Source organism: Diadema antillarum, unplaced genomic scaffold, assembly GCF_040938485.1.
Source record: "Diadema antillarum isolate AM-2024a unplaced genomic scaffold, OU_Dant_1.0 scf00000049, whole genome shotgun sequence".
Lineage (NCBI taxonomy): Eukaryota > Metazoa > Echinodermata > Echinoidea > Diadematoida > Diadematidae > Diadema > Diadema antillarum.
The window spans coordinates 2,250,704-2,539,061 of record NW_027270938.1 but is presented as its reverse complement, the minus strand read 5'-3'; the positions used below and the strand labels follow the sequence as shown (position 1 = coordinate 2,539,061).

The 288,358-nt window shown below is 38.5% G+C and overlaps 13 protein-coding genes and 1 long non-coding RNA gene across 14 annotated transcripts; 6 read left to right on the top strand and 8 right to left on the bottom strand.

Annotated features, from left to right (window-relative positions):
• Positions 1-16,609: 16,609 nt before the first annotated feature.
• On the bottom strand, positions 16,610-18,271 carry LOC139715470 (nephrin-like). The gene has a single exon (XM_071627043.1). The coding sequence runs from the start codon at positions 18,269-18,271 to the stop codon at positions 16,610-16,612; it is 1,662 nt and encodes a 553-aa protein (XP_071483144.1).
• Positions 18,272-21,668: 3,397 nt separating this feature from the next.
• LOC139715504 (galactose-1-phosphate uridylyltransferase-like) lies at positions 21,669-33,315 on the top strand. Its single transcript, XM_071627073.1, has 11 exons — positions 21,669-21,699; positions 23,263-23,432; positions 24,552-24,630; positions 25,415-25,463; positions 25,973-26,102; positions 27,134-27,190; positions 27,488-27,610; positions 28,477-28,609; positions 29,116-29,199; positions 29,866-30,020; positions 33,186-33,315. The coding sequence occupies exons 1-11, from the start codon at positions 21,669-21,671 to the stop codon at positions 33,258-33,260; spliced, it is 1,086 nt and encodes a 361-aa protein (XP_071483174.1). The 3' UTR covers positions 33,261-33,315.
• Positions 33,316-42,865: 9,550 nt separating this feature from the next.
• Positions 42,866-71,848, bottom strand: LOC139715525 (ubiquitin-conjugating enzyme E2 R1-like). Its single transcript, XM_071627091.1, has 5 exons — positions 71,459-71,848; positions 68,609-68,695; positions 55,817-55,917; positions 46,885-47,019; positions 42,866-44,459 (listed from the first exon to the last, which is right to left on the bottom strand). Exons 1-5 carry the CDS (start codon positions 71,639-71,641, stop codon positions 44,234-44,236), a joined length of 732 nt encoding a protein of 243 aa, XP_071483192.1. The 5' UTR covers positions 71,642-71,848; the 3' UTR covers positions 42,866-44,233.
• A 5,393-nt stretch (positions 71,849-77,241) lies between these two features.
• On the bottom strand, positions 77,242-83,399 carry LOC139715469 (uncharacterized). The gene is made up of 8 exons (XM_071627042.1): positions 83,217-83,399; positions 82,530-82,845; positions 81,955-82,031; positions 81,509-81,598; positions 80,998-81,173; positions 80,255-80,339; positions 79,442-79,526; positions 77,242-78,241 (listed from the first exon to the last, which is right to left on the bottom strand). Exons 1-8 carry the CDS (start codon positions 83,397-83,399, stop codon positions 77,880-77,882), a joined length of 1,374 nt encoding a protein of 457 aa, XP_071483143.1. The 3' UTR covers positions 77,242-77,879.
• Positions 83,400-98,350: 14,951 nt separating this feature from the next.
• Positions 98,351-127,078, top strand: LOC139715468 (uncharacterized). The gene is made up of 11 exons (XM_071627041.1): positions 98,351-98,365; positions 99,309-99,362; positions 99,865-100,015; positions 104,589-104,754; positions 105,365-106,184; positions 106,884-106,941; positions 109,055-109,180; positions 113,110-113,166; positions 123,358-123,533; positions 124,679-124,777; positions 125,568-127,078. Exons 1-11 carry the CDS (start codon positions 98,351-98,353, stop codon positions 125,748-125,750), a joined length of 1,905 nt encoding a protein of 634 aa, XP_071483142.1. The 3' UTR covers positions 125,751-127,078.
• A 7,983-nt stretch (positions 127,079-135,061) lies between these two features.
• LOC139715503 (heat shock 70 kDa protein IV-like) lies at positions 135,062-139,876 on the bottom strand. The gene is made up of 2 exons (XM_071627072.1): positions 139,289-139,876; positions 135,062-137,267 (listed from the first exon to the last, which is right to left on the bottom strand). Exons 1-2 carry the CDS (start codon positions 139,474-139,476, stop codon positions 135,524-135,526), a joined length of 1,932 nt encoding a protein of 643 aa, XP_071483173.1. The 5' UTR covers positions 139,477-139,876; the 3' UTR covers positions 135,062-135,523.
• A 6,497-nt stretch (positions 139,877-146,373) lies between these two features.
• Positions 146,374-149,557, top strand: LOC139715467 (uncharacterized). The gene is made up of 2 exons (XM_071627040.1): positions 146,374-147,696; positions 149,150-149,557. The coding sequence occupies exons 1-2, from the start codon at positions 146,374-146,376 to the stop codon at positions 149,555-149,557; spliced, it is 1,731 nt and encodes a 576-aa protein (XP_071483141.1).
• A 6,672-nt stretch (positions 149,558-156,229) lies between these two features.
• On the bottom strand, positions 156,230-169,708 carry LOC139715502 (succinyl-CoA:3-ketoacid coenzyme A transferase 1, mitochondrial-like). The gene is made up of 13 exons (XM_071627071.1): positions 169,610-169,708; positions 168,518-168,626; positions 167,831-167,921; positions 166,981-167,116; positions 163,662-163,811; positions 162,135-162,302; positions 161,207-161,314; positions 160,662-160,779; positions 159,852-159,946; positions 159,084-159,205; positions 158,145-158,220; positions 157,297-157,467; positions 156,230-156,472 (listed from the first exon to the last, which is right to left on the bottom strand). The coding sequence occupies exons 1-13, from the start codon at positions 169,706-169,708 to the stop codon at positions 156,335-156,337; spliced, it is 1,581 nt and encodes a 526-aa protein (XP_071483172.1). The 3' UTR covers positions 156,230-156,334.
• A 6,551-nt stretch (positions 169,709-176,259) lies between these two features.
• Positions 176,260-183,521, top strand: LOC139715466 (uncharacterized). Its single transcript, XM_071627039.1, has 9 exons — positions 176,260-176,511; positions 177,893-178,001; positions 178,966-179,109; positions 179,525-179,733; positions 180,469-180,569; positions 181,022-181,247; positions 181,766-181,891; positions 182,573-182,722; positions 183,444-183,521. The coding sequence occupies exons 1-9, from the start codon at positions 176,260-176,262 to the stop codon at positions 183,519-183,521; spliced, it is 1,395 nt and encodes a 464-aa protein (XP_071483140.1).
• A 9,763-nt stretch (positions 183,522-193,284) lies between these two features.
• On the bottom strand, positions 193,285-230,502 carry LOC139715500 (uncharacterized). Its single transcript, XM_071627070.1, has 8 exons — positions 229,807-230,502; positions 204,207-204,363; positions 201,900-202,012; positions 200,849-200,930; positions 199,157-199,216; positions 196,024-196,105; positions 194,272-194,485; positions 193,285-193,808 (listed from the first exon to the last, which is right to left on the bottom strand). Exons 1-8 carry the CDS (start codon positions 230,410-230,412, stop codon positions 193,368-193,370), a joined length of 1,755 nt encoding a protein of 584 aa, XP_071483171.1. The 5' UTR covers positions 230,413-230,502; the 3' UTR covers positions 193,285-193,367.
• LOC139715499 (uncharacterized) lies at positions 211,992-215,220 on the bottom strand. The gene is made up of 3 exons (XR_011709828.1): positions 215,123-215,220; positions 213,287-213,402; positions 211,992-212,222 (listed from the first exon to the last, which is right to left on the bottom strand). It is a non-coding gene; the product is annotated as an uncharacterized lncRNA (long non-coding RNA).
• A 5,722-nt stretch (positions 230,503-236,224) lies between the features above and the next one.
• On the top strand, positions 236,225-260,911 carry LOC139715498 (histone acetyltransferase KAT6A-like). Its single transcript, XM_071627069.1, has 8 exons — positions 236,225-236,942; positions 251,525-251,681; positions 253,460-253,572; positions 254,966-255,047; positions 256,908-256,967; positions 258,899-258,998; positions 259,470-259,683; positions 260,289-260,911. Exons 1-8 carry the CDS (start codon positions 236,337-236,339, stop codon positions 260,550-260,552), a joined length of 1,596 nt encoding a protein of 531 aa, XP_071483170.1. The 5' UTR covers positions 236,225-236,336; the 3' UTR covers positions 260,553-260,911.
• A 9,096-nt stretch (positions 260,912-270,007) lies between these two features.
• Positions 270,008-277,717, bottom strand: LOC139715497 (phosphatidylinositol-glycan biosynthesis class W protein-like). Its single transcript, XM_071627068.1, has 8 exons — positions 277,605-277,717; positions 275,751-275,932; positions 274,352-274,750; positions 273,622-273,781; positions 272,787-273,037; positions 271,888-272,029; positions 271,053-271,149; positions 270,008-270,216 (listed from the first exon to the last, which is right to left on the bottom strand). The coding sequence occupies exons 2-8, from the start codon at positions 275,921-275,923 to the stop codon at positions 270,008-270,010; spliced, it is 1,431 nt and encodes a 476-aa protein (XP_071483169.1). The 5' UTR covers positions 275,924-275,932; positions 277,605-277,717.
• LOC139715465 (required for excision 1-B domain-containing protein-like) lies at positions 276,207-286,495 on the top strand. The gene is made up of 5 exons (XM_071627037.1): positions 276,207-276,266; positions 276,711-276,724; positions 281,101-281,305; positions 283,513-283,601; positions 285,964-286,495. Exons 1-5 carry the CDS (start codon positions 276,207-276,209, stop codon positions 286,031-286,033), a joined length of 438 nt encoding a protein of 145 aa, XP_071483138.1. The 3' UTR covers positions 286,034-286,495.
• Positions 286,496-288,358: the final 1,863 nt, after the last annotated feature.

Here is a 288,358-nt window from a genome sequence, read left to right as displayed (position 1 = left end):
CGGATGAAAAATAAGGAAGTTATGACATTTTGATGTTTCGCAAATTTTGAGGAAACAGTTCTTGAACAGTCAATATGAATATGCAAATGGCAAAGTGAGCATGTCATCCTCACACAACTTGCCATATAGTTTGTATGCATACAATTTTGGAATTTCCGGTTTTTCATTCAAACGCAATTATGCCCAAGGCTCAAATCCTATATCTAACTGATCACTATTATGAAGTTATTCAACCAGGAACGACATCATTTTTCAGACTTCACTGACAGAAACAGTGAATTTTCGTCATTTTTTTTTTGTACACGATCAATGGAATATTGTGAGGTTATGACATGGTCAGCTCACTCATTTGCATACTCATATCCACTGTACAAGAACTGTTGTGCAGATATTAGCAAAACTTCAAAATTTCATAACTTCCTTATTTTACATCTGATTTCAGTCAAATTTTTACCGTTGAACTCGTAAGATTTTACTCTTTTTTTTATCAGACAAACTTATTATTGGCCTGGATTTCCCCTTTAATATGGGAGTTGATTGGTTAGCTTCACCGATATGGTGTGTGTGTGTGTGTGTGTGTGTGTGTGTGTTTGTGTGTGTGTTTGTGTGTGCGAGCGCGCGCGCGCCAGCTGGTGTAGACTTTGTGTGCATCACGTTACAGAATTCGACGTAAATTTCGCCTCTTTTGGAATGGTATTACAGACTGTATGACTAGGCCCTGTATGAAGCTCATAACTTGCCAAATAGCACAAAATAAATAGGAAATCTACTCCAGTAATGATGATTATGAGGGGCTCGTGTTATGCGTGTGATAAGGGTAAAGCGCATCGGTTATGACTTTGATGAAGGAATTTCCGAAAATGCTGCCAGAAATAAAACGGGAAGGGCCAACTTCTTTTGGCACCGGTCTACGTTCTGGCTTCAATTTGCAACGACACGCCTCCAGAATGTATGATGACTGCATGCTGCTCTGGTCCTATCTATGGTGGGAAAAGAAAGCGACTAAAATAAAACGAGAGACGAGCCAACTCAAAACCAGGCTATTGACCGATAGATCGACTCATATTTCACTCATCGAGACGTAATGAATGGATGTAGCATGAATTCAAATTCAATTCAAACGAAAACGAAATTTTATGTCCAATAACACATGTTTTCATGAATACCAGGAAATTGTCGGGTGAAGCTCGAACAGGTTGCGCATGTGACAGTTCTAGCCCCCCCCCCCCTCCCCCCTCCAAATCCACACAAACATTTCTGTATCATTTATATCTATACATAGGACACTTAGTGAATGTGATATAACAGTTTGAAAGTTCTGTTGACAGATTCTATCTTCCAGGTTTTATAACTTTATTTTCCCGTTACAATATTAAACTCCAAGTCATTTTTCAATCAGTCACATAAGTAACCTTGCTAGAATCTTCCCATGAAAGCCACCGTTTACCATTGGGAGCATGCGATTAGATAAATGCTCGAATTATCACAATATTTTTTTATGCATATGTATAAATCAGTTGTATGACAAAAACTCCTACCATATAAAAATTTGGCAACAAAGCCGCAAATACAAGGAGATATCACTCATTTTCTCAATAACCATGACTGTAGATTGTCTATTCTAGAAGCGCACCCTTGATAAAGGTATTGTTCACAATTTGTACATTTAACAAACAATTACTGATTAACATTTTACGTTAGTTGTTTTCTCTCTAACTCACATTATAGAACTACTTTTAAGCACTAAAGTTGTTGTTTTTTTCTTATGCAAATGATAAATAGTGGTTTAATGCGATGGATTTTGCATCGCAAGACAAAAAAAAATATTATTTATAGATAAATAAAGAAGTAAGTAAATAAGTAGGGCCTAAAAATAAAAATAAGTAAGCACTTAGTTAATTGGAAAGATAAATGAATACATAAAATTTCCGGTTTGTTAGAACTGTGGCTGATCAAAACAACTTCCATGTACGCCGGGTAAAAAAGAATGACAGCTTAGGAATACAAAATGTGCAGGTGTGTGTGTGTGTGTGTGTGTGTGTGTATAATATGTTATGTCATCCAGGTCACGCATCGATTTATTTTTTTTTTCGTTGATCAATCATTGTTGATTGTATATTGTGTGTGCATATATTCAAGAAGAATGTTTTGTTATGTGAAATTCTATAAATCAAATAAAGATTATTGGAAAAGAAGAAAAAAGAGCATGTGTGTGCGTGTGTCTATGCGTTGTACAGTTTGAGAAGAAAAAACCCCATCTATTTAGAGTATGATTAAGCAGCTTGATTTCTCGAGATAATGCCACGCCCGAGATAGGATTGAAGATGACGAAAGATAAAAATATCTGTGGGAAATAAGGACTTTCTTTCAACGTCTCATACAACGGAAGTCAGTCAAAAGCTTCAAAAGGAGTCAAAAGATATGAGTCCTGGAAATTATGTGCTCTGTTTGCCCTGTCGCATTATAGAAGTCTCTTGTCACTCGCTGCACCAAAACAAAAAGTTTCTTCCATCTTTGGCTCCGGGTCCCATTAGGATTGCGGCACAAAAAAAATCATGAAATTAGGGTGTTTCTTGTCCTTTCATAACTTATTAAGTATATGGGGGGGGGGATAATTATGAAATTTTATTTCTGCTCTGATTTCTTTATATGCCACTTTGGAGTATCTCGGTATGACTAGTAGTAGTCATACATGATGTACACGTTGATTATAAAATTATATATATATATATATATATATATATATATATATATATATATATAATACTTCTACATCTACATCTACTTCTACATCTTTAAACATTGTATATTATAATAATTATATGCTATCCATTATATTATTATATTATATCATATCATATTATATTATATCATATTATATTATATTATGTTATATTATGTTATATTATATTATATTATATTCCATTAAAGTCATCTTGAACATGTTAATGACTTTTACCTGTAACATTTAGCAAGTCAAAAGTGATTCGTATTGTAGTTGTACAGCACAAAGGCATTATGACTTTGGGAATTCGGAAGGTAACCAAACACGACAAATTGGATATTGCCTCCTCATAGCGGTGCTCATATTATTCATGATTGCACGAATCCTCAACAAGATAATTTGTATCATATTATAATGTATAATTATGCATTTTGACATGTAATTGACAAAGTGAATTTTGTAGGACCACTTTGTACAAAAATTGTTTTACTCTCTCTTCCGCGGTTGTACTCATAGCTGCAATGAAATATTTTTTTTTCTTTCAGATCGTTATCTCTGATAAAAAGCAAATTTCTGAATTTCCGGAATGATCAGTACTATCAATGAATCATTCTCTATATCGTACAACTCTTGAGATCTTTGCATGTCAGTGATTTGTGGTCCAAAGAGGCCTAATTGTCAGACGGCTCTTTCAACATGTTTTGCACAATTCGATCTTTCCAATTTTTTAAGTAACCAACAAAAAACCAAAGTACTATTTCGCTCTTGTCAATGGCTGAATAACGTATGATTAATGTTTCCAAGAAGATCAATATTTCAACAATGTCTAAATCTCTCTTATTTTCCCCTCCCTGAATTGAATGAAATGATTTGCCGAGCCAACGGAGTAAATTCCCGAGACCAAAATATCCGCCTCAGAAAGTCCAATGTTATCTTGACCTCAAGTTCTTGCACGACGCCAGACTCCGTCGTCACCCCAGGATGTACGGCCACGAGTCCCACTCAATTAGGCCTAGCACACAAACTTCCGTGTCTCGCGCGAGGAGCTACAGCCCGGCAGTCAACTGAACGGCTTGGTGACTCAATTTCAGCGGCTGATAATGTTTGCAATTTGTTTTGTACATGCCTCGTGATAATAACTTATTGCAATTATTATATTTTTCCGTTTGTTTGTAGGGGGTGTATGTTTCAATTACGAGAATATACACGTATGCGTGTTTAAGGAGCAATGAAGTTTTTTTGTTGCATATTTCTATCTCTTGTATATTTCTGATGTAAAAAAAACAAACCTTTAAGATTAGCTGAAAGTGTAACTTTCTGCCAAAGTCTGCAACAAATAAACTAAATCGTAAGTATTGGCGTGCACAGTTTTCGGTGTAACATCAATACGAGGATACCAAAAATGAATGTAAGTATATATTTCTAACACCACATTGAAGTACACAAAAGACTTCCGGCTTCAAAATGTTATTCTCGTCTCTCACTGGTCTCTCTTCAAAGCAAAACAAAACGAAACAAAAAGTGTTTGTGTCTGTTGTTGACAATTCCTCAAAGTCGTCAAATACATTGAAAGAAAAAAAATTTCAAAGTTAATCTGTCATAGGATTATGCTGTAATGAGACAATTCCGAGATTTGCCAAGGAACTATATGTACAGGCGTGTAATTTGATTACCAGTTCCATTCTTTGGGAAAATTGTCGCATCTTTCGCCACCTCTTTATTTTCCAGGGATTACGTCTGTGTTAGGAACTATCTCTTGTGAGGAAGTGTCTAATTGATTCTCTTGCCTTTCCCATATTCGATCTGAACAAAAGCTAAACTGAGTCCTGCTCACAGGCAAATCACGCATTATGATCAGTTGATAAGAACATCACCCACGTTAGCACAAAATTATTTCATATATTACAAAGAACTGAAGCAAATTTCCGTTATGTCGGGCAGATGTTAACATCCATTACTATTTGCCAATATGGGAATGCAGAAATGACAATAACTAAAGTTATATATTTCTTATGTTTTGCGTACGCCTCTCTTTGTGATAGAAAGGAATGACAGACGGACCGACGACGGACAGAAAGAAAGAGAACTTAAAGAGGAAAACGAGAGAAACTGTGTTTTATGAATCCTCTTTGTTCTTTTACCACTTACCAGGCCAAAAGCTTGATTAGGGGATAACCTCACCTACTCATCCTAAACAGACAACAACCCTGGTTATTAGTGACTGCAAGAATAAGATGAAATGCGATTTCAGACAAAGACACTAACATTCCAATAAAACTTTATAAGGCCACTTTAATTGATTGATTTTGAAAATCTTCGTATTCTGCATTCAAACAAATAAACCCGTGATGGGCGAAATCCATTCTAATTCATACTAGGTGTTTAGTTCTCATAAAAAAATCAGATAGATATTACTCTTCCCATACATACCAAATCTGGTGAAACCTTGGCTTAACTGACGCATATGGCATGTATGGGGTGTGATATGTTTGCACCGATTAAACAAAACGGCGCCTTTTTGAGCAGGAGTTGACCAAAGTCCACTAACGAGGTCTTCGAAGTCGTCATATTCCAAGAAAATAAGATTTCAGGAACAATTTTCCTGCCTTGGAATGATCTCTGAACATGGGCTGTTGCAACAGTTGTCTGGACCGACACAATGGCCTCAGTTATCTATAGCATATGTGGACGACTCACTATGCGTGGTCCCGAATGTTCTCTATATAACAGAGATCAGAGGTTGTCCCCCGTAAAGGTAAAGAGACACTTCAACAGTTACGTGCGGGTTCATCAGACCTTTGATATGCGTTCGTCATCATGTTATTTTACCCGAATTACATGTTCAGTGAAAGCAAGGAGGTACGGTACCGCCTTAAAAGTGAAGGACAATTCAATATGAATGTGCATACCAGACATGGGTGTGAGCGTGCATGTTGTGTTTAACGTGTCTATCGTATACTGGGAATGAGTGTTTGAAGGACGTTCGGTGTATCCGTTTATCCATTTCAAACAAGCTATAAACTCCTTCGCAACTATTCTCATAATTAACCATTACATTCGAATCAAAACCTGCATTAGAGAAGAATTTTCTATATCCCCGAGTACTTTTGTCTTCCTTTTGTGTGTGTGTGTGTGTGTGTGATTTGTGGTACCCGTGCTCCTCTTATTATCTACACTCGATTTTGAAACTAGGACCTATGCTCAACAAGCTTGTTTCTAAGTACGTTCCATCATATTTCTTTAGCATTTATTCTCAGATTCCACGTTTCATAGATTGACCGCTATGTTCTATATTTCTGCAATATTCTATTATGCTTCCTGACTGGATATCATGTATTATTTCATTTTTTTTTTAAATATTTGATGTATTTTTTCACCGAGAAATATAAAACTAACTTGAAATGGAAATTAATTTGTAAACCTTGATTCTGAGCAGAAAACATATTATGTTCAAAAGGAGAAAGACGGTGAATAAACAGTGATTAAAATGATACATGGTGCTGATATTAACCATTATAGGTTAATATAATAAACGTGGTTAGTTGCTAACGATCGTTGTGTTATTCAAATATGCCTTGCATTGTGTGGTTTCTTGACACATTAACGGAGCAGACAAATCAAATAATTCATTGGAACAAGGTATCTTCTTTTCTTTATAATTTTCTGTTCTCTTCGCTACTCTTCCTTAATCACTGTCCCCCATTGTATATCACATCGGCGCGTATACATTCTTTTTTTTTTTCAGTAGCCAATAACGAAATTCTTCCTCTCCTATCCAATGCAGAGGTCCCAAGTCTTAAGTTTATGTTTACTTGAAATACTACTGCACGGTTACTGTTTACCAGGGGTCCGTTTCATGAAGCTATCACATAAAAGCTATCACATAAACTTAGGGGTGCTCCTGACCACTCCTAGATTTATGTGATAGCTTTGCCAAGTTAGGAGAGACTTTATGTGCTAGCTTTGTTCATGAAATGGTTTCTAGAAAAAGTCTCTCCTAAGTCTGAGTTTATGTGCTAGCTTTATGCGCTAGCTTTTTCATGAAACGGTTTTTAGCAAAGTCTCTCCTAAGTATGACTTAGGAGAGAGAAAGTCTCTCTTAAGACTTTCATGAAACAGACCCCTGTTCTAATGTCTGTTTACATTTTTCATTTTGGCCATATTTGTTTTCAATTCGTAACGTGCAACTTGATTTGCAGCTATGTTTCATGTATTGACATGTTTTTATATCTCTATGCAGAAATTATGAATTAATCGAATCAATTAAAATCAAAGTACAAGCACATGGGTTTAACGAAAAGATACGTTGGGATACTAACTAGATAAACTGACGATTATTCATTTTCCACGTGAAGAAATTTCGTATAAGTCACCTTATTAAGCAAATAATAACGCTGTAAACGCTCAAAATGCTATATCTTTACCAAGACTTCCTAACCAAAAGCACGAATTATCTTAAAATTTCACAATGTCGTATTTCAAAATACATACTGCCTGCTGCTGCAATTACAACGCTAACAAAGATTTCGAAGCATGTAGCTAATAAGAGCTGTTGATCTACAGCTAAGAGACACATATATCTATTTTCCTATAGATCAAAAACTGCAATGATTCAACGTGTTCACCATTGATTGACTCCACCTTTATACTTATACCCATATTTTGGCCACGTCAGTAACTCAGTGAATCAACGAAAGCTTGAGAAAGAGAGAAAAAAACAAAAAACAAAACAAACCAAAAAACAACTTATGGTGAAAAGTACAGGTGGTACCACCCAAAAGAGCAATTTGCCAATCCTAAAAATACATTCCTTGTCAATCCACTCCCCCTTAAAATATCCAAATTTGAGAGCTAAGACCAGGTTCAGATGAAGACGAAGATATCAAATCTGACAAACTTCACCAAACTGGTCATGTCCGGGAAATTGCAGCGCTGTTAAACATCAGCTTCTATTAATCATATCCCAAGGTCGGTAACCAACCTCCGCCAATAAGGATGTTTACTATGGTTCTTGCCTTTATGCGTTTGGTTGTTTGTTTATTCGTCTGTCTGTCTGTCTGTTTGTTACAGACCTTCAACAACAAACCATACCAAAATTATGAGTAAACAACTAAATGAATTGATGAATAAACTTATATATAGATGCATGCGTAAATTAGAAAATTTGTTCTATTACTAAATTGGAGAAATCAATGATCAATACGTTATTGCACACGAAGGAAATTTACCCTGGCAACTGTGGAGTTTAGCATGTTTTACAGCTGGCGTGGCATATCATAATGATTTTCTACTGCATATGATAATGCTTAGGAAATTATTGCGGTTCAGTTTCATGCGTGGGAAACAGGGGTGATCGTTTCTATTTTGAATTTGAAAAGTTGTTATCAGGTCATGACCATGATTTTTCGTAATATACCAAATGGGTAAAAAGAATCTTTGTGAGTAATATCAGTTTTTTTTAATGCATAGTTAGTAGTAATTATCAACTTTTCATGCAGTGATCGTAAATGTTATAACTTTTTTTGTTCCATGGTAAGTCTAAAATCTACCTGGAAAAAGGAAGAAAAATTAGAAACCATAGGTAACAGTACACTGATGAAAACAATAATGAGCAAAACCATTAGTATCGGTTAGAAGAGCAGTTTCAAATGCATTCGTGAATTTTAACATGTTAATGTGAATATGTGATAATGCCTCGAAAACCTACGTCACACTGACGTAAATCTTACATTTTTTTTTCAAGTAGCACATCAATCTGACATTTTCTCTCGATATGAATTTTCTTCCTGTTTCTTCTTTGATGTCTTTAAGTTCAGTTCAGTACGTTTCAATTGATCTTTGTTTCCGTCATTCCAATAAAACAAAATTAACAAAATACAAACTATACTGGACTCAACTATTTCTTTATTTTTATCATTTTGAGAGAATACATAATAGTAATCAGGATCATGAATTGTATCATAAACTCTATATGCAATTACGTAAATGTAACCAAGAATAGCAATGTATACTTTGGAAGTTTGAGAAATAAAGAGTAAAATAACAATTGGAAAAAAGTGGTCAAAAAAGCAAAGCTTGTGAGACGTGGATCACTTAAGACGTCATACACACTAAATTATCATTAAAAAAATATTTATGTAGGCCTACAGCAGGTAACAAAAAAATCATAATTATAAACAATAGCTATAAAAATACAAATCACAAATTAAGACACTGCCATCAAACAAAGATACTAGGAATTGATATCTTTGTTGTCATTAATGACTATGTCGAACAATCATTCTGTGGCACTTTAAAACAAAGAAACCGTAGGTATTTCATAACAACATTTAATCATAAAAAAGGGTCTACTTTTCATACTTTCTGGGAATCAGGGACATCCTCCAGCAAACCATAATGTAACTTTTCAATTTAGATGAAACTTTTTCTGTCAAATGTGAATATTTACAACATTCATTTCCTCCTCATGATTCCATGTCACGATTTTAATCAAAAAATGCAACAAGTGCATGGATTTCTTTTCTTCCTGTCAAGCAGATAACGGAGACAGACTAAGCACATTTTGATTCTGGATATTGGATTATTGGAAAATGACGCCTCTCCTCGTGCCACGAAGAAGAGCCGAAATAGCTCAGGATATTTGGTTGGTTTTGCCGGCACCACCCATCCAAATTAAAACTTTGATGTTATTATAATTCGACGGATTTCTGTGTCCCGGGAATGAATCATGCATGGAAGAGATTGCGACGCAAAATAAATGATTCATGATAATTCGCGCGAAGAAAATTCTGTAATCCACACGTAGTCTGTAGTATGCTGCCCAATTTTCACCTGAGCCCATTCAAAACACAAAAATTCCGGTTACTTAGATGTTCGTTAATCCGAACACCTTGCGGCGTTATTCCGAAAGTTCGTAAGTCTGAAATTCAAGTAAATTTAGTTATTCCGAAGATTCGAAGTTCAGAAATGGGGGGAAAAAGTTCATCACTCCGAAGGTTTGTTAATCCAAAGAAAAAATAAACAAATAAAATGAAAAGGGGGGGGGGGTGCGTACTTATACGAACATTCGAAATTGCGAACCTTATGTCGTTTTCGGAATGACGAACTGCAACCATTGACCATAACAACAATCATTAACTTCGTAGGGCAAACATGTACGCTCTATGTATATGCATGTATGTGTGTATGCGTGTATGTATGAATGTATGTATATATCTGTGTAACTTTGATGTATATATTTATACACACACACACATATATATATATATATATATATGTATATATATATATATATATATATATATATATATATATATATACATATTTGGTTAATGTGGACACCAAATCTAGACAATAATACAAACAGAATACGCTGAGGCGTGCCCTTGTGACTGGAACGATGCCATATTTTATACCTTTCACGATGAATAAGAGGCTGCCTTGAGTTCTGAAGGAAAGATACCGTGTAATTGTGTTCCTCGCAGGATCAAGGAATTTCCTGAGCCGTCTGTGCAGAAGCTTGACAGGCCGCTGTGCCATGCTTTAGAATCACTTTTTAGGGATAGAGGTTTAGGGATAGAGGCATCGGAGGGAGCCGACCGACGTATTGTTGGCAACGCCTTGTAAAGTCTCCTCTCTTTCTTGAAGTTTGACTCATTCTACTTGTATTGTGTGTTTGTCTCTCTCTCTCTCTCTCGGAGGGGGGGGGGGGGGGTATATCAGAAAGAAAGAAAGAAAGAAAGAACAAGCCAGGCCCCCACATCGCATGCCGGATATTGCCACGTCTATCATAGAAATATGCCCAAATTTTGACGTTAGTTTGCTTCCTTATAAGTACTTCATTCTCTCTCCTCGCTCTCCACGATGAGTTTACGTCAACTTTTTTGAACAGTTTCAAAAATTACAATTAAAACGTATTGTTGATTATAAAGACAAATGCCAAGTGAGAAAATGTGCATGCTGTGATGTCATATCATGGTAAATTGACTATACCAGGGATATGACGTCATATTCATGGTATAGTGGACTATACCATGAATATGACGTAATAATATGGTGCTGTATTCGTGTGTAAAGTGTCATCAGCATCGGTCCTATAGACTGTAATGTATGTCGAAAATCACGTCAACTGTGCGCCGTTCACTGACCGTGTGCTCTGCAGTATGTGAACTAGATTGACATTTATTGTAAGTGGAAAACTGCATTTTTTGAAAGATTCATTAGAGGATACAAAACAAATGTAATATCATGCATGATAATTCGAGCCTCTGGTGAAATTATGGATTCCAAGGTAACAGGAATAAATGTCACCTAGTTTCTACACTTTTTTTGCTTTTGTTTTGTTTTGTTTTGTTTTGTTTTTCTTAGTGTGTGTGCATGTGTGTGTGGGGGGAGGGGGGGGGGGGCGCTTCGGCGGGTGTGAGAAGAGTGTTCGTTGTTGGTTGCCATGGGTCTCAAGGGTCAATGCTCTCTTCTCCCGAAACGCGAAGAGGAGTCCTCGACATTCATCGGTTGTCTTATGGTTTTTCTCTATTTTTCCAATTTTAAAGCCAATATTGGGGTGCTGCAAAACCCCAGTCCCTTCAGTTTCGCAGGCCTTGCAGTTTGCAGGGAAGAACTATGTATTCCAGCCACTTTATGATTTAAACTCGTGGTATTTGCAGGTTGAGTTGGGTTACCATGGATTAGCCGCCAAGCTGTTGCATTATGTGGCGCTTGTGGCGAGATGCATTTGCATACAATAACCAGCTTAGTTCGTTCCCCCTTTGGTACCTCAGCAATTATATGACATGTGTTATTTTATCAAAACCATGGTGTCTTACGCATACCGTCATGATATTCGATAATTATCGAAGTTTACTGGATTGACAGGGTGTATAATTGGAAATGTCGCATCTCCATCAAGGTTCCCCCACTAAACGTCAGATCGTGAGATTTTAGACAACACGCAGTCCCCTTTGGCACGGGAGAAACCGTCATTACGAGGTTGAATAAGTGTCTTACTCTTGCAGAAAAACACCCGTGCGTCCTAGTCCTCGTATATAGACTGCCGTTAAATCAGGGCTGGGCTGTCAAATTAATGATTTCCTTCGACTTCTCATGCATCTTGTATCTCCTCCCTTTTGCCTCCCCCGCATCTAAACAAAACAACCAACCAACCAACCATTTTTAGCTCCATGAACTATATCATCCAAGCGGAGGTTTCTCCCAGTCCTCAGTGGAACACATCATAGCGATCCTCCCGGCCCCTCCCCACATCCAACACACTTTCATCTTTATCAACGACAGAATCCTTTACATTCAGTGCAAATGTTCATCCAATTCTGTTGCATCAATCAGGACTAGATGTAATGTAGTATTCATTGCTTTGTCTTTAATATTTTCATGAAGTGTGTTTGCCTTTAAAAAAATTTTTATATTGTTATGAAAACGATGTACTGAGTATATTGCCCAGGATGTATAGGTTCAGAAGAGTTAAGACAGATGTGTTCTCTCGAAATGAGAACAATCTAGATATCAAATATATTTAACTGTACGATAGCCATTACTTTTCACGCAGAGAGTATAAATGAAGTAAAGTTGAAACTGTTCCAGTTTACCTTATGAAATTTTATTCAAATATTTTACTTTACACACCTTATGCGAAATACAAATATAATTTATGTAACATTGTGTCAATCAGCGACTTTACAAAAAATCAGCAGACACGGGTGTGATTAAAATGTTAACGATTATTTACAGCAAAGGGGATAACATGTTATGTCGTACATAATTATCTAGTACAGTTTTCATCTTTACATCTTCAAGACACTCGATATATTTTGGATGTCGCGGGTTCGAGTACACTTCGCTGGGTGATGACAATGTGAGCACTAACAACAACAAGGAAAAAACACCTTAAATGCGCTTTTCATACACATAATCTTATGATGGCAAATGAATTTAATTTGTGAAAGAAAAATCGTGCTATAAATGCAAATCAATTACTGAGAGTAGAGAAAATGAAATGTTCTGCTAAAACGTCGATTGCATCAATATATAATTATTTTTTATACTTAATCATAATGATTATATTAATACAGTACATAAGGCGCTTAGATGTTTCTATACTTGCATGGCGATTATATCTCAATTTTCAGTCTTTCTTTATCACGTCAAAACAATGCATGCGTGTGCCAAACATTTGGGATGGCAATTCTCTCATAATTCATAAATACTTTTTTTTTTGGGTAATTGGACTGTTTATTCTTTTGGACATTGAGAAACAAAAACTTTATATTTGTTTGTGTTTATATAATACGTATAAATAAGTATACTTGCCATTTCATTGTGACGTTATACCGTATGGTTATTATCTGACCAATACTGTGGCGTGTTATATACATTTTCTTTTCTTTTTTAGCACATGATTCCACCTTTTTGAATCATCAGTATTTGTTAACGTTATTTTCCGCGTGGCACTGCATCTGTGTATTACCAATACTAAAGCAAGATTACAAGTATTATCTCAGTGTGTTGTGAATCTGTTATTCTAAGCGGGCTTATAATTTCTAAGAAAAATTTACCAGTGGGAAAGATACCCACTGTTCAAAATTGACGGCTCTTCAAGATAAGATTGTTGGGTATTCTTTTCCAATATGTTGTTTGCATGAAATAGTCACAGCCCTGGGAAAGGCGATCAAATTTGCCACATAACACACTACGATAAAGCTACGCGATGAGTCAAAATAGTGATGAACATAGCTGAATTAAAAAAAAAATAAACCAAACATTTCATCTGAATACAATGAAGAAGCACACTACATTATGGAGCAAAGATACATTTAGTTGGGTAACTCTACAATAAATATCCTACTATGCACAAATTTGGTGTCTAGCCATAAACTTGAACATTTCTCTCACTATTCACTCAAACACACCCATGCACGCCATTGCTCAGGATTTAATGCAAATTAATTTTCAAGTATAGAAAATAAACCATTATGAGATCTAAATCATTCCATGTCTTTGGAAGACGGATAATACGGATAATGACACAGGGTCATGAAAATAGAGAAGAATTTGACACTAATGAAAGATAAACAGATGAGCCTTTACTTTATACTCCTAACGAGTGCGGAATTTGAATGACGTTTGAGCGAGATTCGAAAAAACAACAACAACACCATTATGACAACTTCGCTTCGCACGTGTCTCGGTCTTCCGATCGGCGTGCTTTAATTGATATAACATAACTTCTGCGTATATATGTGATAAATGTAACTTTAATACCATGTCCTTCCTCTCTCTAGTGAGGACTATCAAAAATTTGCATAAATTATGTAAATTTCAACTCCTAAATTGCAAACTATGTATTCCTCAGTATTGATGAGAGGCAGTCAACGTATCAACAAACATTTAAAATAAGATAGAATAATGTTGAAGTAAAGTTGATATAATAAAGTAAAATACATGTAAGAAAATATACTTTAACATTCATAGTTGCTGAAGTTATTTTCATTAACAAAAATGGTTCAGCGCATTTTGTGAAATAGACATCGTGACGTGGAAATTCTGACAAAGTAAGTTGCGCCCTTGAATGTAACATCCTACTGTGGCACATCAGACTTGGGCCTTTAAAATAACTATACTCAAAGTGATAACAATCGGGACAGAGTGCATCGTGTCTTCTTTAAGAATAGAACCAACTCTATAAATAACGGCCCGTATACAACTATAGTCTTGTTCTATTCTTCAGAGTGACGAAGAAGTATTTGTAGCTTTGTTATTGTCTGTATAAAAGGCGCAGGGAAATGAATCATGACGTTATCTTCTTCAATACAATAACATTAGCGATATTTTCCCGCCGTTCAAGATGCCTTCAAATACATGACTCACATTTCTCCACGAAGTAGTTTAAGACCATGCAAAATGAAAATTCTGAGCTTTCGCAATTCAACCATTGTTAAAATATGACTATCCAACTCATGTAGTACAATTTGAACAGAACGAAACAAACCAACTTGTAGTTTTGGCTGAGAGACGTTGTTTTTACTTTAAGATAACTTTTTTTTTAAAATCTTAAGAAATCTATGAAATAGCTTTCGTTTTTCGTTGTGTCTTCGCTGTATGCCTGTGGACCGATTGCTTCAAAACAAACAAAAAAAATACGTCAAGGAATCCAGCTATTTGCTTATCAGAGAAGAAAACTAGATATTGCTCCTGTATGGTATTGAGCTTGATGATTCACTGACGCATAATTAGTTGGATACGACCCTTGACCTATTCTCAGTTGTTTGCAAGATTGAAGGGAAACGTCTTCCAGTATCAGCCTCTTGAGAGGAAAGACGGAAATTCTATTACACTTTCCTGAGCGGGGATTTTCCGCCTTCTGAAAATGTGGCTCTGCATCACGTTTGCAGGTGTTAATGAGAAAAAGGCGCAAACAACATTAATGTGCCTGATCATGTAAGTTTCGGTTTCTGCACGAGTTTAGACTGATAGAACAAATCAGTTTTTACGTTTCTAAATCGCCACATGTCTCCCTATTTTGGTCGCCTTTAAGTTTCGATCGTCTAAACTCAAAGTTTATTTGGTATCTCTGTATCCGTCTTGAACATCAAAGGCAAATCAGATTGTCAACATGGCTTGAAAACATACTCTTTTCTAGTTACATCGCTGGAGTTTTCATAGTTTTAGCCAGCAATGGTTTCAGTAGACTCCAGCATTATCAGGCACGTTTGACAATGAGATATTAAGTTGGAACGGTGCTTTAACGCCTCTGATGTGCGATTAAGATACGCTTAAGAATTTCATTACATCATACACCGTTGTAACTTTTGTGTGATATCTATCGTGATCGAAAATTGTACACGCTTTGTTTGTGTTTCGCACAATCATAAGATAATCGTTTTGTGTTGACAATATCAATAACACGAACACACTATTTATCTAGTGGTGTAGTTTGACACGTGAGGAACACTTCAACAAGTATTAAACAAGTTTACAAGTAATCATTGAGATTACATCATAATTATGAAATAATGTTTCCGCAATTCTGATAAACAAGCAATACATCACTGGAGAACGAGACCACCACGCAAACTTGAAAATAAGAGCAGTCTTGTTTAACTAATGAAGGTGGGTGAAAACTTGGTGCAGATACGATTATCTCCTTTTCTCTTCCCACCTCCCTGCTCCTACTCATATTTGCACTCTAAATATCATCCTGTATCCCATATTGGAGACAGATTAGACGAAGCTTAAAAGTCATTAGATATGAAAATCAGACAGAATTTCTGCAACAAAATGAATAAATAAAACGAATAAATTCGAGAAAGAAACAGCAGCATTAATCTTGCATAATCTATTGCCAATTTGGGAACTCCATCTTACTGTGAGAGGATTCTGCAACCCAAGCAATTACAAATGAACCGCAAAGTTTTTAAGATTGATAACAAATTTCTACTCTACCTTAAGAAACACTAACGATGATTAGTAAAAATCATAGTAAAAACTATTTACCACAAAAAGGCAGAAATATAGTTCCTGGCACCTGCTGACCTAAATTGTAGACATGGCCATGCGGAGCGAAAATTTTCTCACTAATATTTGACGAGTTGGTTCCTCTGCAAGCATCCGTTCATTTTATTTCACTTCCCAAACGAGGTACAACACTATTGACAAACTAGGTTTCCTCCAGTGTCCTCGCGTCAGGAACAGAGCTCCTCGGCATAATTTCAGTTTTAAGGAACGAATCTGCATCACTTATCAAGTCCCTGTGATGTCATGCTATGACGAAACTTAACTCTTATTTGGTAGGTTTAAATCAACAGTGTAAACGTTGTATATTATGTTTTTTTTTTTTTAAATATAAAATATAATGTCCAAAGGAAACTTATCTTTTCATAACCTAAGTTTAGCATACGCGACGCCATCTGAATTCGATACACTAGACGTTGTCTGCTTGGCGGACGAGTCATTGTTATTTTCCACCAAGTCTAAATCAGCATAAACTAATTCTACTTGTTTCTGTTTTACACTGGAATCGTTATCTAAAGCTTTGTTTTGACTCTGTCGAAGCTCTGCCGGTCTCGACGCTTCTTCATTAAGCATTGTTTCTTTACTTTCGCTGCCCATAGGTTCGGGGCGAGTCAAGGGCAACGGACCATCGAATCCTATCCTCTCGTAATTCGAGGTCGTTTTCTTTCCAAAAAGTTTTAAAGAAGGAGGCCGCAAACAAAGTGGAATGGCGACGCCGTTGTTCTGGTCGGAACTCACTCCTGTCAGTGCTGACTCGGCTGTCGAAGCCGTGGTCGAGTTGCTGTTTGGTCGACTCAATTCTGGAACCTCGCAATTCAGACGCTTCACTTTCATCGGCTTGGCATAGATCGGGAAATCGTCCTCGACGAGAATCTGTTGCGACGTTTTATAGCGCAGTGAACCTGGAGCGCTCTTGTCCGAGGGGTAGTTGCTACTTCTTCCCTTGCCACAGTAGGCGGCTATCATGATCATCAAAATCAGCAAAACTAGACCCCCTGCAGATGCTCCGGCAATGGCTGCGATGTTTGAAGTAATGAAAGGATGAGGCCCGAGTCCATTTGGGGTCCATTTTGTTCCGTTTCCCTTCTTGTCGTTATTCGTGGATGTGGGTGGGGGCTTAGTCCTAAAATTGGGAGGAAGTTTAACGGTGAGGGTAGAGCTAGCCCTCCCTTTCAGTCCAGAAGTAATACTTGCCTCACAGGAAACTACAACTCCATTTTCCCATGCTTGGACATTGTGGATGGTCAGAGTTGTATTGGTTTTATCCAGTGTATACCGAGGAGAAGACACTCTGCTACCAACAGTCACATAGTTAACAAACCAGCGATAATCCGTCACTTTGGGCACTCCAGTTCCTCGGCAGGTGAATTGAGCCGTCTCTCCGTGTTTTATACTGATTTCGGGCGGAGTCAGCTCAACAACAGGTTTATTCTTTAGCACCATCACCGAGCACGTTCGGGGGTAGGTCAGAGCCGGTGTGGTCGCCGAGCAGGTGAAGAGAACCCCGTTGTCCTCCTCCTCCACCAGTCTCTGGATGGAATTGGAATGCGCCGAGGGACCCTTGATGAGCTTGTCCTCACGATACCAGGAGAGTTCAGCAGGTGGGTCGCCTCCTTGCGAGGTACACGTCAGCGTGGCCGTTTTTCCGGGCGTCATGCCTTCGGCGGCTGGCTGCACCTCGCAAGTCGGAGACCCACTAACGGGCGGGACCAGAACTACCATTCGCGCAGACAGGAACTTATTTCCGAAGACACAGCGGTATTCCCCCTTGTCAGACTTCCTTGCATCTCGAATAGTCAGGAAGTACTCCCCTCTTTTGTGGTCTCCAATTATTGAGTATCTGTTCTCCATCACAAACGAGTATATGTTCTCGTCGTAACTGATGTACTGCCCTGTGTCGACATGGAACCAGTAAACCACCTCATTGCCCTGGTTTTTCACCGAGCATCGAAGCACGGCCGTCTTACCTTCTACAAGTACAGTGTCCGTCGGGCCGAATTTGAATGCTGCTCCAAAACAATCCATGTAGTTTAGTGTTAGTATGAAGATGACGAAGATGCTGCATTTTGATGTCGAAATCATGACGAAATGTTCCTTGGTAAACAAGCGATAGTAATCCTGGTAATCACATCCGACAATGATTAGGGTACCTCTGTGCAAAACAACCGCACCAGTCTGTCCTTTTTGATGATGAAGTAATAAGCAAGATGTTCATGTCATGAGTCCTTTGCAACAAGCTCCACAGTCACAACGGATATGTGAAAGGAGTCAGCCGATCACCTGTGGAAAAGTTCGATTCCGATGGAAATTAAATGCCCTGCTATTGCCAGCTCGTGACAAGTGTACGCACGTCTAATCCAATTAGGCCGAAGTGAACGTTCCACTTTCCACCGCTCACCAGGACGGACTGACAGTTCTCCAACAAATTGCCAAACTCTCATGCCGATTTTGCTGCGTCCGGGCGCTCGGGACTCGGGGAACGCACTAAACCTAGTCGACTCTTGAGCGCACGCGCGGCGATACTAGACTCTCAAACTTCCTTTGTGTGCGAGGCTGCGAGTATACTATATAAGCAGACGACGGAATTATCGTCATAAGAAAGCATTATGTAGTACATCATTAGTGATACTTATGTAATGTGTTGTCTCTGTAAAGATGCTTGATGGCCACCAGATGAAATTCAATTATCCGCCAATCTGATAATACTTGATTGCTATGTCCATTAGGGTAGAGCTCACGGAGTCACGCGTCCACTTAACATGCTTAATGAATGATTCTTCATCATAAACAACTGAATAATAATGTGAATAATTCAGTGGGCACAAATTTTGCTATTACCTTCTCCAAGTTGTCATGTTCCATGTTGTTCTCCAAAGGTATGTTGTCATGCAGATTTATAATCTATGTCAGAGGTGATGATATATAATGCTTTGTTGGTACTTGGTGCTGTTCTTTTTATTTTCATTCTTATCTATTTGTTTAACTCTTTCATGCCTATGTTATTATCATCATATACTTCTTTTTAACAGCGATGTTTATTATACTATTGACAAAAGGATGGACTACTTTCGCCGAAATTCACAAGTTTCATGTCATTAGAAAGTGCAGATAGGGATTGAAACTTTCATTTTATACACGGCTGACGTTAGTTGGCGCTATGCAGTAAAGCTGTGACTATATGCATTGACATTTATACCAAGGAAATTACGCATAGGGGAAATGTAGTGTGCAGAACACAAAATCATGGTACATCGGTGAAAATTGAATGAAATCGCAAAACAAGAAAACAAACGAACAAACAAAACAAAACAAAAACAAGGAGTATTGGTAGGCGACCTAAAAGTGGTCTTCTATTAGAATTGTGACTCAATGAGCCGGGTGACTGTGACTCACGCTTACCAATGCCGTTCTTTTTTTCTTCTCTTCTTTTGCTGATCTGTTACAATGTTCGTTTGAGTTAAATGCGGAGGTTTTATGAATCTCTGTGGTTAAACGTCACTCTACAGCTCTCCCGATGTGAGAAGTAAAATACGGTGACTGTGAAATCACTCTACGACGTAAGTAGATTATTTACACACCGATTTGGACCCTTCGGCATCTCATTAGGTAGTAGCTAGCTTATAGTTTGCAATTATAGTTATCATACATTGTTTATGCCTGTAATTTCCGGGCACTATATTTTTCTTATTTTTTCTTCGTCTACGTTTGCATTGAAAACGTTATTGCGTTGGAGTACGGGGTCTTCCCCCAAATCAAATCAAACATTTAACATAGGTCTTTATTTGTTGTTCAATTCGTTTATTATGCATCACAATGACTGCAGCCTGTGTTTAAATCGTCACCATTCCACAAGAAGCAAACATATTGGGGAATCAGCTTCCATTGACAGACAACCATATACGACGAATCATTATATCGGTACATGTATAAGAGGTAAGACGACATTTGCTCCTGCGACATCATTGCTCTGTTCTTATTTTCTCTAAGGATTTAGGGTTAGTGTTAGGGTTTGCATAGGGGTTAAGGTTTAGTTTGATGTGAGGATTAGAATTAGGCCCAGGGTTAGGGTTATGTTTTTGGGTAGAATTTATGTTTGGCTTATATAATCGTGCAGATATTTCATAGGAGTAATAAATGTATGGGAGCAAATGTCATGAAACCGGATTAGGAGTCTCTTTGAGTTTACAGTTATATGATTGTGCAGTGTTTCTGATGGGGAGGTTTACCTCTTTGCTCAGTATGATTACTCTTTGCCCACCAGCTGTAGTGATACAAGAGGAGCAGACAGATAGTCGTTTATTGCGTGAGAATACTCAAGCCACCAGCAAGAGCCAAGACCCGTGCACGTCGCTCGTTTCGACTCTCTTTGGTTTGTATAATACGTGACTGTTAGTGCTAAGAACTTAGCGTAGGTGGTGGCCTTGCAGTAAGACTACCAGATGCTATACAACTTTTTTTTTTTTTTGGTAGATTTAAAAACAAAAATTATTTTTAGGTGCTGTAGGCCCTACTCTCTATACAGTGCAGTGAGGGAAATTTGGATCCAACCGTACCTCAGCCTATTATGTAGGCCTTATAGGACGACGCCAAGAAACGTTATAGCTTCCTGATTATTCATTTTGCAGCTTTTTTCTTGATTTGTTAAATAGATAGACCTATATTATTCCACACTTTTTTATTTTTAGAACTTTAAATCTATAGTGCGCTTAGAAACATTGTATTAAGCGCATTACAAATGTAACGTATTATTATTACTATCATTATTGTTATAGTTTATAGATATTCCAAACCAAGATTCTACAAGTGACATCATCTGGCAATCGTTGCTAAAGTACTATGATATCATGTGACTAACAGAAAACATTGCGGCACCTTTCCCTAGACTGAGCATAACTTGAATGCTTCGATGTTTTGTCAATTCTTTTGACCAGAAATGTTGTATGTTATTCATAATTATGTGAAAAATTGAGCAAAGAAAGAATTGAGCAAAGATTCTTTTTTTTTCACACGATCGATGGAGATTGTGAGATGCTTTTTGCAAAAATCTTAGCGAAACTTCACAGTTTCATGTTCCCTTGCCTAATTTTCATTCCGTTTTGATCAAATGTTCACTGTTGAGCCTTTAAAGAATTACTCTTTCTTGTCAGTCTAACTTTCAACTGGTCCGGCATTTTTCCTTTTATAAAGGCACTCTTGGCTACAAAAGCTCATGGGCTGCTCCCGCTCACGTTCTCAGGCTACCATGGGGTGGGGGTGGGGTGCGCGGGGGGGGGGGGGGTGCGCCAATTAGAGCTGTGAGGTGTAAAAGCGACTTGAATGCAGGCTAGGCAACACGATTCATCGCGAAAAGTGATCATCTTTCGTGCAAGCTAGGTCTAGTTACGTCTACAACACGTCTAATTGTTAGGACTTCGACTGGACCATGGCAGCAGTCACAACGTTTGATTTTAACGGTACTTGTCTTAGTATTTAAACATTTCCGAGACTGCCATCTCGAATAGCTTTAGGATGTGTGAAATGCAAGGGCTGAAATAGTCACACGATTCAGCTTGCATACCACTTACTGTAGTCCCATGTGCTTGATTTTGTGTTGCCTCTTACAATATATACAATAGGCCCAATACTAGAACGATAATAAATTTTATCTTTAAATCAATTGGAAACATGAAGAATAGGGATCTAATTCAAAGTAGACCCTAGACAAATTCACATCTTGATCTTGATTCACAACCCTGCTTTTACCAGAAGACTCTCCACTTTTGATATGTTAACTGATAACTCTATTTTGAGTAAATTTAGATCTAGTCTAACTCTAGTTCTAGATCTTGCATGGTCTAACCAGTGACACTGACTGCAGTGTTCAATCATGGATGTTCTATGAATAAATTTATAGTATTATTACATTAACAACAATTATTTAAAGTAATAATTGATCGATCACCACTCATGCCCTCAAATGTTTGTGTCTGAAGCCTAACAGTTGCGTTTACCGCATTGCTCTGTAGTTTTTAGGCATATACACAAGGGCCAAGAAGGAGCTTAGCCCAACAAAACACTCTGTCACAGGCAAAAAGATATTCAGTCTGTTTGAGGTACACTAACTTGTTCTGGATAAATTTCCCTCTCTCTGTACACTGGAACGACCTGAAGTCTCTACAGGATCACAAAGTACTAGACCTACTACGACTTGTGTGTACTGATGATGATGATGACGATGATGATGTTCTTAAATTCCCCTTCAGACAACTCAACTGGCATTCATATTAAGTACGGGTATCTGTAACTCTAGCGATCGCAGTAAGATTCAGTGAAAACTTGAGGAAAATAAACTGTTCCTCAAAAAAGTCATTAATTTTTAAAGTCTAGGTAATCCTGCTGCTCTCACAAGATGGGAACTTTTCCACAATTTTTGGTGTTGTACTTGTAGCAGTGTGGAGTACAGACAATATAAACAGAATTTCACAAGTCCTCTTTTTCTATTTGATGTGTGCATTCCCTCCCCTTCTTTATGCCGTCCAGAGGAGTAAAGTCGGGTGCTCCCTCTGTGTTTGAAATATGATTTTTTTTTTTTCAAATTCTTCTCATACTGTGGCATTATGAAGTGTCGCAGAGTCCCCTTCTGTAGAAGAAGGCAGCACATAAGGAATCAACCAAAACTCAAGTAATTCATAAGTTTTAAATGAATGGTTTGATTTTCATCAAACTTTTACTGAGTTTAATATTCCCTAATCTTCCAGCATCTGCTGAGCTTGCATACCTGCTACAGTGCATTTCCATCACAGCGAACATGGTTATAACAAAATTCTGGTTGCAATGAAATAAAAATGCAGGCTGCACCATCATCGGCTCTATGTGTTTTATTGTTCATTTGTTCGGTTATCACTACATTTCTACAAAACGAAAGAAGACTACTGGTCCAAGGGACTTCATTATAATGGGAGCCCACTGTATATGTTTTAGGGAACTTGTCTGTTGATGAGTGGAGTGTTAACGCAACTGTTTTGTCTATCTCTCAGAGCATCAGCATATACGATTCAACCCCTTGAAAGGGGAATGGATCTTGGTGTCACCTCATCGTATGAAGCGGCCCTGGAAGGGACAAGTGGAGAAGCTGCCTGAGCAGAAGATACCCAGACATGACCCAAAGAATCCGCTCTGTCCCGGTGCTACGAGGGCCCATGGAGATGTCAGTTCAGATTTCATCTTCCTGCTTATAAATATTTTGCCCATCCCATCCATCTGTCTTTTTTTCTCTGATATAATTATTTGTGCATGATACCTGTGCTGATCAATTTGAAAACATCTGTCATGGAAATTCATAAAGTTAATGATGTCCAGCATCCACTGGTACAAGATCAGATTTGTTTTGCCCCTTAATACAGGATTGTTTATCTTTGTTTTCCAATAAACAGATGTATAGTATATTTTCTACCATTATTGGCAGCAACTTTATACATTTAATTTTTGTATTATGATGTGTTGCACATTACCTTGTCTGTCCAATCGCATACACCCATATGTGCATTTATTTGTTAAACTACTCATACACTTGTGTACATTCAAGCCTGTTATGAGGATTACATGTATGTTTGTTATGCTTGAGTCTTCGGAGAAAATATGACTGTTTTATTGTTTTCTCTATTTAATTCCTTGTTCAGAAAAGTATGTGTAGAAAGAGAGTCACCACTTCTTCTGAAAAGATCAAGTAATGCTTGTTCAGGATATCCTGTAGTTCTGTCAACTTTCTTGACCAAGAGTTAACAGATAGACGACCATGTGATAAAGTTGCCACACACCAATACCCTTGCCATGTCCATTTAAATAGATTTTCCAAAGCAGTATAAGCTATCTATACAATTTTTCCTACCTTATTTCCACATAATACCTTAATTGTGTCTACCACAAGAAAAACAAGCAAACAAACAAACAAACAAAAAAACAATTAGAAAGCTTACCTTCAGACAAATGTACTGTAGTTTGGAGTAAGGTTTTGATGTTCAGTTGCATTCAGACTGCAAGGAGAGTACCATTAGGCAATTAAAAATAATTGGGCCAATTTGAAATACCACATTAGCATGTCTTGTGGAAATTGAAATGTTTAGACTTTTGAATTGTCTTAGAATTTGAAATCCAGACATGTAAGTTTCTTTATTTACAATTTTTTGAGCATGTACTCTGCAACTTTGTCAGGGTAACTCGATCAGGCAACATAAATGATGATCTCAATTTTGTACATCATGACAGTACCGGTAATTTGCTGATTGCAAATACATTCTTAGTGCCTGTTGTTTGAAAACTCACACAGGTAAATCCAGACTACCCAAGCACCTTTCTGTTTGAGAATGACTTCCCTGCTCTTTTGCAAGAAGGAGCCCCAACACCAGGTAAGGTGCTATTTGCAGGGCATCCATCAACTGCATGCTGTATTCCAGTATGTTTGGGTATGTGATGTCTGTGTAATGATTCATGGCTGTGGATCAGAGACCAGAAAGCAAAGCAATACAATGTTTTGACATATGAGGAGATAGCTTCAAGAAGCACTTAGAATGGCATTCATGGGCAAGCAATGACATTGAAGCTATTATTAACCCATTCTGTACACGAACCAGGTGTGGCAGGTATCAACCCTATTATGAATTACAAATATGTCAGAGGCAAGGGGTTAATCAGTCAGGAGCAATTGAAAAACATGTGGCTGTTTTTTTTTTGTGTGTTTTTTTTCAGGGATGACAGAATGTGTGTGTTTGTATTGCATATCTGTTTTTCCCATCTCTGCTTACAAGTATTGTACTTACTGCACCCCTAAATAAGATGATGCTGTTGTGAAGAGTAGGTGTACTGGCATTCTCATTTTTTTTTCTTTTAGTTTTTAGTATGTCCATGGCAGGAATTTACAAGTAGGTCATTGATAGTAGCAGATCTGTTGTCAACCAGTAATTTATCACATCTTATAAGCTTTAAACCTGTCAAAGGCTGACTGTGCTTCAATTCATGCTGTCATGTTTGGATAATGAAATTCCAGATTCTCTACTGTTCTTTACCTGATCCATGTGTGGCATGTTTTTCCTCGTTTAGAATTCTGGCAGATGTAAGTAAATGAATTATCAATGATTTACTCACAACTGATGTCATGGCAAGATTCTTTTCATGTCCTCTTTGCTTTATCAGGGCCCAGTGAGCATCATCTACTACAGTGTGCACCAGCAGTTGGTACTTGGTATGTAAACAATTCCCCCATTTAATCCAGTTTTGTCTACTGCATATTGCTCGAGAGTATCTCTCAATACACTATTAAAAAGCATGGTCCCCTCTCCCTTTACTTTTTTGTTTGTTTGATATCTTATACATCTCTAAAACTTTCCTTTTTGCTTCAGTTAGGGATAGGATGAGAGGGAATGTCTTTTTGATTGAGTGATGACTGTGTCTTCAGTTTATGTTGTATGTACTTGTTTGTTAAGTTCCAACATTTTCAACTTAAAATGGTTAACATTAGCAATTATAGAGAAACCGAGCTGTCGTAAGCTTTACTGCCTGAGTTTGTATTTTCCCTAGATATGAATTACAGACATATTGCAGATACATGTCTATGTTACTTGTGATATTGCAGATATTCAGCAGGAGGTATAAGTAGCCTTTTTCAGTTTTTTCAGATCAACACGTTAATAGACACATATTCATCTAATGTTCTCTTTTGCTCTTTTTATCACCTCTATTCATTCCCACCAGTCAAGTCATGTGCTTCCACCCTTGGTCGGACATAACTCTACCTCTTATGTCATTGGCTGAAATCAGGGCAGTGGTTGACAAGTGGGCGGAGCTTATCACAGACTTTGGAGCAAAGTATAGATGGGTTCAGGTATGTGTGATGACTTGGAGTGGACTGTTGCTTGAGACACAGCCCACTCTGCTGAGTGACGTTTCGAAAGATGAACTGAAAAAGCATCCTAATTGCTATTTTATTGCATTAAAACTGAAAGTTCCTTAGGCATAATTTTCATGTTGTTAATTCTCAGAATGTACAACTATTGTGTGTCAGAGCATGTGAACAGTCAGATCTATGTTGCAGCAAAGGGAAATGACAAAGTGGAGAAAATGTCAAAACTTGCTATTGCTAAACAGGTGATATGTTCCTATCTGAACTTGATTCAGTTTAAACCTTTTGCCTCCTCATCCATTTCAACAATGTGGCATTACAGACCACCTGTTTAGAGGAGATAAACATACACTCCCAAAGGGCCTCTTGACATTTTGAAAATGAAGTAGAATATACCTATGTTGTCCAATCATAGCCGGGAAAGTTTTCTTCCCTTATAAGTATTCTCAATGTATCAAATTGTTAAATTAGGTATTTTCCTGTGATTTTTCCATGCTTTGCCAATTTCAGATGCCTTGTTCTAGTTTGTAATTTCATGGATGAGAGTACTTTTTTTTATGAAGTTGGTATCTCAAAAAGATATTTGTTATTATTTTCACACAAATATTGCCAAATGTTCCATGTTTATAATATAATCCAAAAGGAAATAATGATTTTGTGTTATGGTTGAAGCTGAAAGAGGAGAAGCACCTGCAGTTGTGCATTCAAGTTTGTGAATTCTAGTTATGCAGTGCATACTGACATCTATGAAAGTCAAGTTCTTGGCATGCCTAATGTGAATGTATCCTGTTAAAAACAACACAACAGACAAACTTATGCAAAAGAAACTAAAGCTGGCGGAAAAAAATCCTGTTACCCATGATATACCATGTTAGGGCTTTTGTAAACTATCTTAGAGTACGTGTTGCATGAATTACATGCTCCAATTCAGCAGGCTTTTGTATTCTAGCTATTTATGTGACTTATCTACAGCTTCTGTTTTTGTGTTTTTTATTTTATGCTCCCTTGTACAGATCTTTGAAAATAAAGGAGCCACTATGGGGTGTTCAAATCCTCATCCTCACTGCCAGGTAAGCTGCTGGTGTATTTTTTCAGTAGAGATAGCTTTTAGAATAAAGTTTCTCTGTCACATTGATTAATGTTTCTTGCATCATGTGCCAACATTTTCAGTAAAAGCTACTCCTTCTTCTTCTAGTAGTTGCACTTTCCACCATCCCCACCATATATTCAATAATTATTTGCTTGTCCATGTGACCTTCTCACCAGAAAGTATAATATTTGAATATGGCTTATCACGTATGACTCTCACATGTGTGCAAATCTGCTCACCTCCTGAGTTTTTACTCTTTCTTGCATTGTGCCGACAGATGTGGGCCAGTAATTTCATGCCCAATGAGCCCAGGATAAAAGATGAGAAGCAGAGAGAGTACTACAAGGAGCGGGGCACACCGATGCTGGTCGATTATGTCAATCTGGAGGCAGAGAAAAAGGTACAAATATCAAGCCATTTTGGTTCAGTGGATAAGCCCCATGGTCTTTCAACTCTGAGGTTTCTGGTTCAAGTCTGCAAGCAGTAGAGGTTTTATCCACAGGCCAGGCATTTCATCCTCATTGCCTAGTTCTTCAAAGGGGACCTACATCTGTCATTTTCACATCCAGTCCCAAAATATGCACAAAAAAGAAAAAAAAAAGAACAAAGATAGAATGTGCCAATGTAAGATGGAAATATTACCTCTAATCTTTTAATATGTGTGTTGCTTATTTGAAAGTCAGTTACAAATTGAGTAATTTAGATGCTTTTGATTATTCTTCAACTGATGCAAACAATTACATGTGAACAGGAAAGGGCTGACATGAAAGATATCTTAACCCTACCTTAAAAAAATAAGGAAAAAAACACAATCCCCCCCCCCCCCCCCCCGCCAAAAAAAAAAAAAAAGATAAAAAAAATAGATAAATAACAAACAAACCACCACTTACAACGAGTAATAAATATTTTAATAAAAATGCAGCACCAAACCACAGTAATAGGTTTCTGGTATTTGATGTGTTCCTAAATAGGTCTTTCAAGAAACTAAACCAGGATGAGTGCATGAGTTTGTTTCATTTCTGTCTGAGAAAATGGCTGGATAGCCCATATTCAGCTGCAGTGGCTGGTCTTCCATTGGGTCCAGTTGGATGTAAGGCAGGACCACTTTACCGGGACCCTGCTCTTTGTGATGAATAAATGAAGCGGGATCTTTTACGTGCGTGAGATGTGACTCTCTCATACACGGGACTTCCATTCTATGCCTATCCAAATGGCTGGCTACTCAACTAATGTGCCACGCCATATATGTCATTGTCATTGTGGCAGGAACGGATTGTTGTCGAGAACAAGTCCTGGCTCGCTGTGGTGCCATACTGGGCGACCTGGCCCTACGAGACCATGCTGCTACCACGGCGACATGTCCTGCGGCTACCAGACTTGACCGATGAAGAGAGAAATGGTGAGTCTGACCACAGTCTTTTATAGTAGATAGCCAGAGAAACTACTCTTGTCTTTAGTTCTGAGAATACAAGTCTTGGTTTCTGGTTATACATCTGATTGACAGGTTAATTGTTTTGAGTGGAGTTTGCATAAACTAACTGATGCTACTTGGAAATCCATTACAAACATTTTCTTAAGTGTCACTTCTAATAGCTTGCCCTATTGCATTCACTATTTTTTTAATGGATATATCTCTGACATGATTTCATGATACTGTTCTTGTTCAGTTAAATAGTATCAAAACAAAGATTTTGCTTTGATATTTTGTATGGTTCAAGAGTTGATGTTGCAACCCTCTTTGCATTGCAATAGACAACAGGATAGAACATAATGCAATTAGATTAGATATGTGTCTTGTACTTGAGAAGTGAAGGATTAAAGAGTCTTCTATGTTGAAAGGCAGTTTATGCTTGTAAGAAGGAAAAATTAAGAATGCTTTGTCTCAAATTTCAATGTTTCAAACAGACCTGTCGGATATAATGAAGCGGCTGCTGACAAAGTATGACAATCTCTTTGAGACTACCTTCCCATACTCAATGGGCTGGCATGGTGAGTGATTTCATGTATTGGTTTGTCTCTTCACCTGTATGTTTATGTTTGTTTTGCCCTTAAAACCATTCTTTTCAGTTTTCTTCCTGACGATATCTTTTCCTTTTCCTGTTAGACTCTCTGTCTATCTATATTATACTCATATCTATTAGTCTATCTATCTATCTATCTATCTATCTTTCTATTTATCTGTCTATTTACTTATTCATTTATCTATCTATCTATCTATCTGTCTGTCTATCAATCAATCTTTCTGTTATGTACACAAATGTTTAAAACATTTTGACTTTCCAAGTAAATTTGTCTTCATTCTGGTTTATTGTATTTCCTGCAGATTCTATTAAGGTCTATCATCATTATCATACATCTTAAGAAGGAATAGTGTAATATGAGGTAATAGTGATAATAGTACATAGTAGTATTGATAGTAGTAGTGGTATTAGTAGTAATGGTAGCAGTAGTGGTAGTAGCATCGTCATCACTAATTGAAATATTCCTGTCACTATTATTGTCATGTCTTATGTTAAGAAGCATCCCCCTGTAAAAGTGATGCATATATTTTTGTAGGTTGTTTGTTGGATGCTACAATGCACAAACTGATTGATGATTTGTGTGATAAGTATATTGATATCATGTCATTGAAGCTCTCTACTGAACCTCTTTTAGGTGCGCCTACAGGGGAGGAGCTCGATAAGGACAACAGCCACTGGCAGCTCCATGCACTGTACTACCCCCCTCTGCTGAGATCTGCCACGGTGAAGAAGTTCATGGTTGGCTATGAGATGCTGGCACAGTCTCAACGGGACCTCACAGCTGAGCAGGTAAACATTCTGACTCTGCGATTGGTTTACAATGCAAAAGTCATGAAAAGTTGTTGAAATAAGTTGACATCACATTCCTACTCTTGCTTGCCCCTGTATGTGACCGTCCATCGCAAATCCAACAAAAAGTTGCCTTGACATGGATTTTTAGATAAGGGCAGATTCTGAAAGAGTAGACTCTAAGCTATAGAATGACTTGTAACTCAATTCAAATGGACTCTCCTAACCTATCTAGATATTGGCAAGAAAGCACCCACTCTGGAAAAGTGTGAAGTGAAAGAGGCTCTGAAGTACAGGGTTTATTCAAGTGCTTAATCTATGCCAAGCCATGCTTGCTGTGTGATGAATGGGACTAAAAACAGGATGTAAACCTCCGGAACAACAAAAATGAAGAAATTATCAAATTAGGCTGAAATTAAGCATGATCTATCAACACATTCTGCCCATGGTTAATGCGAATTTTCAAAACAGTAGTATTATTCTTTCAAAAGTTATTAGAGTTGAAAGTGAAGAGTGTGCAAAAAATTTTCAAGAAATGAAAAGGGCTTCTGAGACATACCTGATCACACTACTCTAAAAAAAGAAAAAGAAAATAGTTTTAGAAAAATTGCTGAAAACCCACTTTCCCATTCATTTTACTCAAAACTTAAGAATAATGTAGAAGAATAGCTCTTTCAGAAAATATGGAAAGCTAAAAACTGACTTGGTTGACCTGTTTCACCCTTTTTGAGTCCTCACGTAAAATCAAGGGGTGTGACTTTGTGTTGGTTTTGTGATGCACGGTCACATGATATAGTAACACAGTAGGAAACATGTAGAATTCAAAGGGTTTTTGTTTTGTTCTGTCTTAACACTCATAAGTACTTCACTTGGAAGCCTGCATGAAGGTCTTCCATGCAGTGTTTACCCACTTGATGTCATGGGTAATCTTCCTCAATATACACATTGCTTACTACATGGCTTGGAACAGTAAGCTTGTGCAAAAACAGTGTACACAAAAGCATGCATATCGGAGCACCATCCTAAGTAGGATAATGTAACACTAATGAATAATCTTTTTTTTTTCTCTCTCTGCTTGAAGAATAAAGTCCTAATTTTTTGCCTATTTGTTTCTTTTTTGATATCAAGGTAGTCCCTCATTTGTCTGGTTTTTTTTTGTTTTTTTGTTTTTGTTTTTGTTTTGTTTTTAGGGGGGAGGGTTTGATACCACTGACAATCTTGACTATACAAATACTTCAAGAATTCATGACTTGTTTTCCCTTGGGATGGACACATAAAAACACATGCTAACTATCTGTGCTTTACATGAAACAAGGGAAGTTTCCCAAAGTTGTTTTCTTGTGGCTAACCTGTTTGTGAGTCACCTGAATTTGGCTAATCAACAGACAATGTTTGCGAGATGTTAACGTGGTATGATATGATCTGTGTTTCTAATGATTTTGACTCCTCAAAATCAACATATCATAATAAAATGCCTTTAGTTGATGAACGTTCCTTTCTTTGATAGTTATATTTTTCTACAGTAGGGAAAAAAGGGCTAATGATAACATTTGTGTAGTATGTCTTGGATAACCAAACAAGATTAGTATCAAAATTTATGCATTATTTCCTATTATATTCTTCATTAATGAAATCATGTGAGCTGATTGGTCTACATAGCATCATGTGACTAAACATAACATTTGCTTTGTTGAAGACAAGATGACGGTGATGTTATATTCATGGTATACTGCACTATGTACTATCATGAATGTGATGTCATTCGTTGATAGTGTGTTTAAAGTGCTATCGGTGTCAGCCTCATAGACCACTGTGTGTATTCATGTCCACTGCATGCGCATGGTACACTGTATGATTGTCTGTGCTGCAATATGCAAACCAACAACACAGCTAGAGGAATATTTTTGTAAGTGAAAACATCTTGTAAATTTTATTTAGAAAGATGTGTTTGAGGATATGAAACAAATAAATCATGCACAATTTCGAGACTGTACTTAACATTATGGATTCCTCATTGACATAAATTGCACTATTCCTGTAGCCAAAGAATCCATAATTTCAACTTGTGGCTGTTAGTGAATGATACATTTGTTTAACCCATTGAGGACGAGTCCCGAGTATACTTGGGCAGGTATCTATGGGAAATGCGTGTTGTAGCAAAATCAGTCCGTTCTCAACGGGTTAAAAGCTGAATTCGTTACCCTCATGTGATCATATGGCTGCACAGCATGTCCTTTGAAAACTTACTGCTTCAAGTAAAAAGCTACTTCATGGTAAGGTTGTCTTCATTCAGTGGAATCAATTCTAACATATAGAATGTTAAAGGTTTCCATGAAATCAGGCCAGAAAAAAGAAAGTTGGAGAGTTTTATGGTATCCCTTTTTTTAATGAAACTTTGACATTGATAGCAATCACGTATGCAAACAAGATATTAAAAGTCATAACGTCACTGCCTGACAACTATCCAGTATGTTTGTACAAGTAGTTATAAGAATTATGTTTTCAGTCAATAATAGATTCTCTGCCCCTAAACTCCTCTGTCCTGTGTAAGTCACAGCTACAGACTGTAGTTTGTCATAATAACCCTGCCTGGCTGCCGTCATTTAATACTACATGATGGATTTATTCTTGTCATGTCATAAGAAGAAGAAAACGAGAGAATTTATTACAGATTTTGTGTGCATGGAAATCAAGAGATATGAGACCACCGGGAGGGCATTTCATGAAGTGTTTTGGTCAGGTATTCTTTTCTTACAAATTTGCTTTCAGCCAGTCAGATGCAAGAATTTCAGGAGCTTATAACAGTTTGTCAGAAAAAAAAAAAATATCTGAGAAAATGCTTCACCTCAGCTGATTTGCCGTGATTTTGTGCAGATGTTTAAAATTGTAAGTGTAATGTCCAATGCTGATAAAAATGGTGCTGTTCGATTTGTTTGATTTTTACAGTATAGTGTTCGTAAAAGTTAATTCCAACATAGAGTGGCTGTGATGATATTCCATGTTGATTTGTTCAGATTTATAGGTGAAGACATTTTTCCCTAACCCCTGTGTTTATGAATGAAATGAAGTGCACTGCCTATTTGTAGCTCTCTATGTGCTAAAAATACAATGTAGGTGAATATAGTAAATCATATCTCCTGCTGGCATTGGGTCTCACCATTGCAGGCAGCCAACAAACTGAGGGCCCTGCCAGAGGTTCACTACAAACTGAAGGATGACACCCCAGGAAGCAGCTCATAATGGAGAGGATTTACAGGACTTGCCGTGATTGCTTGCATGGTGCTTTTACTCCGAACCTCAGACCCCCACCCCCATCTTTTTTTTTCTTTCTTTCTTTGTTGTTGTTGTTGCTGTTGTTGTTTTTTTTTTTTTTGTCGGTTGTGAAGTAATGTGTCAATTTAGTGAGGGTACAATACTTGGCTAGGTCATCATATGCTTTGACATGTGCTGCATAAAAGCTAAAAGAAAGAAAAAAAAAGTATATCCTTTGCCTTATTTGTAAAAATGTGACTGAGATTTTGCATCAAACAATCACTTCAATACTGTGAGGAAATGGAGAATAAGAAAGAAATGTGGTAAAGCTTGAATTCAAACCAAGAAAAATCCTCAGATCCCTGAAATGCTAGTAAGGGCATGATTCAGCCATGCTGTCATAAACAGAAGTGTAAAGGTTGGTGACAATCTCCCACAATCTGAGTCATTTTGCCAGGGATGCAATGATGATGAAGAACAACTGTTGTCACTCATAGTCAGTGAGCACAGATAATCAACCCACATGCAGTTTTGTTTTCCAGTCACGAGAGTGGCTTGAGATGAGAATAAGAAATAGCACCTCAGGTCTCTTTTATTTTGCCCCCTCTCCCCAAAAGACAAACAAACGAACACCAACCATTGGCAAATTTTATACCCAATCTCTGTTCCAAATGGTAGTTTTTGAAATGGAGCTAGAAACCAAGAAAAGCATAGGCGAGGGATCGAATGCTCCAAAGCCTACATCACAAGGTTCTGAACCAAGTCCATTATAATACGGGAAATCCAAGTCAAGTAAGGTACAATCATAAAGAGCTTTGTCATCATCAGTAATAAGTGTTGTTGTATTTGTGTTTGTGTTTTTTCCTAATATCTTCATTTTTTCTCTCTAATGTTATCACTTGTCCGTAACAACTCTGAATCTTGGGTGAAGTTCTCATCCACATGATATTAAGGACAAAATCATAGTGTGCCAAAAGATTAGGTGATAGTAGCTAGCTTTGCTAGGAAGAAAGAAAATTGTTCCCGTATTTGCATTCAATTCTTTGAATTATTGGAAGTAGCTGCTGGAAGACAGGGTCAAACTAGTAGAAGCAGTAGTTGTAGTATTGTAGTGTAGTTAAATATTTTGCAAAAAAAGGGCTACATCTGAGAAGTGACAAGAAAACTCCTATGTATTTTCAAACTCCTGTATATTTCTGGCTATTTAGGGTGATGTGACTGGTGATTAAAAGCTTGCAAGTGTCCAGTTTAGATTCAATTGGGTGATGTGCAAAGTTTCTCAAGCAGGGATGGGGAGTGACCATGCCTCCCAGCTGTGATTGGCTAGCCACTGCAGGTGGGCGTCGCCCTTCAGTATACTCTGACACTCCCATCCAGGATGATGGCAGGGAGTCACATGCTCTCCTCGCTTCACACAAGAGAAAGGAGGAGCCTAGGCCTGATGGCTGTCAGCTAGTTTGTCTTAAATTACAATGATGTCCCATCTCATTTTAGTACATGGTATGATGACGATGCATGGTGTTAATGTTAGGAATGAAAAAATAAGATGGGCCATACTGTAAAACGAGAAATGTTCACGTGCATTTTAATTTCGCGAATTTCGCGACCGCGAAGATTCGCGAAATTAAAATGCACGCGAAAGTTCTTTTGTACACTATGTGCACTGAATGCCAGTGGCAGTTCGCGAAAATTTCATGCCGCAAAAAAGGCCGTCGGCTCCAATTCGTGAAAAATTCATGCCGTGAATATATCATGTTTTACAGTATTTGTTCTGTGTTCTGACCATAAAATGCATCATTAATACCTGCTTTTATAAAGCAGTCTGTTACATTGTCATGGTTTTAGCTGTGTGGCGATGCAATTTGTATAGTTTTTTTACCCTTCTGGTGAACAGAACTCATGGTGTGACTGAGCTTGGTGATGGAATGTGAGAAAAACTGTAGTTCGCATACCAAACTTTGTGATTGAAGTATGCAATCACCACATTCAGGATCTTGTCTTGGAAACAAATAAACAAAACCCCCAAAATGGGAGGAAAAATGGGCTGGATATGGAACTTTGAAATGCATTTTTATATGAGTTTTACACACTGCTGGGAAGAAAGAGTTCAGGATGTTCTTCGTGGTTCATTTTTATGCCTCCGCCAACGAAGTGGCCGGAGGCATTATGTTTTCGGGTCGTCCGTCCGTCCGTCTGTCCGTCCGTCCATCCGTCCGTACGTCCGTCCGTCCGTCCCGTTTTGTTTTTGTCGATATCTCAAGAACCGTGTGGTGATTTTACATCAAACTTGGTATGAGGGTATATCCTGGGGGGATATTACTTTGTTTGGATATTAGGGTCACGGGGTCAAAGGTCAAAGGTCACAGGTTATTTTGTGAAAAAAAAGGTTGAAAATTCATGTTTTTCTCCATATCTCGCAAAGGGTTCAAGGTATCTTCATGGAACTTAGTATATATGCTTGTTCCAATGGGCAGTGATTATCTAGGGAAGTTGGGGGTCATGGTTCAAAGGTCAGGGGTCAAAGGTCAAGGTTAACTCCTCAAAATATCACTACTTTCCTTATATTTATGCAATGCCTGATGGGTTTTTTTTTAAAACTTGATGTATGCATGTATTACCCGATATATATTCTCTGGGAAGTTTCTTGCCCAAAGGTCAAAGGTCAAAAGGTCAAAGGTCAAGTGAAAGGGTCGAATTGCACTTTTTCCTCCATATCTCAAAAGTAACTCAAGGTATCATCATGAAACTTACATATTTATGCATGTTCAACCTAACAGTGATTCTCTTTGGAACTGTGAGGTCAAAGGTCAAAGGCCAGGTTTAGATAATGCTATTTTCCCATTTGATACTGAAATTATACTTTTTCTCAATACCTTGAAAATTACTCAATGCATAAACTTATAAAAGGGTCAAAAGTCAAGTAAAAATCATCAGTTCCCCAAATACCTGCACTCTGACAGTTTAATCATTCATCCAATTGAACCTAGTTCTAGGAAAGTGAACATTCAGCACATTTGTGGCAAACCTGTCATTTTAATATTTTGCCAATTATGTGAAACTGTCATCACACATTGTCAAGACATTGTACTATAGACCTATTAGGAGAACCATGCATTATGGCGGAGGCATATCAGTCGCCGTAGCAATATATCTAGTTACTATAATGAAATATTATATTATAGGCCAATAGTGTGCTTTTTGTGTATTATGAAGTGATGCATGGCAGTGCTAAGAAAACATTGCACAGTCACCATGAACAAATTCTTGATTTTACATTTGATGTGAACATGTGTGTTTTCTCACCCACTTTTTTTTTTGTGTTTAAACACGTGCATGCTGAGTTTTCCCAGACCTGCTGGTAATTTTGTGTTTGGCTGTACTTCTGAATTGATTTGAATTGATTTCATCTGTCGTGTGTCTTCCTTATAGTTATTATACTTGGACGGATTACATTTGCTAGATTGAATATATAGATTTTACCATGTTTTTGCTGTCTCAAAAAGGCTATTACTGATTCAAGGAAGAGGCTTGTAATCTTCAAAATTACAACAAACAAAAAACTTGAACAGGGTAGAATGGTGCTAAGAATTTTTTTTTCTGTATTCAAAAGGGTCAAGAGGTTACTGCAGAGTAGTGCTATATATGCCATGTACTAAAGTACATATTTTTCCTCTGGTAGTTCAGTGACTTCAGGCTGTACATCTCGCAGTAAAAGTTTATAACTTATCCAAGTTTGGTCTTGGGATGTGTGATAAACCACGTGCAAATTTGGGTATGTGTTCAGGGGTTCAAAATTTTGAGAGTTGGGGCTCGGTGGGGAAAAGAAAAGTGACCCCCCATGTCAAGCATTTCCTCTTCAGCACAACCATGTCCTAGTCTGTCATAATAATTATGTATCAATTGTACACAAAGTATCTAATTTTCTCAATTAATGAATGTATACATGTCCATTTTTCATGTTTTTGAGATGGCCGTTGACTGTGAAACCTGCCAATTCTTGATCATGATGGTTATATACCTGGCTGCATTGTTTCCAAGATATATTGAATATTATATATAATGTAGGTTCAAAGGTATACATATTAGAAAATATTATGAAGTACTTTCCTATTTCAAAAGGCAGTATTGATGCCTTGTATTTGTGTATATTCATCAGGATGGATGATCACAGAGTATGCAAAAATGCTGCACACAGACTTGTGTTTAGAAAATGCTACAGACAATGTTTATTTCACGATATAAAAGCATCATTGGCCAGAGTTTGAAACTTGATTTTCTTTTATTCTCTCCAAATCTGGTTAGAAAGTGACTTCTGTGTTTACAGATCTACCAGACTTGAAGCCAAAGAAAAGTGGGCTCCAATGTTGTTGACCCTTTGGAACAAAACTTGCCTATTTGAGTGTCTGCATTCAGTAATGTGGTTCAGGACATACCATGTGTGGAATATGAGATGACATGCATTCAGAATGCAAGGGTGCATTTGAAATGCTTATATGCATTATAGTGCTTCTTGCTATGAATGAAGAGTCTTGTGCTTTTATGATATCCAATCTGTACCTTCTTTTTAGCAGAGAGACATTATATGTCTCTTTTGTTGTATTCATATATTCTAATGAGGTATTGTGGTAACACTACAGTAAGAAATCTTGACCACAGTTTTAAGTCATCTTAAAGAAATTTGTGCACTTGTTTTATATCTACCTGGCTACCTACAAACTTTTTATACAATAGCAATGTATTTTGTCTTCTCTGTATTTTACAGTATTAATGACAACTTGAAGGCTTTTGGGAAGTTTTAAAGAGGAAGATATTTCATACTGAAAGAGGTATATCAAGGTTGTATTGTTGCTTGTGATACTTCACAGGGAGACGACAATAGTATGTGCAATCTGCATAGTGATCTCGTAGAGCAAACAGCCCATTGTGCATTTTGTGTTTTTACCTGACCTCTGTTTAGTCATTTTTGTTTATTCATTATTTGTGTCATAAACCTATTTTACCATGCTAATTATATTATCATTATCATTGGTCGTAGTAGTACTAAAAGTGTAATTGTTGTTATTGTTGATATCAGTTTCAAGTAATACTACATGTAAGGCTGAAATTTGTGCCAAAAATTCTCTGACCAATCAAGATTGCAATGTTCAGACCAACTCAGCTGTAGTGAATTACCTCTTCTGTGAAGGAGCTTTTGATAGTGTACCCAGGGTCCTATACCAAATCAACATACCCATACTTTTGGTGGAGTATGTATTTTTCTTTCTACACAAATTGTTATGCCTCATTTGTTGTTGTTTTTTCTTGTGTGTGTGTGCTTATTTGTTTTGGGGGAGTTATATTTTGAATGTGAAATGAAATGGAGGGGAGCCTCATAACGAGCTATTTGGGACCACTGAAATTTTCATATTATATTGGGTATCTCGTTATATCAGGGATAAAAACAAGATGATTGTTGATGGAATTGGACCTGAAACATTATCTAGTTGCATCAGGTATCTCACTATCCGAACTCGTTGTGACAAGGTTTCATTGTAATAGCTTGTGTGATGGGAACAACCTGATATTACCTCGCAAAATAATTGCATAACACTCTGTCAATCCTTTGATAGAATGTGGGCTGCAAGGTATGTTTTTGAAAGGGGTACAAGGAGAGCCCGTAAACATTGCCAGGGATGTGGGGCCGTACTGTGACACGTAAGTGGAGCGACGAGGATTGAGAGTATGAAAACCCATGTTGGCAAACCAGGAAGTGAAAACCACAGCTTGTGTAGAATTCTCTACCGCAGTGTTTGGTTTGCTTCATCTGCAGGGCGTATCCTTTCAATAACAAGCCGTTGGTTGTATTGGATGTACACTGGTATAATATGCTACCAGTCTCAATATGAGTGATGTTTTGTTAGTGTGTTGTCGCAAGTAAGGTTTTGAAATGCCCCAAATGCATGTTTGAACTGAAAAGAATATTTTCACATCAACAGAGATGGTTTATGAAATTAAATAACTGCTTTTAAATCAGTTTTTTGTGTCAATACTGTCTTGCATGTTATTAGCAAAAGCCTTCATGTAGAGAGATAGATTGATAGATAGATAGATAGGTACAATGTAGGTAGACGGTGTAATTCTGTCGATATGACAGACTCAATCACAAGGTCTGCGGTTTGGTCCCCTAGGTGCCACGGTCGTGCCCCTAGGCAAGGTATTTTGTCCTCATTGCCTAGTCTTTTGGAGGGGACTTCAAGCCATCAGTCACTTGCTTACAAGCATCCAGTGCTAAACAATCATGGTGCAAGCCAAATTTCATCAATCAGTCAATCTACCTATCTATCTATTCATCCATCTACTAGTATCTATGTGTGTGAGTGTGAACATTTGAAGTGATCGAGCATTAAGTGGACATCACATATCCGCTGCATTAAAAAACTTGTGAAATACAAGAAAACACTAGATCAAATACACAGGCAGGTGGTCCATCTCGTTACAGTTTGACAACAATTTACATGTTTATTATTAAATATGTGAGAAAAAAGTCCTTGAATTACAATCAAGTTGTATCTTCCAGATCATCATATCATGGTGTATCAACAGGTGATTATTCAGAAGTTCTTGCACTTTAATAGCTACCACTCGTTAGTCTACCGACTGAAACTGGCTTGAAAGGAGAGGGAAAATAGACAGTGGCTCCGACCCATGTCACTCTCACATACACACACACACACACACACACACACACACACACACAAGCAAACACACACGCAAACTCTCTTTCTGTAACTGGTTAGAGTCTACACTGGCATAACATCACCTTTGGGGGGGGGGGGGTGGTGGTTGTTTCACCCCAAACCCATTCTTGGCTTTGTACGACATGAAGTCACAGCATCATAATCTAGTATTATCCATAACTGGCAGGGTCAGCAAAAAGAGGATACTACTGAAAAATGACTGCAGGCGAGTCGAGGAATATGGACGCAAACAGCAGTAGGTATTTCTTCTTCAGTAGGTTGCAATATTGCATGCCCTCCTCGCCCCCACTATCCTTGTCTGTACTCGAGACGAGGCGACAGTGGGCAGAAAAATTTGTGCAATCTCATCAACTTATGTCCATGACCACAAAGTTATGTTTTTAGTATGATTACAAAATGAGAACTAGCTACATTTCTGAAGTTGGAAGTAGATGGTGCGTGAACCATAGATAGCGAATGATGTCAAGAAAAAGCAAATGCATATTATGTGGATGTGAAGTACATACAAGTAATCCAGAGATTTCAATACCACAAAAATTACCTTACAAGGCAACGGATATTGGTGCCGTCAACTCATTCCGTAGCAAACCTCCTTCAAACTGCCAAATTTGGAATCCCTAAATCCTAGTTCACAATGAGTTCAATTCTGCACCTCTATCATGGCGATTCACTTAAGTGTACCGGGCTTGTGCCAATAGTGATGCCATTCAGTGGTAAAAAGGGGGAACTAATATCCACAGGCACAAGAAACATTCCAATCACATCTCTAGAAGACGGTTAGTTGCACAGACAGAGCATATAAACCCCCAAGACAGACATAATGATAAAACATTTTTAAGTATGCCTTTGTCCAACTCAAACACTACCATCTAAAATTGAATAATATGCGAAGCAGCAGCCCAAATATTAGTATAGCATATGATTTCTTTCTTTATTTCTATCTTCTTGCTCCATTTCTCACACACCCTTTTTTCTTTCTCTTTGCTCCATGAGTGAAATACCGCTATTTGGCATAAGCCATAAACTGGTCCAAAGTTGGTAACACGTCATATCTGCGATATTTGCTGATGAGGAAACTTGTATCGTAACCACGCCCGTGTCAGAATTCTGTCACACATCTAGTATCTCTGGGAAAGTGCCGCCCCTCTCGACGAAACAGTGAATTAATCGTCCACTCTGTGGTTGAACCCCATGTGTTCTGGGGCAGGTTGCACAATACACATCCACATGGAATACTATCTGTAAACATCTCCCCTGCTAGTGGACACCTACGGATGCCAGCACTTCACAGAAATTGAACAGTACTGGCACTCATCTAATGCAAGTACCAGCACTGGGATACCTGCTTGCCTGTGCCCTGTACACCTGCCCTGGGCTACCATATATAGAAGTTGTGTTGGAACGTACACTACTTTTGAGTGCACATATAGAGTAGTGACTTTGACTTAACAGTCATCAGTGGTTGTTTTGTTTCATTACAAAATTACACTCTTTCCTCTTCACCCTTTGTCTCTTTCAAAATACTCTGCAACAGAGCCAAATTCTACACGTCACATGGAAACGCTTCACAAGTATTTGCACCACATAATGTCACAACTAGGTTAATACACATAACTGCTTGGAATTATATAAAACATTAAAGAAAAAAGACACAACCTTCAGAATTCAAATACATATATCATACTCATGATCTATACAGAGCTGTAAAAAAGAAAAAAAAAAGTAAACGCCAATTAATGTCAGCAGTCTTACTGTGATGACTAACCAACTTGACCAGCTTTTTACCAACATAATAAAAACCTCTGGGGTTAGAAATTAACTCAAGCCCACATTGACTACTTTGTTAAAGCTTGTGCGACTATGTAAACTACAAAAATATAGAGACAGCATTGCATCATATTTAATAAGGAGTTTGTGGTAACAGCTAACTTGGTGAGTGGTGATATTATTAATACCTTCTTGACAAACTTATCAGAAATGCACAGTTGGGAAGTGCCATGAAAACTGATTTCACACAAAGAGATTAGACACAATTTCATATAGATGCCTATACCTTTGTCTGGATTATTTTTTGTTTTCCCCTTCTTTCTCTTTCATTTTTCGGTCTGGGGATATATAATATGATTATATATCACTAAATTGGAATGAAAAATGTCTTCAGGAAACACTATCATCCGAGAATGCTATACACATGATCATGTTCATGATACTTTAGACATGAAGTATGTATTTGGACATGTCAGACTATTGTAGTTGTGTCAAACAATGTATTTAACAAAATCCTTCCTGTTGTCAGTCCCCACGGCTTTAATATGATTATGATTTTCAGTCAGAACCTCAGAATAACACGAGCTATTGACCTTTGCCAATTTACATGTTTGCAGTGATTAAAACTTGAAAAAGAAAATTATGTCCCTGGCACCCTTTGAGGTGAAGGCATATATACCAATATTAGCCCAGAAATGATTGGCTTAAAAAAAAAAAAGGCCGTATAAAGTTTCGAACACACATGATTGACACTGAATGTTTAGAAGCATAAAGAAGAAATGCTTCTTAAAGGACTCTTTGGTGAACAAAATACAAAAAAAAGATAATGCCTCCGGCACCACTTCGTGGTGGAGGCATAAAAAAGGAAAAAAAAAGAAAAACTCCCATCGATGCATATGATGGAGGAAATGAGGCAGAACAGAAATACAGAGCACAATCTTTTGAATCTAACTGCTATCATGAAGAGCAAAGTCAAATCAGCAGGTTTTGTGTGTAAGACAACGTCAAAGACAATGACATTCAGCACGAAACTCACAAACTTCTCCTCCTTCTATCTTCCTCTGTGCAAATGTAAAGTAGTAGCAAAACTTGTTTGTGATACATTTCACCTTCTTCTTGGAGACTGCCAGGTAAGAATCTCTCATGGTATCACAAGGACCTCAATATCTCATAAAAACAACTATGACACAATTACATTCAGTTCTCTTCTTTTATGAAACAAAAAATTGCTACAGGTCTTGCGCATGATTTCCTTTAAGTGATAGTACATAATGATATTGTTTTCTTTTGTACCTAGCCAGGAAAAAAAATAATAATGGCTCAATCATAACTGCCTAATAAGCTGCTTCAAAGAAATCAGGTGAGTGTGTTTATTTCAACCAGATTCTTTCACTTTTCTCTTGCGGAAGAGCAGAGCAATACTTTGTGTCAGTGAAGGCCAGGGCAAAGTCTACACCCTGTCACAACTACAGGATGGGTGACATTTACATCGCAATGATGCTATGTGGTATAATGGGAATTTCTCATATTCCAGGGTCATGAAATGGACTCGTCTAGAGAAAGAATGAAAAAGGCAGACATTGTAACAGTAAATGAGCAAACCTGATTTGGTGGCATTGTTATGATTCTCTATTAACAGCAAACCGTTGCAATGCTTGCATTTTCACATCACCACCCAATCTTTGAAAAAAAAAAAAATACCCCCAAGTATACATTTTAAAGGAACACATCTTACACTTTGCCTATTTGTTTGTTTGTTCTTTGGGGGTGCTTTGTGCAACACATGGCTGACCAGATCAAAATTCCTGCAATGCAGCAGAGCAGAGCTTCCATAGAAAGTATACATGAAAGTAAATAAAATGGTTGCACTACATATGTCGCTGATGCTGCATCTGACGTTGTACACATAAACACAAACACGCACATATTTAAAAAACATCACAAGTACATCTAGCCCCCAACTCATCACTGGCTGTCACACTAGAAATGTCGTCGATGACACGCGATTACAAACCCTCGTCCGAGAAACTTGCCATTCCTGTCCTTCATAATACCTGCGATGGTCACACTACAGTGTATTCACAGCTTCTGACCTATCTCTGGTTTCCCCCTGTACATAACATTTGTACTATTAAAATAGCGCACGCACAGGAGACAGAATGAACATATGAATGAAAAAACCATATTGTTGTACTCCACTTTTATCTACAGTGATGATAGCTTCCATAGAGAATGGTTCTGCATCATACATGGCAGTAAAAGATAAACCATTTTTTTTTTTCCCTTTAAAACTGCTGGATCAGATATCCATGTCTTTTTTTTTCTAATTTTTATGCAAAGATCAGTATATTGTTTTCTTCAGAAAATTGCATCATATACAGTTGTAAGTTGGTTGATTTTTTTTTCTTCCTTTGTCCCGATCACATTTATCAACAGTTTGTTCATGAGGAATGCAGGTCACGATTCTCCATTTCCCGAGTCGTTCTCATCATCGTCATAGTAACAGTCATCATCGTCTTCGTCGTCGTCATCCTCTGCATAGTCCTCATCATAGAAGTCGGCCAGATCCACAGAGCTCTGCGACTGTGGCGTTTCTTTCGTCTTGATGCAGTATTCCTCCAGTGTGGTTGGCACGACAACCTTGTCCTTTTGAGCTTCCTTCTCTGTGGCCCTGACTTGCTTCCTGCATGACGTGAGACAAAACGTAAACCAAGATGTCCATCACAGAGTTGATTAAAGGGATGGTGCAGTTTTGGTTAAGATTGGGCTTCAGGTTTCCAACTTTTATTGCTGATAATTTGTTGAGATAATGAGAAACCTCTTACGAAACACAAAAGAGCATATAGTTCTAAAAAGAATTCAAAGTTTACTTTATAAAAATTAGTTTTGAAGTGGCTGAGATATCCAAAACAAAGCGATCATAACAAAAGCTAGGACCCACCTTTAATTCTCCCTATCGCATATAGCTCTCCGAATCTCAACGCGTGTGGTGCTCTAATTTTTTTACCTTTAATTCTTGGGACAGTAACTTCCAGTTTCATGCGTGCGAGCTAGCTCGATGCGCTACCGGCAAACATTTTTTTCCGTACATGGAAACGCTATGGGACATTATTCATCGTGCATCATGACTGTCAGCCAGGGCAGTCGGCGCCGCGGCATGGCGAGCATGGTTCGAAGAAAATGCAGTCGACTGTGGAGAGCAGGTACACGCACAGAGAGTAGGCCCATGTGGTGCACCTCTACTGCTCACAGCATGGATATTTGTCCAGTTTTTTCCTTTTAGCATCATCAGAAGTACACTCTGCTGCCTCACAGAAAAACCCCATGGTGTAATGGATAGTTGTATTCCGGAAATAAACAAACTAAAGTCAAAACAAATATATTTCTTTGGATCCAAGACAAAGCTTGTAAGTTCGCCTATAGAAAAGCACACACGCAAATCAATAACCGGAAGTTACTGTCCCAGCCTGAGAGGTTTGATATCAGAGGTATCGAACGATATCACTTGATATCACCTTGATATCGGCTATATGCGATATGGAGAATTAGAATCTCTTTGTTGTACTCTGTTTTTGGATATCTCAGTGATTTCAAAACTGATTTTCATCAAACAAACTTTGAATTACTCTTAGAATTGTATGCTCTTTAACATTTCACAAAGTGTTTTCTAAGTATCTCGCAAAAAAAGTTCAAAGCTGAATCTTCACAGCAACCAATGCTACAATGTATACCATCCCTTTAAAGAGGTATCGAGGCCTGTGCTGACGCACAATCGAACAAAAAACATTCCGCAGACCCCCCCCCCCAAAAAAAAAAAAAAAAAAAAAAAAATCTCTTCAAATCTCTTCTCAAAATATCTTCAATACTGGGAAATTGAACATCAACATCTACCATTTCAGACTATCAGTTTCTCATTTTGGATGAGGAAAAAAAAAATAAAGCAAAGACAGGCTAAATTGGACTTATGATATATAATACACTTCTCAGACCCTATGAAAATGCTTTGCTTTATCAAAATTTTATTCTATCAAGATTTGAAAAACAATAAAATACAATGAACTCTCTGGGTAGTTCTGGTTACAATGTATCTTCAAGCTGGACTATCATCATCATCAAGTACCTCTTCACAATAGCTGGAACTATGGGACAATGACAATCTGTACTTCAATTTTACTTGACATCTAAATGCTTTCCACAATTTCATCTGGATTTTTTTAAGGTCACTTCTGAGAGTCAGATGATGATAAACATGGAAGATATTAACAGAAGCTCTCCCTGACATCATTTCTGCACTGTATTTTCATCTTAAACCAGGCCCAGTGCTTGTTACATGTGACCTTTACTTACAAATGGGGAAGGTGTACAGTTGTAGTAAAGTCTAAATGAATGTGCCTATTGTAGCTCTACACTGTAAATTACAATAAAGTTCTACAGGTCATATGATATTCATTTCACAGAGTTGATGTCCCGTTTACCTGTTCTTTGTCACAAAAACATGTTTAACAATGGCATTCATCAGCACAATAACAAACCCCAAATGTAAATGTTCGAAATAAACATGTAAATTTGCACCACAAATGACAATGAAAGTATTTTGTAAACGATGTTCCCCCATGCCTATGAACATATACAACTATGCCAGAACTAGGGTTTGTCTACGTCATAAATAACAATGTTGCATTTGAACACAAATGTGTCATTTACCATGTCTTGCAGTCTCTGAGCTCAAAACCTTAACTGCATTGTTTCGCATGCAGGGTCATGACCTTTAAGAACATTACAGGAAATTTTCCTCATCAAAATCCAGGAAACACTTTTATTCCTTTGAGATGGATCTGAACTAGTGGCTCCTTATCCCAAATGCCATCTCAGGGCATTACTTCTCAGAAGCTATAAAACATCTACAAAGCAAAATCTTTTCAAAAGGGATGCAAAAATTACCCCTCACCTCACCAAACACACACACTAATTTATAATCCTTGCAACATACAAAGTATAAGCACAATCATGCTATTCATGATTTTGTTTCACTGCTTAACATGGATGACTATTAAATTGAAGATTTGAATTACAGATTAACTGTCACTATCAAAAGGTCTTTTACTCACATGATCAGCTCAGCGTAGTCGTTGTTTTTGCCCTTGGAGTCCTTCCAGCGCCTGTACATCACCGAGGCATCCACGTTGGCAGGAGAGTATGTGTTGGGTTCGTTCAGCAGGGAGATAACACTCAGCAGAATGGTCCTGTTCAGAACAAAAAAAATATATTCCAAATAAATGTAACATTACATATCATATGTGAAGATGTTGCATTTTAATTGCACTTTCAGGCTGGAAGGAAACGGGGAAAAAAAGAACAATATATTTCAAGGGTAGCCTTAAATATCATATGTGAAAACAGTTTTTAATTGGACTTTCAGGCAGGGAGAAGAGAGAAAGAAAAGAAAAGAAAAACAAAAACAGAACACTTAAACCAAATCCCCACTGGCATATTTAAGAATCTGGGTCAATGACTTGGCATGCAATACAGTTTGCTATTCTCGGAATCACTCTCCAGCATTTCCCCTGATAATCTGTTAAAATCCTGTTGCATGAAAGTGGTGCTTTTTTTTCACTCCTTTTTATTTTGTTTTGTTTTCTCCAGAATTTCCAGTAAATTTCTTCCAAGTCTTGAGAATTACACTGTATAATGTACCTCCAGTTTACAATCCAGTCATCTTTGTAATCATTTCAAAACAGGAAAGACATAGAAAATGAACAGGTTGAAGTTTTCTGAGTTTTACGACTGGACTTCTCATTGAATCTTTGATGAGATACATAAAGTACAATGTAATATTGTGACAAGTAAGCATTTGACCCCTCAAAAATATATGGGGATACAGTTAGGAAATAGAGGAAGAGTGTGAAGACATGAGCACTGCACAGTTTACAGAGTTGTGTACGGAGAAAACACACAATAACTTATTTAAACAGTACAATTGCTGCATATACAACACACAGAAAAATAGAATGTCTGTCAAAAATAAATCATGGCTTTTGTCACGTACAATGTATGTGACTATGTTCAGGCCATGTTACAATTTCTTCCAAGGTCACGGCAGTTCAAGGCAAAAAGGTCGCCTCACCAAATCCCTTGCTGCCATATCGTGTGTCAGTTCTTGATTCCGCCCGATCTATTTTCAGCCCCTTATGATTTCACACGGTAACCTTTAGATCGGGTCTCCCTCCTGCCTGAGACAAATTCAACCCCTTTGGATCTGAAAATAGTGTCTGTTCTTCCACTGAAGACGTGCCATTTTGTGTGGCAGCATCTTTTCCTCCGCAGGGCCTGCTAATTTCCACAAAACGCTTTGGATTCTGGAGATGATATTTGGAAGGTGAATGGGACGTGCTATAAACTCCTGTCAGATTCAAATCCTCGACTATGTTAAAGTTACATAACTTTTAAAATAAAGATCCGCTCCCATACATATTCAAGTTGGCTTTGATAAACTGAATAAAATCAAATGAAAAAGTGAAAGTCTTAAAACAAAATCTGACCAAAAAAAAAAATGATAATAACAATAACAATAAACAAAGTTCCATGTTTTCCCACAGTGATTATCAGCCACATATGAAAATAAGATGGTGTGAAGATGCCATGGCTTTATATGTTTTCCTGGTTTGCACACAAAACTTCGGCTTTGTTTCCTTTTTTTTTTCTCCTATGCAAAATTGTTTTAAAGGGATGGTACATTTTCGGTTGAGATGGAGATTCATGTTTCCAACCCTTTTTGATGATGATTTTGCAATAATAAGACGCCTCTTATGAAATAATGAAAGAATATATAATTTTCTAATAAAGAGGAATTCAAAGTTTGTTAGACGAAAAAAAGGTTTTGAAATGGCTGAAATATCCAAAACAAAGTGATCCTAATAAAAGATGGGACCCACCTTTTAATAGGATCGCTTTGTTTTACTTTGTTTGTGATACACGTATCTAAGCCATTTCAAAACATTGTCATGCAATAAACTTTGAATTCCTCCTTAAAGTGGATGCTCTTTAACACTTCATGAAGTGATTTTTAAGTATCTTGCAAAAAGTTTTAAGCTGAATCCTCACCTAAACCAATATTTTACTATACAAATTGTACCTTTAACCTCTACATCAGTTTGTTTTAGAGTTACATGATGAAATTAGAGTGTATGATGACTTTGTTATAGGGTTGGAGGTCACAGCTGCTGAATGCTTTACCAAAAAAAAAAAGAAGAAAAAAAGAAGATAAATATCTTGATGAGCAAACCAACAGGAAAGTCGTAAGATTACATCATCACCATGTCAAATTGTACATATTATATACAAAGTTGATTTTGACTGATTTCACTGTCTTATGGCAATGTATTAACAGACTTCGAATCCCATGACTTTTTTTTAAATCAAACTTTTACTAATCTCTTTGTTTTGATTTCACTTTCCAGCTGATGCCAACTTGAACACATAGTGGAGTTTCCCTTTAACAGAGAATATTTATGGCATTCTTTGAATCCTGCTCTGGTTAAAACGTATTATGCATGTGAGGGCACATTGGAAAATCCAAGGACTGTACTATGTACAATATACACTGAATCACATGATCTCTGAGCAGTTAAATGGTTGTAATTGAAGCTGCATCAAATGACAGTTCACGGACATACTGCCAGACGATGGACTGGTGGAGTGGAGAATGTGGTTGCTGTTAGCAATCACGAGCGCTAACAGCTGCTGATAGGGAGTTACACACATGACACCATGCCGCAGCAACATATCACAGTGATGTGAAAGCCACGCACGGCACGGGGACATTATAACTACTCTGGTGATATAGTACACTGGGGAACATTGGACCGTGCCTGTGTGCAATGTGTGCGGAAGGAAAGAACAGTGTAGGCCCTACATGTATAACACATACAGTGATCAAGTCACATACACTGTAAACATTGCCATCTCTTTTGCCGACAAAGCCCTGTGAACAATGAAAAAAAGCAAACAATGTGGGGGAGGGGGGTGTAGATTCTGTGAAATTAGACACGAAAATCAGTCATTGCCTGCCTGAATAACTATTTCAACTCCCTTTGAGCTCATGTTGTGCATGGACGGACAGTAAGTACCGAAGGTTCTTGTTGAAGAAAACAACAAGCATGCATAGTTCCAGCAGATATACATTCAAATGGTCCCCTATAAAACATTTAGAAAGCAATAATCTCAACAATTGTGGTGGCCTGTATTTCTGGAATTTCCCCTCTGTTTTCCAAAGTTTTCTCATACTGTAAGTGAAGAAAAATACACATATGACCAAATTATACACTGTATATGTATTGTATACTTGTGCAAACTGGTAATGACACAAAATTTTGCAGAAAATCATCCTTACAGCCAACAAACTGGTAAACAGGGTACATACAGTGTACAAGTGTAGGTGTGTAATTATGATAGATTGTCTCAAGAGGATGTAGGCCTATAGCTGTACATTGTATATTATGTAATGGCAGGACCCAACATTGAATAGACAACAGATAGGAGCCTACTGTTTTACAATGAGTACAAATTAATACACTGTAGGTTGACATGTGTACATCGTACAGCTGTACCGGTACACATAGAATTCTAAAAAGTTGCAATGTTTTGTTTCGTGTTGTATTGTTTTGCTTTATTTAAACCAATCAATTTCTGGAAACCATATTTCTGTATTTTTATTTCTTTTGTATGATTGTTGATATTCATTGTTACAGTGTAGTGTTTCATCAAGTAGAGTAAAATATTGTCTCCACCACTTCTTTCTCTTTCCTACTATTCCCAGACTCTTTCACTAGAAAGTGCCTACCGTATACAGATGTACAATTGTACGTTGTAGCTGTACATAAAGTACATCTGTACACATTATGGCAACTCTATTCTTTTCTATCCCGTTTGATTCTGGTGCAATGTCACAAAACGGCTTGTACAAGGAAAAGGAGTGGCTGAATGATTCTGACACTGTACGATACATGAACTTGGCACTGGAACCTTTCCTGTACAGTGCCTCATATCCTTCAGGAGAAGGCAACTCCATAGTACATTATCATAGAAAGTGAAGGTTAATGCTGTACCGTGCTCATCATACTAGTATTTGCAGTGGTGTCAGCATCTACAATAGGGGCTGCATTTCATTATCCATCTAAAAACCTTGTGAATATTTGATACTCTATACTCATGCATCAGTGTAATTATCAAGAGAATGTGTGATGTCATAAGACTGAGGATAGCTCCCTGTTGACTCGAACAGCCAGCAACATACATTTGTATCATATGGGGCTTTTTACAGTTTGCAGACTTCTCAAGACTTCAGTCTGCTTCATCTTACTGTATACGCTATATATTTAGCGAGTCTAAATTTTCGCGAATCAGGACTTCCCAACCATTTCGTGAGTGTTGAAATTCGCGATCGTGAAGCACAGTACTGAACAAAGAAATGTATGTGCACGTCACTTCCATATCGGGATCAGAATCATTATTTTTGTGTATCTTTAAATTCGCAAATAGCACCTGACTCATGAAATTCGCACAAATAAAAACCTTGTGAAATACCGAACGTACACAGTATACCACATCATGTTGTATATGTACCTGGTATGTGCTCTGAGTAAATACTTTTGAGAAGCCAAAATGATACTGTAAACGCGATATATTCACGGCATTAAATTTTTTGGGAATTGCAGCTGACGGCCTTTTTCGCAGCATGAAATTTTTGCGAGTTGCCTCTAATTCATGTGCACTTAATTTTGCAAATCTTGGCTTTCGCAAAATTCACGGAATTAAAATGCACACAAACATTCCTCATTTTACAGTACTTTACACAGCTGAATCAATAGCTCCGGGAGGATGCCCTTGATAAACTCAGAAGACAGATGTCACATTGATCAAATGTTAAGTGCTAGCTAATTATACTAGTAGGTCGACATGAACTTATGATGTGTCTCAATGTAACACGTAAGGCACGGTCAGACTGGCAAAAGATCAAAAAGTTTTAAGATTGCGAATTCTTTGTGATCTTTGCCCGTCCGTTCACACAGGCAGCCAAACTTCTCGATCTTTACATATTGTATATCGAGAAGTTTGGGTCACTAGTGCATGTGTGCAAGCAAGAAGAAAGTGTACACAGTCCGATGGCCTGTGATTGTGATGTAACAATGAACACCTGTACATTACAATAGCCCTTCGCTTCTTAGGCACTGCCTGAAAACAGGCGGTGGAATGGTCACGTGACAAAGATTGCAAAGTTTCAGTTTCTAGCATTCACACTGGCAAAAGATCGAGAAGTTTGACGGGGATGTGGAAATATCCCTAGTATGAGTGGGAAGTTTTGTGGGAAGTTTCATGAGAAGTTTTGCGGTCACACTGGCAAAATTTTGAGATCTTTAGAGATCGTGATCGCAATCTTCACTTCTTGATCTTTTGCCAATGTGACCACAGCTATAGTGAATTTGACAACAAAAAAAAACCTTAATGAGTTTTAGCTTTACTATGTACATGTACAATGCATAATCATGTAACAAAATATACACACGGAAGGACAGGTGACTTCACATAAATCATTCATCCTTGGTAGAAGCACTGGTTGAGATTACAGTACACCGCCATATCATATGAAAATTTGCTATTGCACTCTGTCAACACTTTCAGTTTTACTAAAGGTACTGTTTACCACTGGGAGCAGTGATTTCAAAAATATTCGAGCTATCACATTTGAAGCCTATGTGTGGGTCAGTTCTATCACAAAACACCCTAACAAATAAAAACTGTGCATTAAAGCCTAAAATGTAAGGAGATATCATTATTTTTCTCACTAATGCATAACTGTAGACAATTTTGACCAGACACAATTTTATTATAACTCAGTACTGTTCACATTTTGTGTATTTAACAATACTGAACATCTGCAAATGGTAACAATGCCTTTAGAACAGGGTATGGTAAAGTACAATACATTGTGTACACGCTGAACCCAGCAATAACAACATGTTTTGTAACATGTGTTCAGTCCATAGTCAAATGCCAGTCGGCAAATTGGATGAACATGATCATGTGATGGTGGATCACTTGTTATTATTCAACCATAGGCAAAACATTCAAGGATGTTCTGCCCATTGGAGAACATTTTTGGAGGAGCAAATGGCTAGTGATACCAAACAATGGAAGTTAAACAATGATAATTTTTGATAGTGAAATCAATGATAAAATTCCTTTTTAATAAGTAATTCAATGCTCAAAAAAAAAGTAAGAGACCAATACTAGCAATTTGTGATGCATGTCAGTATGTGATTTCGAATTTACAAGCAGTGTGTACTATAACAACTGGGTTTGCAAATTCAGGGGTTTATTGCATGCATGAAGGGTAAAAGCTGCAGTATGCACACTGTCGTCTTGGTGAAGATGATGCAAAAATGGTCATCCCAAAATATTCTTGTTGAAGGTACAAGGTGTACAAACGTGCATTCTCAAAGAACTGAAACAAACCCACCTACAGTAATAAACAAATGATTACATTTTCTAACCCATCCTCATGAACAGATACAACAACTGTAGAGTCAAGGGGCCTAAGCTTTCAATCCGAGCAGAATCTTTGTCAGAGACAAAATACTACATTTAACTGAACTTTTTTTATGTTTTAAGGTGAGAGTTTAATATTTTGCTAAAATTTTTTGAGAGATCATACATTGTTTTAAAGTCCTTCAATACCATTCAAACCCTTAGGACTGAACATGCTGTCTGTTCTCCTTGCCTGTCATCATCTACATATGTACATGCACATATGTACAGTTGTATTGTTTCTATACTGTACATGTGTGTGATGAACACAGACCCATGCACTACTTAGTGTAAAAGTGGAAATTTTCGCCCATTTCGCACAACCAAAAACTACCATGAAAATAAAAGTATGCGAATACTTTTGCTGGTTTTATGTACCACTACTTGTATGTAATGCCTTCATTCTGCGGAATTAAAAACACAAAAAATTCATTTTACTAATTAATTTCCTCGGCCGAGCGTGAAAAAATACTCGCACAAAAATATCCACTTTCACAGTATACGATTTGATTTTCTGTATTGCCATGAAATTCTTGCACACTTGTTAACCATTAAACATCCACAATGTACATACAGTACCACAAAACACATGTACGAATTGTACAGCAGTACGGCCGGCTCGAGCCAATTTTCAGAATGTCTGGCTTACATTCAAGGCAGATCAGCGGTTCTAATTAATGTGATTACCCAGCCACTCTGCACTGTGCCTAAACAAAGGCCACTCACGCACCTACACGGAGTGACTAACAGCCTTTGTCAAGGCACTGGGCTATGATTTTCTTGTCTTGGCACACCCACGAGACACTTGAATCATGGCCTATAGGGGATTGAATGTTGATCGCAGTCATGACAGTCCCGTTTCATATCCTTACATCTACTGGTAAGGATACCAACTTCCCTGTCTACACCGTAAGCTTACCATACATCCTGTAAAAGATCACATAGTGCTATGTACATACAACACACTGTATGTATGAAGCATTGATTTCTACAACAATGCACAAATGCACATTGTAAGACAGAATTGTAGGGTTGAGTACAGTAGACTTTTCTATTCTTTTCACCGACTACAGTGTAGGCATAGAATGTTGAGCAACTAGGAATACATGAACAGAAAGTGCAATTGTGTATGATTGATCAGGATCAGCACTAGATATTTTATGTGAAGTGTCTCACAATAGATATTTTATATGAGGTGTCTAACAATACTTTTTTAAAAAAATAGTATGATATGCAATAAACTGTATTAATGCACATGGCATTGACACCCCCCCCCAAAAAAAAGATGTTTAACTCCATTCAATAATCACAGTTATAATATTAGTTAATACTCAGCACTGATATTACCTTCTGATTCCCTTCTGTATACCTTACATGCCACTTCAGTAGTAGTCTCTGTTGGGGAATATAACTCATAAATTATCTTCATTATTTTCATCCTTCTTTTTTTTTTCCCAAGGATTTTTACTGAACTTTTCAGAGACTGACAACTTTCATGAAATGGTGCCCAGAGGAAACGGTGAATAAGAGAATGATCAAGTATTACAAGAGGGGCATCAAAACTGAACTTTAACCTGTTGAGGGCGGGCTGATTTTGCTACAACACGCATTTCCCATAGACACTTGCCTGAGTATACTGTCAGGGGTGTATCCAGGATTTTAGGGGTCGTAATCAAAATTTTTTGACCTTTGCCTTTGCGAGGGAGCGGAGCGACCGAGTGGGGGGAGGGTGTGGGAGGGGGGTGTCCCCCCTCCCACGGTAGGGAGTTTTTGAATTTTGTATCTTAAAATGGGGCCATTTGGTGCATACAAAAGTGACTTTTTCGGCACGGCAGTGCGGCTTAGAAATAAGGTAAATTATGGCATATTAAAACTAAGTTACGAAATTTACGAGGTTTTTGACAATTTGCTGGAACACCGGTCACTTTTTTTCCCTGTTGTAGGCCTATATAGAGTAAAAAGCCCTCAAAAAACAAAAATGTCTTTTACAAAAAGTGGACCTTTTGAAAATTTGGGGGGGTCGTACGACCCTCCCGACCCCCCCTTGCATACACCCATGACTGTACAATTGTACAACAAGGAATGTTCGCGTGCATTTTAATTTCGCGAATTTTGCGAGCGGCAACATTCGCGAAATTAAAATGCACACGAACATTCTTGCCTACACAATATGCATTGGATGCCAGTGGTAAGTCGCGAAAATTTAATGCTGCGAGAAAGGCCGTCGGCTCCAATTCGCGAAATTTTCATGCCGCGAATATATTGTGTTTTACAGTACTCGGGACTCGTCCTCAACGGGTTAATATGAAATGAAATGAAATATAATGAAATGAAGAACCTTGACAGCTCCAAGTACCACAGGCCCTGGACTTGGTTGATCAATAAGTGGTCAGACTCCCCTCGTCCTCACCTCCCCCCCCCCCCCCCCCAATGCAAAAAGAGGTGGCATCCACTCACCTGACGTTCTGTGTGGGGTTCCACCTCTCAGAGGGCAACTCGCCGCTCTGTTCATCAGCCACCGGCGGATGCAGGATGGATATACACACGTCACCGCTGGTCTGCACGCATCAAAGGGGAGGACAAAAATAACAACAAACATTAATCAAATAAACGTTGTGATGAGAAAAATATGTTTCATTGTTATCAGAAATCTGTAAAAAAAAAGGGGGGAGGGGGGAATGGGGACAGAAAGAGGAAATTTCAATTTCAGAGTCAAAATACAAAAAGTAAAATGTGCGTCAACACAGAGCTATCCTTGAAAATATAATCTACTGTAACAACAATCAGGGCACCACGAGTCCAATCATTGATTAACCTCGTTACACAACTGTAATGCTGACTTTGTACATTGTGGCACTGTACATCATGTCATGCACCACTTTGTCAGCTGTCTTTCATTGAATTGACCTCATTACACTTGCAAATCTCTGTATAAAAGTTGACTGTGAAAATGACTTGACACTTTAAAGCAAACTGTAGAAAACAAATAGATATAACAACCTTTGATGTACACATAATGGAATACACGTTTCAATGGAGGAATTTTGTTGTTGATGACAAGTAAAAAAGCATCAATATTTCACAACTTTGGGGTAGGCAAGCATTGGGCAATTTAATTTTAAAACCCACAGGTCTCCAAACCATCATAATTTTTCATTGTATGCCTGGACAAAAAAACAAAAACAAAAACAGCAGCAGCAAATACAATGTAGATATCGTTGAGCATTAACTTCACAGACCTACATGTGTAAAGCCTAATATCAAAGCAATGGAGTGGGGAATGCAGGCACACAATGTTCACTTACAGTGTACTGTAAGCATATATTATGTCACAAGAATATCCTGTCCCGAGTCTGGACATCTGAGAACATACAAGAGCCATTTGCTATCCTCACTTTAATAGTTTCATAGCTCAACTACTATCTAAGATATTTAAAAGTAACATCACTAACCCCTACTATAGTACAACTGGTAGTACAAGTACAACATTGTAAATAGTAATGCCCCTATACACTCTACAGCTTCATTGTAATACTATCAAGGATGATAATACCAAAGACAACAGTACTGTATTAAATACCACAATGTAACACACTTCACCGACATGATGAACCTGACTGACTACATTCTAATTTCAACCTCACAAGGTCAAAAAAAGTCCATTACTGGGTGGAGTAGCATGTCCACTAGGCAATACCACACAGATCTTCAGTCATAAACATGTTATGTCAGCTCTGCAGTTGTGTAGGAGTTGTAAACATGTAATAGTGACTGATTACAGTATTTGAGTTACCCTGGGACATGAAAAGGTGCTGTGGGGATATTGTCAAAACCAAATTACAGTACGCAAACACTTTGTGCCACCTACTAACATGTAGAACACCTGAATTTGGCGGGGTGAACATACTGCAGAACACCACAATTTGTGAAATACAAACAACTTTTTGTGCCACTGTGCATTGTACACAGCACAGTGCCTTGTGCATGGTACACTGTGCACATCACACCGACACTTGCTTGTGTGCCAAACCGTGTCTAATGAAAGCTTTGCATTATTACACACAATTGAGGTCACAATAAATGAGAAGCTAGCAGAGTCACCCCACCAGGGCTCACACTCACTCCCCCGATCCCATCATTTCTTGGACTCCATAGTACTGATTACTCACTGAGGTTTTTACACACTTCAGCATGAATCATCGCTCTCTCGATGGGCAAATTGAGTTTGTCTTCCCACGGCAGTGCTCGGGGTAATCTTCAGCGCATGCTGCGTGCTGTTTTCATTTGAACCGAATATACAATGTAGTGGGGCACGCAAGTACTGGTGTATAGTGTAGTGCTTAATGATGACATACTGTACATAAATGTATAGGGAAAAGAAGAAGAAGAAACTAAGAAGAAGAAGAAAAAGAAAACAGCTCAGTGTAGACAATACCATCCCTTATCATGGGGGGGGGGGGGGAATGGTTGTCAAAAGATTGAATGTAATACAGCATTACAGCTCAAGTAGTACATAATATACTGTACAAAAACTGCAATTAATATCATAACATTCAAATTATGGTCACACTGCAACAGTTACAGTGTACAAGCATACTACATACACGTTGTATATAAAACCGTACACCCACCCCTGCGCTACATGTGTAAGTTTATCTACTGTTAGTCAGTTATAGGAAGTAAAAGGCTTGAAAATTTCCATTCTTGTTGAATTTCAAACAAGATTTCACATATCACTGTACACACACTTATCAAGTGTAAGTACACTATATGTACAAATGTACATACACGTATGATCTGCCTCTGACACCCAAATCCTGTACTTCCAAACAAACTTTGGTAGATACTGGTAATGTGATACTTGCATTGAAAAGAGGTTTACATGCAACTTCCACTGGAAATTTCACTCAAAAGAACACACTAGTTTGTAATCAGGCAGACAGAAATTAAAAGCAGAAACAGGCTGGTTAAAAATAGAACTGCTGTTTGTCACTGGCATTTATGCCTATAATTAACTTCTACATTGTATTTCAGCACTGTTAGGATTTATTATCCATGAGAATCGAGAACGAGAGTGGATGCATACGTGCCTCAAACACAGCTGACTGACACCCGGAAGGAAAATGCTATTTAAGTTCTGTGCAAGTGTTTATTTCTAAAGTTTCTCCATGATGAGTTATGCACGTTCACACAATGTTCCTACACTTTAAGATTACCGGTACCGGTAGCTCAAAGTTTCAATCTATGATAATTAGCTTGTAATCTAGCCCCTTACATTTGTACATGCAATTGAGAGTTAGTATTAAATCTTAAAGATTAGTTGATGATTAGTACCACAAGACCTCTTATTACAGTTTATGCTCTGCTAAAGGAGACCCCACTCATAGTTTAGCATCGTGTGGACACGAAAATCAATGAACTCGAAAGTTAGCGTGACCTCTCCATTAAGCCCATCCCCCCCCCCCAAGGTTCTGAGTCAACCTCCAGAGCATGCTGTGCACTGCTGTATCTTTGTGCATCCTGATTATCGCATTTAACTAGTATTGCATGTTAGTATTTCTTGCAATTCTATGGTTGAATCATTGAGTGGGACTCTCTAAAAACGTGTCACTCTTGACCCACACTTACAGTAATATCTTGTACCATACTTACAGTATGTGGATAACAATACAGCTGTACATCATCTAAAATATAAGGGCAAACCCTGCAGTATGGGTCCATCAATGGCTTACTACTGTACGAGTGTGTGTCAGTAAACGATGTACAATTTGTACACCATTCTATGTTTATTTTCACTGATTTCTTGATATCATTTCACTGAAAAAAGAATCTTCCAAATAACAGGATAAGTGTGATGAACTTTTTTTGACCTGGAAAATGTAATCTGAATAGTGAATGTTGTATTCCATGGAAACAAATATTTTACTAAATTGACCCGATGCACTGTACACTATAGATGAAATAAGAATCCGACTCCAGAGCACTGCAACTTATGGCGGCCATAACTGGGGGCTTCCAAAGAAGAAGAAAAGCACTTTCAATGGGTTATGCAATGAGCCAGGTGCATTACTATGACAGTGAACAAATTATCTCTTGTTAAAGCATACGGCGTATTTGAAGTCCCCAGTTAGAAATTATCATAAAAACAATGCCCAAACCACATTGGTCCATACATACCCCAACTACAATGTAAAAGTAGGAGTTATTAGGACACGACAGGGTAACACGCTCTACACAGAGCAACATACTGTAAAGTACATTGTACATTGTACCATTCCATCCTGTTGCAATTATTATGCTTGCAAGTTGTGTACATGGTGGCTTTGTATTCCTCTTGTACATTGTACATCTTAAATTTTTTTGATGGTACCTGCCATCCTCAGAACTCATACTTCAGACCATGGAGCTACAAACGAACCCCGTTTGTTTGTAGCTCCATGTTCAGACTGATGATCTTAATTGTCTGAAAACATCATGGAGTTCTGTCTGGTTCACACACTGACGCGGATATTTCTTGTATGCCCCTACAACTAACTGTTAACATGCAGGCCTAATTGATATAACAGTGTACAGTGGTGTGTGATTTACTGTATATAATTTATAAACATCTATGTCCACATTGTAGGGCCTATACAATTTGCTGACCTACAAATGTACTTTGTAGAAACAAAAATGGGATGCTGAAATATATTTCAGAGAATATCATGGAATATCATAGCATCAAGTTGCTTACTCCATGAGATAAATACGTATGTACTATTGGGGCATAGCCCCTAAATGCTGTAAAAAAAGCAATGTTTGTGTGCATTTTAATTTCGCGAATTTGCCGTGAGCCAAGATTCGCGAAATTAAAATGCACAAAAAGGCTCTTGTCTACACTACAGTATGCATTGAATGCCAGAGGCACTTCGCGAAAATTTCATGCCGTGAAAAAGGTTGTCGGCTCCAATTCGTGAAAATTTCATGCCGCTAAAATATGTTTTACAGTACATTGTACATGTACTGTGCATTGTATATTGTACCTATAAGTTGTACCAAGTACAAGACCTACGCCCTACACATTCCACATGTACATGTACATGTACAATGTGCATATAAGCTGCTAGCTGTGAGTTTCCAGAATTGCTGTTTGTACTTACAATGTACTGTATACGCTATAATTTTCGCGTACATAAATTTTCGCGAATTGCCGCTGTCACACATTTTCGCGAGTGGTTAAATTCGCGATTGAGGGACCAGAGAAAATATGAAGTGGCAAAGAAAGTGAATTTTCAACTTACTAGCAAATAAGAATGATACTAGTTATACACTGCATGAAAAAAACTCACCAAACGCTGCGAACTAGTAAGTTAGAATTCAACATTTTTGAAGTGGTGAAGTCCATCCCGCTAGATTTCTGACGAGTGGTCCCCTTGCGATAATGGATTGGCTCTCTACAGTATTCGTAAGTAGACGTGGACGTGTGTAAACAAGCTTAGCCAGTATGATCTGTTCGGTAAGCCGTGACATGGTATACTAGTACTGAAATGTTCGTATCATCAAGGCAAGGGATTCATTTTGGAAGGTAATATTTTCGCGTGTTGTTAATTTCGCGAATAGCTCCCGATTCGCGAAATTCGCGAAAATAAAACCCCCGCGAAATATATAGCGTATACAGTATTGTACTAGCAGCACCTTTATTTCTTTTTTCTCATATACGATTTTGCACATTTTTATTGATGAAATAAAAAGAAAAGTTTTCTCATTCTTTCGTTAAATTGTGCTCTCTTCTACCCAGGACCATCCTTCCCAGAAATTTAATATTACATTTGTAGTACGTGCCCAGCGATCCAGTCCATTGGTTGGGATCTTCCCGCCACGTGCTTTTATTATAGAACTTGAGTTTCGAGGGGTTATCTGCACCCGTTGAATTCCAACGGTTGTCTTGTTGTCCCTCACCCACCCCCACCTCCCCCACACACACACATTTCCATCCCCGCAGAACAAAAAACAAAAACAAACATTCAGGGAAAAATTACCAAAGACGCTTATGAAATTCCCTGAAAGTTCTGCCCACAGATTCTTCCCGTCAAAACGGGGAGATACCCTTGACACTATGACTTTGATATTAATTACCCCCTGCTCTTGCCTCCATGCAGGCACACGAGGGAAAGCTGCTAGCTGTGAGTTTCCAGAGCTGCTCTTATGGGTACCTACAATGTATGCCAACTGGGTCCTACAATGACCTTCTGAAGTCATGCACAGTGTGTAAAAAAAGAAGAAGAAAAAAGACTGTTGTGTAGCCAGATTCAACCATGTTCTGTTTGCTCAAAGTGCATTCAAACTGTAAACAAAATTGTAATCAACAATACAGCAAAGCTACAGTGTGTATAAAATGTCATTGTTGTCTGCAACCAATATTCTTTCATACTTATTCCACTTTTAGTAGTAGGACTTCACATAAAAAGGTGGCAAATTGACAGTATTTCTACACGGAGCATGCTATTCAAGTGTAGCTGTGTGTACCATAAAGGAAAGTCCTCTTAAATTTCTTAGGGTGCGTTTATAAGATTTTTCTTTTGGCCAGAAACAGTGTTTTGAAACACTGTTTCTGGTCAAACAGTGATTCTAGCAAGAAAAAAATTCTTATAAACGCTCGCCGTGATTTGAAACAGTGTTTCTGTAGAATCAGTGTTTCAAAAATCTTATAAACGCAACCGCGATCGCAAACACTGTTTATGTGACGTCACAATGCCTTGCGCGCACCCTGTTTGACCTTTTGCCGAGGAAAAACTGCGCAGAGTGAGTTGCGCAATGGCACAGTCTGAGCGAGAGCCCAAACACGCTCGGAGAAAAAATCTTATAAACGCTCTCCTGACGAAAGTGTGATTTGAAACAGTGTTTCAAAACAGTGTTTCAAAACTGTGAATCTAGGCCCGCAAAATCTTATAAACGCACCCTTAATCTGTCATACATGTACACTGTACCCAATTTACAGAGCTCTACACTATGGGTTTATAGTATTAAACTGTACTATAGGACCCTACAGTGTACGTAACATGTACAAATGTAGGCCTACATACTACAATGTGTATCATACTATTACTACACACAAATGACATTAGCTTGCTTGGCATCCCATTTGTGTCAACTTTTACATATGGCAATCATTGGCATGGTATAATATAGCACACATAATGCAGCTGTGACCTCAGTTTGCTGCAAATATTAACCCCCCCCCCCAAAAAAAAAAGAGACTGTACAATAGGACCTACATGTACTGTGTACACCTGACCAAACAATGTACAGTACAGGTACAATATGTACAAGCTGTATGTGTACCAGTACCAGGTATGTACTGGAGTTTCCCCTATCAATCATGTGGTACAGTGTACAAAAACAGCTGTACATTTGTGTGGGACACTGTATAGTAGATTTCAGCCATAGGGAATTTCCCAAAGTTACCCCCACAACGTACACCTGTACTACAGTTCTCTGGCATACTGTACATGTACATGTAGTCACATAACAAATGTACACTACACAAACACAGTACAGCTGCATGTACAGTATACACAAATTTGTACGTAATGGAGCAAACATTGTAAATGATCCTAAGTATGGAGGAAATGTGAGGCCCTCGTACTGTACTCACTAAAAGAAGAGAAAAGAAAAGAAATTTTGTAATTCTCTGCTTAAAGGTACTGTTTACCAGATTGGGAGCAGCGTTTTAACAATGAGTTAACACATTTGATGCATACATATATACAGTGTATGTGTAGATCAGTTGTATCACAAAAATCCTACCATACAACAATTTTGCAATAAAGCCTAAAATATAACGAGATATCACCATTTTTTTAAGGATTCTGTATCATTTTGGGAAGGAGGGCCTACTTGTGTAAACAAAAGGAATTCAAGCTGCATGGTATGTGGTGTGCGTACATTTGTATTTGCACCAAGTGCATTCTTAAGGCGCAACAAGAAGCTAAAGGTAGAGACACCAAAAAGTATTCTTTAAATTGGGAAATATGGCCACAAACATTGTACTATACGAGTATGCTATGCGTGCAATGTATATGGGTGGAAAGATACGCTGCTTGGCGGAGGTCTGCACTCTCTGAGTGATTTTTGTTTTTTTTTAATGAATACAAAAACAACAGCAAACAAACAGGTAGACTTGCTCTTTTGCATCAAACTATTTTGTTCTAGTAATAATAAATACAAGTAAAGACTTTTGGAGGACGGCATTCCCAAGTACACTGTACAATGTACATACACTCCAGTAATTGTACGCATACATTGTACAGAAATGTACACCCTGTACATGTACAACGAAACGTATCACATTACTGTAAAACATGATATATTCGCGGCATGAAATTTTCGCGAATTAGAGTCGACAGCCTTTTTCGTGGCATGAAATTTTCGCGAATTGCTACTGGCATTCAATGCATGTAGTGTAGACAAAAGCTTTTGCGTGCATTTTAATTTTGCGAATTTTGGCGCTCACGAAATTTGCGAAATTAAAATGCATGCGAAAATTCCTCGTTTTACAGTACTCACCACACACTATGTACATTGTACATGTACGTACGCTACATTTTTATGGTTTTGTGTTTTGTATGTAGTACAGGTATGTTGTATAGGCCTACACTGTACAAAAACTATATTTAGGTTGACCTAGTGTGACAATATCAGTACTTCATCTAATTTGCATGTCGCTGTAACAAACAGCACAGATCCATTAAAACACCCCCCCCCCCCAAAAAAAAAAAAAAATCAAAATTGAATAACTTCATCATTACATGAATATATTCAAATTTGTTTCAACTGTTCAATTTGTTTCAACTTAGACTGATATCAATCTTCAGTACTTTAATATCATAGTCAACTTAAACAAGGAGTAAAATCGCACATCAAGTGCATGGTTACTGTAGCTATAATTTGACTATGATTGATTGCTGCCATAATGTATTAATCTTGTGATCGACAGTTTAGAAGTTTAAGTGTAGAGTCCACAGTAAGCCTGTTGTGATTATGACATATCCACATGACAGAATGTTTTATAGAAATTCAAAATGATCCTAAAGAGGACTGTATACCAGCTTGATGCTTATACATGTACAGTGTACAAAATTGTACATACCCACTTGGCCATGCTGAAACTGTACCATACAGAAGGCAATATCGGCACATGAGTGCATGTGATTGCCACAGTAAAGTCTTCAATCTCATTCTTTTAAAAATGCAACTTCTCTGGCAGGCCAGGAAAATTTAACCTACAATTGTATGTAGTATTTTGGAACATAATGTATTGACGCTGAGCCAAAACTGAAGAAGTACTTATGGATCCTTGCCAAATCTGTGATGTGCAGCTAAAAGCTTTAGCATGCAGGTTGATGGAGCATACGGTAGCAAGACAGCCATAATCTTAAAGGGCATGGATAGTTTTGGGGCACTAGAGGCTCATTTGGGTCTAGAACAAGAACTAGAGTGTATATACTGGCAATTTGTCATCTCCAGGATGGAGCTGGGGTTTGTGATAATAATACTTTGTATTCTTAAATACTTACCACCAGTGCCAAGCAATATCATGCACATATTATCCAGGGTGATTTGATTGATTGATTCATCTATTTATTTGAAATGTTAAGTTTGTTTTTCTTTGCATGAGTGCTCATATCAAAACAACCAAAACAAAGAAAGAAAGAAAGAAAGAAAGAAAGAAAATCTACAGAGATACACAAGGTTGATGAGACAAGTGACAAAAAAGCTGTCAAGTTGTTTCTTATGCAGATAATCTATCATGTGTACAGAGTCAGGAAAAATGTTTGCGTTATGATAAATTACAGATCTCATGTCATTGCCGCATCATATAATGCCTACTAACTATTGAATATCAAATTACTGTTTTGCACCCTAAATTCTCGTTGCCTGAAGATGTTTTGAAGTTGTTTTCTTGAAGTAACATAATGCACAGTTGGTATTTTTCATTTTGGCTTTTCTCTATTAATCAGAGGTCAACTGTTTTGTGCAAAGATGTACAAATTTATCTCGTTTCTAGACTGCAAAGGTACGTTGTACTTTGCAAAAACAAGGATTTAGACTGTGTGTATACTTCCACGTGGTTTATTTAAAACTGAAATGACTTGGGTTCAGGTATCTGCGTCTTGTGATATCAGTATAAAAAAAATACCCCAATGTAAAACCCTCTTTTCTTTCATGATAATGTCAGATGGAACACACAGGCCTGAAATCACGAAGGTGGTACAATCTTGTCCATGGTTTAAACCATGGACAAAGACCATAGTCTTTCATGGGACGCCAAGTGTCGCATGGCCTATTTCGTTATGAAGTCAGTCATTTTGTTATGAAATGTTCTAATTTTGTTACGAAATGACTGATTTCGTAACGAAATAGTCCATGCACCACTTGGCGCCCAATAAAAAAATACAGTCTTTGTCCATGGTTTAAACCATGGACAAGATTGTACCTTTGTGAATTCGGCCAATGGGTGTATACACTAGATATCACAGTTCTAAGTGTACCATACCAGGGGCGGATCCAGGAATTCCGTAAAGAGGGGACGCCTTTACAAAACTAAAGGGGGGGGGGGGTGGGGGGTGCACGCATCCCACTACCAATTTTTTTCTTTTCATTTACAGTATTTTGTTTTCACAAAAAATAAAGGGGGGGGGGGGGGGGGGGAGGCTACGCCCAGTGCACCCCTGCCTGGATCCGCCACTGCATACTGTAGTGTACATGTACAACATGTATCAACACACATATTATGAACATGTACACAGTCATGCACACTTGAAATACTGGTACATAGGTGGTGTTTATAATACATTTGTACATTGCGTTTGTGTATTGTGAGAACACAAACACACATACAATGTGGGAACATCACCTGCATGTATACCATAGTGGGTTTATACAACTTTTGTATGATGTGTGATGTATGTAAATGACAATATATTCCCTTTATATTTGTGTGGTACTGTGTGTGTGTGTGTGTGTGTGTGTGTGTGTGTGTGTGTTTACGTTTATATACAAATGTACTCATGGTTGATGTGACTACTGTACAATGTACTATATTCATGATAAAGTAATTGATTAGATTACAAATTATATGAGCATTGATAACTGATCCTGCTACAGGTACATACTGCAAGATGAACAAGGTAAAAGTCTGTACATGTACAGGTATACTACCTGCGGTGTGCGAAGGGCAAAGGGGCTTTATGATGTACTGTATGTACATTGTACATACACTGTGTGTGCATTCTGTTTAATAAGTGTACAGTATGTCCTTGGAAACAATGTCTACGTGACCAGTGCATTATACACTGTACTACTCATGTTGAATGCAATGTGTACGCTGGTTGTCAAGTATGAACTGACGGACAATAATTTCATTGTGTACAAAGCAAAGAGACTTCATCAAACATATTGGAGCAACGTCTCTGTTTTGAAAATGTAATCATGTTCATCACATGGTGTATGGGACATTGCACACCTGTTTAATGTTTTTTTTTTAGTTTACAAAAGACACACATAAAAATGTACACACAATGTACATGAATAGACACATACATACAGTACATGTACAGACACACTACTTTTAGAGTTTCAATGGGCAGAAAGTATAGCAACTGATGAAGAAAGGAGACACAATCTGGTGCTTTGGGTGGTCATTCTGGGTTGGGTGAATAAAATATTTAACTCTCAACAACCAGTCCTCTCTGAGCTACAATTGTATGATTCATGTACACTGCATTAAAAAAAAAGACTGGTAAAAACACATAGAGAGTGATGATATACAGATGTACAGTTTCGCCCATGGCCATGCCAAAAAAAAAAACAAAACAAAAAACAAGAAAAAGATCTGTTAAAAGTTCATTGTATAATTTGATGGATCTCCAATACAAACTGTACCTGCTTGCTGAAGGGGTATTTGAGGTACTGCAGAGAAAACAAAAATTGCTTGCAAACTTCATGTTGAAAAGGAAATTTACAAAACATGACACCATGAAAACTTGATGCTATTTATTAAAAGTGACCTACATTTGTACTGTGTACCATGTACTCTGTAAAATGCAAAAAAAAAAATTAAAAAAAAATCACAGTGCATGTACACCATCGTACAATAAGTCTGTTAATTCAAAATTCTACGTACATTTGTATGTAGATGATGTCACCCTACAAATGTACTGTATTGGTCACAATCCAGATGTAACACACTCTCCCATTTAACCCATATTGGGCCAACGCACTTGTGTAAACAAACACCGCAGTGGCCCAGCACCATTTGCGCACACACGCTGACAGGCAGACAACTCTCCAAACAATCGCTCTTCATTAGCAAGCAATGAACAAAACATGGACAAGTTACATATGTCATTTGAAAGAGGATAAAATTCCCTTTAAAATGGTATATGACATGCTGCCATTTGATTCACAGTGCAGTCATAATACTCAGCAGAAATGAAGTCCAGTCGTCCAAAAATTACGAAATCAATTTGTTTGCTTTCATTCATTGATTAAAAATAACAAATGTTGTAATTTTACACATCCAGTATCGGAAATAAAATGATCAGAGCGTCAGCTTTCTCATGACCATTGATACAATAATTGCAGATTTATGTTAATGTTTACGACCATGAAACCATTGCTAGAGCACAGGAAATCGATAGTATAATGTGTGCATCCTACAGTTTGTTGAAGCGAAACTTGTCACGATAGATGCACTTCTACAGCTTTTCAGTTTCGACAGAATTATACAATTGTTGTACATACAATGTACATGTGGATGTACATGTGGGACTACATGTATTATCACAGTCGAATCATCACCCGGCAAGTGTCCAAACTTCCTAAAAAACTGCGGCAGAAAATCCAAAATCGAGTATTCCGTATACCTGTAGATAGCACCCACTGATGCTTCGTGGTTATTCGCGTTATTCCATGTAAACACATATTTTTTTCGATGATTTTTACTATATTGTTGGGGTTCGACTGACAAATCCTTCTTGAATTATCGCAGACAGTGTAGCAAAGCATTCTGGGATATGTTGTCAAAGGTTACAAGGTGAAAGAACTTTGGAATGACGTCGTTTTATGTCATTTTTTTCACTACGGGATATTCCGTATTTGGCCCCTGCGGCGTTTGGACGAACTACGGAATATCCCGTAGATGGCCCGATATGGGTTAAGACAGGTTACATTATACAATGATGGCAGATATCAAAAAGGTTTCCTTACCTCATAAATATTTGGATGCCACATCTTTGTGAGGAACTTGAATGTTGGTGGTGAGTAAGGGTAGTCTTGTGGGAAAGTCATCACAGCCTGCTCATGAGGAAAGAAAAATGGAGGAAACAAAAAAAAGACAAAATTATAAAATAACACAATGATGCTTGGTTGATCACATTTCAATACGATAACATTTCAACTGGAGTTTACAACCTGGGCCCCATTTCATCTACTTGTTATCAGTGACAAGTTGTGATAGCTGTTACAAGCTACAGAAATCCTTGCATCTGATTGGCCAAGAGCAAATTTGTCACTGAAATGGGGCAGTTGTCACTGATAACAAGTTTTATGAAACGGGGCCTGGCTTGCTTTTGTGCTGTCATAATTTTCCAGACATGTTCTGGTTTAGGGACTAAACCCTATTTTTAAGGGAAAGTATGAATTTGAACCCCCTCCCCCCAACTCAGAAATGAAACATACAATTGTATTACTGGTTGTAAAGTGTACATTTGTAAGAGGCGATGCAATTGATGAAAAATCCCACAAAAAAGAAAGAAATATTTTACAGCATATTCTTTAAAGCCTGATAATGCGACTGAAAATGTTCCAATGACACTTTCTGCAAAAATTTTGGACTGCCAAAAAAAAAAAACCACCAACAACAACAAACAAACACAAGCACATGTGTATTGTAATTAACATCAATTATCCATATTCTGCACAATTAAATTGTGCATGTTAACAGCTGTATGTTCAGGCAAGGTTACAATGTATCAGCTCCCCTTACAAGAGACATACATGTACAATGTACTGCAATCATTTTCCCCTCTTTCTGTATTACTAATTATATGAATGTACAAGCCGACTGGAGGTTGACTCTGAATTCTGAAGTAAAAATTCATTTCCTGAAACAGAAATGTGAACTCTTTCTTTCCTGTCAAGTTCTATTGTAGCTGCAAACCTACATGTACAGTGTTGCTCTGTTGCATACAATGTAAATGCTACTCTGTGCAGTCATCATGACTTCGCATTTCATATCCTGTCTGGGGGCATGAACCCTTTCAGGGATATTTTGTGAGTAAAATACTGTCAAGTCTAAGGCTCAAAACTGACAGGATGTGAGAATGCATACAATGTAAAACACAGAATAGTCTGCAAAGTGAGTCATTTTAAACGCCATGTACAAGTATAGGTTAATTAACACTTACACTCTCCTGATAATTTTCAGATAGCCATGAACAAAGGCTGGAAAAATAAAGAAAAGACTGCACAATATAAAGCAAGCTGCCATAATTTTACTATGATGCCATCCATTCAACTGTTGTCTGCATGTAGAAAAGAAACCGTACATGTACTGTAGGTGCCAATGTTTTTGCGTGTGGTCGAATTTGGGCACGGGAGGTCGAACCCACGTGCGGATTTTTTACCACCACACATGTACCATGACATGAACGAGTCCTTTTGAAGTACAAAACAAAGCAAGAAGCAAAAAATAAATGTCGGGCATGATGGCAGAAATTATACCGAGTCTATGGATGCAAGCTGCCCAGACATGTACAAACTGTACTTTGACCACAACACCGTCCAAAATTTGACTGCCTGCTAGTGTGTACATGTAGACACCTACAGTTATGCTTCTGCGCACGGTCGAACCTTGGCGCGGGAGGTCGAACTTTGGTGCGGGTGCCGATAAATGCCCTGCTCTGTAATTTGTAAATTGTTATATCAATGACATCAATCATACATACGTTATACAGCACACATGTACACACACTTCCACATTCACCGTTTGGTAATCAGGTACTGATGCATGATGGTTTGTATGTATACACCGTATACTGTAAAAGTGGATATTTTCGCGTGACTAATTTTTCGCGCTTGGCCGGGTCGAAAGAGTTTCGCGTGTTTTTAATTCCGCCGAATCAAGACATCACGCACAGGCACATATGGCAAGCAAAAATATTCACGTACTTTTATTTTCACGCTAGTTTCTGGTTGCGCGAAATGCGCGAAAATTTGAACACCTCGAAAATTTCCACGTTTACAGTACTCTTTTTTGATAACACCCCATATTTCATTTAATACAGGAGAAAGTATTTTGTGTGTGGTCCACTAACAGCACTGTCAAGATAATGTAAAACGCGATATTTTCACAGTATGAAATTTTCACGAATTGGACCTTTTTTGCGGCATGAAATATTCGCGAGTTGCCTCAAACATTCAAAATCTAGTGTAGACAAGAACTTTCGCATGCATTATAATTTCGCGAATCTTGGTTCTTGCAAAATTCGCGAAATTAAAAAAAACGTGAACATTCCTCGTTTTACAGTAGAGCATTGAAACGTCCATTTACATTAGAAAAAATATATCCTATGAATATGTGAACATTGTCATTACATCATACCGACATGTCACTGTGTTTTAGAGACCATTTGATTCCCAATATCATTCATACTACTGCAAACTACCGCACTGTTTGCATACAGCATTATCACTGATTATGTGTTTAAATGTAATAAATACTAGAGAAGTAGCTCTAAACTTTATAAAACAATGAAATTGGATTCCTCTCGATCAGGTGTACAGTGTAGCAGCAGGCATGCCAGAACAATAGAACCTGCAGCACACACACGCACTGACGATCACTGACATTCCTTTGTAGATCAGTGTTTCCATGCGCAGCGCAGTGTACCAGTGAGAGCGAGCTTCCGCACTGCGCTGCCTCTGCAGTACGCGAAGCTCGACTTCACGCACTACGCTACAACGCAAATCATAAACAGTGTGGTTTGTGGATGCTAACATGAAAAGTGATAAAGAAATAAAGGGTTTTCATCGTATATAATACGCAGGCTTATGTACCTTGAAGTAGCCTCCCTCGTAAAGTGTTCCCGGGGGACCAAATATTGCAACTTCCCATACAAAGAGGTTCTCATCATTTGCTTTGACAATGAATCCTTCCACGGGTTCTTTCTCGAGCTTGACCAGTTCTGCCTGCAAGGCCCGAAGAGCGCCCGTTGTAGTTACGCTGGTTGTTGTGGCCATTTCCCTCCGCGAGTTTCTCGATGTTATTTTTCTGAACAGAGTTTCTTTTTCGATGATACTCCAGTAAGGGGCTGATTTCCCGGTATCTCAGACGATCACCAGGATTTACTGTTCTTGATACGTGTCTCCTCCGACACAGCGCTAACTACCAAGGTTTTGGAGGTCGCCCCGTGCTTGAGTTTCCCGTTTTGTTGTGTGCGTAATCGGCACTGTACTGACTTGCTTATATTGTGTGTATAAATGTAAATGGACGTAATGATCACACAACCGTACCGCGGACCGTACGCAGTATCCGAGTCACACACTATACGTGTGTGTGTGTATAAGTATTAGTCATGAACTGGAAGTTTAGGATGACGTCACCAATGCGCTGAATCCGCCGGACTGTGAGATACGGGTACTGTGTGAGGGAATATGGGATGCAGCGATACTTTTGTTGCGTCTGCTTGTTATTGACCAAAAAGTCCCTCTTTGTTCCTAAGAAACAAAGTTAGCCGACTTCTCACAACTCGAGATTTTCTCAGGACTTACGTAATTACGTGTATCCTTTGAAGTCTACTGTGAAAATGTGAAAGCTGTTGTCGTCCAGCTCCCGTTTACTAAATCGAGAGCTACTCAGTAGTGAACAAAATTTGCTTCAATAGAAATGATGCGGCTAAACATTTTCCAAGAAAAAAAAGTTAAACCTCTAGCCCAAGACAAAGGATAAGGCCTGAATATAGGCCTATACATATTTGGAATTTCTGTAAGATTTCCTTGAATATTTAGGTCTCGAGTAGTCCTACAGTGCCTTGTGTTGGATTTAGACTAACACAGTTTAACTTTGTAAAATATTTGCAACCACAATTTTTTTTTTTTTTTAAGTAAGCACTGGCAAAAAAAAAAAAAAAAGGATCACCAAACCCCTGTGATTTGTATTCTTACAATTATGCAGAATGTTAGATTTCCGGTCCATCGCCTAATTTTGTTCTCTTCAAGAATCACGCACGAGTTACATTGAAATATGAATTAAACTTCATAATGTGATTTTACTACAAAGCGAGTCTTCGATTTCATTTGCAATGAAATAATTTTTAACCAATATTCCCGATGATGGGCCGACAAAAGCTATATACCACATGGAAAATGGCAGTGAGAAAGGGTTCCACAGATACCTATTGTCCGTACGCTGGTTGTCATCAGCCTCATTAAAGGCGCGAAGAGAAACTAAAAAAAAAAGATAATTTGATGCCATCTGGACAACAATAATAACAATATTCATGTGAAGCATGATCCATCTGCTTTAGCAATATTCTCTTGTTATATTCCCACACAAATTGGCCTATAACAACAACTTGTTTGATAACCTTTATCATTGTATCAGTTTACTATCATTATCATCACATAAAATGCAGTCTTAAGATACTGCAGTTATTATCATTACTATGTCCATCACTGTTTAATCATGACTAGAAATCAATCGTTGTGGTGGCGTATATTGTATATTATGTTATCATGTTCTCGGAGCTGGTCACCTCTTCTCTTTTCTTTTCAAGAAATGAATAATGATCATTTGGTGGTCCTATCTGTCACGAAATATTTATGAGTGTGTACATTGTTTTTATGTATTTTCCTCATCCAGAAAAGGGGAGAACAACTCGCGGCTGATTACTTGATAAATTGCATGCCATTTCAGCTGTAGATATAGCTGCCGCGACCAGCATGGCGCATGCAGGGATGCAGGATCGCCACTATATTTCACGGCCAAATCCGTGCAGTCTTTTATGGCTAAATTCAGTCATACCGTTTTTCCTCCCTCGGGCAAAATCTCGTAGCCACATTTATCTATAAAATAGAAGTATAGGTATATATGCCCCTATGTTAAACACAATCCTTTTATGAACATGTGCATAGTGTTATAAGAAGTCATTATTATGCCTCAATCTAATATCAAATATTATGTTAGACTCCTATGGGGAGTAATATGGAAGTGGTATACAATTTGAAACTGTTTTATCATAATTATATGCAACTTTTCACATAATCATCCTGGTCTACAATCGTTTTAATGTTTTTAATAATTGAATTATTTCATTTTCAAGTTTTTTCTTTCTTAACTCTCTAAAAAGAATCGAGTAAAAATATTCACTCTTAAAAGAGTGAATACAAAAAAAGAGTGAATTTAGAGTGAAATTGGAGTGAATTTTGAGTGAAAATGTTCATTTTCACTCATTTTGGATTGACCTCAGGGATCACTCGAAGATTTTGGAGTGATCCCTGAGGTCACTCTAAAACGAGTGAAAATGAACATTTTCACTCAAAATTCACTCCAATTTCACTCTAAATTCACTCTTTTTTGTATTCACTCTTTTAGGAGTGAATATTTTCACTCGATTTTTTTTTTTTTTTTTTTTTTTTTTTTTTAAGAGAGTACTTCTTAGCCACAGTACGTGGTATTTGAAGCATCATATCATACCAGCCAATTCTCACAATAATCATCATGGTTTCTTTTATATCATATTACTTTATTTCTTTATTTTTCAGGCGACCAAATTTTGTTGTCCGACCAAAAAAAAAAAAGAAAAAAAAAAGAAGATATAGTGTCGAGCCTTAATTGTTGGTCAAGGATGATTTGTAGAAACGAAGACCGCTCAAGTATGCAATACATGGCATGAAGATGTAATAAGATTGATTGCCACATCAAGGGAATAGACCAGACAACCATGAATAAAGAAATATAAATAGACCGTAGTGTCATAGCAGAAAATGGACCTAAAATCCCGACTGGATGTAAAACATGCACAACGCGAATTTAACAACAAGAAACGAAAACTAAAAAATGGCAGATATGCAGCTTTCTGGGAATTTAAGATAGACAGAAAAACAATTAGATTCCAATAAAACAATATGTATGCGATAAAAAGAGGCTAAACACGAATGAAAATTTCAACATGATCTCGGATGTGAATGTTTCTGTTCTATGCACATAATATGAGCGGCCAGCTTTGCGTTTCTAACACATGAATCGTGGCCAAAGAGAGACGAGTATGAGTGTTTAATACGTCATTATAAGACCGCCTCACTGGCTCTTCAAGAGTGAACTCCCTGGTCAGTCCCTGTTTTGGCTCTATTATGCAAGGCCATCTCTGGAAACTAAGTTTGCTCTTTTGTCCTTTTCTCCGGGCCTTTTCTTTGCGAGGTTGAGGAAGCGAAAGTACTATAGTATACGAGCACCGCACGTGAAAACCCGTATAAAGTTGTTTCGAAAGTTTTCTTTTGTTGTTGTTATTGATATTTCGTTTAGCGACTTCCGTAAGTTGACTGTGTAATCCCAAACAAACTGTTAATAATGCAGAAACAAAGAAGGCGCAGAATATGCTGTAGAAGGTATAATGACAAAGCACCAGATGGTGTCACTGGGCCTTCGGGCCGGGATAATCGTTCACAATGTCACTTTAATGTACGCATGTCCGGTCACCTTCTCAGTAGAGACAATGCGGGTTGTTCCCGGGTTGTTGTTGGTTTTGATAGCTTTTTTTTTCTTCTCTGTAAAAGGAAATGAAATAACAATGCTGTGTGTGTGTTTTGATTACTATTACTGTATCACCAAGATCTATTTCAATCGAGGAGCACTGCCCTCAGCTGCAAGCAATCAATACCAGCATCTCTTGCTCATAATGGGCACAATTAATTTTCCCATCCACGCGATTCTATGCAAGCGAACATGGTTGGGACAAACGATAATTATACAGGCTCCATCTAATTCAAGTCTTTTGTCTAACGATATACTACAAGTACACCCTCCCACGTGTTGTGGGGATGAAATGTCGAAGACATAAGGACTTGTATTCCTGGGAACACATTGGTACTGGTAGCAATGGGTGGGAATATGTAGAGTTTTACTGGCAGTGGTATAGCAAAACAAAAACCCTCAAACCAGAACTCACTCAACTTTATAAAATCAACAAGGCTGTTCAAGGAGACTTCAGAACCCAAATTTTGCTTTTCAATGTAGGTAAATATCACTAGTACTGAGGGTTTTATTTGAAATCGTAGCTCACATTTTCACCTTGACATGTAGGAAAGCATATCATTGATGGCTGGTCTCTCATGTCACTCAAATTGCTTAAAATGAATGTCAAGTCATGATTCCCTTTGATTCATATACAGTGTATAATGGAGTGTGCAATGTGTATAATTGAGTGTGCAATGTGTGTAATGTATGTTGGCGTTTACAAAAAAAGACATACAAACATCAGAAAAATGAATGCAGCTACAACACATGAAACAATTTTGCTGTTGTTGCTGTTGCCAGAGAATCTGCTGTAGAGTCCTGTAGTTGGCTCAGTGATTGCATAGATGTACAATGTATGCATAAACTTTTCTGCCATGTTATTACTGCTAACCATCCTAGCATGGGGCCCAGCAGTACTCTTGGATAATATTCTCTGACTGCCCCCCCCCCCCCCCCCCCACCACCAAACACACACACACAAGTCATCATATGATCACATGACTTCTGGTATCAGTGAAAAGTGAGTGAGATTTTTTTTCAAGTGTGTAGGCCTACTCCCCTTGACCTACAGTAGAGTACACGGTATAAAGTGTGTGCTTTTCAATGCTTTGCTCTTCAACACATAGTAAATGAAGTTACATCAACTACAGAAGTACACCACATACAATCTAAAATTCTCTCTCTTTTCTTTTCATACGACTGCACTTTATTTACAATAACATACATGTACAATTTGTATTTCAAAAAATATAATCATGATGAAAACGATGAATTTTGTTTAAAAAGGGATTTGTGTGTTTTCTTGTTGGTACTCGGCTGCTGTATTTCAATATCAAGAGCAACATATAGGGGTAAGAATGCTACCACAGCGTCTTGGATAACAAGTACATGATGTGTTTTCTTACCTTTTTCCCTTCAAGTTTTTAGTACACAAACTGTAGCTTTTACCAGTGTAGGTCAAGAACATGATCTGTCGTAGACAATGGTTTATTATCACAAGCAAAAAAAAAAAAAAGTGAAATGGAGGAATGATATCAATTAAAGTACAAACAATGCCACAAGAAAGTAAACAAATAATGATATAAATAATAAAGAATTCCAGGCTTTTCCTCTACTAACAAAAAAAAAACACACACAAAAAAAAGCTTCAAGACTTCAGAAAGAGGAAACATGCTTCAGGTACACTGTACATGTACTTAGATATCCAGATAAGTACTGATCAAAATGGTAGATGGGGATGGCATATCATGTGTTCTCTTACAAATATCCCAATAAGAGGTAAACGAAAACACAGCTGGCAAAATAGATTACAGGTACTACCTGCAAAATCCAATCCAAAAGTTTATGAGAAAGTATTTGATTTTCACTCTATTTATGAACTTAGAGAAAAACAAAAAGTCACCTTTTGTGTAGATAGAAGTTCTTGTTCAAGGATTCAGGACAGATAAATACAGCTTTGTCACGTATCAAAAAGTATATACATTACATTTCTATGTACAGTATTTTACAAAGACACACACTATAAAGTCTCTTTTGTCACGATAAAGTAGAAATATTTGCAACAACTCATTAGGGTTGCTGTTCCTATCATAATTATACCCTTCTTTACATTGCACTTTAAATCTGGAGTTAATTCTCCTTGTAAGTAAAAAAAGAAAGATCATGATCAGTTTTCCTTTACAAAAGAATATTAAATCATCAAATCCATCTCCAAAATTTAAATTTGTATCACCTCCTTCAAGTTTGAGTATCAGTGAGAATAAATCTGGTTTGTCCATGAAAGGTGTGTAACATACAATGTACTGACTTACACTGAATGATCTATAACTGCTCACACACATGCATATTGTATGAGCATGACAAAATCTTCTATGAAGCACCACAAAGTGCTAATGAGGTATAATAAATTCTGATCAGTCCCTGCCAGGCATTTTGCACCCCTGTGTTAACACTTCCGTTGCTGCCTTCAGAGTGACACCACCGGAACCATTTTCACTTATTTGTCACGAAATTTTACTCTCCTCCCCCCCCCCCCCCCCAAAAAAAAAATCAAATTATCAATAAGTGTAATCTGTATCGCCATTTGACACTTTCTTCACATAATTAAGTGGGAAAAAAATCCACGACAAATTGGAAATATGAATAGCCTTATGCTGAAGTTGGCAATATATAAAGTTCATCACAGTCAAGACTGCCATGTTTCCAACAGTCAGTCGTCATATACGCTTCATGAAACCTGCCGAATCACATTTCATCGTTCACTAGGTGAATTTTGCGCTTGTTAATCACCGTCGCGGTGTAGGCCACCGATTCGTCCTCCGCATTTGGTTTGACCCGATTCGCCTCCCCTTCGATCTGCACAGAATGGACTTCAGAGCGGTTGACCAGAGACATGCTGTCGTCCACGCTGTCCGGAGTGGACTTTGCATACAGCTGAGCCTTGCCCGGTACTTCCTCCGCAATCATCTCTTCTTCGATGTCGAGTGCCGGCGAGGTGTCCTGCACGGGCGCCGACTGCACCACCAACTTTGGAGAGTGACTCATCTCCAGGTCCACCGCCACTTCGTCCACTGGGTCCTCGACATGGAGAAGGTTTCGAGACATGCCTGCATCGTACAAGTACCAGAGAGGAGGCAAATGTGAAAGTGACCGTACAGCTGTTTCTAGCAAACAGATACAAGCAATTATAAAACCTCATCTATGACTAATAACACATTTGCACTCTCATTTGTCACATACAGTGCACTCCCATCATAACGATAACAGTTATAACATAATTCTCATTTCAACAAAGTAAAAATTCAGGGTCCAAAATTATCATCTAAACATTTTTTTATACTTTACTCTTTGGCTATAATGAAATTTTGATATAAGAGAAAACTGCAAGTCCTGAGGACTACACTATAATGGGAGTTTCCTGTACACGATACGCTCTTTGTAAAGTACTGTATACGCTATATATTTCGCGTGGGTTTTATTTTCGCGAATTTCGCGAGTCGGGAGTCATTCGCGAAATTAACAACGCGCGAAAATATTACCTTCCAAAATGAATCCCTTGCCTTGATGATACGAACATTTCAGTACTAGTATACCATGTCAAGGCTTACCGAACAGACCATACTGGCTAAGCTTGTTTACGTACATATATTGCGCCACAACTTTACAAACGCGCGGCGTGTCACCCTTGGATTACACGTACCGCATTAGCACTAGCTCTTGCGTTTGCATGCCGCTACATTCACATGTCAACTTTAGGGGCCGGGGCTTCGTATGCTCCAGCTGGTTGCCGTTGAATTTTGCTCGTACCCCTCGTACCACTCGTCAGAAATCTAGCGCGATGGACTTAACCACTTCAAAAATGTTGAATTCTAACTTACTAGTTCGCAGAGTTTGGTATGTTTTTTTCATGCAGTGTATAAGTAGTATCATTCTTATTTGCTAGTAAGTTGAAAATTCACACTTTCTTTGCCACTTCATATTTTCTCTGGTCCCCCAATCGCGAATTTAACCACTCGCGAAAAAGTGTGACAGCGGCAATTCGCGAAAATTTATGTACGCGAAAATTATAGCGTATACAGTACATCATTGTCCATATGTTTGTGGTTTGGAGAAAGCTCCAAAAGCTCATGTGATGCAGACCGTGATTGACAAATGGGTTCCAATCATATTACATGTAGCAGAATGGAGAATGTTTTGCAGACCAAATTCATTTTGCCATTCAAGACTGATAGCATTGTTTCCACAAAACTGATCAAGAATGTAGCTGTTAGAAATGGTTGTTTCATGATGACGCCCAAGAAATTTACCTCTTGAAGTTCCAACACTTCCAGGAGTTCCATTGAACGGGTTGAAGCTCGGTGCAACAAGAAGAGCAAAGGACATCAGCAGAACCTGGTGAGGAACAGAATATTGTGTTATTGTGAGATCATAATTTTCAAGCTTCTGCCAACAAAAGAAAACCATAGGCAGACAACAACAAATATTTCTTCATTTCTCCATTCTATTTTGTCTCTCCACCTGAATGGAGACCTACATGATGTATAATCATAACCAAAAGACAGCACTGCACGCTAATATGTGAGCCCCTCGCATTTGTTTTAACTTTTGATTTTGTCATACAAGGTACGTATTGCTGTTTAAAAATAGTACACACGATGCACAAAAATGTGGATATCTGCCGTGCCAACGTGAAAGGATAATGCACAGGTCAATATTTACAAGACAAAGTCAGAGAAACCACTATTCCAAAAGCCAGGAATACAAAAAAGCAGTATGTTTCTTCTCCAACACTGAAATGGAATTAAAAATTGACCACCAGAATTGAAAGTTAGGAATCAAGCTTGTTTGTGATGTTTGTGCTACTGGGGCAAGATGTATGAAACAGTAGACACATGTAAGGATTCAGTCTTGAAAGAAGAGACTGGAATGGAAGGCTTCATTTTTCCCTGCTGCTCACATAACACTGAATAGCATGATGCATGTGGGCATACTGTTACTTGAGAGGCGTATTAAAGCTTATATTGTATTCTACTAGATTGAAGGGGTTATCTAACATCCATGTGCTTTTCACTTGTCAATCAAAGTTTAATGCGCCAATGAGAGAACACAAAATCACTTACCATGACACATGTGCCTGCCTGTGCCGTCTTGGTGGTGGTCTTTGCCACCAGAGACTGAAGCTTTCTGAGCTGGCTCAACAGAGATCTGCAAAAGAAAACAAAAAGTGACAGTCAGCAACTACAGATCTGCAATAATATTGACCACTATTAACACAACTAGGCATGATTCTAATTGATCAAAATTCACTAATGTAACTGTTAAAATATAAACATATGACAAAATCATTCCTTGATTTCCAATTTCAACCAAACTCCTTAGTCATTGTTGACAGCATTATCATATCTAGTGGAATTTTTACTGCCAAAAATGACCTTCAATAACATAAGTGTTTTGTCTCCAAGAAAGGAAATTGCTTCAAAAGATATAGTATTTCTTAGTTCTGATTCTGTTTTGTGGCTCTCAATCAAGAATGTAACCACTCAACAAATTATGTTACAAGTCCCACGTTTTGCAAAATAGTATGTTCTCCAAACTTATGGTGCATGGTGACAAGATATTTGCTCACACTGCGACAATTGCTCCGGTCTTATTTTCTCCAAGGACTGAGGGTAACGGTTATGAAAGGGTTTTAGGTTTAGTTTGAAGTGAGGATTAGGATTAGGGTTTTGTTTGTGGGTAGGCTTAATGTTCGGCTTAGCATGCAGATATTTCATGAGAGCAATTGACGCAGGAGCAAATGTCATGGAACCATGGCGCATACAGTATCAAAAAAAAAAAAAATTGCTGAAGCTTAGATTCTTACTCATTTTTGTTCTCAAGGTCCTTCACCCTCTTCTCCAGTTCCCGGTTCTGCTTGGTGCAGGTCTGTACCCGGTGTTCCAGGCCATCTACGTACTCCTTTTTCTTCCTCCTGCTCTCCTGGGCTGAGGCCTTGTTGCGGATCTTCCTCCTCACTGTCTTCAGATGTCTCTCTTCCTCCTGGGTTGGGGTTGGGGTTGGGGGATCAAAATTCACATAATTTATTTCAGTCACCATATTCTCATAATTTACGTGGGCATTTTCTCTATTAATTCAATATTTACAAGAATCATATTCATCATTTTTTCATAATTCACATGCTGTAGTTTCTACAATTTTAGCATTTTTTTATTCATTAATTTTCATTATCATTTTTCTTGGGGGTGGGGGGGGGGGGGAGATCACTGTACTCATGGGATAGAAAGCACAGCTGATGCCTGTGCAAATATAGGGGCATAGGGTACACAAATAGAATAGCCATAGTGTTTGCTCTTCGAGCGGGTCCTCCAATTTACCTTTGTGAGTGGAACATCTGTTGGCAGCATGACATTGATTTCCTTCAGTAACCTCTGCTCCTCCTCAGTGAGAAGCAACTTGGGGTAGGACTGAAATAGTAAAAGGTTGGAAAATACCAATTATGACTGAAGCCAAAACAACAACAACAACAAAACAAAAACAAAAACATGTCACCTACAGACAAGAACTGTAGCTCACTTGTCTACAGATCAAAGGCATCACTCATGTATTTCAAACAAAGCATTTTGCATAGACACCTGTACTGTCACAAATTTCAACTGAATATTGCTTGAAACATGCAAATATTAGCCAATTCCTCAAAGAATAGAAACATGTCTTAAGACATTTTATTACAACGTGGTTGTTGTTTTTTCAATCAGAATTGTAATGTTGGTAATGCGATTTCAATAATCAAAATGTCTCAAAGATTTTAGCTTTTACTCACTCGCTCCTCCTCTGTGATTGTGATGTCCTTTTGTGTGAGTGGCAAGAGGTTCTGACTGCTGTCTGTGTGTGAAAATGCTGCATTCAGGGGGGAAAAAAAAGAAACATGTCCAATAAATGACACTACATGATGAATAAACACACAATATAACCTCTAATAAACACATCATGAAAAAGAAATCTCAGAAGATGACTCTTTCCACTGGCCAATGATATTTTTTTTGATTATCATTTCATGACAAATAAGTGTTTGATAAACAGCCAGTTGTATCCATGTCACATTTTTCTGACTGTTGATTAATATCCATGACTTGTGACAGATGTACTGTATATCATTCGTATACATTCATCTGTCTGTGCATGCATGTAAGAATGACTAAACAATCAAACAAATCATGCACATGCACAGTGTTACACAGTTTTTGCTCTTCTAATGCCTATCTTGTATCTACTGTCATTTCCACATTTATGCTTTGAAGGGTTAGAGGATAGTTAAAAAGAAAATGTAATAAATTGCATGCCACAACAAGAGGAATGTAGCATATATACTGTATTTCACAGCTCCCCCAAAGTTACCTGCATCTGAGTAACAGTCTTGGCTGTCCCCTCCATTCGTGACCACTGCCTCTGTGATAAGCATGGCATCGTCCCCTACAAGGATAGTGGACATGTCTAGAGTCTCCAGCACGAGTCCTTGGTGTGACATGTCGTCTGTAGTGTGGGCATCATAGCCATGGCTGCTGGCGGGTGACCTTTGATCATGATCATCGAAGGAGATTCCACTGTCGCTGTGTGGGGGTGATCGGCTCAGCGACTCCGGGGAGGGGACGGACTGAAACTTTGCCTCCGCTTCTTCTGCTGTGATAAGGCCTTCCAGAAGTTCAGTGTCAGACTATACCACATAGAGAAATGAAACACCATACAGTGTAGTGCCCCTTGCATTAGTAACACTGTACATCTTCAGCATAATAGTCAGTGAAGAATTATGTAGCATTTCAGCTGTCAAGTGCTAGCTCAAAAGGCTGGATCAAGGGAAAGCATTATCACACTTATGAGGCAACATATGAAAGTATATGCTGCATTAATGATATTGAATTGATACAATTTGGTAAATACAAATCACTCACATTAATTCATCTACTTTACACAAGGGTGTTCATTGATGCAAACCCTAACATAATTTACATGTATTGTGCCATAAAAAAATTACTAATACAAACATTAAACAAGCAACCTTTTTATTGCCTTGAATCTGGTTCTTACCAAGTTAAATGAGTTTGAGAATGACAGCTCATTGTCTTGCGCATCCTTGATGACGTCCAGACTGAAGAGGACGTCGTCTGACAGAATCGGGTCCTTCTCGTCAAACAGGAGGTCCAGATCGTCTGACGTTGACAGCCTTCCGTGACCGACTGAAACCTGCCCTAACTGTTGTATTTCTGTCATGTTTCTAGTGTCAGTTCACCTGCCGTAAGAACACAACAACAGAACATTCCCTGAACAGTGTGAAACACTGAACCTGCACATCTTGACACTCTGAGCTGAGTGACATGCGGAGTATTCCATATTGTACACAAATACTGTAAATTTATAGTTTTTCATGGGCAAAATATGCTGTAGTTTCCATACAATCCATGAAATTGCACCATCATTGGCCATGCATGGAGGTTGTCTACTTGTAGTACAATATTAACAGGATACAATTTACTACAAACACGCAGCATCAAGAAGGGCTTCATCCAGCAATCGAGTTCATGAAATGAAAACTTCTACGAGTCTTACGACCATTCTAGACCTAGAGTGCTAGACCTACATTTTGTAGTATTGTACATCTATCAGCAATTGTGATTGAATTTAGAATAGAAATGTCATGCCATTAAATTTAATCATTTAGTATTTAGAATAAGTATTCTGGTGGAACTTTTGATGAGATGGGCCTGTCTTGGGCCTCCCTAAATACAACTGCCTACACACCTCGTAACACTCCGATGTGATGGCCTCTGCTGGTCTTTGAACGACAAATAAATTCAATGACCTACAAAAACAATAGATCTTTCGTTCACATGGTTCAAAAACGTAGTATCAACTGGTTAATTTCTAGGTGTAAATTTAGTTGACTCGTCCGAATTCTAAGCGTTCGTACAACCACAACGCCACAGAAATGCGGCAACACTCCAACAGCAACAGTATTCAGATGTTGTTAACACACACAGTCACAGTTGAGAATGAAGTTCAACGGTTTAGACACGAGAGAGTGAGTACACGATCGCGACTCATGATCGGAGCATGACTAGCTAGCTACCTAGGCACTCACTGGCATAATATTATGCGATAACATACCACAAATCGTAGGTCAATGAAATGAGAGTCGTGAGACTATGGTGCGACAGTTGATCCCGCTTAATAAATATTCAGGTAACTCTTTCCAAATCCGTATCTGAGGGTACAAATGACTGCTAGTATTAGTAGTAAGCTTCTACTCGATGAATGAGTTACACATTTGGACACACCGCACGCCAGGGTTTTCTATACGCGTCCAACTCAAGCTAGACTTTTTGCCATGCATGCTATGAATAGAACATTGCGTCAGGTTCCAGCGTGGCAGCCCTGACGTCGAAGTGATAGCTGTATTAACCAGCCTGGTTTACCTAATAACTTTTAAAAAATCATTTTTCTTATATCAAATCTTTCCATTAAAAGTCGTAAAATTTGAATTTCAAGCATAAAAATTAATTTTTAGAGTTAAATGTAAATATATCTTTTCTACGATGCATTTGATAATCTTGATGAAAAAAGAATATCTCATGATGTTTTAATGGTAGACTATAAAACACGGAAAATATTTGAGACTGGTATCACGTACTTCAGCATTGTTGTACATTATGCGTACGGTGACGGATGAGAGATAAAGCCATTTTAGGGGTAACAGCCTGCAATGTTTACGACTCGTTGCTCACTAGGTTCGCGCAACAAAACAAAGCGGGGGTTGCCCCGTGGGCAGGTGGGCATTCCTTTGATATCAATCAGAATGCGATAAAGGGGGCGTGGTCAAATCACACTTGACCAACGTTATTTCACAAGAACTCGTAACTTTATCTCGTGACAACTTCATTGGTGATATACATATTGAGAGAGGTACAGCTATCTTATTCCCGCTGTACTTACCTTCTTGTCATACAAACTCATCAGGGTCTACACATTTAATTACGTCAATATTCATAGATCATAATCAAACGAACTGTCACACTCTGGTCTCGAGAAAATGCCAAAATATAAGTTCTGAAGTTTGGCTATAAACAAGACAGTCTGTGCCTCATGTGTCATCTGTACCCCATGCATGTTCGTCAATAAAAGCCTGCTGTGCGACCAGTCACAGATGTTTCCCTTATCCGTGTCTTATAATGTACGCATGTCTCGTCTCTCACTTCGCTACAGACACAGTGGCCCGAATTCTCAAAGCTGGAATAACTATTCCGCGGAATAGTTATTCCGGGGAATTTGTTTGTTTGTTGTTTGTTTTATTTCCGTACTAAAAATCAACATATTTCATACATAAAGGTCCAGTGACGAAAGAAAAAAAAATACATACGGAGGGTAGCCCATTTTCAGTAGTGACAATGACAGTCACTTCTGGTCTTCCATGGGTCCCTGTTCACAAAAATGTCATACAATCAGGGACTGATAATAGAATAAAATATACACAAACACAAATGGAACGGTACATACATTACTACATTGTGACTACATTATGTACCATATTGTTACACATTGTTCAAAGGTTTGGAGCATGAAAAAAAAATCAAGTGGAAAGGAATTCGGTTTTGTCTAAATTGAACTTAAAAACGGGTAATGAGGAATTTTGACGTAAATCATTAGGTATGTTATTATACGCTGCTGCAGCTCTGTATGACAATGATCTCTTACAATAATAAGTTTTAGGCCGTGGTAACTGTAAATCGTTTTGATTACGGAGAGAGTATGGTGATATCTTGTACTTAAACATATCTTTCATAATTATATTCAGGGGTCATGTTATTCATAATCTTATACATAAATGAAAACAGATGAATTTTTTTTGTCTTTTGATTACTGTATTCCACCCTAAGCTATAATGAACCTCACTGGTAGTAATCTGGGAATAAGGGTTAACTTTCAAAATTAATCTCCCGGCTCTATTTTGCATCTTCTGAAGTTTGGAAAGAGAGTTACATGGCGGATTGCCATACTACATCAGTTATTCCACCTTTGAGAATAGATTCCGGGGAATAAATCGCGTCAAGACGAAGCTGAATGGTCTGGTTTCTTTTGTCGCTTTTGTTTTGTTTTTGTTTTTGTTTTGTTTTGTTTTGTTTTGTTTTTGTACCCAAGTAAGTCAACTCAAGTATTTCATGCACCGGAAGTGCTGAAATTTGCGGAGAATTGAAGTTCGCCATCAGCTCTGCAACAGACGTTACAATGTAGACTACTGTTTCATCTCCGATAAAAAAATAATGATTTTAAGAGGAAACGATAATCCGAATCTAAAATAGTTAATCTGAGCGTATCCAATCTTTCAATGAGGTGTATTTTGCAAAGTTCCCACCTCGTCAACCACACCTAGTCAGTAAGTTGTTATTCAGCTGTATTCCTTAGTTCTTGTGACCCCTCCCTCCTTGAATTTGGTGTGAGAAAACAATAGGCTATAGAAAAAGTTCATTCTATTGACAGGTGCATGTGACATGACGTCTGACAATAATGACGTCTCTTACGTATGGCTCTGCAGTATCTATTTTCCTGGGTATCTGGGTTTTTGAGCTCGTCTTACATAGTGTGTAAAGCTTGACCAACTGCATGGAGAATATCGGATTCAACACTGGAGTGAAACAACGTGTTGCGTTCCCCGTACAAGCTCGACAGGACTCTGCTGTCATGCCATACACAGACGGACTCTAAAATGTTATTATTACTGCAATGGTATACCAGGTGATGCATACAACCTATATAATGGAACATAAAGTTCTACTCAATTCCTAGCTAGCGGAAGAAGCTTTTGGGATATATTATATTGATGACATGCATATAATAGAAATACCAGCCATGCAGTGGCAGCAATATTACCACGTAAGAGCTATGATTACCCGTATTTATGAACAATGATGGTGGTCGAAAGTCCGAAAATCCATTTAAACACTGGCGCCATGATTAGATACGAACCATTGTTCGTAATGGGAAGGGAAGCAAATTATGACGTGTCAAGATAGAGCAGCGCAAAACTGAAAGCAATGACGCCGAAAGGGGTAAATCCCCGCATAATTTATTATAGTTGCATTCGAGAGCAAAACTGTGAACCTGAATAATAATAACTGCACTCGTTCGAGTTCATGTAGACCTGACCTCCGTTATATCCTGCTTCAGAGGGTGAACATGGGATGACAAAACCAAACAGAACAACGGACAGTTTATTCATAACATGAAGTTGAAACCTCAATGCCGTGTCCCAGTTGAAAATGACTGTTTTTCATAATCCTAAAGTTCAGGTCTATATCACACGTGTCATAAATGCAGTGATGCAAAAATGTTTCCTGGTTTCCTGAGAGAATTTCCCCGACATCTCTAAAAAGTGCATGCATGTAATACCCAAAATTGCAGAAAATATACCCGTCCTGAGTTTAGCAACACACAGGAAGTTACGAATAACATATAAAGTGTAATTGCTGTATAGACGTATTCCTCCAAAACAAAAATTACACGTGGATTCAAGGAGTTCATATCACAGGTGAAGCACATTAAAGTCACTCTCACTCGATATGGGAACTTCTCATAATATCGATTCATAACCAGCCTATAGTAAAACACTTTAAAGAAAGTAAAGAAAATGTTGCGTGTAATCATGACGTCCCCTCTGAAAAGAGCCAAAACACCCTCTGACTCGGATGTATAGGCCGTGTGCGAGGAAATCACAACTCATGCACCGTAAAAGATCCAACTTCGTTTATTCATCGCCAAGAGAATGTTCTAACCATAACCCGATGAAGTAGTCCTCCCACATGAGGCTTACCCCCAGAAAAACGGGAGAGTGAATATGCCAAACCCTCGTGCCGCCCCAGGTGACTTTCCTAATAGTCAGCAAAGGGTATACCAACCCCCAGCATAAACCAGGCATTGTGGAATACGAAGGAGAGGAAGAGGAAAGAGATTCATAAAATCTTCGTTTTTAAAGAAACATTCCTCACTCCTTTCACATATCACTAAGATTTTATATTAAGGATATTGCCGGTCCCATGCATAGAGTCCATTCATGGCCCCCTAGTTCTCGAAAGCAGTGGGCTAAAGGGGAGTCTGGTTAATCCCTCCCCCAATCATTCAGGATTTCTTCATGCCAGAATTAATCGCAGAAAATACTTAAATCACTGTCAAACAAGAAACACATTAAAACTTACTTTCATTTTCTACCTGATCATTAAGATTGTATTTTTGTTTTTCCATCGTGCGTGTCTAGGGAGAATATTTTACAGGTGCAGGGTTCTAAACTTCGGGGCAACGACTGATTGCAATATTAATGCACAATTAAGATCTCTGAGACAAGGGGCGTATTGCCTTTCGCGCAAATCATCCAATGTAAACTAATGTAAACGGTTGGAGGGCGCCAGCTAGTGAGGTTTTAAATTTAGCAACTAATTGGTCTTTGAAACTTGTGAAATACACTGCTGTAACTACAACTACACAAAGAGTTCAGATAAGGATCGAGGAGTCTTACCCACCGAAATAATAACAATGAAAGTAAAGCTTATGAAAGAAAAATACAACTCAAATCCACAGAAATTTGGACTTGATCAGCTCTGTCCTAAAGCATGCTCGTGGTACCTTCAGACTACACAAACAGAAAATATTCCTTCATTAATCTCTTCTCGATGATGATACTGCGTGACATAAAGACCGCCGAGACAACATGCAACAAAAAGTGTTCATAAAGTCCACATTTTCTAATAGTGTTTACTATTGCTGTTGTCATAGTTGTATGTATACAAAAAATAATGCATTGTGTTCATTCATCATCTTGTTATAGTATCCTTTCTTTTTCCCCATTGTTCAGCCATCATCCCCCCACCATAAGGACAAGGGTCGCTGAATAGAAGGGGACAGGCGGAACTACAACTTTAACACAACATGGAATTACATTTTAAAAATCAAATCAGACCGTCGTCTCTGTTCAGTCTTAAAAAGTGTTTAATATGGATTTTTTTTTTTAACCGCTAACTTCTTGTGAGTTAGGTTATCTCGACGGACGAGTCTGTTATCATGGTTGTGTAACGCATTGGAATGTAACGACCTTGAGTTTGGTCTCGCTTTCCCTTCCCCCTCCATCTTTTGACCCCCACCTCTCTCCGTCTTGCTTATTCTGACCTGACCTCAGTTTAGCCTGTGTCCTCAGCATGCCCTTAGCCAGTAAGGTCAAGGACGAAGTAGCCTACTTATGTCCGGCCTTGTGGCCAGATATCTTTGCTCTCTTGGGGCTTGGTCGCGTGCCGCCCGAGCCTGGCCCGGGGACGTAGCGAATGTATGCACGCTCCTAGGACGGTAGAAACACGGGAGATACAAAACCCCTGGATGGTATACCCAGTAATCGACTCCTTGTAGAAACCAAAAGACTAGAAAGGAGCCGGTCTGGCTAGAGACGCATCACAAGTTAGGACTAGACATTGTACAGAGCGACTAATAAACTTGCCCGGAAGATATAGTTGTGTCCACTCTACTCACTGTTTTCCAACCTGTCAGACTGAACTGCGTGCTGTGTGTGGTGCGAAGTGATGCTTTGCAATACATCTACACTCTACTTTAAAGGGATGATACAGTATTGGTGGAGATGAGAATTGGGCTTTTATGTTTTTTTGTTTTGTTTTGTTTCTTTGCCATACACCAAGAACACATGATACAGTAGCCTACATAGCGTACCATTTTAAGAGGAATTCAAAGTTTATTTGATGAAAATCGGGTTTGGAATGGATAAAACATCCAAAAACAAAGTGAAACAAAGCGATCGTAAACAAAAGGTGGGTCCCACACTTTATTATGATCACTCTGTTTTGGATATCTCAGCCATTTCAAAACCAATTTTCATCAAATAAACGTTGAATTCCTCATGGAATTACAATATGCTCTTTCATATTTCATAAAAGGTTTCCCATTATCTCACCAAAAATGTTGGACACCTGAAGTTAGGTCTCAACCAAAACTAGCGGGAAAGAAGCGGAAATTTCGTTCAATATTTATTATCAAAATTCATGGATGTTCCTTTCGTCAGGACGCAGTGACGAGCTATTCCACAAACCTGAGAAGTGGTATGCTTGGTATGTAGTCACAAGTTGCTAAAGTATATAGTCCTACATCGGGCAAACACCGGGCAAGCGTTTTAAATTGTCAACTGGGACCATGGTAGGATAATGTGCATATACAACTCATACCATAGTCACAGTAGTACGTGTGAAGTGATTGAGATAAGAGCCAAATTCTGACGTCTTGCCCACATACAGCACTTCTAGTTACATATGTACTTCTAATCGGAGACTTTGCACGCCTAGATATAACTAGATGTCACTAGGCCAAAAATTATGGCAAGCAAGAAGCCCTATGAAAGCCTACTATTACAATACATTTATATTAAAGTGAATCGACATGGGGTGATTGAGATGGGGATGGGGAGGATCCGGAGGTGGTCCATGAAGAGCAACGGCAATGTCATTGGAAAATCAAATTGTTAATTGGTTACAATTTCGTGCGTAAAATAGCGTGACGAAATTGCTCCTCCCGTCATTTATTTTTTCTTTCAATAATATGCCTCACGTTCATGGCCGTAGCATTGGTGGTCCACCGATCTAGATCTTGGTGACGCAACATCACAACGGGGGTTACACAAACAGGTACTAGTACATGCTGCACAGCCCACACTGATTGTTACAGAACGAGAAACCATCGCTCTGAAACTAAAGAAAGGTATGGCCCTCTTCTCCATCTGACGTGAGGACGAAAATTCGGCAAAGATGAATTTCAGCGATGCATTTCGGTCCTTTTTCGGGATTCCGAGGCCACCACTGAGGCCCGAACACACGTATGTATGAGTGAAAAACTGACAAATAGATGACGTTTAGTAGCGTAGTCCCATGTATTGTGTTTACTGTTGGAGAAGGGTACAGTAGCCTAATTTTGTGACGATCAGGTTCCCGCTGCATAAAACTAGGGTAACTTTACAATTTATGGTAACTGTAACTCTGTAGTCAACGGTTAACCATCAGCGATATTTTGGCTTTGATTGGCTATGGAATAATGTTAGTTATGGTAGCACTGTGTGTGATTGATCTGGGACGCGGTGTCGAACCAGTACCGGTGCAGTGCCAGTGCAGTGGTACTCCCACAGTCCTGGGCCCTAGGGTAACACAGACCCTGTTACATATGGAACTCTTTCCAAGGGATTTAATTATAGTAATTTCTTTTTCAATTGTATGGGTACACAGAGAAAATATGCATTTGGCCCAGGGTCCATGTCAAAAGATTCCAATGTAAAGCAAGCTGCTCATAATTCGACTACAACATCAACCAAAAATCGCTACCGGTGGCGGTACATAAAGAAACCAATGTTTTTGCCCCTGGCCAAATTTTGGCACAGGAGGTTTAACCTTGGTACATTTTTTTTTTTAAACCCAGTACCAGAAAAAATAACAGAAGTACTTGTTTAGAGCTTCTTTTTTCTTTGTTTTGACATTGGGAACTCTTCAGAGTCTAAACACATAATTCTACTATCTAGTGAAAAATCTATGGTTATTTTATTGTCTAAATAATCTGGTAATTTTGCCCCAACATGTGCATTCTGTGAATTCCTGTAGGCTCCAGACATGAAACTACACTGTAATTTAACATTACAGACTAGTACAGTTACACATTGGTGAATGATCATCATTGGATAATTAGGGTAAGCAGTTTGTTACACCACAGTAAAGAGAACATCAATAGTCAAAGAAAATGCAATTTGATATATAATTCCACCATTTTTCTTTTCTCTTTTTTGTAATAGAGCAGTGTACTGGAGTATACAGCCACATGTGTGTCTTTATCCATGGATGCAACTGTGTCTATGGCTTGAGCTTAAAAACTGAGAGGCTGGATACAGCCACATCAACATACAATGTACATTACCCTCCACTATCAGGAAAAAAAAAACAGTCTCACTTTTCAGTTTCAGTGCCACTTGGGCTGTGGAAGCAATCACATGCTCACATGCATTTTGTGGTTGTATACACTGCCATTTTGTTAAATGCAAATTACTGATTACATGTTCTATGAGTAATATTGTTCTCATCTCATTCTGGAGGAGGTACAATGTACATTATGAAATCTTCAATATGCTATAAAAATTTGAAGGAGGAATTCTCTTTACTTTGTACTTTTTTTCTTTTTTCCCCACTGTGACATCACATCTCAAAATCAAAACCTTTGAATGGATCTTTAGTTATAGTTGGTGTATACATGCATTTCGTTTTGTAATATACAAAGTACATTGTACTTTGCATTTCAGTCAGATTTCTATGGTGCATTTAACATTATAGTATATGTATCGAAAGGTTTGTTTCCATGATAAAAGGAGGTCCCATGTCTTCTTTGTCTTTCTCCTCTGACAGCGATGAGGGCGAGGATGAGGGAGACACCTTCCAGGGCCCACATTTCTTCACTTTCCCACCGGGTGGCTTTGGTGGATTCAGCGGCCCAAAGTTCCCTGGTGGAGACGACGAAGACGATGGAATGGACTTCCCAGAGGAGGGACCGCCGGGTCGGAACGGACCCTTTCCCGGAGGATTTCATTTCGCCTTCGACAGGGAGATGGAAGAGATGTTCAAACACTTTGATGAGATGTTCAGAACTTTTGGACTTGCTGATTTTCCATCCCACTTCAATGGTAAGAGTCTTCTTCTTCTTCTTCTTCTTCTTCTTCTTCTTCTTCTTCTTCTTCTTCTTCTTCTTCTTCTTCTTCTCCTTCTTCTTCTTCTTCTTCTTCTTCTTCTTCTTCCTCTTCTTCTTCTTCTTCTTCTTCTTCTTCCTCTTCTTATGTGAGAGTGATCACAATCAACTTGCTGATCATTCTGTCACTTTTGGGGACGTTTAAGTTGCATGAGTCTCCAAAGGGTTCAAGTTCAAGTAGTTGCAGAAATAATCATCATCCAAATAAGTAAATAACTAAGTCTATAGTTTGTTTACTGTCGTTTGTTTGCTGTGTGAATTAATTTGTGCTTGGGAGATAAACGTAATGTTGATGCCTTGCATCTTAAATCTCATGAGGGCAAGTTATTTTGAAAAACCAAACAAACAAACAAACAAGCGTGTACATAAAAGCCTCCCTTCTATTTGAGCAAACATTGACTATTTGTATTTCGGGTAACATGTATTATTTTGCAGTGTGAGGTAATCAAACTTTAGGAAAAAATCTAGCAACTTTGACTGAAAAAAAAAAAGATTCTGTGTTGATCTTTGTTGATTAATGAAATGATAATCTGGACACTTACCCAATACCAAAATATAGAAGGAATCGCACAGCATCCCCCAAATCAGCAAGGTCCATCATCACTGAGAGATCAGATGTTGAGAGAACCAGATGGAGAGCCCAGGGAGGATGCCACCAGCTCATCACAGTCACCAGCTCCACAACGAGCAGCGGACAGAGTGCCCCGACTCTCATGGGTAAGATAGAGGTTTTTGTTTTTGTTTTTGTTTTTGTTTTTGTTTGTTTGTTTGTTTGTTTTTTTTTTGGGGGGGGGGTTGTTTTTTAAAGCAATTTGCCTTAAAGGGACTGCACAGTACTGATTGAGGTGAGGATTTAGGTTTATAACATTTTTGTGGAGGTGAAAAAATGAAAGAGCATGTAATTTCAAGAAGGATTCAACGTTTATTTGATGAAAATTGGCCTTGAAATGGTTGAGATATCCAAAAACGCAATCATGATAAGATTGACAACTTTTATTAGGATCTCTTTCTTTTACCTTGTTTTTAGATATATCTAAGCCATTTCAAAACGGAATTTCATCAAATAAACTTTTGATTCCCCTTAGAATTGTAAGCTTTTTAACATTTCCTAGAGTGGTTTCTAAATATCTCGCAAAATGTTTCAAGTTGAATTCTAACCTCAACCAGTACTGTACAGTCCTTTAAGAGTAATGATGATTAAGTTCAATAGACTGCTCAAAATTAAACCCATTCATACTGTAAAAGTGGTGTTGAAAATTTTGCACAACCAGAAACTAGCACAAAAATAAAAGCACACAAATAATTTTGCTTGCCATATTATGTTCTAGTTGTTGATTTTGCAGATTTAAAAACATGCCAACTGATCTTGCCCACCTGAGTGCGAAAAGTTAGTCATACAAAAATGTCCACTTTACAGTATTATAATATGAAAAAGAGAGAATGTTGTTCCTTATTGTTTCAGAGATTTTGCTGACTGCTTATCCTTAACCCTAATCAGGCCGGGCTTTTTTGGCTATACCAAAATCCGGAGGGGGTAGATTTACTTTGCATGTGTATACAGCGTCAAAAGTAGATTTAAAGTTTTCTTAGCCCACATCTACTTTATGATTGTTTTATAGCTTGTAGATAAGAGCACTCAAGTATGTTGTATACTTGTTTGAGTAACACATCATATTATAAGGGAAATATTTTAAGGTTTTGTATATGATGCATGTAATGTATATATATATATATATATTTTTTTTTTTTTTTTTGCCACAGTATTTACATATCCCTGCCTCAAGACTGACCATTGCAGAGTTTTGATGCATAGATACATAGTCCTGAAGATTTGTCTTTTTATGCCTCCGCCACGAAGTGGTGCCGGAGGCATTATGTTTTCGGGTTGTCCGTCCGTCGTCCGTCGTAGCGTCCGTCCGTCCGTCTTCCGTCCGTCCGTCCTTCCGTCCGTCCGTAATGAATTTTGTGGACAGGGTAACTATCAAAACCTTTTGAGGTATCCTAATGAAACTTGGCATATATGTGTATAAGGGGGTGAAGTTGTGCCTATCAACTTTTGGGTGCATATGCTCAAGGTCAAAGGTCAAAAGGTCAAGGTCAAATGCTTAAAATTTCACTATTTCCCCCATATCTATGCAATACCTGAAGATATTTTCTTGAGACTTAGTGTATACATGTATTACCCAATTAAGATTCTCTGGTGAAAGTTTGGGGTCATGAGGTCAAAAGGTCAAAGGTCAAAAGGTCAAGTAAAATGTTAAAATTGTACTTTTTTCTCTGTATCTTGGAAATTGTTCAAGGTATCTTTATGGAACAAAGTATATATGCATGTACTGACTGGCAGTGGTTATCTAGGGAATTTAGGGTTCATGTTGTCAAAGGTCAGGGGTCAAAGGTCAAGGGCAATGCTTCAAAATTTTACTATTTTCCTTGTATTTATGCAATGCCAGCAGGATTATTTTTTTTTAAACTTGATGTATGCATGTATAACCCACTAGAGATTGTCTGGGATTTTTTTTTTTGCCAAGAAGGTCAAAGGTCAAAAGGTCAAAGATCAAGTGAAAGTGCTGAACTGAGAACACACTGGACTGTTTATCTTTCAACTGAAACTCAAATAGACAAAATTCATGGTCCATGGCATTTATTGCACTCAAAAACCCACAATGTGTTTGATTGTTAGCGTGTTGCCATGACATCAGGCAATCCTAACACACGTGTATGGGTATGATAAAGATGCGCCACTATACGAATCATTTAAACAAGAACTGAAAGATGTGGGAATGTGGGGATATATGTTTTTACATGTGATAGTATTACAAAATATAGTGTATGTTTGTGGCTGTATGTATGAGGATTTAAAGTCGTAGTTTACGTGTACATATATGTGATTGTATTCTACGTATCGCCGTTACTTGCTTTCATCCACTTTATGATTAAAAAAAAAATCACAATTTTAAGATAATCACAAAAAATGTAGTGCCTTCTCCCTTTACTAAGTATTTAGAAACTTCTATTGTCAGTTTGATATACAGTATATCAGTTTGATTTTACTATTTAATTTCATCTCTCTTTTCTCTATTAACTGACTGCAACTCTGCCAGTATGGAATAAGGATCTAGGTGTTTGTTCTTAATTACTTAATAATGGGTGATCAACAAACGTGTAGTTCTCAGAAACAGCAAAGGGAATACTATCAAAGAGCAAATTATGTACTAGAGCATCAAACAGGATCGAAGTCAGAGGAAATTGTATCTCAAGAGATTTAAAGGGGATGGCTAGTAACTGATCAGTGGGAATCAGTGGGAATGCTGAGGGACGATTGTTCCAATCCTTGTGGGATTCATTTAAGAGTACATTATATATCTATTCTTGTGTGAAAATTATTTGCTTCAGAATGGTCTCATATTCAAGTAATGTGCAGTTTAATGCTTCCAGGTAAGCGTCCCTGGTCAGTGACGGGGCATTAATCTGCACGTTACTTGAATATGAGACCGTTCTGAAGCAAATACTTTTCATACAACAGTAGATATATAATGTGCTCTTAAATGAATCCCACTAGGATTGGAACAATCATCCCTCAGCATTCCCACTGATTCCCACTGATCGGTTACTAGCCATCCCCTTTAAAGCACAGTGACACTAATGCACCCTATCCTTTGAGGCACTCGGTCGGTATCATAAAAGAATATTTTGGCAAAAATGTATGACTGTGACATCACTTGTGTCTTAAATGCTCCCTGTACAACATAATGTTCAATGTGAAACTCCAGATTGTATTTCCTGTGAAGATATTCTCTCCTGTCAATGACTCTCTATGAGTGTGAGGCATACACTTTGTACAAAGGATATACTGTGTGCATGTACAATCGTAACTCTACTCTATTTTTTCCTCTCCTCCAAGATGAAGTAGGTAAAATACAACTATCTCACTGGAATACAAATTTACCTACATGTATTGACCATTGCTTTCTTCAGGGCTCTGCACTGATTAGCGATGACCAAGGACCACATAAAATTGATGTCAGGTCACTATATTTCTGATCAGGCAACTACATGTAAAATACAGAATGATGAACTGTATTTCATTCTATTTCATGCCACTAAACATTTCCATTTTTGGACCACCGACATTTCAGATTTAAAGATTTTAGTGGCCCAAACAGGCCTCTATAGAAATGTTAGTGTCAAGCCCTGCTTTAATAGTACATTCACAGTGAAGAATATTTCACAGATTATATGTTTAATACAATAATTGTGTGATGGCATGTCATTTCATAGATCATGACATTCTGATGTTATTGGAATTATTGAAACTTACGTTTGTACCCTTCCATTGTGTGATTTTGCTCAAACTTTTTCTGATCTGTCGCTCTCACCTGATTTTGTCCCAAACTTCCCCCCTCCATACTGTTTCTGTTATGTGCAACCACATTTTGTGCTTGAAAGCCATGTGTTGTGTGTGGTGGGTACATACAATTCATTATAAATGGATAACCTGCACTGTCGTGCAAGCAAACTATTATGACATTCTCATGAATGTTGTCCTTCTGCCATGTTTCTGCTGAAGTACAGCCATGCCGGCTACTTAAAGGCAGCCGATCGCCATCCCTAATGGTACGTAAACTCCGAACGACCGAAGTTTGTGCGTGCAATTGCGCAATGGCAGACTCGGTGCTATATCCATAAACGTGTGGGACAATGCTACCACTGAGACAAGTGTGTGTGTGTGCGTGTGTGTGTACGCATCATACACAAACATTGTCACCGCGAGCTGCGGTGATTGGAGGAGAGAGACCAGAAGACGCCGCGGCGTGTGTGTGTGTGTGTGTGTGTGTGTGCGTGTGTGTGTACGCATCATACACAAATATTGTCACCGCGAGCTGCGGTGATTGGAGGAGAGAGGCCAGAAGACGGGTGGCTCTTTTGGCCTCTCTTCATGCGCATGCGCACTGAGAGTGTGCGTCCATTCGGAAGCTCTCGGGACAGCCATTTTGGGTTAGGAGATAAGCACAGGGAGCTCTCTTGTAGCCTACCGTATTTTCGCTGACCCATTGAGCCAGCGCTATTCTCATTCGGGGGTCACTACATTTGATACAGAATGGGGGAGGCAGCGTGTTGCGTTCGTCTCCGTGCCGCACAAACCACTCGCCACGACTGAGTGTCTTTAATATGAACTGCACGCAGAGAGCTATCCCAGACATTAATTACTTTAGCATACACCGTTGATCACCGATAAGCCATCAGCAAATCGACCAATCTCTCTTGCCATAATGCTTTGTTGTATCCCAAGGGGGCGACTGCGGGTTCTTGTTGCCATACTCGTCTCTTGTTGCCAGGGATACCTACATCCAATCTCCATGCATGCTGCCATGTTATAATGGACCAGATTCAAATGTGGAAAAAAACAAAAAATGGAATCTGGAGAAGTGATTGTTTTGACAGGAGCAATGCACTTTGTCAGTACTGGGGAAAAAAGGAAAGATACTACAAAAGTAACAACAACAAAAAACATGCAACTTGTACTATCAAATGTGTTTCACACAATAGGATACTTACGCAATTACCGTATGTAATCTTGCACATGTATCTTCTTTTATATATAAGTGGAAAAATGAGCAAGGAAAAAGGGATTCCTAACAGTGAATAGAATTGCCACATTTACATTAAGTGTACATTAGTAATACAAGTACAGTCTATTAAAGTATTCAAAGCATAATTTTTAACTTTTCAGACTTTGAAATACTCTACTCATCAAAGATAATGTAAAAGGGGATCCTTTTTTCTGAATTTTCGTTTCATCCAAATAAACCTTTAAAAGATTTTTTCTTAAGCCTGTGAAAGTAGAGCAAAGTTTGGATTCTACTTCTCTTTCATTAATCTTGTGATGATGATAACCCTTTCCATCCATGTGCAGTACGACAAGTTTATTACTCTATTCTATTGTTTTAATACATACAAAGTGTATACACCATTCGCAATAGTGTAGGTGTAGTAGTAGTAGTACAATGTAGTGTCATTTTTACTGTGAATATTTTTCTCATTATCATAATTGTTAGCAGTATCATATTTGTTTGTTGTTGCTATCACTACGATGTACCATGATCTTCATTTTTACATGATGCACTCACTTTACCCTCCTCAGCTCAGGTCACTATCATTGTTGCTGAATTCCACCATTTCTTCATTAGGATAATGGGCGGCTGATTGAATAGCATCACCAGGGACCTTCCCCATATGACCTTGCTATGCCATTATACAACAATTGTCTCTGTGTCCCATTGTGTGATGCTCATATCATATCTCTGCAGCATAGAATATATCTGCAGAAAATTGTTGATATTTCTTCTTCTTTGTTTCTGTCTTTGTCAGGTCAAACCCAAACAAGAAGTGGAAATAAAATGCAAGGCATTTTTACCTCCAGCGGTAAGTACCATGCAGTCACACAGCACAAAGATTATAATATACTTCTTTAAAAGGGACATACTTGTAGTGATTACAGATTTCTTTATTATTAAAAGGCAAATCAAAGGAGATTCTGTAAAGAAAAAGACATCTATATGGTCAAATTAAACAAACAAGAACATAATAAAATGGTTCCATTAAAATGAAAGAAAACATGACTGAAGCCCATGAAGTTTCTGCCTCTGCTTGTAACAGAAAAAATAGTTTTTTTTTTCTTTTTAGCATTCTCATGATATAAAGACACTGCTATGAAATCATGACCTGCGATATATCTAATAAAGCAACATACACAATGTACTTCTTTTATACAGTTCACTGAAAATACATTCTCACTTGAACTATCAAGGTACAGCAGTTGGTTGTCATGATAGCAAATACTGTGCCTGTTGCTGCCTTGTGGACAAAAATGTAATTTTTTATATGTGACAAAATGTCCATTTATGTTACATTCCAATCTCCTAAGGCATGGGCCCCAGAGATCGTGGTTTTAGAGCCCCCTGCCAACAGCGGGGGTAACATGTACTCCCCTCGTCACAACGCAACTCAGCCAGTGAACGGCGCCCCCACACATTTTCCACAGCTCTCGAACCATGACAGAACGGAGCCACCGGATGGTAAGAATGTGCGACTTGTTCAAGATGTAGTAGCACTGCTATTAATGGCAGCATGCACCAGATTGATGATACTGTTAGTGAGAATGTCTGTTTTCAGTTGCTTCCACTGCATGATGGATATGGTGATCCAAGATTTTTCAAATAGCATGCTTTTCTGGGACATTTTGCTTTTTTTTTTAATGCATGCTCTTTTAATAGTGCTATAAGATGTGCACCATGCATACATGGCATGTATTATCAATTACATTATGTAGAATGCCAATAATGGGTAAAATTTGTAGGGTATTGCAAGTCAATGTGAGTAATATAAAGTTATCATGTATTAGCATAGATCATAGATTCTTAATGTCTTGACCCTGCTTTACATGCTATAGATATTTCGTAATTGAAGAATGATTGATGAGATTTCTCCCAACAAGCAGGCAGAGATAGAGAAGGCCAGACCATTAGTTTAGGATCAGGCGCAAAGACTCAGGAAGCAAAAGATCAGGGCAAGAGTAGTGTAGGGAAAGGTCAGAAAGCTCAGGGGTTGGCAGGAGATTTAAAAGACAAGGCTGTCAGAGGCAAGAATCCCCCAGGAAAGAAAAACCTCAAAGCTCCTCCATTGCGTCCCACTACCAAAGAAAAGACCAGCGCCATCACGACCTCCTCGCCAAAGAAGGCGCTCGGCACCAGAAAAGGGCCTGCGAGCAAATTCGCTATGGCCCGTGGCAAGCCGAGTAAAGCTGGAGAGGAGAGGGCCAAGAAACTGAAACAAATGCAGGCATCATGGACCAAGGAGGCCAACAAGGACAGGAAGGGCTCAAGTCAGAAAGACAAGGGAGGGTACAGACAAGGTGATAGGCTTGGTAGAGGAGGCATTAGCCTGAAAAAGGAGGAAGGCAAGGTTAGTGAAACTACAGGGAAGGTAGCAACAGCAGGAGGGGTGGACAGAGGCAAGAGAGTCCAAGATCCGTCCGGATCCCATGGCAGACAGACTAGGGTTATAGAGGTACAGCCAGCTAAGCCAGATAGGGCTGCTAAGGTACATCAGTGGACAGGGAACACCTCAAACTACCTAATAGGTAAGGTGTACAGATCAAAATATTGCATTTACATGTAGGTAAATTTACAAATTATCAATCAAGCCCAATTCACATCTTCTTGCTAGTACTGAATGTCCAGATGCTCTGAGTCACAATTCTGCATGTGTACCTGACTGAATTTGACTGTCTTTCATCTTGTTTGAATAGATCAGTGACATTTGGTTTCTTTCTTTCTTTCTTTTTTTTCTTCAAGCCATCAGTGCTTTATGTATACTGTATGTACATTTTTTTCTTTATTTCACTATGCATAGCACGACACTTCTGGATCAGTAGAAATAGGATTGGTAAGAAAATTGTTCATTGACTGAAAAGTCACTGTGAATGTAAGTGATGCAATTATTTCAAACAAAGGAGAAGAAGAAAATATGCATATGGATTTCTCTTGTCCGGCCGCTTTGCCAGATCATGTCACTGGCAGTGACTTTTTAAAATAATAGATACTGAGTGCTTTATATTTTCATTCTGATAAAAGCTGCAATTTGGGCTTCACATGGTTTTTTACTTAAATAGTTTGACATTGGAAAGCGATGCAATTCTTTCTTTCTTTCTTTCTTTTACCTTGAATAGTTTTCCAAACCATAAGTGCAGTTCCTGAACTCAAAACATCCAAGGAGATCAATGCAGGCAATTGAATATCATTTTATATCAAAAGGATATAACTTTTAAGAGAATTCACAGGAAATGCTTTTTATACATTGTTTTAGAATTACAATGTATTGAAACCATGGTTTCATGACATGAAAGCATTACCAGTAATCATACACTCCAGAGTTGAGTGTCATCACTTGAGTTCACTCTATTAGACTTTGCCTGGCACAGAATGCATACTCTTTCCACGATTCTTTCCTGCATAACATTGGTGGTGTTATGAACTGGCAAATTGCTAACATGCTCAGTCAATCTGGATATTTGCTATCTTGTAAAACTGTAGAACAACATACTGTCATGTATTTTGAAGTGCACACTGCACAACACAATCATATCCTGTTTATCTCAATGCACAACACTCTGCAGTCGTCTTCATTGCAAGTGCTATAAACATTCAGCACAAAAAGGTTGAAAGAAATGAAGCCATTGAAGTGCATTGTTCTTGCCGGCACTACAACCGTTCCAAGGTTTGGCGTCTAACCGACGACTATTCGTTGAAACTGGTGGGGACTCCTTTATCAGTTGTCCCTGCAGCAGGGGGAATATTGATTTCCTCCCGAATGGTATTGAAGTTAGGCATGGCTTTCAAGTTTATTGATCCCAGACGTTTGTTGTAATTGATCGTTCATGTTCACGAAAACATGTGACCTCCCCGCCTCCCTCTCGATCAGCTCTCCTCTGCAGACGGGCAAACTGCAAAGGGGAGTTGAAAAGTAACTTTTTCCACACACCCATATTGTTCAAAGCAAGACTCATGCAATTTACCAACAGTTATTAAACTGGTACATGCGCTTTTTGATTATTAGTATACTGTACGCATGGTATTTATCAAGGAATGGAAAAAGACAACTTTATCTTCATCTGCATAGCTCTGTGAATACTAGGTATTGCAAGAGGAGACAATTTGATTTGTGTGAGAAGCAGTGCTTTAACGAACATGCAATACTAATTGCAACATAATTGGTGTATATCGTGGTGTGTGTCTAATAGTGGACTGAGTACAGACAGACATTTCTTGAGTGCAAAAGTTGGAAAATATTTTAAGACGACAGCGACTTCTGACTTTATCACCCTCATTCACTGTGCTCATTGTTCATACTCGTAAAGATACATTTACTCTGCACGCTGCATGCAAGTTTTGTCTGTTGTGTTTGACTTTTCATTTGCATTTGTACTGCATGATGTGTTTGGCATGAACTATTTATTGCATGAATCACAAAACTGTATTCATCACATCCTACTGCCCACTGTACCTTTCATTCTTTCAAAAATCTCTATAAGAGGTTAATCACGTACATTTAGTGATTGGTAATAAAGCCTGGAATGATCATGATAATGACCACATTTCTCATACTGTTTTTTTTCTCTCATTTTCTTCATATTCATCTGTAAATTTCATAATCACTATACTCATTAGATTCTATTCATTATGGAAATAATTTTCAAATTTCTACAGACAGGATTGGAAGCCTGAGATTTAGCATTAATGGGTGCTCTCATTTTGGTTTGCATTTATAAGTTTTCTCTGTTTTAAAATACAGTATGGTGATATCTTGAAAGCACCTGCATTCTTGCTGGCAGTATTCTTTTCAAAGAACATGATTGCATGTATATCTCATTGCCTTGTGTTTCCACACTGCTAGCTTGCCATTTTGAGGAGTACACAGCGTGTATGTGACTCTGCCACTCTCTGTGTTTGCATGTTTTGCTTGCTCAGTATACACTGCATGTGCTTGGAGTTTCTGTTGCTTTCATTTTGTGATGCTGCATCTTGTCAGGCATGCCACACCCTCCACCACCACCACCACCACCACTAGAACCACCACATCCACAAATCGAGAGCTACAATCATGCCATCCAGTGGTTGCCACAGGAAGCTTCCAGCATTCTCCAGCCTCCCCAAGTCATCTCCCAGGCCGATCCCACCTTCCATGGTCAGAGCTCTCACCAATCATGGGTCTTCCGTCCGCCATGGGAAATGAACAATAATTCCCACCCTAACCCCAACCCAAACCCAAACCCAAACCCAAACCCAAACTCAAACCCAAACCCAAACCCTAATCCCAATCCCAATCCCAACCCCAACCTTAATTTCAATCCCAACCCCAAACCCAACCCTATCCACAACTCCAATCCCAACCCAAACCCAAACCCAAACCTCAAGCGCAACCCCAATCCCAACCCTATCCCCAATCTCAATCCGAACCCCAAGCACAACCCCATCCCCAACTCTAGCCCCAACTACCATAAACCAATGGTAACACGGAGATCTGATCCTTCTTTCCAAACTAGGGATGTCATAAGACATCGTAGCAATCCTCAATCTAACTCTCTTCCTGGGTTTAACCCATCAAATAACAGTTCTCCCTACTCCAGCTCACAGAGGGCTGAACCATTAATCTTATCTAACAACTCATCTGCCGTGTATGCTGCTCACCCCCTCCCCAGAATACCCAGAGTAGCCCAAAGTGGGAAAAGAGTTAATGCCAAGTTAAAACCTGTGTCATCATCCCCTAATGTAGCTCCACCCATGCCATTTCATCCTGCAGATCCTAACAACACAAAACTGCATTCTAACCAAACCACTGACGCTCACCAACCTAACTTACATTCCGCTGTTTCAAATCACACTAACCACACTAACCACAACTCCTCGGACGAAGGTACTGACATTGACAGCACACCAACTACCACAGCAACCCAAAGCATTCGTGTGCCTCGTAGTACTCGCCACATGCACTCTCATAATGCTGTGTCCCACACTAAGTCTAGCAGTGTGTTCCCTGCACCTGTGAGTGCCACACCCCCTGACACACCAGCCTCTGACACCCCACCTTCAGGTCAGCTTCCCCTGGTGCAGCAGCAGACCCAGAAGGAGGACCCCCTGAGGAGAATACCGGGGGTTCCGGGGAAATCTGGCCGACCCGATGCCTACACCAATAATACCAATGAAGACTCTGGGATTGCTGAACCAACACCAGAAGAATATGACCCAGAGTTTGAACGGTATGAAGTTTTTAGGTGCATTATTCATTGTGCCTACTTTGTTTAATCTACTATCAACAGCACTGATGTTGACATTCATACAAGTAGTTATTAAGGTTATCACTAATATGCATCATTCTCAATTGTCATCTTTTGTTGGATTTTTTTAAATAGTTCAGTTAAGGTATCTTGAGTTTTCCTTGAGACTGCACAGTTAGGAACACTGATATTTGCAATATGTTTACTTTGAAAACTGTTTTCTTGATGTGCCACTTCAATTGGAGTATCAATGTCTGACATTGTTTATTGTTTTTATGTTTCTTGAGACAAGTGAATTATATCTCATCATCAGCATGTCTTTTGAAGAGGAGCTAAGTCTTTTTCAAAGCAAGGAAAAGAGAACAAACAAAGCTTATTTATCAGATTTGTTTTCTTCTGGTAATTTTTTTGTGTACATTGCTAGCAAAGGAGTTGAGCTTTGCTTTGATATTGATTTACCTCTACAATGAAGAACTTCTCCTCTGTATGCATAAGGGAGTGCAGAGACCAATTTAGTGTCAAAGAAGTGCTGTGAAATTTTTTCCACACATACTCGTGACGAGTTCGGTCCATATTCGCATCTCTTTTGCAGAAGGCAGTCGGGTGCAGAGAATCAGTACTACACTGGAGAGGGAAACTTCCTCCAAAATCAGCAGCGAAACAAGCAGCTGGAGGAAGAGGCGCAGAGATATGAAGAAGAGAGGAAGCAGGAGGAGCAGAGGCTGCGGCAAGCAGAGATTCTCAAGCAGGAAGAAGAAGAGAGGCAAGAAGCTATCCAGAGAGAAGAAAGAAGGAAGATAGAGGAAGAAAAGAAAGAAGAGGAAAGGAGAGAGGAAGAGAAGAGAATGGAAGAAAAACGTAGAGAAGCAGAGAGGAGAATGGAGGAAGAAAGGCGGGAGGAGCTACGGAAGAGAGAGGAGGAGAATCGCCGAAAGCGATTTGAAGAGGAGAAAAGGAAGGAAGAAGCGAGGATCAAGGCTGAGAAGAAGAGGGAGGAGGAGGAGGAAGCAAGGAGATTGGAAGAAGTGCGCAGGGAAGAGGAGGAGGAAAGATTGAGGCAGGAGGAGATTGAGAGGTCCTTTGAAGAGCAGAGGCAACGGAAAGTGGCCGAGAGGATCCGCGCCGAGAAGGAGCGGGCAAAGGCAATGCTGTATGATGAAGATGACGTCGCCATGGAAACGGACCTGGCAGAGGACTATGGGGGCGCCGCTCCAAACGACGGCCAGATGAGAAAGAGAGCCGAAGACGAGCTGAGAGACTACCAGCCCCAGTCGTCGTGGGGATACAAACCATCTGGGCGGGGTGGTAGTGTAGCCAGGGAGGATGCAGACTTTGAAGGGAAGTCTCACGAGGAAGTGCGGGACGGATTGAAGAGGGTTCATCTCACTCCAGAACTTGAACGAAGGGCAAAGGTCAGTTTCTAAACTTATAAATACCTCCTGTGGGGTTGCTTAAACTGAATGCCATTTAATAGAATACAAAACATGAGGGTAGTATCTAATAGGTGGCGATGTCTTGATATACATTGTACAGGGATGCCAATTTAGGCTTTTTTATGTACAAGGGAGCTTCATGTGGATGTATTTCAGGCCCTCGCTTTCATTCTACATGTAATTGGCATCTCTGTGATATACTCCCCTTAATGAATGATTCATTAATTGACACTGTCTAGAATTTGATTGTCATATTGACAAAATATATCTCTTCATAGCCAGCACTTCACTGCATGTCTTATGAGAACCAATATGTATTAAAGCCAGTCTGCTCTTTGGAAATAAAGCCATTTTAGTGGAAAGCAATGAAATGGACCATTTACAAAATTGTGCATTAGTTTTGTTCTGTATAGTTACTCTCCATGTGGCCGGAATATGCATTGCTAAGTTTTATGGGTTTATGTAACATGTAATGATTCACATACACCTTGCAGGAGAAGAAGGATTTTTATATGTATCAGTGTTCTTATTTGATATCAAATGAAATTGTTGTACTCTTGCCAAAGTAAAACATGTACAATCTTTAAAATGGCAGCTTTAGATAGTACTTTCATATTTCTGTATGTCTTCTTGTTATTTCATTTATTCATAGACTTTGCAAAACTCTTTATTTTTCAGGTTGGCAAGGTCCAGAACAGATCAATTTCTGAAGACATTTATGAGACTGATCCAGCAAGTAAGTTTTAGTCTAGCTTGATTATCTAGCAGTCATTTAAAGAGACATGTGAGGAAGAGATGGCAAATCATAACAAGCAGAGATTCACAATGTTCCCTACTAGTGAAGAGTGAATGCATGATGATATTCAAAGTTACAATTACATAATATACAAAATGTAAGGCTGCTGGGTGAAGACTGATTTTACCTATGATGTGAATGAATATGATGTGTGACACATAAACAAAACTGTGAGCGTCCTGAAGTTTCTGTTCACAATAACATTATTACCAACCAATTTTTACCTGAATTTCGGTCAAACTTGAAATGTGAAATGAATACCCTCTCAGTAGAAGTGCTATATTTGGTTCTTGGGATTTGTAAAAATTTCTTACATTTTAGAACATAAGGAAAATAATACAAAAGTGAGCTTTCCTGTGTGCCACAGTAGATACTCATTTCAATTAGAGGTTTTGTTGTGTGATATCACATTCTCGTTTTCTTGTGAGTACAAGGATGTGACCTTTCGTTCATCATCAAAGAAAATAATATTTGAAAATATTTTCTCTTCGTTTTGTCTGACAGCCAAACATTATGTGGATTGTGGTATTTTTTTGTACTTCACACTTCACATTTCTTTCATAAATTGCATGTGAAAAGCATATTGTGAGAGGAGCTTTTGAACTTAGTCTAGTGTAGAGGTGGTTTGTTGCGCTGACTTTTGCGATATTTCTCTGTTTTCATTTTCATATGGTAATGGTCATTCATTGACTTAATAATGTTTGAAGTGTTCTACCAAAGCTCTCATTTTTTTAGATATTGCGATGCTGATTTTGTGGTAGCATACGGCATTCCAACAGCATTCCCATTTAATACAACAATGAGTTGCAATGTTGTGGTCTGCATTTTCAGCACTTTATGGGATTTTTTTTGCAACAGCAAATCTTCAATTGCACTGCATATTTGCAGGGATTTGCAAGTTGAAACAAATTCATTGCCATTATTTTATTGCTGTATTGAGAGAATATTAATAGAAAAAAAAAAGAATTTAAAAAAAAGTTTGAACAAATAAATTAGGGAGGATAATTATAACAAAAACACTTACCTGCTTCAGAGGTCATTTGCCACAACGTTGGAAGCATTTCACCCACCTTCAGTGGACTGCCACAGAAAATTGACCAAAGACAAGTTGTGCATGTTGACCTGAGTATTATTGAAATGAATTAATTAGGGTCTAGACAGTTCATACACTGTAGATCCTGAGTTCAAATCTTCCCCAGCAAAAAAAAAAAATCCTTGAACAACATGTTCACCAAGCCGCTGTTTGACATTAAAAAATTGGTACAGTGCACTCCCATTTTAATGAAATACCGTAATGGAATTCCAGTTACAATAAAGTCAAAATTCAGGCTGCAACATCATGCTCTCCATGTTTTTTATTGTTTGTTTGTTCGGTTATGATGAAAGAAAAATGCCGGTCCCGAGGACTTCATTATAATGGGAGTTCACTGTACCTGGAAATATTAAAGTACTGATAAAGACAGTGCCCTCGTAAAGAGCAATGCTAAACAATGAAGAGGCTACCCTTTGAAATACCATGTACTGTATGACCATATCTTTACTATTGCAAGATTCAATAGCTGTTTGATTAGTTTTGACGTTCATTGTGTCTGCCATGTTCCGAACATTGAAGTAATCCTGATTCGTAAAACATGTCAAAAATTGTCAAAAATAATGTCAATCTTTCTCGTAGTTTGTTTCTTGATTTGGCCATTCTTCTTAGCTGGCTTGCTAGCACACTGCAAATCGTGAATGACCTTTGAACCTGTACAAAATAGAACATACACAATACATGCCAGAGATCTACTTTGATATGACGATGTATCGAACTAATGTTACATCCTCAGTCTTTGTAATAAAACTGGCGGGGATCATCACACTATCAAAAAGCTCCCTCTTCAAACCCATGTCACAGCGCCTTTAACCCATTGAGGACTAGTCCTGAGTATTTTTTGAATGGGGTAAATGGGAAATGCCTGTGAGTGTTATAGGAACATCAGTCCATCTTCAACGGGTTGATATCAGCATGTAGTTTCAATGTTGTCTGTTTGGGTTTTTTTTGCCCCTTCACTAGTGGCCCAACTTATTGCTGAGCTTGAAGCTGCCAGGCAGGAGCGTCAGGACAAGGAGAAGGAGAGGGAGGCATTGATCAAGAAAGCCAAGAACCTTCAGGCCAAGACGCATGACAGGCGATATAAATGTAAGTGCAATTAGCGACGATGTCACGGCAGCAACTCTTAGTCCCACCAACTGCTTTTAGCATTAGTCCTAAATTAGTGCCTTATTTCTAAAAGTCATTTGAATAATGCATCGAGCTATTTCACAGTTACTGTTGGTCAATTACGAAACCCTGTTTGGATTTTGAGTTGCATCATTCCTGTTTATAGTTAGTTTTTTGCTGTTTTTCAGTTCAGTCATTTCATTTATTTGATTTGCTCTATTTCTATACTTTGCAAGAAAATCCTTGTGTGTTTCAGATCACAACAGGTTGAAATAGATGTGAGTGTCTTACTGTGAATGATTTTGTTCTTTTTCTTTCTATCTTAGAAAGCAAGCAAAAAAAGGAAAAATCCATCACCACAAATATATGCATAGAAAACCATCAGTGCTTTTCATAATCTATGTTTGAATAGGATGCACAAATCAATCCACATACGGTAGATGCACACAAAGTATTCCTCTCAGTTTCTTGGAAAGGTATATATTTTAGGTTTGTAGAAGAACAGCTGCCATATGATTTGCTGTGCTTGCTTGACTGGTTGTGTTGCTGAATTTCTATCTATAGTACAATGTATGTACAGTATATGACTGTGAGTACATTTGTTGTTGTTTTTTTTTTTTGTGTGTGTGTGTGTGGGTGGGAGAGTGAGGGCTTATATGATTATATATTTTTGGTTTTGCTGGCCAATTCATTGCACAGGAACTTGCACTCACAAGTTCGGTGTTTCGATGCATAGGCCCTACAAAGAAGGGGAAAAGTTATTGCTGGAAAGACACAGAAACACCTGCCTTCTGCGCAGGTTTGTGCATTTTTTCCATTCGGAATTTTAATTTTAGAAATCATATTACGCCTCCCTCCATACTTTGAATTTGTTGGGTTTTTTTTCCCCTTTCTTAATTGAAATGCTTAGGGTTTGTTACACACATGCACAAACAGAACAACAACAACAAAAAAAGGCCACAGGGTGTCCACTCAGATCAATTCTGATATCTGCTGTATAGCATCTCTAGCATTTTTTTTCATGGTTCTTTGATTATATCTAAAACTGAATTATTCTGTCTCTTTTTTTCGGGGGTGGGGGGGGGGGGGACTATGTATATTGTAGGCTTACCAATGAGATCCTTGCTGCTATTAAATACAAGTTCATACCCATGAACATTAAATGAGTGCGGTTAGCGTGACCTCTGCAAAGCTGTCGGTGATGATGTAGACAGGGCTTGTGAACGTCCTTTCTATTGCTTTATTGATTTACCGGGCAATGTCTGCACTGCCCGTGAAGGGGATATTGATTTAAGCGTCAGCTCAGATGCGGTGCCCTGTGTTAGTTATGCACTACAGCCATAGGCCTACTTATGATCCTCATTGCTGTGCTGATATAGATTAGATTACCGAACGATGTCAGAAAATTCTTCACCTGCCCACAAGTTGCGTGAGGTGTGGTTGTCACTGATTTCGTTGGACTGCGTTTTTGCACCGCTCAATTGATGGAGCGTTTCCACGGAAATTGCTCCAATTTATTGTCATGCAGATAGTGACACTTTCTTGAATAATTTGCTCTTGCAGAGAGATAGAGAGAGAGAGAAAGAAATTGTAGCAATGAGGATGTGCATACAATTCATTCTTAACTATTTTCCCCTTGTCCACTGATGTGGTGTTACCTACGCTCTAAAAGATTTAATAGCGTTATCAATTTCATTACATTGTTTATACACATATGAGGGTACATGTATGTGTTCTGTATTGCATTCCACCACTGATCATACTGAAGAATGAGAGGTGCTGCACATTTCTGATGATACAAGATTGTGCCTTCATACAGTGAGACAATTCATTTTACCGTCTCGGTTCAAGTGTCAGTACTTGTTCCTACATGACATTGTATGAAAAGATTATGTTCTTTGCAAGCTTTAAAAGAAAAAAAAAAGAAAAAGAAGAAACTTTCACCAATAAGAAAGTATGTTCTAGACAAGTTTAAACTTTTAGTAAAAAACAAAGAAAAATAGACTCATTATTGCTTCAAGCATCAAAGTGTCAAAGTATTCTTTGAATTTACAGAGCATCAATTTGATTTGTATACTGTTACCAGGACTTATTCCAGTACCCCTGTTTACCAAATGCTTATCAAATACGAAACCATGAGTGTATGTTACTCGGAGGGGCTTCAGTATGGGTGTTGGGGTTGTGGCTTCATTACAGGCTGTGCCTGACAACAATTGATTCCTTTGATGCCAACAGAAAACCATGTAGTATTGATCTCACTGCACAAACATCCACAAAGTCTGCAAGGCCAACATGTGAATGGCACTCCTAATGGCTGACTTGATGACAATTAAATGCCAGAATTGGTTTAGGAGGAAGGGGAGAATTGGGAACGTGACTGCTGTAATTATTCCTTTTTTAATCTAATGTGTAGATTTGATTTCTTAGGTTTAAAAGAACAGTGGCTTTATTATTCCCCTCCAATAGGACATTTTGTGTATGTGTGTGGGTGGGTGGGTGAAGGGGGGGTGCATTCCATGGCACTTCTAATGTTTGTGGATGCACTGCAAGGATTGTAATGATGATACACAGGATGAGCTTGTTGCCAATTTGAACCTAGCAACATGTGATTGGGGGCTCTTTAATACTAGGTGGAATAGAGTGGATGGAGGTGTGGCCACGAAAGTGTTCTTGAGAGTTGTTTGTAGCCTGGAGTGCTGTATAATTGAGGAGTGTAATGTGGGATGATGTTATTGTGAGAGCTGGATTCAACATCCACATGAGTTCATGAGCATTATTAGTGTGCTGTGTGCTATTCTGTCGACTTTGCATGATTGCATGCAACACCGAATAACATCGTCCTGGATCAAATGTATATATATATTAAATGCTGTTATATATTTCAACATAATTTCATCACATTTTGTGGGTTGGGGATGGGGAAGGGACTTAAATTGAAAGTTTGAGTCTCGGTATATACACAGCAGGGACCAACGCTAAGTTGTTTCGCTGGTGGCTTATTCTAATAGCCATTAAAATTTCTTAATCTGAAATTTGGTAGCATGAAAATGAAATGTGCTTGTTCAAATTGAAATAATAACTATCCATTTTTAATCTTAGTTGCCCAATTGAGCCACCAAAAGATAGCCTTTTAGAAAATTTGGTGGCCCGACATAAATTTTTAGTTGCCCTGGGCACAGTTTGTACTGCATCAAATTTAAGGCATAAGAGCTATTCAGAGAAAATATTCCCATTTGCACATTTCACTTGGATTCAGTGCATACTTCTTTTATGGGGCTGAGTGCCAAAGTAGAGATTCAGTATGTCATGGCATTTGAAAGGTTGTACATAGACAGTGCTAATAGATAGAGCCATGATTCAAGAACAAATAATTATGGCAATTCAAAAAAAAAAAAAAGAGAGAGTGAAAGTGTACAGTGTACATATCATTTATGCTGTATATTTTGTGTGAAATTGCTTTTTTTTATAGACACCGTACTTGTGTAAAAGGATGAGCATTTTTGTATTGAGAAAATTGAATGTCTTAGATGTGCATTTTATATGTTCTTTTGATTTTTTAGTTAATAGTCTTTTGTTTGTTGCTTCATGTGCATATTAGACATTGCTCTTTGACAAACTGTAAAATACTCTCCTTGCTCGCTTATTTGAATTAAGCTGTTTTATTTGACCTCAATTTAAAGCAGAATTTTAGTTAAAACTGACATATTTGTGGTACAGATACTAGTGTATCAAAGCTTGCTTTAAAAAAAAAGAAAAAAGCCCATTGAATACTCAGTGTGATAATTCTGTCAAATGTGTGCGGTTCTGCTTATGGCTTTTACTCTTGAAATGTAGTATTAAGCAAGCACATCAATAGTGTTTTATGTGTGAGATTGCTTCAATGTCACTCAACTTGCCTCTGCTTGTAGCTTACGATGAGCCCGGGCCATGGTCTAATAGTGTCAGCCCTGACAAAGACGCTCAGCGTAAGTCTTTTCTCACGATTGTTAGTGTGAAAGATCAACCGCTAGTATCTTCTAATTTCAAGAATATTCTCATTGAGTGTGTGGCGTGCAGTAACACTAATACCTGCTATTTCTGTCTTTTTTTCTTCTCCTACAATTCTCTATAGCTAGAAGTTTGTAGATATACTTCTGCGCTCCTATCTTTAATCCCTATATTTCACTTTGAATATTCGCGAATGATATTAACCCATGAACATGTATGCAGTGTGTACTTAATACTTGCTTCACTTTGCATTTTGTTATTACTATTTTCATGGATTTTGTCCCATAAATATCTGCAATATTGTTTCTTTTGACAGGTAGCATCCTTTGGTGTGTGTGTGATTACTTTAAGTGCCTTGTCATTTCTCTCCTTTCAATGTACATTGTGTAGTGTGATGTTATGATGTGTTACACAGCAAATCATGGAAACTCTATGGCTCATATATCAAAGCAAAGACACAATGAACAAAGCTACCCTAGAAAAAAAAATAGAAAAGACAAAATTCAGGGCATATTTCATCAATATATTATCTCAAAATGTTTCATTTCTTTTTAATAGTGCATTGAGGCATGACAGTCTTAAGAATTTCTTCAACTTTTTTCTTGCCAAAAAAAAAAAAAAAAAATATATATATATATATACTTTATAAAATGTAAAGAGACTTCTGGTAATGTGATGCTCCAATACTATGAATAGAGGAAATACAATGTATCAGAGGAAAAAAAGTGATATGAATTGTACAAAATTAGTTCTTGCATCACAGATGGCCATTTTTACAATCAGTGGTGTAAAACATGGTTTTGGCACTAATTGGTGTATAACTTTCTTATACACTGACAGATATGCATTATTTTTTCTCATAAACTTACCACCCACAGTGTCTACCTTGGGTACCTTAATGAACTTTCCTCTCTTTTTCTTTCAGATGTGGCATGCACTTACATGCTTGAAATCCAACACTTTTGGTGTATGCACTCTGGCATGGTTTTTTTGTCAGACCTAGCATATTAAATTGTTCATTCCTTTTCATTATTTTTGTTGTTGTGGTGATAGACAGGTATCCAACATTAAGAACTATTATGTTTACCAGGTTCTGCTTTGTCTTCTTTAAAGACTGAAATTGTCCAAACTTCATGTTTCGGAGGTGACATTTTCCGTTAACAATTAACCCCTCTTTTGAGTTAGCTCTTGCTCACAATTATAAAATTCAACTTTGCTAATTTCCATCAAAACAGAATAGTAATCAATGTGACTTAACTTCGATCCAAAGATTATTTGATTCAAATAGCTTATCATTTTTTGGTGAGTGTTTATAAATTTATGCAACTTTTCCGTTAACTTTTCTGTCACCTCCGAGACAACAGATTTATGTATTTGATTTTTTTATTCTTGACATCAGTTATACATTACATTTACAAAAATGTAACATATCCCCTCACATTATCTCTGAAGGAAGGTAGTAGAAATATAGCCTGTTGTTTTCATTTCGGAGCAATTTACAATTTTCCGTTAACACTTGTCACCTCCGAAACAATCGTCACCTCCGAAACAACAAGCGTATTATATTTGATAATTTCTCGAAGACAAAGCAATTTTGTTTGATTCTGTCCAATTGACAGGAATCTCTTTTGGATGAAAATAGTAATATGGCAGCAGGAAGTGAGAATTTTCCAGAGATTAATAAAAGATCTAGTAAAAACTAAGAATTACTGTTTCGGAGGTGACAAAACACTGTTAACAAGAGTTTTTGCTCATTTCTATTGAAGAGAAACCATATCATGTACACCAATGGTTTCATTTATTTCAGTAACATAAGTCTCCAAGTGGAGAAATCAACTAACACACTCTCACTCTTATTTTTATTACTATACTGTACGTTTTAGGGCAAATTTACATTTTTTCACTTTTTTAACAAAGAGAATGCACAAAATACACCCATCTGTTGTATATATAATATTGTAATCAAGATCAATTCTCCTGCTTTAGTTAAGTAAACATATAGATGCTTTCATCTTAGAAGCTTGATTTCCAATTTAAGCAATTTAGTTGTGAAGATTTACCAATCACAGCTTTCCATGTAGGTTGCTTTTTCTTGTGTTTCGGAGGTGACATTGTTAGTTAACACCGTATTGTTATGTGATAGTGAAAGGCAAGACTTCAGTTCCTTTTCACTATCTATTAACATTTTCAAATACATTTAATATCTACAAAATCATCACAATAGAAGTGACTTTTGTATACCTAGCTCACCAGAATTCCCTTGATACCAAAGTGATACATGTGGCAATTCATGCATGCCCTAGTCCACAATCTTAAAAAAAAAAATCATAAAATAATCAAACTCCACAAAAAGGCCACATGCCTATAGCTGGTGCACAACTTGTTCTTGAATTCTTAGTTATTGTTTTTCCATGTACAACGTGGTAATCATAAACAAAATTATGTGATTTTTTTTTTTTTATATACAATAATTATTACATTTTCCAAGTTGAACCAACTGTTTATGACATTGTATTTTTTTTTAAGATTACTGAAGTTATCTGACAACTAAAGTGAACAGAGGAACAAGTCCCCAGGACTGGAAAGGGAAAGATCCAAAAACAAGATTTGTAGTTCTATCTCAATATAATTTTGATGACGTGTTTACCTTGTTTTGTTGTTTTATCTTAGAATTTGGCTTTAAGTACTGGAATTTTAAGGAAAAGAAAATGGTTTCTTAAAGGACAAGTCCACCTTCATATACATGTGGATTGAGTGAATGCAACAACATTAGTAGAACACATCATTGAAAGTTTGGGAAATTGGACAATCCATTCAAAAGTTATGGGTTTTTTTAAGTATCTATGCAATCACTGCTGGATGAGACGACTACGACAGTGTATGATGTCACATGCATACAACGATATAAAGAAAATATAAGTGAATTTCACAAAACTTTACTTTTTGAAAAAAGTGCACATTTCTTCAACTTGCTACTGATGTATGTTAGGGCAATATTATTCACCCTGCCTTCCAAAAGAGAGAAGTCAAGTGTTCTTTTGTTATGCAAGAAAAGTGAAAATATGTTGAATTTTCTTGATACTTTCTCTATATCCTTGTACACGTGTGACATCACAAGCTATAGAAGTCTTCTCATTCAGCTTTGACTGAGCAGAAACTTCAAAAATTCATAACTCTGGAACGGATTGTCTTATTTTCCTCAAACTCTCACTGATGTGTTTTACTAATATTGCTGTATTTACTCAACCCTCGTGTCTATTGAGGTGAACTTGTCCTTTTTCGGTCCCTTATAGGGTTATTTGAGACGAGTTTGTGTCCGGGACCTTCTGCGAAGTTGATGGGTAAAATTACTGAACAAAAAAAAAAATTTCCCCATAAGTTCACACAAAAGCATTATGCTGCTCTCTTCAGCTGGGAAACACAAACTGTTGTCTTAACCAAACTGTAAAAACTTGCTAAAGATTAGTATGAATTACAATCTAAAACAAAATATGAGCTAGTATCCACTATCATGAAAGAGAATAACTAAACAAAATAACAAGTAAGAACTGAAAGAAAGAGCTTATATTTGAAAATTAAAGCCATGAGGAAAGACATGAATGTTCACAATATATTAGTTACATTGTAACACCTGAGAAGTTGGGTTGTCTCTGTGTTGTGTCACCTCCAAAACAATAAAATGATTTTTTTCTTATCTTATACTTTTTACTCTCAAAAGTGACTAATATATATGATTTGCTGGTAATTTTCAAGCAATTCAGAAAGATACATAAAATATATTTTAGAAATGTCAACAGTTTAAATGAATCTGGTATATAGAAAATTTATCCCAGATGAACCAAACACCTTTCACCAGCATTATAACATTTGTATGGTGGCTATCAAGAATGATGAAGAATTCATGAACATCCTTGAATTAATCTATTTATAATACTATGTGCAAACAAAAACATCATACAAGTCAAATAAGAATTTTTGCTTTTGGCATTCATAACCTATGTCCCCACCAAAAAATTACAATGATACCCTCCGCAACGATAACTTTAAAGATAGTGAATCAATCTAAAATACAATTTGAGGGATTGAAACTATAACTCATTGCCCACACCTTACAGAAAACCCCATTCAATTTGCTTCAGAGGTCAAAGAGAAATGAGGATTTTTGTAGACCATGTCAGGAATCCCTTCCCTCCAAGTTCTGTATATTGTGTTTACACATTAATATGCAGTTCCAAGAGCATCCAAGTGCTAAACTTGGAAGAATCAGACTCCTGACATCCTTTATAACAATCCACATTTCTTTGAGACCACTTAACCAAATTGACTGGGGCTTTCTGCAAAATAGAGCTAAGATGTTATAATTTAAGACCCCAAAGTAGATTTTAGCTGATTTAATCATATTGGGTGCTATCAATGCAAAAGTCTAATTGTATTTTTTTTTTTTTTTTTTGGGGGGGGGGGACATACTATATGAATACTTGAACACAATGTTAACATTGAATGTCACCTCCGAAACAAAGTTATTCTTCCCTGGTGTTGTGGAATAAAATGTTCTGAGAGCAAAGAAACATTACTAAAATGATCTTACACCCTCATTTCAATTTAAGGTAGAAAATGGAATGCCAATTTTCTTCAGGTTACAATATCTAGCTTATGTCTGTCATATTCTTACTGTAAATGAATATTTCAACACAATGTTAACATTGAATGTCACCTCCGAAACGAAGTGATTCTTCCCTGGTGTTGTGGAATAAAATGTTCTGAGAGCAAAGAAACATTACTAAAATGATCTCACACCCTCATCTCAATTTAAGGTAGAAAATGGAATGCCATGTTTCTTCAGATTACAATACTTAGCTTACAACCTTCGTCCAAATGGAAGGCAAACTACCGGTGCCCATGCTAATTAATGAAGTGTAAAAAAACACTTGTTCTGTGTGGTTTATCTGCTTGAAACAGGAGTTAATTTCTTGTTCTCGAGTTATAATTATTAAAAACATTGATAAAAAGAAGAAGTTTGGTGTTATTGCCACTTATTCTAAAAAAAACTGAGAGTTAATATTAATGTCACCTCCGAAACATTCTATTATGTTAACTGTCACCTCCGAAACATCCATGTGTGAAAAATCCAAGATTTAAAGAAATGATTGGAATTTCATTTAACCTACATAGGAAGGTAGCCCTTCTTAAAGACTTTTTATAGTATAGAGTTTGACCTGGCTTGCCCTCCAATAAATAGTTAAAATCTTAAAAATTGCATGTCAATTGGTATTTTTACCAAAAATTTATAAATCTCATGTATTTTTTTTTTAAATTCACTTTATATTCAACCCCCAAATAGTTTTGATTCACAAACTATATATTGTTGTTAACCATATAAACTTTGCATGGTGAAGTTTGACTACAGAGTTTTGTCATTATGGTGCAATTCATGAAAACAAAATTTTGCTTAAATTTACTTCAGGTGCCAGGGTTTTTCTTAAATTACACCAATAACTCTTCAGCTTTAAGGTCTGAAATGTCATTTTTTCAAAAATTTGAATACTTTCCAACAGGAATCAAACAGAATAATGAAAAAATATTTTGTTTGAAATTTTGACCCTCTGAGTACAAAAGTTACACCACTGATCGTAAAAAAGGCCAGATGTAAACTGTGTAGTACATCTGATCTTTCACCTTTGACTTTCATCAATGTTGCAATGTGATTCAACAAATCCTATTGCACAGTGCTATTCGAAACACAAAAATTGCAAGACAGGCTATTAGGTGAGAAGAAAACTTTCCCACATTTCCAAAGTCGTTTTTAAGAGGTATCGTACAGTTTTATTGAAAAAAAAAATGCCACTCTCGGGTTGAATTGTATTCTTCCATGTGTTAAGTACAGGAGATTTCTACAATGAACATTGCCATGTGTATTGTCACTGGTGAGTTTCTGAATGTGAAACACACATTGTACATTAATGACTAAGAAGTTAATTGAAAAAGTTTGCCCTTTGTTCAGGTACAAATGTGCAGCCAAGCTTATTAAAGATAATAGGTGTCAAAGTACAAAACTCAGACAGATTTTAATCACAAACAGTTGGGTGGGAGCAATAACGGTGTTTGTTTTATCGTTTGCCATTAAAGGAAGTACATGTATGTTCATGAAGTAACATGAGATTACATCACCATAGTGTACAGTTGGGGTTTTTAAATTTTGTTTTTTGGTTTGTTTTAACAATTGAGACATTTCCATCAGCTGTTTTATGATAAAGAGGTATAATCCCAGTAGAAGATTTGACCCCAAAGAAAAAAAGTACAGATTATAGGGAAATGAAAGCAATCCCTAGTAAAGAATCAAAGCAAAGTCAAACAAATGAATATACTCAGAATTTGAATGTGAGACCACTTCCCATGTGAGCAAAGCAAATTTTGAGGTAATTCATGGATTTCCTAACAAACTTATGTTAGAAATTGCTTACATCATGAAAGAATATTTTCAATGTTTAGTAGGTTATCTGTAACTACTGAATTTGATTGGAGAAAAAGTTATGTTTTTTTTAATCTTGCTTTGATTTGTGCATACATATATATCTACATTTGTTTTATAGTATATTTGATCAGAGTACTCTTCTCCTACTTTACTTTTGTATGTTTAATCTCAGATTCTGTAAAACCCCAGGAGGCCTAATCCAGGGTCTTTAATATGACAGCCATTTTTCAATTGTACATAGACATTGTGCTTTTGATGCTCTTTCTACGTATGTGTATCTTTCTTATTAAGAAAGGAAAAAAAGGCACCCATAAAAGGCACTGTCACTGATTCAAGCATGTAAATCTGTCATTGGTATACATGACATATTATTTTTTTAAATATCGAAAAATACTTCTTGCTGAGGGTGAATATCTTGATTGAAGTGGTCACAAGTTGTACTATACAGTAGTATCCCATCTCATATATTTCTTTCTTTCTTTCTTTCTTTCTTGCCATTTCACTCTTCAAGCCCAGAGAAGTCTCTACCCATTTTAAAACTCACTGTCCATCATTTGCAACCTGACAGTACTTATCTTGAATAGATAGCTCTGTTTGCCCTCCCAGCGGCCAGTTTCGACCGTGCAAATATGTGCACAGCGCCAGTGTCAGAAACCTAGTGCAAATATTGCCCAACGATTCAAGTGATTGATTTCTCTTTTTCTTGAGTGTGTGAGATCACTCTGCGTAACTAACTTGCAACCATCGCACTGCAAAATTGAATCGCTGTCGTTTTGTAGTTATCTATAGATCTGTCTGATTGCTATCGTTTTGTACAGTTATCCAGTATGTGTCTGATTCTGTGTCTCTCTTTCTTCTACCAGTGATGATGACCCCGATCTCCATTTTTCATTCTTTCAACTCCAGTTTTCTTTGTCTCTTTTTTCTTGTGCTTGCTCACTTCCCATATCATTAATTCAATATCCCAATAGTCCCCCTCCCCCGATATAATCAAATGCTTTCTATCTCTCTCTATCTCTCTCTATCTCACTCTATACAAGTATCTCTCACTGTCTTTTTCTCTTATCCATCTTTATATCTATCTGCTTGTCTGCCTATCTCTCTAACTTGGTTGTTCCTCAGCCATGTACAGTATGCTCGCATTTACATGTATCTATTCATCTCAATGTATTTTCAATTTCATTTTTCAATTTTCAATGGGATCCCGATGGAATCCCATTGTCTTTGCTCATTTTTCCACTGATATTTTCAATTTACTGTAAAACCAGGAATTCGTTTTATGCAGGCTTTTTAATTTCAGGGATTTTGTGAGAGCCAAGATTTACAGAATTAAAATGTGTACACGCAAAAGTTCTTGCCTACACTGTATGCATTGAATGCCAGTGGCAATTCGCTAAAATTTCATGCCGCGAAAAAGGCCATCAGCTCCAATTCGCAGAAATTTCATTGCCACGAATATTTCTGGTTTTACAGTAATTCTTGTGTCCTCATTCTGTGCAATATGACATGTTGGACATCAAAGTCATCTCATCTTCGCCTGGTCACTGTCACACTCACATTGTGCATGTCATTTTAGAGCTCTGTCATCAATAATGACAATTTAATTGTGTGCCCCAGTTTCCTCTTTTTTTCTCTCCGTGAAGAGCTGCTCTGTTTTTTTTTTTGTCATACTCAGTATCAAACCCTGCCATCGTGTGCATTCTACATGGCTTTTCAATTTCTGTGCTCCGGAAATTAAGAGCAGCATCAGAATGTGTGTCAGAGTATAAAAGAGAATGGAATGTATTGATGTGGCAGGCACAGTTGACTGCATCTATACTTTAATCATTATAATTGTGTGCTCCTGTATGCTAACAATAGAATCAATATTCATGAAAACTACATTTTTAATGAAATTAATTTTTCATTAATAGGGGAATACTCCATAGCGCTTCGTAATCATGTGTACAAGATATATATTTTTCTGTATAGCATACAAGATGTACAGTTCATTTAAATGTGCATTTTGGCATCTTTCTGTTTGATCTCAACTCTGACTTTTGTGTTTTGTATTGATGATTGATTGTAATAATCCATCTTCCAGGATCAGCCCATGTGAGATAGGTTGTAATGTGAGCCTTCATCTCAAATTCTGTCTTGTCTAGCATGAGGAATAAAAAGACAATACACCCTGAACACCAGGGGCACATTTTATTAATGTTTTCTATTGTTTGTTGCCATAATGACCGTTACCAGAGCAACTGAAGCCAAATGCTCTCGAATAGCTGAAGGGATATTTTCTTGCTGCAGCCATAGTAACTGCAATTACTGTATGCAGTGGGACTGAAGCTATGCATTGAAAATATGTAGATCTATCTCCATATGTGTTATGCTTCACTTCTGATGGAGTTTATGAAATGCTCATTGTGAAATAATGTGCGTACCTGTTGGTTGTTTAATTTGCACAGGGGGAAAAATATATATTTTGCTACCTCCCTCTCCCACACCCCACCCCCCCCCCCAACCCCCACGCCCTTTAATAGAAAAATATAAGAATATCATGATTTTTAAACCCCTCAGTATCAAGGCAGGTCGCTATCAAAATTTTAGCCTTACATCAGTGGGTGCTCTTTGAAATTAACCCCTAATGTGCTCTTGGAAACTTACTGGGCAGGTGTGCCACCTTCCCGGTAGTCAAGTATTGCAATCATTTTGTGTTTGTGCTCTTCCTGTCACAGATAATGTATTGTTTGCTCATGATAGTGCAACTATTACTCCAGTCCTTGGGGGGGGGGGGGGGGGGGGTGGAAAAAGGAAAAGGAAAAATGCACAGCATTTGTATTTTCTGTATTTTGCTGGACTGTTCAATCAACAGGGTGTTCAGACGCAAAAGAAAATTCATACTAGAACGGTATAACTATACCAAAACAGTATAGCTATTTGATGGATTTATACGTCTGAACGCTGACTAACGAAACAATGGTCAGAGCATCATTTTGAACTAGAACTCAATAACGAATCAGCTTTCCATCGTGTCCATTGTGCATCTGAACGTATGGCGACCATAGAACGGTATAATTGGGCAGGGCTTAATGGGAGTGAGCAAAAAACGTGACCTTGTACATGTACCTGTCACTCAGAGAAACTGCACATCTATACGATGTTTTTCCGTTATGGTCGAAATTAGTGTCTGAACAGTCTGTTGGCTATATGATGATTCTTTGTATGTCGTTTCTATATCGAGTTATAAACTGGATTGGGGGTTAGAAAGATGTTGAGGCTAGCTCATACAGTGATACATATGGATGCGTGTCCCACTGTATGTATTGATGCTTCTCCCACTGCATGGGTTACAATGCCTGTAGAAATTAGTTTGCTGAACGTTTTCATGTAATGCTGTATCTTTCATCGGTTAAGCCTTTGATATACATGTACAACATGTAGTTGCTCTTGAATAGCTAAAAACAAAGAGATAAATAAATCAGATTGCAGACATTGCCAAACTTGGGTTGAAAATTGGTTAATGTCTGTAATTCTTAAAATTATTCAAATTTGATCATTATTCAAGGACAGACAGGATTCACAAGTTGGTCACCGTGTGAATGTTAACCACAGCAGTGTCTTTTTATGCCTCTGCCCGAATGGTGCCGGAGGCATTATCATGATATGTTGTAATCAACTCACTGCATGTGACTGTTTTTGCTGATACCGTTTACAGCCCGCGATTACTGGAAGAAGCGCTACTTTGATGAGAAGAAGATGACAGCGCCCCTGGAGGACCAAGTGAATCGACTCCGGAACCAGGCGGAGGTCCTGCACCGCAAGCTGCTCAACCACCTGGAAGGGAAGAAGGGGAGGGGAGCACCAAAAGTGAAGGGACCCCCTTCCAAAAAGGTCAGTGAACTCTATGAGGTGATAGGCAAAAAGCCCCCGTCAGAAACATGGCACTATCACAACAACAACAACAAAAGTATGACACAGTGTATTCATGACAGGATGTCACTACATGGATTAATACTGTTGACGTGGGGAAAAAAAAAATTTTCCGTGGGCAGGTTATGGCAAATGCCTCGGTTATTGACAGAAAAGATCGAAATAGCAGAAATTTCTTTGGATAAGCTGATGCTGTTTCTAATTTCCCATTGTGAGTATAGACAGATAGAGTGTTTGAGTTGTAAGAGTTAGAAGAACCTGCCAAAAGGGGTTTGTTCCCTATTGGTAGAAGTAAAGAAGGGCTACAATACCTGTACTTCATCTGTGAAGAATGCCCCCCCCCCCAAAAAAAAAAAAAAAAGGATAGTAAATGGTGACAAATATTATAAAAGTGATTTTAAAAAAGCAAGAATTTTATTTCGTCATGTCTTCAAAGACTCTACAAAGCATAAATATTCAGCTTGTGAAAGCAAAAAAAAAGAAAAGTGATGAGACCACTCCCCTTAATAAAAAGAAAGACAGAAATATCAATCCATTCGCATCAATGAGATATTTTTGTAATCCATATAGATATACAGCTTAGAACTGTATTTTTTGTTCCATACCACTCATGTCTGAGTAGTAATGGTTGAAAGGTACAAGATTAATTTGAATTTTTACAATTCTTTATGAATTCTAATGTTGATTTTGTACTTTTTAACAGGTTGATTACTGTCTCTACATGTTTTGTTAATTGCCTATAATGCAGAACATGTGAAAACTATATGTTGCTGTGTGAAAATGTCATTTTGTTGGCAAGCTGCACATTCTGAGCAGGAATTTAGTGCAACTATTCAACATTTTACCAGTAGAGGGCAGTATACCTCATTTGGCAATGCTATAATACTACAGATCTCTCATTGTCAGCTGAAAAGGAAAATGTTTATGCAGAAACATGTGTCACAAATGTTCAGTGTAGAGTATGATATGCAATAACTTAATGAAAATGACATTGAGTTGTGTATGTATACATATGTATGTTATTCTGTACTTAGACTTAGATTATTATACATGGATCACTGTTTGGAACTTTGAGTTATTTTGTTTTTGTTTCGAATCTCTCACAGAATGACCACAAGATCACGATTCTCAAGATGCAGCATGAGTTAGAAGAGCTCCGGAGACAGGCGGAGAATGCCAAAATGAAGCTCACATCGGAAGTCAAGGTTGGTGTCTCCTCATCCACTATTTCATCTCCCTTTATGTCTCATCGTCACCTTCCACCCCACCCCCCACCCCTTCTCCTTCTCCTCCTCCTCCTCCACCTCTTCCACCTCCTTCACCACTTATTTTTTTCCTCTTCCACCACTGCCATCTTTCCCCTTCTCAACCTGCTTCCTCCTCCTCCTCCTCCACTAGCTCATCATCTTCTTCCACCACCACCTCAAACCACCAGTACTTGTTTTTCCTCGCTGTTTTCTCTTTCTTGTCTGTCCCCAACTTGCTTCCCCCCCCCCCCCTTCTCTTGTGATACCATCCTATCTTCTTCTTGATGCAGTCAGTCCCATTCACATTGTCCCTTTAATAATTCAGACCATTAAATGTGATGCTGGCAATCAACAGTTTGTTTCCTGAATCGGGATGCTGAAAAAACAGTATGTTTAGATGCAATGTAATATTTAAGTATCAAACGCTGTGCAGAAGAGAGAATGTGTAGGACAGTGAACTGATTATTTTCCTGCAATATGATAATGGCACCTATTGTTGTGTACTGTATGATGTTTTATCAATCAGTCACCTTTTAGCTTAATTCCCAGTTCACAATGTATGGTGTACACTACATGGTATATCTGTGAATGTGATGAAAAAAATCACTGTGAACCAGCAAAAGAGAAATCACAGAGAGAGAGAGGCCAAGAAACAGAAAAGAAGAGAAATTTGAATGTATGAAGGAAGCAATGTCCTTTGATTCCTAAATGAATGGTATTGTCCCGATTCTTCACCCCCACCCCACAGCTACGCAATCAGGCAGAGACAGAAGTACGGTCGCTGAAGAGCGAGGTCACCCAGCGCAAAATCAACCTGACCCTGACACGCAATCAGAAGCTGGCAGCCCTGAAGGGCGGGGACAGACTGCTAGCCAAGACTCCCATCCCATCCGTGGGTCAAGGGTCAACCTCCGTATCTGCAAAGCGTTGACGGGGAGGGTCCTGCGGCCTCGAGAGAGACAACTCTCACAAGTGGGCATCTTTGCAGGAGTAACATGATGTGGGACTGAAGATTCTATGAGGATGATGGAGTTTTATAGATACATTCGTGGCTGTAAAAGACTTGTCCCTTTATAGTCTGCAGGTCAGCCGCTATGAAGCAGAATTTGGGGAACGTGAGCAAGAAATCAGCTTAATCTGTGCAGGGTCCAGATTCGCTATTTACCTGCACAGACTTTCAGGTAAATAAACTGTTGTGCATGCATATTCTGATTTTATGCATACCCCTAGTCTGTAATGGAGGTTATTACAGACAAGCAGAAAGCCTGCTCAAGTATTGTAATGTATTTGGTGGGAATATTTTAGGTCCATTCACACGCCCTTGTTGACACGTACGCTGATAAAAAAAATGCAATTCAAATCACAGCCAGTCACAAAGAAAAATTGCATTCCAAATTGCACTAGTTCAAATTAGGCCAATCTGCGCATGCGTTAGTCTTAGAATTTTACCTGACTTTGACCTAACTGTCATCAAGAGTTTAACGGGCACGTTGCACCATGACCATTCAGAAAATTTTGTAACTATTTTGGAAACCTTGTACGTTTAGTGTCACCAGGAATGGGGATTTGAATCTCACCGATAGTTGCAATTTTGTTGCCACACACATTAACAAACAAACAAAAAATGATTTGAATCGTAACACAGATAATTGCAACTATTGGTTGCTGTGTGAATGGGCCTATTGTTACTGCTACTTTTGAGTTTGTAGGCTTGGCCAGTTGACCAGATATGTGCATAGTAGTATTCATGACAAGGATGTCTTTGTCCCACAAAAAGCATTCCATTTACATGTGTCTATAATCTCTTTGTGCAACTGGCATTGCAGTTTTACTGACATTCCTAATATTCATGTAAACCTTAATGTGATGCTCAGGGCTTGCCCAGGTTGGTCTCTGCATCACAGTTTGCATGGAAGTTTGCATAAAATTTCGATGGCAAAATTCAGCCATTTTTTCCAAACTTATAAGTACAGGGGCGGATCCAGGAATTCTGTAAGGGGGGGGGGGGGCAACTAATATTTCTGGTGCCACTTCCGGGTTTCATTTCATTTTTTCCCCTTTTTTATTTCTTTTGTTTTAAACGAAAAATAAAGGGGGCGTGCGCCAGTTGCGCCCCCTCTGGATCCGCCACTGCAGGTAGCTAGTTGCTTTGCGTAAGCTCAGCAAAAACTGATGTGATTCACACTCCCAATGTAGTCAGAATTCAAAATGTCAAGAAGAGAGTCAAGTGTTTGCTGTCAGACATTAAAAAAGCGACAAAAAAAAGCAAAAAAAGCGACCAAAAAAAAGCAAAAAAGCCTCATGAAATTTAAGAAATAATAATGTATATGAGATAAATCATAGTTATATGTTAAAGCTTTGTAAATATGCAGTAGACAAAGGAACATGAATATGTTTCCTTTCCCCTTGTTATTTGCAGTAGCACTCATCTGTTTGTTTGTTTGTTTGTTTGTGATTTTTTTTTTTTGCTTTTTATTTGGATGTGTATACTGTAAACATCAATATTTTCGCGCGATTAATTTTTCGCGCTGAGCGGCTCAAAAACGTATTCGCGGGTTCTTAAATTCGCGCTCCGCAGCAGGTTACTTTACTGTAGTACACATTCACTACTTTCATCCAAAGCCTCTGCTATATAGCTTGCTATGCCAGCGTACGACAAGCGACGTAGCGAGCGGCTCGACTGCGAGTACAAGCACTCAAATACGTAGTACAGCTGTGACTGTAGTACGCGTAGTCAAGGGGGAATGTAGCATCGGTGCGTGCGGTGCACACATGCATGCTACAGTACACAGCAATCTATCGTCTCTTCGCACAGTACTAGTAGCGTAAACATGCCTGTACATTTAACGTAGCAGTATCATCGATGAAGCGCACACAATTCATCCCGTTCAAAATGTGCATAGAAAATTGTGAAGATATATTCGCGCGTTTTTGAATTCGCGCTAGCCGAACGTAGCGCGAAATCCGCGAAAATTAATGTACCGCGAAAATTTCCACGTTTACAGTATATGTTTGTTGGCCCTAATTGCTAGCTGCCGATAGTCACTGTTGCCTTGTTCAAGAACGTTAAAAACCATTCTTAGGCAATTTGTAGTCGTGTCCAGAGAATCTGCATTATGTTGATTGTTCCTGATATTATTTAGCTTACCTGTACATATTCAACAAAGCATTCTATTTCAGGCAATGTATTTTGTAATTGGCAGTATCAACAAACATATTGCAATCATTTGTGAATATACCTGAGTGTACAAATTATCTGTAAAAACAAAAAACGTGACCGTTTTATTACCTTGAACATTAGAAATATGTAATAATATATTGTGTGCATTTCTTTGTGCCAAAGGCAATAAGTAGTATGTGCATTTAAGTCATGCCTGTTGATCCAGTAAAACTGTGTTACATTCAAATTAATTGCTGCATATGCAATACATGGCATTACCTGACCTGGACTGGACCCTTGTATTAACTATAGAGTATTTCTCCCATCCTGTATCATTGGCAGATCAGCTGTTGGGTGTTTGAAATAGAAGAATTTGTACAATTGTATGATGGTTTGGTAGGCCACAGTCATGATTCCTTCAGTTGTTCAGACTTTTCGCCAGAGCATCATTCAGTCATAGAGTAGTGCAGCCAGATAATGAAGTTCTTTCTCAAAGATTTTGATTTAAAAACAAAAACAAAAACAAAAGGATGAAAGTAGACAATCGGTTCTCCATATCATAGTTTGATACTGATTGATGGAGATATGTCACTTAAAAAAGCTTTGTTTGTGTGACGTTGTTGTTGTTATTGTTGTTGTTGAATTGAAGCAAAAGACACATCACGTCATATTTCACTTCAATCATGTGTTACTGGATGCATTGTATTGTGCTTAGCAGTAATATGTTCTTTCAACGTGAGTGCCCAGTGCCTAGTCTCAAACCAGGCAAATCTCTTGTATTCTTTCAGGGCTTTCATTGATGAGAAATGACAAATGCATGATGTGTCTGTTGCATGAACACTTTAAGCGTGTATTTGTACATTGTTATTATGGAAACAGTAGCCAGTACAGGGAAATCCCATTATAAATAGCTTCTTTACAACAAGGTACTGCTCTTAACGAGGTAAATTCAGCGGTCCCAATTCTCCATTACTGTATTTACCTGGTCTCTTTTCTAGTACCTGGTTCACAAGGTACTCGTTTAACAAGGTAAAAATCAGTGGTCCAGTTGACCCTTTTATATAAGGTTTTCCCAGTGTAAAGATACTCTGTTTCTTTCAATGACAGGTGTGGCAGGTGAAAATCTAGCTTTCTTTTCTCTTGTATGTAGATATTGCAACGTTATCCCCATCCCTCATGCACACACTGATCTGATAATTGACCCTCAATCTTACGTTTCTTGCCTTTCAGTTTTCATACATTTATCCAAGTACTAATTTACTACAAAATTTTTTTTTTCACCCCATTCTTTTAAAGAGCTCTTTCAGTTGACAATCTCATTCATTGTTTATCCCTCAATGCATTCCAGTAGAACATAAGGTAGTTGTTTGTCTAAATTGTAAATTCTTGCCTGTCTTGATAGGTAACATGAACGAAGCTAAGTCATTCCCGTTTTGAACACTTGCCTTGGTATTCTTTCCTCTGTTCTTGTGGTATGGAACCATTGTGTAATGTTTCTATTTCTTTCCCTCTTTTTGTATGTTAGTGTGACTGTCTACAATAATAGAGCATGTAAGCAAATGGTCCAGTTTATTAAAGTTGGTACAAAGCATGATGATAAGTAGCCATAAGAGCCACCAGGGTCCCATTTATGTGCAGTCTTTCATAAGAGATTGAAGTGTTCAGTCAGTACAGTGTACCATGAAACATTTTTAGGCAGTGGCAAATTAACAGTGAGTATTTTATGCATTGCTTTGGCACTCTCAATCAACGTTACTTACTTACGCATTAGTCCAAGACTCTTGTATGTAAGAGTTTAGAGCACTTTAATTTAGTGGAGGCCAGGTTTTAGAGGAAACCTGCAACAAGAAGACACATTTTTTCTCTCTTTGCTAGAAAATCATTTATCTGTCCAAAATATGAAGAGAAGCAATTATTTGAGTGTGAGTGTGTGTGTGTGTGTGTGTAGTCTAAAGTTTCCATCAAATGAGTTGGTATCGTGTAGTTCTCAGCAAATGCTTTCAGGTTTGCTCGCTTACAATATCATTTTACATGTCAACAGACATGCAAGATACATCAATATTTTCTTGTAATCATATTGTGTGACCAGTCAGAACAAATGCAATACCAGTTATGTTAAGTTAGATATCCTGCAAAATGTGATTTCATTATGAAATCTTTACATTAGCCTCTAGCCAGTGTATTGTTCAGTTGCATTAGTTTTCCTGTACATAAGAGTGAAACCAACAGGATGATTTCCCCTTACAAGTATGACATCAACTATGTGTAGAAAAACACACAACTGAAAAGAATATTTTTAATGACTGAATGTTCTGAATGTTGAATGGGTCAATTGGAATTGTACAGAATTTTATTGAAATTATATTGGGAAAAAGATATTCCTAGAATGTTTGGCAATATTCTGTCATCTGATTGTAAGTACCAGTATATGTTTTGTTGATTAATAAATTGATTTTATTTATTGAAAAACAATGCATCTTTATCACTCTCTTGATATTAGGACAGTGTTGTAGTCAATTATACTCAAACCAAAGTCGACATCTTCTTCATCACTACAGGCCTCTCTGCCAATTTATGATAAAATTCGATATTTACATGCAAGTTATTTATGGAGTCAAAAGGGGCCTGAGCTTTCGATCCCAGCAGAATTTGCTAGGATCAAAAGCTCAGCCCCCTTTTGACTCCATTTTACTCCTTTGGTTGGCCACTATTGGATAAGCAGTTTTCAACAGCTTTTTTTGCTGCAAGTTATTTACGCGCTCTACCAAGTAAGATGAATTTCGTATGTTTTTCATCAAGACATTACATAGCGGTACATTATAACAGGTAAAAATATCTGCATGCTTTAATTTTTGCACTATCTATAGTTTTTGGTCATGCAAAATTCATGAAAATTTTCACACTGCAAAAATGTCCACTTTTAGAGTATATTGATCCTTTCTGTGCCAGAGCTTTGGACAGTGTGTACAAGGTTGTGGGGCTTTCTCCTGGGTTTGTGTGCCAATCAGCACTCAAAGCACACACACAAATAAGGTGGATTCCCAATGTGCAAGCATTCTATGAGTTTGGTAAACATGGTTTCTTGATTTTGAGCAATTATGCATTTTAGTGTCACTAGATGGCGCTATACAGATTATGCCACTGCCATGTAAGATCAGACAAGTTTCTATGTAATACAAAACAGCTGCTTTATCCCACCCTGTCCTGCATGAAAAAAACAAAAAAAAAGATGAAGGTACATGAATTCAAATTAGATTTTGAATATGTGAATTATTATGCACGTGATTATATGTGCGTGCGTGTGTGTGTGTGTGTGTGTGTGTGTGTGTGTGTGTGTGAGTTAGAGAGATTGAAAGTAGACATGTCATAATAAGTGATTGCTGTATGTATTGGCTTCACCAAAATTGATAGTGCCTTCATGTACATCCATTAATCACCTTGATCAGGGAGGTGCCTTGATATACAACATGTACATTGTATCTCAGAGTAAAGCTGCTGAAAAACGAAGAAAATTAGTAATACACTTGTAGCAACTTTGATATCTTAAAAAATTTCCCTCTTTGTTATAAAGGCAAATTACAAATACAAATATGAGTGCAGTATCACTGAACAAATTAGATTTTTCTCTTTTGACCTTACTTGAAAAAAACAAACTTAGAAAATAACATTTTTTTTTTTGTTCATGCATTTAGACTCTTCTTAAACATATGTATACATACACACATATATATATATGAAGAGTTTGTTCGCAAAAACCGTAAAGTCCATTTTTGGTGATTTTGAAGTACGGTCTCTGTCATTCAGTACAAAATAATACCTTTTAAATGATATATTGGTCACTCATATAAAGGTACATTTTTGAAGTTATGGTCAAAAGAAGCAAAAATTCTCTTATTATTCTCTTTATTTTTCTTGACCTTAGCAAATATCTCCATTTGGCAAATATGGACCTATCGTTTTTTGCGAACAAACTCTTCATTAATGTGAATAATAGTAAACCGTCCACAGTAATGGTTTATTGAGAAAAAAAAAAGAGATATATTATCATGTTTCAGGCTTTATCGAGATTTTCTTTCAGTGTCGTAGGGTGTTTTGTGATTATGCATCAAATGTGATAACTCAAACAATTTTTTAATCGCTGCTTCCAATGATGAACAGTGGCTCGTTGTAATCATGATTTATAAGGTTCTACATTGATCTCTGTTTATGTATATTCTGTTTTTCATCTCAATAAATTTTGAATTGTAAGGTCAAATCAGCAGTGCATCCAAACAACACGACAATCCAATCATTATTTCTTGATGATATGATACTGCATGCAGACAACGCCCCAACACTATACAACATAGTGACAATGCATCAATTTAAAGACAAACTGACACGCAATGATCTCGCATAGTCCCGCAAAAGTAAACCAATAAGATAGAAATAAACAACAAACAAGACGTGTATACTGTTCATGTTATCAGTTTCATGTATAGTCGAAATTGTTGGGTTTTTTTTTTTTTACGAAGGCGTGAAATTGAATGCTCGGAATAGGAACTTGAATGACAAAAGTATGAAATTGACCGGGAAAACCTATATTATTAAATAAAGAGTATGTTCGCAAAAACCGATAAGTCTATTTTTGAAGATTTTGAAGTACGGTTTCTGCCATAAAGTACAAAATAATACCTTATAAATGATATATTGGTCATTACATATCAAGGTACATAGAAATGTTTTGAAGTTATGTTCAAAAGAAGCAAACATTTTCTAATTATTCTTTTTATTTTGCTTGACCTTAGCAAATATCTCCATTTGGCAAATATGGACTTATCGGTTTTTGTGAACAAACTCTTCATATTTATATATAAATTACACAGTCAACCTCGCTTAAAGGCATAATTTACCATTTGCAGAAGAAACAAAAACCCAGCATTAGTGCTTTATAATGGGTCTAAAATGTGAGTTGGGGATAGAAACAACCACTGTAAAAATTTGAATCCGTGTTATAATCAGTGTTAAGTATTGTTAAATACACAAAATGTGAACAATAGTTATAACAAAAATGTTTCCAGACCTAACCATCTGCAGTTAAGGTTTAATGAGAAAAATGCTGATAATTATCTCCTTATATTTTAGGCTTTATTGCAAAAATTGTATATGGTAGGATGTTTTGTGATACAACAGACCTACATTTTGTACATATATGCATCAAATGTGATATCTTAAACATTTTTAAAATCACTGCTCCCAAAGGTAAACAGGACCTTTAAGTCAACTTCACATAAGTTGATGGTCTGTTTAAGTCCTCTTCTCTTTATATTTTATTGATTTTAATCCCTCATAAGTCAAATTTTCTCCAAGTCGAAGCTATTTCTTCAGTCCAAATAGATTCGACTTCGACAAGGTTGAAAGTATGTATATGTATACATATATATAGACGATGAAGACAAACAAGTTGACATAATAAATGCATTAGAATCCAACTTCATTTATTTGTAAACCAAATTTTCGACCCTTCAAGGGTCGAAAATTTGGTTTACAAATAAATGAAGTTGGATTCTAATGCATTATGTCAACTTGTTTGTCTTCATGCTCTTATTCCAACATGCGGATAATAATACCATCATGTCAGGACTTTATATACATATATATATATATATATATATATATATATATATATGTATGTATGTATGTATATATACATTTATGTGTGTGTATGTATGAGATCAATACAATCAAATGTTTGGAATGAATTGATGTCTGTATTGTCTACACTGTACTCCTACTAATTGCACATTGTACTATCAAAAAGTGATAGGTGTGATGATTCAAATATTTCTTTCTGCATTGTCTGCAATATATCACACATTGTTTCCAAACGCCCATAAATTTGTTTTTCTTCAGTTTTTAGGTACATCCCCTCTCTTTCCTAGAGTTTCCTCCACTTTTCACCCCCCCCCCCCCCCCAATCTTTTTCTCTCTCTGGTTGTGTGTTTCTCTCTCCTACTTGTCCTATCATTCTCCAATATCATATCACATTCTATCACATTGTGCATCACACTGTATTCAACAATGGCATTCAGGTACTCGTATTATATACAGTATCACACAGTCAGCATTCACACACTGCAGCATCAGATACAATATGTATATGACAATAAAACTGAATGATTCTATAATTTATATATCATCTCAAAGGACATAGTTTATTATGGAAATGATTTGTACAAGTCTTGTACAACAAAATAAATATGAATTTGTATGTACAGTAGTATATAAATAGTAGTGTACTGCTGAGTGGAGTTGGCATCTCAATGATGATCATAAAAAAATATGAGCTGCCACTCAGTCATTTGAATGCCTTTTCAGAAATATGCATCTTCATAGCCCAATGAACAACTAATCTTTAAACATCATTTTCCAAACATTTCATACATGTATTTAATCATAAAGAACAAAACAGTCAATGAGGTCATTAACATATCAGCATTGCATAAAATATACAATAGAACTGTAATGTATAATATAAATGCATGTCACATCTTAAAACATTTTATTTCAGGGGGGGGGGTATTTGTTTTAAATGCTGGGTTGAGTATGTAGTACTACACAAATAAAGTTGAAAATAACGTCAGTGAGTTAAGGATCCATATTAACCAATCTTTTGATCAATATACATGGTACAAGGTTTACCTTTCTGAGAGCAGTACAATCATGTGCACATCACACTCAGAACTGTAAGCAAATTTGGTAATGATACAGTAATGTGGTCACTCCTATAAAACTGTCTTCAATCGAAACAGCAAGGTGGAAAATCACATGAATGCATGAAAAAAGTAACAATTTATGTTTTCAAATAAGCAGAGTGACATAAAAATCGACACTCTGACTTTAAAAATAAATATATATAAAACACTGGAATGAGCTGTACATATGTTATGATATACTTCAGATGAAATGCATATTCTGATAGATTTGCTAAAATGGCATAACAGAACAGATTACATCTAGCAGTGTTAAACACTTGAATAACCTTAACACAACCTTGTGTAATACAGCTTCTCGTGCTGAAACAGTGCAAGTGTAGATACATTGTAAATTCTATAACTCAACCAATTCTCATACTTGTTTGAGAAGCATATCAATGAACACTGGACAGAATTTTCAAGTGCAATTCAAAATCATGGTAAACCAAAATGGATTCTTTTTTTTTCCCTTTTTGGTCATTGCTAAGACATAGTTCTCCAAAGGATTCATTCTTTCATTAAAGACTGCTACTTCTCCTTTTCAAGTGAAAGTGACAGATTTTTTTCACATGACATTTCTGATCCTGAGAAGTTTCAACATCTTGTTACTAAGGTCCACTCATCCTTGTCTTGAATTTTAATGCCCTTAAAGTAGCATCTACATTTTTGCTGAAAAAAAAGCTAACTATGATAGTCTCAGGGTTGCATTTTAGATCTTTTAGCAATTTGTGGCAGGTAAACATTTGAAAAAGGTACAATGTACCTCACAGAAAAATAGAAAAAGAATGAAGGTATATGAGAGACAGAAAATTAGTCTACTTCTTCCACAGTTGGTCCTGCCCTTCCAGACGACCCTGACTCCGGTCCAGCCTGCTGGTAGCCACCTGATGGTCCATTCCCAGCGTGCATCTTGGACATGACGGGAGAACATTTCTTTTGCAGCTCCTCAAGTTGGTGCAAGAACTCTTCCTTGGTTGCCAGGGAGTTGGAGTCCAGCCACTGCATGGCCTCGTCTGTAGCACTGATGACCGTCTGCTTGTCATCTGCACTCAGCTTGCTTTCTGCAGATGCGTCGTTGACAACAGATTTGACATTGAAGGCGTAGCTCTCCAGTTGGTTTCTGGCAGCGATTCTCTCGCGCTGGATGTCATCCTCTGCTTTGAATCTCTCTGCCTCACCAACCATGCGATCGATATCCTCCTTTGAGAGGCGACTGCTGTCATTGGTGATGGTGATCTTGTTGCTGCGACCACTGCTCTGATCTTTGGCTGTCACGTTCATGATGCCGTTGGCGTCGATATCGAAGGAAACTTCAATCTTTGGCACACCCCTTGGGGCAGGAGGGATGCCACTCAACTCAAACTGTCCGAGTCGGTTATTGTCCTTTGTCATGGCCCTCTCCCCCTCATACACCTGAATGGACACAGCTGGTTGGTTGTCTGAATATGTTGTGAAGGTCTCAGAAGCTTTGGTTGGGATTCTAGTGTTCCTCTTGATGAGGGGAGTCATCACACCACCTGCAGTTTCGATACCCAGAGAGAGTGGAGCAACATCCACGAGCAGGACCTCCTTGATTTCTTCGCTCTGATCACCATTCAAGATGGCCGCCTGGACGGCTGCACCATAGGCCACAGCTTCATCTGGGTTGATGGACTTGTTCAGCTCTTTACCATTCAGGTACTCCTGCAGAAGCTTCTGGATCTTGGGAATGCGGGTTGATCCCCCGACCAGCACCACTGTGTCAATTCCTTTCTTGTCAATCTTGGCATCGACAATTGCCCGCTCGACAGGGTTGAGACACTTCCTGAAGAGGTCAGAGCACAGCTCTTCGAAGCGAGCTCTGGTGATGCTGGTGTAAAAGTCCACCCCTTCAAACAGGGAATCTACCTCAATGCTGGCTTGTGAGCTGCTGGACAAGGTCCTCTTTGCTCGCTCAGCTGCTGTGCGAAGGCGACGGAGAGCTCGAGCGTTCTGCCGCAGGTCTTTCTTATGTTTGCGCTTGAACTCATCTGCAAGATGGTTGACGAGCCTGTTGTCAAAGTCCTCCCCTCCCAGGTGGGTGTCTCCAGCTGTGGACTTGACCTCAAAGATGCCATCATCGATAGCTAGGATGGAGACATCAAAGGTACCACCACCAAGGTCGAAGATGAGAACATTTTGCTCTCCTTGCAACTTTTTGTCAAGTCCATACGCCAGGGCAGCTGCTGTTGGTTCATTTACGATCCGCAGAACATTGAGTCCAGCGATCACTCCGGCATCCTTTGTGGCCTGTCGCTGGGCATCGTTGAAATATGCTGGGACAGTGATGACTGCATTGGTGACCTTCTGACCGAGGTAGGCTTCAGCTGTCTCCTTCATTTTGATGAGCACCATCGAGCTGACCTCCTCCGGAGCCAAGATCTTGTTCTCTCCCATGTACTCTGCCTGGAGAAGAGGCTTGCCCCCTTGGTTGACGACAGTAAATGGCCAGTGCTTCATGTCGGCTTGCACACTCAGGTCAGTGAAGCCCCTTCCTATCAGCCGCTTGGCATCAAAGATTGTATTCCTGGGATTCCTGCACAATCAAACGAAAATCAAAATAAGACTTAGCAATTGGTGTAAAGAATATTGTGTTCAGATGAGTCATTCCTCCAATAAAAATTTTCTTTTATCAGATAGTTTCTTTCATCTTTTTTTAACAGTTCTCTTTTAGTCTAGGTTACAGGTATATCTCTTACTTGTTTGGTGCAATGTTTGGTGAAAAGAAAAATAAAAAATTCATTACACATGAAACCCAGATACTTTTTTTTTTTTTTTTTAAGCTGGAGTTTTCAACTTGCAACCACAGCAGGCAGGTTTGGGCATGAAAAATAGTCAATTTAAATTCAATGTACATGTTATACAACTAGAGTCTATCCCAGACAGTGTAGATGACAAATGTTGAACATGGCAAAGAGAGAGTAATTTCATAGTTACATTCCACAGTTTATAATACATGTACTTCAAGCCAAAAAAAAAAAATTCAGAAGGGCTCAAAATCTAGACCTATATATTCCACCTATAAAACCACCATTTGACATTGGAGTTTGCTTCCACCCAATACATTGATTTAGGGATCATAAGGTCTACAATGAAACTTTGCTGACCGACACGACTTGCCAGGACAATAACTACATGTAGAGCTCTATTAAACCGTTTAATAGACTACACTGTACACACTGTAGTTTTAAAATACATGTATTACAATTGTATGAGACCAAGAGTAAAATCATTCAGGCACCAAAGTCTTTTGAGACAGCCAACCAAATCACTTTACCACACTCTACTACCTCTAACCAAGGAGGCTCGAGAAATGGAGTCACAACAGTCTAATTCGCTTTGATCCCATGCTCGAAGCCGCCACTCAAAAATATTTGAAGTACCAGGTATGTGTCAAACTGGATCTGCCGCTCATATGCGAAGACAATTGACTCGTGTCTCATTGCATAATCACCAGCCACTTTCCAAGGAAGATATGTCTTTGTGATGGTAATTACTAATTTTCGCTATCCCTACTTAATACAAACGATGGGCGGTAGACAATGGTAAAGGCATGGGAGTGCGCGAATAGAAATTGCTCAAATATTGCTGAAATAGATTCGACTGTACATGTCTGTACGCTAATCTGACCTATGTTATTGATTTATAAAGAACTATACTTGAAGATGATACCATAGTTTCATTTGGCGGAAATAAGGAGAAAAGTGATATGAACCGGCTTTCCATGAGGGTAAAATTTCAAACACTTTCACAAAATACAGCTCAGATTTACACTTTTGCACATATTTTCGAACGGAATTGACTTTTGTTTATATATGCTTAAGTATCATTGGGTGAAATTTCATTGCATTTGATATATATACTGCAGACGAGCAGCATATACCCGATATCATGTTACTGTTAGCGTTAAAAATGAATCTTCAGATTGCTCAGAAAGATGGCGGCTTCAAGTGTCGAACATCAAAGGCACAAAGGCACACTGAGGAATTCTTTTGTCTATCTATAGAAAACTGACAGCTGATTGAATATGTATAGTCAGTTGTAACTCCACCTCTCAAACCTCCTTGCTCTTACGTTAGCTCTATAGATTCTAGTGTGGTATTCACACCACAGCATTATTTCACACATTTAATATGCTGTTGCATAAACCACTAAAATGCACTAGCATTAATCACCGATACGTGTAGGTTCTATGCATCCATGTTAGAGAAAAAAAAATTGCAGCTCTGTTCTGCAGGCATGTTTTAATTTTGCCCTCCAAATCAAGGCTGCAACTATCAAATAAACAAATTTAAATTTGGCATTTAGAATGAAATTTAATATTCTTCTAACTTTATATTTTTCTTGTGTCTTTGGTTGGCGGCAGCCTTGGTTAATTGTTCAAACAAGAATATCCTAGTAAGTAAGTTTTTAATTTTTTATTTACTGGGATAATTTAATTTAATTTAATTTGATAATTGATTTAATTTGATAATTGATTTAATTCAAACAATCTGTTCGTAAGTTCCATATTCAACTCAAAGTAGAATTTTAACTTCAACTTTGTTCCATACTCACATGGCCACTTGATTCTTGGCAGCATCTCCGATTAGACGTTCCGTGTCGGTGAAGGCGACGTAACTCGGCGTTGTTCGATTTCCCTGGTCATTTGCAATGATCTCGACTTTTCCGTTCTGGAAGACCCCGACGCACGAGTAGGTCGTTCCCAAGTCGATCCCAATAGCTGGTGCTTTACCTGCCGTCATTGTTTCCGTTGTAAATTTGTCTACACGACTTATATAAATGGTCTAGAAATCTCTACTCTCTATGTATGTTAGAGTCTTGCAGTGTGCAGTAATTGTGGTAGCTTATGTCGGTCGCTTGTCTCGACTAGCGTATGTAAAATAAAATAAGTTCGGTGGACCTCACACAGGAAAAATCTCTCCTCTCGACTGATCCTCCTCCGGGACAGAAATGCCGGTGGTTTGATGGTAGACCTAACACTAACAGGTCGTGTCGCTCTCGAATCTCTGCAACTATCAACTGATGGTATGATAGTCATCCTTGCGCTTTTTATAGCTAGCCTCAAAAGCGTCTCGGACCAGACAGAATCTTCCAGACGTTAGCTATATAACAACTGGGGAATTCTAACCAGCTATACCGACGTCTACTAGAATGTTCGAATACAGTGTATTTTGTAATGACAATAATACCGGCAACTCTGCAGGTTAGTCGCGTTGCATTGTTTACTATGGATGCCCGGTCCGTACGCCTACGCGGTTTATACTGTACGGTGACTGAGTCATCCTTGATCCTTTCTAGAATGATCGTCCTGACCATGCGTAGTGCGTGCACGTGTACAGACTGTACTCATTTTTTCATTGTTATCATTCCGGTAGGAACCGCTGTTTGTGATGCGTTATCTTCATACGGATTGGGATAGACTGGTGCGCGTTAATTCAATGGATTTGGAGTCTAGAAAATTCAGGTGCTAAATTTAGTTTGTGCATGGATGGCGCTCACGGTCGAATTGAATGCCAAACTATGTCGTATGGAATGTTCCAGATACAGTGACTTGGTTTTTCGATGCAAGACCATACTATAGATGTATAATGTATGCATTTCTTCTTTTTTTCTTCAGTAAAAGCATAGCGAAATTCACCTTATTAGAACACAATAACTGCATGCATGCATTATTGTGCATCGGTCTGAAGTCAAATACGATTAAAACGTTAAAAGACCGTATAGGAAACTGAAAGAGTGTAACAATTGTGTATTGCAGTCGTTGATAAAGATAAATTCTCTCAAATAGGCCCTATAGGATGTATAAAAAAAAAACGAAAAAATAGTTGTGATGTCCATCTGTCCCAGTCGACAGCCTCCAAGCAGCCTAAATTAACTGGACACGCCTAGAATATGGAACTTAGCTCGTGGGTCACACACTATGGGGCCTACGACAATAATGGTTTATGTGAAAATGTCCAAATATCAGATAGTACTGATAAAATGTTCGGAAAATGTGAAAATTTTAAAACTTTCATACTTGTAGTTCAACGTTTTCAAAGGCACATGTAGGCCCTATACAGCATTCCTAAGTAATTGTCGACATTTTCAGAAGCTATAAGGCTTTTGTCAGTGGGTGTTAGTAATATCCACTTGATAGCCTACATGTCATGTATAACATAATAGGCCTAATCATGAAGGCCCCACCTTCATTTGGGAAAATTGACTGCTTATACAGAGAAAATAATTGGCGTAGTCTAGGCTGTCACCGAGGTGGGAATCTAGGTTTTATGGGAGCTATCGGTCGCTAACTAGAAACCACGTCCTAGATGAGGAATTCAAAGTTTATTTGATGAAAATCGGTTTTGAAATGGTCGAGATATCCCAAAATAAAAGTGCAGGTAACAAAAGGTGGGACCACTTTGTTTTGTTCTGTTTTTGGATTTCTCTGCCATTTTAAAACCGATTTCCATGAATTGATTAACTTTGAATTCCCTTTAAGAGTTGGACGTTCGTTATATTTCATTTATGTGGTTTCAATTATCTTGCCAATTAAGTTAAAACCTGACTCATAATCTCAATCAAAACTATACAGTCCGTCCACACTCCGTATGTGAATGAGGCCTAATCAAGTTCCGCACACAGAATCTCCTTCCTGCGCAGGACGTCTGGTGAATTGCGAAGTTTCACGGGATTTTGCGCACCTGTTGCAGACTTGCATCCAGAAAGCTTCAAGCATGCAAATCGCCCAAGGACACCAATCGCGAATGTCGCGATCATCTACTACATGTACTATATTTCACAGCGGCTGCAAAGGACGATTTCGAACTGTGGGGGCTTTGACATAGTGTCATAATACTTTCCTGGATCCCATGTGGTATACAAGATTAAATTATCAAACTTGCCCATATTTTGAAAGACGAAACATGTACGTAGCACCCTGTAAGTGGGACCTACATTGTAAAGGAAGAGATGCGTGTCATTTAACCTTCATTTACCGCACTTCTTTCCGACCCTTGTATTTAGTTTTGAACACATACCTTGGTACTAAACTCCCTGTACTTTAAACTCCGCTCACTTTTTACCCATGCAGATTCCTTTTCGAATTTTACTTTGTAATAACAATTGGATGAAAAAGCTACTTTTCTCCTTTCATTTGGTATGAAGATAGGGTCAATGCGTTATATATTAGCCAGACTAGGAGGATTTCAAAAGAGCGATTTTTAGCTTATTACGTATGCATGACCGTTTCGAGCTTGCATACGTCTGGCGTTCTCTGTGGGAGATCCACACGCTGTGTGGACTGAAACAATATTCGCAAGATATAGATTTTCCCGTCCATTTTCGCACTTTTGTCATTCAATTTCAAAGATTTATTATTCGATTTCGTCCCGAGAAGCACATGGAACGCAAATCCTAACTTCAATTTCGTCAACTGTCATTGTAATTCGTTTTTAAACGTCAAACATTTTCAAGACATCTTGTTATATAGCATTCAAAATCTTCAATTGTCATTCAAATTCATCCATCCCGCTGACGGATCGCAGAATGTGAAGATCAAACTCGTTTTTGTTCACACAATTTCATGAATTTTTGATTCAAATTAGCCAGATGTTGTCGATTCTTTATTTTGAGGGTGAACCAACTTTAAGCCGACATATTTTTACTTTCTCTCTTTACTTTAAATTTTGTACCCTGGAAAGCAGCAAGCATGATTATGTTATCCATTCTTTGACATTAAACAGGCTAATATACAATTCTACACTTAAAATTTTGTCTTTAATCATGTTTGCCTAGAAATCGTTTGTTAGTAACGGTACGTCTGTTTGTATCAATGTTGCTTGTGTGTGTGTCTGTATCTGTGGTTCTGTGTGTGTGGGGGGGGGGGTGGGGGGGGGGCGGGGGGGGGGACACTTGTGTGTATTTTAACTCCTGAATGTAAACTGATGTGAACGGTTACAGAAAAACATGAATGACTGGGAAATCGCACCGGATAGAGATATGAGACAAATACGACTGAAAATTTAACGAAAATGATTGACAAAAGACGAACTCGATCCTGCTTTTTTGAGTGCTGCGAGTAAGACTGACGTATTTGAACTGTGAATGACGAAAATGTATGCCACATGACTAAATTGAATGTACTTTATTTGAAAATGGACGACGAAAGACGAATTTGAAAGTAAGATTGGCCTATTCCCGACATCCCGCGACGAAATTGAAGTAACTATTTGTGAAATTGAATGAAAAAAGTTTGAAAATGAATGGGAAAACCTATATTATACAGGATGATACGCGACATTTTATTTTGCTCCTGCGACAATGATATTGCAAGGCCTATTCTATGGTCGTGTTATATTTTCTCCAGTTGTGATGGGGTTAGGGCCTATTCAGTCTGATGTGAGGTTATGATAAGGGTTAGGGTTGTGTTTGGTGGTAGAATTTATGTTTGGCTTCGAGTGCAGATATTTCATGGCAGCAATTGTCACAGGAGCAAAAATATCATGGAACCAACGCACCGCAGATGACAGTCCGTTTTCTCTTAACGTAATCTATTAAAGGTATTAGGTCCTTTTATCATATTTTGCAGATGAAACAAAAAAAAAAACATAACCCAGCTTTAGTGCTTCAAAACAGTTCTAAAATGTGAGTTAGGGGTGGAAACAATCAATGTATATGAATGTTCATCAGTATATATACTTCAATGCTGAAGTATATGTTTTCCCGGTCAATTCCATACTTTTGTCATTCAAATAACATTAAAGGGATGGTACAGTATTGGTGGAGATGAGAATTGGGCTTTTAACTTTTTGCGAGATACCAAGAAAACACTTATGATATAGTACAGAGCATACCATTTTAAGAGGAATACAAAGTTTATTTGATGAAAATCAGGTTTGGAATGACTGAAACATCCAAAAACAAAGTAAAACAAAGCTAACGTACTCTCTAAAAAAATCGAGTGAAAATTTTCACTCTTGAAGGAGTGAAATTGGAGTGAATTTCGAGTGAAAATGGTCATTTTCACTCGTTTTAGAGTGACGTCAGGGATCACTCCAAAATCTTCGAGTGATCCCTGACGTCACTCCAAAATGAGTGAAAATGAACGTTTTCACTCGAAATTCACTCCAATTTCACTCTAAATTCACTCTTTTTTGTTTTCACTCCTTCAAGAGAGAAAACTTTCACTCGATTTTTTTTAGAGAGTAAAGTGTGGGTCCCACACTTTATTAGAATTGCTCTTTTTTGGATATCTCAGCCATTTCAAAACCAATTTTCATCAAATAAACGTTGAATTCCTCATAGAATTACATGTTCTTTCATATTTCATAAGAGGTTTCTCATTATCTCACCAAAAATGTTAGAAACCTGAAATTGGGTCTCAACCAAAACTATACGATCCCTTTAATCTAATGTGCATTCAAATTCACACAGCGCACGCACGCGAAAATATTCGGGCATTCAAATTCAGAATCCGAGCGATCAATTTCATACTATACATGGGAGTTCTATTTCGTTTTCGTCAAATCAAATTCATTACAGTAATTAAGGGCGTTCAATTTCCAAATGCGAGCATTGCATTTCCTACACGTGCATTCACATTCATGCAATAGTCATAATTGTGATAGTCCCGACGAGGTTGTTTGGAGCGTTCAATTTCATTTTCAGGCATTCAAGTTCCTACTTCGTGCAATCGATTTAACGAGGAAAATGGAGTATACTATGCAAGACTTTTTCTATGAAAGGAAAAAGGGCATACACAACCACACAGCTTGTGTGCCAAACATGAACTCATATAGATAAGTAATTTTGTGCGTGATTATTGTTATTATATTCTGTCGCCAGTGCGCTATAGATGCTGCAATTTTCAAATGATTTGAGCTATATTTGAGAAAGTTCCCCACTAGGTTTTAAATATTTCGATTGTTTGTCTTTTCTTATTGAAAAAGCTAATCATCACCTTTCCTTTCTGATTGAGTTAAATTTTGTTAAAACATTCCATCAAAACTGTGCTCTGCAGATCACTGGATTTCACGCTCTCTTGCTAATTGACCCTCCCCCCGTCATTACAACACTAAAACTTTAAAAAAAATCACATATTAATTATATCGATTGTCTGATTTTCCTCAAACTTTCACTGATGTGATCTAATGTTGTTGCTCTGCTTCACTCAATTCACATTGCTCTTTGGGTTTTGGTTTCCTTGAAATATTTTGTCCAGAATTACTTTCAATTAATTGTATTAGTTTTCAATAAATCGCTCCTATGCACAATCATTGAATAGGATACGGTTAGTGTCCAGTGCCCACCCCCTTTCCTGAATTCCAAGCACCTGTTTTATAGGGTCAAAATCCGAGCTGAAGCATGATCTCGTGTATATTGAATTTTGACCGCCGGGAGGGTTGAAGGTCCCTATTTGCACTTTTGATACCCCCCCCCCCCCACCCCCACCCCCACCCCCCACCCCCACACACACAACCCCCCCAAAAAAAAAAATTAAAAAAAAAAATATATATATATATATATATATATTGATAAGGTAGTCCACGTGTTGGCAAGATAAAAAGATAAGTAACAAAGCTGCAACAAAGTTCATGCTGTATTCAACAACGGTTTATTTCTTCACACAAATTTTCGAGCGTATATAATAATAGACGTAAAAAATAATAGCGTAAATAATAGACGCTCGAAAATTTGTGTGAAGAAATAAACCGTTGGTGAATACAGCATGAACTTTGTTGCAGCTTTGTTACTTATATATATATATATATATATATATATATATATATATATATATATATATATATATATAATAGCTATAGTACACAATGGTACAGGCCTGCATTGTCCGCCGCTGTTACTGTTCAAAGGCTATTTAGATGATAGGGCCTATACTCATGAGAATACAAGGCGAGAAACCTCGAGAGGGAGATGTCGAGAACGATGGCAGTTTCAGATCACCAGGGCAAAGGGGAGAGAGATATTGGGGCAGCTACTAGTATACAGTGAGCCGTTGAGACATGCGTTGTGTGTAATTACCGCAGGAAATTTACATGCGTCACCGCATCGCAGGCTCCTTGTGTCATATGGGTTGAACGCCGATATTGCACGTGCACTGCAGATGTACCATGTACCTCCTTGGGTGTACAGTATTGTAAGCACGTTGTCTTGCTGTTGACAAGCTTTGAACGCTCTCTGGCAACACAGTTTACTACAATTACCACACCGGCATTGTGTGGACAATCGTGCCTTGGATCCACGGTACTAGAACTGATAAACAATGAACGATAAAGCGGCGACGTACTGTAACATGCGGGTATGAGTGAGTGAGTATACACCTCCCTGAGTATACTAAATACGGCGATAATGATAGCGACATGCAAACTATACTGTACCGGCATATATCTGCGTTGTGGTTGGACGATCATTATCCCGCAGCTGTCTGTGGCATTATGTAAATTCTACACATTATGTACTGAAGCGAGCGAGCAGTCGGGGAAGATAAGCGTAACGTGAATACTGATGATATAATATGTACCGGTATATCGTACAATGATGTACACGCCCGATTTCGAATAGATAAAGCACACAATAGAGTAAAGATACGAATTGCTGTGTAAGTGTGATTGTGATGCAAATGCCTTATTGATGGGAAGACCATGTCGGATTCTGTTGGCTACAAAGTGATCAGGGACATCGACTACACCAAATCGTTGAGAGATTGTGGGGACTTGCCCCCACAGAGGGTACATATCGTGAGCAAAACTTGCCTTGACCTATTTTTGCCGACGCCGAAATCAGACACACGAAAATGTTCCCGCTGTCACGGGGACGATGACACCAAGGCCCCAGAGACCATTTCAAACGGTTATATTTCGTATCAGGAAGCTAGCAAGTTAGCTAGTCATCTTCATATCCATCACCGCCAGCGCCAGCTTCATCCCCGTGAAGGAGCGGCCGCTGACGATTTTCCAGAATTCGAAGGTCGCAGACCTAAAGAAGAAGTATCAAACCTGCTCCAAGTCCAGACTGCACTGGAAGCTGGCTCTAGCTCCTCCTCATCGGCCGAATCGCCCTCGGCGTTGGTAGTCTTCGCCTACGGAGGTGGATGGCGCCGCGGAGACAAGCAAACCTGGCGCCACTACCTCTCTCGCTGGGATGTCAACTTCGCGTTGGCAGCCACCGTTGGGAGGCAGCGTTTCTATGACAACGTCGGGGAAAGTTTCGCGAGTCGTGGTATGCACTGTGCGGTGCTCTCCTATCCTCTCGTTCCAACTCCCTTCCCCATCAACATTGTAGAGATTGTCTCTTCGTTCCTAATGACTGTCATCTTTACAATCGCCATGGTAACGCTGCTCCTTATTGGCGTGGATGTAGTATCAATGCCCGCCTTCTCTTTCTCAGTATCGTATCTAATCTGGAACAGCATTCAACATTATCTTGATCACCCGTTCCTAACCCTGGCCTCTACGGTTATGCTTCTGTCTCAGTTGCTAACGTTAACTGTCATCATTTGGCGAGAACGACATCTCGGCACGAAAGGATCTCCTTGCGCAAATGTACCAGGCAACGTCAACATACTTTCGGGCTGGTATTACACCATCCTTGGACTAGGAGTCTCATTCCCGCCTCTCGTCCTTGGAATCACCCGATACGTTTACGCCGAAGTCTGTATCATCACCCTTTCTGCTTGTCTCACCGCGTTTGTCCAGTTTCTGACGTACCGCTACCAAGCTTCGACCATCCGGCAGTCGAGGGAAGGAGGCGGTGGTTCGTGTATGTCGGCAGATTCTGCCGAAACGCAGGCCAAATGCATAGCTCGTTCTCTCAGGTGGCTAGCGGATTACGGCCGGTCAAGTGGTCAGTTTGACCCCACCTCTATTGTCCTGGTTGGGCATTCAGCCGGAGGTCATCTTATGTCGCTTGTTGCTCTCGACAATCGTTATCTGTCAAGCGTCGGTCTTCCCCAAGATATCATTAAGGTAACCAGATCATGAACCCAGTTTGTAAATTTACTTTAGATAAAAGCTGCTCATACAAAGTACTTGATTTCTGCTCTTCAAATTTGAGGATAAATTCCCTTCACCAAAGTTCAGTCCATGTTGACTGAAAGAAGTAGAATCATTTTGTCTTTGCGCGTGTTAAGAAATAAAAAGTAAATTATTTCTCTTCTCCTCCTGATACGGGTGTTGACTTCAAATCTATAGTACATAATACAATGAATTAGAATTATAATGTCCTCACGAAATAGTTTTGAATGTTTTTTTTTATTTTCATAAATATTAAGTATGCCTCTAATAAATATGCTGGGAATTCAAATCCAGCTTTTCATATGCAGCGGTAAAATACAGTCAACCTCCCCAATTCGAATCCAAAGGGACCAGAGAAAATCATTCTACTTGTACTGAGTTTTAGACTTGAGAACTGTTTTTGTTTGTTGTTTTTTATTTGCATGGGTCGAACTTTTTCGTCGACTTATGCGAAGTCGATTAAAGTTGTAGGGCAGGTTGACTGTAATTTAAGCTTTTTTTAATGCCCATTTGGATTTTTTTTTTTCGAATGCCTTTTTTGCAACTTCCTTTATGCCGATGTCTACAACAAGAGACGACATGGATTGGAGGTTACATTGCATTTCTTCTTTTTTTTCTATTGGCTGTGTAGATGCATGTCTATGTATATTAATTATTTCGATAGGACATTTATACGAACTTCTAGCTTTTTATTTGGTTGACTTGGGCTAGGAGAACGCTTGTGAGTGTTTGTCATTTCGTGTAGAAAACTTGTTAATTGCCTTTAGATGATTGTGATTCGATGAATGGAGATTGAAAACATGCACCCAATATCATGAACAATGACAGTGTGTCCAGTCGTAATGAAACTTCGTTCTCAACACTAATTGAACACCATCGTTCTAAATATACAAGGCAACGGTTTCTCTCTCCTTTTCTCTCTCTCTCCTCATATACACACTCACAAGAAAAAAAAGACAAACACACAACTCGTTCTCCAAGCACATACATACACACATAGTGTCGTATGACACAATTAGCATTATAAACCAACAAATCATGTACATGTACATTGTAGACCTACATAGTACGATTGATTGGTAATGACAAAGCGTTTTTCTGTGACGAGTTTCACACAACATACAACATGTATGAGTCTCAAGGCACGAGTACTGTTTTTATTGTGAGTTGGGCAATAATAAATATTAATGGCTCTTCGCTCATTCTCGTGATCGTCAAATTTTGCGACCGGCAAGATGTCAAACCGTATTTTCACCTCACCCTGAAGTTGGTAAACAAGTAGGGTGCCTACGTTTGACCAGAGAGAAGAGCAGATATACATACAGTGTACTGTATTTGCTTGTCGATGTACAGGTATGATTGATTCTAAACAAACGAAAATATCTCATTTTCTCCATTCTGACAGGGCGTCATCACTTTATCAGCCGTACACGACCTCGATTCACTCACTCAAGGTCTCAAGCGACACGTGTACCTCACCCCGGCCTTCGGGACGAACCCGGCGGACTGGATCCGGCTGTCTCCGATCACCTACGCGACCACCACCGCCCACAAGCCGCGCTTCCTCATTATGAGTGCCGAGCGCGACTTCCAGTTCATGATCGCCGACTCCGCCAAGATGCACGACGTCCTGGCCAGCAACGGGTTCGAGGTGCAGTGGAAGTACCTCGACAACTGTAATCATCTCTCCATGGTCTCCAAGTTCGGACGGCCGTGGTACTACTTTTTAGGGCGCGGGAAAAGAGGCTGGTCCCCCAGTGATGGTGAAAAGCTCTGCTGGGATTTCGTAGAGAGCATTATGCTGGGTGGATGAACTATTATTGTTGAGCGTCTGAGAGCTTATTTGCTGCATGAGAAGCTTGTCATATTATGCATACGTATATTCATCTACATTTAGAATGTCAAGTCGAGACATTAACCTTGCCTAAAACGAAGCACATTATTAAGTTAAGGCGACAAGCGAAGAGGGGGAGAAGTAATGGTTTCGTTTGACAATTACGTCAAATCAAAAACGTTGCTTCCTCTAAGAAGACTTTTTTTAATTGATATTGCTGCATCGTTTGGTCTTTCTCTGCCTAGATTAGGCTCTCTTCCATATGGGTATAAAAACAATGATGGTGCATTACTGTCATATAACGCTGTCTGTTGCATGCATATACACAAATAGATGGTACATATATACCCCATATATGTATATAATTATATTACATTGTATGGTTGCATTTTCTGCGGCTTCAGAGATAACAGGAGCGATGCGTGATAGCACAATCACTTCGTAGTATATAACCTTGACTTCTAAACTTGATGATTTTGAACGAAGAAAATAACGTAATACTGTACTGCTGACGCGACCGAATGATCCGACCCATTGCACGAGGTCTATTGTTTTATAACCCCTATCAATTATTGAGAACAACAAGCAGAGAAATATGCGGGCTGGATGAGCTTAGTTTTGTTTTCTTATGTTTTGGTGCAGTTCTTGCTTGCCAAGCAGCATCTGGCGGTAGTTGTTATATCAAATTGCACCACAACATTACAGAAATTGTTGAGGAAATAACGTCATGTGCAATGATTTTATGCTGATGCCGACGGCCATCGTGCATCAAGAGGGGTTACAAGTGCAGCCATTACCGGGCGTTGGACCAAAAATTACAATATCTTGATTTACTTGGATATAAAGGCTTTGTTTTTAGTGATGATAAAGTGAAAATGTTCACAATATTGTAACAATTCTTGTTTGAAGAGGAATCATTCACCGTAGCCGTTGGCAAATCATTTTCCTGAACCCTATCTAGACCGGGTATCTTTTGACACAAAATTTGCGACGCCGCCCCTGCACGCGGTTCCTAAGATACGCATAAAAGTGTACTGTCAGACCTAAAATTGCTCACAAAAACCCCGTAAATTCTTGTTCAATTTCAATGCAAATTGTGCGTGCAGTCAAATTTCATAAAAGCATGATTTTTTTTATTGTTAAAATTCAATTAATAACATTATTTTCATGTTTAAAACCATTTCGGGAACAAATTTCATTAAAAAACAAAACAGCAAAAACAAAAAAAAAGTCACCAAAAAAAAAAAAGAAATTAAAACACAAAATACTTGATTCCCATTTTTTTTTAACTTTCATTTGCTAAGGACACTAGAAAGAATATTTACACTTAAACAAATGTGCCTGTTTTGAGCTTTATTTAGTAATTTATAGCAAATAGTCTGATTTCACGCATCACTATGCATAAATTAACAGAATTTAGCATAAAAGATATATATACATATATATATATATATATATTTTTTTTTTTTTTTTTTTTTTGGGGGGGGGGATAAACTTTACAATTTTTTAGGTAACATCATAGGCAGTGTGTGTGCTGATTTTCATCGTGATCACATGATCGACGGCCGAGATCTGGTAGGGGGGGGGGGGGGGGCGCTGGGAGCCCCCTCCGCTCTATCATCTACCTAAATAGCCCGGCCTTGTTATTTTTACCTGTCTTCATTTGAAAATTACCGTAATTACAGCAAACACGTCTTTTCTCCTGGATATTATACATCGCTTTGAAGTATCCTATATCACGTGCATGGAATGTTTATGTAATGTAGAGTGCACTTGACGTCGAGAACAAATCAATTTAATGGTGAGTGATGCAATAGATAATTATTGGGTCTTTCAAAGGACTGGAGTGTATTATAAATACGCAGTGTGCTTTACAAGTGTAATGTACATTTATCATACCATGTAACGTATGTGCTACACAAACTGAGAGGCAATATACAATGTATTGTGAAGTCTTATAATGTACTGCATGAAGCTAATTCTTACTTACTTGAAGGAATACCAAAAAGAAAAAAAAAATAGTGATGTGCAATAGCTCCTAGACTTTTATCAGCATACCTTTCATAACCATGCACAAAATCGTACCACAGCCAATTATTGTGGAATGTATGTGGATATGTTTGGTTTTGTCAGATGATGAATAAAGATTGATTGTAGACGATGTGTTTTGTTTTGTTTTTTATTTGAGTGATACGTGGAATTTACTTCTTGGGGGTAATTCTGGTGTGCTTCTACTGGGACTTCATAGTCAAGCATGTTTATTTTTCTCCTCTTGTTGTTATGAATATCCCTTTTATTTTTTCTTCCAATTCTTTTTCAATGTTGTGCTCTTGTGCCCCGCTGTGAAAGTACATGAATAACAAGGCAAAACAAATAAACAACACCAATTCAGTGATAACCTGTTTATTCCACTTCATGACAGACATTTATCATACATGCATCAAACATAATGGATGCAAGCCCACGAAATGAAGAGACAGAGGCAAAAACCCAAAAATATGTTGGCTCATGAAGTCCAGAGTGAATACAAAAGTACACTATTTCAGAAAAACACATTGTACTACTGTGTACTGCATGATAACAAATAAGAAGGATGTTCAGCAGCTGCAGATGTGTCATGATTCAATCAGCAAGGATTGTTGCAAATTCAATAATGCAACTAATATTTTGATCATGCAACAGTATCATGCAATAATATCATGCAATAATAGAAATCAATATGTCAATCAATCCAGCTCGATTTGAATGAAATTTTTGTGAGCCAGTGTGTACTGATAGAGGCTGTAAACTTTAAAAAAAATGAAAATGGAAAACCATAATTTCGTGTCTTCTTGAATTTTAAAGGTCTTGTTCAGAACTGCATGTATGACATTCTGTACCATGATATGGGATGCACTATAAACACACATCACATTGTGTGTAAGTTAGAGAGTAAAACAAAGTTTCTGCACATGCCCATGTATTTCCTAACCACTACACCGAGAGACAAGAAAATCCCACAAGATATCTGTGCCTACTAAGATAAACCACACACAATCTGTATACTTTAATACTTGGTTGCCATGTAAGAAACATGACAAACATGACATTGTGTTCATGAAATCTCATATCAATATCGCACTCACAAAATCTCATATGAAATGATGCTACATGTACCTTGAAAAACAGCAAAAACTTGACCAGCTAGGCTAAATTTGAGAAGCACCATCCCCCCCCCCCACACACACACACACTCCACTCTCCCCCATAACATGTGTCCCCAAATTCATAATGGTCCTGTGAGTGATTTTCACCCAGAGTTAAACAAACAACATCAGCAAATCTGGATTAAACTGTTCATGTTAATGACTGGTTCTAAATATCCAAGTTCTGCAGCAGTTGTTTGGTCAAACAAATTACAAAGATTCCCCCATATTGCACTGCACTGCTATGTACATGTACTAACAAATCTTTCAAAATTTGTAAGCTTGTACATGTTTACTGTCTACAGTGCAGTGCATAGATGCCTCCATACGTCCCTTGCACTGTACTGTCATGTACAGATAGATCTGTATGTACATGTATTAAAGTTTCCGTATCGTCTACAGTGCACCTGAAGAGGGTTGGGAGGTGTTTGTATATATTATATACAGGTGTATATCTCTCAAATGAAGCATTACTTGATACTCAATACTGCCAGTTGTGATTGAAATTTATTACGCCTATGCTGCAACAATGTATATAAATTTTATCCATAAAATATCAGCAATCTTAGATGCTTATCACTTTGCCAAACTCCGAAGAAGAAGAAGAAGAAGAAGAGAGAGAAAAAAAACAAAAACCTGCACAGCAGTATGACACAATATGAATACAAAGTGTACATGGGTATTGTGCATTACATGTTGTCCATGGCGCAGGCACTATATTCATTCCACACTAAGAAACAAACATACACAGTCATGCTTTGCATGATGAAGAAAGCGCAATGAAACATTCAGTCCTACAGACTATGCAACAGATGCCGGTAATGATGATGATATTTCTTGTTAGAGAGGTCTCCTCAATTATTCAGCCAAACAAAGTTACCTCATACTTATCTGGATCATTCATAATAGAGTTAGATAATCAATAAATACTGTACATTCATTTTAAGTTCTGACTGCGACAAACTCTGTAGTACAGTAGTCTCTGATTACTTGGGACTCCTCTCTCTGGTCGATCAAATATGCATATGCATCTATCGCCTGCAAAGTGCAATTCAATATCACATCCTTTTATTAAATTTTGTAGTGTCTATATCTATACTGAATGGACTGACGACAGTCACTGGTCCTGATGACACAGTCCCTACGTTTGACTGAAATGTTCTTGGAATAAAACTCGAATTTAACACAACTTGGTCAAGATGAGATTGGCATGCATGGTTGAAATAGGCACAAAACACATTGATTTAGGTACAAAATACTGTGATATGATGAAAAATAAACACATCTCAAAATATTTGTTGGGATACACTGGGAACAAGAACAGTAATTGCAAATGATGCTGTATACTTGCACAATATCACACTCTTTTCAGACAGTTGTGACCACATTTAGGGCAAAGTTTGTATGATTTTATCATCTCTTTGTAAAGTTGATAATTGTGACTCAGTTGGACATTGCTCTTCAGTGTTATATACGCCGAACCACTCACTGCAAACTGTCACACCCTTTGCAGATATTGGCAATCACATCCAGAACAAGATATTCTCCCACATTAACTCATTTCCTATTACACCACACTTGTGACCCTTTCTTCAACATATTCGGAACATCTGCTCTTTGATTCGGTAGCATCTTTTAAAAATACCCTCCCATTCACAATCACAGATCCATCATTATGAGGTCATAAAATTGACAGAAATGACATAATTTAGCTTCAAAAAGATAATGTACACATAGTACAGAGATAGAAAACCATGATCACAATATGCACATGCTTCATAATTTTGCTTTCAGCTGTACCGTATGAAAAAGTTTTGCTGCCTCTCTTTATGCACGTGGCAAAGTAATAATCTCAATTATAAATTATCAACAATCTACACAAGACTTTTAGCCCTTCATATAGCTCTCTTCAACTTGTGCTCATGGAAGATGCTGATTAAATCTGTAAGGCTTGGGGCAAGTGATAATTAGTCTATTGATATAACTTGTGACCATGTAAACATAATATCTAATTTGTTTAGCTAGCTCTAATCCTTATGTATCTCATATATAGAAATACCCTGACAAAAATACCTCTCTTACTCCTTGCAAATACAGAATAATTTGCTTGTTTTGGGTTGTTGTTGTTTCTTTTTTCATAAGTTTATCTAGTCTCTAACTTCGCTGGAAGATATGCTTTTTTCTTTTTCTTTCACAACTAAGAAAATCCACCATATTGCTGTCCACTGATATTATTAAAAAAACTGGATTCTACTTTGTGCACTTGCAATGACAAGTATTTGGTGTTAGAATTCAATGTTAAAAACGGTGTTGATGACTTCATTTACAAACTTAAACATTAGGCCTAATATTAAAATATTTCCCAGATGATAATGAGTTAAATCTCATTGTGGATTTCTTGTTGAATTTTTTTATCAACAGCTGTGAAACAAGCATGGTTTCAAGGTTATTCCCACCACAGAAAAAAAAAAAACCCCAAGAAAACCATAGCCACTCTCAATTCTTTGAATAAAAATTTTTGATACGCTTATCACGAAGAATTTAAAAGTGAAACTCAATTCAATGTTAGACTGAATAAATGAATATTCTACAGCACACAGCACACAGCCAAAGGTCCACTTTTCAGCAATTGATAAGAATTGACTGTTATTCATTTGTGAAACGTGAAAACATGCTTCTTGGTTTTCATTGTATTTTTCTAGTAACTGGCATTTTTCAACATTATCAATAGTCCCATCATATACATAGAAATGACAAAGGGAAAACAGCAGGCCTGAAATGCAATTTCACTGCTACACATTTCTCTAGCACCGTTATTGTTCATCTTCAAATAAAAAGAACAAACAAAAATCCTATCAAATGAAGTCATACAAACAAGAGCTCAGATTACTATGAATCACTACTACCATACATCCCTTATGTCATTAGGAATACCCACAATTCCAAGATCAATGGTATGAAGCTGTATTTAATGGGACAAATCTCATCTGAAAAGTCATATCTAACAAAAGTGATGTAGCAATCCAGTAACACACAAAGCCTTGCTCAAAATATTCATGTCAACATTGGCAAAAGCCACACACACCTTGGTTGTAAATACTTATGTCCAGGCTTTGGCAGAAAAAAAAAAGAAAAAAAAAAACCTCTCCAAACTCCAAATGGCAGCATTTCAGCACAGACTATAAACAGCCATTTTGTAGGTGATGGGCACAAATTTTTGAAAACCTTCCAGGGAACAGCCTTTTCATTGATATCAACACATCTCAGTGGGGAAGGCTAATGATTTATGAGCACAAAATGGTCCAAGTGGCTGGGGTACGAGGCTTTCCCTGATCACGGATGATTGATGTGGCACTGACATGTACACACCAAAGTGGAATACAGTGAACATGTACACCAAATGACAATAAAAGCAGTCATTACAGTAGTATACATCAAAACACCTGTTCCCTCCTCTCTGTTTTCTCCTCTCTCTGATTTCACACCAACACCATTGACCCTTCACCTGATGATGAAATGCAGCAAAGTTTCTTTGGAGGTAATATCCCCCGGGGGGTTATCGTCACACCCCTCAACTCTGTGCCATGGGCTTGAGGTCTTCAGCCACCTCAAACTCGCATTCAGTGTGCTCCACGATGTCCTCCACTGTGACTCCATCGGCGATTTCGATCAGCGTCATCCCCTTCTCCTTGTCGATGTCAAACACGCCCTAAAACAAGACAAACAAAAAAGAGGTTTCTACAAGAATCCCTACAGACTTCAGACATTCACTTCTTACTTGGCCCAGTCAGACTTCAATTACGGAAATATCCTTGGTTCCAAGTCAAATGCAATATAGGCGATACAAAATTGACCACAAAAAATTATAATTGATAATGTGGCATGGTTTCACTTCATATATCCGAAAGAGAAACACAGTAATAACCTCCATGTCCAATGCAATTTATAAATTGCTACTACTGGAAACACATACCTTGTTCTAATTGCAGGAAATTTTACAACAGAACTGGCAAAAGGCAACTTTCACGTAAGACAGGCCCACACAATGAAGCTTTACACTGAATGTAGCATCCAAATCCAAACAGTTGTATTAGAGTCAATTTGGATCAATTCCATTCTTCACAGTATTTCTACCCATCCTACTTCAAGAATAAGACATTGGGGACACTGAAGCTTCACAGAGAGAGGTTCAACATCATAATACCAATGGACAACATAAAACACAGGATCTTGGCAAGAGGTATTGAAGTATAAATACATCAATATGATAAAAAGTTAAAACAAAACCAGAAAGCTGTAGTAGGTTACACATTGCTGCATAAGCCTTACCAGCTGCAGGGGTGGATCCAGGAATTCCGTAAAGAGGGGCCCATTTACAAAATTAAAGGGGGGCGCACGCATCCCTCCCCCCATTTTTTTCTTTGCATTTCTTTTGTTACGACAAAAATATAAAGGGGGGGGGCGTGTGCCTGGTGTGGTCCTCCCTGGATCCGCCACTGAGCTGAGAGACTCACGCTAAGAATGCAAACTCACCATTTCTGTGATGAGCCTGTCCACACACCTCGTCCCAGTCAGGGGCAAGGTACACTCGGACATGATCTTAGGCTTGCCCCCCTTGGCTGAGTGCTCCATGGTGACCACCACCTTGGTTCCGGGGGATGATACCAGGTCCATGGCCCCGCCCATACCCTTCACCATCTTGCCCTGTGAGAGAAGAAGTGACAGCTTTTTGTCAAGCACCATACTACAATGCTTGAATACAATGTGTAGGTGGTTCGCTCATTTGGTGCAGATGGATGACGAAAGATTTATGGCCAAACATATTCCATCATCTTCAAGTAAGAATGTAGAGGGAGGTGAATACATCAACACGCCTGCAAATATTACAAGAATATGGGAGTTTCATACTAAACTTGTCCAAGACAATAGCAAACTCTGTTAATGGCTGACTTTAAATGGTTGAAATAAAACTTTAAGAGCTCATTACTAAACTTACTGACTTGCTCTTTCCATTGGTAAAAATGTCATAAAACAGCGGGAAAAAATGAAATTCACATTTGAATGTTGCTGAACGTAGGGAGGAAATATATGTAGTTTCTGGACATCACCAAACTGTAGCCTACGAGTGCATACAGTAAAGAGTAGAAGAACAATCCGGACAAGCGGCCAGAAGACCTTCATTCTGTTTGTCAGGGGGGGGGGGGGGGGGGGGGGGGGGGAGAAAAAAAATGGCTGCATCTTATATATGAAAGCGCCTCATACACCAGAGTATACTAAGGCACTTCAGTTTCTTAAACAATGTACAAATGCATTCCCTGTGTACTTGGATGGAGAAAACCTGGTTTCACTCTGAAGTGATAAAGAGTTCAGGATTCACTCACTGGGATCATCCAATTGGCTAGATCACCATACTTGGACACTTGCATGGCACCCAGAACAGTCAAGTCAATGTGACCACTGAAAAAAAAAGAAAAAACAGATATAGTGTATGTTTCTCATTTCTCATAAATAAATACTGGTACCGTGAAGAGGAAACATTTCTGCAAGTAATTCTTTGGGCTGGGTCAATTTCCATTTGGTACATTTGTTGAAAAATTTGTGTGTGAGTTTATCTTTGTACAAAATTTAGAACTCCAAAATGCTATTAAACCAGAAACATTTACAGCGTGAAACTTTCTGGAATCACCCCTGGCACTCAAAGCATTGTGTAATCACACACTTTTGCATGCATTTTACTTTTGCAAATCTTGGCTCCTCACAACACAAAAGTTTCATGCATGCACAAATTTTAAGTTTTACAATAGTTGCATGTTACTACAGACCTACCAAGTCTCATGAACTCTGTGTGAGACTCCGGCCCCGGGGGTCTTTCTTAGCTCACTTGCCTGACAAACCTTTTTCTTGTGCCTCATTATTAACCCATTGAGGACAGACTGATTTTATTACATCACGCATTTCCCATAGACACTTTCCCGAGTATACTCGGGACTCATCCTCAACGGGTTAAAGCATGTCAAAATTCTTTATTAACCCATTGCGGAGGAGTCCCTAGTATATTTGGGCAGGTGTCTACAGGAAATGCGTGTTGCAGCAAAATTACTCTGTCCTCAACGGGTTAAAGAGAGCAGCAAAAAAGTCACATTCTGAGACAATACTATTTTTACCAGAATAGGCCAAAATACTATATTTAGTACGCACCAGATTGCACAATTTATATTTACAAGTGATGATATGAAAACTGAAGAAAATATCAGACAATTCAATAGTAAGCAGTGGACATGGCAAACGAGATTGGTCTTGACTTGATGACTGTGTCTCACCCCCTGATCATGGCAAACGAGTCGTCGCTACCAAAGTAGCTGGCTCCCGGTAGGACTGTGACCGTCTCCTTGCCTGCATTGATCAGATCAGGGTCCTGCTCACCCTCCCTGGGAAACGGACCCTGGATATAGTGATAGGTGCAAGGACAATGGTGACTACAAGCTGATAGAACTCAGAATAGAAATGCATACATGAATACCAGTTTGTAAGTAAAGCCTCATACAACTTGCACATACAAATATTTACGTGCATCACAAACCCTTTCATTAGTTAGCCCATTCAGAATGAGCTGATTTTGCTATAACACACATTTTCCATAGACATCTGCCCGAGTGTACGGGGGACTAGTCTTCAACGGGTTAAAACAAAAACCTTGAACATTAGAGCAAACAAGGATCTTATACAAAAGATTAAATACAAGATTGATGACATGCTAGCTACAAGTAATGAAAATATTCAATGTCAATATAAAATAAACTTTGAATAAAAGAACACAACACTTAAACATCTTAAAAGTAAAAGTAAAAGTTTGTGACATGAGAGATGCAAAAACTTCAGGCTGTTATGGAACACACATTTTCGAGAATTGCCAATTTGAACACACCGCTATCAAAGTTTGCATTATCAGTGCTCCAAATGTCTGAAGACTAGCTTTCAAAGAGTTATATAAAACCTTTATTGACTGCAGTGACCTGCTCCAAAATGATGCATTGAAAACTGCAGAAAGCAAAAGTCTAAGGAAAGGTACAGGAGACGTACGAACTCACCAATCCCAGGACGCCATTCTCACTCTGCAGCAAAACCCGGATTCCTGGCTTGATGTAGTTGCTTGCCAGCATGGGTATGCCAATACCAAGATTTGCTGAGGGAACATTTCACATCAAGGACAAACAGGACACAATCTGATGATCCAAGCCTGGTTACATCAATCGTAAAAAGTCATGCTACATGACATTTTACCTCCTCCCCTTCCTGGTCTAACAATAAAAATATACATATCTACATAAACACAAAAAATGAATAATTTTATTTTAAAGATTTGATGATGAAGGCTGTACATTAACCCATTTTTTTCTACTGGTTCAACCTGTCTGCTGGACCAGTAGGTACCCAGATTTACCATTCTTTACTGGTCCGTTCCTGAAAAAGTTACTGGTCTGACAGTGATTTTTACTGGTCAGGGACCATCGGACCAGTACCAGTGTGCAGCGTTGAAAGTAAACATTATACTATACATACAGGATTGTGTGCCAGCGCACTTCCTAAAACGACCAGCCCTGGTCAAACTTCCAAACAGATGAGACATTGCAGACAGCTTTATGAAAACATCTTACCATATCGAGCGAAAGAAGCAAAGCAGAAATGATAGGTTAAAAACAATAATATAGCATACAGAACATAAGCAACAATACAAAATAATATCGATAATAACAGTAATATGATAACAATGGTGATGGTATCGAGATTTAATATCATGCTGCAGATATTGTGGAGTAGAATCACGCACCCCTGAAAGAATCCCCCCTCCCACAAGCATTACCCATGCCACACTCTGGCAAACTCCATTCAAAGGATACCATACATGCCATCCGTGAACTCCACGGCAGCCCTGCGGATGATCCTCTCCCTCAGCAGGGCTGCTGGGCTCTTAGCCTCCTCCCCGTCGGCAGACTTATCCTTGGTCAGTGTTAGCCTCTGTCCATGTGAGATGCAATACAATAATAACAATAATGATGATGATACTAATAATAATTAAAAATATTACTGTACATAAATAAATATCAATAAAAACATACTATACTAGAACTAGTATTGTAACTACCACAGGGTATTATTGTTATAATTAGCATAAGTATCACTATAATCAGGATCATCTATCAGCATTATTATTGCAATCAATATATTATCATGCTGTTACCTTTTCTCAGCTTTGACTGCGAATACATGTTAATCCATGGAGTCGCATTTCATATATATTTTGAAATAACTAAACCCATCATCAACTATTGAACTTGTGCATGCCTTTATGAACAGGGGCAATCACCACTTGGCTTTCCTTATACTCAAGATATATGTGTATTCTCCATCGATGCACACTAAGCAATCCATATGATAGACTCACCTCAATTCTCTTGACGTAGTTCTTCCCTAGAATGACCTTGTTGACAAAGATACTTGGCACATGGATGTTTTCAGGAGCAAATGAATCTACATCCACGATCTCTTCCACCTGAAACAAAGGCAAAGACAAATCAAACACACTTACAACAATGACTTCACAAATTATATCATAACATACAGCCACAACTACAGTAGATTGTCCAAGCCTTATAGGGAACACAATCTGAGTTTGATGAATACTACTTGTTGTGTATTTGGCAAATATCGCATTCTTCATCTCATCTCATGCTGTGTTCTGCCAGCAACAGCAACCATGCAACTATTTCTACACATGTGGTAACCATAGAAACCCTACTCACCTGGTGAGTTTGTCATGTCCATCACAAAGCACACACCAATGATATCAGCAGCTGAATAATGTTTGCTTTTTTAAATTTGCTTGCAGCTTTGCCAGTTAGTACAATTGCATTGTTCTTTACAGTCACTTCTATGCCCTTATGGTGATAACAGTATTCAATGATATTCTTCCCCCTCCCCCTTTTCTTCAATGCTTCAATTTCATATTAAAGCAACTCATATCCCAGTATATGCATACAAATATATCCTATACAAAGTTAAATTTGGACAAAAAAATCAAATCAAATTCCATCTGGATATGAGATTACGTCTAAAGATATGAAACAACAATATCATTTATGCATATACAATCATTAAATATCAAAAAGACATTTAAAAAAATCATTTCAATGCATTCAGTTTAAGTTAGAAAAGAAAAATGCATATATTAACAATTCAGAATAAAGTCAATGAGCTGATTTACAAGTCTGCCCTCTACCTCCATCCTCAGCAACCAACACGTTAACTGTTTAAAAAAAAAAAAAAAAAAAAAAATCTGCTCGTATCTTTAGGGGTCAGTGGCATCAACTCACTTCTGCAATGGTGATCTTGGAAGCCCGGGCCATGGGTGAGTTGAAGTTTCTCGCTGTTTTTCGGAAGATGAGATTCCCCGCCCTGTCTGCCTTCCACGCTTTAATCAGCGAGAAGTCGCCCGTGATGGCTTGTTCCATGATGTAGTTGATGCCATTGAATATTCTCGTCTGCAGGGAAAGAAATGTGCTTGGGTGACTGGTAGGTTATGTCATGCTATATATGCAGTGTGAGACTTACTTGCCAGAATACCCTTTACTCTCCAGAAGTAGCTGATTTTCATGATTATCATACTGCTATTTAAAGGAAACCAAAACCTAAACATAATTACAGATTAAGTGAAACCGGCATTATAACTCATCAGGGAAAGTTTGAGGAAAATCAGACAATCCATTCAAAAGTTATGAAGTTTTAAAATTTAGGTATCATTCATAAGCATGTACATTGTAGAGTTAGGTAATTCAGATCTTCCTCAGAATAATAAAGCCAGAAATTTCTTAATGATGGTGGGGGCAGACTACATTACCATCACACTAGCATCGCACATCTTCAGCAAGTGTGATAGATTTTATATCTCTTAATATGTCAGGGGTACTATTAAAGCCAGCGATACCAAATGATGTACACTTAGGCCAAAGGAATGCTCTCACACCCCAAAACTTTGCTTTCATTTTCAAACTATACAGGGCCTATTAGAAATGGAGGACTGATCAAATTGAATGACAGTTGCACTTTAAACATGACCGGGATAATGCATTTAACATATATTTTGCATTATCACACTGATATAAATCGGCCTCCTTATCACATATATCATGAATCAATCTGCATACATGAATCCGCATATGAAATGGTTGTTGGTACCCTGGGATACCAAACAGAAATCTGCCTTTTTGCTGAAGTATTTTCTTTTTCCAGTGCCATACCCTGGGTTACCAAAAAAAACAAACAAAAAAAAAAAAACAGGGTGACAGTAAATTCTAGTGCATTGTGGAAGAAAACTGTTGCAACAATGAACTCAGCAGTGTTCATACAGCAGCATCATAACATCGCACCCTATCAGACACTATGCCAATGATCTCAGTGTCATACACATACAGCTGCACTGCACTATGCATTATCAGTCCACAGAAGACATAAAATGAGTAATCAAGGGACAAATTTGTGGATTCTGATTGATATGGTTTCCTTCTGAATTAATGTTCAAGATTGTAAAAACATAAGTTTTCAAAATATGTAAAAAGTATTGTAATCATTGTAATTACTGTAGAAAAAAAAAAGAAGAAGTCAAATTAGGGCTGAATTAGTAGTAGGATCATTGTCACCAACTGCTAAAATTTGGCCATTATGATGGCAGTGTGTAACTAAATGTGTACTGTTAATTACGCACAAGAAGTGCACTGCACAATGCCTTAATCTGGGGTGTGGCAGTACCCTGGGGTGTGATGGTAGGTACCCTGGGGTATGGCATGGTATATTATATATGAAGTCCAACATCCATTAAAGATGGCACTTTCCCCTCCACTTACCTCCCTTGGATCACTGGTTATTGCTACCGACCCGTCTTCATTGTACTTGATGGGGGATCCCCCAAGATGCACCAAGGTGCCATACCCGGTGGGGGTGAAGAAAGCGGGCACCCCCGCCCCTCCTGCTCGTATCCTCTCAGCAAGTGTGCCCTTAAATGCACAGGGAAAACAATGTATGCACTCACACACTCACTTAATCACATAACAGTGGGACATTATGTCACTCCATATATTTATCAAGAGCATAAAGTAAATGTAATTAACAGTGCAGCTAACAATATCATTTAACCCACTGACTTTGTGTCATGATGATATGCCTTCATATGCTATTTATCAACAAGTGCACATATATAAAGAATGCAGGGCTTGACACTAGTCGTAACACTGTGGCCCAGGACCACTATAAATTAATGTTAGGCCACCAAACTTCAAAAAAGGCTATTTCTTGGTGGCCTGACCGGGCATCTAATATTTAACATAAATTTCAGACCACAACATTTCTTTTTTTCGGGGGACCAAAAATCAAAATTCAAAGATTTTAGTGGCCCCAATGGGCCATCGGAGAGAGAGAAAAAAAGTTATAGTCAGGCCCTGCAGTATGCATTTACATCTGAATAAAAAGTGTTGGGTATTAACAGCCAACATCAGTGAGAGAATTCAATACATATATCAAGGGGAGGGGGAGAGGATCAGAGAGGTGAAAGAAATAATAAACGTGCACAGATTTTACTTAGCTATGATAAGCAATCAATTTTCAATTCCTACCACTCTACTACGAACTTCTCTCTGTAAAATCATTGGGGGATGATCTGAAAGTTTTATTCAAATTAATCATTCTTACAACTTGTTTGAGTGCAACTGACTGACAAATTGATTGACAAATTGGTTTGTCCATCATCTGCAATCTGTCAGTTTGCAGTTTTTTCTTGCACAAAAATTTTCACTTTAAGAGTAACTCTATCAAAACCAGTGGAGTATAGAGGATCAATGGTGGGTAAAAGAAGCAGAGATGCTATTCTTTTTTTTTAAATTCATTCATCTATTCATTCATTCATTCATTCATCTATGGGCAAGTCCAAGATAACGCGCACGTTACGTATGGGACATTCAGAGACTTTTATGACCTGAAAAATAGTGTTAATGGCCTTTGATCATATTGAACTTCATCATGGTGATTGATATCTAGAAGAAGTATAATCATGTAAAAAATTGGAAAAAATGACCTTGACAATTATATTCTAGAAGAGAAAATATGTGCCGTTACGTATGGGACCAGAAAAATTTTGTTTTTTTGAACATTTTTTTCAACCTCAAAACTCTCTGAAAGTATATCATTCTACAACTTGTAACTCACTGTGATGAAAGTCACAACACTCAAGATTATCACAGGTAAGTTTCATGTCATTAGGCAAAAAGCTCTAATGACAGGTTCTAATCAAAGACAGACATGACGTGTTACGTATGGGACAGTTACGTATGGGACAGTTTGTCCCCCATTCATTTAGTGTGTGAAGAACCATGTTTATGGGTATTTTGCATAATTATTGAAGTAAAATCAGTTGAAACTACTCAAATACCGATCCAGATTGTCAAGGAAACAATATTCCCCAAATATTCACCATCATAATCATATTCAGTCATATTTTTATATTTTCATGACCAACCTGGGTATGCATGCCCTTTGTCCCCCATTCGTTTAGTGTGTGGGGAACCATGTTTATGGGTATTTTGCAAAATAATTTTGCAAAATACCCATAAACAAATTTTTGCATAATTATTGAGGTGGAATCAGTTGAAATTACTCAAATACTGATCCAGATTGACAAGGGAACAATATTCCCCAGATATTTACCATCATAATCACATTCAATCATATTCTATATTTTTTATGACCAACCTGAGTATGTATGCCCTATTTTTATCAGGATAGTTACTACTGAAAAAATTGAATAGTTTAATAAAGTGTTTACTTCCATTGATGAAGGGCAGTTTGCCATTTAGTTTCAATGAAAAACAACTTGACACAAGAAATATTAAGTTTAATAAATAAGCAATACCTGCTGCGTGGAACCCCAGTGATCGAGGAGATATATGATGGCCGTCTAGCAGTCAGGTCATTGATTCGAGTCACACCTCAGTATGTATTGTATACCCATGAATTTTGTTGTGGCTACTACTGAAAACTGAATAAGGACAATTTGTGTATCACTTGCAATAAAAAAAAAAATCATTTTACTTTTTATTTTTTTTTTCTATATATATCACAACCATTTCAAATTGGATCTCCATCACATAAACTTTGAATTCCTCTAGTCTTAGGATTTTATGCTCTTAAGTAATTCAGTAATTGGTTTCCAATCATCTCTTTAAATGTTGAAAACTGAATCCCCATTTCTACAAAAAACTATACCATCCCTTTAATGTTGATTTTTCATTGTGTATTTTGCCATTTTCCCCTCCCCCTTTCTGAAAATTGTTCAGTCAAGTTCATGTATTGTTTCAAGTGTCTATAACTCAAAAAGTAGCTACAATGTTGGGATGCTTTCTTCAGGATGATAGACCATTTGTGTACTGAGAGACCTTCCCAGCTTGCTACATGCATTCACATGCAATATGTATGAGGATGTCCCATACGTAACGCATTTTTCCCATACGTCACATTATTTTAATGCCTAATAAAAAATATTTCTTTTACTTTTTTTTTCTTTTTTCTCTGGTATTTGATTTCTCTAAACAATAAATTAGAACTTTCCAAAAGGGCATTAAAATAACCATAGCAATTTCAGAAAAAACCTAAAAAAATGACCTCATTTTGTTACGTATGGGACATCTCATGATAGGACACGAGCTAATTTGCATAATCATTTGCATAATCCCTAAATTTTCATACAAAGTTAAACTATGTGATGAACTTCTTATGTCCACATATTAATAAAATATCATTTGCTTTCCTTTGAATTAATATGAATTTTTATAAATGTCCCATACGTAACGCTGTGTTTCACATTTATGCAAATGAAGCCCTTGAAATTTGCATAAATTTACATAATATCATTTTTTCCTCCATGGAAATCAAAACTTCAACTCATAAGCTTCAAAATGATACCAAACATGTCAACATCGAGCATAGATGAAATTTTGCCTTCTGAGGGGACCTTATCTTGGACTTGCCCCTATTCATTCATCTATATTCCATCATTTTTTCATTCAAGGTCACATGGCTTTTTCTTTGGTTCTCTTTTTAATTTTTATCTATCATGTGACATGGCAAATTTGGACAGAATAAGCTTCAAGAAGGACTGTAAAAAAAAAAGCCAACCTGTGGTGTAAGCTCCACTTCTAGCTCTCCAGAGAGGTACTGCCTCTCAAACTCAGCATTCTCGCCGACATAGGACGACACCATCCTCTTGATCTGTCTTGTCTGGAGCAGCAAACCCAGGCCAAAGTCATCAACGCTGCGCCACAAAGGAAACATGAGGTGGCACAAGATAAAGAAAAAAAAAATTGTAGGGATAACGAAGTTAGTCTGATGTAATCATTTGTCATTGGAACAAATGTGTGCATGGGTATAAATGTCATTCACCTTTATACACAATTTTTTGACGATATTTCTTCCGATTACCACTCATTAACTGATTATTGTCTGAACGATGTGACAGCTATTACAATTTTCATGGCCCATCAAAGTGATACCATTTTTAAAGAAACGCAAGGGAGGAACCTAGAAAATATTGCGGACACACATTTTTCAATTCATTCAGGACCTGTTCCCCTGGAGTATACTCACGCTTTGACCCCATGAAAATGCTTGCCACAGCTAAATCATATCATCTACAAATGGGCAAATTGAAATCATAGCCAATTACTGTGGATGCTGGATATTTTATGGTGGTTTCATATTCAAGAATGTAACAACCCACCAAAATATCGCCCTTCAGTTATGTGAGTACTAAGTATCGGAGGATAATAATGTACATTGATACAACATTCATGAGCAGGTAGCAGCTGTACAAAAATGCCTAGCCTATTACATACACATGAGAAGCAAATCCAAGCAGTACCATACTCGAAAGTCAACCGTAAACAAAATTGCCTTACAATTCCCAATTCAATAAATATCATGTTTGTGAAGTAATTTGCCGTCTATAGTATTTCATCTTGTTGCTCACCCTGCATTGTTGCTGACTGCTGTGATGCCTTTGACCCCTGCATCTAATAAACCTTGGATGAGATTCTCTGGGATGCCACATAGTCCAAAACCTGATGGAAATAATTGATCAAAATTAGAGAGAACATCTGTCAACTTGTCATACTTGAAGTCTAACTCTTATTACATAGGATTGTAGAGTAGGGAAGGTCTATGGCACATAGAAATGGTACGCATGACTTCAACAGCAAAATTGTTTATGTCCACTTTGGGATTATTTTTTTTTTTTTTTGGTAGTTTTTTGTAGTAGTATTTCTACTACACTGTAGTAGTCTAAGTTCTATCCACTAACAACGACACTGAAACTGTAAAAATTAATAACTTTTGAACTGTCTGACTTTCCTCAAACTTTTACTGATGTGTTCTACTGAAGTGCTACTCAGTCCACACACATATTGAGGTGAACTTGTCCCTTAATATCTGTCTCCTTTTGCACACACTTTTAAACCTGTCCATTGCACTGGAATCACTCTTTATCCATTCTCGAAAAGATTAAATCTCCTGTTAATGTAGGACATAGCCCAACCAATTTATGATATATGGGGTTAAAGAGTTTCACTCAGACTCAGAGCTTTCGATACCCTTTCTTGTAAGAACAATTCATACAAAATTTCAATAATGCTAGATATTATATTGTCTCTGGTCTTACCTCCCACTAGGATGGTCGAGTTGTCAGGAATCTCTTTGACAGCATCTGCAGCATTTTCACAGAACTCCACATTCAGGTGTTGTGATGTTGAAATGCATCTTGCAAAACTCTTCACATAGAAGAATGGAGAGGGTATACATAGAGAAAAGAGAAGATTTAAGTTTATAAATTCCATTTACATTTTTCACAAGTACTTCATGCAATATCATTCTTGAAAGTTCGGAGGTTTTAACCACTGATTTTATGGAAATTCTGCTTTTTCTTTTTCTTCTTCTTTCGATAAAGTACAGGTCAGCATGGGATGCATCAGTGTACTGGTATGGTATGAGCTGAGGTGCAGGCATGTAACAGTGTACCATTTAAAACATTTGCTGCGAGGACATACATGTACTGTACGTACAGTGCACTGCTAGTTAAAATCATCTTTAACATCACTTCTCAAAGGCATTGTGCTGTCCACAGAAAGAATGATCTTATCATTACAGTGTCTATTGGACATTTAAAGACAAAGGAAACTCCATCCATACTAGCTATATCATGTTGCTTTGCAAAGAAGGCAAACAGAAAAATGGTTGCTCCCTCAGGCTCAGAGGCATTCTTTGCCCTTAAGTTCAGACTCTCGAAGTCTAATTCTTACTCTTATTCATTGTCATAACCTTATTTTAAAACAAATTCAAATCTGACTTTGTTAAAATCTATTTCTAGAAATATATCAATCAAGTGATATCTAGATTCTATATCCAATGATTGTGTTATGCTCTTAGTTTACCCATGTCCATGTCATGTGATATTTATATGCCGTTGAGAATTTCGGCTGCGTGCACTTAGGATCTACAATTGTAGTCTACATTGTACAAGTAGGACTTTAGCAGCTACAACTAGCACTGTACTTGTGTAGTAGTAGCCGTAAAGAAATTTACTCGACGACAAACGGAGACATTACATGAAATGTAGTATGTGGGACTGCAAGGTGGTACAACTCGAGTAAATCATGTGATGACGCGCTTCGATAAAGAAATGTTACCAACAAGCGTAGATTGTCAAAAAACACAGTTCATAGCTTTATTTCATCATTGATCTGAGTACACCTACCTTAACTTCAACTCTATGCTTGTCCAATCTTGAGACTGGAGCTCGAGCTGTTGAGATACGCAAAACTGATCTGTGGAGATTTCGCAGAATATTCGCCATATTGACTACATGAGAGTTCATTGACCTGCTGATCCGGTGATCGAGGGCATCAACATTGTTTAGTTTCTATCACAGACTCAGGAATCTATCTATCTTTGTTATTACAATGCGACAAACTGTTGAGGTAACAAGTATAAACGATATATCGTGTCATTAGAGCATCACATTTCCTTTTTTTAAGAGGGTAAACAATACAACATTTGTGAACTTGTGTACAATTGAATTTAAAAACATGAAAACTGGAAAGCAGACTAGCATTCCAGTGTTGGGAGTGGCGGGGGTGTGTCAGCCAGCGTTGTAAAAGTGCAAGTTTTGAATTTTATCATTACATTACAAGGAGGCTCAAAACATTGTATCACAACTAACTTTTCTATCCCCTTTGAACCCATGTTCGATGCCGCCACTCAAAAATATTTGAACTATGTGTCAGATTTGATGTGCCTCACAGATAAGAAGGCAATCAATTAGACGTGTCTCATTGCATAATGGGACATTTTGTTTACACTGGTCCCAAACTTTGGAATGATTTAGATGACAGTTTAACAAATCTGTTACATTCCTTACATAACAATTTAGAAAATATTTGCTTTCGAGATATAACTTTAGATAATCAAATTATTCATGTGGTATTAATTTTGTTTTCATCTGTCCTGTCCTGAATGGTGTGTACTATCACACAAACGTTTTATTCCTCTGCTCTTTCTTATCTCTTCTATCCGCTCTCTACATGTTCTGTGTTGTTTTGTAATGTGAGGCATTATGATTTCTTCATTGTATAATGTCTTGTTTTTTGTGTATTATGTATAAATGCGTTTATCATACCTGTGCATGTATGAAGGAACTATGCATACAATGTATGGTTGAGACATGAGGATGCACGAATAGAAATTACGCAAAAAACAAACAAACAAACAATGAAGAAATAAAAAAAAATCGCAATTATTACACTAGGCACGTCCGTTCACTTAGCTTACATAGCACTATACAAAGAGCAATACTCGAATATTGTATTATAGGCATATACCATAGCAGTTTTATTTCAGCAGAAATGAGGGGGAAAGTTATAAAATCGGCTTTCCAGGAGAGTATAGTTCAAGCACTTTCATAACATGCAGCTCTAATTTACATCTTGTAGATAATTTTTCTCTTTTTTTTGTTTCTTTTTTCTTCATCATCATCACCTTCTTCTTCTTCTACTTCTTCTTCTTCTTCTTCAAATACAAAGCCGCATGTTGAGTATACTCGCTAAACTATTACTGGTGAAAGGCTCTGAAAGATGCAGACAGTTAATTCAATTTTCATTTTTTTTAATGAAAAAAAACCCATGCATATCACTTTCTTTCACCAACAGAGAATAAGATAAACAAGACAATGTGAAATCCAAAGAGTGTATTCAACAGTCTTGGCTTTTAAGAAAATGAATAATATTTATGATGATCTGTGTACAAGATTAAAAAGTCTCATGCGTGGATAAATGACTATACAGTATGTTCCCCCCCCCCCCCCCCCAAAAAAAAAAAAAAAAATTACAACGGGGCCCTCCGCAATGATATATTTAAAAATAGTGAATCAATCTGAATACAAATTCAGGGTATGAAACTATAACTCATTGCCCACATCTTACAGAAAACCCCACTCGATTTGCTTCAGTGGTCAAAGAGAAATACGGAATTTTGTAGAGGATGTCGGGAATCTCTTCTGTCCAAGTTCTGGCTGTTATTCACACACAAGATCATCGAAATGCTAAACTGGGAAGAATCCGATTCATGACATGCTTTACAACAATTCACATTTCTCTGTGACCGCTTAACCAAATCGAATGGGAATTTCTGCAAAATAGAGCTAAAATGTTATATTTTAAGACCCTGAAGTAGCATTAAAAAATTTAATCATATTGGGCATTATCAATGCGAAAATCGGATTGTAATTTTTTGGGGGACATACTGCAGTAAGTCACCCCAAAAATTACAACCAGATTTTCGAATTGATAACACCTAATGTGATCAACCTGTCTAAGTACTACTTCAGGGTCTTAAAATATAACATCTTAATTCTATTTTGCAGAAAAACCCATTCAATTTGGTTAAGCGGTCACAGAAAAATATGGATTGTTGTAAAGCACGTCACGAGTCTGATTCTTCCAATTTTAGCAATTCAATGCTCTTGTGAGTGAATAATAGACAGAATTTGGTCAGAAGAGATTCCCGACATCCTCTACAAAATTCCGTATTTCTCTTTGACCACTGAAGCAAATCGAATAGGGTTTTCTGTAAGATGTGGGCAATGATTTATAGTTTCATACCCTGATTTGTATTTAGATTGATTCACTATTTTTAAAGATATCATTGCGGAGGGCCCCGTTGTAATTTTTTTTTTTTTTTTTTTTTGGGGGGGGGGGGCATACTGTATAGCTGACTTATTAAAAGTCAACTTCTCTTACTTTCTCCTGAAACAAGTTGACTGAAGGCGAGCTGATGACACTTTGGGGCGAGGGGTCCCACAGACGGATGGTGGTTTGGCGACCAATGTCCCCCTCAAGACTGACAAGCAGGCCTTCGGGATGACGAATTCGACTGTCATAACCTAGCTCTTGTCCTTGTATTCAGTGGTGTCAGGTGATGGGTACAGATGTCTACATTATGGTTGTTTGTGATTTTGTATACATCATTGTTACCTTGGCAGTGGGGCAACGATGCTGTACAATATACCCTTTCTGCGCCAATGAGTAAAATGTGCACAAATTTTACATATTTATTAATGGACAAGTAGTTAATGTGACATGGAGAAAGTTAAAGACATTCCAGTCTAGTCATAGATTACTCTGATAAGAAACAGTAAAATCCCGTGAGTATAACAGAGAAAATTTGATCATAATTGGATAAAGATTAGGGAAGTTATGAAATTGTGAAGTTTAGCTAATTTCTGCAGAACGCCCCTCGTACAGTTGATATGAACATGCGAATGAGTGCGCTGATGGTGTCATCACCTCATGATTTTACATTGATCGTTTCCAAAAAGAAAAAAAAAGTGACGAAAATTCAATGTTTCTGTTAGTAGAGTGTGAAACATGATGTTATTCCTGCTTGAATAACGTCAGAACAACGATGAGTATGATTATCAGACTTTGAGGCTTGGATGTAATTGCGTCTGAATGAAAAACTGGAAATTTAATATTGTATGTACAAACTACATGGCAAGTTGTGAGGGTATGACATCATCGATTCACTATTTGCATATTCATATCGACTGCTCAAGAACTGTTTCCTGAAAAAAAAAAAGTGAAACTTTCGTGACTTTGAAATGTCATAACTTCCTCAGTTTTCTACCGATTTCTATTAGATTTTCATTGTTGTACTGAGACAATTTCACTCATTATTTTCAAAGTATCTTTCATCTGTACTGGAATTTCCCTTCAAGGTCTGTTAGTGTGCTGATGATGACACTGCTTTCTCTTGAGAAGTTATTCTTGACGGTTCTTGACGTTTCTGGAGGGGATTGACTTTGGTTATTGTATGATTCATATGTTTATGTCGTCGGGGGGATTTGACTTCACTTAAAGAATAAATAAGCAAATCATACGAGATATTAATGTTAGAGTATACCAAAAGGAATTTTCAGACTGCTAGCAATAAAAAGCGGCTTCAAACACTGAATATCAAAGGTACAAATACACCTGTGGAATTCTTTTGCCCATCGATAGAAAACTGCAAACGCTGTTTGCACAATAGCCAGTTGGAACTCCAGCTCTTGAACCTCGATTTTATGTAAAAAGAAATTGTTCTCACTACAAAGGGTCGCTTTCATTGCAAGATGGACACAGTAGGAAGGAACTCTTCACTGGGTACCTTGCTGAGAATGGATTATCAGTCAACTGTTCATGTCTTTAACGCTGTATTGTGCATGAACGTCCCTATATAGGATGTGGTACGCGAGAAGGATTGTAATTCGGTCTCGGTTGACCGACCTTTCATTAAGTCCCAGCAGACGCTACTTCACTGGAACTGACTTTTCCAACGTTTCAGTGGATTTCGACAAGAAATGGTTATGGGTTGTGGTTATTAAAGCAGTAAATTAAGTCTCTTTCATGCGAGACGCATTTTTCTTACGAGCACGTGGTTTCATACTCTTCTAATTCATCTATAGATTACGTCGTGGTCCAGAGGACTGGGCTCTGAATGTGAGGTCAGTGAAAAAGTCCCGAATTCAATCCATTTATTGGCACGAATGAGCGTGAACAAGACGCTCTGTGCAATGCACAATGTTCGTCTTTCCCACAGTGCGTGTGATGGGATCCGTGCTAGAAATTGAACGTTATTGTTCTGTGAGAAAACTAAAGCACAGTCATAAACTCCATTATATACCAAAACAATCACAAAGTTCATCACTTAATTGGATAGGGAATACACCAGAATAAAGTTTATGCAATCTGCAGTGAGGTGAAAATCACTGAATGGTGCGATGTGCAAAGAAGATCCCAAACACCTAAATTTCAAATTTTGCAAGCAATATTTTGTCAAATTTTAACCACAGCTGCAGAAAAAAAAGAATTGACGTTATTTTTGCGTTTATGAATTAACACTGGAAGTATTTGTACCAAACTCCCCAGTGGTTTATTTCCGCACCAGATGCAAGATTCCCCAAAGATTCTTTTGAGCAAAAAGATACCACATTTTCTGAGGAAGATGTGTCTTAATGATGAATAATTACTTTTCGCCACTTCTACACTAACAATGAGCGGTACATCGGGGCGGTACATAATGGTGGAGATACGGGGATGCGCGGGTAGAAATTACGCAAAGATGATGAATAACAAAACTCAAAATTACTCAACTGGACACGCCCGGACTCCAATCGGACATATCCATTTATAACGAAGTATACTTGAAGAGTATACCATGTCGGTTTTATTTGGGGAAATTAATGGGAAGGGTGACAAACTCGGCTTTCCAGGAGGGTAAATTCTCAAATACTCTCAAAGCGTACTGCTCTGATTTGCGTTTTACACACTTTGAACGGAATTGACTTGTGTTTTTTATATGTTATCATTAGGGACATTTAATGAATAAACAAGCAAAATATACCCGACATTATGTTAGATTTTAAAATGAATTTTCAAAGTGCTCATTCTCAAAGATGGCTGCATCAAACGCCAAGATCACAGGCACAAAATTAATGCACCCGTGGAATTCTTTTGTACATCCCTTATAATACTGCATGAAAGCTGTTAGAATAATACAGCCAGTTGATGAACCTCCTACTCTCGAACCTCCTTGAACTTACGGAGAATTCTTCTATATAGCAGACGTAGTTAAATGGTGCATTGTCATGTTGTGAGATTTTGACGCAACTCGTTCAGAGCACGAAGACCTGTCCGACGTAGCCACAATTACTGTTCACGAAAAAAGGAATGAGGGCTGTGGAACTAATGGCCCATGACATAAATCTTGACACTGAAGTAAAAGGTCATGAAGGTTATACTACGAATACTTTGTGTATAAATAGAATGCATTCATCAAGACCCAGATGTGGAAAGTCTCAGTAACTCGTAACTGGGTTAGCTATACAATACAACAAAACAAGCATCGCTTGCCATGATAATTCGTCATTTGAACACGTTGTTACGCAACACTCAAACTTGTCGTGTCACAGTTATAATGAATGTGAATTACATTTTGAGCAAAAAAAAAACGTTCCAATTCTTACGTAACTGACACAGATTTTACAAGGACCACTGCTTTGAGGCGTAATCAACTATTCTACTTCGAAATGGCTGTCATAGGAAAAGGAATGTGGTGACAGCGATTCTCATCACTCAGTCTTTCACACTTTTTTTTTTTTTACATCGGTCTGTCAGTAATTTTATCTTATCACTTGCCGCTCATTCTAGAAGCGATGTCTGGATGGCCCAGAACTTGAAACTGCCTCAAACCTTGCCTTGTATTAGACCGGCGACACATCGTGCTGATGAATTGTTAGTGTTGGAATATCTACAATTGCTGAAATCAGTGTGTGTTATCAAGAGTGCAATATTTGGTCGTCTTTCGGTCTCAATAGGCCTATCTAAATATTATTTCTTCGTCAGCGGTAAGTATAGTATCCTTTTGTTTCACTCATCTTTACCCGTCAAGATATCTAAGATAAGAGGCCTAAAGCCTTTTCATGGCATCACGTGAATGAAATTATATTTAGATTATACCTTAAAAACTAAGGCATATAGAACTAAAGACTAGCTTCTTTATGTATTTTCTAAAATGATTAACTCGAAGGATGCCATGAACTAATGGTAGACGCACACTGTGACAATCCTCACGCACACAAACCTCGAATTGCTATTTACTTGCAGGTGGCCTTTCGACACAGTTCGAGAAAGGACCTACGGCAATAGTATTCGTTGTTCGAGATTGTTGTTTGTCCGACTTATGTTATGCATTACTTGTCAAAAAATCAAAACATACAATCATCCAATATAAAGGAAAAAAACAACTCTTCATCTTCAATAAAATTGCTATTCATGACCACAGACGCGGTCCCATTTCTCAGGACACCAGACTATGTCCAGTGCGATAAACGCCAACGTGCTGGTCCCATCCATTCTGGACCGTTTCATCCCCAACCGAGGGGCTCTGGATCTCGACCTTGCCGAGTTTCTGCTGTCGCGGACACCCTCGAACACGGCGGGTCGACATCGACACGGGAGTACGGACCTGAGTGACCTCTCCGACGACTCGTTCTCTTCGACTGCGACGTCGAACAGTTGCTTGGACGCTCTGGACATATCTGGACATAGCAGCTTGAACGATTCCGTGAGAACCTGTAGTCGATATTCGGATTGTAATTTTTAATATGCTTATTTTGAAATCATTGTATTTTCCACAGGGCGACCTGAACATTAATTACATGATGACTGGCATATAGTCCTAGGGGACATGACAAACTTAAAATCAAAACATTCGATTAATTATCTCCGACGACAACAAAAGTCATAATCTGCTGTTATAGTGATATGGGATAGTCGAATTACATTGAGAATCCATATCTTGAACACATAAATATAGCGGGTTGTTTACGCGAAAATGTTCTCTCGGGGTCATCCCACGAGACAGACACTCATGAGTCATTCGACCCACGAGTTCGACATTGAAAAAAAAAATAGAATTCACGAGTCATACAGCCCATGAGCCAGACGCTATGCAAATAAGGTCCGTGAGTTCTGACAGTAGGCAAACAAGGCCCACAAGTCCGACACTAGGCGAAAAAAAAAATGGTCCATGAGTCCGACACTATAGGCGAAAAAGCCCACGAGACTATCATTACATCATTGGGTTTAATGTGTCGGTTCCGTGCTCCTTTTTGCTTTGTGTCGAACCCGTGGGGTTTGTTTGCCTAGTGTCAGACTCGTGGGTCTTATTTGCCTAGTGTCGAGCTCATGGGCCATGACTCGTGGGTGTCGAACTCGTGAGGTGCACCCGTTCTCTCATGGGGAAAACGGAACAAGAATGTTTCACGTGATCATGTTCATCTGTATGAACCATGGTATATACACTACTTTTTGTTTATTGAAGTGACATCTAAACTATATATGACATTCGCATAACTAAATTAAGATGCAAGCAAATCACGTGGACGGAAAACAGACGTGCGGGTGACGTAATAGTGACGTAGTAAGAGCTACTTTTTACTGACTTGCTGATGTCACCATCACCAGTGAAGACACACTTTCAGACAGGTGCGATGCATTGGTAGGCTTTTATGCTTGGGAGCATTTCACAGTATGCAGTGAAACCCACTTCTAAACGTCATTCATGGGTTGGTATGGGATCGAAGTTTGAAAGTTACAAACTACAACTAAAAGTGCCAAGATCGAAAATGATATATGAGAGAACAAGAGGCAATGATTCCAGTTTGTGCCGTCATGTATGTACAACGATATAAACAAAATAGGAGAATTTCACAAAATGTCTTTTTTTTTTTGACAAAGAGTATACATTGCCATGACATGTTACTGACACATGTTAAGGGTAACATTGCTGACCCTGCCTTCTGAAAAAGACAAGTCAAGCGCTCTTTCATTTTACTGGAAATCTGAAAATATATTGAATTCTCTTTATATTCTTATAGTCTTTTTTACTTTATATTTTCACATATGTTTGGATGAATTTGTGCTTTAAATCTCGCTGTCTTCAGAGTTCAGCTGGTGACGTCTTTGGCAATCGGGTCGCATCTCTTCTTTTCAGCAATTACGAGGGAGAAAACGAGAAGATTTTGCGCTTTTGTCCCCGATTGAGAAGCAAAGGTAATATCCAACACTGGTCCAATATCTCGGAATCATCGCGGTTTATGACTATTGGTAGCCTATACATTATTATACGCTGAGTCAAGTTCACGTTCCCATATCATGCTTATCAAGAGAAGCATGAAGCAAACTGTTTTGCAAACAGGAAGTGGGTGTAAAATTGCACAATAGTTTATATCAACCTTGTCAACTTCGAAAGGAAATTGATAATTGCCACTATTCAACATGCATGTCACAGTCATGACAGTAGTCATATACACGTATTGAATGAGCTATTTCTACAAACAGGATAAAACCCGGTAAAACTTCCCAGGGCGTGTTTAGAATCAGCGGTTTTGTTCGGTCAGTTATTTTCAAATGTGTGTTCTTAGTAAAAGCGTTCACAAAAAAGTAGTCAAGTATTTCTTCAATTAGTCTACAATCCTTATTCTTTTTTCTGACAATCAGATGTAACCCTATTCCAACTGTAAAAATAGTACCGTGTAGCTGTACAAATTCACATACACTGTATCGAGAATTTTGTTTTTGTCCTGTGTAAAAAATTATGCGCTTAATTTTCTCAGCATAATTTATACACATTTCCTTTAGAATCTGATCTGTCAAAGAATGCGACAAAAATGGCAATGTTCTTAAGCATCATGGTGACAGAATGTCCCATCTGTAAACAAAATGGAGAAGTTACAAGTGTTTTTTCTATGCTTTCTTTAAACATGTTAATGTCCTACTGTATGGCCAGTATGGGCATATAATCTCATCATCCCATCTGAGAAAGTTACGTTCGTGATAACCATGACAACTTTCCGATTTAGCTCTTCCTCTCACCGATTGGTCATCTTCACACATCCCCTGAAATTATCTGCAAACTTCATGTCAAGCATGTCAAGCATTGCTCGTATCCTTTCTCCTCGCCCTCTTCCTCGCAATTCTCCTCCTCCCCCCCCCCCCCCCTCCTCCTCCTCCATAGAGCCCAAGGACACCAAACCTCCTCTCGGAGTCTTCAATCCAGATGCTGAGTCTAGCCAAGGGAGTCGCCGACCGCTCGACAGGCGAGTGCTGAGGGCGGTACCAGAAAAGATTTATGACGTGCCAGGCATCGAGAAAAGCGCAGGTATGATTGACATTATAATAATCCCTATTGCTTGCACCCCGAGAAAAAGCACTTCCAATGGCCATGCTATAACTTCACAGTCACTTACTATCAACAAGATTGACGTTACTTTAGTTTTTTGTTTTGTGAACTTTTATTCACGGTTTCGCACAGTTCTATCGTGTAGACCTATCATGGAATTTGCGTCCAAGCCTGGATGAGATAAAGGCGTTTCTGCTTGATTGTTTATATGAATATAAAATGCATTCCTACCTTTAAACATACCACAAACCCTTATGACTTTTCATATTGCTCTCTAAGAACAAAATCATATACATGTAATAGATAATGACCCTTTTCCTAGATTCGTCGGAATGACCATTAACATTGATAGAAATGAATCACTTTTCTTTTTTCTCGCTCTCCATTTCATCAGTGCATAACATGATCGACGTCCATCAACGAGGCGAGCTCGTCTTCGCCTTTAAGCAGGTGGTGTACACGTGGCACCCTCCATCGACGGATATCCAGGTCGTGTACGAGCCGGAGAGGCGCTCCGATTTCGTCCACATCAACTGCGTGGCGTGGCACGATGACGCCACTCTGGTTGCGACAGCGGCTCTGGAACATCTTAAGCCAGTCGTCGTGAGTTCGCAAACCGTGATGTTGTGACTAACTGATGACTAATGCTTAATGACTAATGACTAAATTATCGGCGTCCATACCTCTGCCCCGTTCGATCGTCACACATTAATGTTGATTCTCCTCCTTGGTCCTTGCTCCCTCTGCATTTCGAAACTTCTCATTTTATCCTTTTCTTCGCTGTTTGCATCTCCTCTCCTCTCCTCTCCTTCTAGATCTGATGATCGTCATTCTTTTTGTTCCCAATTGCTTCCTGTTCTTGTTGTTTGTTCTGTTTTATTTTGTTATTCTGCTCGTTCTTAAGTACAACAGAGCCTAATTCCTCGTAAGTTATATCGCCACCTTTATCATCATAGCCTTATAGACCTAATACTTAATATTGTAACCAGTGAAACTGCTACTCTCTCTTCTACGTTACATACTAGTAATACAACTGTACGACAATAATGGTCTGTTAGGAGATCATCGCGAAAGCTTGATACAAGTATCACACATAATTATTTCATTGAAAATTTCCCCGCCCTGGGTCAATTTTTTTTAAATGTAAAAAGCAAGCAAGCAAACAAACAAACAAAATAAAATAATAAAACCAAAACGACAATTCTGTGAAAATTACCGACACAGCGATTTGGACCTTCGCACAGTGTCATTTTTTTTTAATGAATCCATGCAGCTTTTCTGTGTTTTGTGTGTGTGTGTGTGTTCTGTGGTTTAATTCTTTATTTCCATGTTCCATAGACTCTCAGCAATCCCGACTCCATCATACGCACGCACTATGACATGGTCCCACTCGAATCGTCAGCCTACTCACTGCAGTGGAACAGGACTGGCCTGATGTGGTGAGTTTGGACTTTTCTGGAGCTAATCACCTTCGATGGTGCTTGCATGCGGAGTCATGTATGTGTCGATTTGAATTCTGCAACTCCCCAAAATGGGATGGCCATTATTTTTTCCCTTCTGCACTTATGCATCCCTTCATGAAGATCTTTTCTATTGTTAATATTGTAGATAGCAATAATTGGAGTCTCTTTGACAACATCAATGCAGCAACAACTGAAATGTGAGTATTTGAGCTATTACCATGGTAACTGCGATTGTAGCATCTTCCATCGTAGCAAACCCCTTTCTGAACCGAATGGGCTCCTGATTTACATGGCATTAAACCGCAAGTCTGAAATGAATTTCTGTTTCGATGAATGTAGGACACGTATTTCATTAATTTCAGTTACACGCAAATATAAATGCGCAAAAATGCCGGCATATAATGCGTCTTCATCGCTTGACATTTCAGTGGATGCAGGGACGGTGGCGTGTACCACTACGACACTCGCATCCGGTCCCACAAGCCAGGGTTCACGTTCAAGCGACACGACACTGCCGTACTCACATGCCACTACGACAAGGACGTCGATCTACTGGCTACCGGGGACTCATCTGGCCATCTGATGATATGGGAGAGGCGGCAGCCCCGGGAGCCGCTGCATGAGTTTCTGAACGCCCACGCTGGCCCCATTACGGTAAATCAAAAGTTGCATAGCTGCTCTCCAGTTTCCGGCCAAGTTGTACTAGAGGCCACACGTTTGATATGGAAGTATAGCTGATGCACATTCCCCCTTTGACCCTAAATGCATGCATATACAGCTTTAGGGTTGTATACAGTCATACCTATACAATACTATACTAATGAATTGCAGTGGGTTATTAAGAGGGCCACAACTTTCTGTCAATTTTCCTCGCTTGGATAGGGCATCCTCTCTTTTGAAAATTTCTGTATGTAAAAGATTATCACGAGCACACATTCAAAAGGCAATACAATGTATTATATTCGGCAGCCATACTGCGAGTGCGAGGATTCTCCCCCATTTTTACTCATTCAACACGCAGACAATAAACAAAGTAGCGAAAGGCCTATCCATAATCGTTGGAAAGTGAGCTGTTGCAGGTTTATGGACTCACTTTATCTCTCATTTTATATGAGCATCTTAAAACATGCGTCATAAAAATGATTCAATCGTGAAGCTGTATCCTCCCACAGGCAATGTCGTGGTGTCCATGGCAACCGGGTCTCCTGGCAACAGGCAACGCGAAAAAGGAACCCACTATGAAATTCTGGAACCTGATCACCGGCCTGAAGAGCAAGGAGCGACGTGTTGAAAATGAGGTTCGGAAAAGGTTTCGACATACTTGTATGTCATTCACTGCCATTATTACATCCCAGTCACAGTAATGGACAGACGAAGTTACGTGACGAGAGCAACTCGATGAGAGTCACGTGTTGTGGGTCACATGATAACTATTATAGGTCAAGAGTATTAGACACAATTGATCTCGCAGGCAGTCGTCCATGATCTCTTTTTTTAAGTAACCTCATCATACTCCATAATCAATACCAATGTACTAAACAAAACTGATGTAACTTCGTTGGCACATTCATTGTTCACATTTTGTGGACATAAACTATACGCTCATAATTACGATGATAACAAAAATAGTGGCGGAATTGTGCAAAGGCTTAATTGGCCGTAGCAGTATCTATCGCAAGGGAAAATCTTATTGCAGCCGTGATTTCATATCATCCGACTGAACGCATTCGAATTAGCAATCAGGCAAACAGCTAGTCATAATGGTGACAGTTTCGAACTTATATAGTTTATTTTGGTTTGTTCAGGAAGTTCGACCAGGAGTTGTACAGCGAATAAGACATTATGTGCTACCAATGGGATGATGTGACATACACCTTGACACAGTTCATCGTCAGACCAGTGCCTTTTCTAAGGAATCAAAGTTTCATTCTCCGTAGCTGATTTTTTTTCCCCTTTCGTCTCACTCTTACTGATTCAAGATCACGTCCCTGCAGTGGTTCGAAGCCGAGCACGAACTGATCTCGGGCCATGCCTCGACTACGGACAACATCCTCTTCTGGAAGTACCCGTCGCTGCGACCGAGTAGGGCGCTGCGATTTCACTCGGACAGCGTTATGAACTTGGCGCTTGTGAGAGCGACGTCACAATTAGGTAACAATGTCGTTTTCGGCGTCATTCCTTTCTTTATACAGATTGACCCAGAAGGAGAACGCAGGGCATGTATGCGAATGTTTAAGCTACGACAATATCCATTTCATCTATCTTCTTTCTCATAATGTGAACTAGTCAATACTAATGTGCTTTTGATTTAAGTTTTGCAAAGTCGAAAGAACTGATCTGATTATGAGGATACATTTCGAAATACTGACTGGATATCACGTCCTTCCTACATGACCTATTCAAGAGCATAGCCGGCTTGAATGCCTTGTCTATATTATATATGCTTTATATAACGGGTGATGTTAACGCGGTATATTTAGCATCTTTTCAAAAGCGGAGACAATACCGTTTTAAATCTGACGCATAATCGATTTAGAACATTGTTAAACTAATATGTTTCAAATAAATGCAGAAATGTACAGATATTAATGTTATGACAATGATTACGTCATTATCATTAATGTGTGTTGGGTTCATCCCATCACGCAATTTGCTTATGTTGATTATGTCTTTACCTGCTTGCCCTGTCTTTGGGAAATGTTGAATAATGTCACTCTCAAACACATACGGAAAATATAATCTGCTGAAGAAAAGTTAAACTGCCCTTTTGACTTTCCAGAAAAGAAATCCGTCACAAACGCTTGCTTACTTTTTCTTGGCACTGTCCAAACTTACCCTTTTTACCTCCAGTCTCGGTTTCCTACGACAACTCACTCTGTCTTTGGAATCTTGATACCACGGGCGAAGGGCAAGGAGGAAATTCCGTGATGTCACGATTAAGAGGTAGGCGGTCGCCGTCGCATTATTGCAAAAGAATAATTAGTTCGCCGTTTTCGCTGGGGAATCTTCGATGAGAGTGTATACTTAAGTCGAGTATTGTGGTTGCAAAGGGAGGATATACCGCGAAAATATCGCGGACACGTCAAAGGCAAGTCTTTGCATGTATATTTTCAACAGAACACAGAGTGGTGCACTGGATCGAGTGGATCACTGAGGCTTGGATGCACAATCTGATTGGTTAGATTGATTAAGAAGTTTAAAAACACTCTAACAACGGAGTCGCATAAATTCTTACACCCATTTTATACCAAATTTGTGATATAGGGCATATTGCAGGGTATAGGAGGTCAGATGAGCCCTCAAGGCACTGCACATTACAAATCTCGGGTAAGAAATTTGACGTGTCTGATATGCAGTGCAGAAAGGGAGGTTTATGTGGATATAGACGCGAAAAAAAAAGAATTTTGCGAAAACTTGTTATTCAAAATGTGAAGAGAGAACGAATTGGAGATTTGCGAAAATTGTGTGATAATATGATGGTGATAATAAAGATGATGATCTGAATTTAATTTTTATTATATACATCAAACTAGGGCGTCCTTGAAAATTCTCTGTGAATAACATTGCGTGAATATTGAAAGTTAAGGAGTACGTTCTATCAGATGTAATAATGACTGATGTTAATTTAGAGATAACAGAGTCACTGAATGTTTGATGCAAGCTTCTGTAAATTCTGTCTTTTGTCAGAGCGTCTCCCAGAGAGCCACTTCCAATTTCTCTACACCATTTTACATTCACGTAAATTAGGTAATCTTGATAACTTGATCTGCAGCGATTTGCCATGGTAAGCCACTGTGTATACATATATACAAATCTGCTCGCCGTCGTAGCTGAATCACATACCAAGAAACAATCAATTAACAAGGATATACAGCACTGAAATTGAAAGAGGCAAGAACAAACAAACATGTCAAGTTCATTTACCAAAATTACTTTGCCTTCCAAATACTCAGTAATGCGTTATATTGTTATAAAGAGAGTGAGATTTTTAGATACAACTGACATTGGCAGATTTTATGGATATGTAAAATATGTGGCAAATCGACTTGCAAAAAAAAGCGAAGCCTGTGTATTTGGCAAGTTCCCAAGCCGATGAAGTTTGAAATGGTGTATGTGTGTACAAGATTAAGTGTAACGAAATCTCTACATTACCAATGACATTATAATAGACGTTATGCAAAATAATACAGTGGTTTATTCAATGTCGATCACAAACATTCAAAATTCATTTAAAAGTAGTATTAGTTGAATAAGATCACTTATTCTATCGGTTTCCCTTACCTTTTTTCCACCTTTTATTTCTCATTTATGTTTGTTTTTGTTCAGTTTTTCTATTTCCTTTTTCGTCTGCGGCAAAGCTTGCTGGCAATAAGTATCGCATTTTCTTTTTCTTCACATGTAATTAATGTGACTTAGACGATGTGTGTATATTCTGTTCGGAAACGATGAATTCAATTCACGGCATAAAATGCTTTCAAAATTAGGTTGAATGTTGGTTGAAGTTATAATCGAGTAAATAAAGAGAGCTATAGATCGTACACGGTTGCTGTGTAACTGAGTGGTTTGTGATTTAAGCAATGTTAGCCGTGTTTGTTTTTTTTTTTCTGGTGTGAAATGACTTTGAGTTATGTCTAACCTACATGTTATGTGCTATCATCGCAGGCAATGATCTTGAATATATTTATACACGTATGTGTAGTGTGATAACAGCCTTGCTGCCCAACAGCAACAGCCAAAATAATAATAATGATAATTTGGAAATAATTTGACATCTCCATTTTGTGACATGTTGCCCTAACAGAAGGTGATAAAGGCAGACCATCTTTTGTTCAGAAATGAACGATTTTTCATTTAAGTTTCAAAAGCCAGACCTAAAAAAGAAAGTATCGTAGTTTGATCCGATGTGTACAAAGACCTGCAATCTGATACAATTTCTTCGAGGCTAAATGGAAAAATGGGCTTCTGATGGATATTGGAGTGGATATATATTATATGTACATGTATACATATACATATACATATACATATATATTTAAATATATATATATATATATATATATAATATATATATATAATATATATATATATTATATATATATATATATATATATATATATGTATATATGCATACTTCCTCTCCATCAATGACAATGCGGACCCATTAAAGGCATTTTGATTACAAGAAGCGATGAAGTTGTTCACATCGAATCAATGTAACAAATTACAGCGTCAAGTAGGATACTGGACAAATATAACACTTGATAGCATGTTGTTGTTTAAAGGGGATGGCTCGTAAGTGATCAGTGGGAATCAGTGGGAATGCTGGGGGATGATTGTTTCAATCCTTGTGGGATTCATTTAAGAGTACATTATATATCTGTTGTGTAAAAGTTATTTGCTTCAAAATGGTCTCATTTTCAAGTAATGTGCAGTTTAATATGTTTCGAGACTAGCATGCCTGTATATACAGTCTGTGAATATGAGACCATTTTGAAGCAAATAAATTTTACACAACAGATATATAATGTACTCTTAAATGAATCCCACAAGTATTGGAACAATCATCCCTCAGCATTCCCACTGATTCCCACTGATCAGTTACTAGCAATCCCCTTTAAGCAGATTACAGTGACGACAATGTATCAAAACATGCATCATAATTGCATCTTATCTGATGTTATACAGTATATAGCACTGGAAGAAGTGACTCGGATATCAAGAGCATAGTTTATAAATTAATCGTTATTTTATTCATTGGGTTTCAAACCTAGTCTCGTAAAGAAATTCAAGTGTAGAGTGACGTAGAATATTACTGATCTCATTTAGATTAATGCGTAATAATAACCTTCATCTCCACTCGACATCCGGTAATACACACCACGTTCACACTCTACACAGGATCATGGTAATTTCCGACATACCAGTGTCGAATCCACAGACTTAGCGGTGTGTGCGTGCATGTGTGTGTGTGTGTGTGTGTGTGTGTGTGTGTCTGTGGGTGTGTTTATTTTGGTTTGGTTTGTTCTGTTATTTTGTTACTTTGATTTATTCTTATGGGAGTTGTTGGGGAAGTCCATGTGCTTATAAATGGCTGCTGTTTCTGGGATTTTATTTGTGTTGCTGATGGAGAAAATTGCGGGTGAAAATCCTCTGGTCAACAAAAATGAGTTGTGTGTGTTTGTGTGTGTATGGGGGGGGGGGGGGGGGGATTCCCATCTCCAGGAGCTACGCCATCAGTCAAGTCAGTATTATTTAAACGTGTAGGCCTACTTTTTGTTTGGCACGATTCTGATGAAGACCCAGAACAAAGTAACAAAAAGTCCACCATTGTAATTATTGTAGCTAATGAATACTGTGCTACGTACTTGGAAAAGACATCTCTCTAACCAGTGTCTTTGCAATGTCATGGATTTACCATTCACTTAAGTCTGAAGGCAGAATCGAAACCTAAATTCTAATGTTTGAGGTGTATACCATTTTGTTAAACAATTCTTGGAGGATCCATTCATGAGAGGCCATCAGAACAGAGTATTAATGATAAAAATTACGATAATGATAATCCCAATCATATTAATAATTGAATAATAACAATAACAATTACAAAAAACAACCAATTACAAACAACCAATGTGGTCTTATCTACACTTTGTATAACCTCTTCTGTGTGAGCACTGCTCTTTAAGAAGGCCCTGCCATCAGAAATTACCCCAGCACAGCCAGGTACCAATTACAGTGTAATTTACGCCTGAATTTAGAGATAGAGACATCATGGGTTCAAACCGGGATTCAAACATCTAATCCAAGCACTTGGAGGGACTCGAACTCGCGACCTTCATTCTTTAGAGTCAAAAGTCTATGATTCGCTAGACCACAGTTCCCCTACAGTTCAGTACTGACTAGTGCCAATATAGGGCTGCAGAAAACAAGCACTGAAGCCGCACAACAAACATGTTCGAGTAAACACACACACACACACACACACACACACACACACACACACACACACACACACACACACACACACACGTATTGTGGAACAAATACAAACGTACTTTGAGGTATTAAATCTCTCATCAATTTCAAAAGAGCCAATGTGCAAACTATACTTAGCTGGACTGTGTGTGGATGGAAGAACAGTTCATGTCTCCTTAAAAACTCGGCAAACACTGACAAGCGAAGGAGGTTATTGTAAAAACGTCAAAAACATATAGATAAAGCCAAGAAAATTAATCATATAAAACAAATGTTTCAGGAGTTAATAAGGCTTTGCGCACGAAACGCTTGTGCTACACTTAGGCTTGGTAAACACTTGCCGAGTCGCGCTTGCTAGAATCAGTAACTGTGAAAAGAAAAGAAAAACTCCTTCATCTACTACGTACACACATAGTGAAAGTGTGCTAAAAAATGTCAGTACGACTCACTATCATGACTATTATCAACTTAGAATCAGAACCTATCGGAACGGATTGTGCTGCACCTGTGTGTACTGAGACAATTTCCTCCATCTTCGAAAAAAAAAAGACCGCGAAAGTCCAAACTAACTAAATCTCGACAGACACTGATATCAATCAATTCAGCGGGGACAACGGATAGTCAGAGAGAGACACACAGTATATTAAAATGGGTCAATCCCCATGGATAGGCATATGATTTGCTAACTTCCCGCGTCCGAAAAAACAGGTGTCATAAAAGGTTTGTTTTAGCGTTGTATAGAGTATGTTATATGATACATGTTTATAGATGCTTTTTAGACATACGGCGTCGTCGATTTTTCCCTATAAAAGGGGTGTTTACTTTTCTCTATATCGCCATTTAGGGGTCCTATTTCATATAATAGTTTTTCGATATTCGCGGAAAGAAAATTGTAAAGAATAATGAAATCATCAATGCAGTGCCCTTTTTATATGTTTATTTGATCTTCGATTCCCTGTCATACGCGTTTCATACTCTCACTGATATTCGACCCATGCACTGAGAATGGTTCAATCCGCTCAAATATGGACGCACTATCTACGTTCTGTACTTCCTGCCTGTCATTGACGTACATTCCGGTAATATATGGGGGACATATCGATAAATTGCACTTCAATGCATTGGCTATCCATTATCCCACGATCTAAAGCGAGTGATCAGATGTCACGCTCTACAGGAGAAATTCTAATTTGAATCATAAAGGACATAAAGTTATAAAGTGTTTTGCATTAGATAGAATTAAATCTGGCAGCCGTTTCATTGAATTCCTTTTTTGTATTTATTTTGTATTTTTTGTTATTTACCAACTATAGTAGGTCCTATAGCCCTAAGAAGCATTTAATCAAAACGCCATTTCTGGTATGGCAACAGAACGAAATACGATAGTCAGGGTATGTGACGCCCCTGGCAACGCCAATCAAGGTGTTTTACAGGTGTGACGTCTTTTGTATCTTACAGGGGTGGAAATTTGATGTGCCAATTGATACGCTATTCATGGTCCTTTTCTGAGGTGTTTGGACACGGGTGTGTATCATATCTGTCTGAGAGCAACTCCCCCCCCCCCCCCCCGACGTTCCTTAACACTGTCTTCCCCACTCACAAGCCGTTTGCGTACAGTGTATACAGCTCTTTGAGATGGTGGTCATGAGCGGATTCATGTAGGTGCCTTTTAATTTTGGACTGAGGAGCCTTGCCAAGGATCATGAAAGTTTAATCTGTCCGCGCATTCCTTGCCCACAAGCCCCTGCTCAAAATACAATTATGTGCAAACTGGTTCGACCCCAAAGGGACGGTCAAATGACTGACTACTAAGTACTTCGTAGACTCTGATAGGGCAACACGCGTATCCGCAGAACTGAAGCTATGTATTAATTCAAGAAGATGAGATGGTTCTCCAGAGTTTAATGGCAGCATTTATCAATAATAATGTTCACAACAATAGAAAAAGGGATGCAGCATAATGAAAGGGAAGCAGAAAGTTGGCTACCTGCAGCGTGACTGAGGTGAACCTTGATCCGTAGGCACCCTACAGGTGGACCTTGGTTGATATGCACCCTCTGACGCCACTTTTGAGGCACCGTTATTCACTCTCGGAAGACTTTTCCTTCTATGGTACGCCCAGGGGAAGCGACTTGCCTTATAAGGTCTCTTCTGTATTTCACATTTAAAGGGGAATTCCAGACGATTACTATAATTTCATATCATGTAGGCCCTAGATCGACAGATACACGTGTAGATTTGTGGAATCGATCGTGGTCCTTGAGCAGAGAAACCGATACTCTGAGAAACCCCAAACAAATTACACTGAACAAGGATGATGACATAGGAAGCTCATACATTTCAGAAATGTAGCAATGTAATTCCACCACAATTCCTTAACAAGTTCAGCGTCCTGTGTAGAATGTATGCATGTCTTCATATTTTGTTCTGCTTCCTTAACCCTAAAAGGGCGGGGGGGGGGGGGGTTGTTGAATCACCCCCCCCCCGACATTTTTCGCGACTATTCCGCTGCGCGAAATTTTTTGACCGCACCATTCGCTGACTTTTTACTTTCAAGTCTCACGCAACTTTTGACACTATTTTCGAAAAAAATCGCGCATACCGTTACGACGCTGCACGTCCTTTTATACATGCCTGTCAGACCGAAAATGGCTCAAAAACGTGATTTTGTGTATGAAGTCTATGCAAATGGAGTTTTCTCACCTTATTCATAAAGATATGATTATTTTCACTTTCATAGGCTGAAATCAATTAATTTCAGCATGATTAAGCTTGAAATAGGTTCTGTCATAAATTTCGTGAAAAAGAATGATAAAACAAAAGGTTGAAAAACAAAGAAATACATAAGAAATTCATAAAACAATAAAATACATTAGAAATTAATTTTGATACCAGATTTTTTTTTCCAAGCACATTGTTCAGAATGCTACAAAGAATGTTATCACCAAAGATTAGGATTCTGGGAGCTTTACTTTCTGATTTAGAGCAAAATGTAAGATTTTATGCATATATTAGCATAATTAATCAATGTAATGAAAATTTCAATTTCTTATTGTATAGTTTGGTAGATTACGCCACAGGTAATGCATGTGCCAATTTTCATGGCGATTGCGCGATCGACGGCCGAGATCTCGGGGGTGGGGGGGGGGGGGGGTTGAATCAACCCTCCCCCGGCCACAGAACACCCCAAAAAGCCCGGCCCCTACTCCAAGCATTCTTATGCCGAAGCTACCATGTCATCATCCTTGTTCATTGTGATTTGTTGTACATTTTGAAAACATTCTTACTTCTCGTCCCAATCATTATAAATTCTGAAATTCTGTACCTAGTGTAACCAATTTACAGTTGTTCAAATGTAAAAGTCTGAAAAATCATGGGGGGGGGGGGTTCTCCTTTACCGACCTGACTTACAAATTATTGACTAGGAACCTACTAGCTAATCCTTAGCTCTATTATGCAACACCTGAAGGCCGCCGTACACTAATACGACTCATGACTATACAACTAACAGACTTTGGATCCGAAGTAAATCACAATAGCCTCAGAATAAACACGCCTGTTTATTTCAGATCCAGAGTCGGTCAAGTGACCGAAAGTCGTATAGTGTGCCACCACTTTCACACATTCATACTATTCAGATGTTGAATGTGGTATGCAATCAGATATAGAATTTCTCTCGCGCATTAATATAACAATCTTGGCCTCTGATACATTGTCTCTATGAGAATTTGAATTCACTTTCGATTAAGATATCAGGCATCTAGGCCTACTGGTGTACGCAGTCATAATGGTATGTTCAACTTAAGACTATATAGGCCTACTCATTATTATACATCAAACCATGTGATCTTGAATGCAACCATACAATATCATTGTTGTGGAGTTACATCATGAGGCCGAAGAAAAAGGTTAAAGCCAAGTGTGAACGTACATGTACACTGTCATGCCTTTAGAGTGCGTGTTGTGCAGAATAATGTATGGTAAACTATCCGCCATCTCTTGCAGGCAAAAAGAGTGTACTTTGTACATTGTACAGTGTGTCCCCGTGCAAGAATTCATGATTATGCGTGTGTGGCCATGCAACTACTAGTACGACGTGACAACAATGAGGGTCCAGTGTTGCAAAATTGAGCAAACGCAAATCGCGTTAATTTGTCTCACAAACAATTCACTGCGGTACGTTATTTTGTGCTTCATCAATCGAGGCAATACATGTTTGACTTGGACCGTTCCATACGTCAGTAATCCAACACTACGTGATCATTCTCATTTTGAGGTGTAAGTGCCAATAGTGTGTTTTTTTTTTCAAGGAAATTACCTATTATAGTCTGACTACATCATTTAGGAATCTTGGCATCAGTTTTCTTATGGATACGGTTTGCTTACTTAAAGGCTTCCTGACATCGAATTCCTGTGTCCAAGAGAACTTATATTGAGAATAATATGTCTTCATATATCACAGTTCAAGAATTGCTTGACTGAACAAAAAAAAATGTATGGGAAATACTGAAGCTTTTCATTTTATTTGAAGTCACTACACTTCATCCCCCAAAACTATTCCGTGCCTTTTGTGATGTCATCAACAGTGAAGTCAATTGAAAAGATCATAACAGGACCTAATGGGATGCACATTGCCGTAACCAGGTACATTAGTTCACAATAGAAAATAGGATTGAGACCATGCAATGCAAAGGCGTGTTGAGTTGTATTGACTCATAATGCCCTGATCATCACTTATGTGATCAAAAGATCTAAAATATGTGCCGTATATTTCATAATTATTTTTCTACTATCTTTCTTCAGATTACATGGATGCACCAACAAAACTCTCTAGACAGAGATACTGTCAGTGACATAAACTGTCAATCACTGGTAAAGTACGAATCTGATTAATAAAAGATATTGCACGGAAACGTTAAAGTTATGCCCAATCTAGGGGAAGGTACACTTCTGTGTTTTTGTTAATCATAACCACATAAGTACTGATCACGGTATTATGAATCAACACAAGTAAACACGAATTTGCATAGCACAGTCAGTCCCTTCATCAATGTCCTTGCCATACTCTTAATCGTGGAATTTGTCACACATATTTTGATAAGAACTGTCCTTCTTTTGTATTTGTTTGCTTGTTTGTTTGGGTTTTTTCGCACTAGTCAATGTCAGGTACATTACATACAATGACATAAGGCATATAATTGTGATGCTAACTGTGGATGACATCAAGGCAGGCAAGAGAGTTGTGTTTGGGGGATGAGAAATGCAGCGATTTAAAATTCGTGATGCCTGGTTTCATCAAACTGTTTATCGATTTTCTCACATTAGCAGATGCCAACATGTATTGTAACGGGTGTCAAGGGATCTTTAACACTTTATGAGCTTTGAGTGCCGATTGGCACAGGAAACCCAACAGCGCTGTACACATTGTCCAAAGTCCATGGCACAGATAGGATTAAACAGTACATAGAGATGTCGTGGTCTCAACAACACAAACTAGCAAATACTTTCATCGTGTATCGTAGTACATAAACTACATAAACTACATAAACATTCTTTAATATATACTCTGACGGTCCATCTGCATGCGGAAGTTGCTTTCTTTGCCAGAACCCAAAGGACACATCGCTATAGTCCAGCGATCAAATCCTAGAATTATAGGAACAGCAGATATCAGGTTTGTACGGGTATGTGTGCTTTCGTACATACAACCACAAGGTTTCCGAGTGATTGATTTCATGTGTCTTCGTCTTCTTGAGTGTATGACTACTTAAGTCGTCAAAGATTATCTGCGTAGAGTTTCTCTCACGATTGGCTCGTCTTCGAAGGTGATAACGTCTGCGATACCGATTCTGCTTCAGCGGGCGTGGTTAATATGGAAGACGCCGATGCACTGGTGGCTGCTGAGGCGTCCGTTGGCTGAGATACCTCTACAGGGCGTGTCATAGTACTGGGAGGCGTTGCCCCACTTGATGACGGCGATTTTGCGGGCGACGGTGATTGGCTCGCTGACTGCGCTGCCGTGGATGGAGTCAATATTCTCGCGGGTTGGACCTTGCTATGGGGCGGGAACGTTGTGGTTTTTGATAAGGCTGGTTTGGCGAATCCGTTGATAGGTTTCTTGGCATGGAACAGCTGAAGCTCGCTGACGTATTTGTAGATCTTGAGGGCGGGCCCGAGTTTGAATGACAAACCGGTCAAGACGTCAGATCGACGTAGTAGGAGGAGGGCGTTGCCGTCAATTTCCTGAAGAAGAAAATATAAAAAAGCAGGATAAGAACTCTAAATCACTGATCAACTTCTATCTACAAAGTGAGATTTCAGTGGTCCACTTACGGATCTATTCATATATCTCATGCATATTTCCTAACCACATATAACAAATAATGATTCCAATCTTTCTGCCTACAAAACGCTTACCTGTGCTGTGTATTAGTTGTAATACATCGAAATAGTAAAGGGAAAAAATCCTCGTGCAGTACGTGAAAACAGAACGTAAATGTGGTTTTGATATGATGCCACAATCATGTCAGAACTATATTCAATGATTATTATGTGCTTTAAAACTTTAAATTTACCACATGTGAATTGACGTGAAGAATGTATCGAACTTATACGGTACATGTATGACGTCATCATCAATGCAGAGGACATTCATCTCCTTGGTATAGGGTTTGTCTACACTGCAAAGCTGGCTTTCAGTCTGTACCTGATCTCTGAAACACGCAGCCTGCTCCTCATACCCCCTCTGCTTGAAGTATCTAACGACATCATCGAGGGACCACGTGGATGGATGAGTGGAGAGGTTGTCTTTGGTCGGGCTGCTGGTTCGGCTCTGGGCCGACTGCTCAGGGAGGTTGGCTGGCATGGACTGGTTCGGGGTAGCCACGTCTGGGGATACCTGGCCCGACGTAGGGCTTGACCTTGGGCGGAGTTGAAAAAGTTTCGTTTACTAGTATTCCACCGAACAGTATTTAAGTACATGAATCTTCGCAAACAATTAACACAATTTCCAAGGTATGGAGAAAATTGTGTAATATCAGCATTAAACAACAAAGTTTCAGTGTTTTCACACGGTCCTGACCTTTGACTCTTTACCTTTGACACCATAACCTAAGACTTCTCCAGCAAAACATTGTCAGACAGTTCATGCATATACACTAAGTTTCATGAAGATAACTTGAGCCATTTCAGAAATATTGAGAAGCCAAACTTTAGTATTTTCTCTTGACCTTTGACCTTTGAACTTTGACACCACTGCCCAAAACTTTCTCTAGTGAATCTTTACCTGGTAATATACACTAAATTCATTAAAATACGTTCAGGCATTGCACAGATATGAGGACATAGTGAAATCCAAAGAATTTGACTTTGACCTTTGACCTCGAACGTGTGTACCCAGAAGTTAATTAACGCAGCTTTATCCACTCATACATACATATGCCAAATTTCATTTGGATTCCTTCAACGGTTCTTAAGTTTTGCTATCCAAAAAATCGATTATGGACGGAGGGACGGACAGACAGACAACCCGAAAACATAATGCCTGCTGTGACACTTCGTGGCGGAGGAATAAAAACACTAGCACCAGTACCAACAACAATGCACGACAAGAAAAGTGGTTACAGGGAAGAGGTATGCCTCTGATCTACGCAATGCCATATTCTTAAATGATACAGTAACTTTCTTGACCTCAATAATCGTCCCTCAACATAAATTGAGAGGTAAACCACTCGACGACAAATCTCGCCAATATCTAACGCTGCATCTATTCTTGGAGGTGAGGTGCGCTCTCTAAAATATAGTGTTAATTGCCAGCCTGTACAATCGGGATGAATTAAAGGCAACATTAAAAAGCATCTACATATAGATTAAAAAAAAACGACCCTAGAAAAGGTAAAACGAAAACAATAATTGAATAAAATAAAATGAAAATCATAGAAGTGAAAGATGCAAGAGTCAAATCTATTACTCCCACTCTGATTAAAGAAAGGAAAAAAAAGAAAAACAAGATTGACTTGTGAGCCATTTTATATCTAGTTTAATTCTTTTTACGGGTCCCTATGGTCACCTTAACCATGCCCCCCCCCCCTCGTCCTTCTGCCAATGTCCAAGGTGAAAACTGCCGAAGGAATTATGGTCATCCTTCCGCTGGTCGCAATCACCTGGTGTCGTATCATAGTGATTGACATGAAAGCGTGAGTGGTATCCTCAATATCCATCATAGCCGGGATGGAATGACTGAGGTCCCATCCGGATTCTCCTTGACGAAAGTAAAATCTCAGGGGTAACTGCCCCCTCCTCCCCTCCTTCCCCCCCCCCCCCCTACCGGGCCGACAAGTTGCTATTACGTATTTTAATCGTCTTGATTGTCGGAGTGGCCTTGTGACAGAACCTTGGGTGAGGGACCGGTGGGGGTAAAATTTGTCGACCTCGTACACACTTGATAGTAAAAACTCACTTTTGGTCAGGGCTCTTCTCCGCCTTGTCGTCCAGGAGGGAAGATATACTGGCGCTAGATGAAGCAAGGGATCCATCCTCGTCTGTAAATATCGTATAGATAGACAGACAGAGAGAGAGAGAGAGAGAGAGAGAGAGAGAGAGAGAGTGGTAAGTCGCAGTCACATTCAGAACAGGTAACATGGCCAATGTAATCATCATCATCGGAGAATAACCTCAATGCCATTTCTTTTCAATATTGCTATCATCACAGTCTTATTATCTGGCCTTTGGATGAAACACTGTGAGACGCAAGATGTAGGCCATGTACTAGGTGTTACAAAAAACATCTCCTACTTTTGATCCTTAATAGTTCAAAAACTATATATCACATAACACTGACATTAATATGAGCAATAGCTGAAAAGTGTACAATTTTGTTCGAGGTAATTTAAAAATGATAGCATAAATCGGTTCCATTAAATTCAAGATTTATTTTGAAGTTCGGTTTCAGATTTTGCTCTGTTTTCGACCCTCTGTACAAAATGTTGATTTTGCACAGGGGTCAATTGGTGTGTATGGCAGTGTGTCGTTAACACCCTGACAATGGTCCTGAACAATGGCCATGGATTGGAATGCTCTGTTACATATTCATGAGAAATTCCACTGTCACAGCTAGTCTTTATTCATCCTGCAATGAAATGTATGCAAGCACATGAGAACATGTGCTTATTTTTGTCATGTGCATGAAATTTACCCTTTACCATGAATTCAGACTAGCAGTGCCCAGGGCAATCAACCATTAATTATTAATAAAGCATTCATGTGCTTAGGAGCAGGAGCCCAGAAGCCTAGTCAGTAGAGCTCTGAAAAGGTTCGCCTATGGAACGTGCGATCGCGCCGAAAATCAGCACACGCGACGCCCGCGACGTATTCTATCAAAATGTATGGTTGCTTTCTCCGAAAAATGTTTCTTATATTTTATATTAATTAATTATTGTAATTTATGCGTAAAATCAGTTTTGGGCTCTAAATCACTTATTAATGCTCCAATTAAGCTAATTTCTTTTTAAAAATGTTTCTTGTATCATTCTTCTGAGACATAGGATAAAAAAAAATCTGTATCGAAATTAATTTCTTATGTATTTTATTGTTTTTTGAATTTCTTATGTATTTCTATGTTTTTTGACCTTTTGTTTTTGTTTGTTTTTTTTGCCAAAATTTGTCACAGACATTTTTCGAAGCATTATTATGCTAAAATAAATTAATTTCGGCCATTCTAAGTGAAGATGTGAATTTTTATGTGAATTAATTGAAAAAACACAATTTGCATTGAATTTGTACACAAAATCACGTTTTGGAGCAATTTTGGGGTTGACAAATTTTTTTCGAACGGGCGTCGCGTCAAAACGGTACGCGCGGGCGCAACAATTTGGGTCTCAAAAGTTGCGCGATACTTGAAAGAAAAAAGTCATGAAACATTGCGGCGGGAGCTTATCGCGTTGCGTAGATATTGCGCGAAACGTCGAGGGGGGGGGGCGGATTCCGCCCCCCCCCCCCCCCCCCCCCAGCCTGATTAGGGTTAATACGCGCAGTACAATTGATACCATTTTCCCTAAATCGCAAAGCTACAAAGACTTAAAAGACTCTTTCAAAGGTATGTCTGATTACAAACACTTATAGTTGTGCAGGGAAATGCGTTCCTTTCATGCGCGTTGGTGCGAGAAAAAAAAATACATATTTTGGCTCCATGCGAGTTATGTATACCATGACCTGTGAAAAGTTTAAGAGCTGCGAAGACAAACTGCTGTTTAGTTGGCTGCCCCTAGATCTCCATCCGTCTGTGTATGCACACGTTTGCTGAGTATATCGTGTTGTGTTTACAATAACCTTTCTCTTGGGTGCGGTAACGTCATTCTGCGTGTGCACTGGCGAATTGCGATCCACGCTAGGACGGCGTGCGTCAGTGCTTATGCGTGCAAAATGTACCTGCGTATAATGTACACTCGCAGAGTTTAAAAGAGTTGATTACAGGTAGTAATAAAATCGATGATAATACGTTCTTAAAACCAAGAAAAGCCTCCCGAGTGTAAACATTCTTCTCCTTATATTGCCCTAGCTGTCACAATTATTTCCCGCGAGTTTTCAATTAACCATCCATTCATACACGTATGTCGACGGGGACGTATACAGTGAGGGTAAAGCATCTTGTCAGAGGACCTAAGGCCATAAAGTAGGCCTACCAGATAGGATTCGAACTCCGAAACTCTACGTTAGGTGTTCACAGTCGTATCTACAGAACCATGGCGGCACCCTTTTAAAATGGGTCACCTTTCTCACCCTGTATGATTTGGAGTCATGCATTCACCTTTTTTTTTCTTTTTTCTTTTTTTGTACAGGCGCCCTCACGGGATTCCTGGATCCGCCCCTGCTATCTGTATGGTCGATGCAAAAGCCTTTCGTCATTCTCGTCCCCTGCAACGTGACAGTCACTTTAGAGACACTCAAACTTCACTCGCTCTCAAGGTCTTTACAGACAATGTCTCAAAACTTTCGTTATTACTCTTGTTTCGCAAACGACACGTTCGCACAAATTAGCATAATCAAGTTTAAAGGCATAGTATACCATGTGGATGATGCATTACAATAGAATAAGCCAGATCGGAGCTAGCTCAAGGGCATATTGATAAAAATGACCTTTCTTTTTTTTTCTCAGTCGGTTTGGGGCACTTCCCTCGTTTTCAGAGCGACATTATTATGCATAAGCTTTACGTAACAATCATTATGGGATTCATCAATCCTGTTCAAACAAAGAATGAACTTGCGTGGACCAGATGACCAGAATGACCCGTCAATTGACACTTGGGAAAGCATCCATTCATTGTTTTGCATTGAATATATCAACAATCTCTTTTTATTGATATTGCCAGCTACCACTTATGCTGTCAGGTGGGTGTGTTGGCAAACAGCATTTATAAGAATTACATGAATAATCATTACATCACAGATGCTTATTACAGTGAATTTAAAAACCAACATGCCCGTGGGTACGAATAACCCTTTTTTCTACTCATGCGCAAAGTGGAACTTCGAACTGGCTTATTCATTCTCTCGGGTCGGGTGAGACAGTAAACGTCTCTCGATATCATTCTCACCTGTACTATTGCTATATACCTCCATGTCTTCACTGGCACACAGCTCACATACCCATTTACCTGTAGCAAAAAAGAAAGAAAGAAAGAAAGAAAGAAGAAGAAGAAGAAGAGGCATAAGAGTTTAATTCTCCGAATACTGTTACACCCTTAAACATACACAGCCATATTGACATCTGACGACAATAAGTGAGAGTGAGAGTGAGAGTGAGAGAAGGATAAGGGGCAGATGGAGGGAGAGAGAGGGAGAAATAGAGATGGGGGAGGGAGAAAGAACAAAAATGAAACCTGACAGGAGAGCAGATGAGAGACAGACAGATAGACAGACATTTATCCTGAGCCACAGTTCTTGGGGTGAAGTACGTGTCAAGTTGACAACGATAACACCGAAAAGGCATAAAAATCACGCGACATGTAAACGGGACCTAATGTCCATGCTTAACGGCATATCGAGAAGTCTTAATTGACAGTTCCCTTGTGCACGTGCTGTATTGGAAACCGTATCAATTTACAACTTCTTAAACCGTGCTCTGTGCTCTCAATGTCTGATATAATATGATTATAAGAGAACATGGTAAATGCTTGGTAAATGCTTGGCAAATCTGCTTCCGTCCCCGGGTTTTTGTCTCACAGGGCGTTTGGCACTATCTTACAGCAGTAACGTGCATTATCATAATCACATCTAAATGCTCTCTTTTATACATAAGAGAACGCCAACGTGTTTGCAAAGTTAAGTACAAAAATCAACACGCCATTTTTTTTTTCACACGTTCGGCAGTTGATGTGCACATGAAAGCACTCAAAACATTGAGCATTTGGATGTTCTAACTTGCAAGAAACGTCAGGATTTACTAGTATGTTTCGTTGCTGTTGCCTACATGGTTGTTTCATCGCAAATTTCGGGCAGCAGCGAAGTTTGTTTATCATTCATACCATGCTAATCATTGTTAGATTAACTAGAAAGCGATCGCCCACGAACTTGCATCTGGTCCTTTACGTCGTGAAGAGCTGCTGTGTGGAGTGTGAGTGTGTCCCACTCACGTTTAGCACTAATGATTAACGATAGAAATCCATCTTTTCAGGGGCTTACAGTAAGTCATGTGGTGAGGGCCTTGGAGAATGTATTACACATTGATATGGCATACAATGTGAGAGATTATATTTGGCAGAACACCTCCTCGGCAAACACACATACTTTTTTGTGTTCCCCATAATACAGGTGGCCGAAATGTAATTTGTATTATTTTTAATCCTATAAAAAATAGGTTTTTCAGTCGTATTACAACATGGAACATGTCATAAAAAAAAAAATGCAACAATCTACTGCATCTCATCGAATTCGTTTGGAAAATTAAGTTTTCCCTAAGAAAATCCAATTTTACAAAAATCACTGTGTTATTGTTCTCTTTTTACTCGTACTTTGTATTAAAACAAAAACAAAAACAAACAAAGTCGCAGAAAGAACTTGAAATTGAAAATGAAATTGATTTTTTTTTTCGCAGTGCCATCACTCACCGAAGAAATATGAAACCACAAAACAAATAAATATGAAATAAAACAAACGGCAAAACGGCAGCGGGATTTCCCCGTTGGCGCAACAGATACACAATCATTGTCACACACGCAATCAAGAATGTAAAAGTAGACACAACAATTGCATGCATCCTCATTGACTTCGTGCTTGGGCTTCCTTACCGCTGGGTTTCTCTTCGACGGTGGGATTGTGGCATGCCATGTGGTAGCCCTTGTCACATGAGTCGCAGAATAAAAGCGTGTCCTGAAGAAGAATTGGAATATCGATAATTATCAAGACTGAAGTGGTAGAAAGTATACATCTACATAAGATTTAGAATTTGTACGTGCAGATAGAGTTAAACGACATTTCAATGTCTGTTTGTTTGGGTTTTTTCTTGCCGTTTATATTTCAGATGAATCGCGCATTTCTGCTTTTAATAAACAGTGATAACTCACTTGTTACATAACAAGAAATGTTTTTGAAGTTATGATAAAAAAATCACATATTTTCTTATTACTTTCTTTGTCTTTAAGCCGTTTTAATCGCAAACACCTCATATTAACAAGAATAGAAATAACTCATAATAAATAGTAAATTTGAATTTTTGAAGACTTGTGTGAATATCATTGGCACACTAAATGCAAAGCTGCCTCACATCATCTACTTTCTGCTATTATAATCAGATGGTAACGACCAAGATTCTTATTTCATTAAACACTTGAAAATCAAAAATATACATAAATGTATAGTAATACAGCCTAGCCAGGATTATTGATTCGATTGTGTGTACGTGTGCGTTTTTTAATGAAAATTGAAGGAAACTGACTGCAACTATAGGTCGTACTATCCGTTTATATCTTTAATGTCAGTGTAGAAAAAAAGACTAAATAATATTTATAATCATGTTTATGTCTGCCTAGATGTAGAGTACATTGTATATATGCTCGCAATTATATCATATCTATAGCAAAATTGATATTCACTCTTTTTTTCGACAAAGCACAAAATACATTTCACATGCACTAATTGGTGACAGAGATATTGACAGGGTAACAGAGAACAAACCATTAATCTCTGATATCTTACCAAGTCTGCGCAGTAACAGAATATCTTAAGTGTTTGCATGTTTAACTGCTATAATATACTTATGTATTACGGGACCAACTGGCGCTTCTTTTTAAACAAAAGCACTTTGGCGGCTGGATTAACGAATACACAACATTGACTCACCGCATCGCCGGCGTCTTCGCATACGTGACACGTCTTGCAATCGATACACTGCCAGGGCGATAGCCGCGATCGCTCAGCAAGCTGCTTGGAGTATTTCATGCAAGATGGATGAACTGAAAGGGTGAGGAAACGAATCGAATGACGTCACAAAGTGATGGATCAAATGACGTCTAAACAGTCACCTGGGATTTGGGGGGCAATAAGCGTGCTGTTGAATATTCAACAGCAGCCTGAAGTTGCCTGCCGCCGTTTCAACTTGCGAAAGCTCCATGAATATGTTTACAGGCCACCGTGACTGCAATATTTTTTCTCGTATGTGAAGTGAAAAAACAACGCTGAGAACAGTATTTTGTAAGAACGTAATACCAGCGAAAAAAAAAGGAAAGAGTAACAATTGAACAACCGAGGATTTATTGCATCTTCTTTAATGAAATCAAGGAGAGCACTTCACGGATTTACGTTCAGTTTTAACATCTTACGTAACTTGAAAAGGGCTGATCTGATACGATATGTGTGTGTCATTACCTTGTCATAGTCCATGAATATTTCTCATGCACCATATAAGTACATTATGATAACGTTACACCGCGCCTCTTTGACGCTGTCATGTAGTTTTTGGAATACAACTACAATTTTTCTTCTGAGATGTGGAAGATAACACTGACCCTCGACAGAAAGAGGATTAATCTTACATAATGATTCAGGTTGACGTATTCATCATTTCATGAAAGACAACGAAAACCATTTAACACAATGCATGCATATTATATATATATATACAGTATATCTTATATATCCTATGAATACATACATCGTATATGTGTAAATACAATGCTTGATGACTGATAAAGCTATGTGAATTCACAGATATTCTTCACTTCGTTAATTGCCTTCCACACGGAGACACACAGACAGAACGACCTAATTAGACACACCTCACTAGCCTACGCTTTCCTCGAAATGTAGATGTAGATGTTATTAGGGAAATAAGGGAGACGTGCCTTTTTGAAAAGATAGGAAAAAATGGTGGCTGATATGAAGTGCAAAAAGTTTGCCATATAAACCTTGACCGTTTCCAGAACTGACGTTAACATTTCTTTTCTCCTACTACTATGTACTATGGGGGAAACTTGGTCAAAAGAAAAAAATGATAATAATAACAAATAAACAAATAAAAACAAATGGTAAACTGAAATAATTGCTATAACAAGTAACAGTACCCTGTAAAAACATCGGTGTTAGATTTAACACCACGGGTGTTAAATCTAACACCGATCAAACTTCAATAAAGGACCACACCCACAGGTGTTAAAAATGCACTGTGATGGTGTTGAAAAGTGTTCACCTGACACTTCGTGGTGTGAATTTGACACTGTACCTGGTGTTATTTTGACACTGTGCTGGTGTTAATTCAAAAATGACACCACATGGTGTTGATTTGATATTTGCTGGTGTTAATATCAATGGTTTAACACCCGTCCAGCTTCAATAAGGGACCACACCAGCTGGTGTTACTTTGGTGTAAATTTATTTTCACATTTTTTCAAAAATCTAGTATTTTAATGTAAAATTCTTGATCGTCTTGTTTAAATTAAAAATCAACAAGAAGTGCAGTTACTAAGAAACTCTTCAAAAACAGTTTAGAATTTGGAAATGACACCCGCAGGTGTTAATTTAACACCATAAGTGAGCACCGAAAATTTAACACCAGCTCGGTGTTCACTATCTAACACCGGACTTTTTGCAGTGTTATACTCACGTTTTCCTATTATGACAACATGGTTTGTTCAAATACCCTACTCTCGTATCGATGTTCCGTTTTTCCTTTTGTTTTCTGATAAAACATCGTATTGAAATAATGAACAAAATATTTCCATCAATTGACCTTTTTATCAGTGACGGATCGGGGGGGGGGGGCGCTTCAGGCGCGCGCACCCCCCTTTAATTTTGTTTTCCTTTAAAAAAGAATAAATAAACAGGAACAAATAAAGGGGATGGTGCGTGCCCCCTTTAATATTTTGTTCCTTTATATATGTACAATGTGGATAATATAAGTATGCATGAAATCGCACGATGACCAATATAAATATTGCTAAAAAAATAACAGAATCTCCCTACCGTGGGAAGGACACCTCCCTTGTCACCCGATTGTGTCAGAAAGTTGCCTCAGCTGATTAAACCCGGAAGTGGTACCAAAAACATAATTATACTTCCTTGCGCCCCCCCCCCTTTACGGAATTCCTGGATCCGCCCTATTAGTTTTTCATTTGTTTGTTTGTTTTGTAACTGAGATGTGCATATACAGACCTTTCAGAGTGCAATCTTTGCAGACAAGCAGTTCTTCCTTGTTGCCGAACTTATTACAGCTGGCGGGCAGGGTGCAGTAGTCGCATTTTTGGTCCCAAACGGATATTTTCACCACTGGTTCCTGCTCGAAATCGGGACCGTGCGTCTTCTTGATTCGCTGTAAGACATGAAAAAGAGGAAGAGAAACGTGTATAGAATTAACCATTATTCGTTCGACTTGTGAGAGAGAGAGTCACAACCTAACGCACGTAAAAGATCCCACTCCATTCATTCATTCATTCATCCCATCGAGCAGTGTGCATTTCATTACCCCGTGAAGTGTTGCTGTATATAAACGTCGGTATTTTCGCGTGATTAATTTTTCGCGCTGAGCGGCTCAAAAACATTATTATTCGCGGGTTGTTGAATTCGCGCTGAGCAATAGTCAACTCATTCAAAATGTGGAGAGAAAATTGTGAAGATATTTTCGGGGGGTTTAGAATTCGTACTAGCCAGAAGTAGCGCGAATTACACGAAAATTAATGTAACGCGAAAATTTCCAAGTTTACAGCAACAACTGGGCCCCATGGAAGACCAGCTAGTGCAGCTGGACACATTATGGGATATCCAGCCATCTTATAAGATGGAAAGTGAAAATAAAGAAACAAAAACAAAAGCAAACTTGCTATATATAGGGCATGGTGTATGATTAAAGAGAATTAAATCGCATTATGAATCTCATGATAAGAGGAGGATGGGAGTAAAAAAAAAAGGCAGCTGTAATGACATTCGTTGTATCTCTCAAAAAAGTGTGTCACGTCATCCATCACTTATTGGAATGACAGCAACCTTGGAATGCTGAAATACTACTACATAATTTCTGTCAGAATTATCATCGCATGCGGTGGACTATGTTACGTTACCAAATAATTCAGTCTAGCTCTTTATTCTCCACATAATATTATTTTCAAAACTGCATGACTTGCGGCAAAAAGATGCAGAAACAAATGAACCAAAAGAAACAACAAGGAAACTTATTAGCACGGAGATAAAAAATGATTATCAGACATATACTCCTACGAGTATTTTCATAGAAATTTGCGACCTACCTTCAGTATTCAGTTGATTTTGTTTTGAATTTGTGGGATCATTTTTTATTTTGCAGGAGTTGTTTCTTGAAATCCGTATAGCATATATGGCTTTTAATGTCGAAAGGAAAATGCGGCAAAAATGCGAGCAAGCACATGCACGAGACAGGAAGATGACACCTTTCCGCTTACATTATATTCATTTTGATTTCGTTCGTTGTCATAAAGGAAAATGATGTAGCGGCGAGCTAGTGATCAAGACAGAATGGGGTGCGTGCAATCTCATCTCATTGTGATGGAAGGAGAATTCATTCGGAATACCTTATATTATATAGCGCCTCCTCTCCACCTTCCAAGAAATAAACGATTGCATCAATTAAAACGCACAATACAACGTTAACCCCAAGCGCACACACGCATAATGATTAGGCCAACAGCAATTAAGCGAGCCATGTGCACAGTTACGCCCGGGCATGTGTATTATTGATACACAGCAGTCAGATTTTTTTTAAAGTAGTTTTCTTCACTATGGAAAAGGAGTAGAATACGGCCGTTTATAATCTTATACGCGAAAATCCATCTTGCTTTATCCAAAATATCCCAATCCCCAATGCCCCATGCCCAATTCTTCCGCTATGCTCATAAACAATTCTGGGCGGATCATCCGACACTAACTTCACTGCCGAGTCACACGATTTGCAACGTTAATTCATAGCCAAGTCCAATCATGAAACTAAAGGTCTCCCTATACCCTTAGAATTTTAGTCCAGGATGGAACTTCCGGGAAAGAGTACATACAGCATAGCAACTACAGCAAGGAGTCGCCTTTTTTGTATACACCTGTACACGAATTTTCCAAATGCAAAATCTCCGAAATGTCTCTTCTAATTTAAAAATGAACACTCTCTGACACAAACTAATGAATTCATCAATGATGGATAGATGGAAGAATGAATTTCTGTTATGGACCCCCCCCCTCCCTCCTGAAGCCGTAAATAATACAACAAAAAGTATACGCACATGATGGGACAAAGACCCCCTTTCTACACTATTATCAGCAAATTTGGGAGAAATGACCCGAGACATAATTGAAAAAAAGTCGGTGTATCAATGACGTTGTGTAAGGAGAAATGGCGCAGTCATGAGAATCTGTGGTTTGAAAGGAAAGCTCTTGAGCTTTACAATATAGGGTATAAGGAAAAGCCTGATGAGGACACGCTTGAGATTAAAGGACAAGTTCACCTTCATAATAAAAAAAAATGTGGATTTAGTGAATGCAGCAATATTACACATCAGTGAAAGTTTGAGAATGCCACAATTTTTTAACGTAGGCCTACATAATTCTGTCGACTTGTCACTGACGTATGGTAAGGGTGATATCATTCACCCTGCCTTCTGAAAGAGGCAAGTCAAGTGTTCCTTTATCATGCCAAAAACTGAAAGTATGTTGCATTTTCTTCATACTTATGTTCTTTATATCGTTCTTAGCATGTGACATCTTAGTCTTCTCATCGAGCGATGGCGGCACTGAAAATTCGAAAACTCGTAACTTTTGAACGGATTATCCGATTTTCCTCAAACTTTCGCTAATAATGTGCTCTACTGGTATTGCTGCATTCACTCAAGCCACACATGTTTATATCAAGATAAACTAGTCCTTTAAGGCGAACACAAAGACCCACATTCACGAACGTGGTTTAAATTTAGACCGTGGATTAAGTCTAAACCATGGACTAATATAAGCGTGAAATAGGTGTACCTTTGACGTGCGCGTATAAACGCGCGTCCGTTCTATATACATGTACTGGACGTCTGTTGGCGTACGCAATCTGTCAATCGTATAGCCCACGCAGAAAAAAAATTTGCATAATCCATGGTTTAAATTTAAACCACCTTCATGAATTCAGGTCCAAAGAGGTTAACCAGAAGAGTGGTTACACGTGATCTTCGGACGTGATCTTGCTCGCATTATGCCATCTTATTTATAGCGTCGTGACGAAACAAATTGGCGCCGCGTGTCCATAGAAACGATGCGCACTCCACGAATAAGAAATGAAGAAACACGCGACGAGGACACTGTTTTGCACTTCGAGCAATTTACTGACAGACAAACCATCATGACAAAACAAATAAAACCGACAAAAAGTCAATGGGACAAAAAAAACAACAACATTCTGACGCATTTATCTTTTTCACATGTAGAATGTAGAAATGTGTCCTTCGTTCTCTCTCTCCCTCCTTCACTAAATCCTCTTCTTACGTTTTGTCTCTCTACAAAAAAAAAAAAGAATAACTAAAATATTTTTCTTACCTGCATAGTCACCCTATATAAATTATCCTCATACCTTGTTTTCAAGGAAACTCCATCTGTATTTACATGATGAAACAATTCTTCTGGAGCGTATAATCATGTGGCCCAATCCTTATGCTATACAAGGATATTATGAATGAATAACAATTATATAGGCTTCACCGGAACAAGAAATTGCTCCGAGTTGCTGTGAGAAACATCATAAACTCTATACTTTACGATGTATCGCACGGAACACGTTAGAAAATAGTCCGTATATATACAGGCAAATGTGATTTAACCGTTTCATCTCTCTCTCTCTCTCTCTCTCTCTCTCTCTCTCTCTGTATCGTCTGTCTCTCTCGGTAATACGTTTACAGTCATTCATTAACGTAATTATCACTCAAAGATGTATTGCTTCAATAGATTCCTATATAGCTGTGCATTTACTTAATATCTTCCGACTTCGCAAACACAGTTTTGGTCTAACCTTTAAACAAGGTTTAATCTCAATGCACATAATTAGGGCCTGTATTGATGTATTGATTTTGATGTGTGTATTGATTTTGATTGGTGTGAATAGTGGGCAGCATATACTCCAATAACTCAGCATTTTTTTTTAACGAATTGTGCATTTGTATCCCAGTCCGGCAGTCCTTTTTGTTCTACATCTGTTTGGAAAACGATACTTATTTTGGGTCTTTTTTATGTTGTCTCTTTTACAGTATCCCCTGTGAAGGAAAATGCATCGTTTTTACACAGGACTTCGATGTAAAACTGCTTTTAGATGATCGTTTTTTATCCTGTATAAATATGTTTCAATAAATAATTGAATAAATAATTAAATATCAACCAACGTGTCGTGTGATTAATACTTTTTGATTTTGGACGATTATATCACAATATATTAGCACTGACATGATTGCTGTTATCAACATCATTAGCAATGTCACTCTGCACACTGGACTAAAATTTCCGCTGAACACTCCCTTGAATCCCAACGGTAATCTCTCACACGTTACGCTCATCAGGACGCAGACAGATTGAGGAAAAAGGTATAATCATACAATGTGTCTGGTAAATAATGACAGATTTATATAAACTATGGCTGGTATAGGCCTAATTATGTACAGCATTACGGCATGTATGCCATTGACAAGCAGCAGTCATGGGTACACGCTATACATGGGATGTTGGTTAGATAGCGCTTTACTCGCAGGCGGTAACTCATTATGTATTAAAGACTGCGATAACAAAAAATAAAAAGAAAAGAAAACACCGCTGCCACGACTGAACGCTACTGGTTCTGAGAACACACACACACACGCACACACACACACACGTGAAATAGGGAAAAAAATGTTTGGTTGTTCGGTTTTTTTTTTCTTTTTTCACTACAGTATATTACGCTATATAAGCTCCGCGAACACGTACGCGCTGTTACCCGTTTCCTGTCTCTCGCATTTACGCAGAGGTAATCACTTCATAACCGCGTTACAGCATGGAAGTCCAGGAAACGCATTCACTTGAAAGGACGGAATTATAATTTTCACACTATACTTCTCATGCTTATCGTTTGTCATCTTCGTGCATGGGCATAGTCCAACGAAAAGAAAGTCCATAAAAATAATATGAAGCTGAAGAAGTGTCATATCTTATAAATAATGGGAAGAGGCGGAATGCATGCACTGTTAGAAAAAAATCAACAAGGTTGTTTAAAATTTTAAACAACCACAAGTTAACCGGTGAATCGCTCAACTGTTGTTTAAAAATTAAACAACACGTAGTTGTTTAAACTTTTAACCCTTTGTTGTTTAAAAATTCTAAACAACTGTTGTTTAAAAGAAATTTAAACAACTGGGTTGTTTAAAAAAGTTGTTTAAAAATTTAAACAACTGTTGTTTAAAAGTCATTTTGTACAACTGGGTTGTTTAAAAAAAGTTGTTTAAAAAGTCTAAACAACTGTTGTTTAAATGTAATTTTATACAACTGAGTTGTTTAAAAAAAGTTGTTTAAAACTCTAAACAACTGTTGTTTAAAAGTCATTTTATACAACTGGGTTGTTTAAAAGTAATTTTATACAACTGGGTTGTTTAAAGCAAATGTTAAATATTCATGTTTAGAATTTAAACAGTTCTTAATCCCATATTACTGTACAACTCACTTGTATATAAGCACAATAACACAAATGTTTATTTTTTTGGCCAATTATATATTTCAGCACATTTTCACTGTCTATATTGCTGACATCGTATCATTAGAAAACCTTCAATTGGTCAATATGTCCATCGATGTGCAAACTTATTACAAATAACAAATTGAGCCAATCAAGAATTGTCTCATCCATTTTCAGAATATATACAGAGTAACAATTCTTCTTATACAGTTAACCTTTGATAAGTCGAAGTTCTCGAGAACCGAGAAAAATGTGTCGACTTGCGCGAATTTAGTAAAAATATGCAGTTTGACTGCAGAGGAAAAATCACAAGCTTTTGTTATGCTTGAGGTAAGTGATTTCCCAGCTGAATTGACCTCGACTCATCTAAAGATTAGTGTATTGTCAAATGTACATTTTGATTCCACTTACATACAAATGGGGCGCTTAATGCCGTAAAAATCACATTTCACAATATTTCAACTAAACTGCAATGGCAAATTGAATTTGAAACATGCAATAATTAAAGAATTAATTATTATGCATAACACGGATGTGTTCAGCTTGAGATTATCTATACCTGTGCCACATTGAATGTTTTGTTGCTTCATTTCTCATATTGTGTGGGTGCATGGGGACCATCAGTTGCCCTCAGATCGGTCCAAAAGGGCTAACTGAATGAACAGTACACAGAGAATGTAATTTTTCAGAATGCTTTTACAGTCCAATGCACATCTTACAGACACATTATCCAGTTTTATAGTGATCATACCCTGACAAGACAAGATAAATCTTGAATGAGTCTTATTTCCTGGAATAATTATCTGATTTTCTTAGAACCACTGACTTTGTTCTTGAAGTGTTTGTCACTATTACATGCGCTTGGAAATCTCATAAGCGAAGCATAAGGGAATGACCCTCTAAGGATTTGCTTTTCTGTCCCAATACTGTACTTTGTTGCCCCACTAAGAAAATATTACTGAAGGTATTGCACTACACAGCTTCTCTATTAACTAGATCATTTTTAACAATGTTCAATTTGATGTAACAACATTTTGAATCATTTCAGTTGCAATGCTTTTGGGGAACATCTGCAATAGTAAGTCAGGGGTTATTAGATTATATTTCCTTGACAGTACAATGATGACTGTAAATATACTGCAGATGGAGAAACCATTCACACTAAGAAATAAGTTTTATCTCTTGTGAAAATTCTACTCCATACCCATATTCAGCATATCTGAACAGACCAAATAACATATACAGTACATTGTAATTATAATGAAATTTACTCCTGTTTACTGGTGTAATTTGAGAAGTCATACCTGCTACCAACACATACAGTTGTTTTTTTCATAACTGGGATGTGCCAAGTACAGCACATCTGTCCAGCAAAGATCATCTCTGTCAGTCCTGTGATAGAGATGGCAGTAATGAAGATTACTCTATATACAATGAAATAAATTCATAATGGAAATATACATTCTACGAAACGCAGTTCATCTTGAATTTTATGAAGGCCACATTCAGTACAGAGTGTCACCTCCATTATGCTCAACAGATATGAGGTTTTAATTTCACAATTGCTATATTTCTGAAAATTGACTGTCATGCTTCAGTATAAACCTGTGAAGATCTTGCCCAATATTTCATTAAGTCACTACTATGCAAAATACCACTAATAGAACAATCTTCTCATGACCTTTGATCTTTCCATGTGACATGTATCCATTACTTATTGAGTTATAAACAAATAAAACATAGATACCAAACCTTTGCTTTGACGAATGACCTAAAAGTCAACTTTGTCAATTAAACTTCTGATGACCATGAAAATCTCATTCTACGCATCTAATCTTCCTGATTTGAAGAGTTCAGGTATGTCCTGATCTCTCTCACAGAATTGGACGTCACTTTACCAGGCATTTTGTACACAACTGTCTCCAAGAACTGCCAGGCAGCAAAACATTGAGCCTGGTACTCTACATCTAGGACATAATGCACTTTGAATGCACAGTCCACAGCCTTTGTCAAAGTTGGAAACAAGAATCCCTGTCTCTCTACAATAGGGAGTTTTCGCAAGCACAACGCGGCCGGGAGTTGAGCGTGTCGTGTGCGAAATTTGCTTCTGCACATGATCAAATCTGAGGGAGGTCCCGTCCGGGGGAAAACGAGTACGGTACTTGGCCAAAATAGCGTTCGGTCCCAATGCTGGGCAGGAGTGAGCCAGCCAGTCAGCCAACCAATCAGTGATCTTGTCCCCACGCCTCCGTCTTGTACAGGAAAGCGAAACTGCATAGATATGGGGACGGGAGTCAGAGTACGGGGACTGTCACAAGTGATCGCTTCCTCGTATTCTCGGTCTTCGCGTCGTGTAGCGAAAACTTCCTAATGACAAAGGTTTGCAGTGGCTTCTTCCAGGATCCTCCCATCAGCAAGATGAAGGGCTGTGGTCTCTGCTTCCTGTCAATTTGTCCAATGTAGAAAGCCAGGTCTGTGCCCTCCTGTAAAATGAAATGGAAGTGGAAAAGAAACATGCATATATATCTCGATAAAATCTTGAAATAATCTACGCAGAAGTGTTGGGTTGAGGCATTGGTATAATGAAGTCCATCAGAACAGATATAATTCCCACACCTCTCCAGTGTTCAAGGTAGAGTTCATAATAAAGTGCCTGGCCAAATTCTGCAACATTTCATTTGCAAACATATACCCTAAATTGGGTATTTTATGTAGTATATAACATCCATGTATTACATTTTCTATTCTTGCAAGGGCTAACCATGACCTGGCTGAATGAATTTTCAACTGTTTGGCCTATGGGAACTTCTGAAAGGCAATTAATTTTATTGCTGGCAAGCCCAGGCAAAAAGTATTATCAAACAAAAACTACTTCTGAATTGCATTTCATTATTTTGGGTAAGTTACTCTTTCCAATACTAGTAGTATATCAATTTTGTCCACTTACATTGTAGGAACATTAAGGAGTATGCGAGGTCTTTTTTCTTTTTGGTATGGGGGGGGGGGGGGGGGGGGGGGGAGACACCCTGTATCACATTGGATGTATATGAGTGGTATGTGATATATTTCCAGCATCTTGCTGAATATAATGGTACCATAAGTCAAGTGCAATATTTATTAATGAATGGAATATTCCTTATTGGCGACATTTGGGACCAATTTTGCATTTCATGCGAATTTTTTCCCCTTTTTATCAAAATGAAAAGGACATATTGATATTGGACAAGTGTGTGATTGAGCAGTCAGGCACAAAATAAAGTAAATATGTATGTTGACTATGTAATATAAGATTTTTTTTTTCATTAAAAAAAATTATTGTGATTCACAGCATACATTAGCAACATAGTAAATTTGCATAAATATGTAGAATCCATGGACTAAACTAACAAATGAAACAGCATAAACTGGGAATTTCTGTAACTATGGACCACAGCTTGATGATTTCTATATTTTGTATTGCAATGTCAAAGTCCATCTCATCATTTTAATAAGAGGGCAACACATCACTTGTTTTAGAAGATTAGCCTCCGAACAGTTAGGTACTTACAGGTTGAAAGTCGTAGAATAACTCTGACTCCTGAAAGGAGCACTTGCCCCACACCCTCGCAGTCCAGCCTCGGCAAACTAGCGGCAGCATGCTGAATGCAAGCGTCTCTTTTTCCTCTGTGGAGCAAAATGTATGACACAGGGGGAGTATTTTGAATGATAAGTACAAATATACCCTTTAAAAATATTAACACAATCAAGGCTGATAAAGAGAAATGCTGACAAGTATCAGCTCATATTCAGATGCTAGCTTATGTACTTACAGTGTATTGTACTTGATTGCAACCAGGATTACTAACTGTGTGTGTGTGGGGGGGGGGGGGGGCTGTTTTAAAGTTGTTTGGAGGGTATTGTAGAAAATACTACACATTTTGAATGAGGGACTGATTCTGGCAACGGCATTTACTACCAAGACGGGCAAGTAATTGTGGATGAGTAGAGCCAAACTTGTAAGGCCAAGCATTAGAATTATAATGCTGTAATAATCATCATGCTATTCTACAAAGCAGCAATCAGAGTTACCATGAACTTGGATGTAAGAAAGTTGAATGGTGTTGACAGCCAGTGCCTTAATAAGAATAATCTTGCACTACTGTTAAGTGCTTAACAAAGACTATTGCAATATGAATGACATTTGGGCTTTTGCAGGAGGTTCATGTCATATTCTGGCATTGCATAAAGCAAGATCAGTTAATATGCATATATCTTAATTAGATTAGCAAGAGCAAGGGATGTTCAAGGTCCAGTGATTTTTATTCCAAGTAGTAGGAAAAAGAATGCAAAAACTTTAATAGTTCATAAAAGACTTCTCTGTTAATGTTATCCTATAATGACAAAAGCTTGATTATCATGTGAGTTGATCAGGTAGTGGAGAAGAAAAGGGGAATGGTAGATGAAGGAGGCAAGGACAAACCGTCCAGAAGTTTCAGTGTACATGAACTGTGTGGCCGTGAGGTGCTATAATGTGAGAGAGGGGCAGGAGACAGCCTCTCCCAAATAATTGTCCAAGCTGTAGTTACAGTCATTAAAGCTGCACTACCGCATGTGATACAAGGAGCGAAAGAAGCTTGTATGAGCACAATTAAAGATGTTCTGAATCCACATGTCATCTCTTGAGGATTCAGTTCCAGCAGGACGAGGTCCAACATGAGCTAAGGAGGGACAATCTCTGCCTGACTGGCCTGCCAGAGGGGGCTGAGGAGACAGAGGGAGAGCTTACTGAGGGCGAGTCAAATGTTGCCAAGGAAGTTGGCTTAGACATTTGGAAAGAGGACATCTCATCTTCATGATCTTGTCATCATCTTGGGGAAAAGGCAAGAAGGAAAGAGCAGGCAGATCAAAGTCCACTTTATTGCAAACAAAAGGAACAAACTGTATTCTGGGCATTCTAGTCTGAAAGGAAAAGAGAACATGAAAAGTGTGTACATCAATGAAGATCTAAAGGCATGCAATATGTCACTCGATCAGTGCATGATAAATGCCAAGGAAGCTCATGATGTCGAATCGGCAACAAAACCAAATACGGGAACATGACATGCAAGTTGAATGATGGACAAAGCAGAGTCATCAAGAGCCCGGATGATCTCTTTGATATTGGCTTTGAAATTACAGATCCACTTCAGTTTTTGCAGGTTTTTGCGAAAGTCTTAGAAATTAATTAACAAGCATTGAATGAATTTCTTGGTCTAACAATTTTTTTTTATAGTCATGTACATACTGTAAGTATTTTGTTAATGTTGTTAATAAATTCACCTCAACTCAAATGCAAAAAAGGAAAGGGTGGTACTGGGGCTGTAGATTAAAATCTCTACACAGAGCAATACTATTTAAAATGTACCTTGGGAAATCACTAGGGCATCGGTGTCACCCGTGTGACGAATAAGCAGCGTTTGCTACGATGGACATCTTGATTCCCCATACTAGAGTACTTTGTCACATACATGGCCATGCTGCAAACATCCTGTCTTCAGCCATGATCTCCTGGCTGAATGTGACGAATAAGCAGCGTTTGCTACGATGGACATCTTGATTCCCCATACTAGAGTACTTTGTCAGCATACATGGCCATGCTGCAAACATCCTGTCTTCAGCCATGATCTCCTGGCTGAAGTCTTGCTTGATCTGTACAAATTAGGGAACAAGATTGCATTTGTAATCATATTAAGGGTGGCCCAGAAAGAATGCTATAAACCAAATGGAAAAAAATATAATACTCAAGTAATAACAAAAACATAAATGATGGAGTGAATTATGCATGATCATTAGCTTCTGCAAAAATGTTCATTCTATAAACATTTTTCTCACAAGTTTGTGTGAATTTGCACAATGTGCTTCGTTTGGCATGGAAATCTTGACAGACTGAGAAGAAAGCTCCTAATCTTTGCATAGAAACTTATTCGAAAGTGACAAAAGTGCCAAAAATTGGTTCCAAACCACCTACCTACACGAAACAAATAGAACTCTACTAAGGTGGTACATGTATATTATTACTACAGGCATTAAGTTTACATGTGGTGCATAGACTATATTGTGCGTTAAAAACACCACAATCTGTTTTCTGTCTTTATCTTCATTTTCTATAGGGGTTCTAGGCCTTTTTTTCTACTGGAAGCTTACGTAGACCTTAATTCATCGAGCATCATTGATGGCAATGATGCTCAGTAAAGAATGAATTGCTCCAGCAAAAGTAGCAGAACTTGCACTTTACTATTGGATTTTAGGGGGTTCGTTATGTTTACAGTAGATTTTGGTTGTACGGTTGCATGGACCTACTACTCATCGACCGCCTAATGTTTATTTGCTTGATAAGAATATTGAACACTGAAATTCATGCAAAAAACTTGACCTACGTGATTGAGAAAATCCAGAGCTAGGCTATCAAATGCCTTTGTTCCCTTTTCGATTCGAAGTTTCAGTGCAAAAATATCGCCATCGAACTTGCGTGGCCTCGTTTCAGCTCCCCGCGGTTAAACGCTCCTTGAGATCGACCGCTGTTTTTGCATTGACAATGCACGCAAACCGACTTGTATTGAACACCGTGTTGTACGAAGCTTTTTAGAAACTTCCATAGACATTACATTACGATTCGGTGAAAATATTCATTCGAAATTTTGTCCTTGATTAAAACCATTAACTCTGTTAATGAACGGTGAATTTTCGCGTTTTCCCACACCATCCTCATCAACAGTCAAAGCCAATCCATTTTTATGTGCTTTGCGTGCAGTGAAGTGCGTACTATAGTACTACTCTGTATGCGTTCAGTGCGCCAATTAATACACGGTTGGTTTATTACAAGAGGGTGGTTGATGTAGTAGGGCTATCATACAGCCGACCATGACATAAAAGTTCTAACAACAGTTAAATTATGAGGTAGGAAATGATCAAGACAGGTCATTGCGTAATTGAACTTAGTTAGCACTAGCACTAGCAGTCTAAAATATAGGCCCTAGCCCTTGACTAGGCCCTAGCATTACCTAGCTAGGCCCTATCCGTCACGTTATAGACCCTATGCCTAACTAACTTGTTAGATTTCTACATCATCGAACTCGGACACTGCGCCTATACTTGTGCATGATGTGATACGGTGCCTGTTACAAACTTAGAATACTGTACAACGAATAGGCTACTGTACTGTGTCAACAATGGGAATATTCCGTACGCTGATTTAGATGATTAGTTTTTGTAAAAGAAATTCGTATTTTATGTGAAGTTTTGAAAACGTATGTAAGGATTGAATTATGCAAGTGTTTATACAAGCACGAGTTGGTTGAAAAACATAATGTACGTACCGGTACAGACGACCTAACTTAACGTTAAACGTTAACATTAACAGTTTGTTAGATCTATTACGTTACATGCATGAAGGCGAGACGTAGCGCAGCCCGGCCAAGAACCCAAAGCGTGAGCCGTGACTAGCTTCATACATCATGCAAATTACAGATGGGCATGAAGCGATGTAACTATCAGTTAAATAAATAAATACCTTGGAATGACTGGCAAAGTTCTTCTATAGCTAGACCCCATTTGCTGAGAATGTTCGTGACTCCATATAGCTGCATTGCAGTCATCGTCACCGCCGTCCATCATGATGAATAGCCGCGCTACTGTATAGCTATACGTACATAAACGTGTGATGTACGTGTGTGTGTGAGGCGCGGTGGCCGCCCGGCGGCGATCGATTGCGACGAAGGATACATGCAGGCCCGCTGATTGGTTCATGACTATCACATGACTTTTGCCCATCAATTTCTAAACAACCGTTGTTTAATTGTTTGGACAATCATTCCGAATTGTTTTTAAACAACCGCTGTTTAAGGCAATCAAGCTCCAATTTTCTATATTTAAACAACATTGTTTAGAATTTTAAACAACAATATTTTAAACAACGAAATTTTACACAGCGTTCTAACAGTGTGCATGTAAAACCCACAGAGGATTTTTTTTTTTCCGGGCGGTCGCGCTATTCCTCATCTGATTAGGCTTTTTTTTTCTTTTTCTTTTTTTGCATGACGTATTTCCAGAACTCGGCGGTTAAATATTACTTATTCATTCGACATTGTCATTATGGGTGATGTTATTCCTAATAACACCATTACTCAGCCCTAATGTTGATTTCTCTTTCTTTTATTTTAAATTTCTTTCTTGCCTAATTCCTTCTCCCGTTATTGATGTTGAGCTCACTCGAAAGCTGGCAGCCCTGTTTGTTTGTTTGCTTGTTTGCTTGTTTTTTTTTTTTTAAGGCAGGGTTCATGTGTCAGTCATTATTACGATAGGAAAAAAGTTCTGTTCTGACTCGAATAACTATACCTGAGCTAACGAGGAAATGAAACTGTTTCTTGTACATGTATTTCCAGCATGTGCCTACGTGAATTTTTGTGGTTAAAGGGAACGTCTACCCACATGGTAAATTCAATGCATATAATAATAACAGTCTACCGCAGTGAATCAAGGTAATGACGATCCGGCTGATGACAGTGTTATATATATATATATATATATATATATATATATATATATATATATATATATTTATATGTATATATACATATATATATATATATATATATATTTATTTATTTATATGTATATATACATATATATATATATATATATATATATATATTTGAAGGAAAATGGTGAATTAAGCGTATCCGTCTCGTTTGCCGTTAAAGCTATTGCGTAGCGCTAGACAGAAATTACGAATATGACTTATCAAAAATTATAATATATCCACAGTCCAAAATTGATCTTTGACATTTGACCTTGAAAGACTTTGCCTGTCTCTGGACCAATTACCGAGAGACTCCATTTTTGTTTTCTTGTTTGTTTGTCTGTTTGTTTCTCAATTTTTTTTTTCATTTTTTTTTTAATGTAGAGATGAGGGGTACGGACCGACGGACAGACGAACCAGTAAGCAGGATTCCTCCGGCACCCTTCAGGGCGGAGTCATAAAGGAGTCTTTAATTTCTATTGAAAAAAATGAAATTCAATGTTCGAGGCAGCACGCCAAGGAGCTTGTTCAAAAGTGATTGAAATCACTAAACTAGGACTTAAATGTCAGTCAATGTTGTTGAGGTCATAGGTGAGTCTCAGAGACAAAACATTGCGGTTACATTTGGTTGTCTGAAGGAATTCTTCAATCCGAAAATGAAACCTTATTCAATTTTCGGATCAACAAGCTTTCGGAAAACGACCCTTCGGACTAACGAAACTTCTTCCATTTCGGATTAACGAACCTTTGATTTCAGTTCCAAGCATAAACATAGCAAACTCTCTATATAGACTGATTTACGTATATCATGTATTGTATATGTAAAGTTCATTCTGTATATACATGGGCTTTTTGTTACTATAACGTTACTATTGTTTGATCTGTCCTCGTAGGCCTATGTTTCAATTTCGTTCTGTTTATTTTATCTGTCCATACTCAGTTGTACAAATAACAACAAGCGAAATAGATTAACAATCACTTAATTTTATGAAAAAGATAAAAGCAGATATATCTATAATCTTACTCATAATAATAGGCCCTAAAGGCATATTATGCATTTATGTATATCTTATTCTGGAAAACTTAATGAAAAGAAATTAAGATCGATGAAATCATCACCTAATGCAATGCCATAATACGTGAGATATGACCAGCATCACTATGAAATCATCGAAAGTACATGACACTTTAAAATAATCAAGTTTCTTTTCTTGCCGCTAGAACCCTTTTTATCACAGAAAATAGTACGCCTCGTGCCAACACGTCGAATTGACTGTGGATTATAATTCACATGTTCTTCATAAGCATGTGCGATATTGAAGTACAAGTAGCTCTTAGCATAAAGAAATTAAATATAAAAGCTGCCTTCCATTACTACTATAATCAATATTATCAATATTGATAGCACTATACGGCTTTATAATTAAACTCCTACTAAAATATTTCATTTTCATTTAATTTCATTTTATTTTTCACATCCAAACTGATACAAACTGATTACAAAGTAGCAATAATCCTTCGTCCAGCATGTGAAAAAGTGACAATGGTCATAATGAACTTCCCTCGTCGATTACCCGCTAAAGACAAAAAAAAGAGTAACTTGTGGTATATATTTTTTGTACTTTTCAGCTTACTTCGTGTGTACACAAAACAATAAAATTTCCCGCCGCAATTTAATGTTGCCTTGATTGCTTTGCGCTCTCGCCATTTTCGAATTCGATTTTAACACCGCCTTTTGAACTTTGGTTTTACAAGGGAGAAAAAACAGTTATGAAAGTTCCAACTACATATGTTTACAAGTTAGGTCTTGGTCAAAATTGCTTTAGCTTTGTTAAATAGTAATTTGAGCGCAGGAATACACGGGATAGTCTGTTTTATTTCTGGCGTGCCTAATATTGACTTGTCGATTCTGTTTTCAAGGTCACTGAATAGCATTTACTTTCACCCACCTGCAAATTGCGTGATGACTGGTGTGATCAAGGAGAGAGAGAAAATCAGATTTGTGCTAATCATACGTGAAAAAGCTGTTTTGCTTTTTTTTTCTTGTTTAACGAATCTGGAAAAGAAGCGTCTTTTCCACTTTGTCAATAATGCTTCAAATGTTATAAAAGCACAGGCTGTTATATAGTATGTCCCTCAACCCCCCCCCCAAAAAAAAATGCAATCAGAATTTCTGCATTTACAACTTTCAAAAAAGTTACACAAAGAAACTATAACTTGTTATTTACATTCAATTTTTGGTTCAGTGGTCATGGAGAAATGTGGATCTTTGTAAAACATGTCAAGGTTCCGTTTCTTCCAAGTTTAGCACTTGGATGCTCTTTGCATCCATATATGAACGAAAATATTTTGCTCGCAACTGACAGGGCTAATAACAAATGAATTGAAATTCTGTGCATAACATGATATCAATATGTTATATATATATATATATATATATATATATATATATATATATATACATATGCGTAAATACTATTGCTCATGATTATTTTGGTGGAAAAAAAAAGTGAGAGGAAAAAAAACAACAGAAAGCCAAAATGAGGAAGAGCTCAATCCGGTCTTCCATGAGTTAATAATTCAATATCTTTCTTTAATATTAGCATTCATCCATTTTCACACTATCCCAAACGGGAAAGGATTTCTGATATATGCTTTACAAAGATCTCCATTTCTCTGTGACAACTGACGCAAATCGGATGTTTGTTTGTTTGTTTTTTCTTATAAGATGTGGGTAATAATTCATAGTTCCATACCCTGAAATTGCATTTTGATTGATTCACTATCTTTAAAGTTGTTGCAGAAAATCCGATCGTGTCTGTGTGTTGTTTTTTGTTGTTGTTGTTGTTGTTTTTTTTTTTGGGGGGGGGGGAGGGGAGCATACGGTATAATACGATGTATATACGAAAGTCCATCGCTCATTCCTTTTCCCCTCATATTTTGGTAATGTTTTACTTTAAAATGAATCGATACAATTAATTGATTGCGCAATAAGTGCAATGTCTCCCAGGATACTACAATAATATATTACTGAATATTTTCGCAAAACTGATATCAGTCATGCGTGTCTTTGCTAACACTTTTTGTTTGTTTGTTTGTTTGTTTTTTTGCCAGTGGCAATGCTCCTTTTCTTCATGTATTTAGGCTTACTAGATACGAACAAAATAAATGAATTAGAAAATAGAGAGAAAGCATAATTGCATAAACCAATATGAATGAAATAATAACTTACGGGTGAATTAAAAAATGAATGGACAACCGAACATAATATATATATAAACACCCCCATTCACGCACACACACACACACACAAACATACACACATAATTGTAGCTGTGCTTTACCATGTGTGAGGAGAATGCTCTTTCGGTCAACGCAAAATAGTCAACTGCCACCGTGTCCCTGTTCGTAAATTAAACATGCGATTTATCTGTGAAGATTCATGTCCGTGACATGTAGGCCTATAGCAGCTGTCAAAAAGAAATAAAAGTGGTCAGGTGACGATGTTTTCGCCATTTGCGTCACAAAGACGCCTACTTGGCAACACGGCTGTACTCAATACTAACCACAGTAACTGCATGGGCGCTCATTTCTTGACCTCGTCACGCCCATCCACGGTCCCACGTAACCGATTCGCAGGATGGAATTATACGCTAACAGAGCTTTACTTGGCACGGTATAGAATCACAATTTCGATGACAGCGCTTTGGAATTGTACGGCTCTCTTGTAATCACTAAGCAATCGCCAGAGAATTTTCCTTACAGACACGATAGAGCAATTTGTCATTAAAGGCATTATTCACCATTTGCGGATGAAACAAAATCCCAGATGTAGTGCTTTAAAATATAGTTCTAAAATGTGAGTTAAAGATAGAAACAACCAATGTAAAAAAAAAAATAATAATCAGCATAATCAATGTTATGTATCGTTAAAAGCACAAAATGTGAACAATGGTTATGATAGCATTGGCTCCAGAATAAAATGTCTACATGCAATTATGGTTTATGGAGAAGAACAGTGATATCTCCTTATATTTAAGGCTTTATTGCGAATTTTTATATGGTATAAATGTTTGTGATACAACTGACCTACACCCCGGCCTATTCATCAAATGTGATAACTCGAACATTTCTTAAATCACGTACTGCTCCCAATGTTAAACAATGCCTTTAAGATTCAAGAATGCTCGTGAACAAACGTGAACAATGTTAACCGTGTCACACCTTTCCGGGCAAGCCTTGCGTGCGACTTGCGAAGAACAATTTTTACTACCCGGAGACCCCCGCAGATGACCCGCACATGACAGTACCTTGCACGTATCTCACCCGTAGTCGCCCGGAGGTGCGCACGCAAATCTTTTTATCCGCAACCATGTTTAAGGCCGTGTCACACCATTCCGGGCAAGCTACGCGGGCTTGTGGCGAGGAGGTAGTTTCCAGCACGTAGAAGATTTTCAGCGGGCGAACAAGAATGTTTGCAATTTTCATTCATGCCTTGTCATACCGTACGCGGGAACTTCTGCGACTTGACTTGCGGGGAAACAAATTAACTCCCCGGAGCTCTCCGCAGTTGGTCCGCACCTGACAGTATCTAGCGCGTAGTTGCCCGGAGGTGCTCACGCAAGTCCGATTTAACCGCAACCAAGTTTTGAGCATGACCAAAACTCTTTCCGGGTGAGTCGCGGGAATGCCCGTAGAGGTCCACGCAGAACGCCAGTAGGAGACCCTTAGCGGCAGTACTTCCCAGGCAATTCCCACGCAGGTACTTCGCAGTCCCGTACGCAGCCAAGATAATGAAATTTTGTGAGATTTCAGCCATTCCATTAGAGGAATTCCTTCACTGAGTTATCAGCCCCCACGCGACTGGCACAAAGGTCACACAGTATACTCGCAAGTATAACGCGTCCAGCAAGTAAGACATATGCGCTGACTCGCACAAATCCTTTTCCGCCCTCAGGAATGTCCGGTATGCTAGAAAATCCCTACACGTAACAAGCCCGAGTAGCTTGCCCGGAAAGGTGTGACAGGGCCTAAACACGGTTGCGGGTAAAAAAATATGCGTGCGCACCTCCGGGCGACTACTTTTGAGATACATGCTAGGTACTGTCATGTGCGGATCATCTACGGGGACCTCCGGGAAGTCAAAATTGTTCTATGCAAGTCGCACGCAAGGCTGGTGTGACACGGCCTTTAGGCCCTGTCACACCTCTCCGGGCAAGCTACGCGGGCTTGTTGCGTGCGGGGATTTTCCAGCATCAACCCCGGACAATTTCTGAGGGCGGACAAGTATTTGGGCGAGTCAGTGCATGTGTCTTACTTGCTGGACGCGCTCTACTTAAATTCTACTTGCGGGTATACTGTGTGACCTGTGTGCCAGGCGCGTAGGGGCTGACAACTCAGTGAATGAATTCGTTCTGCGTGGACCTCTGCGGGCAATCCTCGCGACTCACCCGGAAAAAGTTTTGGTCATGCTCGAAACTTGGCTGCGGGTAAATCGGACCTGCGTGCGCACCTCCGGGCAACTACGGGCGAGATACGCGCTAGGTACTGTCAGGTGCGGACCTACTGCGGAGAGCTCCGGCTAGCAAATTTGTTTCCCCGCAAGTCAACCCCCAAAACTTCCCCAGATACGGTATGAAAGGCCTTGAGCATGCTCAAAACTTGTTCCGAGTGAGTCGTGGGGGTTCGCTCGCAGAGGTACACGCAGAACACCAGAAGGAGACCCTTACCGGCAGCACCTCGCAGGCAACTCCAATGCAGGTACTTCGCAGTACCCGTAAGTCGCTCGTAACAGAAAACGGATCGGTTTCGAAGCTCTCAAGCAGGTCACACGGAATACACGCAAGTAAAAGGTATGTAGCACGCGTCTAGCAGGTAAGATACAAGCGCGAAACTCGCAAACATTCTTGTCCGCCCGCGGAAAATTCTCCTGCTTGCTGCAAAATCCCTGCTCGCAACAAGCCCGCGTAGCTTGCCCGGAAAGGTGTGACACTTCCTTTAATGGTAACAGCCAAGTGAAGGCTAGTTTAACTTCCCTGCGTTTTTTTTTTTTTAATTTGTCATATAGGGATGTCAAAAACATGCATTCACAATAATTATGATATGTGCAATGTATGTACTGATATGCATATTTGACGTCTTTCAAAACGAGGAATCAAATCATCCTCTCCGTCACGGGCTTATGACGTCACCTGCGTACAACTTTGTGGTAATTCGTGTAAACGACACTCCCGAAATAACGACGGTGTTTTGTCATTGTACTATGTGTGCACTTAGTCTCATGTGCCGGAACATGAACTTCATCAATAGGAAGGAGTTCAGCATAATCTGCATATAAAAGGAATATCTCCTCCAGGACGTGTAATAGCCAGGAGTTAGTTGAATTGTCCATGAGACATGTACTTTGGGTTGATATTCCAAGTGATACGGTGACTGTCTTGATCATAATGCTCGTGGTTGCATTCACACGTAGGAAATAGCGGGATAACGATCGAGATCCATATCTTAAGATTTCTTGCAAGAGTTCACGAGGAGAGAAATACCCCGCTCTGGCGCATACAGTGCGCTTTACTGCGTTCGCTTCTCTTTGCCCTTTAACCCTATAAAGCCCAAATTTTCATTTGCCACTCCTTTGCCCTTCATCCAATGTCAACCAAATTTGGTAACTTTTCCTAAAATCTTATTGCGAACATTTTGATATTGGCCGATAATCTACCTATACTTGATATTGCTGGTTGCCATGGCAACCGTAAACTGACAACCATGTCAGTCAGATTTTGCGTCTTTTTCTGTTTCAATTTCAATTAACAATATTATAGTGTATATGTGAAATGGGTGTGTCTTGCGTGAGATTTGCTGAAGACGCAAAATGCGAAGCAATTATGGCCCTGAAATGTTTTTCTTATTATTTCCTTTGTTTTTTTTAAACAAAGGCATCAAACAATAGATATAATAGAGATGACTGAAAAAAACCCCAGTATTTTCCAAAGATTGCCCTTTTAGTGTCATTTTGATTCTTTCACCGAACTTATGCCTGTAATATTATTTGTTTATCATATTATCAATCTGCAAACTCGAAATTCCAATATTCTGAAAATATGAAATGTGACAAACAATCACAGGTCTCATAATGTATTTCTTTATATTGTTATGAATACCGCCCCCATGTGGTGACCTTGAGAAATTTCGACCATAACAAATAAAGAGATTCGTCTTGTTTATGATTTGTGGCAAATATGAAAAAAATGTTCTATAATAAGACATATATACTTGGAATAATGAAATTACACCGAAAATCGCGTTTTTAGCATATTTCCTAAGTATTTCTTTATATTTTGGTAAATAGCGCCCTCCATGGGTGACCTTGAGAAAGTTCAAATGTAAGGTCATGTAGAGTTTGAGTTGTTCTACCTTTGTGCCAAATATGACGATGATACATCAACTAATAACAAAGTTATATAATATGCCTCCCCCCCCCCCCCTTATCACACACTCTTAAATCATCCGAGTCAGAACTGACCCGGAAAGGGTCCGTAATTGGGGTCAGATACGATCCCATTCAGAGTCATGAATTGGGTCAGGCTGACCCCATTCCGGGTCTTCATGACCAAATTCCAAGTCATTTTTGACCCGGAACGGGGTGTGACCCCAACGGACCCGGTTCCGGGTCAGTTCTGAACCGGATTTTTTTAGAGTGGTAAGACCTGGGAAGGATTAAAATAGCTTGGGCTTTATAGGGTTAATCTTGCGGGTCACAGTCGTGTGTTACGTACGCTCTTGTGATGTGCGCTTTGAATGATGGGATATGACAATATCTAGAGATTATTTGGTCCAGCGTTCACACGGTCACCGCTTGACGAATTGTCGGGATAATTCTGAAATAAGCGCAAGATTTCTTGGGATTTGCATCGCGATGGGATTTTTGTGTCTATATCATACGTGCAAAAATCTCCAGATTTCGATCACGATGCAAATCTAGAGATTTACAACCCGCTAATTCGCGTACGTGAATCCTACAATGGCAAAGGCGTTTTCTTCACGTCTGCGAATCCCGACTGATTTAAAATATCTGAATTCGGCGCAGCATTAAAAACATAATAATGCACAACAGAACCGCATTAAGAGTGTATTATTAATTGCGTACTATCAATGCGCAACGTTTTGTTGCATTGCACGATCAAATTCTACGTCCCCGCCGTGCAAATGTTAAACAGGGGCCATGCATGTTTTTTTTTTTTTTTTTTTTTTTTTTTTTTTGGGGGGGGGGGGGGGGTTACGGGTTAGTGGTAACTTTTTCAACAGACTCCCCCCCCCCCCCCCAAAAAAAAAAAGGAGTTGAGGAAAAGGGCTGGAGTCCCCCACCCCCCCCCCCCCCCCCACCCCGCGTTCCGCCCTGTTTAAGACTATATTTTACACATAAATGCCCACGTTGAGGTGAACTTCAGGTTATTCTCACTGTGTATATAATAGTGAACTCAAGGGCATGATAGCTTGACTAACATTGTGATAAACAATACACAAGGAAGAGACAATGCAATCATGAGCTGCTGCCTCAAAACTACACAACCCTAGAATGGCGGAAGGACCAATGAGAAGGGGTGAGATTAATGATGGATGGTGAATTGTAGTGTGCCGTGCACAAGAATTTCAGAAATATAGACGTTAATTACTCATTCATTGAATGTATACGCATGAAAACTACGCATAACCCCCAAACTTGCCATAGATCGCGTATTAGACAGCTCCTCGAAGCTTTATAAAATCGAGTCACGCACTGCTCAGTGGCATTGCATGGCCAAAGCCGCTACCCTTGGACTTTGCAGCAGTGGATTACTATACACACTTGTGATGGCACAAATTCGTCAATGTCAACAGTGGCTTCGACCGCGGTGGCGATGGGGGTTTACCGAACGAAATAAATTGCCAGCGATATCAACAAAACTGTGACGCGTTTTCATGAAAGTATCTACTGAACATTACACATGACTTTCGCGAAATGTGCAATGTTACCGCATATAAATATATTCTGATAATATTCAGATATTTTGTTTGCAAAGTTCGCTTTAATGAAACATAAACTGTACGTAGCATTTGGAGAGTTTTGAAGAGCAGTAACACTTTATGCAAATTACTGATTCCTGCCCTTCATCGACGTATAACATCTACCGATTATAAATTTAAGTTCTTGAGTAAAAACCATGATAGAAAAAAAACACCAAATCACGGGCATAAACCATTGGGGTGGGGCTCGAATCCAAGACTCCCTGACTGCTGAATATAATAGGCGTGATATCTATACTAGACTAGCTACCGAACATCCACCGGTAATAACCCAGACTAACATAATATACGACCATGATAAGGCCTTCAGATACCTTCATATTCATATAAATGTGTGTACGGTGGGTAGAAACTGACGTAAGAATGTGATTGTTGATTGCTTGCACGTGACATGCTTTCCTTTCGATACGTATACAGCCACGCTGTATTGTTCCGTGAATATAGAACCATGATTTTCATGCACAGGGGAATCCCGCAAGTTTAGTGAAGAATAACCGAGGTTGTAATCACACAGTTTCTTTGCTTGGGCAATTTCAATGGGCGATATTGGTATCCCGGACAATGCTGCCCTCCGTTGCATTCGTTCAATTATGTTTGCACTGCGATAAAACTGCACTTGGACCTGTATCTACTTAATTTACCATGCTCAGATTATGAAATATGGTAGGCCTATACATCCAAGATTATGCGCGATTCACGTGTTATATATCTTCTTCACATCGTGCCCGATCTCTATCGGGGAAGTGGAGACCACCTCCCTGGATCTGTGCACTTTACATATCTTTTGAAAACTCAATCAATTTGACCGATAGGCCTATGTTCCTAACAAAGAGACACCGTATACGTGTATTATGTCGACATTTCTGTCTTACACTTCGGCTGCCAAGTATACGAGCAAAGCTTATGATTATGCTTGTCAGTTGAAGAAACCCGGAAGTGGAATAAGAAAGATGCACTGGAGTGCGTTTTTGTTGTTGTTGTTGGTTCTTTTTTTTTTTTTTGCTTGCTCGCTTGCTTGCTTGTTTAGCTGATGAAACCCGGAAGTGCCCCCAACCCACTTTGAAAATGTGGCGCCGGCCATGAGACAGGCACACATACGCATAAACAGTACATGTACTATATACTATATACTGCTGCTACTACTAATAATAATAATATTGATAATAATGATAATAATGATAATAATTCTTATCATTATTATTATTATTATTATTATCATTATAATTATAATAATTATTATTATTGTTATAATCATCATCATCATCATCATCATCATTATAATTACTATTATAACAAAAATAAGAACATTATAGGCCTGACGATATATGTCAATGTTATGTATTATACAATGTATATATTATATATGAATGTGCATGATCTAGCCAACACACCCAAGAGATTCGTCGAAATAAGCGTAGCTGTACTCTTGCAACTTGACGCGCATGTTATATGTGCCTCTATCTTATTGAATAGGCCTATATGCCCCACGTACATCTCTTTCACGGCGCTCGATCTGCAAAAGGCGATAGGTGCAGACGCATTAAGATGATAATAATCATGTTTGACAATTTAACGCGCCGACTGAAGTTCTTGTCACTTTCGAAATTATGTCGCGAGGAAATGTGACGCAGGCGCACTTGTGTGTGAGCAGAAACCCAAACAAACGAAGAGAATGGTCAAGCATACCCAGAAGTATAGTTAAGCGTGCGATAAGTCTTGCGGCCTGATTTCTGAATGTTGACAGTCTTGCGATGTTCGCCAGCATGCATAGCACGCACGGTTCTGATGCTGTCATAAGAACGACTGAAGTTCATGTCGCCACGTGAAGTAGTAGGTCACGGCGCGAACTATAGTTCCCACTAGCACTGCTATTACTATGCGATCGACTATCAGAGCCACATAAGTTAATAACGTAGGCCTACCGATCACTGCGGACGAATCATGGCTCTGACATCAATACTGTTGACCTATCGCCCTTTAGTGAATCGGAAAACTCACATGCCCCCCACCCCCCCCCCCCCCCTCCGTCACTCCATGTCATTATTACAGTAATCAAAATTACTATTACACTGTGTTATAATCTATCAAACGCGTACGTTATCAATCCCTCGATCCGTCACCTCCATATAAGCACAATTTTTAATGTATGTCACTTCCGAGCTGTGGAGAATACTAGTAACCTTCGTCCGCGCTATTTGCCCCGGTGATTACACACGCAAAGGCAAGAGCGTGACGTAATGCGGGTCGTTCAACTATTGAATTGCATTTTTAAAGTTCATTATTGTCGCAGATAGATGTTACGTGAGTTTATTATGATTGATCAATCTGCATCGGCATCCCTGGATGGCTTGTATAGTTCATTATGACCCAGCTCGCGCGCATTTGTGATATCAGTTTACAAAATGAAAAAAAAAAACAGAACAAAACAAAGCAAAACAAAACAAAACGAAAAACACACAAACACCACGAACCTTCCGTTTCAAGGGCGGTCGCCCTCGCTTCACTTTCTGCGTGTTCTCGTTTTCATGGCTGTATACAATTTTTGCAAGGACATATCGACCCTCTTTGGCCGTGAAAATCCGTCCTGCACCGATTTCTCTCTTGATAGCCTCCTGCAGATAGCTTTGAGTGAATTTTGTGTCGGGGTCCTCATCAACGAAAAACTTCTCGATCTCCTCCAAAGTCGCTCCACCCTCTTCAGGCGCGCGGTCAGCTTTGCGAGGTTGAGGAAGACTTTGGGCCTGTCCCGAGCGAGTAGACTGATCGTCTTTGGCCGTTAGTTTCTCGATCGCAGCAAGAATAGCTCGCGTGGCATCGCTGGAATTGAGCTGAGATCCACTTAGGCGACTTCTGCACCATTTGGCGGCATTTCTGTAGCTGGTGTTACCTTTGTAATCGACTTTGATGACGGTTTCCGCGTCCACCATTTGATTCAACTCCCGAATCACGTCCATGCTGCGAATGCCATTTTTACGCTCCACCATGTGACAAATTCGCTCCAAGTCGGGTCGAGCTTTGCGCTTTCGCAAAGAGTCAATGGCATCGAGAATCACAGCTTGGCTATTAACTGCAGCCATATCAAATATTAGAATGTTTCAGAACTTGCCTGAAAGGACGTAAATTTGGGCGAAAATGATTATGCGTCTCTGTTTTTTTCTCTGAAAGCGCTTGTGGTAGGCCTAAGATCAGAACACGCACAGCACATGAAGCTGTTGCCTTTACACACGCGTCCGCTCGTCATTGAATATATTACTCTTAAAGCGGCGGCATGCGTGTAGTCAAACTGTAGTTGTATCGCAACGCTAAACATACACCAAAGTAGATCGAAGATTATTAGTGCGCATGCGTTGTCTTCTGTTACTGCACGCTGAACTCCGAACACAGTGTATGCCCCGTTGCCCCAATAGCCTGAACTGTGTGTATGCCAGTAAATTCGTTTAGTTACATCGAGCTATATACTACACGGAACCTAAACGGCTTGACCAGGGTTCACGCAGGCTCTAACTTGACTATTGCGGAATCGATTTTCACCATAAAATTTGTTAGCGTAAAAACAGAGTAAATGCTCCCCACGTCAAAAACAAAACGGACAAAAGAAAATGTTGCATACAAGCGCGATTATCGCGAAACATTACAGGAACGTAAGCGAAAGCCATAGTCAGTGTCGAGAAAATATGTGATACTGAGGGATAACTCATTACACACATGGGTCAAACATTCACCTATTTAATGATAATGTTGTGATATGTTTACATTTGAGAGCCCAACCAACCATTGGAAATACATATCTGTAACCTCTCAGATATTTTATGAACTAACGTGACGAGCAATTTGAAATTACGTCGTAGTGTATACGAGGCACAAGAGGTTTAGTGTTTCGGCTTTTGTTTTCCCTTCAACGCGCGCTTCGCACAAGCCCCTGAAACGGCAGACGACAGATACGGAATGTATGTAATTTACGAGATCGGTATTTTAACATATCTTGATATCGAGCTATTTAGACCCGCGCATCACCGCATGTGGATCAAACCAAAGAGCTTCAAACTCAATACATGTGTATCGTGAATGCCGTCTTCATGAGGCCATACGATGTGTGAGAGCCGCACGTTCCGTATGCAAGAATGCTTTTCTACGCCATACATCGTCACATTTAGGGTTATAGATGAATTGTATTGTTCATGAAAGTTTCACAGCCAATGCTGATACAGCATGCAGTAAATATGTTTCATAATGCCGTCATATGATGATGATGACACTGGTGATTATGAACGCTAAACTAACAGACCTCATTATGTAGGCATATAATATATTGAATTATGTCTTCAAGGGCGTGATAGAAAAGTTATCAACTGCTATTGCTATTGTAATTGAGTTAAATTCATATTTTGCTTGACGATTTAAACGGTAAGCACTTTTCATCGTTATCGGTAAGTGATGTATTTTTACACTTCACAATCAGTTACCCAACTTATTAAGACGGATAGTATTAAGTTCCCAGCATAGGTGCCAATGTGCCTTTTTGTGCTATCGATTTTTCTCTCCATTGCAAATAACCATGCATGATAGGAATTAGTTGCAGTGTGCGTATGTAGGATTTGATCTGTGATTGGTCGAATTGCTACCTTGTGATATTTATCAATACATTTGTATTTTTGAAGCGCACTATACAACCATAATTCGTACTTGTACAGAGCATCTCATGTCAAAATGAGGAGGAACCGATGTCAAAGCATACACTTCATTTATCGCTATTTACTATAGCAGATGGTGCGCGGTCTGTTTCCAGTACATGTATATGCTTTATACATTAACGCATGGTAATACACATCGGATTCATAGAGTTATCTTTATGCGACTTCGTTTTTCACCGAGGCATGCAAATAATCTCGTACAGTGCATTCGAAAGGCATTATGACGTCAAGATGTGGTTGTGATTTTCATCACCGTCAAAGCCAATTTTGCAAACACCGTTCTGATGTCCATCAAGGCAAGGCGATAAAACCTGCATGTTACGTAAGGACGCATGTAGGCATACAATGTCATGTAGGTATTAATGAAAGGTTAGTGAAGACTATAGCATACACCTATAGTCACACCAATGTCCAGACCCAGACATGTTGCACCCAAGTTTGATGCTCCTAAATTGTATCATATACACATTGCAATAAGTCTATGTAAATCATTCATTGTACCTCTTTTAATAGTATTTATGTGGTGTTGCGAAACAAAATGAGAAGCAGTGAATGATAACAAAACAACAGTAACAAAAATACAACTTTGATTTATTGCTTTGATTATAATTTAGGTCTTACACGCCGTGGAATTCCAGTTGTATGAGTTTACCGAATGGAAGAAGGATATCATTATTTTTGTTGATTTGGCCTTCAAAACTTTCAACATGTCGAAAAATTCACATCTCTTGTTGTTACTAAAAAATATACATGTCATAAACATTGGTAAGTCTTGTTGAGGTGGGTTTAACGATGTTCTGATTCAACAGTTGGGAGTGCCTTTTGTGCCATGTTAAGAAGTTCATAGAAAAATGACGCGTCAGAACTTGCTTTACACACATACACATTATAGAGAGAATAATAGCTACTCTGATCATTATTCGATCTCTATTCACTGTTCGCATTTATTGTTTTGTTTAACAGTTTAATAATGTTTAATCTGATTTATTGTTTATCCATGTTTGTTTTATTAACATTATCTATTTAAATCAACTGGAACATGGACTAAGTTTTCACGTCACTTGATAGTGGATATAAGCCTACTGCTCAGCACTCATGCAAACATATAACAGAAAGTTCCCATTGCGACACGAAAATTTTTTATGACGAATGTTAGATGAGCATTGCCAGTTTTAGGGTGTAAAAGACGGCTGTTTCAATGTAATGTTTAAAGTTGAATAGTTGGGAATTTTGAATGACATTAATTCATTAAAACGTAAGATCATGTTTACCACGATTAAGGCAATGGAATGGCAATTAAAGCAGCAATGACTGTGTGGAACTCAACGATAACACCTTTCTGTGATTATAGATTGACGCATGGTGTGTGAGAAACCAAACAAAAATGAACATATTTTTAATTCAATTACAGGTTTTGTTGTCAAATGCACTAAAAATGCAATGGAATAACGTACAATCGTAATGTTTAGACCCTATTACATGAATTCAAGTTTTTCAAAGCATAAAATAATTCCCAATTTGCCATTAAACTTGTAAAACAAAAGCAGAATAAAGAAAACAATAAAGATGCTAAGATAGCACATTTTTTGATGTCTTCAGGTCATTTAGCATTTGTTCTTTCGCTGTGCCTCAAAATAGTCGTTTTAATTTGTCATTTTTCCTTTATGCCTTGTATAAAAATCGCACGTTAGTTTTCTCTATTTATAGCGAAATTTTCGTGGCTATGATGACAATACTGCAAACTCATAGATTGTATGGTGCTTGCGACTTAGTAAGCCCGTTGGGCTTTTACTCATGGGGCAACATTCTAGGTCATTATCTGACACTAAATTATGCAGCCTTCGCATTCTAGATTTGATCGCGTTAGCTTTAACTTTTACACCGATTATGCGATTTCACTGAGCCGATTTCATTAAAAAAAAAACTTTTGGCTTTCATTATACCTGTTCAGATTGATAGTACATTTACTCTTCCATTATTTTTTTCTATGGCCGCTTGTTCATTTACTTTTCCATGAATTTCAAAATACTTCACGTAAAACGCGTTATTGCCTTCGAGAGATGTTCTGCCCGAACACTCTTGACGTCATAATGTTGTCTGCAATAAAGACGCCGTTTGATATTGCCATGCTTATATGACATATAAACCGCGATCACTACGTGCTCTCTTGTTCCGCTTCGATTGCGCCGACGTGTAAATTCCCATGGCGCAACCCGCCTGATATTGCCTATCACGTGGAATAGTGTGGAAAGCCGTGGCGTGCTGTGTGTTCGTTTGTGTCGGCGTGGAAATGCACTTCGATATCATAGCGGATACCTTCCCCACTTGGACCGCAGGATGCCAGGCGACCCCGCGCGGGTTCACGTGGTTTGATGACGTAGACGCATAAGGATATGCGGGTCCAACGCATGGACCACAAAGCAAGCCATCACACTTTGCGAGTATTGTGCTCGTGCCAGAAGTGATTGTAACAAAAGACAATTAGGCCTACTACATACCTTTCAGCTGTAGTTTATAGGAGTACAATAGCCTATGTAGTCTCAAAATGTAAGTTACTCTCGAAACAGAATCTCGTGTTGTTGTCGTTGTCGTTGTTGTTGTTGTTGTTGTTTTCCGTAAGATTAGCAAAGCACTTGAAAGAAACATCAACCTGGTTCAATTTTTGTAATTATACGAAACAATGTACCTCCGTCCCTGTCCCCACAAGGGGTTTGTATTACATATGAATGGTTTGTCAAAATGAATCGAAATTGAAATTGAAATTGAAGAATCCCGCCAATAAAATGAAAGGCCTTGGTCTACGAGGATTTGGCTCTCTAGATCATGAGCTTTCATCAAGGGAGGGGAAGTTATAATTATGTAATCAAGGTATTCGGTTGTTTGTGAGCATCGTCGAACAGAATGCTTAATGAATTACGGGCACTGTTCAGTCATGCATGCACTGTAGATCGTATGATATAGCGGATGGTGGATTGGCAGGCCTAGGCCCCATAGAATAACATGACTGACTCGGCTTAGAAATTAACCACCTCCTTGGTTTAACGTTGGGGTAGGCCCTTATATAGGTAGTTTTCGCCGGGAGTCGCAACAAAGTGACTAAAATAATGGTCATTGCTGCCGTTTTGACGATCGACCGCGCGTCCTCCGGCCACTATTGAGAATCGACCGTTACGAAGTCTTGCTTGTCTGTTTAATTTTGTCATACTTGTCGCAGCTGAGAGCATGGCGTTAACAGGAAAATATAGCCCATAAGGCTTCACTGTACAAATAAGACACTGCATTTGTAATAACAGTTACTGTTAGAAGCTGCGCAGAGCCGCTTAGTACAACCTACTCGCCTGCGGGAAAAAAAAACAATCGAAACAGCACTAATAATGCCTGAAAGTACTGTTTTGACTAGGATGTAGAAAAGACAAAAATTATATTTCCGTGGTCATATCCCCACTCGAAAAAGACAACCATATCTCTGATATCCTGATGACTAACTGATCAGTCTATCGCCCCTGCTTGAAACAATTCTGCATGGGAGATATAAATCATATTAACTATAAGATAAGCATGGTAGTATTCTTGCGTTGTAGAAATGAGCGAATGCTGTGGAGCTCATTAGCAATGAGTAACGACAAAACGCAGTGTAGAACAACAAGAATGCACAGAGTTTACAATTTCGTTGTTCATAGCCTCTCACTCTCGCTTGGGTCGGGACAGTGTCCGCGTGTGATGTCGGGGAAGCTGAAAAATGAATGACCATCCACTCCTGTAGGGCCTATTACTATTGTATAGTGGAGAACTTGACATTCTTTCGTCGTTTGGTAAAAGACTGGTGTATTTAGTGCATTCCTTATTTCTTGTTTTGCTCCGCAAGTGATAAAGTGAACGCAGATAGCAAGATTGCAGCTCCTCGCACTACTACATTGTACTTATTAGTAATATTCGAGTGGCAAAACTCTTGTGATCCATGCCAGCTCACAGGCGATGAGCGTACACAGTTCAACGCCTGCAGTCCACAACGCATGCGCATTATTAATCTTCAAGCTACTTTGATGTATTTAGCGTGGAGGAGCGATCATGCAGTTTACAACACACGTACGCCGCCGCGTCGCGCCGCCGCTACAATAGTAATTTATTCAATTCAATGACGAGCTAGCCCGCGTGTGTGTACTGAACCTTTAGCTAACATTATGGAACGCAACGACTATTACTATTAGGCGGCTTCGCGTGTTTACTCCATCTACAGAAAACAAGTATATAACTCAAGATTGACTTTTTGTCAACCTTAACTGTTGTTCTACTGGATTCTGATCGAAGATATGGCTGCGGTTGATCTTCAAGCTGTGATTCTCGATGCCATTGACTCTTTGCGAAAGCGCAAAGCTCGACCCGACTTGGAGCGAATTTGTCACATGGTGGAGCGTAAAAATGGCATTCGCAGCATGGACGTGATTCGGGAGTTGAATCAAATGGTGGACGCGGAAACCGTCATCAAAGTCGATTACAAAGGTAACACCAGCTACAGAAATGCCGCCAAATGGTGCAGAAGTCGCCTTAGTGGATCTCAGCTCAATTCTAGCGATGCCACGCGAGCTATTCTTGCTGCGATCGAGAAACTAACGGCAAAAGACGAGTCTACTCGCTCGGGACAGGCCCAAAGTCTTCCTCAGCCTCGCAAAGCTGACCGCGCGCCTGAAGAGGGTGGAGCGACTTTGGAGGAGATCGAGAAGTTTTTCGTTGATGAGGACCCCGACACAAAATTCACCCACAGCTATCTGCAGGAGGCCATCAAACGAGAAGTCGGTGTAGGAAGTCTTCTTATGTCTCAGAATGGCAATTACTTGCTGGCCAAATTGTCATCAAGAGATAAAATCGAGAACCACGTCCCAAAAGCGAAACGAGGTCGCCCACCCTTGAAACGAAAGGTTGGTATGAAAAGTTGACTCTTAGATGTGCTCTCATCTTGGGAGAGTATGTTAACTGCAAATGCGCATGCTGTGCGCGGAACTGTAGTGGTATAGCCGTCTTTAGATTTTTATTAATTTTTTTTTTGCACTACATTACCATTCTCATGGCATATGATGATAAAATAGTATATTTATTGCCTTTTGGGAAGGGTTCTTTGTCCTAAACTTTACATATGAACGCGCCTCCTTGTTTGATCAACCGGAAAAGGCATAGATCTCCTCAAGATTCGCTTCTCACTATCGTCAGCAATTAAAGAAATAGATATTATCCATTTTGAATAACACATGATACATTCAGAATATCATTATAAGACAATAAAATTTAATGTGTGTCACCCGGCCCCATCTACATTTAGCCTAGGGCCTACATCTTATTGTTTCAATAGTAATTAACGAATATTGTAAAGTCTGATTTCTACCAACACGGGCTTTGCTCTCTAACATGAGGAGCAGCCACATCTGTACGTATTATGTCAACATTATTTCTCTTGCCCTTTCGTTGTTCGTATGACGTCACAATTTGTGAAGGGAGACACGATGTGAGCTTCCCGAATGAGATGAAGGAAACTATCGGGGAACAATGTGTATAGTCGAGCGTTTGGCAGTAACACGAGTTACCATTTCGGGTTTTCTCAAATCCGCATGGCGTTTGCGCTGGTGCATGGCCGGAAATAAAATGAAAGTCTATTTGGCTGATGTAAAGGTGATTGAAGATAGAGATTATTGACATTTGAATTGAACCTGAAATCCTGTCATTTCATTTTGAACTGTTAGCGATATTTTATTGCATGTCGGTCAGCCATAACGTCCGTTGTTCCCTAATCTGCCGCGACATGAATGCGGGGTGAATCCTTGATTCGCTATACACTTCTTGGTTGAGGTGACAACAAGGCGCGCTGCGCGGGAAGCAATGGTGCATATCAAACCATGCTAAAAGCGCTTTGCTGTTTTTTTGTTTTTTTTTGTTAGGACTATACACGCTTTACACACAATGTCTCGTCTTCTCAAACTTGTGTGACTTACAACAACAACAGCAGCAAAAGTGGATTTTAGAATTCAGGTCTGCTGGATAATCAAACCAGCAAGAAAGATTAACCACAATTCGTGTTTTCACCGCAAATTGCGGACATTGCAAGAACTAAGATGGCGGTAATACTGTATTACGCACATGATATGCGCGCTCCAAACACAACTGATTTCCTAATATCATTGTGATTTAGCGATGTAAATACTGGGATCTAGTCAACTCGTTGCTGTCATTTTACCCCGACCGCCTCTCACCTTTTTTTTTTTAGGTTGCCAGAGTGAATGCCTATTAGAAGTTTTCTCCATGCGTCCAACCATTTTTTGCGGCCACACGACACACCCACTCCTGCACACGCACACGCACTTCCGCGTGGTCAGGCTAGTTAAAGTGTAAGCTTGCTTCTCAAAAAGGCTTATCCTTGGTACTTGTACACAATAAAACGGAAGTAAATGATTTAAAGGCGCATGGTGTAGGTGATATTGTTTCGTTGTGGTTGCTCTATTCTTGCGTGACGCATTAGAGACACGTAGCTGAGATATATCCCCACATTGCTATTGTGTTATAATGGACAGAAAAAAGTAAGTCGTAGGAGGATAGTATATTGTTCAATACAAGAAGAAAATTTACATTGAATTCAATGAGTAAATACGTAGTCGCAAGTCTTGTTTGTTTGTTTGTTTGTATGTGTGTGTGTATTTTGGGAAGCAGATTCTAGAATGACGTAACAATCAGTTATGATTTGAAACCGAGGCCTTTATCATTAACGATCGACTGTATAATTTATCAGAGCGTTTCCCACAAACAGCAAATATTATGGAAAGAAAGATACGAGTGACCTCGCATTTTTTTTTTTTTAATTCAGCCTCCGTGTGAAAATAAAAATGTTTTAATTAGTGATGAACGTGATGGCAAATACCACCATTAATAGACGCCGTTGATTATATTAGTTATAACGAATGAGAGTTGGTTTGAAAATAAGATAATAGTAATCATGATTGGTCAGATGATTTATGGTAATAAAACATGATTTATGCGCTAAGTAAATACCCATGCAGCACGTGATACTAACTCTGTTGTAATAATGACGCATGCAATAAAACAGCATGCAGGCATGTAATAAACGTGTTCCACGGGAATCTGGAAACTAAAGTATGCATGTATCTATATGGTGCTTTAGAAAGTATAAAGTCCCAGGTCAATTCGCAAAAAAAAACGACGCAAATGCGAGTTTTTAACGCGTAGAGGGAGCTGAAAACCTCGGTGTTAGTGGAGGAAAAAACACCAAACGAAACTAGCAAACAAAGAAACCTTGTGACCCCATATCTATTCCGTGATAGCAGATTCGTCTGCCCGCGCGCCATACACTGTAATCGATGGAGATTTGGGCCTATTTCCCTTCCGCACAGATCGAAGTTTGTCGCACATTATTATCCCACTCCAGCCACGATCGAACACTCGGTATATGTACATACAACAATAACGCGCCTGCTTCGCTCACGAGCGAGTCGGAGCTTTTCGATGACGTCATCAACCATTACGCGCTGGCGTTCACAAATCCTAGACACGTTCTACGAGTATTTCATCTTTTTCCCCCCTTCTCTTCTACCGAGACACGTTATGAACACAAGAGAAACGCGCACTCTATATGAATGGCGGCTTGCCCGCGCTTTCTATGATGCCAAGATATCAATGTGAAGTACTGGTATGCAAAAATCGAGAGCAAGGAAGAAAAACAAAGTCACACCGAACACCCAGTATTGCAATAATTTCGCTCAAGATTTTGTCGAGACGATTAGTATAAACCCATATCACGAGTTACTGTCGCATTCCTCAATTCAACTCACATGTTAATATTACAAGGACGGTATTTTTATACCACTTCCAGTTCCATAATAAAAAAAAGAGGATATATTGAGTGTTGTGCCTTTTTAGAGAGCTATCTAACGCAATACGCTATTCTCTTTGCGTTTCTCCGTCTGTCGGTAGCGCCTTTCGAATAACGATGTACGTGTATCATTCGTGCTATACAGGCAAGCAAACTTATTGTGTGTATAGTTTTAACGATGAGCGAAGCCATTATGATAGAAGGCACGCAGAATGAAATGGCGTCATTGGGCCTAAACGGTCATTTCGCCCAACGATAATTCAGGGTGCGCCCGGGGATTTTATTTTGTGCTTCTCTGCGTATGGAAGAATGGTTTATAAGTAGCCTTAACATACGAACCATTTTGTTCACGGTGAGCTTTCTTTTCTTTACTGTGCAATTACACATGCACAGGAAAACCAGTAGCAGAAATAGCTAACGAACGAAGCGAATACAAATGTAACTAAATGACCGCGTAAAAACGCCCAGAGAATGGGTTTAGAGCGTATATTTGCGAACTGTGTAAAGAGAAGGATGATTATTTCCATTCTTCCTTTCAGATGAAGTGTAAATATTTGATTTGTTGCTCCATGTTTTACAGTCATACGAAAAGATGCGGAATACTCGGCCACATGTCGCCACAAAACGCACTGATTAGCAGACGATCATTCAAAGTGGTAAATTAAGCCCCGTCTTAAAGGTTTATTCTCGATTAGCAAAGACACCGTGAATGAAATTAAGTTTCACTTCAATGCAATACTAAGTTTTGCTAAGTTATCTACGTAGCATGAAATGGAAACAACGAATATAATCATATCAGAGTTAGAGAGTAACTAATGTATATGTGCATGGAATATCAGTGATGATCATGGTGCACATAATTTAGATTGCCAAATAGACGCAAATAGATGATCCTTATCAAAAAGATTACGTCCGATTTTATGACGGATTTTGATAAATGCGTAGTGAGTTAGCATCCATTGCGAATGAAATCCCAAACCAGCTTTTCATTTTTTTAACCTTCGTCATGGATGATGAGAGTGAAAAGTAGGAAAGTAATATAGCAATTTTTATTATGTAAATTAGTGAGTTTCGTAACTGTATACTCCTTATTCAAAGAGCACTCGTAGTGTATGAAACTCTGTTACATTTTTTCTTGTCGCAGACCAGTTTATTTTCCCCCTACAAATTAGAAGATAAAAAGCGCTTCTGTCTAAGTCTATACGATTTTCATAATTTTACATCATGTAGTAAATAAATTGACAACTCCATGCATGGATTTGTTGAATGTATTGTGGTCCTTTAGAAGAGAAGCCAATACTCTAAAAACCCATTAACCAATTACAGTGCATGCGAAAGCCGCGGTCACACTGGCAAAAGATAGAGATCTCAAAGATCTTCGCGATCTTTTGCCAGTGTGACCGCGGATAAAGATGATGACATAGGAGGCTTACGTGGTTAAAGCCCCCGTTCACTATGCCGTTCTCGCTACGATTTGACAATTTTCTCAGATCGGGAAGGATCGGGTAAAACCTGAGCCGATCTGGACACAGTACGATGTAAGAACGCTCTAAGAACGCTGCAGTTACGACTACCACGTGCTTGCCACGCTCTTACTACGATGATCGGGATTGAGACATTACAGTTTCTGCCGCTGCAGTTACGCTTTAGAACGATGTAGCTATCGCTGTCAGCGCGATGTTGCCGATGTTATCCGATCGATACACGCTGTTTTACGCTCTGAACGATCTATACGATCTTATCATGCTGTTACCCCGTCCAGAGAGCTGAAAAGTGCCCGATGTGCCCTGATGTACCCCGATTCGACTGTCGATCCTCAGTCAGTCAACTTATTAGCATGCAGAACCAAAGAAATATACTCTGGACCTCGAAGAGGCTCCTCAACTCACTGTTCTTTTGCAGCAATGCATTGTCAATCAAAGACGTGCTGATCTTTCCAAGGTTTTTTCTTGATGTCCTTGCTTTTATAGTCCGTCTTCCTCCATTTGTAGATGATTTCATATTCTTCAAAATTCTATACTATGTCCTGTTCTTTCTCCTCTGTTAGCATCTCGTGCAGTCTCTCTGACTTTCTTCGCCTTTTGGGTAGCTGCTTCACTGCTTTCTTCTCTTCTTTTTCTTCATCTCTTCTTGTTCTTCTTCGAAAATTTGATGTCCTTCTTCTTCATATTCTGCCTCGACAGGTGCAGCGACAATGTCCTCCTCCTCAACAGTTTTGCCTCTCGATCTGTGTGATCTTCTTCTGGCAGACATTTTGGCTGTGATTTTTCTGGCGTATCGGCTGCGTCCCTTTTAGAGCGGCGAGAGAGGAGGACGTGCGTAATTGAGTCTGGGAAGGCGTAGGAACAGCGTATACTGCGGAAACAGCGTAACTAAAGCGGGAATGAAGCGTACTGAGAGCGGCGTAGGAACGGGCCTTGATTCTATATACGAGAGTAGAGAACTAGTGAGAGCGGCGTTAAAGCGGGAAGATCGTGTTTTGATCCTGAAGGGAAGAGCGGCGCAGCAGCGGGACCACGTCGGTGTGTAACTTTACTTCCCGTCCATTGCATTACCGCTTGCTTAACAAGTTCACCTGTGTAGAATTTATGCTTTCTTTTGTTCTGCTTCCTTGAACCCCTACTCATGCATTCCATGGCAAAGCTGTCATGCATGTCATCATCCTTTCTCATTGTGATTTGTAACTAAATTTTGAAGACATGCTTTTTAATTCCTTATCCCAATCACTGTAAAGTCTGAAACTCTGAACCGAGTGACCGATTTATAGTTTTTCAAATGTAAAAGTCATTCGGAAGTTTTAAGCAGAGACGCAAGTTTGAAATCGCACTGGCATCACTGTTTCGTATGAGCGAAAGCGCCATCAAGGATGAAAATCAATGATCGTGTGCACAACGCATCTGAGTTTTGTTGAAGGGTAGAATATATGCGATAAGAAATATAACCTATTATAGGGATTGTGTGCAATTTTAGAATGGGAAAAGATGATTTTCGTGATTACGCTATAAAGATAAGAACAGCTTGAAATATGAAGCTTGGACTTAATTTCACAACGACCGATGTCAGTCGTCTATATATCCAAACATCTTTCTGTATGCTTTTTCTTTGCGATATACAATTGACAAATAAACGAGACAGCCTTGCTGTGATGAACGATGAATAAAAAAAAAATGATACCCTAATTTGATGCCATCTGACTTGATTTGGACTTCATACGGAACTACAGTGTTAATAACAAGCTTTCGCGCTGTTGTGTAACGTAGGTGTAAGCAGAATGATAATCGTTCATTAAACATGGTTGGTGATTGTATGAAAAATAAAAGACCTCGAAAAATTTCAGAATTTTATTGTTGCGCACAGTCGATTGGGATGCCTTCTCGTCTCATGCAATCACTGTTCTGCTCTGAGAACATGGTGCTTAATTTACCTTTTTTATTCCAGAGCTCACCGATCTCGACCATCGACTGAGGATTGAACTTAACCCTCTCAGAACCAAGCAGATGTTCGCCAGTATTTCTATCCCCTGTTATAAAACCCGTGACATTATTTCTGGACTTATACCTTGTCGATTTCGTGGCGAGGTAGTGACATTTTAGCTAGATTTTTTAATGATCTTTGTTCGTGATGTTTGACCTTTGACTACTGTCATTTCAGGCGATGTCGATTTATTTCTACCCATCTTATTACTCAGTGTACCACCAGTGAACATTCCTTGCTGAAGTTAGGGCTCGAGAACGATATTTTTACCAAGACTGCAGTGACCTTTAACCTTGACTTATTACCTTTGACCAGTACCATGTTCATGCATTCATTTATTTATATTGAATATTTATAATCAATATATTCTCCATGTCCGACTTACATTGTCACTGAATATTTTCTGCAGCTGATGTAACGATATGAAATTCCTTTGTTTTCCAAAAAAAAAGTACAGTGACTTTTGAGCGTGACTTATGACCTTTCGTCCCTATTATATCATTAATTTGAATGTAAATCTATTTGTATATGGACAAGTCCAAGCTATTTTGCACCAGTAACGCGTGGGACATCACAAGAAGATTTAGCCCTATATTGCACTGTTAAGATTGAAACTTCATATGTTGGCCTGCTTTTGATATAGCTAGTAGGTATCTTCATTCAAAACAATAGAAATAATGAGAATCACGCGTTCAGTATTTAATTTATGCAAATTTATTCTCCAGTAACGCGTGGGACCAGAAAGATTGTCCTTTTTCTTCTTTTACTTTTTATCTCAATTATTGTGAAAATACTTGGTAGACTATTTTATACAAAATCATTACAAACATCTTTTCTACAACAATAACTGTACCTGAAACAAAATATTTAAGAAAAAAAATCATGAAACTGTTTTCTCTCAAGGTCAATTATAGAAAGATATGTATAGTAACGCGTGGGACAAGTAACGCGTGGGACACTTTTGTCACTATGAATATTGTGATGTGAATTGCACATTTACTCAGAGAAACTTTAATATGTGGTACTAATTATCTAAATAGATGTATTTCTAATAAATTCTTGCAAATTTCAATGATTTAGACCCACCAGAACAATAGATATAATAAAAAATATGAAATGCCTGTGTTATCCTTTATTTTTTGACATTTGACTTTGAATGTGACCTTGAAAATAGCATGTAATGATCTTCTGTGAATTATTTACCCAAAGTGGAACTTTTCACCAAAGTTCAAGTCAGAATTCAGAAAATTACAAAAAATCCCTCAATAATGTACACATTTCCCATAGAAGACTAAGATTCAGTACACTTCCACTGACTTGTACACAAATCGTCCCACGCGTTACTAAATTTAATTAAAAATTGCAAGTATGAGATTTATCAGACTAACTTTTTATCTCTTGGATATGATTAGGTCCATTGTGAATTGGGTCTTTTGAAAGTTTCAAGTCAATTAAATCATTAACTTTTATGCAAATGAGAAATAATGACCTAAAAAAGTAACGCGTGGGACATGCTAATTTTGGCCCATCCCTCATTTGCATATTTAATCAGTTGAGAATCTGAAAATCACAGTCATGATAACTTGTTATTCAGACTTAATAGACTCACCATACTTATTTTCATAAAAACGTTTAAAAATTAAAAGATGTATTTTAAAATGCAGAATTTTTGAATGTCCCACGCGTTACTCTAAATTTTGATTTATGCAGATTGATTAATTCATTGCTGGTTATGCGGAAGGATTTTTACTTTTTCTTTTTGAAATTCATGTATTTTAACTTCTTAGCTTTAAAATGATTCCAAGTTTATGCAGATTGACCCATTTTGAATTTTCAGTCTTGTGTGATCAAATAGCTTGGACTTGCCCATATAGATGACGTTACAATAAGAAAATGCAATTTTTAGCCAAACAGAGGGAATTTGTCCAAACTAATCAGTGCAGCGCACCTACTGCTATACGCCCGTATATAGCGCACGCGGAACAGGTGCACTGAATACCAAGAAAATCCAGTCAGAGCATAGAGCTACGCCATGGTCAGATGTTACCATGGCATTATGAGATGTAGGAAGGACAGACGGTCGGACGGCCGACCCGAAAACAGAATCCGGCACCCTCAGGGTCGAAGACATATAAAAAGAAGTGAATGCCTACTATTAAGGCTGTAGGCCCAAAATGGTTGGGACAGAAATAAGAGTAGCACTTCTTTAGCACTCGTGAATATGACAAATTAAATCAAAGCTATATATAAATACGTACGGATGAGAATACTATGAATATTCTAAATGTTTAAAAAATAATGATATTTAACCCTTTCAGAAGATATCAAAATTCGTATGTCCAAGCAATATTCTACTTTTAGACCTGAATGGCGTATAATTTTCATTTTTCTTTTTACACCCTATAGGAAAAAGGAATATGATGAGTGAACCAGAGCTGAACAAGAATGGATTGATGATGTATATGTTTTCATTACGTTTATCACTATCATCATCTTATCATTATACCCAGTATTTTTACCCCCACCATGATTACATGGTTATTTCAGTGTAAAGTAGGGTTCAACGAGCGATGTTCGTTATTCCGAAGGTTTGTTTATCCGAAAATGACATATGGATTGGTGATATAAATGGGGTGGTTATTCCGGAGGTTCGTTAATCGGAAAATGAAAGAAGGGTCGCTAATATTTTGAAGGTTAATTCGTTATCCGATAATGAGGTACGGTTCTTTATTCTGAAGGATCGGCAATCCAAAAATAAGATAAGGGTCGTTATTCCAAAGTTCCATTATTCCGAAGGTTCGTTCTTCCAAAGGCTCGTTCTTCCGCGAAGGTTCGTCAATCCGAAAATTAAATGTAATGTTCATTATGAATAATCTTTGGCGAAATTGTAGGTGGGGATCACCGTTTCTGGGGAGAAGTTAGGAGGATGGGAAGGGGCTGATCTAGCAGGACCAGGGAGCACACATGATCCTTTTTAAGGGAGTGTCCCGCACACGGATGTGTGATTTTTTTTTTCTCCAATGCCTTTGAGTGGCCTCTTATAATACTTGTTTCTTTGTCATGCATGGCCCATCCTCATGATGTACAAGAGGGGAAGGGTAAAGCATACGATGGAGGAGGAGGAGAAAATACTTCCTTATTTCAGCAATAATTTCACAATTACAAATTACACTTCTGTTCATGTTGGTAAATACATACACCTATGTATATCGTTTGTGCTTGTGTTTTACGTGTATGCGTTTATGTGTGTGTATGTTTATGGGGGTGTGCTTGTTTCATTTCTTAATATCCTATCATTTTTATTAGATATAGATATAATATATTAACGTGTTCTGTCACTAAATGAAGTTTATTTCAGTTTTGAAATTGCGAACCTCTTATTTCATTTCCGGATTAACAAACCTTCGGAATAACGAACGTAATTTCATTTTCGGAATTACTAACCTTCGGAATAAGCATAACAAACCTAATTATATCTCATTTTCGGACTAACGAACCTTCGGAATAAAAAACCTTAGAAATTACGAATTGTAACCAGATTAAAGTTTTATCATTATTATTATTCAAATAAAAAATTAGCTTTCAAAAGAGGTGAATGAAATTCCGTTGCAGGTGAGATTTGAATTATGACTTTAAAGGGGATGGCTGTACGTAACTGATCGGTGGGAATCAGTGGAAATGCTATAGGGGATGGTTGTTCCAATCCTTGTGGGATTCATTTAAGAGTACATTATATATCTATTGTTGTGTTAAAATTATTCTTAACGATCGCCCCGTCACTGGATACAGGCATGCTATCCTGGAAACATTAAACTGCACATTACTTGAATATGAGACCATTCTGAAGCAAATAATTTTCACACAACAATAGATATATCGTCGGTTGAGAATGATAAAGGCGTTAAGTTGCCACAAAACCCATAGTGTTCGAGACAACTTAAAGCCCTTCTCATTCTCAACAGACGATATAATGTACTCTTAATGAATCCCACAAGGATTGGGACAGTCATCCCCCAGCATTCCCACTGATTCCCACTTATCAGTTATACTAACCATCCCCTTTAAGTAATTTCAGGTTCCATCTTAAAGAACGATATAGCCGCAGTCCAACACTTATCATTAACACTAAAGATAGAGCCGATCTACAAAATGCTAATATCATGCAATGTGATCAGTACCATTGTTGTTTTGTTTTGTGCAGTCTTTTGTAAATGTTTGTATTTTCTCCATATTCTGTACAAACTTTTTCTCATTATGTGTGCTTATTTTTACCTTGTTCTTTCATTATTGTGCAGGGTTAATACTGTTAAATGGTGCGCAAGGACTAGCTTGCACAACAGCCACGGATTCAGCAAGTTCCTTCTATCACCTCGTTGAACGAAATTGAAATGAATTGACAAGAAATGAAATTAGAATTGCTCTACCTGTCTAACTAGTGATTGAAATTGTAAGACATTATTGTATCCTTCTAATGTTTAAAGACACGTGAACTTCAAAACGGAAAAAAAAATCCAAGGGGACAAGTAGCTGGTGGATGCCATTGTGTGATTGAGTTCTTGGTACAATTTATATTGGGAGTGCAGGCATTACCGAAGGCTTGTTCTCCGTTTGTTCAAGTGTTCCATTTGATAATGAACCACTTTGGTCCAGCAACATATCCTCCTTGGGGAATTTGGGTGCAACCAGTCATTCATACTAAATATCCATCTAGCTGCAATTAAGTTTGTTATTGTTTATCTCGTCTTTCTTTTGTATCAGAAACTCTTCTGAAACATTCGCTTACCACCCTGCCGGTAACTGTAGCAGACTTCTTAATCTGCAGGTCTGAGTTTCAGGCAAGTGAGTATAGCGTGAAATCATATTGTCCTTTTTCGCTACTAGTATATTGAAGTTGCCTCGCATTCTGTCGAATGTGCTATACTTTGTATACGTAGTGAGCCTTGACTGAATACTGTGGCGCTGAAGAGTCCAAATTCCGCTTGACATGACCCGAAAACCAGAACAACGACGTATACAAGTTGTATATAAGCGTGTATGCTTATTAAAATCAGAACCGGTGGACGGACCCAGGTCCCTGAACGAGAGATTTAGCGGTGACAGGAAAGCTGAGAAGTACGAAGTGAATGATGAAGTATCTGCTCAATTTTCGTCGAGTGTCGGATTAGTTCCGAAGTCGGGTATGGAGTCCTCAGAGTAATTCAGATCATTGCATAAAAACAACTTCAAAGACATTACCTATAACAAAAAGAACAAGAATGTAGAAAGGTAGAATCGTTAAAGCCGTGACAGCGACTTCATTTCCATTATCAGATTGTAGCCATAATCCAGTTGGCACACTCTCCAGAGTATCTGTACGGTGTTGTACATGACTGAAAATCAGGTTGTTGTTTTTTCACAGCCATTGATTCGCAAGTCGTAAATCACATCCCTATATCCCATCTCCTTATTTCGGCTCAATCCTCAGCCTTCATTAAATTCCTTTTAGTACCATCATGCAGGCAAAACACAAAATCTCGTTATCCTGATCACAGCTTAAAGGGGACCCCCATGCAGGCTTAAGAAGACTTGTTTATATGTTTTAGTGTTTTAGATCAATGTCAATAAGCGTTCTACATGACCCTCTTTTTGTGAAAAGAAAAACGAGAAATAATTGATGGCGTCTACGGAAATTATCGGGTGTATATGAACTCCGTGTGCCACTTTATAGACTGTTTATGCGTTTTAATGCTGCGCGTACATTCAATGTTTATCAATTTTGAAATATCTTGTCCACAGAATCAACTTTTGTACTGTGCAAGGGAGTTTTTGCTTCAGAATGGAAGCGCTGTACAGGACAGAGAGTAGCAGCCGTGCTCCTACAACTACACTGTCTCATCTCTTAGCGCTCTCCGACGACGACGGAGGCGAAACAATGGAAATATGATCTCGACATTCTATGAATAAACGATGGAATATAGTATATTTGCTCTACTCTCCTATAGCGAAGGATTCTTTTTACACGTTATGTCCATACATTCTTTCTTTTCTTTTTTTTTTTTTGGGGGGGGGGGTCAAATTTTTCACTAATCAATGCATTTGGTTAATTACTTATTCATGTGTTCCACATTGTTTTTGCGGAGCAGAAGCGAGGCATCGGCGTCATATTTCGTCGTCGTTGTTGTCGGCGTCATCGGCGCTGTCAACAAAGTAGTGTGCTCTCTCTAACTTTCCACAGCTTTGACCTATGACCACCAAACTCACACCACAGCTACATAACCTAAAAATGCCGGTCATTTTCGCACATAGGTGAAGTTGGACAAGTTCAAAGGTCAAAAGGTCAATGAATTTGCCCTGATATGCAATCTACTCACAGGTTTGTCGTGTACTCCCAATGACTTTCCATAGATTTAAGGCATGACTACCAAACTCACACCACAGGTGCCGGTATAGATGCCAACCAGGTGTGAATATGGGTGAAGTCCAACATGGTCAAAGTTCAAAACGACAATGAACTTTCCTTGATAAGCACTATACTCACAGCATCGTGGTATTTATGTACTCTCAATAACTTCCACAGATTTGAGCTATGGCCACCGAACTCACACCAAATTAAGATGTCGGTCAAGGCCGAATATGAGTAGATTCGATGAGTAAGTTCAAAGGTCAAATGGTCAATGGTCGGTGAACTTTAAATGGTCAGCAATATACACATAGTGCTGTGGTCTTTTCTCAATAACTTTCCACAGCCAGAGGTAGGACTGCATAACCTAAAGATGCCGGTCTGATCAAGTTCGAATATGGGTGCATTCCAACAAAACTAAGTTCAAAGGTCAAAATAAACAATGAACTTTACCGGATAAGCACTTTACACATAGTGTGGTGTACTTTCAATAACTTTCCACATCTTTGAGCTATGACCACCTAATTCATACCACAGGTAGGCCTACATCATCTATAGAATATCAGTGAATTCCGATAAAAGGTCAAAAGGTCACTGAACTTATAAGGACTCTACTCACAGTATTGTGGTGTACTCTCAATTTCCACATCGTTGAGCTATAACGAATGAAAAATTCACACTACAGGTACATCACCGAAAGATCATGCTGGTCGTAAGTACGAATATTGGTGAATGATTGTCAATGATAACAAGGTCAAAGGTCAAATTGTCACTGAACTTTCCCTGATAAGCACCATCCTTTGTTGTGTGCTCATAACTTTCCGCAGCTTTGAGATATGACCACAAAACTCACACCACCGGTACATCATCTCAAGATGCATGGTCAGGCTCAAATATTGGTGAAGTCGGGCAAGGTCAAATGTAGAAAGGTCAATGAGCTTTCATTGAAAAACACTATAGAAATGCGATATGCAGGCGAGACATCACTTGGCGTTTGCCTTGTTAGCCAAGTTGTACAGTGAAAAGCGGATTGTGTGAAGAATCTTGGAGATATATAAAAATTGTGTTTCTATAAAGAAGTAGTAAAGCAAGTGTGATGCCGTAGTTATGCAATCGTCGTAAGAGACACCGCTCAAGAAATAAAGGTCGACAGTCCTTACTTCAAAAGTTACGTGATTTCCCTCAATACCTCAAGGATAGGCCTAAGTTGAATTCATTCAGCCTCTTTGAAAATAACTTCTTTGGAAGCGTGTGTATAGGTTGGATTCCTCCAGACAAAAACATTTTCCTCTCACTTCACTGTAATTCACAAAAACCATACACTTTTTCAGTGTATGAGACGATTATACTTATTGCTTATAGAGACAAAAAGTAAGTTGACAGGATCTCACCCAGGGGCCACGGAACGTTTTTCAATGTGTGGCGGTTGTGGGCGGGATGAGAACAGGGGCAAGGCTCAATGGTGCCCCCAACACACACACACCTTTTCGGTTGGGGACGGAACCTTTGGAAAGTGTGGATATTATGTTTTTTTCCGCTATTATTTTACCGAACCCCCCCCCCCCCCCCCCCCCCCAAAAAAAAAAAAAAAGAATGGGGGGGGGGGGGAGGGGCGTTGAGGGCTCAACCTTCTTCACGTATAAATCGTTACCAAACAAAAACATTCTTTTCGTGTACGCCCGGCCTGTTTTCTGTCAATCTATATCTATATATCTATTGATCTATTTATACATTTATCTGTCTATGTTTCTCTGCATTATGATATTATCATACAGCGTCTCAAAAAGACACACGGACCCGACTTCGAGCAGGAACCGCTGGTGAAAACGCCGCCGTCTGATCTAAACTGCGATTACTGCTCACTTCCCTCAAGCTGTAACAAGTCAGGAAAGAGAGAAGAACTGCTCGTCTGCAAAGATTGCGGTCTGAAAGGTGGGTGTCTTCCCTATATAGAGATTCGTTGAACAATTCAGTCACTATTATTTATTTGTCTGCTTGGCTTCTGTTTTCCATTCCTCGGTGTGCGCTTGGTAAGACAGAAGCGCCGACATGGTAGCGGTGCATTCAGTTCAATTCCATTTTATATAATTATATATATATATATATATATATGGTTATATATATAATACATATGTATATATATATGTATATATATATATATATATATATATATATATATATATATACTTGTCATTGTTACCGGTGCATTTTTTTAAATGTGAGCTCAAATTGTAGCATTTTTTTTTTCATTGTAAGCAAACAAAATACATGTGTATATACCTATACTCACAATAGTTGTGATGGTAATTGATCAATATCGAAATTACAGTTCAGGTTGTGCAAATATTAGAGGACCAGTATGACCGCGAAAGGGTGCTACATAAAAGTAAGCTTGTGTGGCTGCAAGTCACAAATAATTGGCGGTTATGACAAACAAAACAAAACAAAATAAAACAAAGCAAAACAAATGACGAAGAGAAAATTAAAAGTTTAAACCAGATCGAATAATAACATCAAATAAGGAGAATGATATATGGCCTATATACGGTATACATAAACACACACACACACACACACACACACACACACACACACACACACACAAACCAAAGATGAACCACAATTGTGACCTTATAGTTTTCATTTACTTTCAGAATTGGACATGGTTATTGTTTATTTACGTGCTTTGGTGTTAGCGAGAATGTTTTTGCATTAGAACTATACTGGTATTTGTATTAGCTTATCATCAACCATGTGAGTAGATGGTAACATGCAATATAGGGCCTACTCGTATGTTGCATGGTTGATATGAATAACACCAGAGACTGAGATCAAAGTATGCGCTAGCAAATTAAATAGGAATGATAGTATGTCATACTTCGAAAGCATGATACGAGTACGAATGTCATAACATCAGAAGTTTGTGTGTATAGGCTCGTGGTAGGTGAGGAATCATTATCGTGCGAGTTTTTCCTACATGCACTATGTACAATATCGGTTCCTTCGTAAAAGTGAATACACGTGGTAGACGTCGCTTTCCATAATGATAGCTACTGATAAAGCTTCCGGCAAGAATAGATGACTTAAATTTTAGACCATGTGGGCCTATGAAACCAATTTAACATTAAACAAATATGAATTGACAAATCGGGGTTCTTGGAGAAAGATCAATTTCATGTTGCATGGGCCCAATTTGCAAAAATGTAATGTACTTCACAAGAGTTGCAGTTTCCAATACATGTATTTACAGTTACAAACTTGTCATTAGGCGACGACCAATCAGCCAACATCATTGATATTTGTCGCCGATGATTAATGCACCCCCTTCAATATCTACACACGTCTTTAACAAATCAGCTCCAGTTTTTCTTTTTTATAAAAATTTCCAATTTGTAATCGCAGCTTGAAGATGGACATGGCAGTTGAAGATATAGTGTAAATCAGTGTCTCGGTACAAGATCACAGTGAATGAAGAAATTGAAAATGACACAGCAAGGCTTTCTGAAGTTTATTTCAATTTAATATTATCATAAAAACACCATGATGACGTCATGACCTATTATCATAAAAACACCATGATGAAGTCATGACCTGGAAGTTAATTGAGTTCGATATGCCGCGCCTGTGTGTATTTGTATATCAATTAATGAGGATGATTAATTAAATCTCATGTAATTTTCTCTGATATTAATGTTTTAATTACCTTTCAGTTCATCCGTCGTGCATGAAGTATTCCAAGGAACTTGCCGAGCGATCACGACTATCGCCGTGGCAGTGTATCGATTGCAAGACGTGTCACGTGTGTAAAGAAGCAGGAGACGCAGTAAGAATGCAAACTCAAATTTCCATTAAATTGATACATTAATTAAATTTACAATGAAATGAGTAGTCGATGCAAATGTCTCTTTGAATATCTAATTCTATGATGTTGCTTCCGGAATTGAAAGTGACTGTATGTAAGTATAGTAACATAAATTTTCCCTTCACAGTCTTTGATAGTTTACTTAGTTTAGTTTTACGTAGGATTATGTTTCCATGAAAATATTTGTCTTAAGCATTTATGCTCTTTAGGATATGCAAAAGGATCCAACAATATCAAAACATTTTAAAACTCCCCACAATATTCGAAAATAAGCCAAAATACGTGGCAATGCCACTATCATTAAAGTTTGAATGGCTTTCGTGAGCAGTGGTCTCATGGAATGATTTCTATAAGACTTTGTCCATGACCAAGAAAAATGGTTTCTGGTGTGTATCCATGGAAATGTGATCTGATTTTCATAACTTGCAGGAGGTGTTCGAAAAAATAGAGATGGCACGCCGGACCGCGTCATTGTTGATTTTCCAATGATATCGGAATATTCGTACCAGTGAGGTACCTTGTTCGTATGTATCATGAAGGTGTTTACCGCCATTAATTTCACTATGGGAAAAACATCTCTCTTTATACAACAGTTGAATAATGAAGAGTTTCCCCTCAATGATGCCATACAGCATGTGTCTTTAGCTTCCTAAAGGGTATAGATTTATCAATAATGTGAAAATAGAATATATCACATCATTACCACGTGAGGTTTTGGGGCAAACACAGAGAAAAAAGGATATACTTACAGATCTATCTTCCCATGTGAATATAGTGGATTGATAGTGACTTAAGGATTACGGTTCGATATTCGAGGTTCGAACGCCTGAAAATTAAGTAATGTTCGTTGACTTGGGTCACAGGTCGTTTCTCGAGGTCGATAGCCTTGAAAACGAAGTAAGATTCGTTATTCCGAAGGTTTGTTCGTCCGAAAAAGAAGTTAGTTTTGTTAATCTGAACCCTACTTCACTTTCGGACTATCGAAACTTAACTAACCTTATTTCATTTTTGGATTAGCAAACCTTCAGAATGACGAGCCTGGGATTTCATTTTCGGACTAACAAATCTTCGAAATGACGCCATAAATGTTCGAATTATTGAACCCCATTTCATTTTCGGACTAACGAAGATCTTGGTATATAGGCTTACGGAAATTGTGAGATTCGGAATAACGCACCTTTGGCCTTGGGAATAACGAATATCACCCCTGACTTGAACCAAGGAGGTACTAGGCGAGCTCACCTATACAGTACCTCCTTGCTTGAACCAGCCTTTCACGTAGAACTTAAGAGATTTGTGGTTACAACTTCTACAATGTATATCATACTTCTTGTTTGCATGTGTACTTTTCAAGGATACTCTACTTTTCTGTGATTCCTGCGACAAGGGATACCACATGGCGTGCCATACTCCGACTGTTGAAGAGAAACCGCACGGTAAGAGAATCCAATCTATTCTTGCTTTGGATTGAACAGGAAAACTGCGGCAGACAGTCCGCGTGTAGTATACTGCCATGACAATATTCATGAAGGCAGAAGCGGGTGGCTTGATATAATGACCTCGAAGAATTATCGAATCACAGTAATTCAGAATTTGGCCGATCATGTTTTTAGTAATTAGGGAATCGCATAGTCGTACACAAATATACGTTTTTGTACGAGTTGAGATTACGCAGTTTAATTACAACAGTCAGTGACTAATGAGAATACTGAAGAGATCGAGCTATACTGTGTGTAGATTCGTATAGTTTCTATACTATGGATAACGCGCCCGGCTAAGGTGAGTGGAGCATATAACTGTAATATCACGACTCGACATGCTTTATAAGCCGTTAATTGCAACTATTAGGCCTATTCAGTGAGAAGTTACAAAACTGTAGGCCTCCATGGCATGGCATCTTATGTGGTGAATTCGTAGGAACCCGTGAGCGTTCATCCTTCGGACTTTTGTCACTTGTAGTTTGTAATCTTGGCCGTGATGGCAGCTCTGGCTGTATGACAAAATGACTACTAGTCATAGGCGCCGGAAGTGGGGGGGCAGGGGGGGCGGCCGCCCCCCCAATCCAAAAAGTGGGGGGGCAAAACGCATTTTTGCCCCCCCAAAAAGCCCCCCCCCCCAAAAAAAAAAAATAATGATAATAATAAAAATAAATGAATAAACAAAGAAAATAAAATAAACATGTATATATTATGACTAAAAGGGAAAAAATATGGCTACAAACGGCAGATTTGGGACTGTAAAATGTCAAAATTTTCAAGCTCGCTCGCTTCGCTCGCTCGCATTGAATCGTTATGCCACTCTCCTAACGTTGCTGCCAGTAATTGCCAGCAGTTGCGCCCGATGCCCCCCCCCTTAATTTCCAAAGCGAAAGATATAGCTACAAACGGGAGTTTTGGGACTGTAACATGTCAAAATTTTCAAGCTCGCTCGCTTCGCTCGCTCGCATTGAATCGTTATGCCACTCTCCTAACGTTGCTGCCAGTAATTGCCAGCAGTTGCGCCCGATGCCCCCCCCCTTAATTTCCAAAGCGAAAGATATAGCTACAAACGGGAGTTTTGGGACTGTAACATGTCAAAATTTTCAAGCTCGCTCGCTTCGCTCGCTCGCATTGAATCGTTATGCCATTCTCCTAATGTTGCTGCCAGTAATTGCCAGCAGTTGCGCCCGATGCGCCGCCCCATTAATTTCCAAAGTGAAAGATATAGCTACAAACCCCAGTTTTGGAACTGTAGAATATCAAAATTTCAAGCTCGCTCGCTTCGCTCGCTCGCATTTTATTGTTATGCCATTCACTTTATGTTGCTGACAGTATATAATTTGTCGATCGTTTCACACCGTCATTCCATAATCCATATAAGGAAAACTTACAATGTTCCTCAATGACTGCGTTGTTGAATGTATCACATTCCGTAATGTATTGTAGTCCCATTATTGCTCACGCACACACGCACAAGCATACAGATCGTCAAAATTACGTCATGTTTCGACCCACCGTACGCCACTTTACACACACACACACACACATATATATATATATATATATATATATATATATATATATATATATATAATAGATGTGTGTGCGTGTGTGTGTGTGTGTGTATGTGTGTGTGTGTGTGTGTGTGTGTGTGCATGTGTATATTGTGTAACATATGCATGGTCTAATCTTGAGCCCCCTCCAATGTTTGCCCCCCCAATCCAAAACTGCTTCCGGCGCGCCTGCTACTAGTAATATATCAGCCACGGAAGTCATTTACGCAACGATGGGTAAATGTCTCGTTTTCATCGTTTGCAGGGACTTGGGTGTGTGAGCCTTGCGCCAGCGAAGACATGGAGGTCAAAAGTACAAGTACAGGTGAGAAAACTGCCAAAGGAATTCTTGAACCATGAGCATGCTAGCATGACAAATTTCTCTCGTCTGTATCTAAGCGCACGTTGTAGTGCGCTTCTTCTTTGGTCTGTATGTTTATGTTGTGTATAATTTGCGTGAGCGAGTAATTTAGTTACGGCCTCTCCTCGTAGTGTTTTCCCCTGGGATTATTTGTGTGACATGGGCGTGATATTCTGGAGGAGCAATTAACAGATCCTCTATTCATTTTGTGATCAAATGGAAGCGATAACATTAGATGAAATCCTGTTGTATGCAGTATTACTCTCGAAGAAGTTATAATCAAATAAATGAACCTTTACGAATAATGTGCTGTCTACAGCATCATGGTTATTGTGATCAGTTTTCATTTTAAGAACTGGAAGTTAGAAATAAGCTGAATTAATTAGTACGAAATACTGGCAGAGACTCCAACTCTCCCGTTTTCGACGGGAGATCTCCCGCCGAAAACCCATTTTTGCAAAATCTCCCGTTCTCCCGCTGGAGATTTGATTTCTCCCGCCCTGGCTCTGTGTCTCCCGGTGGAAAGGATTTCGTACTTATTGCTATCGTATGTTGAAAAAATAAGCCTTAGATAGCACAGAGAACATCTAGAACCCTAGGAACTTCGTGCTTTGCACACATCAACTTGGACTCTCCCGTTTGCTTGGGGTTTCGGGCGGGAGAATCTCCAGATCAGCAGGTGCTTGGGGTTGGAGTCTCTGTACTGGTAATTTCTCTGATCTCAGTTTTCAATGAAATTGCATTGATTTCATTAGCTCATTTCAGATAAATATATCTGTACGGATTCTTTATTCATTCAGTTCGACCTATGCACGCCATTTTGCAAAGTTTGTTCCAAATTTCTTATTCATGGGACCCTAAACTCTTTCGTGTTGATCATTCGATTTATGTATCGGTAGACTTAGTTAGACTTAAGTGTGTGTGTTATGTGTGTGTGTGTGTGTGTGTGTGTGTGTGTGTATGTGTTTCTTTTATGGTTGTACTCCATTGTTCAACCAGCCACGATGAAGTATCGATATAAAATTAATTCAACTCGACTCGATTCTCGTGTTTTTAATTGCAAACGTGGAAGTAGGCTATGTGTTCCATATACTGTAGACCTTCGTGGAAATTGATTGAATTGTTGTGATTTATTGACTGAAAATAGCAGCCCAGAGGCTGAAATACATTCAATTTACAATAAAAGCTTAAAATTTACAATGCTTCACAATTAACTACATGAATTTATACATACGTCCGTCTAAACCAACTAGCAGTGGCGGATCCAGAGGGGGGGGGGGGGGGGGCAACCGGCGCACGCCCCCCCCCCCCTTTATTTTCCGTTAAAAACTCCAATCATCTCTCTATCATTTCTATTGCCAGTTTAAGGAACAGTATAATTTTTCAGCGATTTAGAGGCTTTGGTTATCCTGCCAGTGAAATGAACAATGGTTTACAATGTACCCCAAAAATAGGGCTCAAATGAAACAGCAGGTTTTTATTCTACCTTGGGAAAAACTGACAAGAAAAGATAAAAATCTACAATGATAATAATAATAAAAAAACATACATCGAACCATAGAAATGCGGTTCTATGACTTGATGGCATAAAGTATCGGTTACAGCTCGTTATTCCGAAGGTTCGTTATTCCGAAGGCTCTTCAGTCCGAAGATTCGTTATTCCGAAGGTTTGTTATTCCGAATTTCATTTTCGGATCAACAAATCTTCGGAATAACGAACCTTCGGAATAACGCCACAAATGTTCGGATTAAAGAACCTTTTTTTTTCATTTTCGGATTAACAAACCACTAGGTATAGGGAATTTGTGTGTTTCGGAATAACGAACCTTCGGAATAACGAACAGCACCCAAAGTATCGTGCCCTTATTTCTCATTTATGCTGCATCATGTTACAGATGGAGATGGCTCACTTGTCTCATCAGCATCGAGCACCGACGGCTCGCCTAGCTACAAACCGACCAAGGAGCACGGGGAAGACGCACTACTACAAAACAAGTAAGATGACCCGTCGAGGTTTGTTGTCTGAACACGCCGAGGGCCTGGAATTCTGTCAATGCGCGCAAAAGTCAAACAGATTTGAGTCGAGTTGCAGGGCCTCTTATTGATTTCGTCAATAAAACGTGCAATCTTATCGTGTGATTTACACTCATTATAAGTGACCTCATCACTTTCGTACGATAGCCGTATTTACTTTTGCCTAGAATTGTTTTACAAATATAATGTTTGAGAGCTAAAGAGGGTGTAATATTTATTTCAAAAATGTGACTGAACAGTACGGAGTGACGTCAGTTATTTCATGATGAACCTATCATGAACAGAATTCTCAGAGCATACCCTGATCAGCGAAGGTGTATTTTGAGCCTCGATATGAACTACACACTTCATTAATATCGTGATTTGATATCAACTTACTGCACCATTTACTATATCAAGATATAATTTGTCTCTCCCGTTGTTATGCAACAGACCCAATTCAACATCGGGTCAGGTATCTCCAGACGTGGCTACACCGAACCTGTCGATGCCAGCCAACCTCCCCGAGCAGTCGGCCCAGAGCCGAACTAGCAGTCCGACCAAAGACAGCCTCTCCACACACCCGTCCACATGGTCTCTGGAGGATGTTGTCAGTTACTTCAAGCAGAGGGGTTATGTAGAGCAGGCGGCTTCATTTAAAGATCAGGTATAGAACTTTGGGATGTGGCTGGAGCATTCTTAATCATTCATTATCCGTATAGTGGTTAAGTAACATTGCAGTGCGTCGCCAGTTTGACAAACACTTGCATGACTTGTGAGTGTTTCTCAATTTTGTATGGCCAACGTCGACAAGTTGCCTTAATTAACATGAAAGTGACAACCGAAAGTGCAGCGTTGAGCATTAAGGTATTGATAGTTTCGCTGATTAAGTTTGAACCACCTCTCCAAAGTGATTATATAGAAATGTGAATAAGTTTTATAACACTTTCAGAAAAAGTTCTTTTGACATTTCATCCTTTGTAATACACCTGTCTTACAGAGACCAACGTTGTTGAGTTTTCTTATTCCCAGTGAAAGTGATATTTAAAAACGCTTGTGTATGGAAGTACCAGTGTTATAATAATTCTTCCCGTGATTTATTGCCAGTGTTCTTTATCACAATCACTCTTCCAAGCGTTTTGATTAAGGTGTAATAAAAAAGAAGGATGCCCTAATGGTGTTTAAAAAAACAAAAATAAAAATAAAAAAAACCCTCTTTGGGCAGTTTGCGATAACGTCATGAACCGAATCCTGATGTGTTTAATCTTTCAGGAAATTGATGGCAATGCACTCCTGCTTCTCCGAAGATCCGATGTGCTGACAGGACTATCATTCAAGCTAGGCCCCGCCCTCAAGATATACAAACAGGTCAGCGAGTTGCAACTTCATTACGCAAAGAAGTCTGCCTTCGACACGCCCACCACGCCGTCGCCCTCGCTCAACTCTGTGGAAACGACGTCCAGTAAAAAGCGGCGCACTGATTTCAGCAACTCTGTAACCATGGCTCCTGGTCACACTGAGCTCCTCGCCAACTGAATTAGGGACGGAGATAATCTCCACTCGCAGAAATAATAGATCCGCGCTCTCCATCATACGACAACTACGGAGAGCAAGCGCGTCTCGCTTTTCAAAAGGATAAGCCCGCCAGTTTACGGCAGCAACGCCATCGGAAAGAGGACGTTGTTGGAGCGCCGACGCTCATCATGAACATGTTCCTTTTAGGCAATAACTTAGGAACGATAGCGACAAACTATTTTTCCCTGCATGAAGTGAAACTGTTGCAAGAGACAGCCACTGTATTTTATGAAATTAGATCTATGTATCTGCATTTCATTAAGACGGACTATCCGCCACTTCCATCGCCCAGTCATCACTAAAACCGTGGGATAATTTACCACGAGCCACCTCCGTGCAGTAACAGAAGCAAAATATCTTTCGGGTTATACTTTTCTTCTTTCAAATCTGACATCGCTCTTACTTAGGGGAACGTGGGGCAGGATGGGCCACATTTCACTAAATGTGCTTTATTTCAAATACTACGTCACAAACTACCACATGAAACAGGATTTACAAAGATTGTGTAAGGCAACACTATCACGCGTAATAATATCATCTTAATTGCCTACTTTTATTTGACGTAATAGCCATCTCAAAAAAGCCAAATCATGTCCCATCCTGCCCCACATACGTGGGGCGCACGATGGGACAAACAATGAAGACGCATACAATTGTATTCCCGTGTTCCACTTGAAACGGTCGCTCTTTCTTTTGTAATTCCGGACCATTCTGAAACTGAAAAAAAGAATAAAACATATACATTAACCACATCAAATATGATGGGGCAGGATGGGACACCGCCCATCCTGGCCCGAAGTGGATGTTCCATCCTGCTCCATGCACACACACACTACACTTCTAAGCTCTACACAATACATGCAATGACATACAGTCTGCCTACATTTTGTTAAATAAACTTGATGTATATACTATAAAAACCACATGATATCAACGTTCTACCTTTCTTCATATTATGCCAGGGATACTATACATTCCTTAACTGCAGAAATTCTGCCGTCATCGATATCAATTTTTTGCCAATTTGTCCACCAAAGCTCAAGAGAATCTCAGCTTCATAGAGCGTAAAGATGGCTTCCTGACAGCGTGCTTTTTATCAGTGCAGATTATAGTGCCCTCTGATGCTTTATATTTAGATAGTTATCGCATTGTCCCATCCTGCCCCGGTGTCCCATCTTGCCACACGTTCCCCTACTCGGAATAATTTCATATCAAGGGTGTCCATTTCTGCTAAGAACATAGCCCAGTTTTTTCCAGTCGTTTATGCAGGAGTTTGCGGTTACAGGGAGGGAGCGTGAATGTGCTTCTTCCTCACCTCAGATCACGGGGACAGATTGTTTGACTGAGAAGAAATTTGTATGATTTCAATCAAAACGATTTAAATCATACCCATGTCACGAGGGAAGCATGTATTAACATAATTGATATTAAGTGAGTGATCCATTCCATGATTTGAGATGAATTTTGTTATGTAGATTTGCGGGCCTTGCCTACCCTTCCAATCAAGAGGTGAAAGAAGCGCATGATGTTTACGATATAATAACATTTTTCAATATCTCTGCTGGACTTGGTCCCCTCCCCCACCCCCATCTGAGGTTGGATGAAGGTTGATAGCTTGGCAACTGTTACTGAAGATATGTAAAGTTATCGAAATCATTACAGAATTCGTTCAGATCTAATAAACGTTTGGTAATGCCTCAGTTTTTAGATATTGTTTACATCGTTATCGAACTGTTGCTTCCGTCAAAGACGTAGAACTACTATGTGATAGATAACCTGTAATACCTTGTATCACTTCCACACAACTCAGTTATTTCTCATTTGAAGAGAAAAATGGAGCATTCTTATGATTACAGAAACAATGTTTCTCCTTGTATCAGTTCTTAAACGTTGTGTTTTATCAACATGCTCAAGTATAGTACCCGTTACATTAACAGTTGAACATAATGTGTGACGTACCTTCGATAGTCGAGACAGTTTTGATCGTCGTAAGATTAGAAGCGCAGTACGTGTACCATAACATAGATGCAGTTATTACAATAGGACACAGCCGTATGCTTGAAAGATACAGCCATATGCTTGCTGTATTGCCTACCCGCGGTACATAATGTGGAGTGTTGAATATACGATCTCTTTGGTGTGAAAAGTTGCTGCAATCGGTCTTCCATTTCATTCGAAATCCAAAATGGGATGAGAATAGCTATACATGTATTGTACCTCTCCGTCTTATTTTGACATTACTGCCACTGCTGTAATACTTTGAACAGTACTCAATCTAAAGCACGCTGCACGTGAAAGATGTACTATTCAGGATTCATATGAAGGAAGAATGTAAAGACTTAAACGTGCAGAAATCAGCCACGTCGAGTACAAAGCATAATTATGTCGATTTGTGTGTGATGGTTATTGCAGTGTACATAAGTCTGTCAGGCCATAGCAGTGTTAAATAGCCATGAGATGAAGCCTCAGATCATGGGGAATGTGACTTATCTTATTGCAAGTGTATCATTTGCATAATGTCAATAACAGCAAAAAATGTTTTCACACCCTTCTCAAACAACGTATCCCGCGTAAACCTGCTACAGCTCATACATGTAAATGTCCTTGTCAGATAATGTGGATTATCCGTCATGTATATTTGTCAAATTGCTTTCCAATCGGAATAGCAATGAATAAGCAAACTTTGCCAAGAGTTAAGAACCTGTTGTGCTACTACAATTGTATGAAAATTTACTCTCTTCTTTGCACCTTCCATAAGAACGGGTGCATAGTTTTGATGTACTACAATCAACATGATGACAACACGTTTGATAACACAGAGAAGATAAACGAGATGTAGATTTAACACTCTCGATCCACCCCTACTGATGTCATTGACATCATGTTTAATATTTTTGCAGATGATTATTATAGGGAGTTCAACAACTCTCAGGCGTCATGCTACAAAGCTTTCCATGAAGTCTCTATTTTCCGATCGTGAGTTTTAATGAATTATTCGTTCAAGAAGCGTTACACTGCATTTTTTTTCCTTTTCATTCTTGCCGTTCAAGGTTTGGAAGAACGCTGAACTTTTATCTTTGTACAACATTTTTCGTAAAGTGTTTACATTGTAGCACACTGCCAGTATTAGATAAATAGTTGGTGAAGTAATGGAAAACTTTAACTCATCGTTACTTCGCGTCCCCTTCGTTTTGTTGTCCGATTGTTCGGAGATTATGATACTTGTGATATTTTGATATTTATTCTATACCCCTATCATGGGGAATTGTTGCAAACAAACTTGTTATTCTTTGTGTGTATCATCGTGCTACAGTCGATTTAAACGGAATCGATATACGCGGAATGACACAACGTTACAAATTATAGTCAAACAGTGTTAATTTTGTTGTCAGTTTAGTTTTCACTTTATTCTCTTTAGCTGATGCGCGGAACGCATCAATATTGCCGTTTGATTGAGATACATTAACGACTGTATAGTTTTTCTTCTGTCGGCTTTCAAGAGCTGGCCGCACTGAGAAAAACGCAAGCAGACTCTACCTGTATGTGTGCTCTATTTCGTGAAATTAAACCGTCATCCAAGAAACTGTTTTGGTAATATTTTCGCTTGTTTGTCTGTCTGTCTGTTTATTTATTAGTTTGTTTTTAAAATTTCCATCTGAGAAGATGGCTGGATAGGCCATATTATACAGCTGCACTAGCTGGTCTTCCACGGCGTGCAATTGGGGGTGAGGCGGGACCACTTTAACGGGTTGCGCATCCTGCTCTTTGAGATGAATGAATAGTGTGATCTTTTACGTGCATGAGTTGTGACTCTCCATTTTATGTCCTATTCGGCGGACAGAGTGTTTTGTCTCTTGCTTGAGGGGACGGTATGATTACAAATAACATTGTTCAGTTAGTCTCGGGAATCGAACCCGGGTCCTTTGGATCTGGAGGCAGACGCGCTACGCGACTAAGCCAAATCAACATCCCGCTTCGTTGGTTTTTATTTCAGGCATTTGGTGATCTTCTCTATAAAGTTATCTAATTTACAAATTCTGTGAATCGTCTTCATCATCATCACTATCTAGAAATAAAAAATAAAAAATAAAAAATAAAGCTGACAGGAATATCCTATTGAAGCGCGGTAGAATAGGCCTGTATGTATAGCAGCTGAGATACGGAAATACGCCTTAGCTTTATTATTAAAGTAAAACGAAAACTTTGTCTGCCTGACAGTCGCCTTAATTTGTTATGAAAAGCGAATTGATTTCATTTCGATTTAGTTTTCAGACAATGTAATTTGTCACTTTATCCATGAATTCAAATTCAAACTTTATTTTCATTTTTTTTTCAACAGAATACAAACTAATGTGTGAAATTGGATTACACATGGGAAACAATAAAGAATGATAGCATGCTCATGCCAATGAAGACACAAACATGTCAACGTAAGATGTCTTTAATCCAGAAGATGAAAATCTGAAAATGTATAAGTTCGGTTTATGAATGTAAAATATCTGAACTTGGATGGGGAAAGACAGGCCACCATCCTGAGCAATTGCTTGATCACGACGACAGCCTAATAGAATACATGTATATACAAAAATTATATTTGAACGAGTTCTCGCCTATCACTGAAGTACAGTGTAATTTGCATTTACGATACTTTTTTTTTACGCAGTTCAAAAAAATAAAAGATTATTTTGCTTCAAATCCCCCTCTCTCTTTCCATCTCCCTATATCCTATTGTATACTGTATTACATGGACAAACCATTGATCCTCTGCCACCATCTTCACACCTCAAATAACGAGAATGTAACTGCGTCATTTTGAACCAGGCACACATGGCGAAGGAGAAAGAGCTCTTCTTCTTCTTCTTCTTCTTCTGATTAAGTCTGCCTCCTTCAATAGACTGAAGATTCTTGCAGACTGGTGCTATTTACATTATAATACAATTTATTTACAGATATTTACAAGCACATAGAAAAATTGACGAAAATACTAGCCACTGTGATCAACCGTTAGACGGTTTCGAAATGATCCCACAGATGGCGCTGAAACAATTTCTGACGACAGGGAATTCCAGTTCCTTACAGCTCCAGCCCATCGTGTCTACAGTGGAGTGTAGCAAACATTTTCCAAGCCGGGGTGGGGGGGTGGGGGTATGACGAGAGAGACTGCCCTTGTACACGCAAACTGACGTCACATTTCTTCTTTTCTTTCCTTGTTTTGTGTTTGCTCTCAGAACGTCACAATAGTTCCACAACAATCACATTGTGACGTCATAATGACTTTTCTTTTTCTTTATTTCTCACAAGTAGGCATAAATGTAGCAAACTGTCGTGACGACGCGCGCGCGGGAGGCGTTATCAACGCTCTTTAACTTCCTCATGCGCGCAAGATGAAAGTGCGTTGACCGCAAACGCTAATGCGTATTATTTTATTAGGCCGGGTCTCTCTTTGTGACCTCATACCAATGCAGTATTGACATTGTGACGTATAATTATTCCACTCGCCAGTATTTTGCATTCTGATACGGATATATCTACGCACTTCGTGCATGTGTGTGTGCTTGTTTCTTTTTGTTCTGTGTCTGAAATGGCCAAGGAGTGATAGCTCAGTCGTATGTAGGCAGTGCCAATTCGCAGTATGTACTGGATTGACCCCATCTCTGCTTCATTCGTAGTAAACCTTGCAATGAGTTGACGAAAGTAATAAGTTCCGATCCCCCCTTTTTTTTTTTGTAACTTATATCATTTGTCATGAGATTCTTCGTGTAAGTAGACATTTAAGAGTTTACAAATTGCCTACATAGACCTGTACACGTACATGTATGCCTCACTGGTCATTGTTTGTAAGAATAGAAAAGCGCAATACAGGGGAAGAAAGCATTAATTTTATATTATTTTCTGCAAGCAAATTTGAAAAGTACGTTAAGTATTGTAGCAAATGAAGTACTGTACAAGACACGGATGGTCACTGGCTGCCTCTTTTGGAAATTTGGCAAGTTAACCCTACTCCAACTGGGGGGAGGGGTCAAACTGACCCCCCCCCCCCCGACATTTCGTGCCACGATTCCGCAACGCGCAAAGATTTTGCCGCGTCGTTTCATGACCTTTTTCATTGAAGTCTCCCGCATATTTTGAGACCAAATTTGTGACGTCCAGGTACACTGTTCTGAAGTTACGTAACGTTTTGCATATGCATGTCAACCCCAAAACGGCTCAAATTCATGATATCGTGTGCAAATCCAATGAAAATTGTGGTGTTTTTTTGTTTTGTTTTTTTGTTAAATTGATATGAATTAGATTATTTCAACTTTAAACCATTGAAATCAATCAATTCTAATATAGATAAGCTTGAAAAAGTGCCTGCAACAAATTTTGGTAAAAAAACAATAGAAAACAAAAGGTCGAAAAAACAAGGAATATATAACAATAAAAGTCAAAAGAAATAAATTTTGATTTCGCTATTTTTTTACAAGAAAATTGTTTGCTGTGTCTTGAGGAACTCTGACACAAAAATTTTGGGATCCTTCAGTCATTTTAATGGAATTATAGATGAAAATATGATTTCATGTTGTAAATTTGCATAATTAATTTACTGAAAATAGAAAGCCAATATTTTTCTTTTGTATGACCATGTAATCTTGTAGTTGACATCCGGCTCTATCTTCAGGCAAAATTTTGCGGCGATCACGCGATCGGCGGCCGAGATCTGAAGAGGGGGGGGGGGGGGGGGGGGGGTCAAATTGAACCCCCCCCCCCCCCCCCCCACCCCCCGTAAAAACTTGGTCTCAAATAGCCCAGTTAGAATAGGGTTAAGAGAGGCGCCATTAACTCATTGGAAAATATAGTAGGCCTACTGACCGCGTTCGGAAACGTTAGAATGCTTTGATGGTTTGCACATGAACACTTCCTTTTACTCGAGGGGAAAGAAGAGGTCTCGAACGGACTTGTCGGTAGGAAACAAGAGATAGTGCCCTTTTTACCCTTCGACCAGGGACACCTCCCTGCCTCGACAGAGACCTTGATATCATTGTTCCTCTTCTGAAAAGTTGCTTTCAATATACCATTCCACACACGATAGTCTCTGGCACAAAAAGCTGTCCCAGCGTTCCTTCCGTTATGGAGGATGTCAACGGGGATTATCTAAGACGCATTGTACTTCGACGAATTCACGCGTATCTAGCTATATGCAACACTCACAAATAATCCCCCCCCCCCCAACACACACACACACACACACACACACACACACACACACACAATCGTCTTACACATTTAATCTTTGATGAATGGAGAAGACCAAAAAAATGCGTCTTTACATGAACGTGATGATTTTACTGCTACTATCAAGTCACAGAGACGGGCTTTGGTGTACACTTTTGTAGGAATTGACAATCGTGTACAGTACTGTTTCTTCTCTTGTTTACACAGCATTGCTTGCCCTGATCTCGTTTGCTTTGCTATCCATGGCACGGATGGACATTGTATCAGAAGTGGTTGCATTCTGTTGAACTTCATGATGAAAAGGAAGAAACTTTTTACAACTTATTCCTGCGTGTAGGTGTGTGTGATGGAAATGTAAATGTAAAATGTGTGTAAAAACATTATTGATCTCTTCCTCAACCAAAAGAATACAGTCAACGTTACTCAAGTCGAATCCAAAGGGACAAGAGAAAATCATTTGACTTCGGTGAATTTCAACTTTCATAATAAAATCAGCCTTTTTTCATCCACCAGGTACTAGTATCATATTGGTATTTTTTTTTTCCTTCGACCACGACATTTTCTCGACTTGTGCGAGGTCGACTTAAGCGAGGATGATTACAATAATTTCCACACAACAAACATAGATGCACATTAAATGTAGAGGTAGAAGTTTGCCTAATGAAACTAGACATGCTTGCAAAATCCTTCCAAAACCTACCAAACTTCTCTGGGCCTGGCCCTGATGGGTCTCATGCGCTGCGTGCAGGGCAATAACGAAATAAAAACATTGGTTAAGTCAAAATGCTTTATTGGCAATAGACGTACATTGTGTTTATCCTCTGTTAAATCATTACATGTACAGTGTAGCAATCATTCAGGGCAGGGTGCTGCATCTAAGGTGTATGGCCCCAAATGGGAAAAGAAATACAATTCAAACTGTGGCTTTATTTCAAATTTTATCATAACTAATCCAATAAAACCCATCGTGAAAGTAAAGACATACATACTAGAAAGGGCAGGCCGAAATAGGGCAAGCTGAAATTGATAAATGTGTCCTGCAGTGGAGGTTTAATAGATACAATCATCCCTACAGGGCCTCACTTGCTTTACTTGTTTACTTGAAGTTACTCGTATTGGTAGAAGCCCTACCAGGTGACAAAATGTATTTTGTTAGGATAGAAAATCCACAAACCAGTAGTGGAAAAGGAATGGCCACTCTACTATAGTGCATTTTAGTAGAAGAGGTTTCAAATAACTTACAAGCTGGTATGTGGATGTGTTACCTTAAAAGATGGAAGGATAGGAATGACTATTGATTCTCCAACATCCAAAATGTTTAGCAGTGATGCAGCCATATCAATGTTTGGTTTGAAAAAAAAAAGAACTGAAGGGTGTGCTGTTGGGTAACACTACCTCCTCTTTGAGCTTTTAACAGTATGTTTGTGTGCATATAAAGCTGAACCGATATTGATCACCTACCAGCGTCAATAGATTATCATGGTGCCAGCACCAGTATGCCACGACGGTGATCTTGCTATTCTTAATACCAGACATTGAATGAATATGGATGTTCTTGCATAATTTATACATAATGATAACAAATGTAGATATTTTACAGACAAGAGTCCTTGTTTAAATATTCCTTTTCGACAAGTACATCAAATTATACAAATTAAACATACCTATTTCTCCTTGCCTTCATACCTTGCTGAGATAGCTAATCCTTAGGAAGACCGTTAAGAGTTTCTCAAGGCTTGTTAAAAGCTCCTTTAATAACTTGAAGAGATCAACGACAATAAAAACAACAACTCAATCAATATGAAAGAATACTGGAAACCCATATTCAACTACAAGGCCTTTAAATATTACCACACCAGATTTTGAAACCTCTGCAGCATTGGGTGCCCGCACCCAGATGCACTCTTTTCAGCCAACTTTGTTGTATAACAATTTCTTTAATGCACCTCTATTATGCTTCCAACACCTCCAGCCATCATGAACTCCAGAGTGAAAAAAGGTCAACATGCAGTCATTCAATGCATAAACCATTGCAGACATTATATGTACATGGATTACACCCAGATGTGACAAGGTGCATAAATTCCACACTGCACATTATGCACATATTTTGGTTCTTACACATGAGAACTCTTGCTCCAAACAGCACATTTGAAGTACATGTTGCCACTGTAAGACACAACTTGTTGAAGCCTCTTTCCCTACCAGAACTTTGTATTTACATTCTTTACATGTAAAAACACCATAATGACATTTAGTGACAACATGTATACACAAATGATAAAAAAAGCCACAAGATTAGGTTGGCGTATGGTGTCTATCGAAATGTTTACGAGACCCGTCATCAGATTGGCCAGCAGGAAGTACAGCAGCTGATTTCTACCAACGGCAGACACCAACAGAGAAGTCCCTCCTGGTTGGTCTGTATCAAAAAGACAAGAGAAAGAGAATTATCTCCAACATCATGCTTAACTTCCATAGTGTTTCATTTGAGCAAGGGTCATCAAGATTTCCAGCAGCTGATATTCACTATAAACTCCCTCATGGGTCATTCAATGTAAAATCAAAGCATCTTCATACACATGGAGATTTTTCTATCAAGTTATGCACACACAATGGGTTTCAATTCTTTTTCTATGAGGCAGATGGACCTACTGGCAAGTGCAGGAATTGATTGGTGTTTTGTAATTTATCAATCTAAATGTTCTGAAGTGCCCAAGATTGAAAGGAACCAAAGGTATGTGAGATGATAACCAACCTCTTTGAAAATTCACCGCAGAAATTAACAAAAGGCACATTGATCAAATATTCGTGTGTATTTCAATGACTTTAAAAACGGCATAAGCGACATTCATGCATGATATAGCTAAGCTACTACAAATATGAAAATCATGTGTATATACAATATATATCATTTTGCAATGTGAAATCATACATACTTAAAATGAAAATCAACCTCTACAACAAAATTGACTTGACAAAACCTTGATATGTGAGCAATGAAATATCCTAGCGTGGAGAAATGTCACTTGCAAGATACAGAAAACAATACACTTTATGATGTCTGTAGTTTCAGTCATTCTAGAAAAGGAATTTGTTATGTACATTTTTTATTTATAGAACTTTAAATACATATCTTATTAGTGCTAGCAAAGTTAAATTATATATAAAGTATTTAATACCTGAAGCAACATCAAGTCAGTGCTAAAGGTCTACTCGTTAATTTACTACACATTCACATCATACCTTCTTTTTTGTTATCCTGATGTATATGATGGTTTATCACTTTGAATATGATGTCAATCAACAAAAAGCAGCATAGAGCATAAATACCAGAGGCGATCTGAAAAATAGAATCAAACACAACCATAGAGATGTAAATCTTAACTCGAAATCATTCTACAATGGAATGGATGGGACTTCAATGCCAAAGGTTGTATGCTGTAACAAGTTAATTCAGTTATGCTTGCTAAGTAACCACAAGATACATGTGTATTAGAATGCCTACATTTCATTTTTGGATGAACATACCAAATTCATCTACATAAAGATTCAATTGATTAATGCAAAATGAAAATAAAAAAAAGATAAATGAATAAATGCACGGGAACTCTCAGCAGTATAGAAAGAAAGACAACCAAAAAAAGAGAATTCTGTCCGAGTATGTATGCCCATGATTTTTTTTTTTTTACAATTGCTACTGATTAAGCTGACATTAGTTTGCATCCTACGAATTACTTAAACAGAACCATCACTAACTCTTCTATTGTGCCTTTCAGCAATAACTCTGAGATGTGAGGAGTGTTTGAATTAAAGTTGATGGGTGAGGGGATAAGTCTAGAGTACACTGCACCTCACCACTTATTGCAAATCAAGAAATATTCGCTGCATGAAATTTATGTGAATTGGAGCCGACAGCCTTTTTCGCGGCATGAAATTTTTGCGAATTGCCACTGGCATCCAATGCATGACAGTGTAGACAAGAACTTTTGCATGAATTTCAATTTCATGAATCTTGGCTTCTGTGAAATTTATGACATTAAAATGCATGCAAAAATATCTGGTTTTACAGTCTGCTTACGTTCCAGATGATGTAAGGCATGTTTGCCAATCTCCTGCTGGTGGCACTGACGTGTTCCTCAACCCACAACAGAACAAGCCACACTAAGGCATCGGCTAAAATGAGGATGAGGAACGCCTTCAACCAGTTCTTGACACAGCTCCTGATAAAACAAAGAAAATAAAAATGTCAAAGGAGGGGCCTTACCAGATTTATCACGTGTGCGCTGTGTTCATGCAGGGGACTGTTTTGAGTCTCATCGTCTGCGGTGAACATGGCACAACTTCTGGAGGTTGTGCCAGACTCATGCTGGACTGTCTCGCATGACATTCATGCCAGACTCACTGCAGACTCATGCCTTGTGCCATGACTGTTTAGAGTCCCTATCATCTGAAGTTAATACAGCACAACCTCTAGAAGTTGTGCCGCATTTTGGAAGACTATATTAATGGGGTATAAGAAAGTAATCTATTATGAGTTTCGGTGTGTGCCATGAAATACACGTACAGTAGTTGTCTTTGTGTCAATTGTATAATACTCCTCTGTTGTTTAACTTGCAAACTACAACTCATTGCAAATTCACTTTTTTTTCTCTACTAATCAAGACACTTTATTCATAAATGTAACAAAACAGGGATATCATAATCATTATGCATCACCTACAACAAAAGGAGTCAATTCCATTCAAAAATTCAAGGAAAATCATATTTGGTTCATTTTGCGCACAACTCAAATAACAATATTGACATCAGCGATGCAGTAATTGTGAAATGGAGACATATTCCATACTCTTTTCTTTAACCTCAAATTTAGTCAGTACAGAGTATGGTTTTGTTTTATTTACCCTCTCTAATCTGTAGCACATTCTTTGACACAAAGTGAGTTTTCATAGCTTCGATGTAACTTTAATGCAAAGATACCTTGGCTGCATCAGATATTGTCCGAGCTTGACGCCTGCAAAGTAGATGGCGACGTAGCCCAGGCAGGAGGCCAGCCCCTCCCTGTTGGCATTGAAGAACCCCGCCCGCGAGTCTTTCAAGTCGGTGCCATGGAGGACCACCTCCTGGAGACCGCATCCCGTTAGCAGGTGCTGGTAGAGAAGGGCCAGTGACAGGGAGATCAGGCCGCTCCACGTGGGCGGCAGGACGGCCAGTAGCAGGGTGCACAGCACCTGGTAACCATTTCATGGACATGATTTTACAACCATGGTAATTACACAGAGCATCTTTCATGTCAGCAACTTTGCAACAACCAACCAGCCACAACAAATATTCTTTTTTTCTCTACAAGTTTTTTTTTAAAATCAAGAAAAAAATTACAATGCATTTTATGGCAAGGGCTCTAATATGTTTAAAAAAATGATGAGATATGGAGTCTGTACTTTCATTATACTTTTATTCACCATGGTCAGAATAATATGTAGTATTTAAATATCATCTGAAAAAAAAAAAGTACCATACTGTTGCTGAATGTCCCCCAAAACATTGCATAACTGATAGCCTGGTAATATTCAACAATAATCAGATTTCAGTTTCTTTGTAGGCCCTATGTCTCTCTAGCTAATCTTTATTGTCATTGTCTTTCATCACTATTAATGTCTTTTCACATCTTGCAATAATGGACAAACTGCAGTGAAGAATTCCTTGCATTAAAAGATATTATTTTGGCATAATCCTTCAACAGATGTGAGAAAGCTTTCAATTCTTTTAAACACAACAATTTCAGAGGAATCATACACGAGGTCGTGCAATTTACCTTTGTTGCAGCTAAGGTGAAGAAAAAGTTCCAATGGACCCCATATTCAGAGACGTTCTCATGGTAGTCTATCCCTTTAAGCGATGCCAGCCTGCCAAATCCAAGGATGAGGAGAGGAACCGAAGATTTCACTGATTTCATCACAGATTTCAGTCCAGACCTAGGGCAAGAAATAAGTACAGCTTGACTATGATATTCTCATTGCATTGATAACAAAAACTTCCCTCTTTTTTCCCACTGTAAAGAGAAAATTCTCATGATGAAAGAAACATTTCAGCATCAGCATTTGTTTCCATGGAGACTTGTCATCTGCTTGCTCTCTGGAATTTGAAGTCTAAACTTTGAGGTTTTGACTCAAGGATTATTGTTTGGTATGAACTAGAACTGTATTTCTATTTTATCATAATGCTATTCATCATCTGCTTAACTTGGTTGATTTGATACCTCACGACTGAATGAAAACAAAATAGTCATACACTTAACTATATTCTGCATACCACTGGCTCTTCAAGATTTAAATTTGACATTTATTTTATTCAATTCTGTGTCCACTATCTTTTACCCAACAGTGGGCAAGGTGACATAAGGCTACCACTAATCCACAAATTTGCCACAATTTGCTGTCTTGCTGAACAATTTAAAAGCCTTCCAAATGTAGAGTCTGCTCTCCATATTTAAAGATACATTTCCTCAACATCAGTGTATTTTAAAGAACATCTCTTTGCCACACCTATCATATTTTCCTCTGGCTTCTGGTGAGACTATTGCATTCATCAGGACATAGGCACCCACTCCGCCATCCATAATTCCTGTGCCGAACGTTTCCGTCTTTGCAAAGCGCCTCGGGAACACAACAAAGTCCACTGCAAGGATACCGACTGCAACTCCAACGTTAAACAGCACTCTAAAGTTTGTGATAAATGGCAATCGTCCACACATAGGCGTTTCCAGGATGCTCTGCACGGATACAGTTTTGCGCTTGAAGCATTTGGACTGGCAGGCAAGTAGTATCAAGGATACGGAGAGGACAATCTCTGTGAGAACAATCTGAAGAGCTGAGTCACTGAGGAGTGTGGCCGACAGGCACAGCGGAAGAGTGAGGATCAGAAAGTCAAGTAGAAACTGGATTCTATGTTTAAGGGGATAGGAGAAAGAGATAATGGCTTTTTAGCATGAAACAAGCACAATCACTGTCCTGTAGATTACTGGGAGTGCTGCATGTAAACACATAGGTCATCAAATAATGATCATCATGAACTATACTTGCACAATCATTATTCAATTATTATCTATATTGTATGTTTTAAAAGACAAAATCGACAAACTTGACAAAACAACCATGCATTTTTGTCAAGTTGTAATTTGATGGCTATTTCAGCAAATACCTTGAGACCAAACCAAAAGTTGTCCTATTATCACACTGAGGCAAACACAAAAATGATTAATAATAAAATAAGGGAAGTCAGTGATATTCTGGAGTACTCTTAAGTTTGTGTTATCTATACTTTCTTGCACTTTTACAATTGTTAACCGTTTGTTTCTAAGGGCAACCAGGGACACCATGCACTCACCTTGCTGGGCATTACCACATTGATTTCATGCTGGAGAAAAAAAAATTATCCACAACTCCTTCAGAGTATCATGTTAATGCACCCACGCTCACTGTTAGTTTTCATTCTTATCATGAGTGACATGTGTCTGGAATCACCTACCCTCTATTCCTGTCACCTCATAGACTAGAAAGACATAGAAAGGGCAGCTTTACCAGCAAATAGGAAGATGCAGTCATCAGTATAGGGTCTACTTACACTGTAGTCAATAAAAAGAGTCTCAATATCTTATCTGCATGCTCACAGTATACTGTTGTACATACGGTATAGAAATGTTGGCACCCACTGTAGAAGTCACACATACTCGCCATCGCTGATCAATGATCACAGTCTGGCTTATCAAACAAACTGTTAGAGGAAATTATACAACTTCAAGATTTTAAGTTTCCAAGTACCTTGCAAGTTTAGCAGGACAAGTGATGTCTGCCACTATTGTCTCATCAAACATTTGACACTGTTATTCAGAGCAAAAAAAAAAAAAAGTACCAGCACTGCATTCATTTTCTTCTTGCAACTCACAGCAGCCCTTCATGGATGCTGAAGGCTACCAGTACAAGGTGAACTGATGACCGCAGCAGGACAGATGATGGACTGACGGTCAACATGAGAGAGACCTCGGACTTCGTGGTCCCATTCAGGTTGCTGTAAAACATCTCCTTGGACAGCTCCATTGCAGCAGAATTTCCCGCCATTTTCTAAAGCTGTTGCAGCAGATGTGAATAAAATCAAACAAAATACTGAGCACTTGTGCATAAGTGTAATTTGAGTATTACTTGATGATGATGATGAACATACAATATTGATGTTAACAATCATAATGATGGCAGCCATACAATAACAATCATGATTATCATAAATGCTGCTGATTATCATTATTAGCATCATCACCACCACCATCACTTTACAACTGAATCTCTGCATGCCACGGTGGTGAAAGAGCTAAAATCTCACAATATCATTTCCATGATACCACACATGCGATACCAGAACCAGATCTGCTCCATTGCATTGGACAAGTTCCACTCCCTGGAATGGGTGAATTCTAGGGAGTATTTTAGACAAGCTGCCCTCCACTTTTTTATATTTTTATACTTCATCATTTTTATTAATTGTTTTCATATAAAATATACAATTACTTGTACTTAATTTAAAAGAGGTCAAACGTCAACATTATGTCAGAATTACTTCTGTGACACACCCCATTCTCTCAGAGATGCCAAGTTCAAAAAACTTTCATGAGTGAGATTTTTATGACTCGGCGTCTCGGCGCTCGCGCGCATGCGCATGCGAACGAGGGGGGTGTCCCCCTCCCATGGTAGGGAGCTTTTTTAAATTATTAGCTCTTAATGATGCGATGTGGTGCATACTTAAGTGACTATTATTTACTAATTTTGAAAGACAAAAAGGAAATATACCTTCAATTGCAACTATCACTTTAATCCTTTGAGCTATGCTCCTTATTTTTGGCCCAAATTGCAGACTTCACCAGATGTGTGAGAAAAACGGGTGCCATGCGTGAGATCGTGACACAGACCCTAAATGCTTGAGTCTCACGCAGAATGCATGAGACTTGGTAGCTCTGTTCTCTTGGTAATAAAAGTCTCAATATGCTTTCAAATAAAACATAACTTATAGACACAAATAACATGCAGTGAGCTATTTTACATAATTTGGAAAGTTGTCATAAGACAAAATGAGAGTACAAATATTGCTGTACATGCAGGGAACAATAGGTCATTAAGGAATCTTCAGTTGCAAAAGGGTTAGGAGAGTTCTCAAGTGACTTGGCGCGGGGCATGGAGGTACCACGCTTGGGGCCTTAAAATACACTGTCTTTTCTTTTATGCCTGTGCTGGGGCTGGGGCTAGACAACTTTCAGTCCGGATGACAACTTTACTTTGACTTTATGTTGAGGTTCTTCTTTTTACAGACAGTGATCGAGCCTGAGCAAGCAGTATGAAGGCTGAAGCCTTGCATTTATTCGATCCCCTCGCACACGACCCCACGCAGCACACTTCCTCTAATGTTTGGCATCATAGACCGTTCTAACCAGCAAGATCAAGGAGAGTAAACAAGAGTCTAACAGTTACACTGTTAAGTAAATTTTCTTGCCTTATGCGATGGCGGCAATCGACACTAGCCAATGGCAATGCCAGTAAATAAAAGTTACCGTACTGTAAAGTAGTAGCAGCCAACTAGCTAGACGTCGAAGGCTTGCGTCGAAAGGTGGAAGAAATCGGGCCGCAGCATTGCACTGGTAGCTGAAAACAACAAAGGCAAAGTCTGATCATGGAGGTACAATTCGTTGCAAGCAATTAAATGAGAAAGTCTGCAGTGGGAATAGGACTCGAGACCGAAGAGAAGCTTACCTACCCGCCACACCACGCCGTTGCCGCTAGGCTAGTTAGCTCTAGCTTGCGATGTACTACAACCCAGTATTGTAACCTTCACTCCCCAGCACTCCGCCTCAGTGGCCATGCTTCCCGTGCCCGATCAATAAATACAACGAGCGATGCATGCGTGATGCTAACCCCCGGCGCGGCGGGGGGCAGATGTTGATGTTGAGTTCTACGTATTGCGCAATGTTCTCGTGCTCCCACCATCACCAGTCACCACTGCACTGCTTAGGACCGCGGGCGTGAGCTTGTTTTTGCTCATGAAGAAGAAATAATTCTGGAAAAGCTCCAGAAACTGTACCAGTGGACAAGGCTGTAAGCTGAATTATTTTGAAAAAATGGTGAGCGTCACATTGTAATGATATGTAATGAACGTTAGTTAGTTGCTGCCATTTGTCTAAATTTCCGTAATCCCATACGTTCAAATATGTGTAGTGTATAGATCTAGTGATTAGTGGCAGCAGTTCTTGGTAATTGTAAAAAAAGACCAGCAACTTAGTAGTTAGTGCTCCTGGGCTGATACTGAATAAACGTGTTCAATGTAGCCAGGAAGTGCGCGGGGATGAGGGCGGGGGGGGGGGGGGGGGGGGGAGTGGAGGGGCTACATACCTCCCCCCCCCCCCCCCCCCGAATTTTTGTGATGATTTTAAAACAAATGTTTGGGGGCTGAAATTCACATCTCATGATCTTGTGCACATTTTGGCATTGATTTAACTTGAGATGTACACCCTTTAAAATTTACTTGTTTAATTGGGTAGTAATGTCATAATTGGTTCCAATGCACATTAAAATTACCTGATAATCGGGTTGCCTCTCCGCATAAATGGGTAAATAATTTTCTTCTTATCTAATTTCTTCCCACATTTTATCGCAGATATAACCCTTCAAGAAATTATGAATGTCAAATTTTTATTGGCTAATCGCTTTCTCTGCTTAATTTGCAAAGAAGACCGATCAATTGGGGAGTGATTAAACATGAAAACACATGTACCACTACCAACTTGCCACACGTAAACGAACATTACACATGTACAATATGTAGGTGGCACTCGCAATTGCATAGACAGACAGGAGTTGAACACACTTGCACTCCTCCCTTGCTCCGCAACAACATTCACAATACAAGAAGATTGCAACGAAAATCAGGCCATGCACCAGCTCCATAATCTTACTTTTCCCCAATCACTTCTCGAAAAGTAATACCCGACATTCTACGTGGCTAGGCACGCAAAGAGACATGTTTATTTCGGAAAACGCCTGCGTGTTACCGAGGAGTCTATAGTCAAACGACAAAGTTTTCTGAAGACATATTTGTCCATAAAAAGAATGTAAATTATTGTTCTTTACTGAGCAAGTGTAAGGTATGTATCATATGCCGTGCAAGCACGCGTGTTAAGCATACAGTGTAGGTGTTTGGTGCAGTGTACAATTCATGTACATACACATTGTGTGTGTCAATTGTGAATGAGAAGTGTTCTTCTGTTCATTGGGTACTCCGCGTTTAGAAATCGGGTAAGAAACCCTCTGCCCGAGCCTACCCGATTATGCGGAGAGTACTGTATAACTGTGTGAAGGAGTGCCCCAAGGTTAGCTTGAGGAGAGAGCCTGCTACGGTACTAAATCAAATGTTGCTCTTGCTTTGAACTAACTAGTGTTAGCACATTTTCGTGACCAATGTCTTTTAAAAAAAAAAAAAAAAGTTTTCAGTGACTTTTATGTGTAAAAATGAATAAGCGTGTCTGCATAAGAAATATAAAACAATAGATCATAAATTCATTTTGATGATGCAATTTTTTTTCATGTAAATTCGTTTATACACTACAAAAAAGAATTTAGGTTTAGACAGAATTTAGCGCATTTCATTCAAGCTTTATTTCAGGACTTAGAACATAGAGATTAAAATCTTATGCACAAAAATATTGGGGGGGGGGGGAGGGCTGTGCATAAATTTGATAGCATATTAAATTAGCATAGGTCCTATAAAATTAATGTAGAAAAAATGGCCATTTTTGGGAAAAGTTATGCACTCTTGGAGTTGGAGATGACGCAATGGGCAATGTGCGTGCCGATTTTCACCACGATCGCACAATCCACAGCTAAGATCTTAGGGGAGCCAAGTAACCCCCCCCCCCCCCCCCCCCCTTCAATTTAAAAATAGCCAGGGTTATATAGGATTTTGAAAACAATTACATCTGATGTACAGGTCTCTACTTGTCACAACTAGTAACGCAGAAGTGTGAATGACAACAGATTACTGATAGATCAAGGTCTAAAACTTTATCAATAGACCTATATTGATGTTATGGATATTAAGTGCCTAGTGAAGGTGCTCTTTTATTAGGCTTTGCTAGAGGAAGAATACAAATGATAGATTGATCTAAAAATGTCTTCTTCTTTTTTCAAAGCTAATAGACTTACCAGAAGAAATTTCATCATACCACTTACCTATAGCTTAGAACCATGCATGTCTGACTGTTGGCAGATACAACTGTATCAAGTGTAGTGCTTAGTCTTATTTGCATTTGTTATCAAAATAAAAGATATGATGTGTGACTTGTAATGGTTCATGCATATGCCAGCCTTTTTCACCATTTTTCTTGACAAGAGCCTATTATTGGAGCTCTACCCTTCATAGCTAGGCATACAATCCAGTGCATAGCAGTATTTGACCCCAGGTTCAATCATGTGAACAAAACAAAAACAAAAAAAACAAAAGTTAATCAGCGTAATTAAGATTGAATACTACATAAATGAATACTATACATTAAAATAAAAAATTTCCGATGAATAGGACAGATTCTTATAATATCTTACAAATTGTATTTGCAGGATGGTTGTGGCATTGGTGTGATATGATAGGGGCACCATACGGTTTTATCTGACTCACAATCACTGTGTAATCAGTTATTTTGAGCAAAGTTTGGGAAGTTTGTGGGTGAAAACTGCTTCTATTCAAGTTGTTGTTTTTTTCAATGCTGGAGCACCAACTGATAATATGATGTGCATTATCAAATTTGCAGTTCACAGGCCTACACATCATTTACTCTCTTTTTTTTCCCAGAAGGATGAAGATCCCAAAATGTTACTTCATGAGTTTTACGTCCTTCAGGAAGAGAGAATAAAAGTTATCTCTGTGTCACAACAAGAAAAATATTGTGAGTATCACTGCTTATCAGCCAAGCTTATCTTAATTGCAGATTTCAAGTTATAAACTACTGGGAAAAAAAAGAACTTATTTTATCTTTTAAGTTTCATCTCGTAGCTGGAGGTTGGAATATTGTATGATGGTTTCAAATGAAAAGCAAAACTCAGCTCTTTATCAATTACTGCCAAGAAAGTGCAGCATGTGGGAACTTGCCGTTAATGGCTTCAGTTATGTATTATGTGATGTCTTTAATGTGTACTGGTAGCCATTGGGGAAACAAAGGTGTTTTTTTTTTTATTGAAGCTGGGTAATTATGTTTTCCTGGCAGAGGGCACAAGACCTATCTCCAGACATCCCCAGACTATGACTTTCAAGCGTACCGTCAGGTTGTTCACAACTGCACTGAAGAATTCAACCGCATCTCCAAGCGAATCATCGAGATTGAGGATCTCTTCAGAGAGAAGTATCAGAAGGGGGATATCGCTGACTGCTTGAAGAAAGTACAGGAAGCAGAGAGAGATAAATTGGAAAAGGTATGAAGCAAAAAAATATAATTTCAGAAATGTTTCTCGAGAGTCAAATGTGTGAGAGATATATAGATAAGACAGAGATTAACTGGAAGAGATATATAGTTAATTTTAAAGGCATAATTTACCATTTGCAGATGAAACAAAAACCTATCATTAGTGCTTCAAAATAGTTCTAAAATGTGAGTTAGAGATAGAAACAACCAGTGTAAAAATTTGAACCAGTATAATTGATGTTGAGTATTGTCAAATATACAAAATGTGAATAATAGTAATGGTTTAATGAGAAAAATAGTGATATGTCCTTTTATTCAAAGGACAAGTCCACCTTTATATACATAAGGATTGAGAGAATGCAGCAATATTAGTAGAACACATCAGTGAAAGTTTGAGGAAAATTGGACAATCCGTTCAAAAGTTACGAATATTTTAAGTATCTGCGCAGTCACTGCTGGAAGAGAAGACTACTACAGTGTATGATGTCACATGAATACAACTATATAAAGAAAATAAAAAGAGAATTTCACAACACTTTACTTTTTGAATAAAGTGCACATTTCTTCGACTTGCTACTGATGTATGTTGAAGGTAATATTATTCCCCCTGCCTTCTGCAAGAGAGAAGTCGAGTGTTCTTTTGTTATGCGAGAAAAATGGAAATATGTTGAATTTTCTTTATTCTTTCTTTATGTCGTTGTACTCGTGTGACATCACAAGCTATAGTAGTCTTTTCATTCAGCCGTGACTGAGCAAAAACTTCAAAAATTCATAACTTTTGAACGGATTGTCCGATTTTGCTCAAACTCTCACTGGTGTGTTCTACTAATATTGCTGCATTCACTCAACCCACATGTCTATGAAGGTGAACTTGTCCTTTAAAGGGAACCCAAACCCAAAGAGCAATATGGATTGAGTGAAAGCAGCAACATTTAATAGTAGAACACATCAATGGAAGTTTGAGGAAAATCGAACAATCGATGCAAAAGTTATGAATTTTTAAAGTTTTGGTGTAGGAACCGCTGGATGAGGAGACTACTAGAGGTTATGACGTATGAGTGGACAACAATATAAAGAAAATATAAAGGGAATTCCACAAAAATTCATTTTCCATGAAAATTACATATTTCATCAACTTGATACTGACATACTGGTATGTTAAGGGTAGCAATTATTCCCCCTGCTTTCTGAAAGCGGTTAGTCATTTGCTCTTTCATTATGCTAGAAAAGTAAATTTTTGTGGAATTTTCCTTTATATTTTCTTTACATTGTTGTCCACACATACGTCATAACCTTTAGTAGTCTCCTCATCCAGCGGTTCCAACATCAAAACTTTATAAAAAATTCATAACTTTTGCATCGATAGTTGGATTTTCCTCAAACTTCCACTGATGTGTTCTATTAATGTTGCTGTTTTCACTTGATCCACATTGCTCTTTGGGTTTGGGTTCCCTTTAAGGCTTTATTGCAAAAAAAAATTATCTGGTAGGATGTTTTGTGATAAACTGACCTACACATATGCATCAAAAGTGATAACTTGAACATTTCTTAAATCACTGCTCCCAAAGGTAAACAGGACCTTTAACAGAAGAACAAGGTGTTTCTCTCTGTAAATTAAGTTATCATGTAGCCATAAATAAGTTGTTTGCTGTTGTTGTTGTTTTGTTTTGTTTTGTTTTTTTGTTCAAGACTTGCAATTCGTAGAATAAATTTGATTCATTACAGTAGTATTCTATGTAATCATTCAGTGTTGAGTTGCAAGTAGTGGGGCTCAGATTGGGCTGTTGTGACACTGGTATGACAACTTGTGTGTGTGTGTGTGTGTGTGTGTGTGTGTGTGTGTGTGTGTGTGCACAAACAAATAAAGCACAATCTTTTTGTCGAGATGAAATGTTTTCTTGTGCTGTCATGTCACTGAAGAGACAATTCTCTTCCAGCTGTGTTATTTTGTATCATTCATTTCTGGTAAGCCTATACCAATCTGAGAAGGGAAATGATGAGATACCAGTCTGTTTCGTCTGTCATATTACACAGTAATTGCAAATTACCTCTATCACTTGGGCTGGTATGACACTTCTTCTGTATATGCACAAACACAAAAATAAGAGAAAATTTAAAGAACAAAAACAATTATAAAATAACAAAAGCAAAGGAGAAGTCGTAAGAGAAAGCCCTAGATTTGTAAACCCATTCTTTCATCATCACTTCTTCCCACAGACAGCTGTGTTGCAGTTGGCCAAACAGCGACTTCAAGATGAACCAGGGAATGAGGAGCATTCCAGAGAAATTTCTGAGCTCAAGGCTAAGTGAGTAAAGCTTTTTGGGCTTCTTTTTGCCACGAAAGTCTGCATCAGATTGTAGTTGAGTAAAAGACCATATGCTTTAATGCCAAATATCTTTCATCAGCAACACATGTGTAATGCAATGTTTAATTTCATTTGGGTGTATATACATCGCAGTCAGATGATTTAATTGCTTTTACGTTTACATTTCAGTCTTTACTTGTGAAGGATATGCTCATCGGTGTTCCCAGACAATCAGTACTGGTATTTCAGATTCACTAGGTGGTTGCAAGTATAAATGGAAGCTTCTTACTGAAGTTTTTTGTTAGGTGATCCGAGTATCCTCTCGGATCACCTTCTGTATCTGTACGGATTCTTTCTTCTTTCTTTGTTTCTTTCTTTATTTCTCCTCAAAAGTTGTGCAGAGGTTAGCTCAGAAAGTGCATTGCCTATCAATGTCAAACTTTTATCATGTATGTATGGTGTCCCAAAGACGACAGATCTAGTGAAATCATTGTGATCAGTTGACCGTGACGTCACTATGACGTCATTATATGAAAACACATTTTCATTCATATCTCATTAATAGAATGGAATTTTTCAGTCATATTTACGTCACATATATTTCAAGTCAAGTGCATTATACTCATATTCTCAAAATTCATCTTTACCCTTAAAACGTGCGCGTACGTGCGCGTTGAAATATCTGTGTGCTCCGATCGAGCTCAAACTTTCTTTGCACATGTTTCAGACCATTTGAAGCATTTTTTCAAAAATTGAAAAAATTGGACGGACACGTACGCGCGCGCGCGCGCATATACGCACGCACAGCTCACATGCAATAGAAATTTCCCATTTTTTCACTTTGATCGGATGTCTGAAATGTCAAGGAATATTTCTACCAAGTTTCAAGTCAATCCGACTCATTATGACGTCATACGGGCCCGTCAAAGTTGAAATTCCGCTCTTGCGTCAACGGCGATATACAGTGCAACATTGCCAAAAAACTGCCAATTTTAAATCCAATTTTACTCGTCAGGATGGACGGTGAACCCCCCCCCCCCCCCCCCCCCCATTTTCTTTACATATTTTGAAAGCTGATGAGTTGTACACCTTGTACATGTCATTTCATGGGTTGGCGATGCTGGCAAAATGATTGAAAGATATGAAATTTCTTAATAAAGTAAAAACAGTAAACTTTCAAAATGACGTCATCAAATTTCAAGTTCACTCGAGCGTATCTCACTTATCCTTTGCAATTTTCACCCAAATTTCAGTATGTTGTAGCTTATTGAATGTTCTTTCATTAATGTACTAAAATTGGATGATGGCATCACCTCGTAAAAATGGATTGAAAGTAACCTTGTCAAATTTGACCAGTTTACGTGTTATCTGTATGGGAGTGCAGTTTTTCTGGAAACGAAAATTGACATGACTATCTTTATCGAGCACAAGCTTACTTATGCTTCGGTGAATTTCTCCCAGATTTTAATATGTTGTAGCTGAGACTTTACGCTATCGTAAGAAGCCCTTTTTTTTTTCCATACGATGTCGGGATCACGTCAAAAATTTTGGTTGAAATGAAAGCTTATCTTCGATGCATTGAGATATTTCTTTCTTTCTGCAGCTTTCTTTGCAATAACTCAAGAAAAACATACTCTATCACCCTCAAATTTTGCACATGTTTAGTTCATGTCACGTACATTATTTCATAAAATAACAACTACTTGATCAGACGCCATCTTGGGTATGTAAATTAGGGTCAAAGGTCATAAATGTTTCATCCTGTATCTTGGTGAATATATGTCATTTCTTTCCCATATTGTGCACACGTATTGACGATGTCGCAAGAATCATTTTACAAAATAACCACTTTTTCCTCACATGCCATCTTGGGAGTGTAAAGGTGGGTCAAAGGCCATAAGTATTGGTTGCTGTATCTTCGTTATCTAGTGTATACAGAATTTGGTACCAAAGATGGCAGATATGACTTCCTTTTCTAAATGAGAATCCAAACATCACACGACCAATGTCTCTAAACACAGATGAAACCTGTATGGTCGTGCCTAGTGCGATCGGGACTCAAATCATTGATTTAAAAAAAAATCGGATCACCTTAATTTGTCAGTAATGACAAATTTTGTTTTTGTTTTTAATCTATTAAACTGTTGTAATACAAAGAATGTGAAATGTTCAAGCTCCTTCATGAGTTTCAAATGGCATCAACAATGCTCACAAAAAAAGATCATCTTTTTTTTTTTCAATGATTATGTGTGATTAGCAGCATTGCAGCCTGTGCTATTAACTGTAAGTACATGTACAGTGTATAACTGCAGTCTTTATTCCCCCCCCCCCCCTCACCCTACCCATATTTTTGCTCCAACAGGTTGACAGGAATGATGGAGCAAATCACGGATGCTCTGGAGGACTTGAGATATGAAGGAGAGGGATTATGATGGACAAATCAAACCTGTCATATTCCTGTGGCACAATGCTGCCTCAAAATGCCCAAACTTGTTCTCAAGAGAGTAGCATGCTACTAAAGCAAAAGTCTACTCTGAATACTAGAGGCACGACGATTACACAATTGAAGAGTTCAACAAGTGAGGACAGTTCCAGGGTATTAACCCGATGAGGACGAGTTCGGAGTATACTCCGGCAGGTGTCTATGGGAAATGCATGTTGTAGCAAAATCAAACCACCCTCAACAGGTTAAAATGTCTCCCTCATGGTAGGATGACAGCAAAGTGTAGCTGTTATAGATTGGCTCAGACCATTGCCTTTAATAGTCTGTGATGAGTCTCATCATCTGTGATCATGGATTGCCCCGTTCCTACCGAACAAAGGTTTACAGAAGAGAGCACGTGGAATTTGTGAGATTTTACCCCAGATACACTGTAGAAAGGTGTGTATGGTATCAACTTTGGCATTGAAAGTGTGGACCAATAATTCTCTCCTCTCCATTCAGAGGTGTTGAAGAGTGGATTCATTTGTGGTCATACCGAATGCCCCCCCCCCTCAAAAAACAAAACACAAACAGAATGGGACCCTCTGCAATGAACACTTTGAAAATTGTGAATCAATCAAAATACAATATCAAGGTATGAAATTACGCTTGTATAACTTATTACCCACATCTTACAGAAAACCCCATCCAATTTGCTTCAGTGGTAACAGAGAAATGTGGATCTTTGTAGAACATGTCACGAACCTCTTCCTTCGGAGTTCTGTCCATTGTGTTTTTTAATAAATCATTTTTTTAATTTATTTATTTTCTTTTTTAATGAAGAGTGCACATTCCAACGACTCGCGACTGATATATGTTAAGGGTAATACAGTCAACCTCACCTAAGCTAAATCTATTCAGACTGAAGAAATCACTTCAACTTTTGAGAAAATTTGACTTATAAATGTCACATGTAAGCCACAATTCTACATGCATAGATGTGTCAGTGTATGTATGGTACTGCTCGTGTCGGCCAAGTCAAATCTTGTGGCAAACAAGGTGTCATGCAATGCAAATTTTATTGTTGTACATCATACCTACATATTGTAATGTTCCAATAAGCCAGTTCGTAGTTCCACTTTGCGCATGAGCAGAAACAAGGTCATTCGGACCAACAGGCATAATGGTTTTTAAATTCACTGGGATAAGCATCTGTAATGTAATGATTATTCATGAGATACTTATAAATGCTGCTTGCCAGCACATCCACCGGACAGCAAAAGTGGTATTTGGCAATATCAATAGATAAGAGATTGTCAATACATTCAATGCAAAATAATGAAATGGATGCTTTCCCAAGTGTAAATTGACGGATCGTTCTGCTCATCTGGTCTACGCAACTCTATTCTTTGTTTGAACAGGATTGTGAATCCCATAAATTGTTATGTAAAGCTTATGCATTATGTCGCTCTAAAACGAGTTAAGTGCCCCTAACCGACTGAGAAAAGAGAAGGGTCATTCGTACCAATGCGCCCATGAGCTAACTCCGAACTAGCTTATAGGGCTATTTTCAACAAATGCTTGATTACAGTGCAGTTGCTTGTGCTTTGTGTATGTGTGTGTGTGTGTGTGTGTCAGGACAAACTGCAGTTTCATGTTTTCAAATACCGGTAGGCAGATTGACTTGTGTCAGTGTCATCACTACACAAGCTGTTTGAGGAATGCAGTCAAAAATTAAACCTTGAATTATTTATTGTACTGTGGTATTTGGGCGACTTACTGACTGATGTGGGTGGGTTTTTGCATGTAAGCTGAAGCGTGTACATGTATGCAAGTTTGGCATGCCGGCCACTGAGTTGGGCGTCCGAACGTGGCACTTTTGGGCCCGAATTCAGGAAGGTGGTACAAATGAAACCATGGTTTAAACCATGGACAACTAGAAATATCACTTAAGGTGATTAATACCCCCGCCCCGTGACGACAGTCTTACCCAAGGAATGATCTTTCCTTGATCTTCTGCCATTTAAATGCCGTTACCATGGCAACGCAGCTTCCGACACATCTGAAAAATATGTCTTGCACATCTTCCCACCAAGACTATTGTGTGTGCCACATTTCATAAGCTTTTGTCAAAAACTGAGGAAGTAGTTCAATCCACAAGATCTTTCCTTGATCTTCCACCATTAATATGCCGTTACCATGGCAACGCAGCTTCCGACATGTCCAAAAAATATGTCTTGCACATCTTCCCACCAAGACCAATGTGTGTGCCACATTTCATGAGCTTCAGTCGAATAATGAGGAAGTAGTTCAATCCGCAAGATCTTTCCTTGAT

Coding starts and splice junctions, on each gene's coding strand:
- LOC139715467 (XM_071627040.1), top strand. CDS start 146,374: ATGTCGGATTCTGTTGGCTACAAAGTGATCAGGGACATCGACTACACC. Junction 147,697..149,149: donor TTCCCCAAGATATCATTAAG/GTAACCAGATCA, acceptor CCATTCTGACAG/GGCGTCATCACTTTATCAGC.
- LOC139715504 (XM_071627073.1), top strand. CDS start 21,669: ATGGCAGCAGTCACAACGTTTGATTTTAACG. Junction 28,610..29,115: donor GACCGATGAAGAGAGAAATG/GTGAGTCTGACC, acceptor TGTTTCAAACAG/ACCTGTCGGATATAATGAAG. Junction 30,021..33,185: donor GGGACCTCACAGCTGAGCAG/GTAAACATTCTG, acceptor TCACCATTGCAG/GCAGCCAACAAACTGAGGGC.
- LOC139715502 (XM_071627071.1), bottom strand. CDS start 169,708: ATGGCGAATATTCTGCGAAATCTCCACAGATCAGTTTTGCGTATCTCA. Junction 167,117..167,830: donor GCAGTCAGCAACAATGCAGG/GTGAGCAACAAG, acceptor TTTGTGGCGCAG/CGTTGATGACTTTGGCCTGG. Junction 162,303..163,661: donor TAACCAGTGATCCAAGGGAG/GTAAGTGGAGGG, acceptor CTTTCCCTGCAG/ACGAGAATATTCAATGGCAT.
- LOC139715465 (XM_071627037.1), top strand. CDS start 276,207: ATGCGATACCAGAACCAGATCTGCTCCATTGCATTGGACAAGTTCCAC. Junction 281,306..283,512: donor AGAGAGATAAATTGGAAAAG/GTATGAAGCAAA, acceptor TTCTTCCCACAG/ACAGCTGTGTTGCAGTTGGC. Junction 283,602..285,963: donor ATTTCTGAGCTCAAGGCTAA/GTGAGTAAAGCT, acceptor TTGCTCCAACAG/GTTGACAGGAATGATGGAGC.
- LOC139715470 (XM_071627043.1), bottom strand. CDS start 18,271: ATGGATTGTTTTGGAGCAGCATTCAAATTCGGCCCGACGGACACTGTA.
- LOC139715498 (XM_071627069.1), top strand. CDS start 236,337: ATGGCTGCGGTTGATCTTCAAGCTGTGATTCTCGATGCCATTGACTCT. Junction 236,943..251,524: donor GCCCACCCTTGAAACGAAAG/GTTGGTATGAAA, acceptor ATTATCATACAG/CGTCTCAAAAAGACACACGG. Junction 256,968..258,898: donor GGTCAAAAGTACAAGTACAG/GTGAGAAAACTG, acceptor ATCATGTTACAG/ATGGAGATGGCTCACTTGTC.
- LOC139715469 (XM_071627042.1), bottom strand. CDS start 83,399: ATGACAGAAATACAACAGTTAGGGCAGGTTTCAGTCGGTCACGGAAGG. Junction 82,846..83,216: donor TCTCAAACTCATTTAACTTG/GTAAGAACCAGA, acceptor TATGTGGTATAG/TCTGACACTGAACTTCTGGA. Junction 78,242..79,441: donor AAGTGTTGGAACTTCAAGAG/GTAAATTTCTTG, acceptor TGTACGATGCAG/GCATGTCTCGAAACCTTCTC.
- LOC139715503 (XM_071627072.1), bottom strand. CDS start 139,476: ATGACGGCAGGTAAAGCACCAGCTATTGGGATCGACTTGGGAACGACC. Junction 137,268..139,288: donor GCCAAGAATCAAGTGGCCAT/GTGAGTATGGAA, acceptor TTGATTGTGCAG/GAATCCCAGGAATACAATCT.
- LOC139715500 (XM_071627070.1), bottom strand. CDS start 230,412: ATGGCTGCAGTTAATAGCCAAGCTGTGATTCTCGATGCCATTGACTCT. Junction 204,364..229,806: donor GACCGCCCTTGAAACGGAAG/GTTCGTGGTGTT, acceptor CATGTCTTACAG/CGAATCAAGAAGACGCACGG. Junction 193,809..194,271: donor CTGCGTGTTTCAGAGATCAG/GTACAGACTGAA, acceptor TTTCTTCTTCAG/GAAATTGACGGCAACGCCCT.
- LOC139715466 (XM_071627039.1), top strand. CDS start 176,260: ATGTCCAGTGCGATAAACGCCAACGTGCTGGTCCCATCCATTCTGGAC. Junction 178,002..178,965: donor TCCCCGATTGAGAAGCAAAG/GTAATATCCAAC, acceptor CCTCCTCCATAG/AGCCCAAGGACACCAAACCT. Junction 182,723..183,443: donor GCGTTATGAACTTGGCGCTT/GTGAGAGCGACG, acceptor TTTTACCTCCAG/TCTCGGTTTCCTACGACAAC.
- LOC139715497 (XM_071627068.1), bottom strand. CDS start 275,923: ATGGCGGGAAATTCTGCTGCAATGGAGCTGTCCAAGGAGATGTTTTAC. Junction 273,782..274,351: donor GCCAGAGGAAAATATGATAG/GTGTGGCAAAGA, acceptor TTCTTGCCCTAG/GTCTGGACTGAAATCTGTGA. Junction 271,150..271,887: donor TGCCTTACATCATCTGGAAC/GTAAGCAGACTG, acceptor TCTATTTTTCAG/ATCGCCTCTGGTATTTATGC.
- LOC139715468 (XM_071627041.1), top strand. Junction 106,185..106,883: donor AACTTGAACGAAGGGCAAAG/GTCAGTTTCTAA, acceptor TTTATTTTTCAG/GTTGGCAAGGTCCAGAACAG. Junction 109,181..113,109: donor GCATGACAGGCGATATAAAT/GTAAGTGCAATT, acceptor CTCTGCTTGTAG/CTTACGATGAGCCCGGGCCA.
- LOC139715525 (XM_071627091.1), bottom strand. CDS start 71,641: ATGGCCACAACAACCAGCGTAACTACAACGGGCGCTCTTCGGGCCTTG. Junction 47,020..55,816: donor AACCCCACACAGAACGTCAG/GTGAGTGGATGC, acceptor TGTTCTGAACAG/GACCATTCTGCTGAGTGTTA. Junction 44,460..46,884: donor GACTACGCTGAGCTGATCAT/GTGAGTAAAAGA, acceptor CACGTCATGCAG/GAAGCAAGTCAGGGCCACAG.